A 275,544-nucleotide genomic window follows, 5' to 3' on the forward strand; every position below is an offset into this window, starting at 1 on the left:
ACCTCTTCCCCTCCATCCCGCCGACCCCTCTGATTTCCTCCAGTCCCAGAGGCTGGGACGGGCAGTGGAGACGCCAGGCCGGAGGGGCGAGGGGGGAAGAGGAAGGGCCAGAGGGGTGTCGGTTGTGCCATCAAAACCACTTACACAAGTCGGCGAGGCGGAGGGAGGGGGCCCGGGGCGGGGGACCACCGGGGTGGTTAAAGGCCAGGGAACGGGGCCCTTGGGCACGGAGAGATGCAGGGGGGCTGGGCGGTGCTGCTGCTGCTGGGCCTGGCCGGGTCCGTGCCCTGGGCCACGGCGCAGGGCCCGGGCCTGAGCCACACCGAGGCCTTGGCCATCGCCATCGCCAACTACAACCAGGACTCGGCCGAGGAGAACGTGTTCCGGCTCCTGTCGGCCGAGCCCCAGCCGGAGTGGGTGAGTCCAGAGTCCCAGGGCGGAGGGGAGGCCCTTTGGAGCCCCGGCCTCCCCTGCCCGGCCTGTGTTCTCTCCCCAAAGCCTAGCACAGTGCTCTGCACGCAGTAAGCGCTCAACAAATACGATACTGATTGCTGACCGTTCTTACCGACAGGGCGTTGTGGAGAGGGGGACGGGGGGGAAACAGAGGCAGGGCCGAGCCCGGCCTGGAGCCGGGGGAGGAGCTGATTGGCCCTTTCCCCCCATTCCCGTCTGTCTTCCCAGGACGCGGACTTGGGGACTCCACAGGTGCTGAACTTCACCATCCAGGAGACGGTGTGCCCCAAGGCGGAGAGCCCCTCCCCAGAGCAGTGCGACTTCAAAGCGGATGGGGTAAGAGTGTTCACTTTCCCCTGCCGGACTAAGCAGTGTGGCTTAGTGGATAGAGCGGGGGCCTAGAAGTAGGAAGGACCTGGCTTCTAATTCCGGCTCTTTATGGGCAGGGAATACGTCTGCTAATTCTGCCGTATTGTCCTCTCCTAAGCGCCTAGTACAGTGCTCTGCACACAGTAAGTGCTCAATAAATGCCACTGAGTGATTGATGGATTGATTTCTTTTTTTTGGCGTTTGTTAAGCGCTTGTTATGTTCCAGGCAATGTTCTGAGCACTGGGGTAGATATAAGCTTATCAGGCACAGTCCCTACCCCACATAAGGCTCAGAGTCTCATTCCCCACTTTACAGGTCAGATAGAACAGTGCTTTGCACATAGTAAGCGTTTAACAAATACCATCATTATTGTTATTATAATTATTAGGTAACCGAGGCCCAGAGGAGTGCCAACTTGTACTTCCCAAGCGCTTAGTACAGTGCTCTGCACACAGTAAGCGGTCAATGAATACAATTGATTGATTGATTGATTTGCCCAAGGTCACACGGCAGACGAGTAGCAGAGTCAGGATTAGAACCCAGATTAGGTTAGAACCCAGAACCCAGATCGATTGAGCGCAGGAACCAAATCGGTCCCTCTCGAGGGCAGGGGAGGGACCCTTTCCAGCCCCCTCCCCAATCTGAGAGATCCTCGAGGGGAATGGGGGGCCGGGTCTGGGCCCTCTCGCCTCCAGCCCTAAATCTCTCCCTCCGCAGCTGGTGAAAGACTGTTTGGGCTCCGTCTCCACTGGAGAGGGACCTCCGGCTGTGGTTGTCACGTGTGAGCCCAAGGATGGGGTGAGTTTCTCCTTGGGGAATCCGGGGTCACGCCCCCTCCCTTTCCAAGGCCCACGACTGCTGCCATGACACATGCCAAGCGCTTAGTCCAGTGCTCTGCACACAGTAAGCGCTCAATAAATACAATTGATGATGATGACAGCAGGCCTGCCTGGACACCCGGGGGTCTCCGCCTGGAGCCACAACCCTGGAGTTGTGGCCAGCTTCCGTCCCCCGGGCCGGGGTAGGTGGGAGAGGTCAGCGGGGGTGGCAGAGGTGGGGCTGGCCTTGAGTTCCATCCTAAAACTCTTTAGGAAGTCCTGTGGGAAATGGGGGAAGGGGAAGATGGGCCGTGGCGTCGGTCCTCCCTCAGCTCCCAATCTTCCCCCTGCTCTGACCTCCGCCACGGATCCGACCTCCGGTCACCCGGTCTTGCCTTCCCTCCAACCCCACAGACCATCCGCACCAAGAGGTCATGGAGGAGAGTCGGCAGAACCCTAGGGCGGATCCTGAGGGCCAAATGGAAAATCAAGATCAACGTTGAATTGGGAAACTGAGGATCCAGGGAGTCCGACCAGGTCCCTCTCTCCGCCTGGAAACAGAAAGGGGCCCCCCAGCCCAAATGCCCACCGTCGTCCTACCTCCCCCTCCGCAGCCCTTTGGAGAACTTTCACCAGGAGCTCCGGGCCCCCAGGCTGGGCCACCCCTTCCCCCAGCCCAGCCAGCTCGGGGAGCCCCCTGCCTGACCCTTCCATACCCGTGATCCTTGGGAATGATGGGGGCCGGGGGGGGCGCAGAGGAAAGAAATCTGAATGGGAATAAAAATTGAAGCCCGGCACAGGTCTGAGCCTTCTTTGGTTGGGGAGGGGGGCTTCCACTCCCAGTTCTCGCCACCAGAATTGGGTGGGGGAAAATCACTGGGGACGCATCTGTGGCCCGCCGGACTTTAGACCTTCGCTCCCAGATGGGACACTCTGAGATGACGGACTCGATAGTCATCCTCTCTTCATTCATTCATTCATTCAATCGCATTTATTGAGCGCCTACTGTGTGCAGAGCACTGTACTAAGCGCTTGGGAAGTACAAGTTGGCAACATATAGAGACGGTCCCTACCCAACAACGAGCTCGCGGTCTAGAAGTATCATACTTCTATGATACTCTCTTCAGCTCCACAGGACTTGGGTCCGTATCTATAGCTAATCTATCTATATTAATCTCTGCCTCCCCCTCTAGACTGTAAGCTCCTGGGGGGCAGGGGGCCTATCTTTCAGCTCTGTTGTATTGGCCTCTCCCAAGAGCTTAGTACAGTGCTCTGCACACAGTAAGCGCTCGATAAGCGCCATCGAGTGATTGACTGATTGCTTTGCTCTACCTTCAGTCCCCTACCAGTGACTCACCTACTGGTCCAAGTGTTCTTGGTTTGGGGAGCGATGGGGGGCCGGGTGGGTGCCGCTCCCCAGGGCTCCCCCCTCTTTACCCCCAGCTGAGGCCCGGACTCCAGTCAATCAATCAATGGTACTTATTGAGCACTTACTGTGTGCAGAGCACTGTACTAAGTGTTTGGGAGAGTCCAAGATTGATTGATTGATTACAATATTGCAGAGTCGATAGAAATGTCCCCTATCCACAAGGAGCTCGGCCCCTGATTGCCCCAGACCAAGCCCCACGGAGTGGCAGAGAAAGGCCAGTCCCCTTGGGGAGGTGAAGGGGTTTTTCTTTAAGATACTTGTTAAGCACTTACTATGTGCCAGACACTGTATTAAGCGCTGGGCAGGGGATGCAAGCAAGTTGGGTTGGACAAAATCCCTGTCCCACATGGGCCTCACAGTCTTAATCCCCGTTTTACGGATGAGGAAACTGAGAGAAATCAATCAATCGTATTTATTGAGCGCTTACTGTGTGCAGAGCACTGTACTAAGTGCTTGGGAAGTACAAGTTGGCAGCATATAGAGACAGTCTGAGAAATGAAGTGACTAGCCCAAGATCACACAGCAGACAAGTGGGGAGGGGGGGCAGAATTAGAACCCAGGTCCTTCTAACTCCACCAGTACAGTGCCTCAGCACTTAGTGCACCCAAACCAAGTGTAAGAGCTTTATAAATGCCATAATTATTATTACTATCCACTAGGTCATTCATTCATTTAATTGTATTTATTGAGCGCTTACTGCGTGTAGAACACTGTACTAAGCGCTTGGGAAATACAAATCGGCAACATATAAAGACGGTCCCTACCCAACAATTGGCTCACAGTCATGCTGCTTCTCTATCCAAGGCAGCTGAGAGCGAAGCTGGAGAGTCAGAAGGTCTTGGGTTCCAATCCCGGCTCTGCCCTTTGTCTGCTGACCTTGGACAGGTCACTTTACCTCTCTGTGCCTCGGTTACCTCATCTGTAAAATGGGGATTGAGACTGAGCCCCACAAGGGACAGAGACTGTGTCCAACCCGATTTGCTTGTATCCCCCCCCAGCACTTAGTATAGTGCCTGGCACATAGTAAGCGCTTAACAAATATCACAATTATTATTAATAATTATTATTAGGGGTGGGGATTAGCCCCAGGACTGGGCCTCTTTCAGAGGGCCGAAGCTTCCGCTCTGAGACCAAACATACTAACAAAATAAAATAAATAGAATAGCTATGTACAAGTAAAATAAATAAATAGAGTAATAAATATGTACAAACATATATCCATATATACAGGTGCTGTGGGGAAGGGAAGGAGGTAAGATGAGGGGAATGGAGAGGGGGACGAGGGGGAGAGGAAGGAAGGGGCTCAGCCTGGGAAGGCCTCCAGGTGAGCTCTGAGTAGGGCCTTGAAGGGAGGAAGAGAGCTAGCTTGGGGGATGGCAAATAAATAAATTTATTTCTTTATTTTACTTGTACATATCTATTCATACTTGTACAGATCTATTCTATTTATTTTATTTTGTTAGTATGTTTGGTTTTGTTCTCTGTCTCCCCCTTTTAGACTGTGAGCCCACTGTTGGGTAGGGACTGTCTCTACATGTTGCCAACTTGTACTTCCCAAGCGCTTAGTACAGTGCTCTGCACACCCGGCTCCGCCACTTGTCAGCTGTGTGACTTTGGGCAAGTCACTTCACCTCTCTGTGCCTCAGTTACCTCATCTGTAAAATGGGGATTAAGACCGCGAGCCCCCCGGGGGTCAACCTGATTACCTTGTAACCTCCCCGGCGCTTAGAACAGTGCTTTGCACATAGTAAGTGCTTAATAAATGCCATTATCAGTAAGCGCTCAATAAATACGATTGATGATGATGATGATGATGGGCAGAGGGCATAGCACTGATTGCTTTTCTCTCTCTCACTAAATAGCACTGATTGCTTCTCTCTCCACGTCGGCCCGCCAGAACTCACCCACTGAGGCTGGGCTTCAGTCAACAGAAGTCGAAATGCCTTCTCCTCCACCGAGCCGTCGTTGAAGTTGCTGACGTATATATGTATATATGGTTGTACATATTTATTACTCTATTTATTTATTTATTCATTTATTTTACTTGTACATTTCTATCCTATTTATTTTATTTTGTTGGTATGTTTGGTTCTGTTCTCTGTCTCCCCCTTTTAGACTGTGAGCCCACCGTTGGGTAGGGACTGTCTCTATGTGTTGCCAATTTGTACTTCCCAAGCGCTTAGTCCAGTGCTCTGCACATAGTAAGCGCTCAATAAATACGATTGATTGATTGATTGATTGATTGATTGATGGCTCGGGCCAGGGCCTCTCCATAGCTCAGGCCCGGCGACTCTGTGGACACCCCCAAAACGGACACGGGATGGTCTGGCAGCAACAGCAGCAGTGATGGCAGGACAACACAGAGGCCCTTCATCTTTCTCACTTGCCCCTTCCGTCTCCCTGATGGCCTCCTCCTCCTGGGCCTTTTTACCTGTTAGGATCCTGGGGGGAGAGGCAGGGGTCAGGGTGAAAGCCCCTCCTCAAAGCCGGCCCCGGGAGGCAGAGGGGACACGATGGGAATTTCCACCCCCCTGGTCTCCTGGCAGGCAGGAGAGATTTTTGGACAACTGCTCAATCGTCAATCAACATTTTGTTCGAAACGCCAGATTGGGTAGGGACTGTCATCATCATCATCATCATCAATCGTATTTATTGAGCGCTTACTATGTGCAAAGCACTGTTCTAAGCGCCGGGGAGGTTACAAGGTAATCAGGTTGACCCCCGGGGGGCTCGCAGTCTTAATCCCCATTTTACAGATGAGGTAACTGAGGCACAGAGAGGTGAAGTGACTTGCCCAAAGTCACACAGCTGACAAGTGGCGGAGCCACTTGTCCAAGTTGGCAACATATAGAGACAGTCCCTACCCAACAGTGGGCTCACAGTCTAAAAGGGGGAGACAGAGAACAAAACCAAACATACTAACAAAATAAAATAAATAGAATAGATATGTACAAATAAAATAAATAAATAGAGTAAAAAAAAATATGTACGAACATATATACATATATACAGGTGCTGTGGGGAAGGGAAGGAGGTAAGATGGGGGGGATGGAGAGGGGGACGAGGGGAAGAGGAAGGAAGGGGCTCAGTCTGGGAAGGCCTGTCTCTATATGTTGCCAATTTGTACTTCCCAAGCGCTTAGTACAGTGCTCTGCACATAGTAAGCGCTCAATAAATACGATTGATGATGATGATTAAGCAGCAACTGCTCCCTACTGAGTGCTCACTGAGTGAGTCCATCCCCCCGCCTTACCTCCTTCCCTTCCCCACAGCACCTGTATATATGTTTGCGTGTATTTAGTACACACTTGTCAGCTGTGTGACTTTGGGCATTCATTCATTCATTCATTCAATAGTATTTATTGAGTGCTTACTGTGTGCAGAGCACTGTACTAAGCGCTTGGGAAGTTCAAGTTGGCAACATGCAGAGATGGTCCCTACCCAACAGTGGGCTGGCTGGGCAAGTCACTTCTTCTCTGTGCCTCAGTTACCTCATCTGTAAAATGGGGATTAAGACTGTGATCCCTCCGTGGGACAACCTTGTAACCTCCCCAGGGCTTAGATCAGTGCTCTACACATAGTAAGTGCTTAATAAGTGCCATAATAATAATAATAATAATAATGATGGCATTTATTAAGCGCTTACTATGTGCAAAGCACTGTTCTAAGTGCTGGGGATTACAAGGTGATCAGGTTGTCCCACGAGGGGCTCACAGTCTTCATCCCCATTTTACGGATGAGGGAACTGAGGCCCAGAGAAGTTAAGTGACTTGCCCAAAGTCACACAGCTGACAACTGGCGGAGCCGGGATTTGAACCCATGACCTCTGACTCCAAAGCCCGGGCTCTTTCCTTCGAGCCACGCTCTTCTCTAATGCACTTCATGCACTTCTTTGGGCCTCAGTTTCCCCATTTGTAAAATGGGGATAAAGACTGAGCCCTAGGTGGGACAGGGACTGGGCCAGACCTGATTATCTTGTAACTACCCCAGTACTTAGTACAGTGCCTGGCACTTAGTAAGCTCATAACAAATACCGTTAAACAAAAAAGAATAACAAGAAAAAAGTGATCATCCTGAAAGGGAATTATTCACTAAACCCATAAGAAAAGGAGGAAAGTAAAATCTAAAGTAGCATGGCACTTAAGTACAGTGCCTGGCACACAGAAAGCGCTTAACAAATAATAATAATGACAGCATTTGTTAAGCATTTATTATGTGCAAAGCACTGTTCTAAGTGCTTGGGGGGGATACAAGGTGATCAGGTTGTCCCACGTGGGGCTCACAGTCTTAATCCCCATTTTACAGATGAGGGAACTGAAGCGCTGAGAAAAGTGACTTGCCCAAGGTCACACAGCAGACATATGGCGAAGCCGGGATTTGAACCCATGACCTCTGACTCCAAAGCCCATGCTCTTTCCACTGAGCCACGCTGCTTCCTAGCAGCTTCCTAATAAATACCACAATTATTATTATTAGTGGATAGAGCCTGGTTTTGGGAGCCAGAAGGCTCTGCCCCTTGTCTGCTGTTTGACCTTGGACAAATCACTTCACTTCTCTGTGCCTCAGTCACCTCATCCGTAAAATGGAGATTTTTGACTGTGAGCCCCATGTGGGACAGGGACTGTGTCCAATCTGATCGCCTTGTATTTATCCCAGTGCTTAGTACAGGGCTTGGCACATAGTAAGCTTTTAATCAATACCTTCACCAGAGAGAGAGGAACCCACCTGGTGTTGAGTTGTTTACTAAACCTGTAAAAAAAGGAGGAAAGTAAAAGACAAACTCGAATTCCCTTCTCTCAAACCCCTAGGGCATCTCTCCTAGAGATCAAGGGTAAGTTATCTTAACACATCTTTAGCAGATAAGAGGAGAGAGAGCACATTCTGGTCATTTTCCCCCTCGTCCCCCTCTCCATCCCCCCATCTTACCTCCCTCCCTTCCCCACAGCACCTGTATATATGTATATATGTTTTTACATATTTTTTTACTCTATTTATTTATTTATTAATTTATTTCTACATATCTATTCTATTTTATTTTGTTAGTATGTTTGGTTTTGTTCTCTGTCTCCCCCTTTTAGACTGTGAGCCCACTGTTGGGTAGGGACTGTCTCTATGTGTTGCCAATTTGTACTTCCCAAGCGCTTAGTACAGTGCTCTGCACATAGTAAGCGCTCAATAAATACGATTGATGATGATGATGATTTTCCTGATTCAAAAGGACCCCTCTGGGAGAGCTTAAGTTGAAGCTGTCCTACTTTGGATGATCTTTGGATATAGAGCAGGAAAACTCTCCTAATCACTTGGTGCAATGCTGTGCCTACCACAAGCGCTCAATAAGTACCACCAATTGATTAACCGATAACCAAAAACACTCTTAAACCCTGGCTACAGCATTGTTAAAGAGCATCATCATTAACAGTAATGATGGTATTTGTTAAGCACTTACTATGTGCAAAGCACTGTCCTAAGCGCTGGGGGGATACAAGGTGATCAGGTGGTCCCACCTGGGGCTCACAGTCTCCATCCCCATTTCACAGATGAGGCAACTGAGGCCCAGAGAAGTGAAGTGACTTGCCCCAAATCACATAGCTGACAAGTGACGGAGCAGGGATTAGAACCCATGACCTCTGATTCTCAAGCCCGGGCTCATCCCACTGAGCCACGCTGCTTCTCTGGGTAGGGACTGTCTCTATATGTTGCCAACTTGTACTTCCCAAGCGCTTAGTACAGTGCTGTGCACACAGTAAGCGCTCAATAAATACGATTGATTGATTCTCTGGAACCCCACCTTCCAAGACTAATTGAGGCCCATCTCCTCCAAGAGGCCGTCCCTGATTAAACCCTCATTTCCTCTTCTCCCACTCCCTTTTCCCCTGAAATGTGGATTTTTACCCTTTACACACTCCTCACTCAGACCCAAAGCACTTAAGGAGGACCCCAATCATAAGGATGGTAGTAATGATAATGATAGCATTTATTAAGCGCTTACTATGTGCATAGCACTGTTCTAAGCGCTGGACTTGGTACTATGGTTCTTCTCACTATGTGCCAACCACTGATCTTTTCGACTGTGAGCCCACTGTTGGGTGGGACTGTCTGTATGTGTTGCCAACTTGTACTTCCCAAGCGCTTAGTACAGTGCTGTGCACACAGTAAGCGCTCAATAAATACGATTGATCGATTGATTGATCTAAGCCCTGGGGTAGATACAAGTGAGGTTGGACCCAAGCTGCGTGGCCCAGTGGAAAGAGCCCGGGCTTTGGAGTCAGAGGTCATGGGTTCAAATCCCGGCTCCGCCAATTGTCAGCTGGGTGACTTTGGACAAGTCACTTCACTTCTCTGGGCCTCAGTTACTTCATCTGTAAAATGGGGATTAAGACTGTGAGGCCCCCCGTGGGACAACCTGACCACCTCGTAACCTCCCCAGCGCTTAGAACACTGCTTTGCACATAGTAAGCGCTTAATAAATGTCATTACTATTAAAGCTGCACAGCTCAGTGGAAAGAGCCCGGGCTTGGGAGTCAGAGGTCATGGGTTTTAATCCCTGCTCCGCCACTTGTCAGCTGTGTGATCTTGGGCGAGTCACTTCACTTCTCTGTGCCTCAATTACTTCATCCGTAAAATGGGAATTAAGATGGTGAGCCCCGCGTGGGACAGCCTAATTACCTTGTATCTCCCCCAGTGCTTGGCACATAGTAAGTGCTTAACAAATGCCATTATTATCATTATTATTAGAACAGTGCTTTGCACATAGTAAGCGCTTAATAAATGCCATTATTATTATTATTATTTATATTGATGTCTGCTTCCCCCGCTAGACTGTAAGCTCGTTGAAGGAAGGGAACAGGGCTTGGCACATAGTAAGCAACTCACAAACAGGGCTTACAATAACTCTATTGTATTGTCCTCTCCTGAGCACTTAGTCCAGCGCTCTGCCCACACTAAGTGCTCAATAAATAGGATGGATTGATAAAAGGGTCCTTTTATCAATGAATGAATAGCCCTGCAGCTGAGCCTGGTGACCTCTTTGTGTGACAAGGACTGTGTCCGAACTGATTATCCTGAATCAACCCTAGTAATAATAATAATAATAATGATGGCATTTATTAAGCGCTTACTATGTGCAAAGCACTGTTCTAAGCACTGGGGATTACAAGGTGATCAGGTTGTCCCACAAAGGGCTCACAGTCTTCATCCCCATTTTACAGATGAGGTAACTGAGGCCCAGAGAAGTTAAGTGACTTGCCCAAAGTCACACAGCTGACAACTAGCGGAGCTGGGATTTGAACCCATGACCCCTGACTCTAAAGCCCGTGCTCTTCCCACTGAGCCACGCTGCTTCTGCTAGTACTTAGCACAGTGCTTGGAACTTTAGAGAAGCAGCATGGCTCAGTGGAAAGAGCCCGGGCTTTGGAGTCAGAAGTCATGGGTTCAAATCCTGGCTCCGCCAATTGTCAGCTGTGTGACTTTGGGCAAGTCACTTCTCTGTGCCTCAGTTCCCTCATCTGTAAAATGGGAATGAAGACTGTGAGCCCCCCGGGGGACAACCTGAACACCTTGTAACCTCCCCAGCGCTTAGAACAGTGCTTTGCACATAGTAAGCGCTTAATAAATGCTATCATTATTATTATTATTATTATAGTAAGCACCTCGCAGACATCACTATGATTATTATTGCTATCGCTATTATTATTATTACCGAACAAGGAAAAACCACATATGCCTGCTCTCTGAGTTGGGTGTTCATCATGGGCAGAGAATGTCAATTCTATTGTTTTCGGCCTCTCCCAGGCACTTAGTACAGTGCTTTGCATACAGGAAGTGCTCAGTAAATACGAATGACTGACTGACCAGACATATTGCCTCTTCATATGATGAACCTCACGGCGGTTCGGAAACAGGAAACCAACTTGCCCCTCGCAGAAAGAACCAAACAAAGTGGATTCGGAGGCCTCAGTCTTCCCCTTACCACCAACCCATTTCCCACGTCCCCCTAAACTGACAGGGTGTAGACCACCAGCTCTTAGGCAGGGGGATTGGAGTGGCAAGGCTATAGTGAAGCAGCTTGGCCTAGTGGCTAGACCCCGGGCCTGGGATTCAGAAGGACCTGGGTTCTAATCCCGGCTCTGCCACTCGTCTGCTGTGTTACCTTGGCCAAGTCACTTCACTTCTCTGTGCCACAGATGCCTCATCTGGAAAATGGGGATTAAAACCTTGAGCCCCGTGTGGGACAGGAATTGTGTCCAACCTGGTAGATTGTATCTTCACCAGCGCTTAGAACAGTGCTTGACACAAAGTTCATTTTACATTTTACAGTCTAGAGGAGGAGGCAGACATTAATATAAATAAATAAATTAGGGATAATAATGACAATAATGGTATTTGTTAAGCACTTACTATGTGCCAAGCACTGTTCTAAGCACTGGGAGACATACAAGGTAATTAAGCTGTCCCACTTGGGGCTCACAGTCTTAATCAGTGCTTAGAACAGTGCTTTGCACATAGTAAGTGCTTAACAAATGCCATTATTATTATTATTATTATTATTATTATTAATCCCCATTTTACAGATGAGGCAACAGAGGCACAGAGAAGTGAAGTGACTTGCCCAGTGGTATTTAAGCACTTAATAAATACCATTATATATACTTATATATAAAGTATATATATATATACACTTATATATAATGGTATTTGTATATAATGATAATGGCATTTGTTATATATATATTTTATATATATATAAAGTATATATATACTTATATATAATGGTATTTGTATATAATGATAATGGCATTTGTTATATATATACTTTATATATGTATATATAAAGTATATAAATACTTATATATAATGGTATTTGTATATAATGATAATGGCATTTGTTAAGTGCTTACTATGTGCAAAGCACTGTTCTAAGCACTGGGGAGGATACAAGGTGATCAGGTTGTCCCACGGGGGGGCTCACAATCTTAATCTTGGAGAAACAGCGTGGCTCAGTGGAAAGAGCCCGGGCTTTGGAGTCAGAGGTCATGGGTTCAAATTCCTACTCCACCAAAGTCAGCTGTGTGACTTTGAGCAAGTCACTTCACTTCTCTGGGCCTCAGTTTCCTCATCTGTAAAATGGGGATTAAAACTGTGAACCCCTCATAGGACAACCTGATCACCTTGTAACTTCCCCAGTGCTTAGATGAGTGCTTTGCACATAGTAAGCGCTTATTAAATGCCATTATTATTATTATTAATCCCCATTTTACAGATGATGTAACTGAGGCACAGAGAAGTTAAGTGACATGCCCAAAGTCACACAGCTGACAAGTGGTGGAGCAAGGATGTGAACCCATGACCTCCGACTCAATCAATCGTATTTCAATCAATCGTATTTATTGAGCGCTTACTATGTGCAGAGCACTGTACTAAGCGCTTGGGAAGTACAAATTGGCAACACATAGAGACAGTCCCTACCCAACAGTGGGCTCACAGTCTAAAAGGGGGAGACAGACAACAGAACCAAACATACCAACAAAATAAAATAAATAGGATAGAAATGTACAAGTAAAATAAATAAATAAATAAATAAATAGAGTAATAAATATGTACAACCATATATACATATATACAGGTGCTGTGGGGAAGGGAAGGAGGTAAGATGGGGGGATGGAGAGGGGGACGAGGGGGAGAGGAAGGAAGGGGCTCAGTCTGGGAAGGCCTCCTGGAGGAGGTGAGCTCTCAGCAGGGCCGACTCCAAAGCCCATGCTCTTTCCACTGAGCCACGCTGCTTCTCATAACGATGGCATTTGTTAAGCGCTTACTATGAGCCCAGCACTGTTCTAAGCACTGGGGTAGATACAAGGTCATCAGGATGTCCCACGTGGGGCTCACAGTCTTCATCCCCATTTTACAGATGAGCTAACAGAGGCACAGAGAAGTTAGGTGACTTGCCCAAAGTCACACAGCTGGTAAGTGGCGGAGCTGGGGGATTATCCAGAGTGGGAAAGAAGGGAGGCTTTTACAGTGGCCTCGGGAGCTGGCTTTTCTCAGGCCCAGGGGTCAGTGGGTGCTATCCATCACAGATTATATTGCCCCCAGCACGGTAACACCCCCTGGGGAGGAGAAGGGATTAAGGTAAAATTAATTATTATTTTTTATTATGATGGCATTTGTTAAGCTCTTACTATGCGCAAAGCACTGTTCTAAGCGCTGGGGAGGTTACAAGGTGATCAAGTGGTCCCACGGGGGGCTCACAGTCTTAATTAATCCTCATTTTCCAGATGAGGTAACTGAGGCCCAGAGAAGTGAAGTGACTTGCCCAAAGTCACACATCTGACCAGTGGCGGAGCCGGGATTTGAACCCATGACCCAAACCTCCCTCAGGATACTGGCAGGAAGGATGGGAAAACGTGCATGGGTGACTGAAAGAGGTTGTAAGAAACTCCCTCCCCTGGAGATCCTTAAGTACAGGAAAAGGCCCTGCTGAGAGCTCACCTCCCCCAGGAGGCCTTCCCAGACTGAGCCCCTTCCTTCCTCTCCCCCTCGTCCCCCTCTCCATCCCCCCATCTTACCTCCTTCCCTTCCCCACAGCACCTGTACATATGTATATATGTTTGTACATATCTGTTACTCTATTTATTTATTTATTTATTTTACTTGTACATATCTATTCTATTTATTTTATTTTGTTAGTATGTTTGGTTTTGTTCTCTGTCTCCCCCTTTTAGACTGTGAGCCCACTGTTGGGAAGGGACTGTCTCTATATATTGCCAATTTGTACTTCCCAAGCGCTTAGTCCAGTGCTCTGCACATAGTAAGCTCTCAATAAATACGATTGATGATGATGATGATGATGAAAAGGCCAGAATCACCCCCACTTCCCTCTCCCGCTTTTCAGCTGCCCGGCTGAGGTGAAAAAATCTCATTTACTGGGCTTGGTCCGCTCGGGAGAGGCAAGGCCCTTAGAAAACCCTAGATTGGGAAATTCTGTAGGGTTGTGTCCTGCAGTATCAGGAACCAAGACGGTGACTGCTGGCTCACCGAGGTGATGTCATCTTGGCGGGGGCCTGATTTCTGTCCCAAACACAGCCCTCTATTCATCATCATCATCAATCGTATTTATTGAGCGCTTACTGTGTGCAGAGCACTGGACTAAGCGCTTGGGAAGTCCAAGTTGGCAACATATAGAGACAGTCCCTACCCAACAGCGGGCTCACAGTCTAAAAGGGGGAGACAGAGAACAAAACCAAACATACTAACAAAATAAAATAAATAGAATAGATAGGTACAAGTAAAATAAATAAATAGAGTAACAAATATGTACAAACATATATACATATATGCAGGTGCTGTGGGGAAGGGAAGGAGGTAAGATGTGGGGGACCAACCTGCTCCCTGGTCCCTGCCTTTTTTTTCATTCATTCATTCATATTTATTAAGCGCTTACGGTGTGCAGAGCGCTGTATTAAGCACTTGGGAAAGTCACTTAACTTCTCTGCACCTCAGTTACCTCATCTGTAAAATGGGGACGAAGACTGCGAGCCCCCCCCAACCCCACCGCCCTTCTAGACTGTGAGCCAACTGTTGGGTAGGGACCATCTCTATATGTTGCCAGCTTGTACTTTCCAAGCGCTTAGTACAGTGCTCTGCACACAGTAAGCGCTCAATAAATATGATTGAATAAATTAATGACTGTGAGCCCCCCATGGGACAACCTGATCGCCTTGTACCTCCCCAGCACTTAGAACAGTGTTTGGCACGTAGTAAGCACTTAATAAATGCCATCGTTATTATTATTATTACAATACAACAATAAAGAGTAACAATCCCTACCCACAACGAGTTCACCATCTGGATGGGGGAGACAGACATCGATGCAAAAAACAAACATCAATATAAATAAAGAAAATCATAGTTAAATACACAAGTGCTGTGGGGTAGGGAAGGGGGGGACGGGAAAAGGGAGCAAGTCAGGGTGACGCAGAAGGGAGTAGGAGATGAGGAAAAGTGGGGCTTAGTCGGGGAAGGCCTTACTATGTTCCAGGCACTGTACTAAGCGCTGGGGTAGATACAATATAATCGGGTTGGACGCAGTTCCTTGTCCCACATGGGGCTCATAGTCTTAAGTCCCGTTTTACAGAGGAGGTAACCGAAGCCCAGAGAATAACAATAATAATAATAATAATAATAATGGTATTTGTTAAGTGCTTACTATGTGCAAGGCACTGTTCTAAGCGCTGAACAGTGCTTTGTTCACAGAGAAGTCACGTGACTTGCCCAAGGTCATACAGCCCTACCCCTTCTCTGGATCCCACAACAATCGATCAACAGTATTTATTGAGCTCTTACAGTGTACAAAGCACTCAGAGCTGGTAGACATTCCCTACCCACAACGAGCTTACAGCTGAGAGATGGAACTGCCTCTAGACAGTAGCAAAGAACCATTGAGAAGCAGCGTGGCTCGGTGGAAGGAGCCCGGGCTTTGGAGTCAGAGGTCGTGGATTCGAATCCCGGCTCCACCACAAGTCTGCTGTGTGACCTTGGGCAAGTCACTTAACTTCTCTGAGCCTCAGTTACCTCATCTGTAAAAATGGGGATTAAGATTGTGAGCCCTACGTGGGGCAACTTGATCACAATGGGGATTAAGACTGTGAGCCCTACGTGGGACAACTTGATCACATTGTATCCCCCCAGCGCTTAGAACAGTGCTTTGCACGTAGTAAGTGCTTAACAAATGCCATTATTATTATTATTATTTATTATTACCCACAACGAGCTTACAGCTGAGAGATGGAACTGCCTCTAGACAGTAGCAAAGAACCATTGAGAAGCAGCGTGGCTCAGTGGAAAGAGCCCGGGCTTTGGAGTCAGAGGTCGTGGGTTCAAATCCAAGCTCCGCCACTTGTCAGCTGTGTGACTTTGGGCAAGTCACTTCACTTCTCTGGGCCTCATTTACCTCATCTGGAAAATGGGGATGAAGACTGTGAGCCCCCCGTGGGACAACCTGACCACCTTGTAACCTGAACAGTGCTTTGCACATAGTAAGTGTTCAATAAATGCCATTATTATTATCCTCCTCTCTCCCCATCTCCCTCTCTCATTCCTTCCCCAAATCCTCAAACCAGTCATAGATATCTGTTGCCTCCACTCCTTAAATCATTTGATCAATCCGTAGTATTTATACTTACTGCGTGCAGAGCACTGTACTAAGTGCTTGGGAGAGTCCAATACAACAGAATCTCTGCCCATAATGAGGTTATAGTCCTTTCATGCCAACTCCCTCATTGAGCCACCACAATCTGGTGGGGCTTTGGCTAAACCACTCTCAGATATCCTTGAGGTAGAGACTTAAAAATAATAATTTAAACCCATGACCTCTGACTCCGAAGCCCATGCTCTTTTCCACTGAGAGCCGCGCTGCTACTCTAATGATCTCTGGGGTTTTGTAAAGTACCTTATCAATCAACCGATCATATTTATTGAGCACTAACTGTGAGCAGAGCACTGCATTAAGCACTTGGGAAGGTACAATATAGCAGATACATTCCCTGCCCACAGCAAGTTCACAGCTTAAAGGGACAGACGGTAATATAAATGAATAAATTATGGATCGTGGACATAAGTGATGTGGGGTTGGGACAAAGGGATGAATAAAGGAAGTAAATCAGGGTGACACAGAAGGAAGTGGGAGAAGAGAAAATGAGAGCTTAGTCAGGGAAGACCTCTTCGAGGAAATGTGCCTTCGATAAGGCTTTGAAGGTGGGAAGAGTAATTGTCGGTTTGTGGTCATGTTTCTGTGTTTCTTTCATTGCTTTGTGTTCTTTAACCACTTACTGTGGGTCAAGAACTGCTCTAAGCACTGGGATAGATTCAGGTTTATTAGGTTGAACACAGTCCCTGTCCCACGTGAGACTCTCAGTCTAAGTGGAGGGAGAACAGGAATTTCACCCCCCCATTTTTAGAGATGAAGAAACTGAAGTACTTGTCACTTGCCCAAGGTCACCCAGCAGGTAAGTGGGGGATCCGGGATTACAATCCCGATCTCCTGACTCATTCATTCATTCATTCAATCATATTTATTGAGCACTTACTGTGTGCAGAGCACTGTAGTAAGCGCTTGGGAAGTACAAGTCAGCAACATATAGAGACGGTCCCTACCCAACAGCGGGCTCACAGTCTAGAAGGGGGAGACAGACCACAAAACAAAACATATTGACAAAATAAAATAGATAGAATGAATATGTACAAGTAAAATAAATGGAGGAATAAATACGTACAAACATATATACAAATATACAGGTATATACCAGACTCCCAGGCTGGTACTCTTTCTATTTGAAAGACACCCTACTCCGTCCCGTGTGGAGGCAGGAGGAGGGCCTAGGTGGCCTGAGGTTGACTCCGTGTCAGGGGAAAGGGAGGAGAGCTCAGGCCATCTGTGTTTCCCCCAAGCTGGACCAGCAGAGAGAATAATGCCAGCCTTTCCTGTCCTGTGATTTGTTCCCCAAGAGTTGGGAGAGGAAGTACCCCATCCAAAGATTATAGCGTGGGCTGCTTAGCCCCCCCTCACACCCCCAAGCCCACCTTGGAGAAACAGCCCCAGTACAATGACCTTGGGAAACCTGAGAGGAAATTGGAGCCAAATTAGAGGGACACAAATTTCCAATTCCCTTTGGCCCCATTTCCCCATCACCCTTAGCCCAATCGCATCCAGCCGCTCAGCCCCGGGGCCCATGGCCGTTCCCGGGGATGCCTCCCTTCCCTGATTTCCCGTTCGACAAGTCTGGAATTCCCGGTGGTCGGGGTTGGTCAACGCCCGAGGGAGGGAAGAGTCACCGCTTTAGGAAACCCAGGCCTCTGGGGCCTCCCGGGCTCCTCGGGCAAGGCCCCCGAGAAGGCGGCTATAAATCCACCCCAGGGAGGGAGAACGTCAACGAGGACGAGTGAGGGAGCAGGATGGAGACTGCTTGGAAGGTGCTGCTGCTGGCCGCCGTGGCCACCTTGGCCGTCGCTCAGTCCCTGAGCCACGAAGAGGCCGTAGCTGCCGCCATCAGCAATTACAACAGAGAGTCGGATGCAGACAATCTCTTCCGGCTCCTTGAGCTCAAACCCCAAGAGAGGCCGGTGAGCAAAGGTGGAGGGTGGAGGGGCGGCGTGGGGGGGTCCGACCCCGGCCTGCGGAGACAGAAGCGTCTCTGCTCCTCGCTTGGAGCCACCTGACTTGGCCCTGAATCCTTCCTCAGCTCGAGTCCCCCAACGCCATCCCCGTGAACTTCACCATCCAGGAGACCGTGTGCCCCAAAGTGGAGAATCGTAGCCCGGACCAGTGTGACTTCAAAGAGGGAGGGGTGAGGTCTCTCTGGGGCTGGGGTCCGGGTGGGGGAGGTTCTGCAACGGGGGGATGGGCAACTGAGGGGTCTCGGGCTACTGGCCAACGTGGCCCAAAGTGTCTCAGAGATGACTGGGTCCTCCTGGATCACCTGGCTCCTCTCTGGGCGCCTCGCTGAATCCCGGGAGTGAAACAGGAGACGTCCCCAGAGAACCGCTGGAGGGTGAGGTGCGGGTCAGAGGGAGAGGGGCGGCGGCCCTGAACCCCTCTTCTGCCTCCTTCCAGGTGGTGAGAGACTGTTCGGGCACTGTGCTTGCCACACTGGAAGGCCCCGTGGTCACGGTCACTTGCGACAAGGTAAGTGCCCCCCCCATCCAGGCACCAGCTAGGACAACCGTCCTGTGCCCGGGGCTGGGTAAAAAAGGTCGATGGGGCGGCGAGGGTCCTGAGGAGTGGCCGGGTCTCAGCGGAGGAGCGTTGAGCATTGGGGGGAGATGACCCCAACCCCAGCCCCTCACCCTGGGGCCGGGAAGACCTTCCTCTCTGTGCTAGCAGTGGGCAAGGGCAGCACCAGTCTTGGGCTCCCACACTCTCCCATCCCCCCGGGTCCTCAGGGTTCTTCAGCCTCAGGAGCCCTGAGTGGACCAGGGGTCAGTCACTCAAGCCCAGGGGCTGAGAACCCCCAATTCCTATCAGGGCAATATGGACCAGCAATGCTGCCTTCAGAAATTCCAATTGGATCCCTCCCCCATCCCATCTCTGTGTCTCCTTCCTTTCCAGCCTATTCGGACCAAGCGACGCTGGAAACTCATAAAGAAAGGAGGGAAGATAGTGAAAGATTTCCTGACGAAGAACAACATCATCATCCTTCCAGGGGGCAATGAATAGTAGGCCCTGAGTCCCTGGGGGCAGTGGCAGCCGGAACTGAAACCGTATCCCCCCTGCACCCCCCCCTACCCGTCACTGTCACCTCTTCCTGACTCTGTAGGGTCCAAGTGGTGACCCCCTCCCCACAACCTGTTTCCCCCACCCCTCCCATCCCCGCTCCTGTCCCCCAAGTTGCCCCAGCCTGGCTGGGTGAGGAAACCCACGTGAATAAACTCCCCTGTTGTCCAGTGTCACTCTGGTTTCTGCTCTCTCCTTCCTCGCCGTCCTCTCTCCGTGTCTAATTCCCACCTGCAATAATTATAATAATTATTATGATTATGGTTCTTGTTATGCGCTTACTATGTGCCAAGCACTGTTCTAAGCACTGGGGTAGATACGTGGCTGTCTCACATAGGGCTCACATTTTTAATTCCCATTTTACAGATGAGATAACTGAGGCCCAGAGAAATGACTTACCCAAGGTCACAGAGCAGACATGTGGCAGGGCCCGGATTAGGACCCGTGATCTTCTGACTCCAGGGCCCGGGCTCTATCCACTAAGCCATCCTGCTTCACCTGTGGACCCTTTCCCAATATGTAGCACAGTGCTCTTGCACACAGTGAGAAGCAACATAACATAACGCTTAGAACAACGCTTAGAACAGGACCCAGAGCTTAGAACAGTGCTTTGCACATAGTAAGTGCCTAATAAATGCCATCATTACTATTATAGCAGATAGAACACAGGCCTAGGAATCAGAAGGACCTGGGGTCTGGTCCCGGATCTGCCGCTTGTCTGTCCTGAGGCCTTGGGCAAATCATTTCATCGCTCTGTAATCAATCAATCAATCAATCGTATTTATTGAGCACTTACTGGGTACAGAGCACTGTATTAAGCGCTTGGGAAGTACAAGCTGACAACATCTAGAGACAGTCCCTACCCAACAGTGGGCTCACAGTCTAGAAGGGGGAGACAGAGAACCAAACCAAACATACTAACAAAATAAAATAAATAGAATAGATATGTACAAGTAAAATAAATAAATAAATAGAGTAATAAATATGTACAAACATATATACAGGTGCTGTGGGGAAGGAAAGGAGGTAAGATGGGGGGGGATGGAGAGGGGGACCTTGACAGTGACCTCATCTGTAAAATAAGGATTAAGATGGGAGCCCTTTGTGGAACATGAACTGTAACTATCCTGATTCTCTTGTATCTACCCCAGCGCTTAGAATAGTGCCTGGCACATAGTAAGCGCTTAACAAATACCATAAAAAAAAAGCAAGTGAACACAATACTATTACTACCAAGGAAATGCTATTACAACTATTCTCTTCCTTATTCCCATCCCGCCGAATAATAATAACTGTGGAATTTGTCAAGTGCTTACTATGTGTCAGAAGCAGCGTGGCTCAGTGGAAAGATCCTGGGCTTTGGAGTCAGAGGTCACAGGTTCAAATCCCGGCTCCACCAATTGTCAGCTATGTGACTTTGGGTAAGTCACTTCACTTCTCTGTGCCTCAGTTACCTCATCTGTAAAATGGGGTTGAAGACTGTGAGCCCCCAATGGGACAACCTGATCACCTTGTAACCTCCCCAGGGCTTAGAACAGTGCTTTGCACATAGTAAGCACTTAATAAATGCCATCATCATCATCATCATCATCACTGGGGTGGATACAAGCTAGTTGGGATGGACACAGTCCCTGTCCCACATGAGGCTTACAGTCTAAATCCCATTTTCCTAATACTAATAATTGTGGAATTTTTTAAGTGCTTACTATGTGTCAAAAGCAGCGTGGCTCAGTGGAAAGAGCCTGAGCTTTGGAGTCAGAGGTCATGGGTTCAAATTCCGGCTCCACCAACTGTCAGCTGTGTGACTTTGGGCCTCAGTTACCTCATCCGTAAAATGGGGATTAAAACTGTGAGCCCCTCAGGGGACAATCTGATCACCTTGTAACCACCCCAGCTCTTAGAACAGTGTTTTGCACATAATAAGCACTTAACACATACCATCATCATTATTATTATTATTATTATTATTTTCCAGATGAGGTAACTGAGGCCCAGAGAAGTGAAGTGACTTTCCCAAGGTCACACAGCAGACAAGTGGCACAGCCAGGATTAGAATCCAGGTCTCTCTGATTTACAGACTAGGCCTCTAACCACTAGCCCACACTGCTTCTGCCCACCTGGCCTCTTCTTAGGGTGAGTCAGGATATGAGGAATCTAGGAGTTCTGGGGTGTGACCCGGCCAGCAGGACCGCTGGTACAAGAGGTGGGACACACTCAAAAATGCAATTTTCCACGAGGGCAGGGAGGAGATCTTGGTTTAAATTCCGGCTCGGACGCTTGCCAGCCAGGTGATCCGGAACCCGCCCCTTGATCTTGCTGTGCCTCAGTTTCTCCAGGTGAAAAGTAAGGATAAGGTCCCCTGTCTCCATCCCTCTTAGATCGCGAGGCCCCCGCTGGGACAGGGACGGTGTCCCATCTGATTATTTCGTATCTACCCCAGTGCTTGGCACACAGTCTGCGTTTAAGAGATACCATCATCATCGTTGTGAAAATGGACATAGACATTCAGGACACGCAAACAGCCCATGCAGTCTCAGGTGCCCTTGGGCCGCTGGTGGTGGGGAAGGGGTGGGGCAAATAATAATAATAATGATGGCATTTGTTAAGCGCTTACTATGTGCAAAGCACTGTTCTAAGCACTGGGGGGGCTACAAGGTGATCAGGTTGTCCCACATGGGGCTCACAGTCTTCATCCCCCCCAGTTAAGTCACTTAACTTCTCTGGGCCTCAGTCTGTAAAATGGGGATGAAGACTGTGAGCCGCCCGTGGGACAACCTGATCACCTTGTAACCTCCCCAGTGCTTAGAACAGTGCTTTGCACATAGTAAGTGCTTAATAAATGCCATCATTATCATTATTATTATTATTCTCTGGGCCTCGGTCATTTCTTTCCTACCTCAGTTTCTTCTTTCCTGGGGCTCAGGTCCCTGGAGCTGGGCAGCTTAGGCACATGAAACCGCTTGACCAGGTGGAAAGATCTGGAAGAAAGAGGTCCTAGGTTTTAATCCCAGCTTTACCGCTTCCCTGCTGTCTGTCCTTGGGCAAGTCGCTTAACTTCTCTGTGCCTCAGTATCCTCATCTGTTGACTGAGAGCCCAATGAGGGATAAGGACTGTTTCCTACAGCACTTACGTCCACAGCTGTAATTTATTTATTTATATTAATGTCTTTCTCCCCCTCTAGACTTTAAGGTCATTGTGCGCAGGGAATATATCTGTTATATTGTAGTCTCCCAAGCTCTTAGTACAGTGCCTGCACAGAGTAAGTGCTCAATAAATATGATTGACTGACTACGTGATTATTTTGTATCTACCTATGTGCTTAGTACACTGCTTGGAACATAGTAAGCGTTTAATGAATACCATTATTGTATCATTGATAATGATGACTTTTTGCCAAGGGAGAGAGAAACCACTTGGGTGAAGTGCCATCCTATGTGGGGGCAGGGGGATGGCTCAGATGGCCTGAGGTTGGTCTGACTCATTCAATCGTATTTATTAAGCGCTTACCATGTGCAGAGCATTGTACTAAGTGTTTGGGCAAGCACAAAGACTCCATGACACAGCAAGCGCTCAATAAATATGATTGATGATGATGATGACAGTGGAAGGGAAGGGATAGCCAGGCTGTCCTCAGTTCTCCCAAGCTGTACCAGCCTAGAGGGAAGAGCCAGACGGAGTGACCAGTCCGATCCCTCCATCCCTGGAATTGGTGGGGAGATGGGGTGGGGGTCTGGTTTAATAATAATAATAATAATGGCATTTATTAAGTGCTTGCTATGTGCAAAGCACTGTTCTAAGCGCTGGAGCACTGTTCTAAACGCTGGTTTAATGATTACAGAGTGGGCTGGGTAGGCCCCTGGGCCACTTTCGACTCTTTGTGCAATGGCCTTGGGAAACCGGAGAAGAAATTGGCGCCAAGGGGGATTTCTACCCCACTGTGGTCCCGTTTCTTCACCATCCTTAACCCAACCGCATCCGGCCGCCCAGCCCTGGGGGTCCGCGGTCCCTCCAGTCTCTCCCTGCCTCAACTTCCTCTTCCATGTGTCCAGAGCTCCCGGTGGCCGGGATTGGCCAATGCCGGAGGAAGGGAAGAGCCACCGCCCCAGGAAGCCAGGCCGCTCTGGCCTCCTGGCCCCCTTGTGCAAGACCCTGAGGATTTGGCCATAAATCCACCCTGGAGGAGGGAGAATGTCAAAGAGGACGAGCGAGGGACAAGGATGGAGGCCGCGTGGAAGGCCCTGCTGCTGGCCGCCGTGGCCACCTTGGCCACCGCTCAGTCCCTGAGCTTCGAGGAGGCTTTGGCCGGCACCATCGCCACCTACAACAAAGAGTCCAACTCGGACAATCTCTTCCGGCTCCACAGACTGCAGCTCCAGGAAGGGACTGTGAGTCCTGGGCCGGGGAAGGGGATGGGAGGGGAATTTGTAGAGGGAACGTGGGATCAGGCTCCGAAGCAGTGAGGCATAGTGGACAGAGCCCGGGGCTGGGAGTCAGGGAAGCAGCGTAGCTCAGTGGAAAGAGCACAGGCTTTGGAGTCCGAGGTCATGGGTTCACATCCCGGCTCTGCCAATTGCCAGCTGGGTGACTTTGGGCAAGTCACTTCACTTCTCTGGGCTTCAATTCCCTCATCTGGAAAATGGGGATGAAGACTGTGAGCCCCCCGTGGGACAATCTGATCACCTTGTAACCTCCCCAGCGCTTAGAACAGTGTGTTGCACACAGTAAGCGCTTAATAAATGCTATTATTATTATTATTATTATTAGAGGGACGTGGGTTCTAATCCCAGCTCCGCCCCTTGTCCGCTGCATAACCTGGACCAAGTAACTTCACTTCTCCGTACCTCAGTAAAATGAGGATGTTGCCGACTTGTACTTCCCAAGCGCTTAGTATGGTGCTCTGCACACAGTCAGTGCTCACTAAATACGATTGAATGAATGAATGAATAAAGACTGAGCCCCCCGAGAGACGGGGACTGTGTCCAACCCAATTTGCTCATATCCACCCCAGCGCTCAGTACAGCTTCTGGCACATAGTTAGTGCCTAACAAATAGTATTAGTATTACTAACGAAGATATAGCAGGGGTGTGTAGCAATGTCGGGAGGAAACAGTTGAATTTCAATTCATCCCCAGAGTAACAGCGCCAACATCTTCCCCGTGAACTTCACCATCCACGAGACCGTGTGCAGTAAGAAGGAGGAGACGCGCCCCTTGGACCAGTGTGACTTCAAGGAGGGCGGGGTGAGGACTCTCTGAGGCTGGGCTGGGGGCTTCTGCCTTCTGATGCCACCCACGGGGCCAGGATGACCGGGGGTGGGTGGGTGAGGGAGCATTCTGGCCCCCCACACCGTGGCCCAACTGAACTCCTATAGCCAAAACTCCAGCCTGGCTTAGTGGATAAAGCCCAAGCCAGGGAATCAAAGGACCCGGGTTCTAATCCCATCTCCGCCATGTGTCTGCTGGGTGACCTTGAGTTAGTCACTTCCTTTCTCTGGGCCACAGTTTCCTGATCTGTAAAAAGAGGATTAAGATTGTAAGCCCCATGTGGGAGAGGGATTGTGTCCAACATGATTAACTTTTATCTGCCCCAGCCCTTAGAGCAGTGCCTGGCCCATAATAAGCACTTAATAAGTACCATTATTATTATTATTATGGAGGTGTAAGAATCGGGGTGTGGAGTGGGACGGTGGGGGCTGCCGGGGACCCCTGGGTTCTCAGACCTTCCCTCGCGGCCTCTCCCCAGTCTCCTCTAGACCGTAAGCTGGTTGTGGGCAGGGAATGTGCCTGTTTATTGTTCTACTGTACCCTCCCAAGTGCTTAATGCCGACTTGTACTTCCCAAGTGCTTAGGACAGTGCTCTGCACACAGTAAGCGCTCAATAAATACGATTGATTGATTAATGCAGTGCTCTGTACACATTAAGCGCTCAGTAAATACAATTAACTGACTGACTGATTCCCTCAGCTGGTGAGAGAATGTTCGGGCACCATCTCCATGGACAAAGACGATCCCTCGGTTAACGTCACTTGCAATGGGGTAAGTGTCCCCTCCACTTGGGCACGGTCTGGGACCACTTCCCCGGGCTCTGGGTCTCACTGGGTGGTGGACTCAAGGGCGTTTACAGTCTAGAGGGATTCTATCTATCATCTATCTGTCTAACTACCATCTATCTATCTATCTGGAGAGAACCGTGTCCAACTTGATTTGCTTGTATCCACCCCAGGGCTTGGTATAGTGCCAGGCACACCGTAAGTGCCAAACAAATACCACAACTATCTATCCATAATCTCAATAATAATGGTATTTATTAAGCACTTACTACGTGCCAGGCGCTGTACCAAGGGAGATGGATAGGAGCCCCTCCTCCCCGCCCCACAGCACTTGCGTATTTATTATTATTATTATTCTATTTATTTTACTAATGATGTGCATATATCTATAATTCTATTCATTTATATTGAGGCTATCGATGCCCGTCTACTTGTTTTGTTTTGTTGTCTGTCTCCCCGCTTCTAGACTGTGAGCCCGTTGTTGGGTAGGGATTGTCTCTATTTGTTGCCAATCGTACTTTCCAAGTGCTTAGAACAGTGATCTGCACACAGTAAGCGCTCAATAAATACGATTGAATGACCGAATGAATGAATTTGACCTTTTCTCCATCACTCAGTCACCTCCTCCCAGGGCCCTCTTTTTTTCCTCTCCCAATTGTATTTGTTAAGCACTTACTGTATTTAATTCATTCATTCATAGCTCATAGCACTTAGTACAGTGCTCTGCACACAGTAAGCGCTCAATAAATACGATTGATTGATTCATTCATTCAGCCATTTTTATTGAGCATTTTACCATGTGCAAAGCACTATACTAAGCGCTATGAGCCAAGCACAGCCTGGGGTGCCTGGGCCAATTAAGCCTTAATTCCATTAAGCCCTGGGGTTAATGGAAGATTAACAGACAGACCAACAGGACAGACAGATGGACAGAACAGAGAGACAGAAAGACAGGTAATAATAATAATAATAACAATAATAATGGCATTTATTAAGCGCTTGCTATGTGCAAAGCACTGTTCTAAGTGCTGGTAGATAGATAGATGGACAGAGAGATAGATACATGAGATAAGGACTGTGTCCAACCGATTTTCCTTGTTCTCACTCTAGCGTTTAGTAGAGTGCCTGGCACATAGTAAGTGCTTAATAAATACTATTAATATTATTTTTATCAGTAGGGAATTGGGGTATTTGTTAAGCACTTACTGCATGCTAGGCACACTGGGGTGGATCAGCGCTTAGAACAGTGCTTTGCACATAGTAAGTGCTTAACAAATGCCATCATTATTTATTATTATTATACAAGCAAACTGGGTTGGACACAGATTTATCTATATAGATAAATAGATAGATAGAGGCCCTCTAGACTGTAAGCTCGCTGTGGGCAAAGATAGAGTTTCCCAACTCCGTTATATTGTCTTCTGCTTGAACTCTGCTTCCCTTCATTCCATTCATTCAATCGCATTTATTGAGTGCTTACTGTGTGCAGAGCACTGTACTAAGCCCCTGTACAACAATAAAGACACATTCCCTGCCCACAACGAGCTTACAGTCTCACTTGACTGGGTCCAAGGCAGGGCGGGATCCCGCCGGTTTGGGACTCCCCGGGAAGGTTCACCCGCCCGGGACCTCATAAGCCACGTCTCTGTTTCCTCCTCAGCCTGTCCGGACCAAGAGGCGTTTTGGAAGGTTCTTCAAAAAAGTCAAGAATGCCCTGAAGAAGGGAATTAAAAAAATCGGCCGTGGGATTCAGAAACTGAGCGAGAAGATTGGAGGGCTGAACTTGAAATTCCAGGTGCCCTTACCTCAGGGCTAAGCCACAGGCCACTCGGTCAAGTCGGGACTGGCCATTTCTCCGGTTTGCCCGGCCCTGGCTTCCCTTCGAGCAGGAGGAGCGGCCTTGCTCCCTGCCTAACGAGAATCCTCCATCCCCTTTGGCTAATGAACTCTCGGCCAATAAAGTTCTCTCGTTATCCATTTCCAGTGTCATCTCTGCTCCCCCTTTCCTCCATCCTCCCTCACCATCCGGGACCCATTTCCCTCCTCCCACTCACCTCCACAGCCCCAGGACCCACAAGAAGCAGTGTGGCTTAGCGAAAAGAGCCCGGGCTTGGGGGTCAGAGGTCGTGGGTTCTAATCCCTGCTTCGCCACATCAGCAGTGTGACTTTGGGCAAGTCACTTCACTTCTCTGTGCCTCAGTTACCTCATCTGGAAAATGGGGATGAAGACTGTGAGCCCCATGTGGGACAAACTGATCACCTTGTATCTAATCAAGCACTTACAGTGCTCGGCACATGGTAAGCACTTAGCAAATACCATTCTCATTATTATTATTGATACAACAGAGTTGGTATATACGTTCTCTGCCCACAACGAGAATAGATGGAGAATGGAAACGGCCTCCTTGGCACATAGTAAGCACTTAGCAAATATCATTCTCATTATTATTATTGATACAACAGAGTTGGTATATACGTTCTCTGCCCACAACGAGAATAGATGGAGAAAGGAAACGGCCTGCTTGGCACATAGTAAGCACTTAGCAAATATCATTCTCATTATTATTATTGATACAACAGAGTTGGTATATACGTTCTCTGCCCACAACGAGAATAGATGGAGAAAGGAAACGGCCTGCTTGGCACATAGTAAGCACTTAGCAAATATCATTCTCATTATTATTATTGATACAACAGAGTTGGTATATACGTTCTCTGCCCACAACGAGAATAGATGGAGAAAGGAAACGGCCTGCTCTCCTTCAGGTAGCAACACAGGAAATGTAACAGGTCTGAGCAGGAAATCTAGCAGGTCAGAGCATCCGAGGCAAAGACCAGCTGCTCCCAAGGACTCAGTTGCCCGAGAGGTAACCCCGTTTCCTCCACCCTGGTGTCCAGTTCACGGACAAGTGCATTCATTCATTCATTCAATCGTATTTATTGAGCGCTTACTGTATGCCGAGCACTGTACTAAGCGCTTGGGAAGTACAAATTGGCAACATATAGAGACGGCCCCTACCCAGCAACGGGCTCACGGTCTAGAAGGGGGAGACAGACAACAAGACAAAACATGTGGACAGTTGTCGAGTCGTCAGAATAAACAGAAATAAAGCTGGATGCACATCATTAACACAATAAATAGAACAGTAGATATGTACAAGTAAAATAAATAGAGTAAGAAATCCGTACAAACATCTATACGGGTGCTGTGGGGAGGGGAAGGAGGTAGGGCGGGGGGGTGGGGAGGAGGAGAAGAAAAAGGGGACTCAGTCTGGGAAGGCCTCCTGGAGGAGGTGAGCTCTCAGTAGGGTTTGAAGGGAGGAAGAGAGCTAGCTTGGTGGATGGGCAGAGGGAGGGCATCCCGGGCCAGGGGGAAGACGTGGGCCGGGGGTCGATGGCGGGATGGGAGAGAACGAGGTACGGTGAGGAGGTGAGCGGCAGAGGAGCGGAGGGTGCGGGCTGGGCTGGAGAAGGAGAGAAGGGAGGTGAGGGAGGAGGGGGCCAAGGGATGGACAGCCTCAAAGTCGAGGGTGAGGAGTTTCTGCTTGATGCGTAGGTTGACTGGCAGCCACCGGAGATTTTTGAGGAGGGAGTGACATGCCCAGAGTGTTTCTGCACAGAGATGATCCGGGCAGCAACCGTGAAGTATAGACTGAAGTGGGGAGAGACAGGAGGATGGGAGATCAGAGAGGAGGCTGATGCAATGCTGAGGGGAGGGCAGGAAAAGGAAACCAGGGGATAGTCAGGAAACTTCCTTTGGGCCAAGGCGGGCATTTTCAAACCATTTCTCCACCTTCCCTTCTCCCAATTGCATCCCACCCTGCAGAGCTTTCCCCAATCTACCCCCCTCCCCCCGCAGTGCTGCCAGGTGTTGAAAGCTGGAGGGGGAAAAGAAATTCAGGAAGCCCCCAGCTCCCCTGCAGTGCACAATTCCCTTTTCTCAACGTCCGTCCGGAATGAACAGGAGGCGGCACATTTTTATAATAATTGTGGTATTTGTTAATCACTGATTGTGTGCCAGGCACTGTGCTAAGCGCTGGGGTACCTACAATCTAATTGGGTTGGAAACAGTCCCAGTCCCATATGGGTCTCACGTGGCTTAGTGGAAAGAGCGGGGGCTTGGGTATCAGAGGTCAAGGGTTCTAATCCCGGCTCCGCCACTTATGAGCTGTGTGACTTTGGGCAAGTCACTTAACTTTTCTGTGCCTCAGTTCCCTCCTCTGCAAAATGGAGATTAAGACTGTGAGCCCACTAAAATTATAGTCAGTTATACGATTTTACCTTCACTACTATTTCTTGTACTTCCCAAGCACTTAGTACAGTGCTCTGCACACAATAAGCGCTCAATTCATTCATTCATTCATTCAATCGTATTTATTGAGCGCTCAACTCATTCATTCATTCATTCAATTGTATTTATTGAGCACTCCATTCATTCGGTCATTCATTCATTCAATCGTATTTATTGAGCGCTCCATTCATTCATTCATTCATTCAATCGTATTTTTTGAGCGCTCCATTCATTCATTCAATCGTATTTATTGAGCACTCCATTCATTCATTCAATCGTATTTATTGAGCGCTCCATTCATTCATTCATTCAATCGTATTTATTGAGCGCTCCATTCATTCATTCATTCAATCGTATTTATCGAGCGCTTACTGTGTGCAGAGCACAGGACTAAGCGCTTGGGAAGTACAAGTTGGCAACATCTAGAGACGGGCCCTACCCAACAGCGGGCTCACGGTCTAAAAGGGGGAAACGGACAACAAAACAAAGCACATTAACAAAATAAAATAAGTAGAATAAATATGTACAAGTAAAATAGAGTAATAAATATGTGCAAACATATATAGTCACTTCACTTCTCTGTGCCTCAGTTCCCTCATCTGTAAAATGGGGATTTAAGACTGTGAGCCCCACGTGGGACAACCTCATCTCCTTGTATCCCCCCCAGCGCTTAGAACAGTGCTCTGCACATAGTAAGTGCTTAACAAATACCAACATTATTATTATATAGACATATATACGGGTGCTGTGGGGAGGGGAAAGAGGTAAGGATTGAATGAATGAATGAATGAATGTACAACTAAAATAAATAACTAGAGTAATAAATACGTCATCAATCAATACGATTGGATAAATGATTTATTACTCTATTTATTATTACTCTATTTATTTATTTATCTTACTTGTACATATCTATTCTATTTATTTTATTTTGTTAGTATGTTTGGTTTTGTTCTCTGTCTCCCCCTGCTAGACTGTGAGCCCACTCTTGGGTAAGGACTGTCTCTATATGTTGCCAACTTGGACTTCCCAAGCGCTTAGTCCAGTTCTCTGCACCCAGTAAGCGCTCAATAAATACGATTGATTGATTGATTGATGATGATTATTATCACAGCGTTTCTGTCGGAAAGCAGAGACCCGCCCCCACCCCCTGCATTCTCTCCTCTCACCACCAGAGGGAGCGCTTCTCCATTCATTCCCCACCGGGATTATCCCAGGATCATCCAGGGAGAGAAACGGGATTTGGGGGATGCAGAAGGGGATCAGCAAGAGGAAGGCCGGGAATAAAACACGAAACAGGCAGGGGGCACCCGGATTCGAACCGGGGACCTCTTGATCTGCAGTCAAATGCTCTACCCCTGAGCTATGCCCCCTGGCACGCAAACCAGGCCCCACAATAGATGCTAATATCTGTGTCTGACGCTGACGTTGCTGACACAGTGCGCCCTAATTACCCCTTTCCTTTCCCTCTTGCCCCTCCACCCCCCTAAATTATATATCTATATACAATGTATCATTATTTATTATATAACATATAATGTCATATTACATATGTAGTATATTATAATCCTATGATATGATATTATTTATTATATAATATATAATGTCATCCTATGTATGTAGCATTTTAATATGCAATGCATTATTATTTATTATATGAAATATAATGTCATATTACACATATAGTATATTATAATCCTATTATATGGTATTATTTATTATATGATATATAATGCTATATTATGTATATAGCATATGTGTATACAATACATTATTATTTATTATATAATATGTAATGTCATATTAAATATATAGTATATTAAAATCCTATGATATGATATTATTTATTATATAATATATGATGTCCTATTACATATGCAGTATATTTATATACAATATATTATGCAATATATTATTATTTATTACGTAATATATAATGTCCTATTACATGTATAGTATATTATAATCCTATGACGTGATATTATTTATTATATGGTATATGATGCCATATTGCGTATATAGCATATGTATATACAATACATTGTTATTTATTATATGATATATAATGTCATTTTACATATATAGTATATTATAATCCTATGATATGATATTATTTATCATATAATATATAATGTCATATTACATATGTAGTGTGTTTATATACGATAGATTATTATTTATTATATAATATATAATGTCATATTACATATATGGTATATTATAATCCTATGATATGATATTATTTATTATATAATATATAATGTCATATTACATATGTGGCATATTTATATACAATGTATTCTTATTTGTTATATAATATATAACATCATATTACATGTATAGCATATTATAATCCTATGATACAATATTATTGACATGTAACGTCATATTACATATATAGTATATTTATATACAATATATCATTATTTATTATATAATATATTACATATATAGTATATTATAATCCTATGATATGACATATCGTATCAATATAATTTATATAATATAGATTATTAATGATATATGATGTTATGTATCGTATATAGTATAATATATAATTAGTATGTATTATACTAATATATAATGCATACTAATTATAGTAATCCAATTATATTAATTTTATTATATTTGTATGATATAGTATAAATATAATGATAATATGACCATGTTATAATACATTATATAATGTGCATAATATGTAATAATATAATATAATATATGACATAGTATAATATGGTGTAATATAATGTAATGTAAAATAATATGACCGTATGATATAATATATTATATAATATATTGTATATTATATAATTGTATATTATGTGATATATCATATAATTGCATATTATATAATATTGTATATTATATAATTGTATACTATATACTTGTATATTATGTAACATTGTATATTACATCATATAATTAATTGGGTTGATATAATTAATATTATCACACACTCACGAGCCAAGAGTTGGGGCTGCTTCTCCAGGTTCCATTAGCATTTCTCTCAACTGTCCCAGGCCAGAGTAGAGAGCAGGGCCTTTGGGAGGAAGGGGTCACCCTGAATCATCATCATCATCAATCGTATTTATTGAGCGCTTACTATGTGCAGAGCACTGGACTAAGCGCTTGGGAAGTACAAATTGGCAACATATAGAGACAGTCCCTACCCAACAGTGGGCTCACAGTCTAAAAGGGGGAGACAGAGAACAAAACCAAACATAGTAACAAAATAAAATAAATAGAATAGATATGTACAAATAAAATAAATAAATAGAGTAAAAAATGTGTACAAACATATATACATATATACAGGTGCTGTGGGGAAGGGAAGGAGGTAAGATGAGGGGGATGGAGAGGGGGACGAGGGGGAGAGGAAGGAAGGGGCGCAGTCTGGGAAGGCCTCCTGAATGGCTGCTGGACCCTCGGGGGGACAGAGGAGAAGACTAAAACGTTCTCCCTCTTCATAATAATAATAATGATGGTATTTGTTAAGCGCTTACTATGGGCAAAGCACTTCATATCAGACAGGTAATTGTTCTCCCCCACTTCAAAGCCTTATTGAAGGCCCTTCTCCTCCAAGAAGCCTTCCCTGAATAAGCCCTCCTCTCCTCTTCACCAATCATTCCCTTCTGCGCCCCTCTTACTTGCTTCTTCACTCATCCCCCCTCCCATCCCCACAGCCCAAATAAATCTTTTATTTAATTTATTGGTATTAATGTCCGTCTCCCCCTCTAGACTGTGAGCTCACTGTGGGCGGGAATGTGTCTGTCTGTTGCCATATTATACTCTCTCAAGCGCTTAGTACAGTGCTTTGTACACAGTAAGTGCTCAATAAATATGATTGAATGAATTAATTAATGAGAAGACGGAGGTGGGGGGGCCGGGACCTAAACCTGTTTGAACCACAATGACAAGTCCACCTGAGAAAAGTTAGAGCCCAGACACCCACTCTCCCTCCATCTTTGACTGTGAGCCCTTGAAGGAAGTTGAATATTTCTCATCTGATTGTCTTACACCTAATACTAATAATTGTGGCATTTGTTGAGCACTTCTTATGAGTCAAACACTGTAGTAGATACAAGATACTTGGGATGGATGCAGTCGCTGTCCCACCTGGGGCTCATGTTTTAAGTAGGAGGGAGAATAGGAGGTGCTTAAGAAATATTATTATTATTATTATTATTATTATTTAGAGCACAGGCCTGAGAGTCAGAAGTCACGGGTTCTAATCCCTACTCTCTCACTTGTCTGCTGTGGGACTTTGGGCAAGTTACTTCTCTGCGCCTCAGTTACCTCATCTATAAAATGGGGATTGAGACTGCAAGCCCCACGTGGGTCCAACCGATTTGCTTGTACCTACCCCAGCGCTTTGTACAGTGCCTGGCACATATTCAGCGCTCAGAACAGTGCTTGACACATAGTAAGCGCTTAACAAATACGTGGCTTAGTGGACAGAGCAAGGGCTTGGGAGTCGGAGGTTGGGGGTTCTAATCCCTGCACCACCACTTATCAGCTGTGTGACTTTGGGCAAGTCACTTCATCATCATCATCATCAATCGTATTTATTGAGCGCTTACTATGTGCAGAGCACTGTACTAAGCGCTTGGGAAGTACAAATTGGCAATATATAGAGACAGTCCCTACCCAACAGTGGGCTCACAGTCTAAAAGGTGTCTTCACCTTCACCTTCACCGTCTTCACTTCTTTGGGTCTCAGTTACGTCCTCTCTAAAATGGGGATTAAGACTGTGAGCCCCATGTGGGACAACGTGATTACCTTGTATCTACCCCAGCGCTTAGAACAGTGCTTGGCACATAGTAAGTGCTTAACAAATACTATCATTAAATACCATCATTATTATTATTATAATTATTCTTCTAGACTGTGAGCCCACTGTTGGGTAGGGACTGTCTCTATATGTTGCCAACTTGTACTTCCCAAGCGCTTAGTACAGTGCTCTGCACACAGTAAGCACTCAATAAATACGATTGTTTGATTAATCCTAGGGCGAATACAAGTGGGCTTACATTCCCTCCTCTAGCCACTAGACAGAACAACTAAGCCCCACCTGGACAGTTCCCAAACCGTCCCTAAACCATCCTAGGAAAGGGATTTAGGAGTGAAGAAGAAAATTTCCAAAAAGTAGTGGAGCAAAATGTCAACAAAGCAGGGGGCACCCAGATTTGAACCGGGGACCTCTTGATCTGCAGTCAAATGCTCTACCTCTGAGCTATACCCCCCAATGCCTGAAGTGTCACAGTAGGTGCTAATAAATGTCTCTGATGCTGTCATTGCTGCCATAATGACCCTTATTATTATTATTATTATTAAGTGCCATCGTCATTTCCAAATCATAGCGACTCCATGGATGTACCCTCTCCAGAACGTTCTGTCCTCTGCCATAATCCGCAACCTTTCTAATGGTTCTTCCTTTATCATTGTTACGGTCTGCCTATTCCATGTTTTCCCTAGGCTTTTCCTAGCATTAGTGTCTTCTCCAGAGAACTAGTCCTCCTGATTATGTGTCCAAAATATGCTAATTTATCCCCTTTTCCCCTCGAAGAAGCACCTGACGCTGTCCCAGCCCCCTCCGGCCTCCAGACCACCTCTTCCCTCAGCTGTCCCAAGCCCCCAGACTGTGTCACCCCACTGAGACAGAGAACAAGCATTTTTTGGGAAAAGGGACTCGCTGGGTGCGTACTGGACCCTGCGGAGATGGAGGAAAAGCCTGGGGAACTGGAACCATTTGAAAAATCCATCAGAGACAGAATTGGAGCCCAAAGCAGAGCCCTCCTCTCTTTCCCTTTTAGATTGTGAGCCTTCAAGGCTCGGTGAAGGCATCTCACCTGATGATCCTAGCACGGTACTTGGCACACACAATCAGAAATTTCTAAATACCATCATCTTCATCAGGTGGGAACCAGGACGGAGTGAAAGCAATGTGCTCCTGTTGTGGGGAGGAGAATTCGGTGCTGCCCTAGGGATGTCAGGCCTGGGCCCTAAAGATGTGGTCCGGAGGGTGATAACTCTTGCTGTCTTCCATAAAGGGTCATTTGCTGTTGATGTCTGGGACAGAGAGGGAGAGCGGAGCTGGGATTTGGGAGTGGCAGGGAGTGGTAGAGCTGGGAAGGGAACATTGACCCAGGCTCCGGGAGGACTAAAACAGGAGCCAAGCAGGGGGCACCCGGATTTGAACCGGGGACCTCTTGATCTGCAGTCAAATGCTCTACCCCTGAGCTATGCCCCCGGCACACAAGGGAGCCTCCACAGAAGATGCTAATAAATGTCGACATTGCTGACACAGTGAGCCCTAATTACCCCTTTTTCCCCTTGGAGAAGGACCTGACTCTGCCCCCGCCCCCTCAAAATCCCCACACCCTTCAGATGCCCTGCTGGGCCTGGAGCCGGAGCAGAGAACAAGCACTTCCCCGGGAAGGGGCTATGCTGGGGGGGTGCTGGCCCCTGGGAGGACAGAGGAGAGCCGGAGGGACCGGGACCAGTTGGAAAATATGTCAGGAGACAGGACAGAGCCCAGGGGAGAGTTCAGCAGTGAGTTCAGATCCCTGCTCTCCCTCGCTCTTAGACTGTGAGTCCACAAGGCTTGGTGAAGGGATCTCAGGCCTTAGCACACAACTAAATACCATCATCTTCATCAGGAGGAAGTAAAAGCCTTACACTTCTCTTGGGGGAGGAAAATCCTGCGCTGCCCTGGAGGCCTGTCTGGGATGTCCGGCCTGGGCCCAGATGGCCGGTGAAGGTAATGCCACAGAGGGTGACAACTCTGCCATCTTCCAGGAGGGTGAGATGCTGTCAGTGTCAGGGACCGAGAGGAGGACACTAATCTGATTTCCACGGGGAGACCAGAGCTGGGACTGGCACTGGGATTTGGTGGGGGCAGGTAGTGGCAGAGCTGGGAAGGATGTGAGCCTGTCTTTTAGACTGTACACCCGTTGTTGGGTAGGGACCATCTCTACATGTACTTCCCAAGTGCTTAGAACAGTGCTCTGCACACAGTAAGTGCTCAATAAATACGATTGAATGAATGACTAAAAAACAAAGTAGGCAGGGGGCACCCGGATTCGAACCGGGGACCTCTTGATCTGCAGTCAAATGCTCTACCCCTGAGCTATGCCCCCTTGCCACACTAAGTGCCCTAATTAGCTCCTTTTCCCCACACAGCCACACCTGGTACTGATGCATTTCATCAGCTCCTCCCTGTTCCTTCTCCAGCTCCTCTCCTTCCTCAGTCAGTCATCAGTCAGCTGGTATAGGGTGAGCAGAGCACCCACAGGGTCGGAGGACAGTGCCCAGTGCCTGGGCATCAGATATCATCCCTGTCCTCCAGGAGCCCACAGCTTCATAGAGATGAGAGGGGGACATAAACCTCCTCCCCTCCACACATAGCCATGGCAAGGATGAGGGAGAGTTCACGGGGAGGGATTTCTTTCCCTCTCAGCTTCCCCAACCAGCCCATGGAGGGTGTGGGCTTCCAAGGGACAGCAGGGTCCCAGTCAGGGCTCTTACCCCCCCAGCTTCTGAATCTCCCACCCCAATCCACCTTCTCTCCCTCCCAGGATCCCACCCAGTTGGGACCGTTCCCAAGACAGGACTTGAGGGCTGAGTTTTGTCAACCACTGGAGGCCTGTGCTACTCTTTGTGAGAAAGAAATTGGGGCCGTGGAAACTAAAATGTGAAGTAGACAGGGGGCACCCGGATTTGAACCGGGGACCTCTTGATCTGCAGTCAAATGCTCTACCCCTGAGCTATGCCCCCTGGCACACAAGGTAGCCTCCACAGAGGGTACTAATAAATGTCTCTGATGTCGATGTTGTTGACACAGTGAGCTCTATTTATCCCCTTTTCCCTTTGGAGAGGGACCTGACTCGGTCCCGGCCCCCTCCCAAATCCCCACGCCCCTCAGATGCCCCGGGCCCCCCAGCCCTGTCACCCCAGCCGGGGCTGGAGCCAGAGCAGAGAACAAGCACTTCCCGGGGAAGGGGCCATGCTGGGTGGGTGCTGGCCCGTGGGAGGATGGAGGAGAAACTGAGGGGACTGGGACCAGTTGGAAAATATGTCAGAAGACAGAACAGAACCCAGGGGAGAGCTCAGCATTGAATCCAGATCCCTGCTCTCCCTCCCTCTTAGCCTGTGAGTCCACAAGCTTGGTGAAGGGGTCTCACCTGATTATTCCAGGCCTTAGCACACAACTAAATACCATCATCTTCATCAGTAGGGAGCCCAGGAGGGAGTAAAAGCATTACACTCCTCTTTGGGGGAGGAAAATCCTGTGCTGCCCCAGGAGACCTTACTGGGATGTCTGGCCTGGGCCCAGAGGGCTGGTGAAGGCAAATGTCACAGAGGGTGACAACTCTGCCATCTTCCAGGAGGGTCCATTGCTGTCAGTGTTTGGGACCGAGAGGAGGACAACAACCTGATTTCCGCAGGGGAGACCAGAGCTGGGACTGGCACTGGGATTTGGTGGGGGTAGGTAGTGGTAGAGCTGGGAAGGGTGTAAACCCATCTTCTAGACTGTGAACCTGTTGTTGGGTAGGGACCGTCTCTACATGTTGCCGACATGTACTTGCCAAGTGCTTAGAACAGTGCTCTGCACTCAATAAATATGATTGAATGAATGACTAAAATGTGAAGTAGACAGGGGGCACCCGGATTTGAAACGGGGACCTCTTGATCTGCAGTCAAATGCTCTACCCCTGAGCTATGCCCCCTTGCCACACCAAACACCCCAATTAGCTCCTTTTCCCCACGCAGCCACACCTGGTACTGATGCATTTTATAAGCTTCTCCCAGCTCCTCCCCAGCTCTCTTTCCTCAGTCAGTCAGTCATCAGTCAGCTGGCCTGGGGTGAGCAGAACACCCACAGGGTCGGAGGACAGTGCCCACTGCCCGGGCATTGGATACCATCTCTGTCCTCCAGGAGCCCACAGCTTCATAGAGATGAGAGGGGGACATAAACCTCCTCCCCTCCCCACACAGCCACGGGAAGGATGAGGGAGAGTTCATGGGGAGAGACTTCCTTCCCTCCCAGCTTCCCAAACCAGGCCAGGGAGGATGTGGGCTTCCCAGGGACAGCAGGGTCCCAGCCAGAGCTCCTGTTCCCCCAACTCCCTGAATTTCCCACCCCAATCCACCTTCTCTCCCTCCCAGGATCCCACCCAGTTGGGGCTGATCCCAAGAGGAGAAACAGGACTTGAGGGCTGAGTGTTGTCAACTACTGGAGGCCTGTGCTGCTCCTGGTGAGAGAGAAATTGGGGCCGTGGAAACTAAAATGTGAAGTAGAGAGGGGGCACCCGGATTTGAACCGGGGACCTCTTGATCTGCAGTCAAATGCTCTACCCCTGAGCTATGCCCCCTGGCACACAAGGGAGTTGCCACAGAAGGTGCTAATAAATGTTTTTGACGCCGACATTGCTGACAAAGTGAACCCTAATAACACCCTTTTCCCCTTGGAGAAGATCCTGACTCTGCCTCCGCCCACTCCAAATCCCCACGCCCCTCAGGTGCCCATGGCCCCCCTACCCTGTCACCATAGCCCGAGCTGGAGCCAGTGCAGAGAACAAGCACTTCCCGGAGAAGGGGCCACGCTGAGTGGATGATGGCCCCTGGGAGGATGGAGGAGAAACTGGGGGGACTGGGACCAGTTGAAAAATATGTCAGAAGACAGGACAGAGCCCAGGGAAGAGCTCAGCATTGAATCCAGATCGCTGCTCTCCCTCCCTCTTAGACTGTGAGTCCACAAGTCTTAGTGAAGGGGTCTCACCTGATGATTCCAGGCCTTAGCAAACAACTAAATACCATCATCTTCATCAGGGGGGAGTAAAAGCATTACACTCCTAATTGGGGGAGGAAAATCCTGTGCTGCCCCAGGGACCTGACTGGGATATCCAGCCTGGGCCCAGAGGGCCGGTGAAGGCAGTGCCGCAGAGGGTGACTACTCTGCCGTCTTCCAGGAGGGTCAGTTGCTGTCAGTGTTTGAGACTGAGAGGAGGATGCTAACCTGCTTTCCATGGGGAGACCAGAGCTGGGACTGGCACTGGGATTTGGTGGGGGCAGGTAGTGGCAGAGCTGGGAAGGATGTGAGCCCCTATTCTAGACTGTACACCCATTGTTGGGTAGGGACCGTCTCTACATGTTGCTGACTTGTACTTCCCAAGCGCTTAGTACAGTGCTCTTCACACAGTAAGCGCTCAGTGAATACGATTAAATGAATGACTAAAACGTGAAGTAGGCAGGGGGCACCCGGATTCGAACCGGGGACCTCTTGATCTGCAGTCAAATGCTCTACCCCTGAGCTATGCCCCCTTGCCACACTAAGTGCCATAATGAGCTCCTTTTCCCCACGCAGCCACACCTGGTACTGATGCATTTCATCAGCTCCTCCCTGTTCCTTCTCCAGTTCCTCTCCTTCCTCAGTCAGTCATCAGTCAGCTGGTATAGGGTGAGCAGAGCACCCACAGGGTCGGAGGACAGTGTCCAGTGCCTGGGCATCGGATACCATCCCTGTCCTCCAAGAGCCCACAGCTTCATAGAGATGAGAGGGGGACATAAACCTCCTCCCCTCCACACGCAGCCATGGCAAGGATGAGGGACAGTTCATGGGGAGGGGTTTCCTTCCCTCCCTGCTTCCCAGGGACAGCAGGGTTCCAGCCAGAGACAGTGCCAGGGCTCCTGACCCCCCAGCTCCCTGAATTTCCCACCCCAATCCATCTTCTCTTCCTCCCAGGATCCCACCCAGTTGGGGCTGATTCCAAGATGGGACTTGAGAGCTGAGTTTTGTCAACCACTGGAGGCCTGTGCTGCCCTTGGTGAGAGAGAAATTGGGGCCATGGGAACTAAAATGTGAAGTAGACAGGGGGCACGCAGATTTGAACCGGGGACCTCTTGATCTGCAGTCAATGCTCCCTGAGCATTTGCCCCTGAGCTATGCCCCCTGGCACACAAGGGAGCTTCCACAGAAGGTACTAATAAATGTCTCTGAATGTTGTTGACACAGTGTCACCCATAGTCCTGGGATGGGGGGAGAGGGAGAGAGAGAGACCGAGGATGGAAAGCCTGAGTTTTACATAAAATTTATTCCGCGAGGTAAATTGAATTATTTAGTTAAGTGCAATGGATTGAGCTTCCCTTTCGGAAGGAGTGTAATCAATTAGCAATATTGGAGCTTCCCTAACAGGAGGAACACAATCATGTGTGGTTGATTGATTACCTTGTATCTATCCCAGGGCTTAGAACAGTGCTTGGCACGTAATAAGCACTTAACAAATACTATCATTATTATTATTGTTGTTAATAAAACATATAGGGGTCAGAATCTACTTCTTGAGAGTTTGAGAGTCTATTAATGAGAGCTTGAGTCTCAGGCCTCATACCCCTTGGGTGGAAACATCTGATATAAATGGGAGCTATCGGAGGATATGTTATATTGTTGTACCCTCCTGAGCACTTAGTACAATGCTCTGCCCACAGTAAGTGTCCAATAAATATGATTGACTGACTGAGAAGGGTAAGGGGAGAGGGACCCAAACCAGTTGACTATACTTCATCATCCCCCCTGGAGCTTCAGGGAATAGTGGACATAAATAAGAAGGAAGCTCAGACTGAGCCCCCACCTTCCTCTCCCGCTCCCCATCCCCCCGCCTTACCTCCTTCCCCTCCCCACAGCACCTGTATATATGTTTGTACAGATTTATTACTCTATTTATTTTACTTGTACATATTTACTATTCTATTCATTTTATTAATATGTTTAGTTTTGTTCTCTGTCTCCCCCTTCTACACTGTGAGCCCGTTGTTGGGTAGGGACCGTCTCTATATGTTGCCAACTTGTACTTCAAGTACTTAATACAGTGCTCTCCACACAGTAAGCGCTCAATAAATATGATTGAATGAATGAATATGTTGATTGTGCATGGGTGAGGTGGCTAGCTCTCATCCATGTTCACTTCCCACTCGGGAAAAATCCACTTACTTTCTCACATGGGAGGAATTCATTATATTCCCCACACACATGGTAGGTGGCTAACTAGCTCTCACCATGTTTTCCCCCTACATTGGAGGAATCCACTCATGATTCCCATCAGCAGCGGGGCACCTGGGTCCCACCCACGAGACACTCACCCATTCTGCGGCCCTTGCCTCAGTGTGTTGGTTGTGGTTGCAGAGTGGGCATCTGGTCTTCTGGGCAGAGAAAGACACGTGGGCTGCTGCTGCGTGTCTTGGTGTTCAGACCCCAAAGGTCAGAGGCCACAGGTATTTATCACCTGTGTCTTAGGCCATTCCAGGTTCCGGCCTCAGTCTACCCAATCACTGCCCTCCCCCCTCCTCCATACCTAATTTGATTGGCACAGGGGGCGAGGGACACCGCCTGTATTCCCGGCTTGGGCTGTCAATCTAGCAGATTTGGTCATGGGGGAGGTATCCCACCCTCACTTCCAAGTTCTGCCTGCTGGCTCAGGTGTTCATGAGATAGCTTTTGATCTTGAGATGGCCGGTACCCCAGGGTCACCTTGGGACACACAGTGAGCCCTAATTACCCCCTTTTCCCTTGGAGAAGGTCCTGACTCTGCCCCTGCCCACTCCAAATCCCCATGCCCCTCAGATGCCCCGGGTCCCCCAAACCTGGTCACCCCGGCCTGCCAAGGCTGGAGCCGGAGCAGAGAACAAGCACTTCCTGGGGAAGGGGCTATGCTGGGGGTGGGGGGGTGCTGGCCCCTGGGAGGACAGAGGAGAAACTGGGGGGACTGGGACCAGTTGGAAAATATGTCAGGAGACAGGATAGAGCCCAGGGGAGAGCTCAGCAGTGAATCCAGATCCCTGCTCTCCCTCCCTCTTAGACTGTGAGTCCACAAGGCCTGGTGAAGGGGTCTCACCAGATTATTCCAGGCCTTAGCACACAACTAAATACCAACATCTTCATCAGGAGGGAATAAAAGCATTACACTCCTATTTGGGGGAGGAAAATCCTGTGCTGCCCCGGAGGCCTGTCTGGGATGTCCGGCCTGGGCCCAGAGGGCCGGTGAAGGCAATGCCACAGAGGGTGACAACTCTGCCATCTTCCAGGAGGGTCAGTTGCTATCAGGGTCAGGGACCGAGAGGAGGACGCTAACCTGATCTCCACGGGGAGACCAGAGCTGGGACTGACACTGGGATTTGGTGGGGGCAGGTAGTGGCAGAGCTGGGAAGGGTGTGAGCCCATCTTTGAGACTGTAAACCCATTGTTGGGTAGGGACCGTCTCTAAACGTTGCCAACTTGTACTTCCTAAGCACTTAGTACAGTGCTTTGCACACAGTAAGTGCTCAATAAATATGATTGAATGAATGACTAAAACATGAAGTAGGCAGAGGGTACCCGGATTCAAACCGGGGACCTCTTTATCTGCAGTCAAATGCTCTACCCCTGAGCTATGCCAGCTGGCCACACCAAGTGCCCTAATTAGCTCCTTTTCCCCACGCAGCCACACCTGGTACTGATGCATTTCATCAGCTCCTCCCTGTTCCTTCTCCAGCTCTCTTTCCTCAGTCAATCAGTCAGTCAGCTGGTATGGGGTGAGCGGAGCACCCACAGGGTTGAAGAACAGTGCCCAGTGCCTGGGCATCCGATACCATCCCTGTCCTCCAGGAGCCCACAGCTTCACAGAGATGAGAGGGAGACATTAACCTCCTCCCCTCCCCACAGAGCCATGGGAAGGATGAGGGAGAGTTCATGGGGAGGGGCTTCCTTCCCTTCCAGCTTCCCCAACCAGGCCAGAAAGCGTGTGGGCTTCCAAGGGACAGCAGGGTCCCAGCCAGGGCTCCTGCTCCCTCAGCTGCTGAATTACCCACCCCAATTCACCTTTTCTCCCTCCCAGGATCCCACCCAGTTGGGGCTGATCCCCAGAGGAGAATCAGGACTTGAGGGCTGAGTTTCGTCAACCACTGGAAGCCTGTGTTGCCCTTTGTGAGGGAGAAACTGTAGCCGTGGGAACTAAAATGTGAAGTAGACAGGGGGCACCCGGATTTGAACCGGGGACCTCTTGATCTGCAGTCAAATGCTCTACCCCTGAGCTATGCCCCCTGGTACACAAGGGTGCTGCCACAGAAGATGCTCATAAATGTCTCTAATGCTAAAGTTGCTGACACAATGAGCTCTAATTACCCCCTACCACCTTGGAAAGCATCTAAAGCCACCCTGGCAGAGTACTGTACTAAGTGCTTGGGAAAGTACTATATAAGAGTTGGAATACAATTTCCCTACCCATAACGAGCTTACAGTCCTGTCTCCTGACATTTTCCAACTGGTCCCAGTCCCCCTAGTTTCTCCTTTATCCTCCCAGTGTCCAACACCCACACAGCATGGCCCCTTTCCCAGGAAGTGCTTGTTCTCTGCTCCGGCTTCAGCCCCAGCCGGGGTGACTGAGCAGGAGGGCCCGGGGCAGCTGAAGGGAGTGGGGGTTTGGAGGGGGCTGGGGCAGAATCAGGTCCTTCTCCAAGGGGAAAATGGGGTAATTAGGACTCACTGTGTCATTCATTCATTCATTCATTCAATCATATTTATTGAGCGCTTACTGTGTGCAGAGCACTGTACTAAGTGCTTGGGAAGTCCAAGTTAGCAACATACTTTTAGACTGTGAGCCCACTGTTGGGTAGGGACTGCCTCTATATGTTGCCAATTTGTACTTCCCAAGCGCTTAGTACAGTGCTCTGCACACAGTAAGCACTCAATAAATACGATTGATGATGATGATGATGATAAAGAGACGGTCCCTACCCAACAGCGGGGAGACAGAGAACAAAACATATTAACAAAATAAAATAAATAGAATAAATACGTACAAGTAAAATAGAGTAATAAATATGTACAAACATATATACATATATACAGGTGCTGTGGGGAGGGGAAGGAGGTAAGGCGGGGGGGGATAGGGAAGGGGAGGAGGGAGAGAGGAAGGAAGGGGTTCAGTCTGGGAAGGCTTCCTGGAGGAGGTGAGCTCTCAGTAGGGCTTTGAAGGGAGAAAGAGAGCTAGCTTGGTGGATGTGCAGAGGCAGGGCATTCCAGGCCAGGGGGAGGACTTGGGCCGGGATGTGGGATGTGTCAGCAACTTCAGCGTCACAGACATTTATTAGCACCTACTGTGAAGGTTACAGTATGGGCCAGGGGGCATAGCTCAGGGGTAGAGCATTTGACTGCAGATCAAGAGGTCCCCGGTTCAAATCCGGGTGCCCCCTGCCAGATTTCCATTTTAGTTCCCTCGGCCCCCAATTCCAATCAGTAGGGGTCAGCTGAGGCCTCCAGTGGTTGACAAAAGCTCATCCCCAAGTCCTGTTTCTCCTCTTGGAATGGGCCTGGCCAGGTGGGATTCTGAGAGGGAGGGTGGGCTGGGGTGGAAAATTGAGAGAGCTGGGAGGGAGGGGGCAGAAGCGCTGTCGCTGTCTGGGACCCTGCCATCCCTGGGAAACCCACACCCTCCCTGACCTGGTTGAAGGAAAGGAAGTCCCTCCCCATGAACTCTTCCTCATCATTCCCATGGCTGTGTGTGTGTGTCCCTGTGAGTCCATCTTAACTTTACAAGGCTGTGGGATCCTGGAGAACAAGGATGGTATCTGATGCCCAGGCATCGGGGGCTCTCCTTTAGCCCCGTGGATGCTCTGTTCATCCCATACCAGCTGACTGACTGACTGACTGAGGAAAGAGACCTGGAGGAGGATCAGGGAGAAATCAATGAGATGCATCCGTACCAGGTGTGGCTGTGTGCGGAAAAGGAGCTAATTAGGGCACCTGGTGTGGCAAGGGGGCATAGCTCAGGGGTAGAGCATTTGACTGCAGATCAAGAGGTCCCCGGTTCAAATCCGGGTGCCCCCTGTGTGTCTTACATTTTAGTCCTCCCCTGAGCTTGGGTCAGTGTTTCCTTCCCAGCTGTGCCACCTTCAGTCCCTCTTCCCCTCCACCCACAAAGACCAGTGCCAGGCCCAGCTCTGGTCTCCCCATGGAATATCCAGGGCCAACCTCTCAGTCTCAGACACCGACAGCAAATGACCCTCGTGGAAGATGGCAGAGTAATGGGCCTCCAGATCACGGCCTTCGCCGGCTGCCTGGGCCCAGGCCAGACGTCCCAGACAGGCCTCTTGGGCAGCACCAAATTCTCCTCCCCCAAAGAGGACTGTAAGGCTTCCACTCCCTCCTGATGTAGATGATGACATTTTGTGCTAATCCTTGGTAATTAGGTCAGATACCATCACAAATCCTCGAGAGCTTGCAGTCTAAGAAGGAGAGGGAGGAGGGATCTGGGCTCCTAGACTCACTGCTGGGCTCTGCCCTGGGCTCCATCCTGTCTCTGACAGATTTCCCACCTGGTCCCGATCCCCCTGGCTTCTCCTCCATCCTCCCAGGGTCCGGCACCCACCCAGCGTGGCCCCTTCACCTGGAGAAGCAGCGTGGCTCAGTGGAAAGAGCTCTGGCCTGGGAGTCGGAGGTCATGGGTTCTAATCCTGGCTCTGCCACTTGTCAGCTGGGTGACTTTGGGGAAGTTGCTTCACTTCTCTGTGCCTCAGTTCCCTCATCTGTAAAGTGGGGATGAAGACTGTGGGTTTCACGGGGGACAACCTGATTACCTTGTATCCATCCCAGTGCTAGAACAGTGCTTGGCATGTAGTAAGCACTTAACAAATACCATCATCATTAATTAATTAAATGCTTGTTCTCTGCTCTAACTCCAGGCCGGGGTGACTGGGTTGGGGGGACTGGGGCAGCAGAGGGGAGTCGAGGTCTTGGGGCTGGACAGGGTGGTCGCAATCAGGTGCTTCTCCATGGAGAAAAGGGGCTAATTAGGGCTCAATGTGTCAGCACCGTCAGTGTCAGAGACATTTATTAGTACCTACTGTAAAGGCTACAGTGTGTGCCAGGGGGCATAGCTCAGGGGTAGAGCATTTGACTGCAGATCAAGAGGTCCCTGGTTCAAATCCGGGTGCCCCCTGCCTGGTTTCCATTTTAGTTCCCACGGCCCCCAGATTCCTCTCACTACAGACTGGCATGGGCCTCCACTTGTTGACAACAGCTCAGTCCCCAAATCCTGTTTCTCCTCTTGGAACCAGGCCCATCCAGGTGGAATTCCAGGAGGGGGAAAGGTGGGTCAGAGTGGGAAATTCAGGGAACTGGGGCCGGGGTGGTTCAGCGCTTGCCCTGGGCACTGTCTATGGCTGGGCCCCTGCCACCCCTGGGGAAGCCCACACCCTCCATGACCCCATGAGTTGGAGGGAAGGAAGACCCTCCCTTTATCTTTCCCATGGCTCTGTGTGTGGGTATCCATCTCATCTCTACAAAGTTGTTGGCTCCAGGAAGGCAAGGATGGTATCTGATGCCCGGGCAGTGGGCACTATCTTCTGGCCCTGTGGGTGACTGACTGACTGAGGAAAAAGAGCTGGAGAAAGAACAGGGAAAAGCTCATGAGATGCATCAGTAGCAGGGGTGGCTGTGTGCAGAAAAGGAGCTAATTAGTGTACTTGGTGTGGTAAGGGGGCATAGCTCAGGGGTAGAGCATTTGACTGCAGATCAAGAGGTCCCCGGTTCAAATCCGGGTGCCCCCTGTGTGTCTTACATTTTAGTCCTCCCCTGAGCTAGGGTCAGTGTTCCCTTCCCAGCTCTGCCACCTTCAGTCCCTCTTCCCCTCCACCGCCAAAGACCAGTGCCAGGCCCAGCTCTGGTCTCCCCATGGAATACCCAGGGCCATCCTCTCAGTCTCAGACACTGACAGCAAATGACCCTCGTGGAAGACGGCAGAGTAATGGGCCTCCAGATCACGGCCTTAGCCGGCTGTCTGGGCCCAGGCCAGACATCCCAGACAGGCCTCTGGGGCAGCCCCAAATTCTCCTCCCCCAAAGAGCAGTGTAAGGCTTCCACTCCCTCCTGATGTAGATGATGGCATTTAGTGCTAATCCTTGGTTAATTAGGTCAGATACCATCACAAATCCTCGAGGGCTTGCAGTCTAAGAAGGAGGGAGAGGAGGGATCTGGGCTCCTAGACTCACTGCTGGGCTCTGCCCTGGGCTCCATCCTGTCTCTGACAGATTTCCCACCTGGTCCCGGTCCCCCCGGCTTCCCCTCCATCCTCCCAGTGTCCGGCACCCACCCAGCATGGCCCCTTCACCTGGAGAAGCAGCGTGGCTCAGTGCAAAGAGCCCTGGCCTGGGAGTCGGAGGTCATGGGTTCTAATCCCGGCTCTGCCACTTGTCAGCTGGGTGACTTTGGGCAAGTCGCTTCACTTCTTTGTGCCTCAGTTCCCTCATCTGTAAAGTGGGGATGAAGACTGTGAGCTTCACAGGGGACAACCTGATTACACTGTATCCATCCCAGTGCTTAGAACAGTGCTTGGCACATAGTAAGCGCTTAACAAATACCATGATCATTAATTAATTAAATGCTTGTTCTCTGCTCTGGCTCCAGGCCGGGGTGACAGGGTTGGGGGGACTGGGGCAGCTGAGGGGAGTCGAGGTCTGGGGGCCGGACGGGTTGGTGGCAATCAGGTGCTTCTCCATGGAGAAAAGGGGGTAATTAGGGCTCAATGCGTCAGCACCGTCAGTGTCAGAGACATTTATTAGTACCTACAGTAAAGGCTACAGTGTGTGCCAGGGGGCATAGCTCAGTGGTAGAGCATTTGACTGCAGATCAAGAGGTCCCCGGTTCAAATCCGGGTGCCCCCTGCCTGGTTTCCATTTTAGTTCCCACGGCCCCCAGATTCCTCTCACTACAGGCTGGCACGGGCCTCCACTTGTTGACAACAGCTCAGTCCCCAAATCCTGTTTCTCCTCTTGGAACCAGCCCCATCCAGGTGGAATTCCGGGAGGGGGAAAGGTGGGTGGGAGAGGGAAATTCAGGGAACTGGGGCCGGGGTGGTTCAGCGCTTGCCCTGGTCACTGTCTATGGCTGGGCCCCTGCCGTCCCTGGGGAAGTCCACACCCTCCATGACCCCATGAGTTGGAGGGAAGGAAGACCCTCCCTTTATCTTTCCCATGGCTCTGTGTGTGTGTATTCATCTCATCTCTACAAAGTTGTTGGCTCCAGGAAGGCAAGGATGGTATCTGATGCCTGGGCAGTGGGCACTATCCTCTGGCCCAGTAGGTGACTGACTGACTGAGGAAAGAGAGCTGGAGAAAGAACAGGGAGAAGCTCATGAGATGCATCAGTAGCAGGCGTGGCTGTGTGCAGAAAAGGAGCTAATTAGTGTGCTTGGTGTGCCAAGGGGGTATAGCTCAGGGGTAGAGCATTTGACTGCAGATCAAGAGGTTCCCGGTTCAAATCCGGGTGCCCCCTGTGTGTCTTACATTTTAGCTCTCCCCTAAGCTTGGGTCAGTGTTCCCTTCCCAGCTGTGCCACCTTCAGTCCCTCTTCCCCTCCACCTCCAAAAACCAGTACCAGGCCCAGCTCTGGTCTCCCCATAGAATACCCAGGGCCATCCTCTCGATCTCAGACACTGACAGCAAATGACCCTCATGGAAGACGGCAGAGTAATGGGCCTCCAGATTACGGCCTTCGCCGGCTGTCTGGGCCCAGGTTGGACGTCCCAGAAAGGCCTCTGGGACAGCACCAAATTCTCCTCCCCCCGAAGAGGAGGGTAAGGCTTCCACTCAATCAATCAATCAATAGTATTTATTGAGCACTTACTGTGTGCAGAGCACTGTACTAAGCGCTTGGGAAGCACTCCCTCCTGATGTAGATGATGGCATTTAGTGTTAATCCTTGGGTAATTAGGTCAGATACCATCACAAATCCTCGAGAGCTTGCAGTCTAAGAAGGAGGGAGAGGAGGGATCTGGGCTCCTAGACTCACTGCTGGGCTCTGCCCTGGGCTCCATCCTGTCTCTGACAGATTTCCCACCTGGTCCCGATCCCCCCGGCTTCCCCTCCATCCTCCCAGTGTCTAGCACCCACCCAGCGTGGCCCTTCACCTGGAGAAGCAGCGTGGCTCAGTGGAAATAGCCCTGGCCTGGGAGTCGGAGGTCATGGGTTCTAATCCTGGCTCTGCCACTTGTCAGCTGGGTGACTTTGGGCTAGTCGCTTCACTTCTCTGTGCCTCAGTTCCCTCATCTGTAAAGTGGAGATGGAGACTGTGAGCTTCATGGGGGACAACCTGATTACCTTGTATCCATCCCAGTGCTTAGAACAGTCCTTGGCATGTAGTAAGGGCTTAACAAATACCATCATCATTAATTAATTAAATGCTTGTTCTCTGCTCTAACTCCAGGCCGGGGTGACAGGGTTGGGGGGACTGGGGCAGCTGAGGGGAGTCGAGGTCTGGGGGCCAGACGGGTTGGTGGCAATCAGGCGCTTCTCCATGGAGAAAAGGGGGTAATTAGGGCTCAATGCGTCAGCACTGTCAGTGTCAGAGACATTTATTAGTACCTACTGTAAAGGCTACAATGTGTGCCAGGGGGCATAGCTCAGTGGTAGAGCATTTGACTGCAGATCAAGAGGTCCCCGGTTCAAATCCGGGTGCCCCCTGCCTGGTTTCCATTTTAGTTCCCACGGCCCCCAAATTCCTCTCACTACAGGCTGGCACAGGCCTCCACTTGTTGACAACAGCTCAGTCCCCAAATCCTGTTTCTCCTCTTGGAACCAGCCCCATCCAGGTGGAATTCCGGGAGGGGGAAAGGTGGGTCAGAGTGGGACATTCAGGGAGCTGGGGCCGGGGTGGTTCAGTGCTTGCCCTGGTCACTGTCTATGGCTGGGCCCCTGCCACCCCTGGGGAAGCCCACACCCTCCATGACCCCATGAGCTGGAGGGAAGGAAGACCCTCCCTTTATCTTTCCCATGGCTCTGTGTGTGAGTATCCATCTCATCTCTACAAAGTTGTTGGCTCCAGGAAGGCAAGGATGGTATCTGATGCCCGGGCAGTGGGCACTATCCTCTGGCCCTGTAGGTGACTGACTGACTGAGGAAAGAGAGCTGGAGAAAGAACAGGGAAAAGCTCATAAGATGCAGCAGTAGCAGGCATGGCTGTGTGCAGAAAAGGAGCTAATTAGTATGCTTGGTGTGGCAAGGGGGCATAGCTCAGGGGTAGAGCATTTGACTGCAGATCAAGAGGTCCCCGGTTCAAATCCGGGTGCCCCCTGTGTGTCTTACATTTTAGTCCTCCCCTGAGCTTGGGTCAGTGTTCCCTTCCCAGCTCTGCCACCTTCAGTCCCTCTTCCCCTCCACCACCAAAGACCAGTGCCAGGCCCAGCTCTGGTCTCCCCATGGAATACCCAGGGCCATCCTCTCAGTCTCAGACACTGACTGCAAATGATCCTCGTGGAAGACGGCAGAGCAATGGGCCTCCAGATCACAGCCTTTGCCGGCTGTCTGGGCCCAGGCCAGACATCCCAGACAGGCCTCTGGGGCAGCCCCAAATTCTCCTCCCCCAAAGAGGACTGTAAGGCTTCCACTCCCTCCTGATGTAGATGATGGCATTTAGTGCTAATCCTTGGTAATTAGGTCAGATATCATCACAAATCCTGGAGAGCTTGCAGTCTAAGAAGAAGGGGGAGGAGGGATCTGGGCTCCTAGACTCACTGCTGGGCTCTGCCCTGTGCTCCATCCTGTCTCTGACAGATTTCCCACCTGGTCCCAGTTCCCCCATCTTCTCCTCCATCCTCCCAGGGTCTGGCACCCACCCAGCTTGACCCCTTCCCCTGGAGAAGCAGCCTGGCTCAGTGGAAAGAGCCCTGGGCTGGGAGCCGGAGGTCATGGGTTCTAATCCTGGCTCTGCCACTTGTCAGCTGGGTGACTTTGGGCAAGTCACTTCACTTCTCTGTGCCTCAGTTCCCTCATCTGTAAAGTGGAGATGAAGACTGTGAGCTTCACAGGGGACAGCCTGATTACCTTGTATCTATCCCAGTGGTTAGAACAGTGCTTGGCATGTAGTAAGCGCTTAAATACCATCATCATTAATTAATTAAGAGATTGTTCTCTGCTCCAGCTCCAGGCCGGGGTGACAGGGTTGGGGGGTCTGGGGCAGCTGAGGGGAGTCGAGGCCTGGGGGCTGGAGGGGGCAGTGGCAGTCAGGTGCTTCTCCATGGAGAAAAGGGAGTAATTAGGGCTCAATGCGTCAGCACCATCAGCATCAGAGACATTTATTAGTACCTACTGTACAGGCTATAGTGTGTGCCAGGGGGCATAGCTCAGGGGTAGAGCATTTGACTGCAGATCAAGAGGTCCCCGGTTCAAATCCGGGTGCCCCCTGCCTGGTTTTCATTTTAGTTCCCACAGCCCCCAATTCCAATCAGTAGGGGTCGGCTGGGGCCTCCAGTAGTTAACAAGAGCCCTGCCCCAAGTCCTGTTTCTCTTCTTGGAAGTGGCCTGGCCAGGTGGGATTCTGGGAGAGAGGAAAGGTGGGTTAGGGTGGGAAATTGAGAGAGGAGGGAGGGGGCAAAAGCCCTGCCCACTATCGCTGGCAGGGAACCCTGCCGTCCCTGGGAAGCCCACACCCTCCCTAACAAGGTTGAAGGAAAGGAAGTCCCTCCCCATGAACTCTTCCTCATCCTTCCCATGGCTCTGTGTGTGTGTGTCTCCATGTGCCCACCTTATCTCTACAAAGCTGTGGGATCCTGAAGGGCAAGGATGGTATCTGATGCCCAGGCATCGGGTGCTCTCCTTTAGCCCCGTGGCTGCTCTGTTCATCCCATACCAACTGACTGAGGAAAGAGACCTGGAGAAGGAACAGGGAGGAATTGATGAGATGCATCCATACCAGGTGTGGCTGTGTGGGGAAAAGGAGCTAATTAGGGCACCTGGTGTGGCAAGGGGGCATAGCTCAGGGGTAGAGCATTTGACTGCAGATCAAGAGGTCCCCGGTTCAAATCCGGGTGCCCCCTGTGTGTCTTACATTTTAGTCCTCCCCTGAGCTTGGGTCAGTGTTCCCTTCCCAGCTCTGCCACCTTCAGTCCCTCTTCTCCTCCACTCCCAAAGATCAGTGCCAGGCCCAGCTCTGGTCTCCCCATGGAATACCCAGGGCCATGCTCTCGGTCTCCCACACTGACAGCAAATGACCCTCGTGGAAGACGGCAGAGTAATCGGCTTCCAGATCACAGCCTTTGCCAGCTGCCTGGGCCCAGGCCGGACATCCCAGACAGGCCTCTGGGGCAGCACCAAATTCTCCTCCCCCAAAGAGGAGTGTAAGGCTTCCACTCCCTCCTGGGCTCCCTCCTGATATAGATGTTGGCATCTAGTGCTAATCCCTGGGTAATTAGGTCAGATACCATTACCAATCCTCGAGAGCGTACAGTCTAAGAAGGAGGGAGAGGAGGGATCTGGGCTCCTAGACTCATGGCTGGGCTCTGCCCTGGGCTCCATCCTGTCTCTGACAGATTTCCCACCTAGTCCCAGTCCCCCCAGCTTCTCCTCTATCCCCCCAGGGTCTGGCACCCACCCAGCATGGCCCCTTCCCCTGGAAGTGCTTGTTCTCTGCTCCGGCTCCAGGTCCAGCAGGCCAGGGTGACAGGGTTGGGGGGTCTGGGGCAGCTGAGAGGAGTCGAGGTCTGGGGGCTGGAGGGGGTGGTGGCAGTCAGGTGGTTCTCCATGGGGAAAAGGGTGTAATTAGGGCTCAATGCGTCAGCACCATCAGCATCAGAGACATTTATTAGTACCTACTGTGAAGGCTAGAGTGTGTGCCAGGGGGCATAGCTCAGGGGTAGAGCATTTGACTGCAGATCAAGAGGTCCCCGGTTCAAATCCGGGTGCCCCCTACCTGGTTTCCATTTTAGTTCCCACAGCCCCCCAGTTTTCTCCCACTCCAGGCTAGCACGGGCCTCCACCTGTGGACAACAGCTCAGTCCTCAAATCCTGTTTCTCCTCTTGGAACCAGCCCCATCCAGGTGGAATTCTGGGAGGGGGGAAGGTGGGTTGGAGTGGGAAATTCAGGGAGCTGGGGCGGGGGTGGTTCAGCGCTTGCCCTGGCCACTGTCTATGGCTGGGCCCCTGCCTTCCCTGGGGAAGCCCACACCCTCCTTTACCCAATGAGTTGGAGGGAAGGAAGACCCTCCCTTCATCTTTCCCATGGCTCTGTGTGTGTCCATCTCATCTCTACAAAGTTGTTGGCTCCAGGAAGGCAAGGATGGTATCTGATGCCCAGACACTGGGCACAGTCCTCTGGCCCTGTGGGTGTTCTGCTCCCCCAATACCACCTGACTGACTGACTAAGGAAAGAGAGTTGGAGAAGGAACAGGGAGAAGCTGATAAGATGCATCAGTAGCAGGCATGGCTGTGTGGGGAAAAGGAGCTAATTAGGGTGCTTGGTGTGGGAAGGGGGCATAGCTCAGGGGTAGAGCATTTGATTGCAAATCAAGAGGTCCCCGGTTTAAATCCGAGTGCCCCCTCTCTACTTCACATTTTAGTTCCTACGGTCCCCACTTCCTTGTCAGTATGGGCCTCCAGTGGTCTGACCTTGGCTTCACAGACTCCGTCCTCTCCTGGTTCTCCTCTTATCTCTCCGGTCGTTCTTTCTCAGTCTCTTTTGCAGGCTCCTCCTCCCCCTCCCATCCTCTTACTGTGGGGGTTCCCCAAGGGGTTCCCCAAGGTTCAGTGCTTGGTCCCCTTCTGTTCTCAATATACACTCACTCCCTTGGTGACCTCATTCGCTCCCACGGCTTCAACTATCATCTCTATGCTGATGACACCCAGATCTCCATCTCTGCCCCTGCTCTCTCCCCCTCCCTCCAGGCTCGCATCTCCTCCTGCCTTCAGGACATCTCCATCTGGATGTCCGCCCGCCACCTAAAGCTCAACATGTCGAAGACTGAGCTCCTTGTCTTCCCTCCCAAACCTTGTCCTCTCCCTGACTTTCCCATCTCTGTTGACGGCACTACCATCCTTCCCGTCTCACAAGCCCGCAACCTTGGTGTCATCCTCGACTCCGCTCTCTCATTCACCCCTCACATCCAAGCCGTCACCAAAACCTGCCGGTCTCAGCTCCGCAACATTGCCAAGATCCGCCCTTTCCTCTCCATCCCAACCGCTACCCTGCTCATTCAAGCTCTCATCCTATCCCATCTGGACTACTGCACCAGCCTTCTCTCTGATCTCCCATCCTCGTGTCTCTCTCCACTTCAATCCATACTTCATGCTGCTGCCCGGATTATCTTTGTCCAGAAACGCTCTGGACATATTACTCCCCTCCTCAAAAACCTCCAATGGCTACCGATCAATCTGCGCATCAGGCAGAAACTCCTCACCCTGGGCTTCAAGGCTGTCCATCCCCTCGCCCCCTCCCACCTCACCTCCCTTCTCTCCTTCTACTGCCCAGCCCGCACCCTCCGCTCCTCCACCACTAATCTCCTCACTGTACCTCGCTCTCGCCTGTCCCGCCATCGACCCCCGGCCCACGTCATCCCCCGGGCCTGGAATGCCCTCCCTCTGCCCACCCGCCAAGCTAGCTCTCTTCCTCCCTTCAAGGCCCTGCTGAGAGCTCACCTCCTCCAGGAGGCCTTCCCAGACTGAGCCCCTTCTTTCCTCTCCCCCTCGTCCCCCTCTCCATCCCCCCGTCTTACCTCCTTCCCTTCCCCACAGCACCTGTATATATGTATATATGGTTGTACATATTTATTACTCTATTTATTTATTTATTTATTTATTTTACTTGTACATTTCTATCCTACTTATTTTATTTTGTTGGTATGTTTGGTTCTGTTCTCTGTCTCCCCCTTTTAGACTGTGAGCCCACTGTTGGGTAGGGACTGTCTCTATGTGATGCCAATTTGTACTTCCCAAGCGCTTAGTACAGTGCTCTGCACATAGTAAGCGCTCAATAAATACGATTGATTGATTGATTGATTGATTGACAAAAGCTCAACCCCCATGACCTGTTTCTCCTCGTGGAACCAGCCTCGGCCAGGTGGGATTCGGAGAGGGAGGGACGGTGGGTTGGGGTGGAAAATGGAGGGAGCTGGGAGGGGGCAGAAGCCCTGGCCACTGTCGCTGGCTGGGACCCTGCCATCCTTGGGAAGCCCACACCCTCCCTGGCCTGGTTGGAGAAGCTGGGAGGGAAGGAAGCCCCTCACCGTGAACTCTCCCTCATCCTTGCCATGGCTGTGTGTGGAGGGGAGGAGGTTTATGTCCCCCTCTCATCTCTATGAAGCTGTGGGCTCCTGGAGGACAGGGATGGTATCCAATGCCCGGGCAGTGGGCACTGTCCTCTGGCCCTGGTGTCCTGCTCACCCCAGACCAACTGACTGACTGAGGAAAGAGAGCTGGGAGAGGAGCCGGGAGAAGCTGATGAGATGCATCAGTACCAGGCATGGCTGTGTGCAGAAAAGGAGCTAATTAGGGTGCTTGGTGTGGCAAGGGGGCATAGCTCAGGGGTAGAGCATTTGACTGCAGATCAAGAGGTCCCCGGTTCAAATCCGGGTGCCCCCTGCCATGCCTACATTTTAGTCCCCTGAGGAACAAGGATCAGTTTCCCTCTCTCATTCACCTCACATCATTCTCAGGGGAGCCTGCATCTCACCCGTTCTCTCAGCAATGTGGCCAGTGGGAGTGAGTGAGTGTGTGTGTGTGTGTGTGTTTTGTGTATGTGTGTGGGGGGGGGGGGAGGCTGTGGTTCTGGTGCCCTCTACTAGATGGGCAAGTATGGCACAGCCCAATGGGCTGCCTTGATGATGAAGTGCCAGAGGGCTGGCGGCAAATTCGTGAAGCGTTCCATATTTTTATGAAGTGCATCTAGCTTTATTTCTATTTATTCTGATGACTTGACACCTGTCCACATGCTTTGTTTTGTTGTCTGTCTCCCCCTTCTAGACTGTGAGCCCGTTGTTGGGTAGGGACCGTCTCTAGATGTTGTCAACTTGGACTTCCCAAGCACTTAGTACAGTGCTCTGCACACAGTAAGCGCTCAATAAATATGACTGAATGAATGAATGGTCCGTGGGGGGAAATGCAACTATCACACAACCTTCGTCCCCCCCAGCCAGGAGGATGACAGAGCCCTAGAGATGCCAATTAAATCTTTTTCTTCTTAAAGCCACACCCAGCTCTGGTAAAACTCAGCCGCGTCTCCTCCCTCCCCAACAATTAATCAGTTCCTGTCACCACTCTGTCTTCCCTGTTTCACAGTCCTCATTGGCCTTCAGCTCCATTTTATTATTAGTAGTAGCAATAATAATGATGGTATTTAAGCGCTTACTACGTGCCAAGCACTGTTGTCAGTGCTGAATAATTTTACTATTTCCTAAAAGCTTATTATGTGCCAGGTACTGTACTAAGCACTGGGGTGGATACAAGCGAATCAGGTTAGACAGTCCCTGTCCCACCTGGTGCTCACAGTCTTAATCCCCTTTTTACAAATGAGGGAACTGAGGCACAGAGAAGTGACTTGCCCAAGGTCACACAGCAGACATGTGGCAGAGCCAGGATTAGAACCCCCGACCTTCTAACTCCCAGGCTTGTGCTCTATTCACAACACCATATAGCAGTAGTAGAAGGCTCCTCTACTTGTCTGCTGTGTGACCTTGGGCAAGTCACTTCACTTCTCTGTGCCTCAGTTACCTCCTCTGTAAAATGGCGATTGAGACTGTGAGCCCCACATGGGACAGGGACTGTGTCCAACCCAAGTTACGTGTATCCACCCCAGCGTGGCACATAGTAATATTGGAAAATATCCCAAGTAGTAAGTCAGGTGAGGCCAGCCTTTTATTTATTTTGTTGCAACGAGAGGTCAACAAAATAGCCAAAGACAAAGAGGTGAGGGAGAGCCCATCCTTATATTTCCCTCTGATCCCATTCCCTGGGTGACGCAGCCCACGTCCCTCCCTCTAGTCCGCCCTCAAGTCCTATAGTTTCGTGCGCTGGACTGGCATATCGCGTGCCGCGCCGCCCCTGTTTGTTGTCTTACGCCAAGCTCCTCCATCATCGGCTCTGGTCACCCAGAAGCTACTCTGTGGCTGAAGAAGTCTTCGGCAAGCGCAGATGTTTGGGTTTAAAGGCTACAGGTGGTGATCGGTGATTGGTTGTTGCTAAGGTTGCTGATAATTTGAGTCTCAAGGCTACAGGCCTGGCATTGCCAGTCGCGGTTTTCCTGGGTGGGAACTCAATACAAACTAATCAGTATACATATTCAGTGACAGTAATACGTATATACATGAGCAGGGTAAGGTTTGTCCACAGTGCGTAACAAATACCATAATTACTATGATTATTATTATTAAGTAATAATAGTAGTACCAATAGTAGTCTTGTCTTACTATTTGCCAAGCACTGTTCTAAGTACTGGGGTAGATACAAGTTAATCAGGTTGGACACGGTCCCTGTCTCGTATGGGGCTTAAGGTCTAAATAGGAGGGAGTAGGATTTAATCCCCATTTTATGAATCCCCATTCTATAGTTGAGGCAACTGAGACCCAGAGGAGCGAAGTGACTTGCCCAAGACCACACAGCAAGCAACTGGCTGGGTTCTAGTCCCGGCTTTGCCACTTGTCCACTTTAACTTCTCTGCGCCTCAGTTCCCTCACCTGTAAACTGGGCATTAAAACCGTGAGTCCAGTGTGGGTCATGGTCTGTGTCCGACCTGATTAGCTCGTATCTACCCTAGTGCTTAGAACAGTGCCTGGCACATAGTAAGTGCTTAACGAATACCATAAAAAAAATGACAGAGTCCCCCTCGTCCCCCCTCCATCCCCCGCATCTTACCTCCTTCCCTTCCCCACCGCACCTGTATATATGTATATATGTTTGTACATATTTATTACTCTATTTATTTATTTATTTTACTTGTACCTATCTATTCTATTTATTTTATGTTGTTAGTATGTTTGGTTTTGTTCTCTGTCTCCCCTTTCTAGACTGTGAGCCCACTGTTGGGTAGGGACTGTCTCTATATGTTGCCAGCTTGTACTTCCCAAGTGCTTAGTACAGTGCTCTGCACCCAGTAAGCGCTCAATAAATACAATTGATTGATTGATTGATTAGAATGCAGGCCCTCTGTCTCTCAGCCCATAATTCTTTCGGCTAGGCCACACTGCTCCCCATCTTCCTGGGGGGCTCAGCCTGGCCTAGGCAAAGGGATGGCTCTGAGACAATCAGAAGGCCTCTAGGAAGGGGTCGGGAAGGGGGAAAAAATCTCCTGAGAGCCTCCTGGTGCCCTTTAGCAGGTGGGGAGAGTGAAGAGTAAAATTAACAACTGGAAGGGGGCACCCGGATTTGAACCAGGGACCTCTTGATCTGCAGTCAAATGCTCTACCACTGAGCTATACCCCCTCTCTGCTATAAGAGCCCCAACCATCTAGTTAGTCCTCTGCAGCTGGGACTGGTGTCCAAGCAGGACTCGGTGCCTTCCTCCCACCAGTCTGGGATCGCTCAGTAATTGCTGCCCTCATAGGTGCTTGCCAGTCACCCTGGGTGCCCATGGCAGACAGTGGCAACCTCTGGCCCAAATCAACCCATTGGGTGCCACTCGAGGGGCCCTTCCCGCCCTTGGCACCAGGTCCCTGAGCCGGAGCTGACCCCCTCCACAGAAGGGGGTTGGGTCCCTCAAAACCCCCCAGGATGGGGCGAAGGGGGTGAAATGAGGGTGACCAAGGATCAGACAAAGGCAGGGCCTCAAGAGGGGAAAAGGCGAGTGAGCTCCCTTTTGGGGGTCTCACCAAGCAGAGGGGTCCCCAGAAGCTGAAAGCAGCCAGCCTCCTCACCCACCACCCTAAACCACCCCGCCCCACCCTGCGAGCTCTTCACATCAGACAATGACTCTCCCCACCTTCACAGCCTTATTGAAAGCCCGTCTCCTCCCGGAGGTCTTCCCTGACTGAACCTTCCTTTCCTCTCCTCCCACCCGCTTCTGTATCACCCTGATTTGCCCCTTTCATTCACAGAGAAGCAGCGTGGCTCAGGGGAAAGAGCCCGGGCTTTGGAGTCAGAGGTCATGGGTTCAAATCTTGGCTCCGTCAAATGTCAGCTGTGTGACTCTGGGCAAGTCACTTCTCTGTACCTCAGTACTCCCATCTGTAAAATGGGGATTAGTACAGCGCTAAGCACTTAGTACAGTGCTCTGCACACAGTAAGTGCTCAGTACTCCCATCTGTAAAATGGGGATTAGTACAGTGCTAAGCGCTTAGTACAATGCTCTGCACACAGTAAGTGCTCAATAAATATGATTGATTGATTAAGATTATAAGGCCCCTGTGGGACAACCTGATCACCTTGTATCCTCCCAATGCTTAGAACAGTGGTTTGCACATAGTAAGCACTTAACAAATATTATTATTCCCCCCACCCAGCTCTGCAGCACTTATATCCATATCCGTCATATTATTTTTAAGGCTATTTGTTAAGCACTTACTATGCGCCAGGCGCTGTACTAAGAGCTGGGGTAGATACAATCTCATTAACCTTCCCCTCTAGACTGCAAGCTCATCATGGACGGGAAATGTGTCTACCAACTCTGCTATACTGTACTCTCGCGAGCGCTTAGTACAGCGCTCTGCACACGGTAAGTGCTCAATAAATGCCATTGATGGATAATTTGATGAGTCTGCCCACCCCCTGCCCTCTCTGCCCTCCCTCAACTGACACACCCACCCACCTCTCACCCACACCCTCACCCCCGCCCTCCCGCTCTCACCAGGCCGGCCCGCGCCAAGCAGCGGGCAGCACCCCGGCTCAGCGGCTCGGCCAGAGCAGGACGAAACCATCTCGGCTGCGGCGGAAGTCGGGCACGGGCTGGGTGGGCTGCAGCTCCACGGAAACCAGGCGGCGGCCCCCCCGCTGACTCAGGGTGATACAGTCGGAAACCCGCACCTCCAGGGCCTGCCCCGCTCTGCAACGAGACGGCATCAGCACCCCGTTCGGGCAACCCTGCCCCACGACCTCCCAATTGCCCTCTTTGCTTAGTGATGATAATTCATAGCTGTGGTATTTGTTGAGCTCTTACTCTGTTCCAGGCACTATTCCTCCCAGTGGCCCTCTCTGCTTAGTGATAATTCACAGCTGTGGTATTTGTTGAGCGCTTACTCTGTGCCGGGCACTGTTTTAAGCGCTGGGGTGGATGCTTGGGCTGCTTGGGTCTCACCTCTGTTTATTGTTCTAGTGTACTCTCCCGAGCGCTTAGTACAATGCTCTGCATAGAGTAAGCTCTGCATAGACTAAGAGCTGGGATAGATTGTACTTATCTATTCTATTTATTTTATTTTGTTAGTATGTTTGGTTTTGTTCTCTGTCTCCCCCTTTTAGACTGTGAGCCCACTGTTGGGTAGGGACTGTCTCTATATGTTGCCAATTTGTACTTCCCAAGTACTTAGTACAGTGCTCTGCACACAGTAAGTGCTCAATAAATACAACTGATGATGATGATGGATACAATCTCATTAATCTTCCCCTCTAGACTGCAAGCTCATCATGGACAGGAAATGTGTCTACCAACTCTGCTATACTGTACTCTCGCGAGTGCTTAGTACATGATGATAGATACAATCTCATTAATCTTCCCCTCTAGACTGCAAGCTCATCATGGACAGGAAATGTGTCTGCCAACTCTGCTATACTGTACTCTCGCGAGTGCTTAGTACAGCACTCTGCACACGGTAAGTGCTCAATAAATGCCATTGATGGATAGCTTGATGAGTCTGCCCAGTCTGCCCACCCCCTGCCCCCTACAATTTACTGACTGCCTGACTGGGAGTGCCCACCTCAGACCCAAGCCAACACCCGAGTGTGCCCATAACCCAGGCCTCTTGAGAGTAGTGCCCTCCCCACAGGAACGTCAAACCCAGTAATGCTAACCCATAATCCAGGCCTCAGGTTGGCAGTGCCCACCCCACACGAGTGTCAAACCCAGTAATGCCAACCCCTAACCCAGGCCTCAGACTGGCAATGCTCTTCCCCAGATCTGGGTCTCACCCCTGGCAGTGCCCGGCCAGCACTCCCACCAGCTCCCCGATGCGGTTGTCGAGCTCGGGCTGGGTGCGATGTAGACACACCACGAGGTCGTCCAGGCCCCGGGCATGTACCACCACCAGCTGGTCCCGCCCGCTCGTCACGCTCACGCCCGTCACCTGGAGGGAAGATAAGGGCCAGCCCGTGTCCCTCGCCCACGGGACCACCTCCCTGGGGCGCCCCCCCGCCCGGCGTCCACCCCAGACTCACACTGCTGAGGGGCACCGCTCGCATGACGCGGTACTGTTTGCTGGGCTCCAGCTTGTACAGATGCCGGTCGGTCAGCAGCAGGGCCCGGTCCCGGATCTTGTTGAAACGATTCACCTTGGGGAGGGAGAGCGGGAGGTTCTTCCCTGTTGGTCCGGCCCGGGCCATCCCGGACCACCCCCTCCATCTTCCAGGCCCAGGGCATCGACCCTCGGTGCCCCCCAGGGCTGGAGCCCCCAACACGGGTCCGAAGTTGGGGACTGAGCCCCCCACGCCCCCCACCTCCACTCCTCCTGTCCCCCATCCACCCTGACCTTGCGGACGTGGCCGGAGAAGAGCACGGCCCCAAAGCCATCCTTCTCCTTCAGTTTCTTTAGACGCTGCACAAAAGGGGTTGCCGCTTGGGGGTTGTCTGTCACCTGGGGAAGGCCGGACAGAGAGAAACGGCGGGGTCGGCCCAACGGATGGGTGGATCTCGCCAGTGGAATTTATTGAGCATTTACTGTGGACACGTGGGTGGTCTGTCCAGAGGATGGGGCCAATGGAGGGGGACAGAAGGGAACAGATGGGGCAGGAAGGATGGGAGGACGGGGGCAGGGACAGAAGGACGAAGGACAGACTGAAAAGGATGGATGTGAGGGCGGAGGCAGAGGGATGACCTCACAGAGAGGGAGATGGCATCTCCCCTGCAACCAGCCCAAGCCCAACCACGGCCCTGGGTCGGGGGGAGGGTCTGGTGGAGAGGCCCAGTAAGCGGGAAGGATGGGCAGGAAGAAGGTCCTGGGGAGCAGACTGCATCTGCAGAGGGAGGGATACTTCTGAAAGGGCACCCTGGACCGCATTCCCAAACTCCCCTGTCCCCCTGAGGTCCTGCCTGACCATCCCTCCCCCGGGACCACAGCCATCCATTCCTATTCCCACCCATCTGTCCCTCCTTCTGTCCTTCCTCAGGGGCCCCCAGGGGCCTGGCCCAAGCCAGGATGGAGTTCAGGCTCAGTTCTGAGCCTGAGTTGTGAGCCTGGAGTTCTGAGTTCAGGCTCAGAACTGGGCAGAAAGGGAAGAGCTCCCAAGGCCCACAGAGAGACCCTTCCCCTTCTGTCCCCTCCCAGCCCTTCTGGGCCTGACTCTCCCTCTTCCTCTCACCCGGGGCCCTTAAAACCATGCATAGCATCCTGAGTCCCCCTCCATTCCGGGGCTTCCTCTCCGAGGGGGACATCGGGGCTCTCCAGAAGTCTGAGTGCCTAGAAACAGTGTGGCCTAGTGGCTAGAACATGGGTCTAGGAGTTAAAAGGACCTGGGTTCTAATCCCAGTTCCTCCCCTAATAATAATAATAATAATGGCATTTGTTAAGCTCTCACTATGTGCAAAGCACCATTCTAAGCGCTGGGGAGGATACAAGGTGATCAGGTTGTCCCACGTGGGGCTCACAGTCTTCATTCCCATTTTACAGATGAGGGAACTGAGGCTCAGAGAAGTTAAGTGACTTGTCCAAAGTCACACAGCTGACGCGTGGCAGAGCCGGGATTAGAACCCATGACCTCTGACTCCCAAGCCCGGGCTCTTTCCACTGAGCCACGCTGCTTCTCTAGTGTGCTAGGTGACCGCAGGCAAGTCACTTCACTTCTCTGTGCCTCAGTTACCTCATCAGGAAAACGGAGATGAAGACTGTGAGCCCCATGTGGGTCATGGACTGTGGACAGCTGGATTAACTCAGATTGACCCCAGCGCTCAGAAAAGTGCCTGGCACACAGTAAACGCTTACTGTGTCTCCTCCTAGACTGTGTCTCCCCCTTCTAGACTGTGAGCCCGCTGTTGTGTAGGGACCATTTCTATATGTTGCCAACTTGTACTTCCCAAGCACTTAGTACAGTGCTCTGCACACAGTAAGCGCTCAATAAATACGATTGATTGATTAACAGATACCATAAAAAAAAAGTCGTGTGACGGTCTCCCTCCGGACATCCTACTTGGTTGAGGGGGATGGACCATCCGCGGCCCCGAATTCTCCCTCTGGTGACGCATCCCGCCTCCTCCCGCCCTCAGGGCCCGCCACACTCACCGAGGACAAGTAGTCCCGCAGCCATGCCCGCTGGCAGCCCCAGTCCTGGCGCAGGCCCTGCAGGACCCCCAGGGCCGCCACCTTGGCCTTGATCTGAGCCATGTCGGACGGGGGGATGTTCTTCACCAACTGGCGGGCCCGCCACCTGCCCAAGACAGAACCGGGGAACTCCTCACTCTCGGCTTCAAGGCTGTCCATCACCTTGCCCCCTCCCACCTCACCTCCCTTCTCTCCTTCTCCAGCCCAGCCCGCACCCTCCGCTCCTCTGCCATCGCTCACCTCCTCATCGTACCTCGTTCTTGCCCGTCCCACCGTCAACTCCCGGCCCACGTCCTCCCCCTGGCCCGGAATGCCCTCCCTCCGCACATCCACCGAGTTAGCTCTCTTCCTCCCTTCAAAACCCTACCGAGAGCTCACCTCCTCCAGGAGGCCTTCCCACACTGAGCCCCCTTTTTCCTCTCCTCCTCCCCATCCCCCACCTGGCCCTACCTCCTTCCTCTCCCCACAGCACCTGGATATATATTTGTACAGATTTATTACTCTATTTATTTTACTTGTCCATATTTACTATTCTATTTATTTTGTTAATGATGTGCATCTAGCTTTATTTCTATTTGTTCTGATGACTTGACACCCATCCAAATGTTTTGTCTTGTTCTCTGTCTCCCACTTCTAGACTGTGAGCCCATTTTTGGGTAGGGACCGTCTCTACATGTTGCCGACTTGTACTTCTCAAGCACTTAGTACAGTGTTCTGCACAAAGTAAGCGCTCAATAAATATGATTGAATGAATGAATGAAAGAATGGAAAGGGCTGGGATGGGGGGAAACAAGCGCCGGGGAGGGGGAAGGACCAAACCCCAACCCTGGGAGCCAAAGTCAAGGGGAGACCCCAGAATCCCAAATCCTGCCTCCTCTGCAGAAGGCAGCCGGGCAGTGGGGATGGGAAGCCGCGTGGCCCAGTGGAAGGAGCCTAGTCTTGGGATTCAGAGGTCATGGGTTCTAATCCCGGCTCCGCCACATGCCTGCTGTGTGACCTTGGGCAAGTCACTTAAGTTCTCTGAGCCTCAGTGACCTCATCTGTAAAATGTGGATTAAGACTGTGAGCTCCACGTGAGACAACCTGATCACCTTGTATCCCCCCAGTGCATAGAACAGTGCTTCGCACATAGTAAGCGCTTAACAAATGCCATCGTTATTATCATTATTATTATGGGGGGGGGACCGGGGGCAGGGGTCAGAAGGTAGGGGATGGGGGGTGGGGCTAGGTACCTGCGAAACAGCCCGTGGCAGGTGTCCTGGAAGGGTTGGAGCACAGCAGGGGGCAGGGGCCAGACGATGTCACGCCCGTAGAGGGGCGGCTGGCGGGCTTCCTGGAAGAGGCGCTGCAGCTCGACCAGGTGGGTCCGGACCTTGTGGAGCCGGAAGCAGCGCATGATGGTGTAGATGGCCCGCATCCTCCGGCACCGGCGCCGTGCCAGCGTGCCCCGCCAGGCCTGGTTGAGCGGCAGGATGCGGGGAGGAGTCAGGTCCTCGAGGCCGGGCCGGGTCTGGACCGCCGGCCTCCCTCCAGAGCTGAATCCCAGATCCCACCTTGGGCTGCAGGACTGGACTGGACATCGGCTCCCGAAGTAAGTCCGAGCCCCACCGGCCCTCGGGGCCTCCTGCTCTCTGAAGCTACCAGACCGACCATCTCTGACCACCCAAGTCCCTGGTTTCCCGTCCCTCAGCTCTTCCTGTCCTAATCCTCTCAGATTTCCCTGCCCCAATCCTCCCAGCTCTTCCCGTCCTAATCCTCTCAGATCTCCCTGCCCCAACCCCCCAGTTCCACCTTCTGCAGGAGCAGCACGATGATGGGGATGAGCCTCGCTCGGCTCTGCTCCAGGCCGACCAGGGTGCGCGGGGAGCGGATGAAGAGCTTGCTGTGTCCAAAGGCCACGTCCTCCTGCAGCCCGTGCTGCTCCAGGAGGGCCTCCACGGCCGCCCGGTCTGAGCCCAGCAGGTGGTTGGGCCACGTATACTCACAGGTCATCTTGTACCTGGGGGGGTGGGAGGTCAGGGGGAGGGAAGGATGCCCTCCATCCCCACATCCGCCAAGCTAGCTCTCTTCCTCCCTTCAAAGCCCTACTGAGAGCTCACCTCCTCCAAGAGGCCTTCCCAGACTGAGTCCCCTTTCTCCTCTCCTCCTCCCTATCCCCTCCACCCTACCTCCTTCCCCTCCCCACAGCCCCTGTATGTATGTTTGTACAGATTTATTACTCTATTTATTTTACTTGTCCGTATTTACTATTCTATTTATTTTGTTAATGATGTGCATCCAGCTTTCTTTCTATTTGTTTTGATGACTTGACACCTGTCCACATGTTTTGCTTTGTTGTCCGTCTCCCCCTTCTAGACTGTGAGCCCGTTGTTGGGTAGGGACCGTCTCTATATGTTGCCAACTTGTACTTCCCAAGCGCTCCGAACACAGTAAGCGCTCAATAAATATGACTGAATGAATGGATGAGGGGCATCCGCTCATGGCCTCTTCCCCCATTAGTAAGTAAGTTCCTTGTGGGCACGGACCATGCTCTCTACCTCTCAAGAGCTTAAAACAAATCCCACTGATGATAAAAGTCCTCTAGACTGTAACCTCATCGTGGGCAGGGAGCGAACCTACCAACTCTAGACTATGAGCCCATTGTTGGGTGGGGACCGTCTCTATATGTTGCCAACTTGTACTTCCCAAGTGCTCAGTCCGGTGCTCCGCACACAGTAAGTGCTCAATAAATACGATTGAATGAATGTATGAGGGACATCCACTCATTCCCTCTTCCCCCATTAGAAAGCAAGTTCCTTGTGGGCATGGACCATGTTCTCTACCTCTCAAGCGCTTAAAACAAATCCCACTGACGATAAAAGTCCTCTAGACTGTAACCTCATCGTGGGCAGGGAGTGCACCTACCAACTCTAGACTATGAGCCCATTGTTGGGTGGGGACCGTCTCTATATGTTGCCAACTTGTACTTCCCAAGCGCTTAGTCCAGTGCTCCGCACACAGTAAGTGCTCAATAAATACGATTGATTGAGTGAATGAATGATATCATGCTCTCCCAAGCGCTCAGTCCAGTGCTCTGCATTCATTCAGTCGTATTTATTGAGCGCTTGCTGTGTGCAGGGCACTGTACTAAGCGCTTGGGAAGTCCAAGTTGGCAACGTATAGAGACGGTCCCTACCCAACAGTGAACAGAGTAAGCGTTGAATAAACGGGACGGACGGACGGATTGTTGGAGCGAGGCGGGTGGCCTTACCTGAGCAGGAAGCGGGAATAAGGCTGGCGCGAAGCGAAGCCGGCCCGCCGCACGCGCACGTTTTCCAGCAGCCCCAGGTAAGCGACCTGGTGGCGGCAACGCAGGTCGTCCATAAGGCCCGGCGCCTTCTCCTCGTTGGGCTTCACGCAGCGAACGTAGTACGGCTCCTGCGGAGGCGGCCCCGGGGCCAGTCAGCCACATAGGCAGGTAGCCAGGCAGGCTGGCAGCCAGTCAGGCTGGTAGTCAGTCAGTCATTCGTTCATTCAGTCGGATTTATTGAGCGCTTACCGTGCGTAGGGCACTGTGCTAAGCGCTTGGAACTACAATGCAGCACTAAAGAGAGACAATCCCTGCCCACACTGGGCTTGCAGTCTAGAGGGGGGGAGACAGACATCAAAACGAGTGAACAGGCATCGATATAAATAAATAAAATTATAGATATACATACATATCAAAACAGGTAAACGGGCATCGATACAAATAAACAGAATTATAGGTATGTATACATAGACATAGGCAGGCAGGCAGGCAGTCAATCGGATTTATTGCCTTGTCCAATGCTGTCGAGTCATCTGAGCGCTTACTATATTAATCATCATCATCATCATCATCAATTGTATTTATTGAGCGCTTGCTATGTGCAGAGCACTGTACTAAGCGCTGGGGAAGTACAAGTTGGCAACATATAGAGACAGTCTCTACCCAACAGTGGGCTCACAGTCTAAAAGGGGGAGACAGAGAACAAAACCAAACATACTAACAAAATAAAATAAATAGAATAGATATGTACAAGTAAAATAAATAAATAAATAAATAAATAGAGTAATAAATCTGTACAAACATATATACATATATACAGGTGCTGTGGGGAAGGGAAGGAGGTAAGATGGGGGGATGGAGGGGGGGACGAGGGGGAGAGGAAGGAAGGGGCTCAGTCTGGGCATTTATAATAATAATAATGGCATTTATTAAGCGTTTACTATGTGCAAAGCACTGTTCTAAGCCCTGGGGAGGTTACAAGGTGATCAGGTTGTTCCACGGGGGGATCACAGTCTTCATCCCCATTTTACAGATGAGGTAACAGGCCCAGAGAAGTGAAGTGACTTGCCCAAAGTCACACAGCTGATAATTGGCAGAGGCAGGATTTGAACCCATGACCTCTGACTCCAAAGCCCGGGCTCTTTCCACTGAGCCACGCTGCTTCTCTATTAAGCACTTGGGAGAGTCCAATGTAACGGACGCATTTCCTGCCCAGGACGAGCTTACCGTAGGAGAGCGGCCACCCGGACAGAAAGACGGACATCCGGTCCGCTAGTCCCGCTGATGACCTGGGATGAGTCACTTGAGAAGCAGTGTGGCCTACTTGTGTTCATTTATTTATTCATTCAATTGTATTTATTGAGCGCTTAATGTGCACAGAGCACTGTATTAAGCACTTGGGAGAGAACGACAATAAACAGGCACAATCCCTGCCCTTCTGGATAGAGTTCAGGCCTAGGGCAAGTCATTTCACTCCTCTGGGCCTCAGTTATCTCCTCTGGAAAATGAAGATGAAGACTGTGAGCTTTGACAGATGCATGTCATTAACAAAATAAATAGAATAGTCAATAGAATGTCCACCCCCGCGCTTAGAACAGTGCTTGGCACATAGTAAGAACTTAACAGATGCCATAATTATTATTCATTCATTCAATCGTATTTACTGAGCGCTTACTGTGTGCAGAGCACTCTCCTAGGCGCCTGGGAAGTACAAGTTGGCAACATATAGAGACATAGTAAGAACTTCTAGCCTGTGAGCCCACTGTTGGGTAGGGACCATCTCTATATGTTGCCAACTTGTACTTCCCAAGCGCTTAGTCCAGTGCTCTGCACACAGTAAGCGCTCAATAAATATGAGTGAATGAATGAATGAACTTCACAAATACCATAATTATTTATGAATGATTGCTATTATTTTGGATGGCCGCCCAAGTCAGGCCAACGCCGTTTGTACCTCCCGCCCGAGGGGCCCGGATGCCGATGGCGCGCCGGCCTCGTTTGCGGTTGGGGGAGGACTGCTCTACCCGCTTCTCATGGCCACCCGAAGGTGGGCAAAGCTCGAGGGGATCCATCCAACCCCCCGCCAAGATGGTTTTCTTCACTCCCCTACGGGGTGGCATTTTTCTGCTCCCCCTTAGGAAATCTACGAGGATCAGACCTGCCCTCTCTCTGGGACCTCCCCGGGCAGTGTCCCCGGGGGGAAGTGGGGAGGCATGGGCTACGCTGGGTTGGCAGGGGTAAGTGCCCAGGCGGTAAGTACCTTGGATGCCAGGTTCTCCACCAGTGCCACCATGGAGTTCTTGAAGAGGGTCCCAGCCGTCAGCGGACGCTTGGTCACCTCCGTGATGTCCTGCTGCCCGTCCGGCCACATGGACTTCAGGATGGGGTCTTTGCTGCCGGGCACAGGCCAGGGCAAGTCAGGGACCACCTCCCGGGCCCCTCTAGCTCCCAGATCTCCAAGATAATGATGATAAGAATAATACATAGTAGTATTTAAGCGGTATTTCGAAGAAGTGCGGCCTAGTGGATAATCAATCAATCAATCGTATTTATTGAGCGCTTACTGTGTGCAGAGCACTGTACTAAGCACTTGGGAAGTACAAGTTGGCAACATATAGAGACGGTCCCTACCCAACAGTGGGCTCACAGTCTATAAGGGGGAGACAGAGAACAAAATCAAACATACTAACAAAATAAAATAGATATGTACAAGTAAAATAAATAAATAAATAAATAGAGTAATAAATATGTACAAACATATATACATATCTACAGGTGCTGTGGGGACGGGAAGGAGGTAAGATGGGGGGATGTGAGCGCTTACTGTGTGCAGAGCACTATACTAAGCGCTTGGGAAGTACAAGTTGGCAACATATAGAGACGGTCCCTACCCAACAGTGGGCTCACAGTCTAGAAGGGGGAGACAGAGAACAAAACCAAACATATTAACAAAATAAAATAAATAGAATAGATATGCACAAGTAAAATAAATAAATAAATAGAGTAATTAATATGTACAAACATATATACCTATATACAGGTGCTGCGGGGAAGGGAAGGAGGTAAGGCAGGGCGGATAAAGTGCAGGCTTGGGAGCCAGAGGACCGGGGTTCTAATACCAGCTCCAGCGCTTATCTGCCGTGTGGCCTTAGGCAAGGCACTTAAGTTCTCTGTGCCTCAGTTTCCTCTACCGTAAAATGGGGATTCAGTACCTGTTCTCCTTCCTACTCAACTGTGAGTCCCACCTGATTAATCGTTATCTACCCCAGTGCTGAGAACAGTGCTTGACACCTTGTAAGCGCTTAACAAATACCGTAAAAAAAAACAAGCACCTTACCAAGCTCTGGAGTAGATACGAGCTAATCAGGACCCACATGGGGCTCATAGCCTAAGTAGAATGGGTATCGGATTCCCATTTTGCAGATGAGGGAACTGAGGCCCAGAGAAGTGAAGTGACTCTCCCAGTGTCACGCAGCAGGTGGAGTCAGTATTAGAACCCAGGTCTTCTAACTCCCAGGACCCATCTGTTTCTACTAGTCCACGCCGATCCACCATTATTGACCCCAGACCCTCCAGCTTTCCGGGACGCAAGCCCTACCCTTTTACAGGCCTCCTCCTTCAGGCGGCTGGTATTCCCCCCCACCACCCCAGCGCTTAGAACAGTGCTTGGCGCATAGTAAGCGCTGAACAAATAGCATTATTATTATTGATTATTATCCTCCCCGCCTCTCACCTGTTGTAAAGCAGCCGCTTAAAGTCCTGGAAGAGTGAGTCCTTATTCTTGTCGATGAAGCCCTCCACAGAGTACCTGAGGGGTCACGGGGAGTCAGGAGGGATTGGAGGGCCAGTCTCCAGGGCTGGGGGGCAGGAGGGATTGGGGCCCGGGAAATTGCCAAAAAGGAGGAAGAAGCAGCGTGGTCTAGTGGTTAGAGCCCAGGAGACAGAAGGAACTGGTTTCTAAACCCGGCTCCGCCACGTGTGACCTTGGGCGAGCCCGTTCACTTCTCTGGGCCTCAGTTGCCTCATCTGTAAAGTGGGGATTAAGAGTGTGAGCCCCATGTGGGACAGGGACTGTGTCTAACCTGATTAACTTGCATCTCCCCCAGCTCTTAGAACAGTGCCTGGCACATAGTAAGTGCTTAACAAATACCATCATCATCATTGTTATTATTAATAATTGTTAGGGAGGAATGAGTCGTGACGTAGAAAGGAGGAGAGCTGAGAGGGAGATGGGGCGGAGGGGTGGGAGGGTCCTTACGTGACATCTCCAGCGTAGTGCTTAATGCGAAAGTCCCGGCCGAACTCCATGGTCTTATCTGTGGGGCAGAGCTGTGGGAAAGGGCGAAGGTCAGGGGCCGTCATTCATTCATTCAGTCGTATTTATTGAGCGCTTACTGTGTGCAGAGCACTGGACCAAGCGCTTGGGAAGTACAAGTTTGCAACATATAGAGATGGTCCTTACCCAACAGCAGGCTCACAATCTAGAAGGGGGAGACGGACAACAAAACAAAACATATTCACCAAATAAAATAAATAGAATAAATATGTATAAATAAAATAAATAAATAGAGTAATAAATACGTACAAACATATATACATATATACAGGTGCTGTGGAGAGGGGAAGGAGGTAAGGTGGGGGGGGATGGGGAGGGGGAGGAGGGGGAGAGGAAGGAGGGGGCTCAGTCTGGGAAGGCCTCCTGGAGGAGGTGAGCTCTCAGTAGGGCCTTGAAGGGAGGAAGAGCGCGAGCTTGGCGGATGGGCAGAGGGAGGGCGTTCCGGGCCGGGGGAGGACGTGGGCCGGGGGTCAACGGTGGGACAGGCGAGAACGAGGTACAGTGAGGAGATTAGCGGCAGAGGAGCGGAGGGTGCGGGCTGGGCTGGAGAAGGACAGAAGGGAGGTGAGGTAGGAGGGGGCGAGGTGATGGACAGCCTTGAAGCCCAGGGTGAGGAGTTTCTGCCTGATGCGCAGATTGATTGGTAGCCACTGGAGATTTTTGAGATTTTTGGCACTGGGGCTGGGGGCCAGGAGACGCAGCTGTGGGCGTGAGTGCGGCGAGGGGAGGGCTCCGAGTTGGGAGGGCCGGGCACCTGGCGGCTGCTGTAATGGGGGTGGTGCCTGTGGTGAGTGTCCAGGCTCTGCAGGAAGAGGCGATCGGTGACGGTGCCCACGGTGGCACAGGCTTCGTCCAGCACGGCCAACACCCCACGGTGAGGCCTCTCCACCAGCTCCACGATGGCCGCGTTGTTGAAATACTCGATCTAGGGGCGAGCGGGGGCAGGGGTCACCAGGGGGCACGGCTCGGGCCCTGCCCGGGCATGTCTTTCCCGCCCTCGGGGAGTGGCGCGGCCTAGTAGGTAGAATCCGGGTCTGGGTTCTAATCCCAGCTCTCCCGCTTGTCTGCTGTGTGACCTGGGGCAAGTCACTTCACTTCTCTGAGCCTCAGTTACCTCATCTGGAAAATGGGGATTGGGACTGTGAGCCCCATGTGGGACAGGAATTACGTCCATCCGGATTTTCTTGTATCTACCCCAGTGCCCGGCACATAGTAAGCAGGTGACAAATACCACAATTATTATTATTACGCATCGCTTTCCCAGGACCACAGGCCCTGACACCCCCTCGTAGTCCCAGACCCAGCCTGTGCCCACCAGGCCTCCCAGCCCCCCGACGGTGCCCGTTCTCCAATGCCACCCCGCCGCCTCGTCGCCAGGTCCCCAGGTGGGCACTCACGTTCTGCCAAGCGATTCCCTCTCGCTCGTATTCCTCCTGCTCCTGTTTCAGGATGAGCTGGATGAAGAGCTGCTGCAGTTTCTCGTTGCAGTAGTTGATGCAGAACTGCTCGAAGCTGGAGGGGCGGACAGACGGATGGACAGACGGACGGGCGGAGGCTGGCTCCCTCTGGCCCCGGGAACCCCAGCCCCACCTGCCCTGCTCAAGCCATCGATGGATCGATGGTATTTCTCGAGCGCTTATTATAAGCAGAGCACTGTACTAAGCGCTTGGGAGAGTCCAATACAAGAGAATTAACCCATAATGAATTTCCTCCCACTATCCCTAGGTGTTGTTTGGGCCACCTCCCCCAGAGGAAGCTGGGAGAGTCCCCTCAGGGGAATGCTGAAGCAATGAGAGGAATTTGTTAAATGTCTACTATGTGCCAGACTCTGAGGTAGATGCAATTATAATAATAATAAATAATAATGGCATTTATTAAGCGCTTACTATGTGCAAAGCACTGTTCTAAGCGCTGGGGAGGTTACAGGGCAATCAGGTTGTCCCACGGGCGGCTCACAGTCTTCATCCCCATTGTACAGATGAGGGAACTGAGGCACAGAGAAGTGAAGTGACTTGCCCAAAGTCACACAGCTGACAATTGGCAGAGCCGGGATTCGAACCAATGACCTCTGACTCCATAGTCCGGGCTCTTGCCACACTAAGCCACGCTGCTTCTCTACCCTAGCGCTTCGTACAGTGAGTGGCATATAATAAACACTTAACAAATACCATACTTACTAGTATACAAGCTAATCAGGTTGGACACAGTCCGTGTCCCACGTGGGGCTCACATTCTTAATCCCCGTTTTACAGATGAGATAACTGAGGCCCAGAGAAATGACTGGCCCAAGGTCACCCAGCAGACATGTGGTGGAGCGGGGATTAGAGCTCAAGCCCTCTGACTCCCACGTCTGGGCTCTTTCCACTAGGCCACACTGCTTCCCTGCTCCTCCCTGGCTCCCAGGGGCCCTCAGCTGATGATGATGATGATGGCATTTATTAAGCACTTACTATGTGCAAAGCACTGTTCTAAACACCGGGGAGGTTACAAGGTGATCAGGTTGTCCCACAGGGGCTCACAGTCTTAATCCTCATTTTACAGATGAGGGAACTGAGGCCCAGAGAAGTGAAGTGACTTGCCCAAAGTCACACAGCTGACAAGTGGGGGACCCGGGATTTGAACCCATGACCTCTGACTCCAAAGCCCGGGTTCTTTCCACTGAGCCACGCTTAATAAATGCCATCATTACTATTATTATTATTAAAATGGGGATTAAGATTGTGAGCCCCACATGGGACAACCTGATCACTCTGTATCCTCCCCAGTTCTTAGAACAGTGCTTTGCACGTAATAAGCGCTTAACAAATACCAAAATTATTATTATTATCATTACCTGTTGTCGGGGAAGACCTCGAAGCCGTAGATGTCCAGGACCCCGATGACCGTGTCCTTGCCATCTCTCCGGGGGTCCCGGCCCCGGGCCTCCATCACCTTATTGATCTGCCCCACGATCCAGCCAAACAGACGCTCATACACGGCCTGGGGGAGCGGGGATGGGGAGAGGAACTCAGGGAGGGTCCGGGGGGGCAAAGTCTCCAATGTGGGGGTCCCCCGATCCCTCACAGCCATGCCCCAGTTGGGTGGGGATAGGGCCGAGGCCAAAGGAGGGGTGAGCACTGGTCCTGGGGGGACTTGGGCAGAGACATCTGGACTCCCAAAGGTGGGAGCAGGGGGAATGGGGTGCCCAGATGGGTGAGAGGATTAGGGCTGGGGGTTGGAGGAGAGGCCGGGCTCCTGGGAGGGGTGCCACCCACCTGCCCTCCGGCTGACCCCCCGGGTACCTTGGCACAGGCGTCCCTGGCATAGCCGGCCTCGGAAGCGCTGTGCCCCTTCTGGATGAGGTCGCGGCCCCCCGAGGCCACGGTGCGGGCCAGAAGGGAGCGGAGCACCAGGTCCCGGCTCGTGGCCGTCAGCTCCGCCACCCGCTCCACCAGGCCCTCGTCCACCACCGCCAGACCCTCCTCCGTCTCCAGAAACTGGACGTTGCCCTGGAAAATGAGAATAATAATAATGATGGCATTTGTTAAGCGCTTACTATGTGCAAACCACTGTTCTAAGCGCTGGGGGGGGGATACAAGTCTTTTAGACTGTGAGCCCACTGTTGGGTAGGGACTGTCTCTATATGTTGCCAATTTGTACTTCCCAAGTGCTTAGTACAGTGCTCTGCACATAGTAAGTGCTCAATAAATACGATTGATGATGATGATGATACAAGGGGATCAGGTTGTCCCACGTGGGCTCACAGTTTTAATCCCCATTTTCCAGATGAGGTAACTGAGGCTCAGAGGAGTGAAGTGACTTGCCCAAGGTCACACAGCGGACATGTGGCGGAGCCGGGATTCGAACCCATGAAATGCAGAACCACAGTGGACGTGGGCTTCAGGGCCCCCCTAGTCTTCCCCCGCACCATCTTCACTGACCCCAAAATAATAATCGATCAATCAGTGATGTTTATTGAGCCCTTCCTGGAAGCACTGTACTAAGCGCTTGGGAGAGTACAATACAACAGAGTTGGTAGATGCATTCCTGGCCAGCACAAGCTCACAGTCCAGAGACGAACAATATTAAGAATACGTGAGAGTCGATAGAAACACATAAATACAAATAACACATTTAAACAAATAACGCAGACGTACAGATAATAATAATAATACTTGGTGAGCACTTACTATGTGCCAAGCACTGTTCTAAGTGCCGGGGTAGATGCAAGTTAATCAGGTTGGACTCAGTCCCTGTCCCACCTGGGGCTCATAAACTTAATCCCCATTTCACAGAGGAGGGAACTGAAGCCCAGAGAATTGAAGCAAGTAAGTAATGATGGTATCTGTCAAGCGCTTACTATGTGCCAAGCACTGTTCTAAGCGCTGGGGTAGATACAAGGTCATCAGGTTGTCCCAGATGGGGCTCCCCATTTTACGGATGAGGTAACTGAGGTAAGTGTTTGTAGGTAACTGTACGTATTTATTACTCTGATTACTCTATTCATTTTACTTGTACATATTTATTCTATTTATTTTATTTTGTTAATATGTTTTGTTTTGTTGTCTGTCTCCCCCTTCCAGACTGTGATCCCGCTGTTGGGTAGGGACCGCCTCTAGATGTTGCCAACTTGTACTTCCCAAGCGCTTAGTCCAGTGCTCTGCACACAGTAAGCGCTCAATCAATACGATTGAATGAATGAATGAACTGAGGCACAGAGAATAATAATAATTATTATGGTATTGTTAAGCGCTTACTACGTGCCAAGCACTGTTTCAAGCACTGGGCACTGTTCTAAGAAGCTAAGTGACTTGCCCAAAGTCACACAGCAGACATATGCAGCGTGGCTCAGTGGAAAGAGCACGGGCTTTGGAGTCAGAGGTCAGGGGTTCGAATCCCGGCTCCGCCACGTCTGCTGTGTGACCTTGGGCAAGTCACTTAACTTCTCTGAGCCTCAGTTACCTCATCTGGAAAATGGGGATTAAGACTGTGAGCCCCACGTGGGACAACCTGATTATTTTGTATCCCCCCAAGCGCTTAGAACAGTGCTTCGCACATAGTAAGCGCTTAACAAATGCCAACATTATTATTAGCGGAGCAGGAATGAGAACCCAGGTTCTTCTGATTCCCAGGCCCGAGGTTTATTCACTAGGCCGTGCTGCTTCTTGGCCAGGAATGGCGGGGAGAGATGGGAAAAGATCAAAGAGGGAAAGGGACCTCGGGGAGCTGTTTGTGCCCCCCGACTGAGGAGATCCTCAAGCACATACACACACAACTCACCAGATGGAGGATGGCGGCTAGGATCCTGTGGACGGAGGTCACCTCCTCCGGGCTGAAGCCGATGACCTTCATGGCCTGCGCGACGGCTCGGTGGTTGACTCCGTCGCTGTCTGAACTCTGGGGAGGCGGGAGAGGGGGGATGGAGTGAAATTGGGGTGAGTCTGGTCTCTCTCCTTGCCCTTCTATACCAGCAGCCAGCCTTGGGTGGACCTCTAAGCCCGTCACCATCATTGGAAACAGATACGCCCAATTTCATTTCATTTATTTTTAAATGATATTTCTTAAGCACTTACTATTTGCTTAATACTACTCTAAGCAGCGGGACAGGGACTGTGTCCAACCTAACTTGCACTTATATCGCACTTATTTATTTTATTTTGTTAGTATGTTTGCTTTTATTCTCTGTCTCCCCCTCGTCCCCCTCTCCATCCCCCCGTCTTACCTCCTTCCCTTCCCCACAGCACCTGTATATATGTATATATGGTTGTACATATTTATTACTCTATTTATTTATTTATTTATTTTACTTGTACATTTCTATCCTACTTATTTTATTTTGTTGGTATGTTTGGTTCTGTTCTCTGTCTCCCTCTTTTAGACTGTGAGCCCACTGTTGGGTAGGGACTGTCTCTATGTGATGCCAATTTGTACTTCCCAAGCGCTTAGTACAGTGCTCTGCACATAGTAAGCGCTCAATAAATACGATTGATTGATTGATTTTAGACTGTGAGCCCACTGTTGGGTAGGGACTGTCTCTATATGTTGCCAATTTGTACATCCCAAGCGCTTAGTACAGTGCTCTGCACATAGTAAGCGCTCAATAAATACGATTGATTGATTGATTGATTGATTGATTATCCCAGTGCTTAAAACTGGGATAAGTAAGCACATAGTAAGCTCTTAACAAGTACCATTTTAATATTAGTAGTAGTAATAAGTAATAATAATAATGATGGTATTTGTTAAGCACTTACTATGTGCAAAGCACTGTCCTAAGCGCTGGGGAGGTTACAAGGTGATCAGGTTGTCCCACTTAGGGCTCACAGTTTTAATCCCCATTTTGTACAGATGAGGGCCCAGAGAAGTGAAGTGACTTGCCCAAAGTCACACAGCTGACAGTTGGCGGAGCCGGGATTTCTAGACCATGAGCCCGCTGTTGGGTAGGGACCGTCTCTATATGTTGCCAACTTGGACTTCCCAAGCCCTTAGTACAGTGCTCTGCACACAGTAAGCGCTCAATAAATACGATTGAATGAATGAATTTGAACCCACGCCCTCTGACTCCAAAGCCCGGGCTCTTTCCACCGAGCCACGCTGCTCCTCTAGTACTGGGGTAGATCTAAGGAAATCAAGTTGGACACGGTCCCTGTCCCACATGGGGCTCCCCGTCTTAATCCCCAATCAATCATCGTATTTATTGAGCGCTTACTGTGTGCAGAGCACTGGACTAAGCGCTTGGGAAGTACAAGTTGGCAACACATGGGCTAATCCCCATTAGCCAGATGAGAGAACTGAGGCCCAGGGAAATGAAGTGACTTGCCCAAGGTCACCCAGCAGGCCTGTGGCGGAGCCGCGAGCGGAACCGAGGGCCTTCTCACTCCCAGGCCCGGGCTCCGGCCACTGAGCCACGCCGCCCGTGCCCTAAGCAAGGGCTCCCAGAGACTGGAATGTCCCAGGGGAATTGGGCCCGGGGGATTCCCTGGAGGGGCCGGGATTCCCAGAAGAGGAAGCAGGGATTTCCCCAAGGCGGAGGCCGCCCCACCCACCCCCTTCCCTCCTCGCTCACGCTGAGCTGGGCACCCTGGCGCGTGAAGTTGTACAGGGCCGGGTCTCTCTGCAGGTGAAGGGATCTCAGCAGGTCATCGCTGGCCCCTTGCAGGAGCTGAGACGAGGGAGAGAGGAAGCAGAACACGATGGGATATTTATTACTCTATTTATTTATTTTACACATATTTATTACTCTATTTTACTTGTACATATCTATTCTATTGATTTCATTTTGTTAATATGTTTGGTTTTGTTCTCCGTCTCCCCCTTCTAGACTGCGAGCCCGCTGTTGGGTAGGGACCGTCTCTATATGTTGCCAACTTGGACTTCCCAAGCGCTTAGTACAGTGCTCTGCACACGGTAAGTGCTCAATAAATACAATTGATTGATTGATTGACTGTCTCTATATGTTGCCAACTTGTACTTCCCAAGCGCTTAGTACAGTGCTCTGCACACGGTAAGTGCTCAATAAATACAATTGATTGATTGATTGTCTCTATATGTTGCCAACTTGTACTTCCCAAGCGCTTAGTACAGTGCTCTGCATACAGTAGGCGCTCAATAAATACGATTGATTGATTGATGGGAGAGAGAGGCCTGAGCCGGCTCCCCCTGTCCGGCAGTCCCCTGTCTCTGCCCACCGCCTGTTCATGATGACGATGATGATGGCATTTGTTAAGCGCTTACTATGTGCAAAGCACTGTTCTAAGCGCTGGGGAGGGATACAGCGTGATCAAGTTGTCCCACGTGGGGCTCACAGTCTTAATCCCTCTTTTTACAGATGAGGTCACTGAGGCTCAGAGAATTAAGTGACTTGCCCAAGGTCACACAGCAGACTTGTGGTGGAGCCGGGATTCGAACCCATGACCTCTGACTCCAAATCCCGGGCTTTTTCCACCGAGCCACGCTGCTTCTCTTCATCCATGTATTGAACTCTCCCAAGCGCTTAGACAGCGTTCTGCACACCGTAAGCGCTCAAGAAATACGACTGAATGAATCTCACCAGGGAAGCAACATGGCCTAGTGGAAAGAGCCTGGGCCTGTGAATCGAAGGACCTGGGTTCTAACTGCCACTCTGCCACCTGCCTGCTGGGTGACCCTGGGCAAGTCACTTCACTTCTCTGGACCTCATTTTCCCCATCTCTAAAATGGGGATTCAATTCTCCCTCCTGTGAGCCCCATAAGGGAAGGGACTGTGTCCGACCTGATTTACCTTGTACCTACCCCAGCGCTCAGTACAGTGCTTGGCACGTAGTAAGCTCCTCCTCCAGGAGGCCTTCCCAGACTGAGCCCCCTTTTTCCTCTCCTCCTCCCCATCCCTGCCACCCTACCTCCTTCCCCTCCCCACAGCACCTGTATATATATTTGTACAGATTTATTACTCTATTTATTTTACTGGTACATATTTACTATTTATTTTGTTAATGATGTGCATAGAGCTATAATTCTATTTGTTCCGACGATCTTGACACCTGTCTCCTTGTTTTGTTTTGTTGCCTGTCTCCCCCTTCTAGACTGTGAGCCCATTGTTGGGTAGGGACCATCTCTACATGTTGCCGACTTGTACTTCCCAAGTGCTTAGTCCAGTGCTCTGCACACAGTAAGCGCTCAATAAATACGATTGAATGAATGAATGAACGAACAAATACCACAATGATTATTATGACTCAGCCCAGTTTCAACCTCCCGGGACTTCTGATTCGGGGAATTTAGCCTCCAAAACCGACACTACCACGGGGGCTGGGACGGGGGATTCCGGGTCCCACCCCAGTGGGGGTCTTGTCCCAGTGAGGGAGGGGGTGCCCCAAACCCAACCCACGAACACCACCCCCCACTTGGGCTCTCTGGGGGCCTGGAGGCCTGCGGGAAGGGGCTGGGTTCATCCATCTCTCTGGCCAACTGTCCCTACTGATAATAATAATAATGATGGCATTTATTAAGGGCTTACTAAGCGCAAAGCACTGTTCTAAGCGCTGGGGAGGTTACAAGGTGATCAAGTGGTACCACGTGGAGCTCACAGTCTTAATCCCCATTTTACAGATGAGGTAACTGAGAAGTGAAGTGACTTGCCCAAAGTCACACAGCTGACAATCGGCAGAGCTGGTATTTGAACCCATGACCTCTGGCTCCAAAGCCCGGGCTCTTTCCACTGAGCCACGCTGCTTCTCTAATAATAATGATGGCATTTATTAAGCACTTACTATGTGCAAAGCACTGTTCTAAGCGCTGGGGAGGTTACAATGGTGACCAGGTTGTCCCACGGGGGGCTCACAGTCTTCATCCCCACTTTACAGATGAGGTAACTGAGGCACAGAGAATAATAATAATAATAATAATAATAATGGTATTTATTAAGCACTTACTATGTGCAAAGCACTGTTCTAAGCGCTGGGGAGGTTACAATGGTGACCAGGTTGTCCCACGGGGGGGCTCACAGTCTTCATTCCCACTTTACAGATGAGATAACTGAGGCACAGAGAAGTGAAGTGACTTGTCCAAAGTCACACAGCTGACAACTGGCGGAGCTAGGATTTGAACCCAAGACTTCTGACTCCAAAGCCAGTGCTCTTTCCACTGAGCCACGCTGCTTCTCTGAGTGGGGGGGGAGTGGGGGAGCTGAGGTCACTGGGCTTCTCTAGGGACACACATACACGGAGAAACAGCATGGCTCAGTGGAAAGAGCCCGGGCTTTGGAGTCAAAGGTCATGGGTTCTAATCCCAGCTCTGCCACTTGTCAGCTGGGTGACTTTGGGCAAGGCACTTAACTTCTCTGGGCCTCAGTTCTCTCATCTGGAAAATGGGGATTAACGTGAGCCCTCTGTGGGACAATCTGATCACCTTGTAACCTCCCCAGCACTTAGAACAGTGCTCTGCACATAATAAGCGCTTAATAAATGCCATCATTATTATTATTATTACTATACACACACACACACTCTCAGAGACCCACACTTACACTCTCACAGACCCACGCCACTCTAAGACACACCTTCACAGACACACACTCAGGCATACTCCCACTCCGACTCTGTCACAGATACACACTTTCACAGACACAAACCCACTTGCACAGACAGACGCTTTCACGGACACACACTCAGACCCACGCTCACGGATGTACCCAGACACCTTCGCAGACAGACATACACAGACACACTCTCACGGACATACTCTGAGACATATACTCCCACAGATTCACACACAACACACACACACTCTCAGACACACAGACTTACACCCACACTCCCAAACACACTCAGACACATACACAGTCACATGGACTCACCCACCCACAAGGAGACACTCATACACACTCATACACCACCCACACCCACACATAGGCAGGCACGCGCCCTCAGACCCGCATGTTCACACAGCACACAACCCCCCCAAACACAGGCAACCACACTCACAGACCCACAGCCACACTCTACGGAACACACCCTCCCACAGACCTCTTCCAGGCAGCCCTCCAGTCCTCCCGCAGGCCCTTAGCCCGGGGAGGGAGGGGTGGCTCAGTGGGGGCAGGATGTGTGTAGGGTGTGGGGGGGCTGTCTCAGGGTGGAGTGGGGCCCCCACTTCCCCACATCCGGTGGAGGGGCAGGGGAGGAGGGGCACTTCCTCCCTCTCCCCAGAGTCCCCAGGGCGGGTGGGAGGGGAACCTACAAAGATTTGTGCTCTGACTCAGCACCCATCCTGGGCCAGGCTGGGGTGGGCAGGGCAGAACCAAAGCTCAGGCCTGGTGAGGGCACAGAGCACAATTCATTCATTCATCCAATCGTATTTATTGAGCGCTTACTGTGTGCAGAGCACTGGACTAAGCGCTTGGGAAGTACAAGTTGGCCCTGGCCCGCTCCTTACCCTCCCTCCCATCCTCCTTCCCCTCTCCCCCTCTCCCCCTCTGTATCCTTCCCTTCTATTCTTCCCCCCCTTTATCCATCCTCCTCTTCTGCTCTCCCTCCTTCTCCTCTCCCCCTCCCCGCGCCCCCCTCCTCTCCCTCCCTCCTTTCCCTCTCCCCTTCTCCCCTTCTCCTCTCCCCCTCCCTGCTTTCCCTCTCCCTCCTTCCCATCCCCCTTTCCCCATCCCTTCTACCTCTCCCCCTTTCCCCATCCCTTCTACCTCTCCCCTTTTACCCATCCTCCTCTCCCCCACTTCCTCCTTCTCCTCTCTCCTCTCCCTCCTTTCCTTCTTCCCTCTCCCCTCCCTGCTTTCCCTCTCTCTCCTTTCCATTGCCCCCTTTCCCCTTCCCTTCTACCCCCTCCTCCTCCCTCGTCTCTCTCCCCTCCCTCCTTCCCTTCTCCCTCTCCCTGCTTTCCCTCTTCCTCTTTCCTATCTCCCCCCTCCCCTTTTACCCATCCTCCTCTTCCCTACTTCCTCCTTCTCCTCTCCCCCTCCTTCTCCCCTTCTCTCCCCTCCCTCCTTCCCCTCTCCCCCACTTCTCCCCCCTCTCTTCTCCCTCCTTTCCTTCTTCCCTCTCCCTCCCTCCGCCCCTTCCTCTCCTCACCTCCCCCACAATGGGCTCCGTTCAGCCTCTCACCTGGTAGAAGGAGTGGAAGTTCCTCTCCCCCTCGTGCTGCTTGAGGACCCGTGACTGATGTGGGGAAAAGGACAGAGTGAGGATCCAGGGCAGGGGAGGACAGAGGGAACCCCACGACTTTGTTCACACCTCGGTTTCCCAATCGTGCCTTAAGTTACTATGATGGGTACGGCAGACACCCAGGGTGAGGGCCCCAAATGGGAGTCCAGCCTGCCATCCCCTCCACCCCAGAATGCCCTCCACACCCCTCTACTCAAATGCTTCTTCCAAATCCCCATGCCCCCGAAACTCTTCCTTTCCATGCACTCTGCCCTGATTCCCATCCCTGCTGCCGACCCCAGGGCCCTGGATGGAAATTTTCTGCAGGGAACAGGAAGTATGACACCGTTGTTATTGTCTGCTTCCCCCTCCAGACTGTAAGCTCCTTAAGGGCAGGACTCAAGTCTACCTACTCTACTGTAGTATACTCTCCCAGGCGCTTAGTACACAGTAAGCACTCAATAAGTACCCCTGAAGGATTGACTGATCGATCGCGATAGCTCTGTGGAATGGGGGTATTTGTGTCTGTCTGGTCTCCTCCCTCCCCTCTCCAGAGACTGTGAACTCATCGTGGGCAGGGAATGTGTCGGTTTATTGTTATATTGTACTCTCCCAAGTGCTTAGTACAGTGCTCCGCACACCTGTAAGTGCTCAAAAAATATGACTGACTCTCCCATCCGTGTCCAGGATGGGATTCCTCCCGCTTTGGACACCACTTCAGACTGTGGGCAGGGAGGGTCTCACTCCCCCTCGCCCCCCAGTCCTCCCCGAGCCGGACGAAGGCTCACCTTCTCCAGCAGATAGCTGTGGATGTGTCCACCCGTGGGGTCACCTTTGAAGTCAAAGTTGATGTCCATGTACTTGCCGAAGCGGCTGGAGTTGTGGTTGCGATTGGTGCGGGCGTTTCCAAAGGCTTCGAGCACACAGGTGGATTTCAGCAATACGTCCTTCACCCTGGGGACGGCGAGGCCGGGGGGTAGGGGGTTGGTTAGAGGGGGCTGGGCTCACTCGCTTGGGGGGGGAGATTCTGGAGGAGGTGGGGATACAGCTCCGCTCAATCAATCAGTCGATCAGTGGTGTTTATCGAGCGCTTACTGTGTGCGGAGCCCTGTGAACGCTTAGTACAATGCTCTGAACAGCGCTTAATAAATACGATTGAATGAATGGCACTTGGGGGAGTCCGTTATCACAGAGCTGGTAGACATGATCCCCGCCCGCAAGGAGTTTACAGTCTAGAGGAGGAGACAGACATTACTATCAACAAATATCGATAGTGATTTTTAGAGAAGCAGCACGGCCTAGCGGATAGAGCCCAGGTTTGGGAGTCCGAAGGACCTGGGTTCTAATCCTGGCTCCGCCGCTCGTCTGCCATGTGACCTTGGGCAAGTCGCTTCACTCCTCTGGGCCTCGGTGACCTCGTCTGTAAAATGGGGATTAAGACTGTGAGCCCCATGTGGGACAGGGTCTTATTACCTTATATCCACCCCCAGCGTTTTGAACCATGCCTGGCTCAGAGTAAGGGCTTAACAAACACCATTTTAATAATAAATATAGAAGTAATTGATGGATATGGACATAAGTGCCGTGGTCCTGAGGTCAGGGTGAATTCCAAGGGCCCGGATCCAAGCGTATGGACGACGCAGAAGGGAGAAGGAATTGGGAGTTCCCAGGACAACGACGCAGCCAGCTCTGGGGAGCGTCCTTGGACGGTTGCCCGACTCACCTCTCGACCTCGGCCCTCTGGCTGGGATTGGTGATGGCCGCGATGTACTGCATGATGTGTTTGCTGGCTTCCGTCTTCCCGGCCCCGCTCTCCCCTATCAATCCATCGGTGGTACTTATTGAGCGCTCGCCGGGTGCGGAGCGCTGCACTAAGCGCGATATAGCAGAGCGGGGAGGCGTGAGCCCTAACCGCGAGGAGCTGGCAGTCTCAGAGGGGAGATGGATGTGAAAAGAAATGGCAGGTAGGGGAATTACAGATGGGTGAAGAATGAATGTTCGCCCCCCAGAGAGACCCCACTGTGACCTCTGACCCTCAGGGAGCAGCAGGGAACTGAGGATCAGTAGCAGGGCGAGGAACGGGAGCAGAGAGGTGGGAGGATGAGGAGTGGGTTTGGGGGGGGAGAAGGATGTGGGGAGGTGGTCCCCTGCCTGACCTGAGATGACGATACAGGTGTCCATGGCTCTGCGCTTCATGGCCTTGTAGGCGGCGTCGGCCACGGCGTAGAGGTGCGGGGGGGCGTTCGTAGAGCTCCCGGCCCTGGTAGCGGGCGATGACCTCGGGCCCGTAGAGGGGCAGCTCCCGGTAGGGGTTGACCGACACCACCACCTCCCCGATGTAGGTGTAGATCCGGCCCTTGTCAAATCTGGGGGCACCCAGATGTTCGCACTCCTGCGGATCAGGGCACCTGGGACCCGGCCCCCTCGCCCTGGGTACCGCTTAGACTCGGAGCCCCGCGTCCTGCCTGATGGACTTGTATCTACCCCAGTGCTTAGAGCGGTGCTTGGCACGCGATAAGTGCTTAACAAGTACCGAATTGTAATTCCCAAATGCTTAGTACAGTGCTCTGCACACAGTAAGCGCTCAGTAAATACAATTGAATGAATCAAAGTATGATAATCATCGTAATCATCATCCCGGGTATCGGTTCCTCATTGCTCTGGGCACCGGACATCCTCATCTTGGGCACCAATATCCCATCACCCCCATCGGCAGACACCCACTACCCGGGCACCAGAACACCCACACCTCAGGGACCCAGCACTCCAGGCACCAGGTACAATTAACCTGGGCACCAATATGTCCTTTCCCAGGCAGCAATACCCCTCGCCCTGGGCACCAGGCCCCCACCCTCACCTGAGGCACCGGGCACTCTCAATCCAGGTATCCAGATGTCCTTTCCCCACAACCAGTACCCATCGCCCTGGGCACCAGTATCTCATCACCCCAGGTACGAGTCACCCTCACCCCAGACACCAATCCCTCAACTCCCCGGGCACCAGTCACCCTCTCGCTGGGCACCAGCACATCCTCTCTCTGGGGACCGAGACATCCCCACCCCGGGCAACAGATCACCCTCATCGGCACGTTGTGAGGAAAGATGTCCAGCCCCACAGCAGACAGATAGCCCCTCTGTTCCCTCTGCCAGGATAACAAATCAGCTCTCGGTCTTCCCTCCCTTCCCAGCCTCATTCCCAGAGCTCCCTCCTACCCCCCCGCCACCACCCCATCCATCCTTCGGCCTAGCCACCCCTCAGGCCCTCCCCATCCATGCTCTCCTGGCCCCTGGAGGGAGGGAACAAGGGAAGGAAGGGATAAGACAGTGCTCTGCACATAGTAAGCACTCAATAAATACGATTGATGATGATGATGATGATAAGCTGGGAGCCAGGCGCGTCCTCCCTCTATCCAGGCCAGGGAGTGGGGGCCGGGGGAGGCTCGGGGGGACAGCGGTCAGGAGGAAGAAGAAACTTCCGGGGACACCCAAAGCCCCTCAAATCTCTTCCCCCTCATCCCCAAGCTGTCAAACCTTCCCCTAGCCAGGGACACCATCCCAGCCTGCCCCTTCTTCCAGCACCCACACGCCAACCACACGCTGGTGCCCCTTCCTCCAGGTGAACAGCACAGACAGTGGCACCGGCATCCATGTACACACCCGGACGCGCCCCATATACACATTCAGAAGCACACACATCTGTATGCAGACACCCTGCAACCCGACGGGCAGGGCATCTTCCCTGAGGAAGCTGGCAGAGAGGGGACATCGTCCAGGGTCCAGGCGATGGCCTTGGCATGACAACCCCAGGTCAATGGGAGGGGCAGGGTCGGTTCCCTCTGGTCCCCCACCTTTGCAGCAGGTGGGTGGGGACCGGACCCCGGGCTTGGCGGGATGCCGAGGCGGAAATTGGGGAAGTGGCGGGCAGAGGGTGGGGGCTCTGGAGCCGGCTGGTGAACCATCCCTGGTGGTGCCCCGTTTCTCCCTCCAGCTGCCCTTGGGGCGGGGGGCTCGGAGCCACCGCGGCTGGTGGAAGCGAGGACCGGGACCTTGGATGAGCCCTCGTGGGGTGGACCCTCCCCTCTCCGCAGCCCCTTCCCCTCTCTCCCGCCTGCTTCCCCAGCCCCTCCGGGCCTCTACCTGAGCTTCAAGTTCTCCATGAAGTCGTCCATCGTGACCTGGTCCAGGAGGACGAAGTCCCGTTTGCCAAACTCGGGCCCCTCCTCCTGCTCCATGCCGTCGGGCCTGGGGGCCACTCCGAGGGGCCCAAGGCCGGGCGGCCGGGCGGGAAAGGGGAACTCCGGCAGGGATCCTGTGGCGGGGATGGGATCCGGGGGCCCAGGTGGTCCGGGACCGGGGACCCCTCGGGGAGGCTGGGTGCCCGGGCCTTCTGTCGGCACGGCCGTCCCCAGACGGGAAGTGGGTTGTCTGTCCCGGGGCTCCCCGCCTCCACCTCGAGGTGCTCTGACTTCTGACCCTGCTTCCTGCTTCCCCTCAGCTACGGTGAGTGGGCGCGATGGTGAACACACAGGCGGACGGGCGTTCCCCCCATCCCCCAGCCTGGCTGACTCCCAGGGGAGACTCTCTGGGCCTCAGTTTCCCCCTTCCCTCCACAGCTCTGGAGACAGAAGGCTTTGCCTCTAACCCTTATACTTCCCCATGCCCCACGAGGGTGGGCTGGGGCCCTCCTGGGGAGGGGAGAAAAGATTTGGGCCCACTGTTGGGTAGGGACTGTCTCTATATGTTGCCAACTTGGACTTCCCAAGCGCTTAGTCCAGTGCTCTGCACACAGCAAGCGCTCAATAAATACGATTGATTGATTGATTGATTGATTGAGAGCGACGGGAGGTGGCGCAGTGGAAAGAGCCCGGGCTTGGGAGTCAGAGGTCATGGGTTCAAATCCCGGCTCCGCCACTTGTCAGCTGTGTGACTTTGGGCAAGTCACTTCACTTGCCAACTTGTCCTTCCCAAGCGCTTAGTCCAGTGCTCTGCACGTAGTAAGCGCTCAATAAATACGATTGATGATGATGATGATGATGACTTCACTTCTCTGGGCCTCAGTTCCCTCAGCTGGAAAATGGGGATTAAGTCTGGGAGCCCCACGTGGGACAACTTGATTACCTTGTATCTACCCCAGCGCTTAGAACAGTGCTTTTTGCACATAGTAAGCGCTTAATAAATGCCATCATCATTATTATTATTATATGTTGCCAACTTGTACTTCCCAAGCGCTTAGCCCAGTGCTCTGCCCACAGTAAGCGCTCAATAAATACGATTGATTGATTGATTGATTGATTTCAGCCCAGCCCCAGGGCTGAAATCTCCCTGCCCCTCTCCTTTCCCTTCTGCTCCCGGGTGCCATAAAGAACTGCCCATTCCTCCCGCTGTTGCCTTGGGCACAGGGGAGGCTGAGGGGTGAGGCGGCTCCCTCTTCTTACCCCCTAATTACTTCAGCAGTATCGGGGCCGGGGGGGGGGGGGGGGGGTCATTTCAAAGGCCTCAGTGCCTCCCTTCACTTCACAGAGGGGAAACTGAGGCACCAGGGGAGGTGGATGTGCGGCCCAGAGGATTCAGTGGTTGAAACGGCGGAGATCACTGTAGTCCCCGAGGGGCCGGGAGCGGGGACTGTGGGTGTAGGGTGAAGCCGGGCATGGGGAGCAGGGGCACAGGCAGTGCCCACGACAAGAGAGATGCCCAGATGGCCTGCACTGGTTTGGACTGGGCTGGGCTGGTCGCCCCCTCCCTTGGGCTCTCTGCCGTCAGCCCTTACAACTAAACGAGCCGGGCCGCAAACCCCGGAAATCCGAGCCCCTCCCCTGCCAGCGCGCCCAAGGCCTCTTCTGCTCTTTATGGTAATTGTTAGGCGCTCACTACGTGCCAGGCGCTGTACTAAGCGCCGGGGCAGATGCGACCTAAGCTGTCCCAGGAGGGGGCTCACGGCGTTCACCCCTGTTCTGCAGAAGAGTGAACTGAGGCCCAGAGAAGTGAAATGACTTGCCTAAGTTCACACAGCAGACCTTGACGGAGGTTGCAACAGCCTTCAAGCAGTGTAATAATAATAATCATCATCATCATCATCAATTGCATTCATTGAGCACTTACTATGTGCAGAGCACTGTACTAAGCGCTTGGGAAGTACAAATTGGCAACACATAGAGACAGTCCCTACCCAACAGTGGGCTCACAGTCTAATAATAATAATGATGGTATTTATTAAGCGCTTGCTATGTGCAAAGCACTGTTCTAAGCGCTGGGGAGGTTACAAGGTGTTCAGGTTGTCCCACGGGGGGGCTCACAGTCTTCATCCCCATTTTCCAGATGAGGGAACTGAGGCCCAGAGAAGTGAAGTGACTTGCCCAAAGTCACACAGCTGACGGTTGGCGGGGCTGGGATTTGAACCCATGACCTCTGACTCTAGACTGTGAGCCCACTGTTGGGTAGCGACTGTCTCTATATGTTGCCAACTTGGACTTCCCAAGCGCTTAGTCCAGTGCTCTGCACACAGCAAGTGCTCAATAAATACAATTGATTGATTGGAAGCCTTCCCAGACTGAGCCCCTGCCGTCCTCTCCCCCTCGTCCCCCTCTCCATCCCCCGCTTCTTACCTCCTTCCCTTCCCCAAAGCACCTGTATACATGTATATATGTTTGTACATATTTATTACTCTATTTATTTATTTATTTTACTTGTACATATCTATTCTATTTATTTTATTTTCTTAGTATGTTTGGTTTTGTTCTCTGTCTCCCCCTTTAAGACTGTGAGCCCACTGTTGGGTAGGGACTGTCTCTATATGTTGCCAATTTGTACTTCCCAAGCGCTTAGTACAGTGCTCTGCACATAGTAAGCGCTCAATAAATACGATTGATGATGATGATGATGATGATTGATTGATTGATTGATTGATAGACTCCAAAGCCCGGACTCTTTCCACTGAGCCACGCTGAATGGCGGGGGACAGAGATACTTGAGAGCAGGGGTTTTTCTTGTGGGCTACACGCAAGGAACAGATCTGACTTTCAGTATGTGGGTGGCTTTTGGGGTTTTTTTTTTCTAGTACATGTAAAGTGATTAATGTCTGTCTCCCCGCTCTATACTGTCAGCTCGTTGTGGCCAGGAAATGTGTCTGTTATATTGTTGTATTGTAATAATGATGGTATTTAAGTGTTTACTATGTGCAAAGCACTGTTCTAAGCACTGGGGAGGTTACAAGGTGATCAGGTTGTCCCACGGAGGGCTCACAGTCTCAACCCCCATTTTCCAGATGAGGTCACTGAGGCCCATACCTATTCTATTTATTTTATTTTGTTAGTATGTTTGGTTTTGTTCTCTGTCTCCCCCTTTTAGACTGTGAGCCCACTGTCGGGTCGGGACTGTCCCTATATGTTGCCAATTTGTACTTCCCAAGCGCTTAGTCCAGTGCTCTGCACATAGTAAGCACTCAATAAATACGATTGATGATGAAGTGACTTGCCCAAAGTCACACAACTGACAAGTGGCGGGGCCGGGATTCGAACCCGTGACCTGACTCCAAAGCCCATTTTCTTTCCACTGAGCCACGCTGCTTCTCGTTAGGCCACGATGCTTCTCTGGAGCTGCAAGCTGGACCAACAAGGGTGATGCGTTAAGCTCTCTGGTCAGTTCCTGACCCTTAGAAGTCGCCGCTGATGCCTTTGGTGCAGGGCAAGACCCAGGGAGCCGCCAACCCCACGGAAAAGGGAAGTTGGACTTGGAGGGGAAATCCGGCTTGGGCAAGACCCTGGGCGGGGGGAGAGGTGAGACACGGGGACAACCAGTTGGGAGTCGCAAGGGTGATTCACCCACACACCAGGGTTCAAATAATAATAATAATGGCGTTTATTCATTCATTCATTCAATCATCTTTATTGAGCGCTTACTGTGTGCAGAGCACTGGACTAAGCGCTTGGGAAGTACAAGTCGGCAACACATAGAGACGGTCCCTACCCAACAGTGGGCTCACAGTCTAGAAGGGGGAGACAGAGAACAAAAGCGCTTACTATGTGCAAAGCACTGTTCTAAGCGCTGAGGAGGTTCCAAGGAGATCAGGCTGTCCCACAGGGGGCTCACGGTCCTAATCCCCATTTTCCAGATGAGGGAACTGAGGCCCAGAGAAGTGACTTGTCCAAAGTCACACGGCTGACAACTCATTCAATCATATTTACTGAGCGCCTACTGTGTGCAGAGCACTGGACTAAGCACTAGGGAAGTACAAGTTGGCAACACATAGAGACAGTCCCTACCCAACAATTAGCAGAGCCGGGATTCAAACCCATGACCCAACTCCAAAGCCTGTGCCCTTTCCACTGAACCACGCTGCTTCAAATGGCAGTGATACAGAAGCCCCGTGTAGTGGATAGAGCCCGGGTCCTGGGTTCTAATCCCGCTCCTCCACTTATCTGCTGTGTGACCTTGAGCCAGTCACTTCACTATGCCTGAGCTACCCCATCTGCAAAATGGGGATTAAGACTGTGAGCCCTACGTGGGACAGGGATTGTCCTCAACCTGATAAGCCAGTATTTACCGCAGTGCTCAGAACAGTGCTTGACCCACAGTAAGCTCTTAACAAATGACATCTACTAGTTCACCTCCTCCAAGAGGCCTTCCCAGACTGCACCTTTTCCGCCTGCTTCCCCTCCCCACAGCACCTGTATATGTTTGTACAGATTACTCTATTTTACTTGTACATACTATTCTATTTATTGTGTTAATGATATGCACTTAGCTTTAATTCTATTTATTCTGACGACTGGAAACCTGTCCACATGTTTTGTTCTGTTTCCCCCATCTAGTAAGCCTGGTAGGGACTGTCTCTATATGTTGCCCACTTGTACTTCCCAAGTGCTTAGTACAGTGCTCTGCACACAGTAAGCGCTCAATAAATACGATTGATTGATTGATTGGGTAGGGACCCTCTCTGTCGCCAACTTGTACTCCCAAGCGCTCAGTACAGTGCTCTGCACACAGTAAGTACTCAGTAAATACGATCGAATGAATGAATGAATCTACTACCATCCCACCACCGCTATCGCTTCCTAAACATTGAGGAAGATTCAAGATAATCAGGTTGGACAGCCCCTGGCTCACAGTATCTCGCCTCGACCGCAACAGTTGGCCCATGAGTCAAAACCATCTGCTAGCAAACCTCTTGCTGAGCAATTCCTCCGTCCCAGGGAAACCCAAGCCTCCACCCCACCCTCCCAAGTAGGTGCCATTTCCAAGGGAGCTGAACCTCAAATTACTCCCCTTATCGGTCATTTATTTTTGGGCCTGTCACCCCAGTTGGACCATTTGCGGGGAGGGATCACATTAACCACTGGGAAACTGAATGTTCCCTCTCCAGAATTTAGTTACACTCAATACACTGCCCTGGACAAAGTAAATACCACTGACTGACCGATTGATTAGAGAAAGGAAAACCAGAAAGCCAGGAACGGTTTAACAATTGTTTATTATCGTCTTCTCTGCTTATTACTGACTCGTCCGGTAGACTGGAGGAGTTGGGTCATTTAAAGACGGCCTGCTCGATCTTCTCTCCAAGGTAGGTCTGCGGGTCTCCCACCTGGTGTTGAAGAAAATGACAAATCAGAGCGTCGTATCCAAAGCCTCAATTCACCACTCTTATCCCACTACCCAACGGATGGAGTTATTCCCAGTGGAAAGAGCCCAGGCTTAGGAGCCAGAGGACCTGGAATCTAATCCCGGCTCTGCCTGCCGTGTGACTCTGGGCAAGTCACTTCACTGTGCCTCAGTTTCCTCCTCTGAAAAATGTGAATTCAATGCCTGCCCTCCCTCCTACTTAGACTGCAAACCCCAGGTGGGATAGGGACTCTACCCAGCCTGATTAACTGGTATCTATCCCAGAGCCTGACACATAATAAGCACTTCAACAAGTACCATAGTTATCTCCTGGCCAACCAAGGGGCCTTACGGCCTAAACGTCTCAGCCCACCAGCACCCTAGGGGGCCAAACTCTTAGTGTCTGAAATTTCTATAACCTTGCTCCGAAGGGAGAGCAGAGCAAGGCCTCAAACCATCTCAAGGCTACTGTGGCAAGCGCTACAGGAATGCTCAGCGTCACGGAGGAGGGACTCTGGCATGCTGGAAGCCTTGCATAACCAAACATCTCTCTGCTGGTCCCTCCTGCCAACCCCACCTCAGAAGAACAGGGGAATCAATCAATCAATCGTATTTATTGAGCGCTTACTGTGTGCAGAGCACTGTACTAAGCGCTTGGGAAGTACAAGTCAGCAACACATAGAGACAGTCCCTACCCAACAGCGGGAATGTACCCACCAACTCTGTCATATTGTCCTCTCCCAACAGCTTAGTACAGCATTCTGCACACAGTAAGCGCTCAATAAATATGATCGTTTGGAGACCCCGTGGTCCTGATCCACCTGGTTGCGGACAGCCTCCCTCCCACTTACAGAAGGGAAGAGAAGGAACTGACCGGAAACGACGACGGTCTTTAGGGTTAGGGGAAAAGGCAATTGGGCCGGGAGATTGAGGTTTCAGTATACGGTGCCCTCACTGTTCAGCATCTGCAGGGAATAAAGGAAAGGTTCAGATAAATACCGCACAAATACCATCATCATTATAAAGGGGAGGGTCCCAGGAGGATGAACAATTGTCTGAGATTTCTATAACCTCTCTCTGGAAGGGGTCAGGGAGAGGCCTCAAACCACCTCAAGGTTGCTTTGGCAAGCACTACAGGAATACACAAGGCCACATCAGGCCCAGGCATGCTGGAAGGCTTGCGTGAAAGGGGCTTTTCAGCCCAGATCCCTCCTCACCCACTCCTTACCTCACCGCACGGCGTAATGGATAGACCCCAAGCCTGGGAGTTAAACGGTCATAGGTTCCAATCCCGGCATCACCGCATGTCTGCTGTGTGACCTTGGGCAAGTCACGTTACTTCGCTGGGCCTCAGTTACCTCATCTGTTAAATGGAGATTGAAACTGAGCCCCGTGTGGGACAGGGGATGTGTCCAACCCGATTTGCTTCTGTCTGCCCCAGCGCTGGGTACAGTAAGCGCTTAAATACCACAATTATTAGTATTATTACCGTCTCTGTAGCACCCAGCAGTCCTGGCTCAAACAGGCGGCATGGTGGCCTAGTGGCTAGAGCCCGGACCCGGGTTCTAATCCCGGCTCTGCCACTTGTTTGCTGGGTGACCTTGGGTGAGTCGCTTCACTGTGGCCTCATTTGTAAAATGGAGACTAAGACTGTGAGCCCCACGTGGGATGTGGACTTTGTCATCATCATCATCAATCGTAATTATTGAGCGCTTAGATTACAAGGTAATCTAACCTGATTACCTTGTATCTACCCGCAGAGCTTAGTACAGGGTCTGGCATGCAGTAAGCCCTCAATAATAATAATGGCATTATCTGTTAAGTGCTTACTATGTGCCAAGCACTGCTCTAAGATTAAGACTGTGAGCCCCACGTGGGACAACTTGATCACCTTGTAACCCCCCAGCGCTTAGAACAGTGCTTTGCACATAGTAAGCCCTTAATAAATGCCATTATTATTATTATTAGCTTATATCTCTATCTGAGTACATTGTCTGCCCGAGTAAACGCTTAACAAATACCCCCTTCTATTCAGTCATTTATTCATTCAATTGTATTTATTGAGCGCTTACTGTGTGCAGAGCACTGTCCTAAGCGCTTGGGAAGTCCAAGTTGGCAACATATAGAGACGGTCCCTACCCAACAGCGGGCTCACAGCCTAGAAGGGGGAGACAGAGAACAAAACATATTAACAAAATAAAATAAATGGAATATGTACAAACAAAATAGGGTAATAAATCCGTACACATATATATATAATCTATATACTGTACTAAGCGCTTAGTACAGTGCTCTGCATATAGTAAGCGCTCAATAAATACGATTGATGATTGATGATATACATGTGCTGTGGGGAGGGGAAGGAGGTAAGGCGGGGGGGAGAGGAGAGGGCACAGTCTAGACCGCATGCAGAGTACTGTACTAAGCGCTTAGGAGAGGCCAGTATAACAATAAACACCCGTTGTTGGGTAGGGACCGCCTCTATCTGTTGCCGACTTGTACTTCCCAAGCGCTTAGTCCAGTGCTCTGCACACAGGAAGCGCTCAATACATACGAGAGAAGCATTGTGGCTCAGTGGAAAAAGCCCGGGCTTTGGAGTCAGAGGTCAGGGGTTCAAATCCCGGCTCTGCCAATTGTCAGCTGGGTGACTGGGCAAGTCTCTTCACTGGGCCTCAGTTACCTCACCTGTAAAATCAATCAATCAATCGTATTTATTGAGCGCTTACTGTGTGCAGAGCACTGTACTAAGCGCTTGGGAAGTACAAGTTGGCAACATATAGAGACAGTCCCTACCCACAGGGATTAAGACTGTGAGCCCCCCGTGGGACAACCTGATCACCTTGTAACCTCCCCAGCGCTTATAACAGTGCTTTGCACATAGTAAGCGCTTAAAAAATGCCAGCATTATTATGAATGAACGCGGGAGGGAAGGCAGCCTCACCACGTGGTCTTCCAGACCCTCGATGCGGGGCAGAGGGTCCCAAAAGCCCCGCAGCCGCCCCCCGATCCTCACCCTGGGGAGGTGGTCGGCGGGGAAGTCACCGGGATCCAGGATGGATTGGGATTGGGAATCTCCTCGGAGCGTGGGCCTCCCCCTGCCGCAGCGGCCATGATTCTCCCGCGCTTTGGAGGCCGCGCGACCCCTCCGGCGTATTACGTCATCACGCACGCCCCGCCTTGCCCCGGGAGGGGCGGGCTGCGCTTGTACGCATGCGCGCTTTGGTTTCATTCATTCATAAATTCATTCATCCAATCGTATTCATTCATTCATTCATTCATTCATTCATTCATTCATTCATTCACTCATTCATTCGCATTTATTGAGCGCTTACTGTGTTCAGAAACTCCGAGTTGGCAACAGAGACGGTCCCTACCCAACAGCGGGCTCACAGTCTGGCAGGGGGAGACGGACAACAAAACAAAACATGTGGACAGGTGTCAAGTCGTCTGTGCATAGTTTCTTATTTTTTTTAATGGTATTTAATAATAAAAATCAAATCATAATGATAATAGTAATAATAATAGAGAAGCAGCGTGGCTCAGTGGAAAAAGCCCGGGCTTTGGAGTCAGAGGTCATGGGTTCAAATAGCTAGCTCTCTTCCTTCAAGGCCCTACTGAGAGCTCACCTCCTCCAGGAGGCCTTCCCAGACTGAGCCCCTTCCTTCCTCTCCCCCTCGCCCCCCTCTCCATCCCCCCCATCTTACCTCCTTCCCTTCCCCACAGCACCTGTATACATGTATATATGTTTGTACATATTTATTACTCTATTTATTTATTTTACTTGTACATATCTATTCTATTTATTTTATTTTGTTAGTATGTTTGGTTTTGTTCTCTGTCTCCCCCTTTTAGACTGTGAGCCCACTGTTGGGTAGGGACTGTATATGTTGCCAACTTGTACTTCCCAAGCGCTTAGTACAGTGCTCTGCACACAGTAAGCGCTCAATAAATAACGATTGATTGATTGATTGGATTCAAATCCCTGCTCCGCTGCATGTCTGCTGTGTGACCTTGGGCAAGTCACTTAGCTTCTCAGAGCCTCAGTTACCTCATCTGTAAAATGGGGATGATGACTGTGAGCCCCGCGCCAGACAACCTGATCATTTTGTATCCCCCCAGCGCTTAGAACAGTGCTTTGCACATAGTAAGCGCTTAACAAATATCATCATCATCATCATAATAACAGTATTTGTTAAGCGTTTACTATGCCAAGCGCTTACTATGTACCAAGCACTGTTCTAAGCGCTGGGATAGATACAAGGTTATCAGATTGTCCCATGTGGGGCTCACAGTCTTAATCCCCATTTTACAGATGAGGGAACTGAGGCCCAGAGAATTTAAGTGACTTGCCCAAAGTCACCCAGCTGACAAGCGGCAGAGCCGGGATTAGAACCCATGACTTGTGACTCCCAAGCCTGTGCTCTTTCCACTGAGCCACGCTGCTTCTTGAGATCACAGTTCCATTCATTCATTACATCACATTTATTGAGCGCTTACTATGTGTAAAGCATTGTACTAAGCGCTGGAGAGAGTACACTGTAACAATGAACAGACACATCCCCTGCCCACAACTAGTTTCAGCATCAGCATCTATGAGGGAGAAGAGGAAGCAGTGTGGCTCAGTGGCGAGAGCAGGGGCTTGGAAGGAGGAGGATTTGGGTTCTAATCCCGCCTCCACCACTTGTCCGCTGTGTGACCTTGGGCTAGTCACTTAACCTCTCTGTGCCTCAGTTACCACATCTGTAAAATGGGGATTAAGACTGTGAGCCCCAATGAGGAACAGGGACTGTGTCCAACCTGATTACCTCGTGTCTGTCCCAGCACTTAGAGCTTGGCACGTAGTAAGCACTTAACAAATACCACAATTATATTTATGATTATTATAGCTGAATCTCCATTTTACAGTTGAGGGAAGTGAGGCACAGAGAAGTGAAGGGGCTTACCCAAGGTCACACAGCAGACATGTGGTAGAGCTGGAAGAAGAATCCAGGGTCCTCTGACTCCCAGTCCTGGACTTTTCCCCCTAGATCACACTTTTTTCTTTCATCCCTGTCCTCCTGGACACCGACCAACCTTAGTGATCCAGAAGTGGCTAAACATTTTCAAGGGTTCCTTCTAGGGATATGAGCATTCAATCGTATTTAGTGAGTGCTTACCGTGGGCAAAGCACTGTACTAAGCACTGCAGCAGATGCTCCAGCAACACGTATCAGTCTCACGACAAAGACCTCGTAGTAAGCGCTCAATAAATACCACTGACTGATCGATTGATTGATAGGGGACTGTCCGGAAAGGTCGGTCTGGAGATGAGGCAAACCTGTCCCATATTTGAATGACGTGGGAACAGAGGGAAACCGAAGGCTGCTTTGCCCGGCAGATCTCTGAGCACGACAACCTCCAAATCCAATGATGCTCTTGTCACCGGGGAGAATGACAACTAGACCACCACATTTTCAAAGTCACTGCAGATTTAAAATGTCAAATTACGTAATCACTTGGGAGCTGGCACCGTTTTCCTCGCAAATTAAGCACGCCGCTTGGCAGGCTTCGGTTTAAGCCTACGGCTGTCGCCTCACTGGTTATCCTTCTGCGGGGGTTTGCACAGATAATATATAATTAATAAATTATTATTTCTCCCGCCCCAGCAGAGGCCCAAAAGAACCCTGGGAGTTTTTTTGGGGGGGTTTAACTGGTATTTAAGCACTTACTATGTGGCAGGCACTGTATTAAGTGCTGGGAGAGATACAAGGTAATCAGGTTGCACACAGTCCCTGTCCCACATGGGGCTCACAGTCTTCATCCCCATCTGATAAACGGGATAACTGAGGCACAGAGAAGTGAAGTGATTTTCCTAAGGTCATAGAGCAGACAAGTGGCAGAGCTAATAATAACTGTGGTATTTAATAATAATGATGGCATTTGTGAAGCGCTTACTAAGTGCAAAGTGCTGGGGAGGATACAAGATGATCCGATTGTCCCACGTGGGTCTCCCAGTCTTCATCCCCATTTTACAGATGAGGTAACTGAGGCACAGAGAAGCGAAGTGACTTGCTCAAAGCCACACAGTTGACAATTGGCGGAGCCGGAATTAGAACCCATGACCTCTGACTCCCAAGCCTGGGCTCTTTCCACTGAGCCACACTGTGAAGCGCTTACTATGTACCAAGTACTGTTCTGAGCACTGGAGTGGATACAAGCAAATTGGGTCGGACACAGTCCCTGTCCCACATGGGGCTCACAGTTTGAATCCCCATTCTCCAAATGTGGTAACTGAGGCACAGAAAAGTGAAGTGACTGCCCAAGGCCACACTGCAGACAAGTGGCAGAGCCGGGAGCAGAACCCATGACCAGAAGCAGCGTGGCTCAGTGGAAAGAGCCCGGGCTTGGGAGTCAGAGGTCGTGGATTCAAATCCCGGCTCTGCCACTTATCAGCTGTGTGACCTTGGGCAAGTCACTTCACTTTTCTGGGCCTCAGTTCCCTCATCTGGAAAATGGGGATTAAGACTGGGAGCCCAACGAGGGACAACCTGATGACCTTGTATCTACCCTTAGCACGCTTTTAGCACACTTAGCTTAGAGAAGCAGCATGGCTCAGTGGAAAGAGCCCGGGCTTTGGAGTCAGAGGTCATGGGTTCAAATCCCGACTCCGCCACATGTCAGCTGTGTGACTTTGGGCAAGTCACTTAACTTCTCTGTGCCTCAGTTACCTCATCTGTAAAATGGGGATTAAGACTATGAGCCCCCCGTGGGACAACCTGATCAGCTTGTAACCTCTCCAGAGCTTAGAACAGTGCTTTGCACATAGTAAGCACTTAATAAATGCTATCATCATTATTATTATTATTATGACCCCAGCACTTCTAGATTGTGAGCCCACTCTTCTACACTCTGAGCCCACTGTTGGGTAGGGACCGTCTCTATATGTTGCCAACTTGTACTTCCCAAGTGCTTAGTACAGTGCTCTGCACACAGTAAGCACTAAATAAATACGATTGATTGATTGATTAGTGCTTGGTACATAGTAAGCGTGTAACAAATACCATCATTATTATCATTATTATTATCTGACACGCAGGCCTGTGCTCCATCTACTATGCCATGCTGCTTCCCTAACCCAGCGCTTATTACAGTGCTTGACAAATAATAAGGACTTAACAAATACCACTGTGAGCCCACTGTTGGATAGGGACTGTCTCTATATGTTGCCAACTTGTACTTCCCAAGCGCTTAGTACAGTGCTCTGCACACAGTAAGCGCTCAATAAATACGATTGATGATGATGAATTATTGTTCTTCGGCCGCCCTCTTTATAGTGAGGCCGCTGGCACGGCCTGCAGGCGGGCGTGACCAGCAGGGGGCGCCCTGACCCTGTCCAGCGGCGCCCGCTCCACTCAATCAATCAATCCTATTTATTGAAATAACAATAATGATGGCATCTATTAAGCGCTTACTATGTGCAAAGCACTGTTCTAAGCGCTGGGGAGGTTACAAGCTGATCAGGTTGTCCCACGGGGGGCTCCCACTCTTCATCCCCGTTTTACGGGTGAGGGAACTGAGGCCCAGAGAAGTGAAGTGACTTGCCCAAAGTCACCCAGCTGACAATTGGTGAGGCGGGATTTGAACCCATGACCTCTGACTCCAAAGGCCGGGCTCTTTTCCACTGAGCCACGCTGCTTCTCTAAGTGAGGTGGTTTGCCCAAAGTCACCCAGCTGACAATTGCCGGAGCCGGGGTTGAGCTCACCTCCTCCAGGAGGCCTTCCCAGACTGATCCCCCTCCTTCCTCTCCCCCTCTCCATCCCCCGTCTTACCTCCTTCCCTTCCCCACAGCACCTGTATATATGTTTGTACATATTTATTACTCTATTTATTTATTTATTTTACTTGCACATATCTTTTAGACCGTGAGCCCACTGTTGGGTACGGACTGTCTCTATATGTTGCCAACTTGTACTTCCCAAGCGCTTAGTACAGTGCTCTGCACACAGTAAGCGCTCAATAAATATGATTGATTGATTTGATTGTATGGATTTATTACTCTATTTATTTTTCTTGTACATATCTATTTATTTTATTTTGTGAATATGTTTGGTTTTGTTCCGTCTCCCCCTTCTAGACTGTGAGCCCACTGTTGGGTTGGGACTGTCTCTGTATGTTGCCAACTTGTACTTCCCAAGCGCTTAGTACAGTGCTCTGCACACAGTAAGCGCTCAATAAATACGATTGATTGTACGGATTTATTACTCAATTCATTTATTTATTTTACTTGTACATATCTATTCTATTTATTTTATTTTGTGAATATGTTTGGTTTTGTTCCGTCTCCCCCTTCTAGACTGTGAGCCCGCCGTTGGGTAGGGGCCGTCTCTAGATGTTGCCAACTTGGACTTCCCAAGCGCTTAGTCCAGTGCTCTGCCCACAATAAGCGCTCAATAAATACGATTGATTGTACGGATTTATTACTCTATTTATTTATTTATTTTACTTGTACATATCTGTTCTATCTATTTTATTTTGTGAATATGTTTTGTTTTGTTCTCTGTCTCCCCCTTCTAGCCTGTGAGCCCGCTGTTGGGTAGGGGCCGTCTCTAGATGTTGCCGACTTGGGCTTCCCAAGCGCTTAGTCCAGTGCTCTGCACACAGTAAGCGCTCAATAAATACGATTGATTGATTGATTGATGGATGGATTGTCTCCTCCCCGGCGGTTAGCACAGTGCTTCGCCCGTAGTAAGCGCTTTAACAAACGCCGTCACCGTTATTCCTGTGAGGGGTGAGGGGTGAGGCGTGAGGTGAGGTGAGGTGAGGCGACGCGGCCGTCGGGGGGGCGAAGGGGGGCGGACCGCCGGGAGGACTGAGGTCAGTCCTCCGGGGCGCGCGGGGGCTGCTGGGAAAGGGGACGCCCCAAAGATGGCGGTAGGATTGAAAAGTTGGAGCCGAGCGCGCGCCCGCCCCGTGGGGGGTGAGGGAGGAGCGGGGCGCGGGCGCATGCGCATGCGCGCGCGGGCGGGGCGGGGGGGCGGCGGCGGCGGGTCCTATTGGCCGCGGGGGCGTGCCCGGGCGGGCGGGCGCGCGCGCGGGGGGGGGGGGGCGCGGCCTGTCCTGTCCCGGCGAGGCCGGGGGCCGGGGGGGGGGGCATGTAGCCGGGGGGACCGGGGGGACCGACGGGCGGGCCGGCCGGCCGGGATGCCCCTGGCCGGGGCCGGGGCCGGGACCGGGACGGGCCGCCGCACCGGCCGCCAGGGGGACAGACATGGAGGAGGAGGGCAAGAAAGGGAAGAAGGTAAGGGGCCGCCGCCGGCGGGGGGGGGGGGGAGGGGGCGGAGGGGTGGAGACGGCTGAGGGGGTGGGGGGGGAGAGGGGAGAGAGGCTGAGGGGTCTGGGGGGGAGGGGAGAGAGGTTCAAGGGTCAGTGGGTGAAGGGGAGGGGGCTGAGGGGGTGGGGGGAGGAGAGAGAGGTTGAGGGGTCGGTGGGTGGAGGGGAGAAGGGCTGAGGGGGCGGTGGGTGGAGGGGAGAAGGGGCTGAGGGGGGCGGTGGGTGGAGGGGAGAAGGGCTGAGGGGGTCGGTGGGTGGAGGGGAGAAGGGCTGAGGGGGTCGGTGGTTGGAGGGGAGAAGGCCTGAGGGGCTCGGTGGGTGGAGGGGAGAAGGGGCTGGGGGGTGGAGGGGCGATGGGGCTGAGGGCGTGGGGGGGAGGAGAGAGAGGTTGAGGGGTCAGTGGGTGGAGGGGAGAAGGCTGAGGGGGGCGGTGGGTGGAGGGGAGATGATGGGCTGAGGGGGTGGTGGGTGGAGGGGAGAAGGGCTGAGGGGGGTGAAGAGGAGAAGGGCTGGGGGGTGGAGGGGAGAAGGGCTGAGGGGGTCGGTGGTTGGAGAGGAGAAGGGCTGAGGGGGGCGGTGGGTGGAGGGGAGAAGGGCTGAGGGGGTCGGTGGGTGGAGGGGAGAAGGGCTAAGGGGGGCGGGGGTGGAGGGGAGAAGGCTGAGGGGGTCGGTGGGTGGAGGGGAGAAGGCCTGAGGGGGGCGGTGGGTGGAGGGGAGATGGGCTGAGGGGGCGGTGGGTGGAGGGGAGAAGGCCTGAGGGGCTGGGGGGTGGAGGGGAGAAGGCCTGAGGGGGTCGGTGGGTGGAGGGGAGAAGGCCTGAGGGGGTCGGTGGGTGGAGGGGAGAAGGCCTGAGGGGGGCGGTGGGTGGAGGGGAGAAGGCCTGAGGGGGCGGTGGGTGGAGGGGAGAAGGCCTGAGGGGGCGGTGGGTGGAGGGGAGAAGGCCTGAGGGGGTGGAGGAGAAGGGCTGTGGGGGTGGAGGGGAGAAGGGGCTGGGAGGGGTGGAGGGGAGAATCAATCAATCAATCGTATTTATTGAGCACTTACTGTGTGCAGAGCACTGGACTAAGCGCTTGGGAAGTCCAAGTTGGCAACATATAGAGACGGTCCCCACCCAACAGTGGGCTCACAGTCTAGAAGGGGAAGACAGAGAACAAAACCAAACATATCAACAAAATAAGAGTCGATATGTACAAGTAAAATAGAGTAATAAATATGTACATACATATATACAGGTTGGGGGGGTGTAGAGGAAAGAGGGTGAAGGGGAGTTGGGGGCAATGGGTAGAGGGGAGAGTGGCTGAGGGGGCAGTGGATGGAGAGGAAAAGGCTGAGGGGGCGGAGGGGGACAGGGCACTGAGGGGCATGTGGGCAGATGGGTGAAGGCTGAGGGGGCAGTGGGTGGAGGGAAGAGGGCTGAGGGGGGTGGGGTGGAGGGGAGAGAGGTTGAGGGGTCAGTGGGTGAAGAGAAGAGGATTGAGGGGGCGGTGGGTGGAGGGGAGAGGGCTGAGGGGGCGAGAGGGGAAGGGAAGAGGACTGAGGGGGTGGTGGGTGGAGGGGAGAAGGGCTGAGGGGGTGGTGAGTGGAGGGGAAAAGGGGGTGATGGGTGGAGGGGCCGGGGGGTGGTGGGTGGAGGGGAGAAGGGCTGAGGGGGTGGTGGGTGGAGGGGAGAAAGGCTGAGGGGGTGGTCGATGGAGCGGAGAAGGGCTGAGGGGGTGGTGGATGGAGGGGTGGTGGCGGTGGGTGGGAGGGGAGAGGACTAAGGGGGCCGTTGGTGGAAGGGAGAAGAGGTTTAAGGGCCTTTGGTAGGTAGAGTGGTGACCCGAAGGGTAATGGTGGATGGGGGAGTGGGGGCCTTGGAAGTGGACTGGGGGTTGGGGAGAGGGGACCGTGGGGGCGGTTGGCGGATGGTAGGGGGAATTGGGGAACCGTGGGGGGCGGCTAGTCGGGGAGAGGGCACGCTGGGGGCGGCCGGTTGGAGAGAAGGGGTAGGGGCGCTTCGGAACAGAGGGGATGGTGGGGAAGAATGGGGGCACGGAGGAGGTAGGTGGTGCATGTAGGGGAGGGAAAGTGGGCGGCCGTGGGTGAGGGGGGATGCTGATCAGCAGTGAAGTTGGAGGCGACGGTCGTTGTGGGGAGAAAGGGATGTGACGGGAAGGCTGGGGAGGACTGAGGAGGGGGTTTTGGATGTGGAGCGAGGCCCGGAAGAAATCTGTTGAGGGAGGCGTCAGGTTGGGTGCAGTAAGACGGAGATGGAGAAGTGGGTGGAGATGGGGGAGCGGAGAGATGTGAGGTTTTGGGTTCGGAGGATGTGTGGCTTCTGGGGGGAGCGGGTTCTCTGAATAAAGCCTCTCTGAACGTGGAGTCTGGGAAGAGTGAACCCTGAGAGTTAATTGAAGGAACCAAAGGGGTCGTGGGGGAGGATGAAGAAGAAAGGAGCAGATGGCGGACCCATTCAAAAGGGCTACCAGGTAACCCTGGGAAAGAGAGGAATTGAGGCCAAACAAGATTTGGGTCAGTTTACATTGAGAAATCCTCCCCACACCCAAATTTTAAACACCATCTCCTTGAAATGTACAATAAATGCCTTTCTCCCGGATGAGGGACTCCCTTTAGACAACCTTCAGTCGTCAACTATCCTGCAGCGTGTGAGAGTTGGCAATTCTTCAATAACCAGAAAACCCGCCCCGGGGTTGCAGAGAAAGGGGTGGGCACAGGGTGGGGTTGGAGGTGGGAAAGGGGGTGGTGTCCATTGGCTGGAGAGGAAGGGAAGGTAGTTGCGGGGTCTTGGGTGCCCTTGAAAAATGTGCGGTTTGGTAAGAGCCAAATTGGGTAAAAGGTTCATTTCTAAAAAGCTGCTGTTTACTTAGCCTAAATCTTTGGTCTAAGCCAAGAGCGAGGCACTTCCTCCACATTTTGGGTGGGCTGTTGGCTTGTCCGGGGTCGCAGGCTACCAGGTGAGGGATTTGGAGTATTGTAAATATTTTGGCATTTGAGGCGGGAACTTAGTTGGTGCCACCCGAGCCCTGACAAGCCAACATTCCCAGGATGTCGCTAATTGCTGGCCTGGAGAGATGAGTCCTAGTTCAGTGAGGGAATATACCATTCATTCATTCAATTGTATTTATTGAGCACTTACTGTGTGCAGAGCACTGTACTAAGCGCTTGAGAAGTACAAGTTGGCAACATATTAAGACGGTCCCTACCCAACACCTGGCTTACAGTCTCGAAACAGCTGAATGACCAGCTACGGGGGTTGGTGGTGGTGATAAAATACAAAGCCACTTGAAGTAAACTTTTCGTATTATGTTGTTTGAGTTTCTGCCTATAGTTTCCATTTTTGGTCTGTGAACATTCGTGCGCACGCCAATCATGTCGTATATTTGTTCTGCCTATTCTTATGATGGCTTTCTTTTCAAAGGTATTTTTCCGTCTCATGTATGGGGCAGCCCATTTCAAATAGACCCCCTCTCTCTCCCCCCGACCCAATTGAAGTTTCAGGGCGTTTGTCAGCGTCTCGCTTAAAAGGGCTTCTCGATTGATTCTGGATGGCTTTTTCTCCACGCTTCATTTACTCAAGTAACACAACTAGACTCGTGTACATTTATAATTACCGCCGATCTGACCAAAAGTCTCATTAGCCCAGACCTCTCGCAGAGGCGATAACTTGGAATACACCAGGTCGATTGCGATGGTGTATTCCAGCCCTAGGGGTATCTGTAAACTCTACATTAGGAGAGAAGCTATGAACCGGAGAAAAAAATGTAGTGTCACCTGAACCCTGGAAAAATTTGACCCAGATGTTATTAACCAAGTTTGGTCTCTGGATGTCTGATAACACACCTGTAACATGTCGGTTGCTCCAAATGAAGTTTGGGGGTGGTGTCTTGCTCTTACCTGCAAGAGTCATCGTATAGATGGCAGCAAAGACCACTAGAAACATTTCTGAGAAATATGTGCCCACTGTACATGCTAAACACTATGCTGATCGAACACTAATGCCACATTGGGCATTTCAGAAGCCCCAAAGCCGTCCTTTAACTCATGAAATTCGGCTCTTCATTTTTCCCAGACAGCGCTCACAAAAGAAATGGTTAACAGCGCCACATGGCTGAGGAAAAAAGCCCAATTGTCGCATTTTATTTCAAAAGACTCGCTTACAGTCTTAAAAATGGGATAATCCTTTTAAAGAAGTGAAGTGTTTCCGTGATCCTCCGAGGAGGATTTGGAAATGTGCCGTCAAAACCGCGTCAAACTACTTTTAGAAGGAGTAGTAATAATAATAATGATGATGGCATTTATTAAGCGCTTACTATGTACAAAGCACTGTTCTAAGCGCTGGGGGATGCAAGGTCATCAGGTTGTCCCACGTGGGGCTCACAGTCTTCATCCTCATTTTACAGATGAGGTAACTGAGGCCCAGAGAAGTGAAGCGACTTGCCCAAAGTCACACAGCTGACAAGTGGCGGAGCCGGGATTTGAACCCATGACCTCCGACTCCAAAGCCCGGGCTCTTTCCACTGAGCCACACTGCTTCTTTGCTCTTAGTAGTAATGGTGTTAAGCGTTTGTCATGTGCAGAGCACTGTACTAAGCGTTGGGAGGGTCCCTGTCCCTGAGTGGGGAGGGGGGCTGATGGAAGGAGAGGGCTTTGGGGGGGGGTTATAGGGGAGTAATAGGGATTTCTCTGGCATTAGCCTGAACGGTGCATTCTTCTGTAACGCGGGAGTCGTGTTCCCAAAAGACCACCCACTTGTAGCAGAAAACTCGTGCTAGAGTAGGTGTGCCATGACTGATAACGGTGTGCCTACGTAGAACCATAATTAAGCCACCTTCATTCTTAGGATTGGTGAAATAATTAATGGATGAATCAAGAGTGCAAAGCTTTTTCCGATGCCTTTGGTTCTGTTTCTCCTCCTTAGGTCCAGTAACCCTTACAGACGATAAGAGCTGAGATATTGCCTGTAAGTTAGATAATAACTTAATATAGATAGTAATGGTACTTGTTAGGCACTATGTGCCAATCACTGTTCTGAGCGCTGGGGTAGATATAAGTTGGGCAGAGGTTGGACAGAGTCCCCGTCCCACATGGGGCTCTCAGTCTAATCAATCAATCGTATTTATTGAGCGCTTACTGTGTGCAGAGCACTGTACTAAGCGCTTGGGAAGTAGAAGTCGGCAACACAAGTCTAAGTAGGAGGGAGAGCAGTATGGGGCTCTGCACACAGTAAACACTCAAATATGACTGAAAGGGAGAACAGGTATTGAGCCTCCGTTTTACAGATGAGGCAACTGAGGCACAGAGAAGTGAAGTGACTTGCCCCAGGTCACACAACAGACTCGTGGCAGAGCCAGGATTAGAACCCAAGTCCTTGGACTCCATGTCCTGGGCTCTTCCACCTTCCACCAGGCCACGCTGCTTCTCATTCTACCTTAGACTGATACGGTTATCACTCCTTCACAGCTAGTTCCATTTTGAATCGACTCCTTTAAGAAACATTTGAAATCCTTAATTTCGCTTTCATTAAATCCATTTAATTTCTTGGCAAACTGCAATTTGCTTTCTCGTAGAAGTATGTAAATATAGAGCTCAGGGAGCCTCAGTGACAATCTAATTCATCCCTTCCCTGACTCCACTCTCCCCTCCGGTGAAGCCCATGGACATTTCAAACCAAGCGACCGAGGGAAAACTAGGTTCCGTTTCACGGGGCCTGGGATTCCTGTCGTGCACGACGAGCTTCGTCGAAGCAGGAGACAGCCAAGTTGGGGAAGAGCGGGCATCCGAGTGGAGGAGCCGGACCTTAAAAGAAATTCCGAGGGGGGAAGAGGGAGGTTAGTGAGGTGAAAGCAAAGAAACCCTGACTTGGGAGCATAAGGAAAGAAACAGAAGCAGAAATGGAAATGGTGAAATTCAGTTAGGCGCCATAGGAGATTCTTGAGTCAATCTTATTGAGGGCTTACTGTGTGCAGAGCATTGTACTAAGCGCTTAGGAGAGTACACTATAACAATATAGTTGGGATTCTAGTGGTGTTTTTGGTATTAAGTGCTTACTATATACCAGGTGCTGTACTAAAGCACTGGGATACATACATGCTAATTTTCTTTTCCCCAGTTTTTAGTGGTATTTAAGCCCTTACTTTGTTCCAGTCAGTGTTCTAAGTGCTGGGTTAGATACTATCTAATCAATCAATCAGTCGTATTTATTGAGCGCTTACTGTGTGCAGAGCACTGTACCAAGCGCTTGGGAAGTCCAAGTTGGCAACATATAGAGACAGTCCCTACCCAACAGTGGGCTCACAGTCTAATCAGGGTGGATACAGTCTCTGTCCCTCATGGGGCTCACAGTCTTAATCCCCCTTTGCAGATGAGAGAACTGAGGCACAGAGGAAGTGAAGTGACTTGCCCAAAGTCACACAGCAGACATGTGGAGCAGAATTAGAACCCAGGTCCTTCTGACTCCGGCGTCCATGCTCTATCCATTAGGCAATGCTGCTTTAAATGTATATGAATGCTTAGGACAGCGCAAGTGCTTAGTCCAGTGCTGTACACACAATAAGCATTCAAATACCCCAATGATTAATCTTCCCTTGGAAACTGCCCTGGTTGAAGAACAATAATGGTTTTTTCAATCTTAATACGTGCCAAACTTTGGGGTAGATCCAAGATAATTAGGTCGGACACGGTCTCTATCCCACACGGGGCTCTCGTTCTAAGTAGGTGGAAGAACAGGAACCTCATCTCCATATAACAGTTGAGGAAACCGAGGCACAGGAAAGCGAAGCGACTGGCCCGAGGTCACACAGCAAGCTAACGGCAGAGCCGGGATTAGAACCTGCGCCTGCCGATTCCCGTAGTAATAATAACTGTGGTATTTGTTAAGCGCTTACTACGTGCCAGGCGCTTTACTAAGCATTCGGATGGATACAAGCAAATCGTGTTGGACACTATCCCTGCCCCACATGGGGCTCACAGTCTTAATCCCCATTTTCCAGGTGAGGAAACTGAGGCCCAGGAAAGTGAAGCGACTGGCCCAAGGTCCCACAGCAGGCAGGCGGCAGAGCAGGATTAGAATCTGGGTCCTCCAACTCCCAGGCCCGGGCTGCTCCACATAATACCTAACATTTAACCTAAATATCTTCTTTTTCCCCCCATTGGAGCTCTTTATCCTAACCTGCGACTCTTTCATTTGCCCCTAATCTCCCTGCTTTCCTCTCCATTCCCCTTTTTCAGTTCTCCCTCCACTCCCCAAGCTGTTGGGGATTGAAGGATTTTCGCCCTCCTTTGTTGCCGTCTGCCACACTCCTTACCCAAGTGAGGCTCGGAAACTAATAAGTGTGGTACTTGTTAAGCGCTTACTACGTGCTGATCGCCGGGGTAAGTACAATCCAGTCGGATTGGATAGTCCCCCACGGGTCTCCGAGACTCGAGGGGCATTCCAGATGCCCAGGGTCTCCAGCTGGGTCCAGTGTGACCGCCAGCCCCGGCGACAGAGTGAGTGGGCCGGAGCCTCCTGAAAATGTGCCGGGTGCTAGAGCTTGCTACGGGTCCGGATGCGAGCGGAAATGCGATCCATTCCCCCGTCAGCCTTCGTCTCTCTAGTCTGAGCCACCGAGGCGGGCGCAGTTCCTGTCTGCCCACTCCAGTCTACTCCGCCAACCGCTTAATGCAGTGCCCGGCGCACGATAAATACCATCGATCGTTTGAAGGCTTTCAATCCCTCGGGTGGCCAAATCCGTAAATCCACTCGGTACCTTCTCCGCAGTCCAGAGATTTCGTTCCCCCCGATGTGTTTTTTTCTTGCTTTTTTTTTAGTATTTGGTAAGCTCTCACTGTGTGCCAACACTGTACTAAACGCTCAAGATATCAGATCGGACAGAGTCCCTGTCCCATGTGGGATTCACAGTCTGAATCCCCATTTTATAGGCAGTGGAACCGAGGCCCAGAGAAGCAGAGTGTCTCGCCTGAGGTCACCCAGCAGACTGGAGAAGCAGCGTGGCTCAGTGGAAAGAGCCCGGGCTTTGGAGTCAGAGGTCATGGGTTCAAATCCCGGCTCCACCAACTGTCAGCTGGGTGACTCTGGGCAAGTCACTTCACTTCTCTGTGCCTCAATGACCTCATCTGTAAAATGGGGATTAAAAGTGTGAGCCCCCCATGGTACAACCTGATCACCTTGTCACCTCTCCAAGGGCTTAGAACAGTGCTTTGCACATAGTAAGCGCTTAACAAATACCATCATTATTATTACTATTATTAATGGCAGAGCTGGGGTTAGAACCCAGGTCCTTGTGGCTTCCTTATGTACTAAGCACCTAGTACAGTGCTCTGCACACAGTAAGCGCTCAATAAATACGATTGATTGATTCCAGGCCCGGGCTGTTTCTAACAGGCCACAGTGCTTCTTATTATTTAAGCATCTGTTTCTATGTGACGCAGTGAACCGTTGTGGAAATTCCGGTGCCATCACTGCCATATCTAGGCTGCGGGGAGTCTGATCCCGCCCCCTTTTTTCCTATATCCCAGTGTTCTTCCCTCTCCCAGCCTTCCCACCATGAGGCCATTACCACCAACAGCTATTCGGAGTTTCATCATTCCATGCCTTGGGACCACTGCCCCCCCCCCCCCCCCCCCCCCCCGAACCCCCTTGAGAACAGGGACCTAGTCCAATTCCCACCCTGGATATTCTCTCCCAGCGCTTAGAAAAGTGCCCTGCACACTGTAAGTGTGTGATAAATACTATTAGTACTCCCTCTTTCTCATCTTTCTAGGAAGTCCCAACTCCTCTGAGAAAAGCAGACTTACCCCTTGGCCAGTAAAGAATCTTGTATATATATTTGTACAGATTTATTACTCTATTTTATTTGTACATATTTACTATTCTATTTATTTAGTTAATGATGTGCATATAGCTTTAATTCTGTTTGTTCTGACGACTGACACCTGTCTACATGTTTTGTTGTCTGTCTCCCCCTTCTAGCCTGTTTTTTGGTAGGGACCGTCTTTATATGTTGCCAACTTGTACTTCCCAAGTGCTTAGTACAGTGCTGTGCACACAGTAAGCGCTCAGTAAATACGATTGAATGAATGAATTTAACAGTGGTATTTAAGTGCTTATGTGTCTGACACTGTTCTAAGCGCTGGGGTAGGTATGAGTTAATTCAGTCAGACACGGTCCCTGTCCCTCATGGGGCTAACAGTCTAAGTAGGAGGGAGAACAGGGATTTAATCCCCACTTTAATTCCCATTTCTAAGTGCCAACAAGCTAATTAGCTTGGACACAGTCCGTGTCCCACGGGGACTCACCATCTTAATCCCCATTTTACAGTTGAGGTAACCTGAGGCACAGAGAAGTTGTGACTTGCCCAAAATCCCACAGCAGACAAGTGGCAGAGCCAGGATCAGAACCCAGGTCCAGTCTCTAGCCACCAGGCCAGGCAGCTTCCTCTTCTCCTTCCCAGGAAGCTTTTCAAAAAAAGATAAAAGGGAGAGAGAAGTTCTTTGCTTAGCTGTCAAATCCCCCATGATGTAATGTGGTTTTGTTTTTTTTTCCCCAAGTGAGACTGATCTATAAAGGCAATTATTTGTGTGGCTGTGCTAGGAAAGAAGACAATGGATGATGGGTCTGAAATGTTCGGGATTAATATCTTCCCCTCCCGTGGGCCCTGCAGGAAGACAGGACTTTGGCTTTCTATTTTGGTAGACTGGAGAGAGTATAGTAGAGGTAGGCGACCCTTCAAAATATTGACCCCCTAAGCTCGTTGTGGACAAGGAATGCTTCTACCCACTCTGTCGTGTTGTCTTCCCCCACGCAGGTGCCCTGCCCACCATAAGTGCTCAGTAATAATAATAATAATAATAACGTTTGTATTTGTAAATAGCATTCTTCGATTTACCCCTCAGTTGCCGGCTTGCCGAGGCTCCAGAGATTCGGATGAGCGGATTTGGGCTTTCCGGGAGTAAGGGTTCCTTAAGCAGGGGAGGAAGCGGAGAGTGGCTGATGTAATTTTGGAGAGAGCCCCCTGTCTGGCTGGACAAATCCTCTGAATTCCCCTCTTCCTGGCAAGTCCACTATTTGTTGCCGATTTGTACTTCCCAAGCACTTTACACACATTAAGCGCTCAATAAATACGATTGAATGAATGAATGAACTAAACGTATCCTCGCTCTGTAAAGGTAACTTTTCACCAATTGGCATAATATTGGTTGAAGTTTCGGATAGAGCAGTTGAGTGAGATTCCTGTCATTGAGCCTTGTTGCTACTAGGGCAGGGGCTGTGTCTGTTTATTGTTACGTTGTCCTCTCTTAACCGTGTAGTAGAGGGTTTTGCACACATTAGGTGCCGAATGAATGAATGAACTAGGGCAGGTGTGCATGGGGATTTGGAGAATGAAAGGGGCTGGTTCTGTTGAGAAGCAGCACGGCCTAGAGGAGAGAGCCAGGCTTAAGGGTCCGAAGACCGGCCCTGCTCGTAGCTTGCTGTGTGACCTTGGCCAAGTCACTTCACTCCTCTGTGGCTCAGTGACCTTATGTGTAAAATGGGGATTCAGTACCTGTTCTCCCTCCTAGACTGCGAGCCTCATTGGGGTCAGGCCAGATATCCTGTCTTTAGCCTATTGTGTGGTAAAGTGCTTGGCATGTAACAATAATTGTGGCATTTGTTAAGCACTAGCTAATTATTAGTATCAGTTCTGAGACTCCCGGATTTAGAGGGGAAGGCGGAGACTCGATCCCTCATTGGTATTTACCGAGCACCTACTATATGCAAGGACACTGTATTGAACACTGGAGAGAGTCTAGTAGAGGTAGGCGACCCTTCAAAATGTTGACCCCCTAAGCTCGTTGTGGACAAGGAACGTGTCTACCCACTCTGTCGCGTTGTCCTCCCCCAAGCGCTTTAGTCCAGTGCCCTGCCCACCATAAGTGCTCAGTAATAATAATAATAATGTTGGTATTTGTAAATACCATTCTTCGATATTAACTGTGTAAAGCCGATTCATTCATTCAGTCGTATTTACTGAGCGCTTACTGTGTGCAGAGCATTGTATTAAGCACTTGGGAAGTACAAGTTGTCGATGTTTTGCTGTTGTTGCTTTCAACAAGTGTTTTGAAGTGTTGATCTCAGAACGCTTCATTTCAGGCTAGTAAAACAGTCCCAATCTGAAAATTCAGGGAGAAATGAGTATCTGATTATGGTTGTCATCTGGTTTTGGTCTGATCATCATCATCATCATCAATCGTATTTATTGAGCGCTTACTATGTGCAGAGCACTGTACTAAGCGCTTGGGAAGTACAAATTGGCAACATATACCAGTGTCTGATGTACCTGAGAAACTGGTGTTGCCAAAGACGGGGTTTTTTTTGTTGTTGTTTTTGTAAAATAGTTACGGGTGGATGGTAAGGTCATGTGTGTAATTTAAAGGTTTTGAAATTGACTTCAGGCAACTCCTTGGGGAAGAAAACGATGGTTTCTTGAAAAGGAGCATGAACTTTATCACCCGGGGTTCCAAGTTGAAAGTTACTGCACTTAATATTGAAATGCAAAATGGTTTTTTTTGTTCCCCTCCGTTAACTTCGGTTTGCATGAAGGATTTCAAAAACGCCTCAGAAGAAAAACTCCCTGCGTAGCCTCTAGTTTATCATTCATTCAATTGTATTTATTTATTAAGTTATTATCCTCTTCCCTCCTTTGCCGAAAGAAGTCCGCTGGATACCGTGTATGGTCGAACGTGTCAGACAAAAGACAAGTGGTTATAATAAAACCCCAAATAAGAGCGTATGCCCTTAAGCCTATTAGTCGCAAATATTTGATAGCCACCTTAAAATGACCTCATTGCTTTTGTTATGAAATATCAGTCGTGCTTGTGGGCAAGGTTTAAAGTTGGTTTTTTGGTAACCAAAGAGTTTTTTTTTTTCCAAAGCAGTAAGCAGTTAGGAAGCGCTTAGTACAGTGCTCTGCACACAGTAAGCACTCAATAAATATGACTGAATGAATGAAACGACTGATTCCCCAGGAGCGGGTGGCATCATCTGAACCTTGTGCTGATTTAATTCCGTCCCCAATCAGATGTAAAGCGCTGAGGAGGTTTGTCCTCGAGGAGGCAAAATACGTTACTGGGGAGTTTTACGCCAGAGAGATGGATTAGAGGAGTGAGCGAGATGCTCACTGACTTCAGACTGTAAGCTCGTTGTGGGCAGGGAACTGTGTCAACCACCCCTGTTGTGTTGGATTCTCCTAAGCGCTCAGTCTGGCGCCCAGTTAGCGCTCAGTAAATAGTATGGATTGATCAATTCATGCAGGGGGTGGGGGGATGCTTATGACCACCATTTACAGAAGCTATCCATTTCTGGGGTTCTTCCTCCTTACCCAGGGGGTATAAGGTAAGATGCTCTTCTGCTAAAGTATCCTGGAGCTGCATCATAGGGTGGGGGTCTGTTGTTCATTCATTCGATTGTATTTATTGAGCGCTTACTGGTGTCATCACTTCCCAATTCTCAGCAGCCGTGAGAAAATCGAGGCGAACGAAGTATTACCCTGGCCTAAATACTTGGGAGCGATTATGTCAAGTTCTGCAGTGGAAAAGCTGGAAGGAAATGGCCTATTCCTTTTGGAAATTTTCTTTCCCATTGTGTGTAGAACGCTTTCCGAATGCTCCAAGACAAATCGCCCGCCGCCCCATTTTTTTATTCCCCGATTAAACCGGCGCTGAGGCGAATGTGTATTTGGAGCCTGTTGTCCTTCGGTTAAGGCTGGGCAACGAAAGCGGTCAGAAGTGGAAACGCTTCCTTGGAGATGAGCCTTTTTGAGTCATACCTGGGGAAGTGATGGAAAAACGTCTCCCGGGGGCCTCCGTTTAAGACTTCATCATCCCAGCTCTTAGAAGAGAGCCCAGCGCTTAAAACAGTGCTTTCCCCATAGTAAGCGCTTGATAAGTGCCATTATTATTATTATTATTATTCTTTATGATGCTGAAGGCCCAAGAACTCCTACTGAGGCTTTGGTTTTGGATTTTTAGTGCCAGTGGTTTGCCTAGCGTCCTTGGGCACTCTCTTCTGCCCGCCAGTCGCGACCCCCCCGGGCGGGCAAGGAAGGTAGTGGGCGAGGGGAGCGAAGCCCCCCGGTGATCTTCATCCACGTTATTCATTCCTTCATTCAATCGTATTTATTGAGCACTTACTGTGTGCAGAGCACTGTATTAAGCGCTTGGGAAGTACAAGTTGGCAACATATAGAGACGGTCCTTCCCCATCAGTGGGCTCATTCATTCATTCATTCATTCAATCGTATTTATTGAGCGCTTACTGTGTGCAGAGCACTATACTAAGCGCTTGGGAAGTACAAGTTGGCAACATATAGAGACGGTCCCTACCCAACAGTGGGCTCACAGTCTAGAAGAGTGGGCTCAGAGTCTACAAGGGGGAGACAGATGACAAAACAATACGTGGACAGGTGTCAAGTCATCAGAATAAATAGAATTAAAGCTAGATGCGCATCACTAACAAAAGAAATAGAATAGTAAATATGTACAAGTGAAATAGAGTAATAAATCTGTACAAACATATATCCAGGTGCTGTGGGGAGGGGAAGGAGGTAGGGTGGCGGGGATGGGGAGGAGGAGAGGAAAAGGGGGACTCAGTCTGGGAAGGCCTCTTGGAGGAGGTGATCTTGAAGTAGGGCTTTGAAGGGAGGAAGAGAGCTAGCTTGGCGGATGGGCGGAAGGAGGGCATTCTGGGCCAGGGGAAGGATGTGGGCCGGGGGTCGACGGTGGGATGGGCGAGAACGAGGTACAGTGAGGGTTAAATGTTAAACCAGCTACAGGCAGAAACGGGACTAGAATCAGTCGATCGATCGGTGGCATTTACTGAGCACTTCCTGTGTACAGAGAGCTGTACTGAGCACTTGGGAGAGTCCAGTACAATGGAGTTCATTCATTCAGTCGTATTTATTGAGCGCTTGCCGTGTGCAGAGCACTGACTAAGCGCTTGGAAGACTACAGTACCACCGAGTGGGTAGACACATTCCCTGCCCGCAACGAGCTCACAGTCTAGAGCCTATAGTATTTAATATAAATAATATATGTTTAAAATATAAATAAGTTTGGTCTAGGCCTCAGTTCTGAATTGCTTGACGATTCTGCTATCAAGACCTCCAGGTACTTGGGGGAATCTGCTTCTTCGGCCAATCGATGGGATTTATTGAGTGCCTACTTTGGGCAGAGCACTGTACTGAACGCTAGGGAGAATACGATCCAAATATCGGCCCAGCCTCCGCTTCATTTTTAGGAAGGTGATTGGGAGTCTGAAAAATAATTATGGTGGCTTTTGTTAAGCGCTTACCAGGTGCCAAGCACTATTTCTCTCACTAGCAGCCCTCGTGCCCTTGGGCCCCCTGGGCTTACCACCTGTGGAGGGAGGGCCGGGGCAAGCCTAGTGGAAAGAGTCTGGGGCTGGGAGTCTGAAGAGCTGAGTTCAAATCCTGACTCCACCACTCGTCAGCTTGGTGAATTTGGCCAAGTCACTTCCCTTCTCTGGGCCTCAGCTCCCTCAGCTGTAAAATGGGGATTCCAAGCCTGTTCTCCCTCCTGCTTGGACTTTGAGCCCCAGGTGGGACAGGGACTGTGTCCAACCTGATAAATTTGTATCTACCCCGGTGCTTAGAACAGTGATTTGCACTTAGTAAGTGCTTGACAAATACCCTCTCCCAGCCCTCTGCCCATCAACCCTCTTGATTTTTTTTTACCTAGTGTGAATCTAGTACCTATAGGATGAAGTTTCTGCCTTAATGGTTTACTTTGCAATTGGCGTGGGATGCTCTCATTTCCGACAGTGACTCTCCCCCTTTTCAAAGCCTTATTGAAGGCCCGTCTCCTCCAAGAGGCTTTCCCTGCCTAAGCCCTCCTTTCTCCTCCTCCCACTCCCTTCCTCATCACCCTGACTCTCTCCCTTTATTCAGCCTCCCTCCCAGTCCCACACCACTTTTATGTCCATATCTGTCATTTATTTATATTAATGTCTCTCCCTCTAGACTGTAAGCTCATTGTGGGCAGGGAACCGTGTCTGTTTATTGCTCTATTGTCCTCTCCCAAGTGCTGACTGTCAGCCCCACATGGGACAACCTGATTACCTTGTATCTCCCCCAGCACTTGGCACATAGTAAGCGCTTAACAAATGCCATTATTATTATTATTATTATTATTATTATTATTAATACAGTGTTCTGCGCACAGTAAGCGCTCAGTAAATATGATCGAATGAATGAATAAAGGGTTGGAAATGATTTCTCAGTGCCCAATTTCATGAGAACCATAAGGAGGTGATGCCTGCAAGTTTTGGGGGTGCCTCTTCTCCAGAACTCTCTCTTCCGCCTTATGAGAGTCTTCGTGAACCGGGATAGTTTATGCCTATTCTTTTTATATCGTCCTCTTCCAAGCGATTAGTACGGGACTCTGTGACATATGTACGCAGGGTTTTGAAGTCTTCATTCATTCGTATTTTTTGAGCGCTTACTGTGTTACCACCAAATGCCTGTTTGCTCACTTCCGAAAAACCGGGAAAAATGTGTTTGAATGTATGTTTGGGAGTGCGGTCTCCTGAATGTCCTTAGAAAAATTCATTCATTCATTCAGTTGTATTTATTGAGAGCTTACGGTGTGCAGAGCACTGTACTAAGCGCTTGGAAGGTACAGTTTGGCAATAGAGACAGTCCCTACCCAACAACGGACTCAGTCTAGAAGGGGGAGACAGAGAACAAAACAAGTAGACAGGCATTAATAGCATCACAATAGATAAATAGAATTATAGACATATACACTAATAACCCTAATGGTTAAGCAGACTAACCACGAGGAGATTTTAGTTTTGATTTAAAACAAACAAAAAATTCCACCGTTTGAACCAACGCATGGACTTTAGGTGGGAGTTTTTTCAGCCTTGGAGTTTTTGGCAATGTCTGAAATGCTGTATTTCAGTTCTGTGATGTGGGAAAATTATTTAGCTGCCAGTTTTGCTCGTGAATCTTGGCCCTCTGGGCATTGGTATTCATGCACTGCTCCCTAGCCCCTCAGCACTTATGTACATATCCATAAATTATTTATACAGATGTCGGCCTCCCCCTCTAGTCTGTGAGCTTGTTGTGGGGAGGGAATGTGTGTACCAACTCTGTTGAGTTGTACTCTTCCAAGCATTCAGTACAGTGCTCCGTGCACAGTACGCACCCGGTAAGTACCCATAGGTTGATTGATCCGGTTGTTATGGAGATCTAATATCTGAAGAACTCTTGTGCCAACCTATGTAGGATGGTTCAGTTAAAATGGCAAAGAGGCAGTGAGGTGGAAATCTTCCCTCTTCCTCCTCCAGCATTTATTAGTACGGGCCTACTTTCTAGGGTTTGGGAAAATCAGGGCTTTCTAGTTCCCCAGATACAAGGCATTGCGTACCTTTCAACTTTAAATAATAATGATGGTATTTAAGTGTTTACTATGTGTCAAGCACTGTTGTAAGCTCTGCGGGGGTACAAGGGAATCAGGTTGTCCCACGTGGAGCTCACGGTCTTAATTCCCATTTTCCAGATGAGGTAACTGAGGCACAGAGAGGTGAAGTGACTTGCCCAAAGTCACACAGCTAAGTGGCGGAGCCAAGAGCAGAACCCAGGTCCTTGTTGCCCCACCCGGCCGGGCCTGTTTCCACCGGGCCCCGCTGCTTCTTCGGGGCAGTGGTGATTGTCTGGTGATCTTTTAGACTGTGAGCCCAATGTTGGGTAGGGACTGTCTCTATATGTTGCCAATTTGTACTTCCCAAGTGCTTAGTACAGTGCTCTGCACATAGTAAGCGCTCAATAAATATGATTGATTGATTGATCGCAGAGCTCTGGTCAGCGATGGATCCTGCTTGGGCAGGGGCAGGGTACGCCCAAGGGCCAAATCGGAGCAAAATCCAGGCGCCTCCATCCTCAGAGGCTTCCTGCCCTAGGCCGGCCCTGGCAGCGTCGTCTTACATCCCTTTGGCTCCCAGAACAAGCCAGCTGCTTCCACATTTTCCTTTTTTTCCCCCCCTCTTTGGGATGAGCGTAACTACAGCCCGCCGAGGGAGCTGCGGAATCTTTTGATGTAAACTTCTGTATTTTTGGCAGGAAGGCCGGTCAGGAAGGGAAGGGATTTTGTGCGCTGGTTTATCCCCGGGGCTCCGGGGTCAAAGTGTAGTCAGCTCGTCCTTGGCGGAAAGGGAAAGCTACAGACGGTAAATCAAAGGAGGGGAGTTTTCTTTTTCTTTTTTCTTTTTACAGCAGAAGCCGCCTGCCTCTCTACAAACTGAGAAGGGAGCTCTGGGGGCAGTGACTTTTTTCGTTGCTGTTTTAATGCAAGCCCGAAATCGTCCCAGTGATTTACAAAGTTTGGGAGGCAATAACAGCAATGATAGCAACCCCCAAAAAACAACCTAGGTTGAGTTGGGTTTTTGAAGACGCCTCTGATGTGGACCTCAGTCAGCATGGCCCTGGGAGTTAGAAGGTCGTGAGTTCTAATCCCGGCTCCACTACTTATCTGCTGTGTGACCTTGGGCAAGGCACTTCACTTCTCTGGGCCTCAGTTACCTCATCTGTAAAATGGGGATTGAGACTGTGAGCCCCATGTGGGTCCAACCTGTTGTGCTTGTACACTTAGTACAGTGCCTGGCACAAAGTAAGCACTTAACAAACACCATAATTGTTATTTTTATTAAAACTTTCTCAGATGTAGGCTACTAGTTTACTGTGGACTATCAATCCTCCCTTCTGTCTCCCCCAACCCCGACTCCCACTCAGCCCCTTCATTTCTTTTTCAGATTTTCCCTCCCCTTCCCCCAGAAGCAACGTGGAAAGAGCCTAGTGGAAATAGCCCAAGCCTGGAGGCCAAAAGACCTGGGTTCTAATCCCTGGCTGTGTGACCTTGGGCAAGTCACTTCCCTTCTCTGGGTCTCCCTTTCATCATCTGGAAAATGGGGATTCAAGACTTGTCCTCCCTCCTCTCTGTGTCCAACCTGAACAACTCAGGTCTTCCCCTGGGCTTAGAATGGCGCGCCGCACAGAGTGAGCGCTTAACGGACACCATAATTATTGTAATTATTATAATAATAATTATTATGGTATTTAAGCAATTTGTACACGTCGGTTTCTGTTTCCGATCTAAAACAGAGCACGATCGCCGCTTGCCATCTTGGCCTGTAGGCTGGGACCCCCATGTAGGGCAGGGACTGAGTCTAACCTGAGTAGCCTGTGTCCACCCCAGTGCTCAATACAGTGCTTGTCATGTAGTAAGCGTTTAACAAATACCGTTTTAAAAAAATAACTAGCATCATTGTCTTTCCTTAGCCACTCTTCCTTGCCCCCCGGGCTCTTCCTGGCCCCGACACTTGCCAACATTTAGCAACCGCAGGCCTTCCTTTCTGCTTCTTGGCCAAAGCTGGTGGCTCCTCATTTTATTGTTTTAGAAAATGTGCAGCGTTCCCTCAGTTCAGTGGCATTCTCTGAGCACTTACCGCATGCAGAGTACTGTACTAAGCGCTTGGGAGAGGACAGTATAACAATAAATACCCGTTGTTGGGTAGGGACCGTGTCTGTGTGTGGAAGGAGTTAGGTGGGACTGAGGGTCTAGACTGTGAGCCCACTGTTGGGTAGGGACCGTCTCTATATGTTGCCAACTTGTACTTCCCAAGCGCTTAGTACAGTGTTCTGCACACAGTAGGCGCTCAATAAATACGATTGAATGAATGAATGAAACAGACACATTCCCTGCCCACAACGAGCTGACAGTCTAGAGGACGAGTTTACAGTCTAGAGAGAGTATCTCAGGAACCTGTTCCCTGCCCTCAAAGAGCTTCCCGCTCCCTACAAGCGATCCGAAGGATAATAATAATTATGGTATTTACGAAGCACTTGCTGTGTGCCAGGCACTGTACTAAGCACCGAGGTGGATACCGGCAAATCGTGTTGTCCCACGCGGGGCTGACCGTCTCAATCCCCATTTTACAGCTGAGGTAACTGAGGCCCAGAGGAGTGAAGTGACTTGTCCAGGGTCCCACGGCAGACAAGTGGCGGAGCCAGGATTCGAACGCAGGCATCGGCCCATACTCTATCCATATCACTGGTCTTACCTCCCAGTCTCCAGTTTTGGGGTGTTTTTTATTTTTGGTTGGTTTCTTTGACTGTAAAGGAAATGGTTACTCCCCTTCAGCTGGCTTCCCCACAAAAGCCAATTCCTGCCACACACCCACTGGAGTAAGCGGAAAAACGCATCTACTGGACTCCAAAGACCCTGGCCATTCCTGGCATTAATCACGCCGGTTTTCTATGTCCCCGTCACCATTCCCGTTAAGCCGAGAGAGTGACGGAGGTGTGAAGCGTCGCCGTTCGTTCTGGGGCTGGATTCCCCAGTCCCGGTCAGAAGGTTCGGAGTCATTCCGTTGGGATTCATCGAGCCCTTACTGTGTGCCAAACACTGTACTGAGCACCTCCCCATTTTAGACTGTGAGTCCACTGTTGGGTAGGGACTGTCTCTATATGTTGCCAACTTGGACTTCCCAAGCGCTTAGTACAGTGCTCTGCACACAGTAAGCGCTCAATAAATACGATTGATGATGAGAGGACAATACAACAATAAACAGACACAGTCCCTGCCCCCAAGGAGCTTGCAGTCTACTGTAAGATTAGAGAAGCAGCGTGGCTCAGTGGAAAGAGCCCGGGCTTTGGAGTCAGAGGTCAGGGGTTCAAATCCCGGCTCCGCTAACTGTCAGCTGTGTGACTTTGGGCAAGTCGCTTCACTTCTCTGTGCCTCAGTCCCCTCGTCTGTAAAATGGAGATTCATCAATCAATCAATCGTATTTATTGAGCGCTTACTGTGTGCAGAGCACTGTACTAAGCGCTTGGGAAGTACAAGTTGGCAACATATAAAGACAGTCCCTACCCAACAGTGGGCTCACAGTCTAAAAGGGGGAGATAGAGAACAAAACCAAACATACTAACAAAATAAAATAAATAGAATAGAAATGTACAGTTAAGATAAATAAATAAATAGAGTAATAAATATGTACAAACATATATACAGGTGCTGTGGGGAAGGGAAGGAGGTAAGATGGGGGGATGGAGAGGGGGACGAGGGGGAGAGGAAGGAAGGGGCTCAGTCTGGGAAGGCCTCCTGGGGGAGGTGAGCTCTCAGTAGGGCCTTAAGACTGTGAGCCCCTTGTGGGACAACCTGATCACCTTGTAACCTCCCCAGCGCTTAGAACAGTGCTTTGCACATAGTAAGCGCTTAATAAATGCCATCATTATTATTATTATTACTGATTCTAGAGCCCAGCTCTGCCATCGGCCTCCCGGGTGACCTCGGGCAAGTCTGAGATGCAGCCAGAGCCCGGGCCTGGGAGACAGGTGGACCTGGATTCTCGCTCCCCAAGCGCTTAGAACAGTGCCTGGCACATAGTAAGTGCTTAACATACCATTTTTTTTTTAAAAAAAAGGAGCTTTAAAGGGAGCATTTGCTTTAAAGTGTTTGAATTTTACATGTTTTAAACCTCCAGAAAAGAGGCTCAGACAGTGGTCGGCGGGCCCCAGCCACAGTTCCCAGGATCCTTTATCTCAGCTGCAGCTCGGTTTCCTTTCTCGGGGCCATCAGGGTGGAGTTGGAAAAATGGCTTTTTATTTTCCTCCCCCCCCTTCTCCAAATCCTGTTTAAGACACAGGGAGGATTTAAAAGCTGAATAGAAAGGACAGTTCCCGGGAAAGGCGTTTTCCTTTTTCCCTTTTCCTCCCCTTTGGTACAAACAGGCAGCGGGAGGGGTCTGGTCATTGGAGGGGTCCGGGGGTGGGCCCGCGGCAGGGCTGTAGGATGCACCCCCACCTCCTCGGGGATAAACGAGGAACAAAGCCTGGCCCAAGGAGGAGATTCCCGGCATGGCAGCCGACTGCGGGCCGTCCAGATCCCTGCCATGGTACGTGGAACTGAGGGCTGCGTCTCTTGGCTCGCGCTCGGCTTCTGGGATGGGGCGGGGGTGGCTTCCGAATCAGATGGTGTCCTCTTGTCCTCTCCCAAGCGCTTAGTACAGTGCTCTGAGCACAGCAGGCGCTCAATAAATACCATTTAGGGTCTACCCAGCTGCTCTAGGCCCTACGTTGTTGTGAGCAGGGAATATGTGTGTTCTGGTGTTGTACTCGTCCAAGTGCTTAGTACATTGTACAGCGCTCAAAAAATACCACTGATGGATTACCCGGCTGCTCTAGACTGGAAATGGTTGTGGGCGAGGAATGTGTCTGTTATAGTGTTGTACTCTCCCAAGCGCTTAGTAATAATAATAATAATAATGATGGCATTTGTGAAGCACTTACTATGTGCAAAGCACTGTTCTAAGCGCTGGGGAGGATACAAGGTGATCAGGTTGTCCCACGGGGGGCTTGCAGTCTTCATCCCCATTTTACAGATGAGTTCACTGAGGCACAGAGAAGTGAAGGGACTTGCCCAAGGTCACACAGCTTGGCGGAGCTGGGATTTGAACCCATGACCTCTGACTCCCAAGCCCGGGCTCTTTCCATTGAGCCATGTTGCTTCACAGTGCTTAGTCCAGTGCTCGGCGTACAGCAAGCGCTCAATAAGTGTCACTGATGGATGACCCGACTGTAAATTGTTGTGGGCAGGCAATGTGTCTGTTACAGTGTTGTACTCTCCCAAGCGCTTAGTACAGTGTTCTGCGCACAGTAAGCATGCATTAAATACCACTGTTGGATTACCCGGCTGTTCTGACTACACATCACTGTGGGCGGGGAATGTGTGTTTTATAGTGTTGTATTGTCCTCTCCCAAGCGCTTAGTACAGTGCTCCGCGCACAGCAAGCACTCAGTAAATACTGTTCGTGGATCACCTGGCTGGTCTGAAGCATGGCTTCCTGTGCTGTTTAGGCCAGAGAAAGGAGATGACATTTCAGCGCTTAGTACAGTGCCTGCCACATACTAAGCGCTTAACAAATACCATAATTATTATTATTTGGTGATGTGCCTTCCGAGGGTATTGACCTCCAGTTTGGTGGTTTAGTTTTTCCTTCATGTCATGCTTCTGGTTTTAAGATTTGGGGGGTGGGGGGGTGTATTTTTCATTGTGTTTTGGGTGGTTTTTGAGTGGTATCTGTTAGACGCTTACCATTTGCCAGGAAACTGTACTAAGCGTTGGGCAGGTAGTGAATCCCCATTTTACAGGTGAAGAATCTGAGGCACACAGTATTTATATTGAAATCTGTCTCCCCCTTTAGACTGGAAGCTCATTGTGGGCAGGGACTGTGTCTGCTAACTCTGTTGTATTGGCCTCTCCCAAGCGCTTAGTACAGTGTCATGCACACAGTAAGCGCTCAATTAATACCATCGATTGATTGATTACCTTGCCCAAGGTCGCAAAGCAAGGAAGCGGCAGGACCGGGATTAGAACCCAGGTTCTCAGACTCCCAGGATGGGGCTCTTTCCACCAGGCCACGCCTCATTGCCAATTTGTACTTTCCCAAGCGCTTAGTACAGTGCTCTGCACATAGTAAGTGCTCAATAAATACGATTGATGATGATGATCTCAGGTCTTACCGCCCCCTCAGAGAAGGTGGAAACTATTTCTGATCAACATCATTTATTAATTCTTTGGAAGCAGCATATTCCAGTGGAGTCAGAAGGACCTGGGTCCTAATTCCGGCTCCTCCACTTGTCTGCTGTGGGATCTTGGGCAAGTCGCTTCACTTCTCTGGGCCTCAGTTCCCTCATCTGTAAAATGGGGATTAAGGCTGTGAGCCCCATGTGGACCCAGTTTGTCTGTATCCACCCCACGGCTTTGAACAGCACCTGGCACATAGTAAGGGCTTAACATGTCCCACAGTTATTATTGTCTTAAAGAATGACCTGCCCATTTCCCTTTTCTTTAATTGAGCCCTTTAGCTCACAAAACCCATTTCTGTTCCAACGTTGCCAGGAAGCGAGTCCCGGAGAAGAGACAATCCAAAGACCTAAGATTCTCCTGGTCAGTTTATGGAAAAATTGCCATTACCGCGGTTTTATTTTGAATGACACGAAATAGGAGGTGGGGGGCCCTGCAGATTGGGGTGTCGTTGATCAGCCTCCGTAGTCCCCGTTTTGAAGTTCTCCTCCGTCTTATTCCGGGATTTCGCGTGGAGGGTGTACGGAGAAGCTGTTTTCTTGAAATTGTGCTATGGGAATTCTGTGTTTTGCTTGGAAGGCTGCAGGGTTATCGCCCCGCCTCTCGTTGCTGTTCATTCTTCCCTTTTCGTCTCTCCACCGTTTCCCCCCGAGGCCGTTAGTCGTTGTGAGCGGGGAATATGTGCATTCTGGTATTGTATTGTACCCGTCCAAGTGCTTAGTACAGTGTACAGTGCTCAAAAAATACTACTGATGGATTACCCGGTTGCTCTAGACTGTAAATGGTTGTGGGTGAGGAATGTGTCTGTTATAGTGTTGTAGTCTCCCAAGCGCTTAGTAATAATAATAATAATAATGGCATTTGTGAAGTGCTTACTATGTGCAAAGCACTGTTCTAAGCACTGGGGAGGATACAAGTGATCAGATTGTCCCATGGGGGGCTCACAGTCTTCATCCCCATTTTACAGATGAGGGAACTGAGGCATAGAGAAGTGAAGTGACTTGCCCAAGGTCACACAGCAGACAAATGGCAGAGCTGGGATTAGAACCCGTGACCTTCCGATTCCCAGGCCAGTGCTCTGTCCATTATTCACTCATTCATTCAGTCGTATTTATTGAGCGCTTACTGTGTGCAGAGCACTGTACTAAGCGCTTGGGAAGTACAAGTTGGCAGCATATAGAGACGGTCCCTACCCAACAGCGGGCTCACAGTCTAGGCTTCCATTACAACAAGATCGTGTGTTTGAATTCAGTCCTTGTCTCGTGCAGGGCTCAGTTCAAGTCCCCGTTTTACAGATGAGGGGACCAGAGCCCCTGAGAAGGGGAAAGGGCCGCCCAAACAGCAGATGGATGGCAGAGTAGGGATTAGAACCCAGGTCCTCTGATCCCCAGGTCCAGGCTCTTTCCACCACTATGCTCTGCACATAGTAAGCGCTCAATAAATACGATTGATTGATTGATTTCCACCAGGCCACGCTGCTTCTCGTCTTCACCTTTTTCCCCTGGCCCCCAAGAAACTGCTTCTCTTTTTGGTTAGTGGCTTGCAGCAGGCCCGTAGGCTGGTTCGTTTGGTTTTAGGCAGAATATTGAGCGCTTAGAGGGCACAGATCCAACTGCCAGGGTGACGCAAGAAGGGAAAGGGAGGAAGGGAAATAAGGGAAATGAGGACGGAGTCAGGGAAGGCCTCTCGGAGGAGATGGGATTTTACCGAGGCTTTGATAATCAATCAATCAATCAATTGTATTTATTGAGCGCTTACTGTGTGCAGAACACTGTACTAAGCGCTTGGGAAGTACAAGTTGGCAACATATACAGTCCCTACCCAACAGTGGGCTCACAGTCTAAAAGGGGGAGACAGAGAACAAAACCAAACATACTAACAAAATAAAATAAATAGAATAGATATGTACAAGTAAAATAAATAAATAGAGTAATAAATAGTCCGGGAAGGCCTCTCGGAGGAGATGGGATTTTAATGAGGCTTTGAAGGTGCTCAGGCGGATATGAAGGAGGAGGGACTTCCAGGCCAGCGGGAGGACGTGGGCAAGATAGACGAGACTGAGGTTCAGTGAGGAGGTGGGCATGGGAAGACCATTGGCATCGGAGGTGGGCTGGGCTGTAGGAAAGAAGTCAGCTAGGGTGGGAGGGGGGCGAGCCGATCGAGTGCTTTAAAGCCAGCGACGGTAAGGGGGTTCGGTTTTTCATTCATTCACTCATTCAGTCGTATTTATTGAGCGCTTACTGTGTGCAGAGCACTGTACTGAGCGCTTGGGAAGTCCAAGTTGGCAACATGTAGAGACGGTCCCTACCCAACAGTGGGCTCACAGTCTAGAAGGGGGAGACAGAGAACAAAACCAAACATATTAACAAAATAAAATTAATAGAATAAGCATGTACAAATAAATAAATAAATAAATAAATAAATAGAACAATAAATATATACAAACATATATACATATATACAGGTGCTGTGGGGAGGGGAAAGCTAGCTCTCTTCCTCCCTTCAAGGCCATACTGAGAGCTCACCTCCTCCAAGAGGCCTTCCCACACTGAGCCCCCTCCTTCCTCGCCCCCCAGCCTTACCTCTTTCCCCTCCCCACAGCACCTGTATATATGTATATATGTTTGTATCTATTATTCTATTTATTTGTTTATGTGCGGAGGGAGGGCATTCCAGGCCAGGGGGATGACGTGGGCTGGGGGTCAACGGCGGGACGGGCGAGAACGAGGCCTAACGGTGAGGAAATTAGCGACAGAGGAGCGGAGGGTGCGGGCCGGGCTGGAGAAGGACAGAAGGGAGGGGAGGTAGGAGGGGGCGAGGGGATGGACAGCCTTGAAGCCAAGGGTGAGGAGTTCATGCAGAGGGCAACCCCTGGAAGTTTCTGAGGAGTGCGGAGACATGATTTTGGGGAAAAAACGATCCGGGTGGCAAAGTGAAGCCCGGACTGGAGAGGGGAGCGACAGAAGGCCGAGAGGTCAGCGAGGAGGCGGACGCAGTCATCGAGGTGGGGTAGGAGCGCCCAGATCAGCATGGTAGCAGTTTGATAGAGAGCGAAGGGCAGAGGTACACCGACTTATCTTTTCCTTCTGATGGCAAATAATAATAATGGTATTTGCTAAGCGCTTCCTATGTGCCGAGCACCGTTCTTAGTGCCGGGGGAGATACAGGGTCATCAAGTTGTCCCACGGGGGGCTCACACTTTTCATCCCCATTTTACAGATGGGGCAACCGAGACACAGAGAAGTTAGGTGACTTGTCCCAAGTCACACAGCTGACAAGAGGCGGGATTAGAACCCACCACCTCTGGCTCCAGACTTTGGGGGACAGAGCTCCTGAAGCCTGGGGTAGACTAAGCTTTGATTTGTAAATCTGCAGTAACGTAGGCGACTGACATCAGATATGTGAGCCCACTGTTGGGTAGGGACTGTCTCTATATGTTGCCAACTTGTACTTCCCAAGCACTTAGTACAGTGCTGTGCACACAGTAAGCGCTCAATAAATACGATTGATTGATTGATTTTAGCTTCCATTATGAACAGACATTACGTATGGGTTGTGGCTCATTTCTCTTAGCAGGGAATGCCAGAGGAGGTCACCGGTCGGGCAGCGGAAGCGATGCCCACTTGGTTTTAGAAGACCCAGCTCTAGTTCCCTCTGTGCCCGCTGCCCTCCCCTGCCCGCCATACACAAACGCACACATCCACACGGATCGCAAACGGGAAGAGCGAAGGCCGTGGGGAAAAAGAAGGGCCGTTCAGCGGTAGGAATCTTTTGTTTGGATGAAGAAACAACAGGGCTTTTCTAAAAATAGCAGCCAGGGAAAATTCCTTCCCCACTGCTGGAGAGGAAATTGGAGCCTAGCAAGGAATGGGCAGGGAGACTTTAAACATGAAAACAAGGATATTGGGGTCGCTGTGGATCCGGGGCCTCCGGGAGTCTTTGCGGGCTGAAAAAAACGGAGATCCCGGAGTGGATCCCGGGGAATCCTTCTCCGCCCTCTCCGTTCACTTCCACCGCTCCCCTTTGAGTGGCCGCAGCTGATGCTTTTGGGTTGTTTTTTTATTCGGAGCGGCCAGCTCTCTCCCTATCCAGCATCAGGCCGACAGCGCGGAGGCAGGATTTCATTTCCGGACTGTCAGTGGACCGATCCACGCTGGTCACCCTGGAATCCCCTCGGGCTTGGCGGTAGAGGCACGAGTGGAAGTGGGCGGCGCGGGAAGCTTCTCGTGAATTTGGGGCCCAAGGAACCAAAAAAAGGCATCCTGTTGGTGGGAGCTATCGAGGGGTGGTCCTCCACTGAGTGGGAGGCGCGATACAAAGCACTCATTCATTCAGTTGTATTTATTGAGCGCTTACTGTGTGCAGAGCACTGTACCAAGAGCACTCGTGCTGAGAGGCTGTGTGGCCTGGTGGGAAGAGGCCGGGCTTGGGAGAGGACTGTGAGCCCAATGTTGGGTAGGGACTGTCTCTATATGTTGCCAATTTGTACTTCCCAAGTGCTTAGTACAGTGCTCTGCACATAGTAAGCACTCAGTAAATATGATTGATTGATTGACAGCATAACAAGGAGCATACCGGTGTCCTCAACCATTTTCTGCCTGGCCTGACTCTCTGCCCAAAGCCCGGGATTGCCCACATAAAACCCAAACGTGATGGGATTGGGTCAGTGATTGGGGCCCCGGAGGATCGACCGGTTCCCAGGCTAGCGGGATGCTGAGGGAATCCTTCTGCCCAAAGTGTGGTGCCCGGGATTGCCCACACAAAACCCGAACGTGACGGGATTGGGTCAGCGGTTGGGGCCCCAGAGGATCGATCGGTTCCCAGGCCAGCGGGGTGCTGAGGGAATCCCAAGCCCCCTTCACTCTGGGGGTCGGCTGCCTGGGGCTTCTTGTGGGTGGGGAACGGGTCTACCAACTATTGTACTCTTTGCACATGGTAAGTGCTCAATAAATACATCTGGTAGTGATAATGTTGGTGATGAAAACCAACAGCTCATTAATTCCGGTCCTGGCTCTGCCCCTCCTTGCCTTGTGACCCTGGGGCTCTAAGGGACGGTCTTCTCCGCGACCAAATGAAGAACACCACTCAGGAGATCCGATTAATAGATCGATAGTGCCCCAAAAGACCTTAAAATTGGGTTAAGCCCCACCGTATCGATAGGGGCCCCCAAGACCGGAATAAAGAGCATCTTACCCCAGTAGCAGCACCTCAGAGTACTTGACTACGACCCGATAATTTTTTCCACTGCAAGTACATGGGATCACCTGGGTTTAGGATCCTTCCTTATCTCCGGCATAATTTTTTTTTCCCCACTGTAGTCCTAGTTCTGTCAAAGTCCAGATGAGATTTTCCGTGAGCTAGTGCCCTCAGGAGAGCGAGAATGTGAGTTCCTACTTCGCACTCTCTGTTCTTTGGCTCTCCTGTCCCCCTCCCCATTTCCCTCCCCTCCTCTGGAGACAGAAGGCATTTCCTCCCTGGAACTGCTGATCCTGGGAGCAGACGTCATTCTCTTGGATTCAGCCGGCGTGCTGGCACACGGCACCGTCTTGGAAGCCCAAGGGCCGGCTTCAGGAGCGGCAGTGGAGAGCCCGTGGCCAGCAGGATGCTCTCCTCACTTAGCCTGTAACTTCGCGAAGGCCGGGAAAAACGATTTGGCTTCCGTGTGACCTCAATATGTCATTTCTGGGCAAGCGGTTTCTCTGGATCCTCCGTCTTCTTTTTTTCTTCTACTTAAGTAGCATTTCCAAAAATAAAGCCATGATTACTCTGTTCATTACATTATAAACAACAGCAGCCCGTGTTTTCCTCAGGTTATTTCCTCGGGGGTTTTCCTCGAGTTAACTTCTCTGTGCCTCAGTTTCTTCAGCTGTAAAATGGGGAGTCCCTCCCTGCTCCCCTTTCTACTTTGACAACCTCATGTGGGACAAGAACTATGTACAACTTGATGAACACGTATTAGGTAACTAACTTTTAGACTGTGAGCCCACTGTTGGGTAGGGACTGTCTCTATATGTTGCCAACTTGGACTTCCCAAGCGCTTAGTACAGTGCTCTGCACACAGTAAGCGCTCAATAAATACGATTGATGATTAACGTGATTAACTTTACTGAATTGTACTTTCCAAGCACTTAGTACAGTGCTCTGCACACAGTAAAAGCGCTCAGTAAATACGATTGAATGAGTGAATAATAATTATGGTATTTGTTAAGCACTTCCAGCGCTTAGAACAGTGCTTGGCACATAGTAAGCGCTTTACAAATACCAACATTATTATTATTATTACTACGTGCCAGGCACTGTACTGAGCGCTGGGGTGGATACAAGCAAATCGGGTTGGACACAGTCTCTGTCCCTCGTGGGGCTTGCGGTCTCAGTCCCCATTTTACAGAGGAGGTAACAGAGGCCCAGAGAAGTGAAGTGACTTGCCCGAGGTCACACAGCAGGCAAGTGGCGGAGCCAGGATTAGAACCCATGACTTTCTGATGCCCAGGCCCGGGCTCTACCCACCGTGCTAGGCAACCCGTCAATGAAGCAACTGCCCAAGGCCCCCTGCTCAGGAGGAGTTAAACGCACAACACAAGCTACCAGAAAAATGACTCGAACTCAGACCTTCGAAAGTGCTTCCGTGTGGAGCTCCGTTCCCTTTCATCATCATCAATCGTATTTATTGAGCGCTTACTATGTGCAGAGCACTGTACTAAGCGCTTGGGAAGTACAAATTGGCAACATATAGAGACAGTCCCTACCCAACAGTGGGCTCGCCGTATCCTGGTAAAAACTGACCTCCAGCAGATTCAGACCAGGCGGAAATGGGGGCTCCGGCCCTCGACCCCAAAAAGTCCAGTCGTCGCTCACCCGGAACGAGTCCGGAGGTTGTCACCCATCCGAATTCCCGAGTTTCCAGAGCCGAGATCCGTGCAGCTGAGCGGAACCTGGGCCCGAAAAGGGAGGTGGTGGTTAAGCACTTAGTACAGTGCTCTGCACACAGTAAGCGCTCAATAAATACGATTGAATGAATGTTAGCGCCGAGGCCCGGCGGCGTTCCCGCACAAAATGCCCCAGAAATTCCGGACAACCCAGAGGGAGAGCGTCTGAAACGGAGTCAGTCCCCCTTGTCCTCTTGAACTCGGCGGAGGACGGGCCCAGCGAGCTAAGCAGCAGATTTGAAACAGCTGGACTCCCGGGCACCCTGGGCCTCTTTCCCGCTGGTTGGTGCAAATTGAGTCGAGGGCCAAACCGCGTGTGTGTGTGTGTGTGAGAAAGAGAGAGGAAAAAAAGGGAATGAGAGAGAAACTGACTGTTTTAAGTGGAATCACAAACTGAAAGGTCTCCCTTTCCAGGCTGGGAAGCAGCACGGTTGTGTGGAAAAAGCCCGGGCCCGGATTCTAATCCTGTCTAATCCAGAGAAGCGGTGTGACTCAGTGGAAAGGGCATGGGCTTTGGAGTCGGAGGTCATGAGTTCGTATCCCAGCTCCGCCAATTGTCAGCTGTGTGACTTTGGGCAAGTCACTTCACTTCCCTGGGCCTCAGTTCCCTCATCTGGAAAATGGGGATTAAAACTGTGAGCCCCCTGTGGGACAACCTGATCACCTTGTAACCTCCCCAGTGCTTAAAACAGTGCTTTGCACATAGTAAGCACGTAATAAATGCCGTCATTATTATTATTATTACAGTCTAGAGGATTATTATTATCTGCCACTCCGGGCCTATCTGCTGGGTGACCTTGGGCGGGTCGCTTCACTTCTCTGGGCCTCAGTTCCCTCATCTGGAAAATGGGGATTAAAACTGTGAGCCCCCCGTGGGATCAACCTGATCAACTTGTAACCTCCCCAGCGCTTAAAACAGTGCTTTGCACATAGTAAGCACTTAATAAATGCCGTCATTATTATTATTATTACAGTCTAGAGGATTATTATTATTATTATCTGCCACTCCGGGCCTATCTGCTGGGTGACCTCGGGCGGGTCGCTTCACTTCTCTGGGCTGCAGTTTCCTCACCTGGAAAGCGGGGTTTCAGTGCCTGCCCTCCCTCAGCAGCTTCCTCGGGTTAAGCGGGCAAACGGAGCTTCCCTGATGCCCGGCGAATTTGTAATTTGGAAGTCTGAAGGGTCTGCTACCCAGCCCCTACGAACCAGGCTGCATCAGTTTCATAATTAACTTGAGATGAGATAAGCCTGTATAACCCGTATATATGTATATATGTTTGTACATATTTTTTACTCTATTTATTTATTTATTTTATTTGTACATATCTATTCTATTTATTTTATTTTGTTAGTGTGTTTGGTTTTGTTCTCTGTCTCCCCCTTTTAGACTGTGAGCCCACTGTTGGGTAGCGACTGTCTCTATATGTTGCCAATTTGTACTTCCCAAGCGCTTAGTACAGTGCTCTGCACATAGTAAGCGCTCAATAAATACGATTGATGATGATGATGATGATAAGCCTTCTCTGTGTCATCGAACACCCGGAAGGACCAGCCCTTGGTATTTCCCAACATCCTCTACGCTGTAAGCTCTTGGTGGACAGGGAACGCTTAGTACAGTTGATTTGAATCAGGGGTTCGAATCCCGGCTCCGCCAATTGTCAGCTGTGTGACTGGGAAATTCACTTAACTTCTCTGTGCCTCAGTTCCCTCATCTGTAAAATGGGGATGAAGACTGTGAGCCCCACGTGGGACAACCTAATCACCTTGTATCCCCCCAGCGCTTAGAACAGTGCTTTGCACGTAGTAAGCGCTTAACAAATACCATTATTATTATTATTATTACAGTGCTCTGCACACAGTAAGTGCTCAATAAAGACAACTGATGGCTGTTGTGCTCTACATTGCCCTTCTAATCACTGATATTGAGCGCTTAATCAATCAATCAATCAATCGTATTTATTGAGCGCTTATTGTATGCAGAGCACTGTACTAAGCGCTTGGGAAGTACAAGTTAGCAACACATAGAGATAGTCCCTACCCAACAGTGGGCTCACAGTCTAATGGGTGCAAAGCACTGTTCTAAGCGCTTGGGAGAGGGCAACACAACAGAGTCAGATGGAGACGATCCCTGCCCACCAATTAGGAGAAGCAGTGTGGCCCAGTGGAAAGAGCCCAGGCTTTGGAGTCAGAGGTCATGGGTTCAAATCCCGGCTCTGCCACTTGTCAGCTGTGTGACTTTGGGCAAGTCACCTCACTTCTCTGGGCCTCAGTTCCCTCATCTGTAAAATGGGGATGAAGACTGTGAGCCCCATATGGGACAACCTGATCACCTTGTAACCTCCCCAGCGCTTAGAACAGTGCTTTGCATATAGTAAGCGCTTAATAAATGCCATCATTATTATTAATTAGTCAAATAATAATGGTATCTGTTAAGCACTTACTATGGGGGAGCACTGTACTAAATGCTGGGGCCGATACAAGCAAATCAGGTTGGACACAGTCCGTGTAAGCGCGTAACATATACCATAATTATGATTACAGCAGACAAGTGACAGAGCCAGGATTAGAACCTTTTAGTTCTTTTAGACTGTGAGCCCACTGTTGGGTAGGGACTGTCTCTATATGTTGCCAACTTGTACTTCCCAAGCGCTTAGTACAGTGCTCTGCACACAGTAAGCGCTCAATAAATACGATTGATGATGATGATGATGAACCTAGGTCCTTCAACTCCCAGGCCTGTGCTCATTCCACTAGGCCACGCTACCTAGCACCAATGTGTCTTAAAGATTCAGATTTAGGATAATAGTAATAATTGTATTAAGCGCTTCCCATGTGCCAGGCGCTGTACTAAGCTCAGGGGTGCACACAAGCTAATTGGGTTGGATCCAGTTCCTGTCCCACGGGGGGCTCCCAGTCTCAATCCCCACTTTACAGAGGAGGTAACTGAGGCTCAGAGAAGGGAAGTGACGTGCCTAAGGTCACACAGCAGATAAATTGCAGAGCAGGGATTAGAATCCAAGACCTCCGACTCCGGGGCCCGGGCTCTAGCCATTAGGCCATGCTGCTTCTCATTAATTCTGAAGTCACCTCTCCAATAGGCACCTTCTTCAATTCCGCATTTCCTCACACAACTGCCACTCGAGCATTTCTCATACCACCGAAACCCCCATAGCTCTTAAAGACATAATTTAATACTTGCGAGCCCCCGTCAGACTCCGTCTGACCTGATTATTTTGTATCTTCCCCAGTGCTTTGCCCACAGTAAGCGCTTCACCAAGGCTGCCATGGTTATCATTATTATTAATGATAATAATTACAGCACCTCCTTCCTATCTGTGCTTTCTTTCGGTGGCTTTCCCCCCACCACCTTCGGTTGTATGTTTGTTGAGGACAGGGATTACGTCTATTTATTCCGTTGTACTCTCACAGCCAGCGCTCCGTTACGCCCATCGATTGAAAGATGGAAATTATTCCCGAACGTGTCCAGTCCCAGACCCTTCGGGGAGCCTGTCGCTTCCCATCCAAGAGGAGGGAAGAACTCTGGATCACTGAATTCAGGCCACCGCTGTTCCCCGACCCACCTCGGCCATCCTCCCGCTCTCCATCTCTCCGGGGATTCCAATTTTATCCTCTTTCCTTTCCCGTCCCTTCGGATCTCTCCAGGGTCAGCCACCGCGCTCGGGCTGGCCTGGGCAGATTGCCAGGGGGGACTGATTAAATCCAGTTGAAAGGGTTTGCTCATTAACTTCCTAATTAGATGCACTCCTTTAGCAAGAGTGTTAAAGAATATTTCATCACCGGTTTCCCCGCTACCTAAAGTATTAAAGTTCAGGCTTTGGGCATTCGGCCGTTTTTCTGCAGCCGACTCTTTTATTGGTTATCAAAATATTGGTTATATGATCAGGTCCTATATGGACCTGATGATCTTGTATAATAATAATAATTTTGGTGTTTGTTAAGCGCTTAAAGCACTGTTCTAAGCGCTGGGGAGGATACAAGGTGATCAGGTTGTCCCATGTGGGGCTCACAATATCAATCCCCATTTTACAGATGAGGTCCCTGAGGCACAGAGAAGTGAAGTGACTTGCCCAAAGTCACACAGCTGACAAGCGGCGGAGCCGGGATTGGAACCCATGACCTCTGACTCCCAAGCCCGGGCTCTTTCCACTGAGCCACGCCGCTTTTCTGCGTCTACCCCAGTGCCTAGCACATTGCTCGGCACCTACTAAGCGCTTAAGATCTTGATTGCGCCTTTCGTCCTCAAAAGCAATTCCCAGGGTTCAAGTCACTGGCATCTCCCCCTCTAGACCGTGAGCTCGCTGCGGGCAGGAAACGTGGCTACTGAACTCTCCGAGTACTTAGTGCAGTGCTCTGCTCATAGTAAGTGCTCAATAAATCAGTCAATCAACCAATCAATTGTATTTATTGAGCGCTTACTGTGTGCAGAGCACTGTACTAAGCGCTTGGGAAGTACAAGTTGGCAACATATAGAGACAGTCCCTAATAAATACCACTGATTGATTGCTGTAAAATTCTAGGTGGACCGTAAGCTCCCTCTAGACTATCAGCTTGTTGCGGGCAGGGATTGTGTCTGCCAAATGTAGTGTATTGTCCCCAAGTACTTAGTGCAGCGCTCTGCTCATAGTAAGCGCTCAATAAGTACCACTGATTGATTGCTGTAAACTTCTAGGTGGACCTTAAGCTCCCTCTAGGCCAGCAGGTCGTTGTGGGCAGGGATTGTGTCTGCCAAATGTAGTGTCTTGTCCTCAAGTACTTAGTGCAGTGCTCTGCTCATAGTAAGCGCTCAATAAATACCACTGATTGATTGCTGTAAACTTCTAGGTGGACCGTAAGCTCCCTCTAGGCCAGCAGGTCGTTGTGGGCAGGGATTGTGTCTGCCAAATGTAGTGTCTTGTCCTCGCGCAGTGTAGCGCTCTTCACAAAGTAGGAGCCCAGTAAAGACGATCGACTGCTAGCGAGCCCACCTTCAGCCCCCCGGCGCTCCTGTCCCCATCCATACTTGATTTTAATGTCCGTCTCCCCGTCCAGACTGCAAGCTCGTCGTGGGCAGGAAACGTCGTCTCCCAGCTCTGCCGCACCGTCCTCTGCCCGGCGCTTAGCGCAGCGCTCGGCGCCGCGCTGAATGCCAACGATCGATCCATCGGCCGGTGGGAGCGACCGCGGCCGGGCTTCTGATTGGCAGCACGTTGGACCGGGGGCCGACGGCCTCCCTCTCCTCCGCAGTTTCCTCCTCACCACGGCCCCCGGTTAGAGGGCCGGGAGACCCTCGGGCCAAGCTGTGCCAACGGGGGGCGGGAAGGGAAGGGGGCACCGACTGCTTTCCTGCCATGGGGGGCTCTCCGGCCCCTCGCCCCTGCCAACATCGGGGTGGCACGGTGAGACTCTACGCGTGGGGTTCATCTATGAGCACCCAGGCCTCCTGCAGAGGAAGCTGTGGTTTCTCTCCTTCCTGTCTGCAAGGTCGGGTCGGAGAGCAGCCGCTCGAAGCGTCGTCGTTTTCCGACCCGCCGGCAACTCCCCGGGGGGAGAAAATGCCCAGTAACTGACCGCCCTCGGGGGAGGAGCGGCTTTAGGGGGGCGGTGGGGCGGTGCGGGCCTGCCCTGAGGAAAAGCTCGGTCGTCCGGACCCCGGAAAAGAGTCGGCGACTCGGCCCGGGGTTCCCCATGGAGAGCGAGGTAGGCGCGGGCCGCCCCGCGCGGGCAGGGGTTGGTCGCGGGCCCGGGTTGCGGCGGTTTCCCGTTCCCCAGGGGCTCCCCCCGCTCGGAAGGGGAGCCCCCCGGGGAGGTGAGTCGAAGCTCCGCCACCGCCCGCCGTCAGTCCCCGGTATTTATCGAGCGCTTCCTGGGTGCCCTGTACTAAGCACCCGGGAGAGTAGACCAGAGTTGGGAGACAGGGTCACTGCCCACGAGGAGCATACAGCGCAGTCTTACAGGGAGAAAAAGCGTTTCCTAGTGGGGAGAGGACGGGCCTGGGAATCAGCGGATCTGGGTTCTGATCCCGCGCCGCTTATCTGCCCGGTCACCGCGGACGAGTCACTTCTCTAGGCCTCAGTTCCCTCATCTGCAGAATGGGGATTCGGTAGCCGTTCTCCCTCCTACTTAGACCGGGGACCTCATGTGGAACCCGATGATCTCGTGTCTACCCCAGCGCCCGATACAGTGCTCGGCACATAGTAGCACTTAATAGACACCACAGTCATCATGGTTCTTTGTCATCCCCTTTGTCATCTTTTAGACTGTGAGCCCACTGTTGGGTAGGGACTGTCTCTATGTGTTGCCAATTTGTACTTCCCAAGCGCTTAGTACAGTGCTCTGCACACAGTAAGCGCTCAATAAATACGATTGATGATGATGGTGATCCCCTGAGGAAGTGCTGGAAGGGGTGAGGTGGAAAGGAACCATCCGGATCACGTCCGGCCGTGTCCGTTGGAATCAGTCGACGGTGTCTGTGGAGCGCTCACTATGTGCGGAGCTCTGGGAGAGGACTACGCAACTGAGTCGGCAGACCCTTTCCCTGCCCGCAACGAGCTGTGGGTGTAGAGGGGGAAATGGCATCCTGCTTGGCGTGGGCCGGATCTCGAGTCCCGCCCTTCCCTCCTCCCCTCTTCACGAGCCACGCCGGCAAACGCCCGGTAGGAATCTCGTCTCTCTCCGGGCCTCGGAGCCGGCCCGTCCCCTGCTGCGCCTCGAGCCGGCTTCCTGGGATGGAGGCGCGGGTGGGATCGCGTGAGTGGGAACCCGGGCTCCCTTCCGGCCATCTCAGGGTGATTCCCGAGATTCTGCCACTCCGGCGAGCTTGGATGGATTTGACCCATAATCGATCCATCGATGGGATTTGTTGGGCATCCCCTCCGGGCGGAGCACTCTACCGAGCACTCGGGAAGGGCCGATCCAAAAATAATAATAATAGTGGCATTTGTTAAGTGCTTACTATATGCCAGGCACTGTCCTAAGGACTGTACTAAGCGCTGGATCCAACGGAATTAGCAGGCCCATCCCCAGCCCGAGACGAACTTCCAGCCTAGAGCCGGCTCTTTCATCTGCGGCTAAATGACCCAGGATGAATGTCCAGAGCGCTCTGGGCCAAGTGGCAACTGCACCCTGATCTGTCACCCAGCTTGGGTGAAAGTTTATTCGAACAGCCCCGATTCAGTCCCCAGGGTCCCCTTTCCGTATGGAGGCCCCCCTTTAGGGTAGTCTCTCTCTGGAACCCGGATTTAATCCGAGGGTCTTCGCCGTCCCCCCGGCCTGCCGAGTCCTCGCCCGCCCACCTGCACTGCCAAGAGGAGGGGAAGAAAGAGAGATGGGTAAATGTCGGGCAGGGCAGGTTAAATTGATCGCTCGGTGGGATTCAAGGAGTGCCAACCGTGCCCAGAGCATTGTACTGAGCGTTGGGAGACCTACGCCCCACCCACAATGAGCTCACAGGCCAGAGCATGCGTAGGTGCTGCGTTTTAGACGTCTTTCGGTTTGGGGCCGTTCGTATGACCCACGAAGATGGGCCAGAGCCACCATTTGAGCACCTCGCTTCCCGGCACCTTTTCTCGGACGGCCTACGGGATTGTCCGGTCCGCACGGAGGGGTGGACGTGGGCGGCCGGATCGAAATCCTGAGCGGCCTGACGTTCCTGCCTCCCGACCACCGTCCGACGTCAGCTCGTCCGGTTTAGCAGTTCCTGTTTATCCGGGCTGCCAGAAAGAGGACTTTCTTTAGGCAAGAGAGGATTTCGAAGGGCGCGTACGGTTTTGAGGAAGCGGAGGCGTCTGGGCCTCAGTGAGGTTTACCACATTATTGACCAGGACTCTTTGCCCTCCTTCAAAGTCTTATTGAAGGCCCATCTCCTCCAAGAGGCCTTCCCTGATTAAGCCCTCCTTTCCTCTTCACTCGTTCCCTTTATCCATCCCCCCTCCCAGCCCCACACCGCTTATGTCCATATCTGTCATTTATTTCTTGATATTAATGTTTGTCCTCCTCTCTAGCCCGTAAGCCTGTCAATCAATCAATCAATCGTATTTATTGAGCATTTACTGTGTGCAGAGCACTGTATTAAGCGCTTGGGAAGTACAACTTGGCAACATATAGAGACGGTCCCTACCCAACAGTGGGCTGTCGTGAGCAAGGGTCGTGTCTTTTTATTGTCCCGTCATCCTCTCCCAAGGGCTTAATACAGTTCCCACTGTTGGGTAGGGACTGTCTCTATGTGATGCCAATTTGTACTTCCCAAGCGCTTAGTACAGTGCTCTGCACATAGTAAGCGCTCAATAAATACGATTGATTGATTGATTGATGGTAGCGCTCAATAAATACGATCGATGACTCCCCCGGCCCTGGGGCAAGGCCCCGGTGACTCTCAGACGCCTAGCGCGTCTCAGCTGAGGCTGTGGTGAAGTAGAGCCAACAGAACAACCAAACCGTTTGGTCTCAATCAATCAATCAATCAATCATATTGAGCGCTTACTATGTGCAGAGCACTGTACTAAGCGCTTGAGAAGTACAAATTGGCAACATACAGAGACAGTCCCTACCCAACATTGGGCTCACAGTCTAAAAGGGGGAGACGGAGAACAAAACCAAACATACTAACAAAATAAAATAAATAGAATAGATATGTACAAGTAAAATAAATAAATAGAGTAATAAATATGTACAAACATATATCCATATATCCAGGTGCTGTGGGGAAGGGAAGGAGGTAAGATGGGGGGGATGGAGAGGGGGATGAGGGGGAGAGGAAGGAAGGGGCTCAGTCTGGGAAGGCCTCCTGGAGGAGGTGAGCTCTCAGCAGGGCCTTGAAGGGAGGAAGAGAGCTAGCTTGGCTCTTGGAAATATCTCAAGGATATTTCTCCGCACTTCCATCGGCGTCCCCAGCAGCTATCGGTTTCAGAAAAGCCAGACAAAACTGCCGAGACGTGGGTTTCACCTTGAAGTCACCGGCTGAAGGGGCACTTCCAAATCCCCCCCACCTCCCATATACAGGATTAACAAACTTTGCACTTTTGCGTCGGGGTCGACAGATTTTCGGGGGCTCTGATTGACCCGATAGGTTTAGCCTGGGCTTCCTGGTATATATTCTGTCTCACCACACTGCCCGTGTCAAGATTAAGTTACCCTTTCTGCAGTTGTTTTGTTTTTTAGTGGTATTTTTTAAAGCACTTACAGTGTGCCAGGCACCGTACTAAGCGCTGCGGTAGATACAGAGTAATCAGGTTGGACACAGTCTCTGTCCCACGTGGGGCGACAGTCTTAATAATAATAATAATGATGGCATTTATTAAGCGCTTACTGTGTGCAAAGCACTGTTCTAAGCACTGGGGAGGTTACAAGGTGATCAGGTTGTCCCACGGGGGGCTCACAGTCTTAATCCCCATTTTACAGCTGAGGTAACTGAGGCACAGAGAAGCTAAGTGACTTGCTCAAAGTCACACAGCTGACAATTGGCGGAGCCGGGATTTGAGCCCATGACCTCTGACTCCAAAGCCCTTTCCACTGAGACACGCTGCTTCTCTAAAAGTAATAATGTCATTTGTTAAGTGCTTACTATGTGCAAAGCACTGTTCTAAGGCCTGGGGGATGATACAAGGTGATCAGGTTGTCCCACGTGGGGCTCACAGTCTTAACCCCCATTTTACAGTAACTGAGGCTCAGAGAAGCTAAGTGACTTGCCCAAGGTCACACAGCAGACAAGTGGCGGAGCCGGGATTAGAACCCATGACCGCTGACTCCCAAGCCTGGGCTCTTTCCACTGAGCCACGCTGCTTCTCTGCTTAAGCCCCATTTTACAGATGAGGTAACTGAAGCCCAGAGAAGTGAAGTGACCAGCCCAAGGTCACACAGCAGACAAGTGGCGGAGCCGGGACTAGAACCTAGGTCCATCTGAATCCCAGGCCTAGGCTCTTTCTGCCAGGCCGCGCCGATTGTAGAATATCGTTTGGGCTAATAGTGATAGAAGTAATTTGTGGTATTTGTTGAGCTCCTGCTCTTCAGTCAGCACCGTACAAAGCACTGGGGCAATCTGGTCGGACCCATTCAGTCATTCATTCATTCAATCGTATTTATTGAGCGCTTACTGTGTGCAGAGCACTGAACTAAGCGCTTGGGAAGGACAAGTGGGCGACATATAGAGACAGTCCCTACCCAACAGCGGGCTCACAGTCTAGAAGGGGGAGAAAGACGACCAAACAAAACATGTGGACAGGTGTCAAGTCGTCAGAATAAATAGAATTACAGCTAAAATGTTGCCGTCATATATACCTGTATGTATGTTTGTACATATTTATTACTCTATTTATTTTACTTGTACGTATTCTATTTATTTGATTTTGTTAATATGTATTGTTTTGTTTTCTGTCTCCCGCTTCTAGACTGTGAGCCCACTGTTGGGTAGGGACCGTCTCTATATGTTGCCAACTTATACTTCCCAAGCACTTAGTACAGTGCTCTGCACAAAGTAAGTGCTCAATAAATACGATTGAATGAATGAATGAATCATTAACGAAATAAATAGAATAGTAAATATGTCCAAGTAAAATAAATAGAGTAATAAATCTGTACGAACAAATATGCAGGTGCTGTGGGGAGGGGAAGAAGGGAAGGCGGGGGGGGATGGGGAGGAGGAGAGGAAGGAGGGGGCTCAGTCTGGGAAGGCCTCCTGGAGGAGGTGAGCTCTCAGTAGGGCTTTGAAGGGAGGAAGAGAGCTAGCTTGGTGGATGTGCGGAGGGTTACTCTATTTATTTATTTATTTTACTTGTACATATCTATTCTATTTATTTTATTTTGTTAGTATGTTTTGTTTTGTTCTCTGTCTCCCCCTTTTAGACTGTGAGCCCACTGTTGGGTAGGGACTGTCTCTATATGTTGCCAACTTGGACTTCCCAAGCGCTTAGTACAGTGCTCTGCCCACAGTAAGCGCTCAATAAATACAATTGATGATGATGATGATGACTGTCTCTAGATGTTGCCAACTTGTACTTCCCAAGCGCTTAGTACAGTGCTCTGCACACAGTAAGTGCTCAATAAATACGATTGATGATGATGATGATTGATTGATTCTGGGCCAGGGGGAGGACGTGGACTGAGGGTCGACGGCGGGACGGGCGAGAACGAGGTACGGTGAGGAGGTGAGCGGCGGCAGAGGAGCGGAGGGTGCGGGCTGGGCTGGAGAAGGACAGAAGGGAGGTGAGGGAGGAGGGGGCCAGGGGATGGACAGCCTGGAAGCCGAGAGTGAGACCCAGTCGCCTTCCCACAGAGCTCACAATCAAAACTGGAGGGAGAATGGGGATTGAACCCCCCCCCCCCCATTTTACAGATGTGAAAACTGAGGCCCAGAGAAGCGAAACGCCTGGCGGAACATCCCACAGCAGGCACGTGGCGGAGCTGGGATTAGAACCCAGGTCCCTTGGCTCCCGGGTAGCCTACAAGTGGCCTCACGGAGCTCGAACGGAGCGACGGCCCCTGCCAACCGACCGGCAAACTGACCACACGCGGTGGCCGGGCTGGCGGATTCCCGGGCGTTGGCCAACCAACTCCCTTTCCTCAAAACGAGAGGATTTTTGTGGGGAATACTAGGGAGGGCTCAGATTTTTAGGAAGAGACATTTTACCTTGCCTGAGGCCCTGCGCTGTTCTGTGCTAATGAACAGGGAGGGATAAATAAACAACTGCCACCAGTGACACTAATTTGGTCTCCAGTGACTTAACTGGGAGAAAGAAAGCTTAGAAACGGCGTCCTCTTTATGCCCCACACGACCTCATAAATAGGGCATTTTACAGATGAGGTAACTGAGGCACAGAGAAGCACAGTGACTTGCCTAAGGCCACACAGCAGGCAAGCGGCGGAGCTGGGATTAGAACCCAGGCCCTCTGACTCTTGGGCACGTAACCCTGCCCACTTAGGCCACGCTGCTTCTCGTGGGCAGGAAATTCGTCTTCCAAATCTGTCACACACTCCCAAGTGCTTAGTACAGTGCTCTGTTTACTATAAGCAATCAGTAAATACCATCGGTTGCTTGATTCAGAAAAATAAAGTAGGATGGAGGAAGCATGCAGGCACAGAACACATTCCTTGCACATAGTAAGCGCTTAATAAATGCCATTATTATTATTCTTCTTAAACCCACACCTCTTACTTCACGCTGTTTGAGCTCACCTCCTCCAGGAGGCCTTCCCAGACTGAGCCCATTCCTTCCTCTCCCCCTCGTCCCCCTCTCCATCCCCCCCATCTTGCCTCCTTCCCTTCCCCACAGCACCTGTATATATGTATATATGTTTGTACATATTTATTACTCTATTTATTTTACTTGTACTTATCTATTCTATTTTATTTTGTTAGTATGTTTGGTTTTGTTCTCTGTCTCCCCCCTTTTAGACTGTGAGCCCACTGTTGGGTAGGGACTGTCGCTAGATGTTGCCAATTTGTACTTCCCAAGCGCTTAATACAGTGCTCTGCACATAGTAAGCGCTCAATAAATACGATTGATGATGATGATAGGTCGAAGTGAAAGTGGTGCAAAAACATAGCTCTCCCCTGTTTACTACGTTCTGGAGGTGAGCGCTAGTGATTTTTACATTTCACTCCTGCGTTTTCAAAGTTAGGGATGTAAAGGAGCATTTTATTATGGGAAGCAGCGTGGCTCAGTGGAAAGAGCCCGGCCTTTGGAGTCAGAGGTCATGGGCTCAAATCCCGGCTCCGCCAAGCTGAGTGACTTTGGGCAAGTCATTTCACTTCTTTGGGCCTCAGTTACCGCATCCGTAAAATGGGGATGAAGACTGTGAGCCCCACGTGGGACAACCGGATCACCTTGTAACCTCCCCAGCGCTTAAAACAGTGCTTTGCACATAGTAAGCGCTTAATAAATTCCATTGTTATTATTATTATACCCAGAAGAGGGTTGATTGATCGATTGGAGGGTCATAATATAATAATAATTTAAAAAATGGTATTTAAGCACTTATTATGTGCAATAACCTGGCAATAATCAGAGTCTTGATCAGTAGAGTCTGTTAAGATCTATAAGGTTCTGTGGCTGGGGAACATGTCTAGCGACTGTGTTGTATTGTACTCTCCCAGACGCTTAGTACAGTGCTCTGCACAGAGTAGACGCTCAGTAAATATGATTTATTGTTTGATTGGCGGGTCATAATCAGAGTCTTAAGCAATAGAGTCAGTTCAGCTTGTAAGCTCCTTGTGGGCAGGGAACGTGTCTTATAAGCGCTTAGTACAGTGCTCTGCACACAGTAAGCACTCAATAAATACGATTGAATGGATGAATATTGTGTTTTGTTAAGCAGCCTGGCTTAATGGAAAAAGCCCCGACTTGGGAGCCAGAAGTCCTGGGTTCTAATCCCAGCTCTGCCACTTGTCAGCTATGTGACTTTGGGCAAGTCTCTTTCCTTCTCTGTGTCTCCGTTACCTCATCTGTAAAATGGGGATGAAGACTGTGAGCCCCACGTGGGACAACCTGATTACCTTGTATCTCCCCCAGCGCTTAGAACAGTGCTTGGCACATAGTAAGCGCTTAACAAATACCATCATCATCATCATTATTATTATTGTAATCTCCCAAATGCTTAGTATAGTCCTTGCCCACAGCAAGCTCTCAATAAATATGATTGATTGATCTCATAGATGAGACTCAGTCAGTAGAATCGGTTCAGACTATAAGCTCCTTGTGGGCAGGGAACGTGTCTCCCAACTCCGTGATATCGCACTGTCCCAAGTGCTTAGTACAGTGCTCCGCATCCACTAAGCACCAAATATATATGACTGACGGATCAACTGTCTCTATATGTTGCCAATTTGTACTTCCCAAGCTCTTAGTACAGTGCTCTGCACACAGTAAGCGCTCAGTAAATACGATTGATTGATTGAATGATTGATTCAGAGGTGGCATCAGTAGAACTGCGTCTGTGAGTGCCTCCCCCTTCTAGACTGTGAGCCCACTGTGGGGTAGGGACCGTCTCTATGTGTTGCCGACTTGTACTTCCCAAGCGCTTAGTACAGTGCTCTGCACACAGTAAGCGCTCAATAAATACGATTGATTGGTTGATTGATGGAAGAAGAAGCCACTTGCCTGTGGGCCCCCACACAACCCGGGTCAGACGGGCCAGTTCTGGGCCCAGGGCCGGATGAGGGGGACACACGGACCCTGAGCCTCCGAATCGCCCGGCCGCACCGAGATGCCGGGGGCCGTCGAGGGATTTCGGACTTGGGTCAACCGGAGAAGCGATCGGAAACCAGCAGAGCCAGGCTCGGTACCCGCCAGGGGCAGATAATAATAATAACAATAATAATAATAATAATAATAATGACATTTATTAAGCGCTTACTATGTGCAAAGCCCCGTTCTAAGCGCTGGGGAGTTTACAAGGTGATCAGGTTGTCCCACGCGGGGCTCACAGTCTTAATCCCCATTTTACAGATGAGGGAACTGAGGCCCAGAGAAGTGAAGTGACTCGCCCAAAGTCACCCAGCCGACAAGTGGCGGAGCCGGGATTTGAACCCGTGACCTCTGACTCCAAAGCCCGGGCTCTTTCCACTGAGCCATGCTGCTTCCCTGATGGATGGCACTCAGAGGGCGGTTAAATTCACTTCACCGCTACGAGGTGGGGAATAACTAAACACGAGTGTCCCAGGGAATTGAGTGGGACAGTTCCATGTTTTCACTGAGCGCTTACTGTGTGCAGAGCACTGGCCTAAGCGCTTGGGAGAGGACAATGCAACGGAGTTGGTGGACGTGTTTCCCGCGAACTTCGAGACAGTACAACAGAGTTGGCAGAAACATTCTAGCTTACAGTCTAGACGGGGAGACAGACATGAATAGAAATCGATAAATTGCGGTTACGGACCTAATAATAATAATAATGGCATTTATTAAGCGCTTACTGTGTGCAAAGCACTGTTCTAAGTGCTGGGGAGTTTACAAAGTGATCAGGTTGTCCCACAGAGGGCTCACGGTCTTCATCCCCATTTTACAGATGAGGTAACTGAGGCCCAGAGAAGTGAAATGACTTGCCCAAAGTCGCCCAGCTGACAATTGGCAGAGCCGGGATTTGAACCCATGACCTCTGACTCCAGAGTCCGTGCTCTTTTCCACTGAGCCACGCTGCTTCTCAATTGTCGGCTGTGTGACCTTGGGCAAGTCACCTCACTTCTCTGAGCCTCAGTGACCTCACCTGGAAAACGGGGATGAAGACTGTGATCCCCACGTGGGACAACCTGATCATCTTGTATCCTCCCCAGCGCTTAGAACAGTGCTTTGCACATAGTAAGTGCTTAACAAATGCCATCGTTATTATTATTGTTATCACAAAAAAGGCTATCCGTGGGGCATAGATTCTAGATGAGGGAGACTCTCAGGCCAGGAGAATCCATTTACTGTGAATTTGGAGATTTTCCCTAACAGGGTTGATAGTGTGGTGCAATTAAGGGCTTAGCCAGTGCGGGGGAAAAAAGTGTCATTATAGGAGTCCTTTGAATTATATCTTGGTAAGCGCTTACTATGTGCCAGGCCCTGTATTAAGCGCTGGGGTAGATACAAGATCATCAGGTTGGGCCCAGTCCCCCTCCGACATGGAGCGCACATCTTCGCCTACCAGGATGACTAGGATCTGAGGCAAAGCTTCTCCGTGGGATCGTTATTAACTGGGCATAAGATACCCGACAGGGAATTCGTAATATTGGCTGACGAGGGAAGTCGCGTCGCCGGAATCGCAGGGGTGCGGGAAAGCCGTCCGAGTTGGACCCATTTTAGGGGTGTAATCCCAGGTGGGTGGCAGCCTGGATCATGGAAGCCAATGGTTCCCACCCTCCCCGACTACTGCACTCTCGGTCTTCCAGGTGAAAACCAACCTCTTTCCTGTCCGCCGTCCTTCTCCTCGGAGAAGAGGCGGCCCTTGATTTCGGGGGGTTTGCTGGAGCAGGTGAATGGCGGGGTCTCTCCGAGCGGGGCGGGCGGCCGCCCCAGCGTGTAATCTCCCCTCAGCCCCCCGGGAGCGGAGGGTGCCGCGGTCTGTGCCGAGAAGCGCTTAGTACAGTGCTCTGCACACAGTAAGCGCTCAATAAGTACGATTGATGATGATGGTGAGAACCAGGACCCTCCCCTCACCACCTCGCCGGGAGCCATCTCGGACCGGCTCCGGTCAGCGTGACCTTCGGGGCCGTCCGGCGGCCGGAGCCAACCCGTGTCCCCCTTCCCCTCAGCCCGGAATCGTGTCGCCGTTTAAACGGGTTTTCCTGAAAGGAGAAAAGGGCCGGGATAAGAAGGCCCAGGAGAAGGTGACCGAGAGACGCCCCCTCCACACGGTGCTGCTGTCTCTGCCGGATCGCGTGGACCCCGAGATCCTGCTGAACGACTTTATTGAAAAGGAAGTGAAGGTGAGTGGGCCGCCCCGGGGGGGATGCCTTAATAGGGATTGTGGCCCGTGAGACAACAGTATTTCTCGAGCCTTAGCTCTGGGTGGATTATTTTATGAAGCACTTGGGAGAGGACAGTAGCGTAGACATGATTCCTGCCTTCAAGGAGCTTCCTCTGTTTCATACTGTCCGGGCATTTACTACACAGTACGTTGCACACAGCAGGTGATTGATGAGTGGCGTTACTACTGCTACTACTGTTATTACTGTTCTGCTACTTCTAATAATAATAATGATGGCACTTATTAAGCGCTTACTATGTGCAAAGCACTGCTCTGAGCGCTGGGGAGGTTACAAGGCGGTCAGGTTGTCCCCCGGGGGGCTCACAGCCTTAATCCTCATTTTTACAGATGAGGGAACTGAGGCATAGAAAAGTGAAGTGACTTGCCCAAAGTCACACAGCTGACAGTTGGCGGAGCCGGAATTTGAACCCATCCATCCATCAATCATATTTATTGAGCGCTTACTATGTGCAGAGCACTATACTAAGCGCTTGGGAAGTACAAGCTGGCAACATCTAGCCAGTCCCTACCCAACAGTGGGCTCACAGTCTAGAAGGGGGAGACAGAGAACAAAAGCAAACATACTAACAAAATAAAGTAGAATAAATAGGTACAAGTACAAGCACTGTACTAAGCGCTTGGGAAGTACAAGTGGGCAACATATAGACGGTCGCTATGAGTCTGAAACGACTCGATGGCATAGGACAAGAACCCATGACCTCTGACTCCAAAGCCCGGGCTCTTTTCCACTGAGCCACGCTGCTTCTACCACTACAGTTTCTACTACTCTTAGGCCTACTACTACTAATAATGATGATGATGGTATTTGTTAAGCGCTTACTAGGTGCCAAGCCCTGTTCTAAGCGCTGGGGTGGATACAAGGTAATCAGGTTGTCCCACGTGGGGCTCACAGTCTTCATCCCCATTTTACAGATGAGGTAACGGAGGCACGGAGAAGTTCAGCGACTTGCCCAAAGTCACACAGCTGATAAGTGGCGGAGCGGGGATTAGAACCCACAACCTCTGACTCTCAAGCCCGGGCTATTTCCACTAAGCCACGCTGCTTCTCTACTACTTCTGCTACCACTGTTACTACTTTCACTACTACTACTAATAATAACTGTGGTATTTATTAATAATAATAATAATAAATGATGGTATTTGTTAAGTGCTTACTATGTGCAAAGCACTGTTCTAAGTGCTGGGGAGGTTACAAGGTAATCGGGTTGTCCCAAGGGGGGCTCACAGTCTTAATCCCCATTTTACAGATGAGGTAACTGAGGCCCAGAGAATAATAATAATGATAATGTTGGCATTTCTTAAGCGCTTACTATGTGCAAAGCACTGTTCTAAGCGCTGGGGGGGATACAAAGTGATCAGGTTGCCCCACGTGGGGCTCACAGTTGTTACTCTATTTATTTATTTATTTATTTATCTTGTACATATCTATTCTATTTATTTTATTTTGTTAGTATGTTTGGTTTTGTTCTCTGTCTCCCCCTTTTAGACTGTGAGCCCACTGTTGGGTAGGGACTGGCTCTAGATGTTGCCAACTTGTACTTCCCAAGTGCTTAGTACAGTGCTCTGCACACAGTAAGCGCTCAATAAATACGATTGATGATGATGATGATGGTGATGAGAGAGGTAGCACGGCCTGATGCACAGAGGGGGCTTGGGAGCCAGAAGGACCTGGGTTCTAATCCCAGCTCCGTCCCTTGTCTGTCCTATGACCATGGCCAAGTCACTTCACTTTTCTGGGCCTCAGTTCCCTCATCTGTAAAATGGGGATGGAGACCGTGAGCCGCACGTGGGACATGGACTACGTCCAGTCCGATCAGCTTGTGTCTACCCCAGCGCTTAGTAAAGTGTCTCGCACATAGTAAGTGCTTAACAAATACAGGGGGTGGGGGGGCGGAGAGAGAAAGAGAAAGAAAGGAAGGAAGAAAGAAAGGGAGAGGAAGAAGGAAAGAGAAAGAAAAGAGAGAAGGAGAAACATACCCCTGGTTTGGGATCCGTTTGAGGATCTTCCAACGTGTAGGTTTTCTTCCCCCTTATAGAAGACGGTTGATAATAATAATAATAGTGATGGTATTAAGCGCTTACTATGTGCAAAGCATTGTTCTAAGCGCTGAGGGGGGATACAAGGTGATGAGATTGTCCCATGTGGGGCCCACAGTCTTAATCCCCATTTTACAGATGAGGTAACTGAGGCTCAGAGAAGTCAGGTGACTTGCCCAGTGTCACACAGCAGACATGTGGCGGAGCCGGGATTCGAACCCATGACCTCCGACTCCAAACCCCGGGCTCTTTCCACTGAGCCACGCTGCTTCCCTAACTGTCCACGTGGCTAGAATATAATAGGTCTCCTTTTTTTCCTCCCTCTTTCTTGCAGTACTTGGGCCAATTAACATCCGTTCCAGGGTACCTGAACCCCTCCAGCCGGACGGAAATTCTGCATTTAATAGACAACGCTAAGGTGAACAGCGGACTCTGATGCGGACGTCCGTCCGGAAGCGCTCTGGTTTGGGGCGGATGACCCGGGTTGGGCTCATCATCGCCATCCCCGTCCCCTCAGACGGGAGCTCTGTGATATCGGAAGGATACAAGCGTCTTTGGGGTTTTTTTTTTCTGCCTCTCCTAGGTGTGCGGGGGCCTGAACAGAGACTAGGACCCCCAAATGGGAGACTGGGTTTCCAATCGGCCGGGCTGGGCTAGTGGCTAATCCCTCCCAGTGGCCCCTCGCTCTCCCAGAAGTTCCCACAGTGCCCTGGAGAGCCAGTCACTCATTCATTCATTCATTCATTCATTCAGTCGCATTTATTGTAGACTTCTAGCCTGTGAGCCCACTGTTGGGTAGGGACCGTCTCTATATGTTGCCAACTTGGACTTCCCAAGCGCTTAGTACAGTGCTCTGCACACAGTAAGTGCTCAATAAATACGATTGAATGAATTTATTAAGCGCTTACTGTATGCAGAGCACTGTACTAAGCGCTTGGAAAGTACAATTCAGCAATTCCTACCCAACAACAGGCTCGCAGTCTAGAAGGGGGAGACAGACAACAAAATAGAACAAGTAGACAGGTATCAATAGCATCAATATTAGACTGTGAGCTCACTGTTGGGTAGGGACTGTCTCTATATGTTGCCAATTTGTACTTCCCAAGCGCTTAGTACAGTGCTCTGCACATAGTAAGCGCTCAATAAATACGATTGATGATGATGAAAATCGATAAATAGAATTATAGATAAGTGCACATCATGAATAAAACAAATAGAATAATAAATATGTACAAATATACGCAGGTGCTGTGGGGCGGGGTAGAGCAGAGGGACGGAGTAGGGGTGATGGGGAGGAGGAGCAGAGGAAAAGAGCTCCGTCTTGGAAGGCCTCCTGGAGGAGGTGAGCTCTCAGTAGGGCTTTGAAGGGGGGAAGAGAGACAGTTTGGCGGATTCATTCATTCATTCAGTCGTATTTAGTGAGTGCTTACTGTGTGCAGAGCACTGGGAAGTACAAGTTGGCGACGTACAGAGACGGTTCCTACCCAACAACGGGCTCACAGTCTTGAAGGGGGAGACAGACAACAAAACAAAACATGTCGACGGGGGTCAAGTCGTCAGAACAGATATGAGGAGGGAGGGCATTCCAGGCCCGGGGGATGATGTGGGCCGGGGGTCGACGGTGGGACAGGCGAGAATGAGGCCCGGTGAGGAGGTTAGCGGTGGCAGAGGAGCGGAGGGTGCGGGCTGGGCTGGAGAAGGACAGAAGGGAGGGGAGGGAGGAGGGGGCAAGGGGATGGACAGCCTTGAAGCCAATAGGGGTTTTTGCCTCATGCGAAGGTTGACAGGCAACCACTGGAGATTTTTGAGGATGGGGTGACGTGCCCAGGGCAGTCACCTGGGAAGACGGGCGGTGAGGGGGCCGGGGGCGTTGCCCCTCGCTGACAGCCCGGCGATCCTCGTTCCAGAGGGCTCACCAGCTCCCCGGCCACCTGACCCAGGAGCACGATGCTGTGATCAGTCTCTCGGCCTACAACGTCAAGTTGGTGTGGCGGGACGGCGAGGACATCATCGTCCGGGTCCCCATCCACGACATCGCCGCCGTCTCCTACATCCGGGACGACTCCTTACACCTGGTCGTGCTGAAAACAGGTGGGTGGGGCCCGGGCCCCGGGGAGCCTCTCGGGACCAGACCAGCGCCGCTCTCTCCCCACCCCGCCATCCTCAGCTCCAGCTCAGGCCCGGCGGATTCCCCTGGGAATTTCCTAAAGGGTCCGTGGGGGTCTCGGAAGGGAAGACGCCCCTCGTTTGCTCTCACGCTTATGTGCCAAGCTCTGGGGTAGATTCAAGGTCATCACGTCCCGCCTGGGGCTCCCAATCGTAGTTGGGAGGGAGACCGGGTAGCGATTCCCCGTTTTGCAGATGAGGGAACTGAGGTCCGGAGAGGTGAAGTGACTTGCCCCAGCTCCCCCGGCAGACGAGTGGCGGAGCCGGGATTAGAACCCAGGGCCTCCGACGCCCGGGCTCTTCCCACTAGGCCGAATCCCCTTCCGTCGCCCCGAACCGCGGAACCTAGCGCACGCGTTAAATGAAGGGGATGGATCGACGGCTCGATTGATGGGTTGTGCGTTCTCAGCCCAGGACCCGGGCCTCTCCCCCAGCCAGAGCCTGAGCGCGGACAGCTCCAAAGCCCTGACCTCGGGCTCCCTGACCTCAGAGGGCGGAGCGGTGCCCGTCGAAGCCTGTTGCTTGGTAATCCTGGCCGCCGAGACCAAAGTAAGGCCGTGCCCTCTGCGGGGAGCCCGCCCCGCCTCCCTTCCCCCCTCCCCTCCCGCTTCCGCTCCGGCAACAGCCCTGCCCGGCGTCAGCCGACCCCAGGGAGCGAGCTCAGCGTGGCCGCCGGAGAAAACTGTCCCGTCGGGCCGGGGCAGAGCCTGGCACCGCCACCCTCCGCCTTCCACCCTCGGCTCCAGGCCTGTTGGGTTTTTCCCAGGCTTTCCCCCCTCCCACGTGCCACGCTGCCAACTGCAGAGGCCCCACCCGGCCGAGCCGGCCTTCGGACTCCCTCTGTTCATGAGAGACGATTGCGGGGGGCCGGGCGCCCGGCCCTAAAGGGTGTTCCTCGGTCCCCTTGTCCTGCAGGGTGTCACGGAGGGCGAGCGGGAGAGGTGGGAAAGAAGCGGCCTCACTTTAGGCGTTTAAAACGGTGCTTTGCACATAGCGAGCGCTTAATAAATGCCATCATTAAAGGATGTCAGTCTGGGGAGGGAGCCGGGCGGAGGCGGAGGGTCACCAAGGGGGCTGGGCGGCCCACCCAAGCAGAGGTAGCCCCCCTAAACCGCCCCGCACCCCCACAGCCCCCAGACGGGTCCAAGATGCCAACCTGCAGCCCGCTTAGACCGCTCTCTGCTGCCGGTCCCGGGCCGGGGAAAGTCCTCGACCGGATCCGCGGGTCCGGCGATCGGGGGCGGCTGTTGCGCGCCCACCGTGTGCCGGGCGCCGTCCGGCGCCCATGCAGTCAAGTGGGAAGACACAGCCCCTGCCCATGGAGTAGAGGGGGACGTCGATCTGGAATTTGCTTTTTGAAGACCACCGGCCCTCCCCTCCCCTCGGTCCCCTTGTCCCGCGGAGGGGCCGCCCCACAGGGCGTCACGGAGGGCGAGCGGGAGAGGTGGGAGAGAAGCGGCCTCCCGAGCCCACGTGTGTCCCGCCCCCCCCCCCCCCCCCTTGTCCACAGGCAGCCGCGGAGGATCTCTGCTCCCTGCTCAGCCAAGTCTTCCAGATTGTTTACACGGAGTCCACCATAGACTTCTTGGACCGAGCAATATTCGACGGGGCCTCCACCCCGACGCGGCACATGTCGCTGCACAGCGGTACGTTAAGACGGGCACGGGGAGGCAGAAGAGGGGCTGGGGAGGACCGCGAGGGGCTCAGTCCCCACCCAGAGACCACTGGCTCCCCTCAGGCCCATCCGGTCGGCCTTCTGGGCCCCGTGAGCCGGAGGGTTGGGGGCGTGGGGGCGGGGGATGATGGGACCCCCTGCTCCTCCTGGGATTCGGCCTTCTGGAGTGGGACCCACGGGGGCCTCTGTAGCCCATCAGACCCTCCCTCTCGAGACAAAGATGGACTCAGTGCGGTCACCTCGCCAGACCCCGAGAGGCGGGCACGGCGGGCGCGGTGTCCCAGGTGGAGGCTTTCGGGCTCATGGAAGCCACTGAGGCAGCTTAGAGTGGAAAGATGATCTCTCGCCAATTTGGGCCCGGGACACAGGGTAGCGGGGAGGGGCGCCGGCTGACGTCGAAGAGTCGGGGCTCTTCCCGCCAGCCTTGTGACCACATTTGAGGGGCTCCCCGGGAGCCCGCTCGGACTCAACATGACTCCAACAGGTACTTTGGCTGCGGCCCCTTGCCGTCCGATCATCAATCGTATTTATTGAGCGCTTACTGTGTGCAGAGCACTGTACTAAGCGCTTGGGAAGTACAAGTTGGCAACACATAGAGACGGTCCCTACCCAACAGTGGGCTCACAGTCCGATGGCCAGGGGAGCCAGCGTTCCACGTATGACGAGTTTCTCCTCGGCTGCAGGTTGGCCTACGAGCTCTGGAGTGCTTTAAGCGCTTTTCAAATGGTTCCTTCCTTGCCTCCTCTCCCTCCTCCACTTCGTATTGGCCCTCTCTCAAGGGATGCCAAAACTCAGCTACAGCCAATCCATCGGTGGTATTTACTGCGTGCATATTGTGTGCAGAGAGGGAGAGAGCACAGAGTTGGTAGACATAATCCCTGCCCACCAGGAGATCACCTTATAATAATAATAATAATGATGGCATTTCTTAAGCGCTTACTATGTTCAAAGCACTGTTCTAAGCGCTGGGGAGGTAACAAGGTGATCAGGTTGTCCCACGGGGGGCTCACTGTCTTCATCCCCATTGTACAGATGAGGGAACTGAGGCACAGAAAAGTGAAGTGACTTGCCCAGGGTCACACAGCTGACTAGTGGCGGAGCTGGGATTTGAACCCTTGATCTCTGACTCCAAAGCCCGGGCTCTTCCCACTGAGCCACGCTGCTTCTCTTGTAACCTTCCCAGCACTTAGAACAGTGCTTTGCACATAGTAAGGGCTTAATAAATGCCATTATTATTATTATTATCTAGAGAGGGAGACAAGAAGTAATACAGATAGATTAGTTACAGATCTGGACGCAAGTGCTGAGGGGCTGAGAGTGGGGTGAATGAAGGGAGCAAATCCAAGGGCGACGCAGAAGGGAGTGGGAAAAGAGGACATGGAAGGCCTCTTGGAGATGGGATTTGAAATAAGGGTTTGAGAAGAGTAATCGCCTCTCGGATGTGAGGAGGGATGGCGTTCCAAGACAGAGGCAGGACACGGGAGAGGGGTCGACGGCGAGCTAGGTGAGACGGAGATACAAGAGGAGCAAAGTGTGCGGACGGGGCTGTAATAGGAGAGTAGCGAGGTGAGGTAGGAGGGGAGCGAGGCGATCGATCCACTCGCTGGAACTGTAAAAGCATCTCGTCCCCTCCTAATAATAATAATAATAATAATGATGGCATTTATTAAGCGCTTACTATGTGCCAAGCACTGTTCTAAGCACTGGGGAGGTTACAACTTCTAGACTGGGAGCCCACTGTTGGGTAGGGACCGTCTCTATATGTTGCCAACTTGTACTTCCCAAGCTCTTGGTACAGTGCTCTGCACACAGTAAGCGCTCAATAAATACGATCGAATGAAGGTGATCAGGTTGTCCCACGGGGGGCTCACATTTTCCAGATGAGGCAACTGAGGCCCAGAGAAGTGAAGTGACTTGCCCAAAGTCACCCAGCTGACAGCTGGCGGAGCCGGGATTTAAACCCATGACCTCTGACTCCAAAGCCCGGGCTCTTTTCCACCGAGCCGTGCTGCTTCTCCTCCCCGGCCTGACAAGGCCTCTGTTCTCCTCTCCCTTGCAGACGACTCTCTGACGAAAGTGGATGGGAAAGAAACGTACGAAACCGAAGCAAGCACTTTGTGAGTGACGCTCGCACCCCGAGCCATCAGGCTTGCCCTCTGGGCCTCTCCTGGGTGGGCTCAGGTGGCAGGGCCTCTCATGCCCTCGTGCCCTCGCGGGGTCGGGGGCGGGGGTGGAGAAGCGTTCCTTTTCCGGGCCCGAGAGGGAGGATCCGGCCGATCCCGATCCCTCCGTGGAACCCGGGTCCCTCGCCCTCCCCTGCTGACGGGCCCCCTTTCCGTCCCCGCGGCAGCTCCTTCCCGGAATCGCTGGACGCGGCCGGCCACTCGCCCTCGTCCTTCTCGGCTCAGCCGGCCCCCCACGTCAAGACGGTCAGCGAGAGCGAGCTGAGCACCACGGCCGCGGAGCTGCTGCAGGACTACATGATGACCGTGCGTCCCGTCCCCGCCGCCGTCCGGGAAGGCCGGGGACTCTCTCTCCTTTAGCGCTTCCCGCGTGTCGAGCGCTCTTCCCAACTTGGGGGTGGATTCCCATTCCCATTCATCAGGCCGGACACAGCCCCTGCTCCGCATGGGGCTCACAGCCTGAGTGAGAAGAAGAACAAACACCCGACTCCCCATTTTACAGTTGAGGAGACTGAGGCCCAGGGAAGTGAAGTGACTTTTTTTTCTCTAAATGGCATCTGTTAAGCACTTACTATGTGCCAGGCACAAGATCATCAGGTTGGACACAACCCAAGGTCACACAACCGAAGGGTGGTGGAGCGGGGATTCGGACCCCCCTGTAGACTGTGAGCCCACTGTTGGGTAGGGACCGTCTCTATATGTTGCCGACTTGTACTTCCCGAGCGCTTAGTACAGCGCTCTGCACACAGTAAGCGCTCAATAAATACGATTGAATGAATGAATGAATGACCCAGCTCCTTAGACGGTGCTTACTGTGTGCAGAGCACTGTTAGAGAAGCAGCGCGGCTCAGTGGAAAGAGCGCGGGCTTGGGAGTCAGAGATCGTGGGTTCGAATCCCGCCTCCCCCGTGTCTGCTGTGTGACCTTGGGCAAGTCACTTCTCTGTGCCTCAGTTCCCTCATCTGTAAAACGGGGATTAATACTGTGAGCCCCACATGGGACAACCTCATCTCCTTGTGTTCCTCCCAGCGCATAGAACAGTGCTTTGCACATAGTAAGCGCTTAACAAATACCAACATTATTATTATTATCATTACTAAGTGCTTAGGAAAGTATCTGCCAACCAATCAATCAATCAGTGGTATTTATTGAGGACTTACTTATGCAGCGCACCATACTAAGCGCTTGGGAAAGTGCAGTCCGGCAGAGTTGGTAGACACATGACCTGCCCACAACAAGCTTACAGTCTAGAGGGGGAGACAAACACTTTTTAAAATAAATTACGGATATAGACGTAAACGCTGTGAGGTTAAGTGGGAGGGGAATATCACGGGCTTAAAAGGGACAAGAGACGACAACGCGGAAGGTGGAGGGAAGAAGCAGCGTGGCCTGCTGGGTGGACCCCGGGTCTGGAGTCAGAAAGACCTGGGTTCCAATCCCGGCTCCGCCGCTTGTCTGCTGTGTGACCTTGGACAGCCACTTCACGTCTCTGGACCTGTCAAATGGGGATTAAGACTGTGAGCCCCATGTGGGACAGGGACTGTGTACGACCTGATTACCTTGGATCTACCCGGTGCTCAGTACAGTGCCTGGCGCAGAGTAAGCGCTTAACAAATACCATTTTAAAAAAAATGAAGGGACTTGAGGGCTTATTTGGGGAACGTTACTTGGGGGAGGTGGGCGTTTAATAATGCTTTGAAGGTGGGGAGCGTGATGGACTGGTGTGGGGCTGGAGGTCCAGGGCCGTGTCCCCGCTTAGAGAAGTCGGGGGACGCGTCCGCTCCGCTCCGGGCTGGAGTTGGGGCCAAACAGCAGCAAAGCCGCGGGCATCCGTGCCCTCCCCTGCTCGTCTTGGTCCCCGCTGGTCCGGACCCCAGGCTGACTGCCCGTTGGGGCGAGAGAGGGGACAGGACAGGGCAGTGGGCCTGTCCCGGGGCTTTCTGGACGGAAAGGCAGTAGCCGCTGGGCCTTCCTGGGCGTCTGGCTAAAGCCCGGCCTCAGCTCCGCAGCACAATCACCTGCGATCCTCTTTTTCCACTGCTACGTTAAACGCTTACTAGGTGCCAGACGCTGTGTTAAGCGCTGGGATAGATCCAAGCTCCTTTCACAGCGGGGGAGTGCGGGTCTTCCTGCTCTGCTCCGTGACCACCCCGCCAAGTCCTCGCAGCGGGGGCGAGGCGGACCGGATCGGTCCCGACGCGCTCGAAGTCGTCGGGCGGAGCGGGGCAGGGCAGAGGCCCCCGGACCGTGGATTTCAATCAATCAATCAATCAATCAATCAATCAATCGTATTTATTGGGCGCTTACTATGTGCAGAGCACTCTACTAAGCGCTTGGGAAGTACAAATTGGCAACACATAGAGACAGTCCCTACCCAACAGTGGGCTCACAGTCGTATTTATTGAGCGCTTGCTGTGTGCAGAGCACCGTAGTAAGCGCTCGGGAAGTACAAATCGGCCGCCCCCGCCCGCCCCATGCCACGTCGAGCTTCCTCGGCCGTGGCCCGGAGCGGGGGCCGCGGAGGGACCGGCCCGGGGCGACGGTCCGGCCCCGGCCGCGCTGAGCTCCGCTGTTTCCTCCCTGCAGCTGAGAACCAAGCTGTCTTCCCAGGAGATCCAACAGTTCGCCATGCTGCTCCACGAGTACCGCAACGGGGCCTCCATCCACGAGTTCTGCATCAATCTGCGGCAGCTCTACGGCGACAGCAGGAAGTTCCTGTTGCTAGGTGAGCCCGAGACGGAGGGGGGGGGGACCGTGCCGGGGGTCTCCGAGCCCCCAGACCCGCGGCCACGCTCGGCCTCTGGCTTCCCGGGTGCCGCCTGGGCCGATCCCTGACCTCTTGGATCCTAATAATGCTTAACAAATGCTTAACAAATGCCATCATTATTATTATTATTAATAATAATAATAATGATGGCATTTATTAAGCACTTACTATGTACAAAGCACCGTTCTAAGCGCTGGGGAGGTTACAACGTCATCCCCATTTTACAGATGAGGGAGCTGAGGCCCAGAGAAGTGAAGTGCTTGCCCACAGTCCCACAGCTGACAATTGGCAGAGCCGGGATTTGAACCCATGACCTCCGACTCCAAAGCCCGGGCTCTTTCCACTGAGCCACGCTGCTCCTCCAAGAGTCGAGCACTGTAGTGAGCGCCCGGGAGGGAACAGCGCAGTACAGACGGGAGACACGATCCCTGCCTGAAGGAGTTTGCAGCTTAAGGTGCTGTTTTGTTTTTGGTTTCAGTAATCGTGGTATTTGTTAAGCACTTACTACGTGGCCGGGCACTGTAGTAAGCGCTGGGGTGGATACAAGCAAATCGGGTAGCACGCGGTCCCTGTCCCATGTGGGGAATCACAGTCTTAATCCCCATTGTACAGATGAGGTCATCGAGGCACAGAGAGGTGAAGTGATTTGTTTGAGGTCACGCAGCGGACAAGTGGTGGAGCCAGGATTAGAAGCAGCGTGGCCCCGTGGAAAGAGCCCGGGCTTTGGAGTCAGGGGTCATGGGTTCAAATCCCAGCTCTGCCAATTGTCAGCTGTGTGACTTTGGGCAAGTCACTTCACTTCTCTGGGCCTCAGTTCCCTTATCTAGAAAATGGGGATTAACACTGTGAGCCCCCCATGGGACAACCTGATCTCCTTGTAACCTCCCCAGCGCTTAGAACAGTGCTTTGCACATAGTAAGCGCTTAATAAAAGCCATCATTATTATTATTGGGAGTCAGAGGTCGTGGGTTCTAATCCCAGCTCCTCCACTTGTCTGCTGTGTGACTTTGAGCCAGTCACTTAACTTCTCTGGGCCTCAGTTCCCTCATCGGTAAAATGGGGATGAAGACTGTGAGCCCCATGTGGGACAATCTGATTACTTTGTATCCCCCCCAGCGCTTAGAACAGTGCTTTGCACACAGTAAACGCTTAACAAATGCCATCATCATTATTATTCTTATTATTAAACCAATTTTTTTAGGGTATTGAAGCACTTACTATGTGCCAGGCTCTGTATTACGCGCTGGGGAAGGTACGGGATAATCGGTTTAGACACAGTGCCCCTCCCACATGGGGCTCACGTTCTTAACCCCCGTTTTACAGATGAGGTCACTGAGGCACAGAGAAGGGAAGTGACTTGCCCAGGGTCACACAGCAGACGACTGGCAGAGCCGATCAGAACCTGGGTGCAGCAACTCCCAGGCCCGAGGTGTTTCCCGGTGGTGTTTTGGCCTGGGTTTCTTCACCTTCTCCTCACAGCCTTGTAACTAAAAGTCCCTTTTTTAACCCCTCTTGGGGCCGTTCATTCATTCATTCATTCATTAAATCGTATTTATTGAGCGCTTACTGTGTGCAGAGCACTGGACTAAGCGCTTGGGAAGTACAAGTTGGTAACATATAGAGACGGTCCCTACCCAATCAGGGGCTCACTGTCTAGAAGGGGGAGACAGACAACAACACATATGAACAAAATAAAATAAATAGAATAGTAAATACGTACAAGAGTAAATATGCACTCTGTGTAAATATGTAATATGTAAAATATATAAATATGTACGTTGTGAGGATTGGCCTAAAGATGCCCTGGAAAAGCTTGCCCCTGAGAAGCCGAGTGGCCCTGTGGAAAGATTTATTACAGATTTATTACTCTATTTATCTTACTTGTGCATATTTACTATTCTGTTTATTCTGTTAATGATGTGCATTTAGCTTTAATCCTATCTGTTCAGACGTCTTGACACCCGTCCACTTGTTTTGTTTTGTTGTCTCGCCCTTCTAGACTGTGAGCCCACTGTTGGGTAGGGACCGTCTCTGTATGTTGCCGACTTGGACTTCCCAAGCGCTTAGTACAGTGCTCTGCACACAGTAAGTGCTCAATAAATACAATTGATGATGATGATGATGATATGTTGCCGACTTGTACTTCCCAAGCGCTTAGTCCAGTGCTCTGCACACAGTAAGCGCTCCATAAATACGATTGAAGGAATGAACGAATGGGAAATGTCACAGGAGGACGTGGTAAAGCAGCATGGCTCAGTGGAAAGAGCCCGGGCTTTGGAGTCAGAGGTCATGGGTTCGAATCCCGGCCCCGCCACATGTCTGCTCTGTGACTTTGGGCAAGTCACTTCACTTCTCTGAGCCTCAGTTACCTCATCTGTAAAATGGGGATTAAGACTGTGAGCCCCAACTGGGACAACATGATCACCTTGTAGCCCCCCCAGCAATTAGAACAGTGCTCTGCACATAGTAAGTGCTGAACAAGTGCCATTATTATTATTATTATTATTATTATTATTATTATTATTATTATTACTGTCCCTAAATTGAAAAAGAAGGGGCCCCAATGCCCACCAGGGGGCGCCCTTTGCTCCTTGGCAGGATCGACTGATGATGCTAAAAAAGAGGCCAAATCCAAAAGGGAGAATCAATCAATCAATCAATCAGTCAATCAATCGTGTGTGCAGAGCACTGTACTAAGCGCTTGGGAAGTCCAAGTTGGCAACATATAGAGACAGTCCCTACCCAACAGTGGGCTTACAGTCTAGAAGGGGGAGACAGAGAGCAAAACAAAACATATTAACAAAATAAAATAAATAGAATAGCTATGTACAAGTAAAATAAATAAATAGAGTAATAAATCCATACAAACATATATACAGGTGCTGTGGGGAAGGGAAGGGGGTAAGGCGGAGGGATGGAGAGGGGGACGAGGGGGAGAGGAAAGAGGGGGCTCAGTGTGGGAAGGCCTCCTGGAGGAGGTGAGCTCTCGGTAGGGCCTTGAAGGGAGGAAGAGGGCTAGTTTGGCGGATGGGCAGAGGGATTGGGGGCATTGCAGGCCAGGGGGATGACGGGGGCCGGGGGTCGATGGCGGGATGGGCGAGAACGAGGTACGGTGAGGAGGTGAGCGGCAGCAGAGGAGCGGAGGGTGCGGGCTGGGCTGGAGAAGGACAGAAGGGAGGTGAGGGAGGAGGGGGCCAGGGGATGGACGGCCTTGAAGTCCAGGGTGAGGAGCTGAGGCAGTGTCCGGCCTGGCCCTGGGGCACCCAGAGATCCCAGCGTTGCCCGCCTGGGTCCCTGGGCCAGTAGAGAAGCAGCGTGGCTCAGTGGAAAGGGCCCAGGCTTTGGAGTCAGAGGTCATGGGTTCAGATCCCGGCTCCTCCACTTGTCTGCTGTGCGACTTTGGGCAAGTCACTTCACTTCTCTGGGCCTCAGTTCCCTCATCTGGAAAATGGGGATAAAGACCGTGAGCCCCACGTGGGGCAACCTGATTACCTTGTACCCACCCCAGCGCTTAGAACAGGGCTTGGCACGTAGTAAGCGCTTAACAAATACCAACATTATCGTTATTATTACTGTCCGCTGTGTGACTTTGGGCAAGTCACTTCACTTCTCTGGGCCTCGGTTCCCTCCTCTGTCAAATGGGGGTGAAGACTGGAAACCCCCCGCGGGACAACCCGATCACCTTGTAACCTCCCCAGCGCTGACAGCAGTGCTTGGCACATAGTAAGCGCTTAATAAATGCCGCCATGATTGTTATTGTTATTACGGGGAGGAAGCGGGAAGGGCCCGGGAAGCCGCCGGGCATGGGTACGGGGCCCCGTCGCCCTCCCCGCCGGGCAGGGGGCCCGGTCCGCCGCCCCCTGCCCCAGCGACCCGTGTCCCGCCAGGTCTCAGGCCCTTCATCCCGGAGAAGGACAGCCAGCATTTCGAGAACTTCCTGGAGACGATCGGGGTGAAGGACGGGCGGGGCATCATCACGGACAGCTTCGGGCGGTACCGGCGGGCCATGAGCACCGCCTCCAACTCCACCAGCAACGGCAACGGGGCCACGGGCAGCTCGGACGACCAGTCGGCCCCCTCAGAGGGCGACGAGTGGGACCGCATGATCTCGGACATCAGCAACGACATCGAGGCGCTGGGCTGCAGCATGGATCAGGACTCCTCGTGAGGAAGGGCCCGCCGGGGGGGACCGGGACTCGCCTCCCGCCCCCCGTCCCCGTCCGTCGCGGGCCCCCGGGGGGCCGGCCCCCCGCCACCGCCCCTCGGGAGGGCTGGCGGGGGGCGCGGGGCCCTGCTACCGTGAAGGGGTGAGCGCGGCGGGAACGGGCCGAGGGGCCGAGCGGCGTCGCCACGGTCCAAACTGGCCCAGCCGAGAGACGGCGGGGCCGGCCTCGGCCTGGCCGAGAAGCAGCAGCCTTGCTAGGAAACCATGAACCGTTTACAGTTTTGCACAGGATCGTTCCCATCCTAGCAGCTCAGAGACTGGCGGGGTTTGGGGGTGGGTTTTTTTGGGGTTTTTTTTTTTTGTAATGAAGTTTACCACAATGTGAATAATTTAAACCTCTCGCCGTCAGACACATTTCGAATCCCAATCCGAAGGCTGGGCGCGCGGGTGCTGAGCCGCCGCATCTTGCCGGGGCGGTTGGGTGAGGCCAGGGCACTGCCCGCCCCGTCTCCCGGAGCCAGGGCGAGGGGCAGGGGGGCACTTAGGCCCTGGAGACAGAACGGGGAGGCGGAGGGGTTTGGGGGAACTCCAGGCTCCCTGAGATCTGGGGCGCCCACCCCCTTCCCCCTCTCCACCCCCCGACCCCGCCGTAGCGAGATCCAGGGGCCCCCCCGCGAAGCGCAGGACGACGCGGGTGAAGAGCCAGGGCACCATACGTTTGGGTTTATATATATACATATATATCTATGTGTGTATAGATATGTGTGTATTGTACAGGGAGTGTTGTATATAGGAGACGTGCTTATAAATACACTTATTTTTTTAAGCCATATTCCATGCCCAAACAGGCTGGCCGGACAGGGCCTGGGCTAGTAGCCCCGTTCGTTAATTTATACTCCAGGGTCCATTTTTTTTTACTCCTTTTTAGAGAAAACGTCCCAAGCCTCCGGCAGCAGGGGCAGGCGGACGCCGCTCCGTAGTTCTGGGGAACAAAGCGGGTCTCGCCGGGGGATAGGGAGGGGTCTCCTGCCAGCCCAGGATGGGACCCCCGCACGCGATCCCGGGACCACGGGGCCCGCGGCGGGAGGGAGGGCGGGCGGGCGGCCGCTTTACCGGTTCTCTTTTCTTTTCGCCAGCTGCCGGCCCCCTCCCCGGGAACCGGGGGGCCCCCACTGAGGCCAGAGCGGCTAGGACAACGCCAGCCTTTTGTCCCTTGCTGGAAGCCCAGTGGGTTAGGCCCCCTCGCCCCGTCAGCCTCCGCCCTTAAACCCTTTGGGGCCGGGAGACGGAATTTTTCTGGCTTTTCTGACCTGCCGGGCCCACTATTCCGCTCTCGGATCCCGGAACGCCAACACCCGGGTTGGGGGCACTAGTTGTGTCCATGTGGGGGAGAGATTGGCGTGCCACCCTGCCATGGAGGCCGGGAGCCCGCCTCCTTCCTCCTGAGCGGCCACATTCCCAGGTGCGACGGCCCGCTCCGGACCACCGAACTGGAGGGAGCTGGCGCCGTGGGCCCGTTCCCCCCACCCCGCCCCTCGAGACATTGGCACCTCTTCTCCAAGAGGTGCCCCCCTTCCTCGCCAGCGGGACTCCCTCCCCTTAGGGCTGGAGCAGGGGCCTGAGGTCTTGGGAATCTGGCTTCTCCCATCTCGGATGCCCTCGGGGAGGCCTGGCACTCCCCGAGGTAACGGGCGCCCAACCAGTCCCGTCGGGCGCACGCTAGGGCCGGGCCCGCTTCTGCCCTAAGCCCGAGGTTGGTTGGGGCAGAGTCAGGCTGAGAGAGAGCGGGGGCACCGGGTGGGTCCATGGCCACAATGGCTGGTGCCCAGGGGCCACGGGGGGTGGTCTTAGATGCCGGCCCCACGAGAAGCTGGATTTTTTTTTAGGTTCTATCCTGGCCCCCCGGGCACAAGCCTTCTGGAGGGTGTGCCTTGCCCTGGCCAACCCTCACCTGCTTCTGATGAGGGCTGGGGTGGTGGTGGGGGGGACAGGAATGAATGTCAGGGCTGCCTTTATTTTTGATAACGACTGTATATGCAAATAGGGCCCGCAGGGAAGGGGCAGAGAGGGGAAGCCCGGCGGCGGGGGCGCTCAGGGAGGGGAGGTGCCACCAAAGATGCCCCCGAACTTTAATGTGGGGTCCCCTTTACCGTCCTGGGCTTGCCCCCGTTTTGTACGTGTGCCGTCCGGCCGGAGTATCGGTTGCAGGTGAAGAAAGAATCCCACCCCTCGCCCCCCGGCCCAGGATTTGGGGCTCGCCCTGGGCCCGGGGGGAGGATGGGGATGGCCAGGGTGGACACCCCGAGGGAGAGGAGGAGGACGGGGCGGGCGGAGAGGTCAATCCCCTGCCCCCGGGGGTGGGCCGGGTCTGTCTCCCCCTCTAGACTGGAAGCTCGTCGCGAGCAGGGAGCGGGTCTGCCAACTCTGTTGTATTGTACTCTCCCAAGCGCTTAGCCCAGTGCTCTGCACCTAGCAAGCGCTCAATAAATACCATTGGTTGATGGATCGATTGATTAAGCGCTGTGCCGGCCCGGAACCGGGGGGGCGGGCGGGGGTTGGGGCTGAGGGAGGGGCTGGGACCCTCTCAGTGGCAAGAGCCCGGGCTTTGGAGTCAGAGGTCATGGGTTCGAATCCCGGCTCCACCCATTGTCAGCTGACTTTGAGCAAGTCACTTAACTTCTCTGGGCCTGTAACCTCATCTGGAAAATGGGGATGAAGACTGTGAGCCCCCCGTGGGACAACCTGATCACCTCGTAACCTCCCCAGCGCTTAGAACAGTGCTCGGCACATAGTAAGCGCTTAATAAATGCCACTATTATTATAACCCTCCTCCCCGTCTCTCCCACGCCCAGCTTACCTGGGCCCGAGGGGTGTCGTCGGCTCCCCTCCCCTCCCTCCCCCTCCCCGCCCCGGTCCCGCGGCTCCGTCGCCGGTTGAGAGGAGGATGAGGGAGACCTCGGCCGTAGCAGCAGGGGGTGAATACAGGTTTATTGAGCAGTGCCAAGAGAGAAGGCGGAGGGCACCGGGGGAGGGGACCGAGAGGCCGGGTCGAACGGCGGCTACATGGTCAGCTCCTGCAAGACAAGGGGGGGCGAAGGCCGGTCAGGCCCCGGACCCCGGACAGGCCCGAGGCCGCCCCGCCGTCCCTCCCCGGGCCCCCTGCCCCTCCTCACCATGATGGCATTGACGATGTCGTTGTTGTTGTGTCTCAGGGCGCGCACGGCCTTGGCCCGCGACACGTTGGCCTGAGCCATGACCAGCTCGATGTCCCGCACCTCCAGCCCCGTCTCGTCCACCTGCGACAGAGGGGAGACGGGCGGGGGGGGTGGGGCGCTCGGGACTCCGGACCGCGTACTCAACGAGTCGTCCCCTCCCTCCATCCCGGGTGGCGGAGAGCGGAGGTGGTCGGCGAGGACCGACAGAGAGCCAGGGCCCCGGCCCTCTGAGGGGGGCTCCTCCCGTTATTTCCACCGGCCCCGGACGCCAGGTAAGGGGCGGGCCAGCTCACCTCCTCCTCCTCCTCCTCCTCCTCGCTGTCCTCCTTGCCGCCGAGGCCGGGGGCCGCCTCGGTGATGAGCGGCGAGGGTTCGGCCGGGACCTTGAACTTGTCGGCGGCCGCCTTGTGCGCTTGCTGGGACAGGTCCTCGATCTGGAGGGTCGGAGGACGGTGGGGGGGACTCAGTCACCGGCCGGGGAGGGGGCGGCGGGACGGGGCGGGGGGAAGGGGAAGGAGGGCGGGGTCCCCGGGGGCACCCGCTGACCTTGGCCTCGCCGAAGACGATGTAGATGTCGGAGGCCGGGCTCTTGAACACGTCGGGCTTGGTGATGACGAACAGGATGTTCTTGGACTTGCGGATGGTGATGCGGGAGACCCCGTGGATCTGCCTCAGCCCCAGCTTGGACATCGCCTGGGGAGGAGGGAGGAGGAGGGAAGGGTTCCTTGCCGGCGGGGCCTAGCCCAGCGGGATGGGGACGCGGGAGACCCCGTGCCCCGGCCCGGCTTTGTCACGGCCTGAGACGAGGAGGGAGGGTTTCGGGGGCCGATCCTGGCGTGATGGGGGCAGGGCCCAGCCCGGGGGTCCCAACAGACAGAGGGTCCCCCCTCGGTCCCCACCATCGGCTTCGGGGCCTGGTCCCCGGAGGGGTCACCCACCTTCCGGGCCTTCTTCTCGCTGCGGCTCTGCTTGGCCCGGCTGATGGCCTCCTCCCCGCTGCCCGGGGACTGGGCCGGCTGGGCCTGCCCGGGGGGGAAACGGGTGTTAGCGGCAGCCCCCAACTCAGGCTCAGCGGCGGGCTACTTCCCTCCTCCCCCCCACGACCCCCACCACGGCCAAGGAGACGGCTGGAGTGGCTCAACAACAGCCCCCCACCACCACATGGCACCCCACTTTCCTGACCCTCTAGTTTCCTGACACCCAGAGAGTCGTCCAGCCCCAAACCACTCCCTCACCCCCACCTTCTTCCATTCCGAAAGGGGAACCTGACAGGCCAAACGCAGAAAGTTCCGCTCAATTCCTGCCCTCGGCGAGCTTACAACCAGCCCGCGGGTGGTTCCTGGGCTGAGGGGAACAGCGCTCTCGTGCCAGGAGGACAACCTGACTCCGGCCCCTTTGCTCTTGGTGACCAAGTGCAGGTTTTCAATACACCACCCACAAAATCCCTCCACCCAGAGCTCGCCTTGGCCACCACCACTCCCTCGACACCCCCCTGCTAGGCCCCGGAAACACAAGCAACCGCCCGGGGCGGCCGGCCGGCGCCCGAGTCGAGGCCCGGTGGTTCAGAGCAGGCCTACTAGGCCAGTCCGGTGGTGGGTCTGGGTGGTCTCCCTGCTCCCTAGGGGTGGGGAGGCACCCATTAGGGTGGGCAGTACCTGGGACGATGCCGTCCGCGGCCCTGAAACGTCCGGCTCCTCCAGCTCCGGGAGGGACTCGCCATTGCTCTCCGAGTCGTTGCAAGAACCTGAGGGATGGCCGGACGGATGGACAGAGGCGGCGCAGGTGTGGGCCGGGGCAGCCCGGACACTCCCGTCCCTTACGCTCCCAGCCGGACCCCGCCGGGTGAACCCCGGCAGTGGGCGACTCCGGGTGTCCCCTGCCCGCCGCCGGCCTCCCTCGGGGACCGCGGTCCCGCCCGCGACGGTCACTCACCTCTGTGGTTGGGGAGGGCGCGGGGGGGGCGGCCTGCGAGCCCCCGGGCCGGGGCGAGGAGTCAGCCCGGCCGCCTGGCGCAGCTCTTCCAGTTCCGGGCAGCGGTCGGCCGGCTCCGCCTCGCTGGACGAGCTGGACTCGGACTGCACCGACCCGCACGGGGGCAACCGCTCCGGGCCTGGCCAGGAGAGAGACAGGGCCGGAGGCGGGGGTCAGGCCGTGGGCCCGCCCAACTTCCCCACCCCTGCCATTCACCCACCTCCCTGCCCACAGTCGGCCGGCCGGCACCCCCTTACCTTCCATGTGCGTCCGGGGCAGAGGAACCAGAGCCCCCGGGCCGCTCTCCTCCCCGTGGGTGGCGGCCGGGGCCCGAGAGGCAGGGCAGGCGGGGGCACCGGGAGGCACTTGGCTGGGCGCTGGGGGTGCCGGGCCCCCCCGGGGCCTGGAGTCCCGCCGAGGCGGCGGCGGGGGCCTGGGGGCCGCGGCTCCCGGGGGAGAGCTGCCCTCCGGAAGTGCCTTCGGGCCCTGGTCTTTGGCTTGAGGTCGCGGGGGGCAGGACCCCCCTTGGGGGGCCGCCTTGGAGCCGGGGGTCTTGGGGCAGGGGGTCAGCGGGGGGCCAGCCCCGGCTTGGGGCCCGCTCGGAGCCTTCGGGGGGTGGGACGGGGGAGACCCCGCTCTCCTCTCTGCGGCCTCCCCCTTCCCAGGCCGAGGGGCGGGAGAGGCCGAGGGGGCCGGGGCTGCTTTCCCTGAGACAGCCCGGGCGGGACGGGCGGAGGGCTCGGGGGGCACTGCCCCCTTCGCCTCCGCCTCCTCCTGCACCCAGACTGGAGGCATCGGCGGCTCCTTATTGCGGGGGGCGGGGGAAGGACCAGCTCGGGGGGGCTTCTGACCTCTGTTGGGGGGAGGTTTCTGGGCTCTGTTGGGAGCGGGCTGGGATCCAGTGGTGGGGGGCTTTTGAACTATGGTGGGAGAGGGCTGCGGCCCAGCGGGGGGAGGTTTCTGAGCTCTGTTGGGAGGGGGCTGCGGCCCAGGAGGGGGAGGTTTCTGAACTTTGTTGGGTGGGAGCTGGGGACCGGTCGGGGGGGGTTTCCGACCTTTGTTGGAAGGGGGCTGGGGACCTGTCGGGGGAGGTTTCTCAACTTTGTTGGGAGGGGGCTGGGGTCCGGTGGGGGGGGGTTTCTGACCTTTGTTGGGAGGGGGCTGGGGTTCAGTCGTGGGGGGTTTCTGAACTTTGTTGGGAGCGGGCTGGGGTTCAGTCGTGGGGGGTTTCTGACCTTTGTTGGGAGGGGCCTGGGATCTGGTGGTGGGGGGTTTCTGACCTTTGTTGGGAGGGGGCTGGGGTCCGGTGTGGGGAGGTTTCTCAACTTTGTTGGGAGGAGGCTGGGGTCCGGTCGTGGGGGGTTTCTGAACTTTGTTGGGAGCGGGCTGGGGACTGGTGGGGGGAGGTTTCTGAACTTTGCTGGGAGGGGGCTGGGGTCCGGTGTGGGGAGGTTTCTCAACTTTGTTGGGAGGAGGCTGGGGTCCGGTGGTGGGGGGTTTCTGAACTTTGTTGGGAGCGGGCTGGGGACTGGTGGGGGGAGGTTTCTGAACTTTGCTGGGAGGGGGCTGGGGTTCAGTAGTGGGGGGTTTCTGAACTTTGTTGGGAGGGGGCTGAGGACCGGTGCGGGGAGCTTTCTGAACTTTGTTGGGAGGGGGCTGGGGTTCAGTCGTGGGGGGTTTCTGAACTTTGTTGGGAGGAGGCTGGGGTCCGGTCGCGGGGGACTTCTGAACTTTGTTGGGAGGGGGCTGGGGTTCAGTCGTGGGGGGTTTCTGAACTTTGTTGGGAGGAGGCTGGGGTCCGGTGGGGGGGGGTTTCTGAACTTTGTTGGGAGGAGGCTGAGGTCCGGTGGGGGAAGGTTTCTGAACTTTGTTGGGAGGGGGCTGGGATTCAGTAGTGGGGGGTTTCTGAACTTTGTTGGGAGGAGGCTGGGGTCCGGTGGGGGGAGGTTTCTGAACTTTGTTGGGAGGGGGCTGGGATTCAGTAGTTGGGGGTTTCTGAACTTTGTTGGGAGGAGGCTGGGGTCCGGTGGTGGTGGATTTCTGAACTTTGTTGGGAGGGGTCTGGGGCCCGGTGGTGGGGGGTTTCTGAACTTTGTTGGGAGGGGGCTGGGGTCCGGTCGTGGGGGGTTTCTCAACTCTGTTGGGAGGGGGCTGCGGCTGGGCGGTGGGGGTTTTCTGAACTTTGTTGGGAGGGGGCTGGGGTCCGGTCGTGGGGGGGTTTTCAACTCTGTTGGGAGGGGGCTGCGGCTGGGCAGTGGGGGTTTTCTGAACTTTGTTGGGAGGGGCCTGGGATCTGGTGGTGGGGGGTTTCTGACCTTTGTTGGGAGGGGGCTGGGGCCCGGTGGGGGGCGGTTTCTCAACTCCGTTGGGAGGGGGCTGGGGTCCGGTGGTGGGGGATTTCTCAACTCCGTTGGGAGGGGGCTGTGGCCCAACGGCGGGGGGTTTCTGAACTCTGTCAGAAGGGGGTTGGGGTCCAGCGGTGAGGGGTTTCTCAATTCTGTTAGGAGGGGGCTGCGGCCCGGCGGTAGGGGATTTCTGAACTTTGTTGGGAGGGGGCTGTGGGCCAGAGGTGGGAGGTTTCTGGGGCCCAGCGACGGGGGGCTTCTCAGCTCTGTCGGGAGGAGGTTGGGGCCTAGTGGCATTAGATTTCTCAACTCTGTTGGGAGGGGGCTGCGGCCCAGCGATGGGGGGTTTCTCCGCTCCGCTGACAGGGGTTGAGGGTCCAGAGGTGCGGGGTTTCTGACCTCTGCTTGGAGGGGGATGGGGTCCAGTCGGGGGAGGTTTCTCAACTAGGTTGGGAGGGGGTGAGGGCCCAGAGCTGGGGGGTTTCTGAACTATTTTTTTTGGGAGGGGTGGCTGGGGAGCTGCAAGGGTTGGGGGGGTCTGAAATGGACTGGGAGGGGCCTGGGGGGCATCGGGGGAGTGGGGTGGTGAGGGGCCAAAGCTGGGGAGTTTCTTCACCTGACTGGGAGGGACCTGGGGGTTTTCAGGAGGGCAGGGAGGTGAGGGCCCTGGGGCCGGGGGGTTCTGAGCAGGACCAGAAGAATGGGGGGTCTTGGGGGAGCAGGGAGGTGAGGGCCCTGGGGCGGGAGGTTTCTGAGCAGGGCCAGAAGAATGGGGGGTCTTGGGGGAGCAGGGAGGTGAGGGCCCTGGGGCGGGAGGTTTCTGAGCAGGGCCAGAAGAATGGCAGGTCTTGGGGGAGCAGGGAGGTGAGGGCCCTGGGGCGGGGGGTTTCTGAGCAGGGCCAGAAGCATGGGGGGTCTTGGGGGAGCAGGGAGGTGAGGGCCCTGGGGCGGGGGGTTTCTGAGCAGGACCAGAAGACTGGGGGGTCTTGGGGGAGCAGGGAGGTGAGGGCCCTGGGGCGGGAGGTTTCTGAGCAGGGCCAGAAGAATGGCAGGTCTTGGGGGAGCAGGGAGGTGAGGGCCCTGGGGCGGGGGGTTTCTGAGCAGGGCCAGAAGCATGGGGGGTCTTGGGGGAGCAGGGAGGTGAGGGCCCTGGGGCGGGGGGTTTCTGAGCAGGACCAGAAGACTGGGGGGGTCTTGGGGGAGCAGGGAGGTGAGGGCCCTGGGGCGGGGGGTTTCTGAGCAGGATCAGGAGAGGGCTGGGAGGTCTCAGGAGGACAGGGGGGTGAGGGCCCTAGGGCAGGGGGTTTCTGAGCCGGTAGTGACAGCCCAGGGGGCAGGGGGGTCTCAGGAGGGCAGGGGGGTGAGGGCCCTGGGGTGGGGGGTTTCTGAGCAGGACCAGGAGAGGGCTGGGGGGTCTCAGGAGGGCAGGAGGGTGAGGGCCCTGGGGTGGGGAGTTTCTGACCTTGTAGTGGCAGCCCAAGGGTCAGGGGGCTCTGAGGAAAGAGGGGCCGGGCCGGGGGAGGAGCCTCCACACACAGGGGAAGCTGCCCCGGCTCCGAGCCGGCGGCCTCCCCGAGCCGGCCCGGCCGGCCTCCGAGGCGGGGGGCCGCGGGCTCGGCGGCAGCGGGGGCGGCTCGATGCGGGGGGCCGCCGGGGGAGGCCGAGGCGGGAGCCTCTCGGGGGGAGCGGGCGGAGGGAGGCCGGAGGCCGGGAGGAGAGGCTTCGGCCGGGAGGCTGGCGGCAGGGGCCCGAGGGCCGGCGGCAGCGGGGGTCTCCCGGGGCCCGGCCGCGGCTCCATCTCCTCCTGGCTCCTCCCGGGCCTCGGGAGACCCCCCGGGCCGGCTCCGCTCCTCCGGATGGCCACAGGCACCCCTCTCTCCGGCGCTCAGAGGCGGAGGGCTCGGGGTCCCGGGCGGGGCCGTCGGCTCGGGGTCCCTGTCAGGGGGAGACGGCCCCGGCGCTCGCTCCTCGGAGGGGTCTCCCGCGGCTCCCCTCGGCCCGGGGCCGGGCTCCGACGCCGGCCGCTCGGAGGCGGGAGGGGGCAGGGATGCCACGGGGCCATCCAGGCGGCTCTCTGCTTCACCCAGCCGGGGGTCGCTCTTCCGGGCCGGCTCGGCGTCCCCCGGGGCTCTCTCGGGAGAGCCCGGCCCAGCCTGGGCCTCCTTCTGGCCATCGGGGCCGGCTGCTTCACCCCGAGGGCTGGGCGGCGGGGGGACGCAGGGTCCCTCGCCTGCCAAGGTCCCCGACTCCCTGCCACCGGAGTCCGGGTCTCGCGCTTCCTCGAGGGCCCCCCGGGGCAGCGGTCGGGGCTCGTCGTCCGCGTCATCCGTGTCGTAGCAGGCGATGAGGCACTCTCCGGGCTCCGGCTCCCCCGCCTCCAGGGGCCACACCTCAGCCTCAGTCTCCTGGGGGCCGGGCTCCTCCGGCTTCGGCGTCGCCACAGTAACGGGCTCCGGCTCGACGGCGAGGCCTCGTCCTCGGGCCTGGGGCATCACGGTGGCAACGGACTCCGGGTCTGAGTTGAGGCCTAGTCCCTGGGCCTGCGGCGTCACCACGTCAGTGGGCTCTAGCCCTCGGGCGGGTGGCACTGCCGTGGCCAAAGGCTCCAGGCCTGTCAGGCCTGGTCCGTGGGCCCGTGGCATCGACGTGGCAATGGGCTCCGGGTTTAAGGCGAGGCCTGGTCCTTGGGCCTGTGGAGTCGTCAGGACAACGGACTCCGGGTCTGAGGCGAGGCCTACTCCCCGGGCCCGCGGCCCTGTCGTATCATCAGGCTCCTCTGCATCTAAGGTGAGACCTAGTCCTTGGGCCTGAGGCGTCGCCACGGCAACAGGCTCCGGGTCTAAGATGAGGCCCGGTCCTTGGGTCTGTGGCGTCGTCACGGCAATGGACTCGAGGCCTACTCCTTGGGCCTGTGGCTTCGTCACGGCCACGGGCTCCTGGTCTAGGGTGAGGCCTAGGTCTCGGACATGTGACACCATCGGGACAACGGGCTCCGGGTCTAAGGTGAGGTCCGGTCCTTGGGTCTGTGGCGTCGTCACGGCAGTAGGCTCCGGGTCTCGGGCGAGGCCCGGTCCTTGGGTCTGTGGCATCGTCACGGCAGTAGGCTCCGGATCTCGGGCGAGGTCCCGTCCTTGGGTCTGTGGCGTCGTCACGGCAATAGGCTCCGGGTCTAGGGCGAGGTCCGGTCCTTGGGTTTGTGGCATCTTCACGGCAATAGACTCTGGGTCTAGGAGGCCTGGTCCTTGGGTCTGTTGCGTCGTCACGGCAATAGACTCCAGGGCTAGGGCAAGGTCTGGTCCTTGGGTCTGTGGCGTCGTCACGGCAGTAGGCTCCGGGTCTCGGGCGAGGCCCAGTCCTTGGGTCTGTGGTGTCGTCACGGCAATAGGCTCCGGGTCTAGGGCGAGGCCCGGTCCTTGGGTCTGTGGCGTCTTCACGGCAATAGACTCTGGGTCTAGGAGGCCTGGTCCTTGGGTCTGTTGCGTTGTCACGGCAATAGGCTCCGGGTCTAGGGCAAGGTCCGGTCCTTGGGTCTGTGGCGTCGTCACGGCAGTAGGCTCCGGGTCTCGGGCGAGGCCCGGTCCTTGGGTCTGTGGCGTCGTCACGGCAGTAGGCTCCGGATCTAGGGCGAGGTCCCGTCCTTGGGTCTGTTGCGTCGTCACGGCAATAGGCTCCGGGTCTAGGGCGAGAGTCGGTCCTTGGGTCTGTGGCGTCATCACGGCAATAGACTCCGGGTCTAGGGCGAGGCCTGGTCCTTGGGTCTGTGGCGTTGTCACGGCAGTAGGCTCTGGGTCTAGGGCGAGGCCCAGTCCTTGGGTCTGTGGCGTCTTCACGGCAATAGACTCCAGGTCTAGGGCGAGGCCCGGTCCTTGGATCTGTTGCGTCGTCACGGCAATAGGCTCCGGGTCCAGAGCGAGGTCCGGTCCTTGGGTCTGTGGCGTCGTCACGGCAGTAGGCTCCGGGTCTAGGGCGAGAGTCGGTCCTTGGGTCTGTGGCATCTTCACGGCAATAGACTCCAGGTCTCGGGCGAGGCCCGGTCCTTGGGTCTGTTGCGTCGTCACGGCAATAGGCTCCGGGTCTAGGGCGAGGTCCTGTCCTTGGGTCTGTGGCGTCGTCACGGCAATAGGCTCCGGGTCTAGGGCGAGGTCTGGTCCTTGGGTCTGTGGCGTCGTCACGGCAGTAGGCTCCGGGTCTCGGGCGAGGCCCGGTCCTTGGGTCTGTGGCGTCGTCACGGCAGTAGGCTCCGGATCTAGGGCGAGGTCCGGTCCTTGGGTCTGTGCAGTCTTCACGGCAATAGGCTCCGGGTCTAAGGCTAGGCCCGGTCCTTGGGTCTGTGGCGTCGTCACGGCAGTAGGCTCCGGATCTAGGGCGAGGTCCGGTCCTTGGGTCTGTGGAGTCTTCACGGCAATAGGCTCCAGGTCTAAGGCTAGGCCCGGTCCTTGGGTCTGTGGCATCGTCACGGCAGTAGGCTCCAGATCTAGGGCGAGGTCCGGTCCTTGGGTCTGTGGCGTCGTCACGGCAATAGGCTCCGGATCTAGGGCGAGGTCTGGTCCTTGGGTCTGGGGCGTCGTCACGGCAACGGGCTCCTGGTCTAAGGTAAGGCCTAGTCCGTGGGCCTGTGACACGGTCATGACCACGGGCTCCAGGTCTAAGGTGAGGCCTAGTCCTTGGGGCTGTGGCGTCTTCATGGCAACGGGCTCCGGGCTTGAAGTGCAGCCTAGCCCTTGGGCCTGTGGCGTCATCGTGGCAACGGGTTCGGCGTCCAGCGGGTGGCCTAGTTCTTGGGACTCTGGCGTCGTCACGGCAATGGGCTCCGGGTCTAGGGTGCGGGCCAGTCCATGGGTCTGTGGCATCGTCAGGGCAACGGACTCTGGGCCTAAGGTGAGGTCTGGTCCTTGGGCCTGGAGCCAGGCCGCCACCTTCTCCTCCTCCTCCTCCTCTTCCTCCTCCTCCTCCTCTCCGGCGAGGGCAGGGGCGATGTCCACGGGGTCCCGGTAGGGCGCGGCAGCCCGGTCCGAGAGCAGCACCGGGATCTGGGCGTGGGGCTCCCCGCTGTACAGACGCTCGTCGTCCTCCCCGGCGTAGGAGGCCGAGTCGGAGTCGGAGGAGGCGGCCGACGTGTCGTCACGGTAGGCGAAGGCCTCGTCCGCGTCCTCGTGGATGGACGTCTCCGACAGTGACCGCAGGAAGGAGGCCGAGGAGCTGTCATCCTCGCCGCCCGCCTCGCCTCCCGGCCCCTGGGGCAGCAGCGTGATCTCCACCGAGTCCGCCTCGAAGATCAGGCTGCCCCGGAAGGTCAGCAGGGAGGCCGGGATCATCCGGTCGCTCCCGGGGAAGCCGGGCCGGGAGGAGGGGCCCCAGGAGGACCCGCTGCCCCGGGACGGGCTCGACTCGGACGAGGGGAGCCCCAGGGGCCCCGCCGGCAACGGCTCCGTGTCGTCCGAGTCCGAGGCCCCTCCCGGAAGGCTCTCCTCCCCCGACTCAACGCCCGAGACCGGGGAGAAGGAGCCCCCGTCCCCGCCGCGGCCGGAGAAATCCGGCCCCTCGTTCCCCCTCGGCAGGTTGGGGGACGGGGAGGAGGGGGGCGAGGAGGTGCAGGAGGAGGGGGGCGAGGAGGCCCAGCTCCCGCCCTCGGCCGTGACGTAGGAGCCGGAGGGGGAGGTGGGCGGGGAGCCGGGCCCCTCGGCCTCCACGTCGCCGGGCTCCCGACCGGGCCGGAGCAGGCTGGGCAGCAGCAGGGCGTGGGCCGCCTCGGTCGGGGTGGAGGGGGCCGTGAAGAACAGGTCGGGGTCCAGGCGGAGGAAAGGCACGGGGGGGTCTCCCTGAGTAAGCCGTTCGGGGGGCAGGCCCGGGTCGGCGGGCGGGTCGGGGGCGGCCCCTCCGGGGTCTGGCCCGCCGCCGCGGGTCTCCTCACCCATCACGATGCGGGGCTCCAGGGTCTCCAGCGCCGGGGGCTCCTCGGCGTGGCCCTTGGCGGGTCCCGGAGAGGGGCTGCACTCCCCCGGGGGGGCCCGGCCGGGAGCCGCGCCCCCGGCCGGCCCCGCGTCCGAGCTGGCCCCCTCGGGCTGGGGCCGCGCCTCCTGCTTGGCGGGCAGGAAGGCCAGGGGCAGGGCGGGCGGCACGGCCTCCAGGGGCGTCAAGTCCTTGGGCGACGGCAGGTCCCCGGAGGGGGTGGATGCGGCCGAGGCGGCGGCGGCATGGCGGGCCGGATCTGTGGAGAGAACCCCCGCGGAGAGGGGCGGTCAGAGATGCAGTCTGGGGGTGCCGTCTCCCCCGCTGCCCGGAAGCTCCTTGGGCACGGGGAACGTGTCTACCAACACGGATGTACGGCACCCGCCCAAGCGCTTAGTACAGTGCTCTGCACACGGTAAGAGCTCGCTCGAAACCACTGATTGATCGGGGCGGGGATGGTGTCTACCGAGACTAGTGCCATCGCGATGTCCTCTCCCAAGCCTCTCGCGCAGCGCTCTGCGCACGGTGAGCGCTCAATCGGTCACGGGCCCTTTGGGGACGCCCAGGGCTCAGAGCGGGAGGCCCGGCCGACGGGCTTCGGTGGGGAGACCGAGGCGCACGCACCCACCGAGCGGGCCAACAACCCCTGCCCGGCCCGTCCCCCGACCCCCCTCGTCCTCCTCCCCGTGGGGACCCAGGATGGGGCCACCCGCGCCCCGCCCGCCATCTCGGGCGAGGTCAGCGCTGACCCGGCTTCCCGCCACCCCACCTCAGGCCCGCTTCCCGCCTCGGGTGGCGGGCACGAGGACGGGCGGCGGCGGGTTCGGCTCCGGTCCCGCCCGGTCTAGGGCCCGGCCCTCTGCTGCAGGATGAGAAGGCAGGATCTGGGCCCCGGGGACCGGGCCGGGAGGGGAGGGGTGAGCGGGGAGGAGAGGAGAGGGGAGGGGAGGGGAGAGGCGGGCCAGCCAAGGGCCGAGGGAAGGGCCGGCCTGCGGCTCTACGACAGGGAGCCCAGCCGCTCCCTGACTCAGCACTTGCTACCCGCCCAGCTGGGACCAGCCAGCTCCTGGCCCCCCTTCCTCTTCCTCCTCCTCCTCCTCCTGCACACACACACACCCCCCAACCCGAAACAGCCGCTGCTTCCTCCTCATCCTCCAGGACCCCCACATCAGCTCAGGAGCCCTTCCTCCCGCAATCGGCCACACCCCAAGTCTCCTCTCGTATCTGCCCTCGGAGGGGCCGGGAGGAAGAGAGGAACGGCTGGCCGGGGGGAAGGTGGGGAGGTTGGGCGGAAGGATGGATGGATGGATGGATGGATGGATGGATGGATGGTGAATGGATGGATGGGCAAGCGGGAGGTAGAGGGGGATGCTGGGCAGGCGGGAGACAGGGAGGCTGGAAGGAAGAGGGATGGATGGATGGATGAATGGATGGATGGATGGATGGATGGATGGATGGATGGATGGTGAATGGATGGATGGATGAGCAAGCAGGAGGTAGAGGGGGATGCTGGGCAGGTGGGAGACAGGGAGGCTGGAAGGAAGAGGGATGAATGGATGGATGGATGGATGGATGGATGGATGGTGAATGGATGGATGGATGAGCAAGCGGGAGGTAGAGGGGAATGCTGGGCAGGCGGGAGACAGGGAGGCTGGAAGGAAGAGGGAGGATGGGCAGGTGGACGGAAGAAAGGAAGGATGGGCCAGCCAGCTCCCGGCCCCCCATCCTCCTCCGGAAGAAAGGAAGGATGGGCAGAGAGGTGGGAGAGAGGGAGGCCGGACTCCTGTGGAGCCAGGGCCCTGCCTGGGTTCCACTGACAGTCTCAGGGGGTCACCGAGAGGCACAAACAGCAGCAGCCGATCTCTCAAGATGAACGTGTTTCTGGGGGTCATCAATACCTGCCCGGCAACGAGCACCCCAGTGCCGACTTGAGGCCTCTTTCCCGCCACTCCCCCGCTCTTCTCCGCCCAGCCCGCAGCCCCCCGTTCAGCCAGTGCTCCGACCCGCTCCCCCTCCCCGGGTTCCCTTCTCCGGGTGGGAGTAAAGGGAGGCCCAGGATGGAGGGGCCTACAGCTTCACTTAGATGGGGCAGCGGTGGCCCCGAGGGGGAGAGCCGTGTCCAGGAGCCAGATGGCCGCCTGACTTCATTCATTCGTTCATTCAATTGTATTAATTGAGCGCTTACTATGTGCAGAGCACTGTACTAAGCGCTTGGAAAGTACAATTCAGCAGCAGAGACCATCCCTGCGCAGGACTGGTTCAAAGTATCAAAAGGGGGTTCTAATCTCCGTTCCACCCCTTCTCTGCTGTGGAGGTTCGGGCAAGTCACTTCACTTCTCTGTACCTCAGTTTCCACGGCTGCAAAACGGGGATTCCATACCAGCTCCCCCTCAGACTGCGAATCCCTTGTGGGGCTTGTTGATCTTGTCTCTACTCCAGCGCTTAGTACGGTGCTGGGCACTGAGGATGTACTTCATTCATTCATTCAATCGTATTTACGGAGCGCTTACTGTGTGCTTAAGGCGCACCACTGATTATTACTATTATTATCAGGCTGAGCAGCTGGGGGAGGGCACGGCTAGGGCGGGGTGGGGCAAGGGAGGGGTAAGTTTTGATTGATTGACCGATTAATTGAGAATGGCTGAATTCAATGCTGGGGATAAGAAGGGGGGCGTGACCGATTTAAGCGCCCAGAGGGCAGGGATGGCGAGGAGCCGCATTAGGCTGGAGGATCAATCAATCAATCAATGAATCGTAGTGATTGAGCGCTTACTGTGTGCAGAGCACTGGACTAAGCGCTTGGGAAGTACAAGCTGGCAGCATCTAGAGCCAGTCCCTACCCAACAGTGGGCTCACAGTCTAAAAGGGGGAGACAGAGAACAAAACCAAACATACTAACAAAACTAACGTTGTGCAGAGCAACGTCCAAGTCTCTTGTGAAAACGTCATGTAACACAGTCAGTACATGCTATGCACGAACGACCCATTTTTGCACTCAACTCGGCTGAAATCAATCAATCGTATTTCTTGAGCGCTTACTGTGTGCAGAGCACTGGACTAAGCGCTTGGGAAGTCCAAGTTGGCAACATATAGAGACAGTCAATCAATCAATCGTATTTATTGGGCGCTTACTGTGTGCAGAGCACTGGACTAAGCGCTCGGGAAGTCCAAGTTGGCAACATATAGAGACAGTCCCTACCCAACAGCGGGCTCACAGTCTAAAAGGGGGAGACAGAGAACAAAACCAAACATACTAACAAAATAAACAGAATAGATATGTACAAGTAAAATAAATAGAGTAATAAATATGTACAAGCATATATACATATATCCAGGTGCTGTGGGGAAGGGAAGGAGGTAAGATGGGGGGGATGGAGAGGGGGACGAGGGGGAGAGGAAGGAAGGGGCTCAGTCTGGGAAGGCCTCCTGGAGGAGGTGAGCTTTCAGTAGGTTAGTCCCTACCCAACAGTGGGCTCACAGTCTAGAAATGGAAATAGAAATAGAAATGGAGGATGTCATAATCTCCAGTCTGGATCCTAATCCTTCCCACCTGGGGTCCCCCACCCTGGCCGCCCCCCCCCCAAGCCAGCGGCCCACAGACCCCCCAGGATGGCCTGAGCCCACTGTTGGGTAGGGACTGTCTCTATATGTTGCCAATTTGTACTTCCCAAGCGCTTAGTACAGTGCTCTACACATAGTAAGCGCTCAATAAATGCGATTGATGATGATGATGAGTAAGCGCTCAATAAATACGATTGATGATGGCCACCTCTCCAACCGAGCCCACCGGACTCAGCCCCCCGACTCGCCTGCCCCTCTCCCCTCGTATTTCGGGGGGACGGGGGCGACCCCCTCGCCGATGGCCGAGAGGAAGGGCCGCCCTCCCCCCAGTCCTCCGGGCTAGTCTGTTTCTAGTCTGTTAGCCCGCTGTTGGGTAGGGACCGGCTCTAGATGTTGCCAACTTGGACTTCCCAAGCGCTTAGTACAGTGCTCCGCACACAGTAAGCGCTCAATAAATGCGATTGAATGAATGAATGAACGCCTCTCCCCCTTCTAGACTGTGAGCCTGCTGTTGAGTAGGGACCGTCTCTAGATGTTTCCAACTTGGACTTCCCAAGCGCTTAGTCCAGTGCTCTGCACACAGCAAGCGCTCAATAAATACGACTGATTGATACTGATTGATCAGTAAGCGCTCAATAAATACGATTGATTGATTGATTGATTAGTCACCCGGCGGTTGCCGGCTGGCTCTGGGGAGTGGCCATCTTGTAGGGCCTAAAGTCTCCTAGCCTGTGAGCCCGCTGTTGGGGAGGGACCGTCTCTGTATGTTGCCAACTTGGACTTCCCAAGCGCTTAGTACAGTGCTCTGCACACGGTAGGCGCTCAATAAATAGGATTGAATGAATAAAGAGCCCTCGGCGGGGGGGGGAAGGTGCAGGGCGGTCCCGGGCCGGGGCGGGGGTCGCAGGGGAGCCAGCAGGCCTGAGCAGAGCAGGGGGGAGGGGGCCGGGCCTCTCCCAAGCGCTCAGTACAGTGCCCTGGGCGACGGAAGGAATGAATGGATGATGGATGAATGGAGACCCCCTCGGGGCAGCCCTGCCCAATTTCTGCCCCTGGGCCCTCGCCCCCCCATTCATTCAGTCATTCAATCATATTTATTGGGCGCTTACTATGTGCAGAGCACTGGACTAAGCGCTTGGGAAGTCCAAGTTGGCAACATCTAGAGACGGTCCCTACCCAACAGCGGGATCACAGTGTAGAAGGGGGAGATGGAGAACAAACCAAACGTATTAACAAACTAAAATAAATAGAATAAAGCCCCCACGCCGGCCAATTCGCCTCCCTTCGTCCACCTCGGGCCACCAGAGACCACCCAGGGGCCACCAGGCCCCGGGCCCAAGGGCGGGGGGGACGCCCACCATCCCCGGGAACCGCCCCACGGGGAGGACCGCGAGGGAGGGAGGGAGGGAGGGAAGGAAGGAGGGAGGGGGGCTTAGTCCAGTGCTCTGCACACAGTAAGCGCTCAATAAATACGATTGAATGAATGAAGGAGGGAGGGAAGGATGGAGGACGGAGGGCTTAGCCCAGTGCTCTGCACACGGTAAGCGCTCAATAAATGCGATTGAATGAATGAATGAGGGAAGTAGGAGGGAAGGAGGGAGGGCTTAGTCCAATGTTTTGCACACAGTAAGCGCTCAGTAAGTACGACTGAATGAATGAAGGTGGGAGGGAGGAAGGAGGGCTTAGTCCAGTGCTCTGCACACAGTAAGCGTTCAGTAAATACGATTGAATGAATGAAGGAAGGAAGGAAGGAGGGAGGGATTAGCCCAGTGCTCTGCACACAGTAAGCGCTCAATAAATACGATTGAATGAATGAAGGAAGGAAGGAAGGAAGGAAGGAGGGAGGGATTAGCCCAGTGCTCTGCACACAGTAAGCGCTCAACAAATACGACTGAATGAATGAATGAGGGAAGGAGGAGGGAGGGCTTAGCCCAATGCTCTGCACACAGTAAGCGCTCAATAAATACGATTGAATGAATGAGGGAAGGAGGAGGGAGAGCTTAGCCCGGTGCTCTGCACACAGTAAGCGCTCAATAAATACGATTGAATGAATGAGGGAAGGAGGAGGGAGGGCTTAGTCCGGTGTTCTACATACAGTAAGCTCTCAATAAATACGATTGAATGAATGGATGAATGAATGAGGGAGGGCTTAGCCCAGTGCTCTGCACACAGTAAGCGCTCAATAAATACGATTAAATTAATGAATGAGGGAAGGAGGAAGGAGGGAGGGCTTAGCCCAGTGCTCTGCACACAGTAAGCGCTCAATAAATACGATTGCATGAGTGAAGGAGGAGGGAGGGATGGGTGGAGGAGGGATGAATGGAGGGAAGGAGGGAGGGAAGGCTTAGTCCAGTGCTCCGCATCCAGTAAACGCTCAATAAATCCGATTGAATGAATGAATGGGGGGTGGAGGGAAGGATGGAGGGGGAGCCTAGTCCAGTGCTCTGCACCCAGTAATCGCTCAATCAATACAATTGAATGAATGAATGAGGGAAGGAGGAGGAAGGGATAAAGGAGGGATGGAGGGAGGGCTTAGCCCAGTGCTCCGCACCCAGTAAGCGCTCAATCAATACGGCTGAATGAATGAATGGGGGGTGGAGGGAGGGCTAGAGGAGGGGTGGAAGGAGGGAAGGCTTAGCCCAGTGCTCTGCACCCAGTAAGCGCTCAATCAATACGACTGAATGAATGAATGGAGGGGAGGGAGGGAGGACTAGAGGAGGGGTGGAGGGGGAGCTTAGTCCAGTGCTCTGCACCCAGTCAGCGCTCAATCAATACGACTGAATGAATGAATAGGGGGGGTGGAGGGCGGGCTAGAGGAGGGGTGGAAGGAGGGAAGGCTTAGCCCAGTGCTCTGCACCCAGTAAGCGCTCGATCAATACGACTGAATGAATGAATGGGGGGGGTGGAAGGAGGGCTAGAGGAGAGGTGGAGAGGGAGCTTAGTCCAGCAAGCGCTCAATAAACACGATTGAATGAATGAATGGGGGGGGATGGATGGGAGAGGGAGGAGGAGGGGCTCCCGCCCCCCGCCCCCCCCGCCCGTCTGTCATTGTCCTCGTCCTCCTGCTGCTGCTGCCGCCGCTCCCCGCTGTCCCCTTTGGGTCCCCTTCGGTGGGCCCCGGTGGGTCCCCGTGCACGGGTCGGCGGCGGGGAAGGCGGGACGGGGCCGTGATCACCTGCGAGGGCCGCTCCGCTCCGATCCCCGGGCGACGCCGCCGCCGCCGCCTCCTCGGACACGGACGCCTCCCCGGGCATCCTGCCCTCTCACTCCCTCCCTCCCTCCCGACGGACGGGAGGATGGACGGGAGGACGGGCGGAGATCCGGGCCTGTCCGACCGACCGCTCCGAGACTCGCGGTGAGACCCGCGGACGGACGGACGGACGGACGGACGGATGGATGGATGGATGTCAGGACCGACCGACCGACCGACCGACCGACCGACCGTCCGCCCGCCCCGCGCCGCCGCCGCCGCCACCGCCTCAGGCCCCGCCCCGCGGCGGGGCTCTAGGTGACGTCACCGTCGACCCCCCTCAGGCCCCGCCCCCTGTACCGCCGCAGACCGCTCAGGGGGCGGGGCTCCCCCGGTGACGTCACCGCCGAGCCGGCCTCCGGCCCCGCCCCCTGCGCCGCCGCAGACCGGCCAAGGGGGCGTGGCTCCTCGCGGGCGTCCCCACCTAGCCGGCCTCAGGCCCCGCCCCTCCACCTCAGGCTCCGCCTAGGGAGGGCGGGGCTCCCAGTGACGTCAGCGCCGAGCCGGCCTCCGGTCCCGCCCCTCCACCTCAGGCTCCGCCCGTAGAGGGCGGGGCTCCAGGTGACGTCAGCGCCGAGCCGGCCTCCTCAGGCCCCGCCCCTCTACCTCAGACCCCGCCCAGGGAGCGCGGAGGCGGGAACTCCCCGGTGACGTCACCACCGAGCCGTCCTCCGACCCCGCCCCCTGCGCCGCCGCAGACCCGCTCAGGGGGCGGGGATACCGTGACGTCACCGCCGAGCCGGCCTCGGGCCCTGCTCAGGGGGCGGGGCTCCCCGTGACGTCACCGTGAGGGCTCACCTCCTCCAGGAGACCTTCCCAGATTGAACCCCCTTTTTCCTCTCCCTCTCCCCCACCCTACCTCCTTCCCGTCCCCGCAGCACCTGGATATATGTTTGTACAGATTTACTACTCTATTTATTTTACTTGTAGATATCTATTACTCTATTTTATTTTGTTAATGATGTGCATCTAGCTTTACTTCGATTTAGTAGTCCAGTGCTCTGCACACAGGAAGCCCTCAATAAATACGATTGGATGAATGAATGATTTATTCTGATGACTTGGCACCTGTTTTGTTTTGTTGTGAGCCCACTGTTGGGTAGGGACCGTCTCTATGTGTTGCTGACTTGGACTTCCCAAGTGCTTAGTCCAGTGCTCTGCACACAGTAAGCGCTCGATGGATACGATTGAATGAATGAATGAATCCCCCCCCCCCCCCGCCTTACCTCCTCCCCCCAGCACCTGTATATATGTTTGTACATATTTATTACAGCCAACTGTCAGCTGTGTGACTTTGGGTAAGTCACTTCTCTGTGCCTCAGTTGCCTCCTCTGTAAAATGGAGATTAGGACTGTGAGCCCCCGCCCCCCCGCGGGACAGCCTGATCAACTTGAATTTCAGGCTGTGAGCCCACTGTTGGGTAGGGACTGTCTCTATATGTTGCCAATTTGTACTTCCCAAGCGCTTAGTACAGTGCTCTACACACAGTAAGCGCTCAATAAATATGATTAATTGATTGATTGATTGATTACTCTATTTTATTTGTACATATTTATTCTATTTATTTTATTTTGTTAATATGTTTTGTTTTGTTCCCTGTCTCCCCCTTCTAGACTGTGAGCCTGCTGTTGAGTAGGGACCGTCTCTAGATGTTTCCAACTTGGACTTCCCAAACACTTAGTACAGTGCTCTGCACACAGTAAGCGCTCAATAAATACGATTGAATGAATGAATGATTTATTCTGATAACTTGGCACCTATTCACATGTTTTGTTGTCCATCTCCCCCTTCTAGGCTGTGAGCCCGTTGTTGGGTAGGGACCGTCTCTATCTGTGCAAAGCGCTTAGTCCAGTGCTCTGCACACAGTAAGCGCTCAATAAATACGATTGAATGAATGAATGATTTATTCTGATGACTTGGCACCTATTCACATGTTTTGTTGTCCATCTCCCCCTTCTAGACTGTGAGCCCGTTGTTGGGTAGGGACCGTCTCTATCTGTGCAAAGCGCTTAGTCCAGTGCTCTGCACACAGTAAGCGCTCAATAAATACGATTGAATGAATGAATGATTTATTCTGATGACTTGGCACCTATTCACATGTTTTGTTGTCCATCTCCCCCTTCTAGACTGTGAGCCCGTTGTTGGGTAGGGACCGTCTCTATCTGTGCAAAGCGCTTAGTCCAGTGCTCTGCACACAGCAAACTCACGACGGATACGATTGAATGAATGAATGAATGAATGAACGAATGAACGAATGAATGAATGAATGAATGAACGAATGAACGAATGAATGAGCCGGCCTCCGGCCCCGCCCATCCACCTCAGGCCCCGCCCATCCACCTCAGGCCCCGCCCCGGGAGCACGGAGGCGGGGCTCCCGGTGACGTCACCGCCGAGCCGGCCTCCGGCCCCGCCCCCTGCGCCGCCGCAGACGCACTCAGGGGGCGGGGCTACCGGTGACGTCACAGTCGAGCCGGCCTCCGGCCACGCCCCCTTCACCTCAGGCCCCGCCCAGGGAGCACGGAGGAGGAGGCGGCTCCCGGTGACGTCACCCGCCGAGTCGGCCTCCGGCCCCGCCCCCTGCGCAGCCGCAGACCCGCTAAGGGGGCGGGGCTCCCCGTGACGTCACCGACGAGCCGTCCTCAGGCCCCGCCCCCCGCCGTCCGATGGGGGCGGGGCACTGCGGAGCGGCGAGGGGGCGGGGCCTCCCTCGGGCCGCCGCAGTGTGGCGCCCCCTAGCCGTGACCCCCGACCTCCCCGAAGGGCGGGAGTGAAATTAAGAAAGTAAGTAATGAAAGGTATTCTAAGGTTTTAGTGGCAGTCGGTCAAATTCGTTCAACTGTTTGACTTTTGGTATTTCTAATTTTTGATTCTAAAATCTGCAGTCGACGGTGCTGTCTCATTTGAAATATGGACATTACAAACAGTAGGGGAGATGAATTTTTGGAAACAAGGAGGCTTGTCAAACTTCTCCTGAAGAGCGAAATAAGCCGTAGTGAAGCAGAAAAATATAGGAGTCGTTGCTCTCCAGTCAGCTAGGGGCGTTTACCAAGTGCTGAACACTGTATTAATAATAATAGACTGTCTTCTAGGCTGTGAGCCCACTGTTGGGGAGGGACTGTCTCTATATGTTGCCAACTTGGACTTCCCAAGCGCTTAGTCCAGTGCTCTGCACACAGTAAGCGCTCAATAAATATGATTGAATGAATTAATAATAATAATGGTATTTGTTAAGCGCTTACTACGTGCAAAGCACTGTTCTAAGCGCTGGGGAGGTTACAAGGTGATCAGGTTGTCCACAGGGGCCTCACAGTTTTAATCCCCATTTTACAGATGAGGTAACAGGCCCAGAGAAGTTAAATGACTTGCCCAAAGTCACACAGCTGACAGTTGGTGGAGTCAGGATTTGAACCCATGACCTCTGACTCCAAAGCCAGGGCTCTTTCCCCTGAGCCATGCTGCACCTGGGAGAATACAGCAGAAGTGAAACTCATGTTCCCTGCCTTAAAAGGTGCTGAGGATGGGTTATAAATACCATATTTACTATCCTATGTTTTTTGTTAATGCTGTGTGTATATTTATTTATTTTATTTGTACATATTTATTCTATTTATTTTATTTTGTTTTGTTCTCTGTCTCCCCCTTCTAGACTGTGAGCCCGCTGTTGGGTAGGGGCCGTCTCTAGATGTTGCCAACTTGTACTTCCCAAGCGTTTAGTACAGTGCTCTGCACCCAGTAAGCACTCAATAAATACAATTGATTGATTGATTTTAATATGTTTTGTTTTGTTCTCTGTCTCCCCCTTCTAGACAGTGAGCCCGCTGTTGGATAGGGACCGTCTCTAGATGTTGCCAACTTGTACTTCCCAAGCGCTTAGTACAGTGCTCTGCATGCAGTAAGCGCTCAATAAATATGACTGAATGAATGAAAAGTATAGCTTTAATTCCATTTGTTCTGACGATTTTGACACCTATCTACATGTTTTGTTCTGTTGTCTGTCTCCCCCTTCCAGACTGTGAGACCGTTATTGGGTAAAGACCAACTATATGTTGCCGACTTGTACTTCCCAAGCGCTTAGTACAGTGCTCTGCGCACAGTAAGCGCTCAATAAATACGAATGAATGAATGAGTGAATGAATGAGTGAGGGCACGCGGCGCCCGGGCAGGCGCACACGTCCTCGTTCATATACCAAATACCATCATCATTATTATTATTGTTATTATTATTAATAAGCAGCGGGATGGACACAGGCCCCCGGAAGAGTGTGAGCCCACTGTTGGGTAGGGACCGTCTCTATATGTTGCCAACTTGGACTTCCCAAGCGCTTAGTACAGTGCTCTGCACACAGTAAGCGCTCAATAACTACGATTGAATGAATGAGTGCACGCGGCGTCCGCGCAGGCGCAAACGTCCTCGCGCAGCCCCACAGGGCTCCGCGCAGAATCAAACGTCCTCGCACCGCCCCACCTAGCTCTGAGCAGGCGCAAACGTCCTCGCGACGCCCCACCTGGCTCCGCGCAGGCGCGAACGTCCTCGCACCGCCCCACCCGGCTCCGCGCAGGCGCAAACGTCCTCGCGACGCCCCAACTGGCTCCGCGCAGGCGCAAGCGCCCTCGTGCGCCCCAACCGGCTCCGCGCAGGCGCAAACGTCCTCGTGCAGCCCCACCCGGCCCCCGCGCAGGCGCAGTCCTGTCCTGGCCTGCACTGCAGGTTGCTGGGTTAGGCACCTGTCCCAACCGCTTAGCACAGTGCTCTGCACACGGTAAGCGCTCAATAAATGCGCGCCCTTCCCCCCATGTCTCTATACTGGACGGTCCCTCGAGAGTGGAAGTTCATTATGGGCAGGGAACTTACCTAATTCTGTGGTGATGTACTCTCCCAAGCGCTTAGTAATAATAATAATGGCATTTGTTAAGCGCTTACTATGTGCAAAACACTGTTCTAAGCAATTCTCCCCCTTCTAGACTGTGAGCCCGCTGTTGGGTAGGGACTGTCTCTATGTGTTGCCGACTTGTACTTCCCAAGCGCTTAGTACAGTGCTCTGCACACAGTAAGCGCTCAATAAATATGATTGATTGATTGCTCTGCACCTAATAATAAGGATTACGGTATGTGTTAAGCGCTTATTATGTGCCGAGCACTATTCTAAGCGCTGGGGAAGCGACACCCTGATTACCTTGTATCTACCCCAGCGCTTAGCACATTCATTCAATCATTCAGTCGTATTTATTGAGCGCCTACTGTGAGCGCTTACTGTGTGCAGAGCACTGTACTAAGCGCTTGGGAAGTACAAGTTGGCAACATATAGAGACGGTCCCTACCCAACAACGGGCTCACAGCCTAGAAGGGTGCTCAGCACATAGCGCTTAACAACTACCATCCGTGGGGCTCACGGTCTTAATCTCCATTTTACAGATGAGGGAACTGAGGCCCAGAGAAGTGAAGTGACTTGCCCGAAGTCACGGTTGACAAGTGGAGGAGCGGGATTATTCATTCAATCGTATTTATTGAGCACTTACTGTGTGCAGAGCACTGTACCAAGCGCTTGGGAAGTCCAAGTTGGCAACATATAGAGACGGTCCCTACCCAACAGTGGGCTCACAGTCTAGAAGGGGGAGACAGACAACAGAACCAAACATATTAACAAAATAAAATATATAGAATACAACCCACAGCCTCTGACTCCCAAGTCTGGGCTCTTTCCACTAAGCCACCAAATGCTCAGTAAATACCATTGATTGAGCATTTAGACCACACACCAGAGAGCACAATAAAATAATAGTAGTATTAAGCGTTTACTACGTGCTAAGCACTGGAGTGGATACAAGGTAATCAGGGTGTCCCACCTGGGGCTCAGTCTTCAACCCCATTTTACAGATGAGGTAACTGAGGCCCAGTGAAGTGGCTTGCCCAAGGTCACACAGCAGATAAGTGGTGGAGACAGGATTAGAACCCACGACCTCTGACTCCCAAGCCTGGGTTCTTTCAACTACGCCGCTTCTTTAAGACTCCACGCCTGCCCTAAGTATACTCTGGAGAGGGATGGGGAATGTCCAGCCTCCATTCTACCCTCCAGGGTTGGTGAGGGAGGAAAAGATGATGGAGGGAAGGGTCAACAACATCATCACCAATGATATTTATTGAGCACTTATGTGCAGAGCGCTTTACTAGGGGCTTGGGAGACCACAAGAATTTGACAGGCACATTCCCTGCCTACATTGAGCTGATTTACTGAGCACCTAATTGGATGCAGAGAGCTGTACGAGCACTTTTCACACACAGGAATCAAAGGAGGGAGGAGGATTTAATTCCCATTTTACAGCTGAACTGAGGCACCGAGAAGTGAATTGCCCATGGCCACACAGCCCAGCGGCAGTCAGGATTAGAATCTGGGGCCTCTTAGGCCTGGGATCATTCCACTGGCCCAAGCCGCTTCCCCTGGCAGGAATTTGGCAGCGTACAACAGAATAATCATGATCTCAGCCCTCAAGGAGCTTACAGGCTAGTGGGGGAGACATACACAAAAGTAAATGAGACGGGAAAAAGCAAAGGGAACATGAACAGGAGTTGTGGTTAAGTAATAGGGATGTCAGTTGTATTGCAAAGTGCTGTGGGATGCTTAAAAGCAGGAGGGAGGATATAAACAGGGATGTTTAGGAATCAGTCATTTATTGAGCACTCACTGTGTGGATTCATTAATTAATCAGGGAAGTTCTGGTGAGGGGGATCTCAGCAAGGATATAAAAATGAGAACCGTGGTCTAGTCTGTGAGCCCGTTGTTGGGTAGGGACCATCTCTATATGTTTCTGACTTGTACATCCCAAGGAAGTGCTCAATAAATATGATTGAATGAATGGTCAGTTGAAAGTGTGGAGGAAGATGGAGGTGCAGCAAGTCTATCTTGACCGAACAAGAGAGCAGGCTGGGGTGTGGCATGAGAAGAGAGTGGAAAAGTAGGAGGGGTGACTGAGAGCCTTAAAGCTAGTTTCTGCTCTGTGCAGAAGGGAATGGGCAACCATTGGTTTCTGAGAAATGGGGAGATGTATCCACGGGAAAAGCAATCCAGGTGACGAGTGAAGAGCAGACGGGTTTGGGGAAGAGACTGGGGGGCAAGGATGCTGGTGGGGTGGTCCACCATTGCTTTGGGGTAACCTCCTTCCTGAGCAGCCCCCAACCCCACCCCAACAAAGCAACTTATAACCAGGGCATTCACCCGGGAAAGGGAAAAGAAAACCGAGATTCCGAGGGGTCGCGGGTTGCCCTTTTTGAGTTTGCAAATGTGGGCGATCCCATCTTCCTGCCTTATTATCTGTAGAACTCTTGGGGAGGTGAGGGGGGAGCCCCCAAGACCATCTCCTGTAGCTTTCTCCCTCTTCGGTTGACTTGGTGCGGGCCCAATGGGCCATCCCAGGTGAAGGGGGCAGACTAGCCCAATGGGGGTTCAATAGATGCTGGTGATGTGGGGAGGGGGGCAAGTGAAGACTGGCTAGCAGCAGCCCCAATGGCCACCCCCGTCGGGGAAACCTCGGACTCGCTCTGAACCTGGCAGCCGGCCGCCCCCTCCAACATCTCTGCACGGCCCCCAGCTGGGACGGGTTTAAACCCCAACCCGGGGGGAGCGGGAGCCAGAGGAAATTGGTCCTTTCAGCCACCAACCGGGCCCATTGCCATGGAAACCTGCTCCCGTCCCCATGGCGATGGCAGGATGGGGCGGGCAGCCGGGAGGGAAAGGCCCGTTGGCCATTTTGCAATTCATTCATTCGATCATTTATTGAATGCTCTGTGCAGAGGACTGTACTAAACGCTTATGTAGGTTGCGGGGGGGGGGGCATTTCTGCCTGACTTACTGCCCCAGAGGCCCCCCACCCTGCAGGTGACGCAAGGACTTCTCTACAAAAGCCCACGCCAGGGGGTCTGCGTGCGTCCGTGTGCATTCCGGGGCCCACCACGAGCTAAACGGCATAAAGACCTTTATTGGAGGGGAAACTGGGGTGCTGTTCCAAGCGGGCACTGACAGCCTCCTGCCCATGCCCCCGTAGCCCCCCCACAAACCCAGCAGCGGCGGCGAGCGGCCCTGTCTCTGGAGGAGAGGACCCGGATTTGAGGGGGGCGAGGGGAGGGAACCTTCCCACAGCAGCACCCAGCCTAGCCGCGGGGGAGGCTCAGTCCAAGTCTGTGACCCCCGCCGGAGGGGGAGCCCCCCACAGAAAATCACTTGGCCAGTTCCTCTGCCACAGCCTTGCCCATCTTGTCTTTGAGGTAGGCACCCTTCTGCCACTCGGACTTCAGATCCAGCCACTCGTAGTAGGGCACCTGAGGAGAGGGGACGGTGAGGGAGCTCACCGGCAGCTAGCCTGCTGAATTCCCGAACGACACGGCCCCCTGCCCTTGACCCAACCCAGCCCCGTGCCCAGCCTGGCGGTGTTCTTGGTGCCTGGGCCAGGGGAGACCAGGGGCAGTGGCAGGAGAAAGACATCACCGCTGCAGCCCCCCGCCCGGCCTGGCGTGTCCGCGGCGACATTTATCCCCGGGCCCCGGGGAGCGGGACGCGGGGCCCATGGGCCGCGGTGCTACTGTGGCAGCCTTTGGGGCCAGCGCCGGCCACGGTGGGGGCGGGCGCTGAATTTGACGGGGCTGCGGTTGGGGAGGTGCCCGAACGCTGGTCTGAAGGCCACCTCCACCTCTCCCTGCCCTGCCAGGGGCGTTGCGCTGGGGGACAGGGGCTCTGCCACTGGCGGCCCGGAGGGCACCCCTGGCACCGATGCTTATCCCAGTCTCTTAAGTGTGGGGAAGGGAGGGCCTGGCGCCCTATGGGGGGCCAGTGGGCCGGGTCTCTCGCCCTCCCCGAAACCCATCCCACCTCCGGCCCCCCCGGCCGGCCCCAGCCTCGTCCCGGGACGGGGGGCGGGCTACTCACGTCCACCACCAGGAAGCCGGCCCCCTGCACGTGGCGCCGGGCCATGGCAAAGCGGCCCAGTAGATCCTTGCTCCGGCTGTTGAAGTTGGGGAATTCCCAGCGCAGGAAAGCCAGCCTGGCAGGGGAGGGAAAAGAGGGGGGTGAGGGTGGGTGCCCGGCACGACCCGGTCGAGGCCAGCATCGGGCAGGGTTAACGGGCCACGGCCCGGAGCGGCGTCCGGGAGAGGCTTACCTCTTGGCACCCGGAGGCAGGGGTTGGCTCCCGGCTGGGTGGGCCAGGTGAGGGGCGGCCAGGTCCTTCAGGGGCAGGGGCTGATTGTCCTGGCTGAGGACCACCTCCGCGTCTGCGCCCAGGAAGAAGGGGAGGGGAGGAGGGGATCGGCGACGGTCCGACGGTACCGGGCTTTCCGCGACGGGCGGGTGGGGCCGGGTTTCGGGGACGGCGCCTTACCGAGCTCCCAGCCGTACTGCGTCATCACCGCGAAGCGGCCCTTGTCACCGCTTCCCAACAGCCCCCGCAGCGTCTCCTGCAGCTCCTGCTGCATGGGGGTCTCCTTCCGGAGCAGGGAGGGGGAGGAGGAGGAGGAGGGCGGGGGGCGCAAGGCCGGCGGGGGCAGGAAGGGACCCGTGTAGGTGGGATGCTCCAGCTGGGCCGTGGCGTTGATATGCATCAGCTTCTGCCAAGTGCTCTGGTCCTGGGGGGACTTGCCGTCTACAGGGACACGGTGCGGTGAGGAGGCGGCGGCTGGGCAGGGCTCCCGCAGTGACCCCCCCCACTGCCCCCCAAGAACCACTTCTGGGGCGGCGGAGGGCACGTTCTCGTGGCGGGGAGCCACGGGGGCCCAAGTGCCGGATGTCCGCGGCGACATTTATCCCCGGGCCCCGGGGAGCGGGACGCGGGGCCCATGGGCCGCGGTGTTGCTGTGGCAGCCGATGGGGCCGGCGCCGGCCACGGTGGGGGCGGGCGCCGAATTTGACGGGGCTGCGGGCACCGTGTCTCTCTCTCTCCTACCCACGAACACCCACACGCGCAGAGCCACGGAGGGCGAGTTGGCGGGGTGGCTCAGGGAGGGCAGGGGCTCGCCGGTCACTCACCCAGGAACTGGGCGTGGAACCGGGGGGCCAGGACCCCGGCCAGCTGGTCGCCCCGGACCCGCTGTAGTACGCACAGGGACCACACCAGATCCACCTGCAGGCTGGGGCCCAGCTCGGCCAACACCGGGTTCAGTCGCTCATGTACCTGAGGGGAAGGGGTGGAGGGGGGGATGCCCTCACCAGGTGGGCTGGTCCCGGGCTGTGGGGCGTCTCCACGCCGGGCCGACACGGAAACCCCGGGGGGCTGCCGTCGTCACCGTCCCGAGTGGCACGGGGCACGTTTCCCCGAGCACCATGCCCTCACTGGCACTGGGAAAGGTGAAGGGGGACCTCGGGGAGCGCCTGAAAGGACCTCGGTTGGAGGGAGGGAACAGATCTTTTAGACTGTGAGCCCACTGTTGGGTAGGGACTGTCTCTATATGCTGCCAATTTGTACTTCCCAAGCGCTTAGTACAGTGCTCTGCACATAGGAAGCGCTCAATAAATACGATTGATGATGATGATGATGATGATGGCAATTTGGGTGGGCGAGCGGCGGAGGGACTGGCATCCTGCCAGCCAGGAGTCTGTGGCCCGTTTCTAGGCTGTGAGTTGGGTAGGGACCGTCTCTATATGTTGCCGACTTGTACTTCCCAAGGGCTAGCATAGTGCTCTGCACCCAGTAGGCGCTCAATAAATACGACTGAATGAATGAATGAGTCCCTGGGAAGGCAGGGGAGGACTCGCAATTCATTCAGTCGTATTTACTGGGAAGCAGCGTGGCTCGGTGGAAGGAGTACAGGCTTTGGAGTCAGAGGTCACGGGTTCAAATCCCAGCTCCGCCAACTGCTGAGTGACTTTGGGCAAGTCACTTCACTTCTCTGGGCCTCAGTTCCCCCATCTGTCAAACGGGGACGAAGACTGGGAGCCCCACATGGGACAACCTGATCACCTTGTATTCCCCCCCCCCAGCGCTTAGCACCTAGTAAGCGCTTAACAGATACCACCATTATTATTTATTGAGTGCTTACTGGGTGCAGAGCACTGTACTGAGCGCAATGTGCCCTCTGCTCGCGGGCCCCGCACCCTGCCGCCAGCCCCCCAACCTCGCCCTCCGAAGCGGGGAGCCGTACCACGCCGAAGAAGGGGTCCTGGGGCTCGGGCTGGAAGTTCAGGCGGGCGAAGGCCAGGATCACGTTGCACAGCTGCTGGGGCGTGAAGCTACCGGCCCTCGCCACGACGTGCTGGGGGTAGACGGAGGCCGGGGGGCGGGGGGGTGAGGGGCCGGCCGGCGTCTCCCCACCGGGCCCGCGGCGGGGGGCACCGGGGGCGCCCGGCTCACCTGGCCGAAGGCCTCGAAGAGCGGCAGGTTGAGCCACTTGAGGAAGGCGAAGGACTTGGCGCAGCGGGCCACGTCGTTGGGCGACATGCCGGGCACCAGGGGCAGCAGGTCGGCCGCCAGCTTCTGGAACACCTGCGTCTGGTGGAAGTTTAGCTTTCCTTCAGGACAGAGGAGAGCAGGGGGGGTTCTTAGCGGCGGGGAGGGGGGCCCTCCGCCCGGCCCCCGATCCGGACCCCGGGGAGGGGCGTGGGGGGCGGCCCGGCGTCTCACCGTAAGCGTAGGCCACGTCGAGGAGGACGCTCTTGCTGAGGGTGAAGGGCTTCTGCACGAGGTGGTAGGAGATGGCGCGGAGCAGGGGCACCGAGCGCCGGTTCTGCAGGGCCAGGGCGAGCAGCACGTTGCGCAGGTCCTCCGCCCTGAACTGCTCCACCAGCTCCAGGCCCTGGCGACCAAACCCGCCGTCAGCCGGGCCCCCGGGACGCCACGTTGGGGGCGGGCACCAGATGGGCAAGGGGATTCCCAAGCGGGCTACCACCTTGGGCCGCCGTGGAGGAAGAGGAAGCAGCGTGGCCCGGCGGTTAGGGCCCCGTTCTCGCCTGTCCCGCCGCCGTCCCCTGCCCTCCCTCCCCGCGTCTGCCATTTTCCCACAGAGAAGCAGTGTGGCTCGGTGGGAAGAGCCCGGGCTTTGGAGTCAGAGGTCACGGGTTCAAAGCCCGGCTCCGCCGTTTGTCAGCTGTGTGACTTTGGGCAAGTCGCTTCACTTCTCTGGGCCTCAGTTCCCTCATCTGTAAAAGGGGGATGAAGACTGAGAGCCCCACGTGGGACAACCTGATCACCTTGTAACCTCCCCAGCGCTTAGAAAAGTGCTTTGCACATAGTAAGTGCTTAATAAATGCCATCATCATCATTATTATTATTATCTGCCAAGCTAGCTCTCTTCCTCCCTTCAAAACCCTACTGAGAGCTCACCTCCTCCAGGAGGCCTTCCCACACTGCGCCTCCTTTTTCCTCTCCTCCTTCCCCTCCCCACAGCACCTGTCTATATATGTTTCTACAGATTTATTTCTCTATTTGACTTTTACATATTTATCATTCTATTTCTTTTGTTAATGATGTGCGTCTAGCTTTATTTCTATTAATTGTGATGACTCGACAGCTGTCTACATGTTTTGTCTTATTGTCTGTCTCCCCCTTCTAGACTGTGAGCCCACTGTTGGGGAGGGACCGTCTCTATATGTTGCCAACTTGGACTTCCGAAGAGCTCAGTACAGTGCTCTGCACAAATTAAGCGCAGCGTGGCTCAGTGGAAAGAGCACGGGCTTTGGAGTCCGAGGTCATGGGTTCGAACCCCGGCTCCACCACATGTCTGCTGTGTGACCTTGGGCAAGTCACTTAACTTCTCTGAGCCTCAGTTACCTCATCTGTAAAATGGGGATTAAGACTGTGAGCCCCATGTGGGACAACCTGATCACTTTGTATCCCCCCAAGTGCTTAGAACAGTGTTTTGCACATAGTAAGCGCTTAACAAATGCCAACATTATTATTATTAATAAATACGATTGATTGATTGATTCCCAAGAGCTTAGTACAGTGTTCTGCACACAGTAAGCGCTCGATAAATACGACTGAATGAATGAGCGACCCTGGGCAATCTGCTGCACTTTCTGTGCCTCAGTTCCCTCATCTGTACCATGGGGATTAAGACTGCCAGTCCCGGGGGGGACACGGGCTGGGTCCAACCGCGTAGCGACCCCGGCACGCAATAAACGTTTAATGCCAGGAAAAATAAGAGTTGCTTCGCCTCTCCGTGCCTTAGGTCCCTCGTCTGTTGAGACTTGGCGCCTTCGTGAGGTATCTACCGGACGCCCGTAGACGACGCTGGCCTACCTTGTCCTCGAGGCGGTCCATGAGGGCCTCGGACAGGTGGCCCACCCTGGTGAGGAGGGCCACCACGGTGCGGCGGTCGTCGATCTCGGCCCAGCGCCGCTCCAGGTGGAGCAGCAGCTCGGCCAGCAGGTCGGAGCGCCGCTCCCGCAGGTACGGGACGCTGGTCTCGGCCAGGAAAGCCAGCTGGCGGAACTGGAGGCGCCGCAGCCGCCAGCAGACCTCCTGCTCCACGGAGCGCAGCTCCTTGCAGTCGTCCGGCAGGCGCAGCGAGTACAGGCTCCGCAGCAGGCTCACCAGGGTCTTGTTCCACACCAGGGAGATCTGCGGCCGGGCGGCACCGGCGTCGGTGGGGCCGCGGGGGTCCCCTCGCCCCCCGCCCCGCTCCCCTCTCCCGGAGGAGCAGCGTGGCTCAGTGGAAAGAGCCCGGGCTTTGGAGTCAGAGGTCGGGGTTCAAATCCCGGCTCCGCCAACAGCTGGGTGACTTTGGGCAAATCACTTCACTGGGCCTCAGTTCCCCCGTCTGGAAAACGGGGATTAAGACTGTGGCCCCCCCCCCCGTGGGACAACCCGATCACCCCGTAACCTCCCCAGCGCTTAGAACGGTGCTTTGCACACAGTAAGCGCTTAATTAAGGGCGTCATTAATAATAAATGCCATCGTTTGGGCAAGTCACTTCACTTCTCTGTGCCTCAGTTCCCTCATCTGGAAAACTGTGAGCCTCCCGTGGGACAACCTGATCACCTTGTAACCTCCCCGGCGCTCAGAACAGAGAAGCAGCGTGGCTCAATGGAAAGAGCCCGGGCTTTGGAGTCAGAGGTCACAGGTTCAAATCCCGGCTCTGCCAATTGTCAGCTGGGTGACTTTGGGCAAGTCACTTCACTTCTCTGGGCCTCAGTTCCCTCATCTGGAAAACGGGGATTAAGACTGTGAGCCCCCCGTGGGACAACCTGATCACCTTGTAACCTCCCCAGCGCTTAGAACAGTGCTTTGCACATAGTAAGCGCGTAATAAATGCCATCATCATCATCAACAGTGCTTTGCACATAGTAAGCGCTTAACAAATACCATCATTATTATTATTATTTCCTAGGTGAAACCCAGCCAGCCGCTCCTCCCGGCAGCCCCAGGGATGACCCCTCGGCCAGAGGATCCCGCTGTCCCCTCCCAAGCGCTTAGTACGGTGCTCCGCCCATGGTGAGCGCTCAAGAAATCGCACTGACGGACTGAAGACCCACCCAGGGAAACGGTTCCCTTTGGATCCGAGGTAGGAAAGGATTCCCGGGGGTCCGGCAAAGCCAGAATCCTGCCCATGCCTCCTAGACTGTAAGCTCGTCGTGGGGAGGGAATGTGTCTGTTTATTAATAATTTGGTATTTGTTAAAGCGCTTACTATGTGCCAAGCACTGTTCTAAGCGCTGGGTAGATACAAGGTAAACAGGTTGTCCCTCATGGGGCTCACAGTCTTAATCCCCATTTTCCAGACGAGGTAACTGAGGCACAGAGAAGTTAAGTGACTTGCCCAAAGTCGCACAGCTAAGTGGCGGAGCCAGGATTAGAACCCACGACCTCTGACTCCCAAGCCCGGGCTCTTTCCACTGAGCCACGCTGCTTCTCTGTTTATTGTTATATGAACTCTCCCGAGTGCTTAGTACAATGCTCTGCACAGAGTAGGCGCTCAGCAATATGCCTGAATAATAATGATGGCATTTGTTAAGCGCTTACTATGTGCAAAGCACTATTCTAAGCGCTGGGGAGGTGACAAGGTGATTAGGTTGTCTCTCGGGAGGCTCACAGTCTTCATCCCCATTTTCCAGATGAGGTCACTGAGGCACAGAGAAGTGAAGCGACTTGCCCAGAGTCACACAGCTGACAGTTGGCAGGGCCGGGATTCGAACCCATGACCTCTGACTCCAAAGCCCGGGCTCTTTCCACTGAGCCACGCTGCTTCTCTATGAATGAATGATTCCCCTCCACCCCAGGGCATCTCAAGGATTCATTCATTCATTCGTATTGATTGAGCGCTTACTGTGTGCACAGCACTGGACTAAGCGCTTGGGAAGTCCAAGTTGGCAACATAGAGAGACGGTCCCTACCCAACAGCGGGCTCACAGTCTGGAAGGGGGAGAAAGACAACAAAACAAAATATATTAACAAAATAGAATAAATACGTACAAGCAAAATAAAGCAGTGCTTGGCACATTCATTTATTCATTCAATCGTATTAAGTGCTTACTGTGTGCAGAGCCCTGTACTAAGCGCTTGGGAAGTACAAGTCTCCCTCCCAGGCCTGGGCTCAAATATCTAAAATAAATTGTCCTTCGGTTTCAAGACGATTTACTGGCGCAGATTTTTTTTCTGCGGTAACGTAAGGGCATCGGACGGCTGCAGTCCGTCTTCCCACCTCAAAGACTGACTCCCTTGGCCCCGCTCCGCTCCCCAGCGAACAATTTTTGTTTTCTTTATGGCATCTCTTCCGCGTTTCCTGGGGGCCAGGTGCTGTATTAAGCACTGGGGTAGTTACAAGCTAATCATCATCATCATCAATCGTATTTATTGAGCGCTTACTATGTGCAGAGCACTGTACTAAGCGCTTGGGAAGTACAAATTGGCAACATATAGAGACGGTCAGTGCCCAACAGTGGGCTCACAGTCTAAAAGGGGGGAGACAGAGAACAAAACCAGACATACTAACAAAGTAAAATAAATAGAATAGATATGTACAAGTAAAATAGAGTAATTGGCAACATATAGAGACAGTCAGTGCCCAACAGTGGGCTCACAGTCTAAAAGTGGGGAGACAGAGAACAAAACCAGACATACTAACAAAATAAAATAAATAGAATAGATATGGACAAGTAAAATAGAGTAATAAATATGTACAAACATATATACAGGTGCTGTGGGGAAGGGAAGGAGGTAAGATGGGGGGGATGGAGAGGGGGACGAGGGGGAGAGGAAGGAAGGGGCTCAGTCTGGGAGCCTAATTAGACTGGGCACGGTCCCCCGTGGGACTCCCAATCTGCATCCCCATTTTGCCAGTGAGGTAACTGAGGCACAGAGGAATTACGTGACTTGTCCAAGGTGACGCGGCAGACGCGTGGCGGAGCCGGGATGAGAACCGGGTCCTCTGAGCCCCAGGCGCGGGCTGTTTCCGCCCGACGGTGCCGGCTCCTCTCCCGGCCGCGCCGGCGTGTCCGCGGCGACATTTATCCCCGGGCCCCGGGGAGCGGGACGCGGGGCCCATGGGCCGCGGTGCTACTGTGGCAGCCGTTCGGGCCAGCGCCGGCCACGGTGGGGGCCGGCGCTGAATTTGACGGGGCTGCAGATTGCAGAGGAATCGCAGCGGGGCTCAGTGGAAAGGGCCCGGGCTTTGGAGTCAGAGGTCACGGGTTCGAATCCCGGCTCCGCCACATGCCTGCTGTGTGACCTTGGGCAAGTCACTTCCCTTCTCTGAGCCTCGTCTGGAAAATGGGGATTAAGACTGGGAGCCCCACGTGGGACAACCCGATCAATCAATCAATCAATCGTATTTATTGAGCGCTTACTATGTGCAGAGCACTGGACTAAGCGCTTGGGGAAGTACAAATTGGCAACACATAGAGACAGTCCCTACCCAACAGTGGGCTCACAGTCTAAAAGGGGGAGACAGAGAACAAAACCAAGCATACCAACAAAATAAAATAAATAGGATAGAAATGTACAAGTAAAATAAATAAATATAGAGTAACAAATACGTACAAACATATGTGCAGGTGCTGTGGGGAAGGGAAGGAGGTAAGATGGGGGGATGGAGAAGGATGTATGATCACTTTGTATCCCCCCCCAAGCGCTTCGAACAGTGCTTTGCACATAATAAGCGCTTAACAAATGCCAACATTATTATTATATCCATAGCGTTAATTTTTATCTTTATATATAGGTCTGCCCCCCCCCCCCCCCCCCCCCACCGCAAAAAAAGCTCTAAGCTCATTGTGGGCAGGGATGTGTCTGCATTACTCTACTGTCTTCTCCCAAGCGCTTAGTATAGTGCTCTGCACACAGGAAGCACTCAATACAGTCGACTGACTGGGGCTGGGACAGGTGTCCGACCTGAGCGCCCAGATTCCAGCAACCCCAGATCTAGCAATTAATCGGCAGTATTTACTGAGTGCTGGACGCCGTACTGCCCACTTGGGAGAAGAAAACAAAAGAGTAGAACCAGCGTGGCTTAGTGGCCAGAGCCCGGGCCCGGAAGTCCGAAGGAACCGGATTCTCATCTCGGTCTGCTGGGCGTCCTAGGCCAAATCGCTTCACTTCTCTGGGCCTCATTTACCTCATCTGTCAAATAGGGATTCAGTCACTTGTACTTTCATTCAATCATATTTATTGAGCGCTTACTGTGTGCAGAGCACTGTACTAAGCGCTTGGGAAGTACAAGTTGGCAACATATAGGGACGGTCCCTACCCAACAACAGGCTCGCAGTCTAGAGGGCATTTGTTAAGCGCTCACTATGTGCAAAGCACACCCCTTCCTTCCTCTCCCCCTCGTCCCCCTCTCCATCCCCCCATCTTACCTCCTTCCCTTCCCCACTGCGCCTGTATATATGTTTGTACGTATTTGTTACTCTATTTATTTATTTTACTTGTACATATCTATTCTATTTATTTTATTTTGTTAGTATGTTTGGTTTTGTTCTCTGTCTCCCCCTTTTAGACTGTGAGCCCACTGTTGGGTAGGGACCGTCTCTAGATGTTGCCAACTTGTACTTCCCAAGCGCTTAGTACAGTGCTCGGCACACAGTAAGCGCTCAATAAATACGATTGATGATGGTGATGATGATGGGGGGGAGGATACAAGGTGATCAGGCTGTCCCACGTGAGGCTCACGGTCCTAATCCCCATTTTCCAGATGAGGGAACTGAGGCCCAGAGAAGTGAAGTGACTTGCCCAGAGTCACCCGGCTGACAATTGGCAGTGCCGGGATTTGAACCCAGGACCTCTGACTCCAAAGCCCGGGCTCTTTCCACTGAGCCACGCTGCTTCTCTGTGAGCCCCATGAGGGCAGGGACTGTGTCCAACCTGATTAGCTTGTCTCTACCCCAGTGCTTAGAACGGTGCTTGGCACAAAGTAAGCGCTTCAAAAGCCCGTTGTTATTATTAGACAAGACCGGGAGCCCCATGTGGGACGGGGTTGCGCCCGACCTGATTAGCTTGTATCTCTCCCGGCATTTAGTACAGTGTCTAGCACAACATCATCATCATCCTCATCAATCGTATTTATTGAGCGCTTACTATGTGCACAGCACTGTACTGTGCTTTTTAGACTGTGAGCCCACTTTTAGACTGTGAGCCCACTGTTGGGTAGGGACTGTCTCTATGTGTTGCCAATTTGTACTTCCCAAGCGCTTGGTCCAGTGCTCTGCACATAGTAAGCGCTCAATAAATACGATTGATTGATTGATTGATTGTACTAAGCGCTTGGGAAGTCCAAATTGGCAACATCTAGAGCCAGTCCCTACCCAACAGTGGGCTCACAGTCTAAAAGGGGGAGACAGAGAACAAAACCAAACATACTAACAAAATAAAATAAACAGAATAGATACGTACAAATAAAATAGAGTAAAAAAGTAAGCGCTTAGCAGACGCCGTTAAAAAGCGATTACGAAGAGGAGCAAAGCCGCCCCCGAAGGGTTCTCCCCCGGGGCCCAACCTGGCTGTGCACGGTGTTGAGCAGCTCCTGGAAGCGGGCGTCCTGGGCCAGGGGCCCGGCGGGCTGGTGCTTCTCGGCGAGGAGGCGGGAGAGCCGGACGAGCATGAGGGCCGCCTGGTTGCGGTGGGGCGGGTGGCCGCAGCGGACCAGCTGCAGCACTTCCTCGGGGCTGGAGGCCGTCTCGATCAGCCGGTCCAGCGGCTGGCGCTTCGGGTACGGGGTGAACACGGGCTCCTTCTCGGGGAACCCGCCGCCCGCGGCCGACAGGGTGGAGCCGGGCGCCGGGGCCGGGGCCCGGAGGGGCGGCCGGGCCGGGGCCGGCGGCGGCGGCGGCGGGGACCGGGAGACGGCCAGGAGGCGGGAGCAGCGCTGGACCAGGCGGGCCGCCATGGCGCCCCGCAGCTCAGGCGGGCCCTCGCCGGCGGGGATCACCTCCACATGGCTGCTCACATCCCGGCCGGGGGCGCTGGGGGGTGGAGGAGAGAAGGACACGCCATCAGTCCATCGTACTTACTGAGCGCTTACTGTGTGCGCAGCACTTGGGAGAGCGCAACGGAACAGCACGGGCGCGTTCCTTACCCGCAACGAGTTTGCAATCTAGAGGAGAAAGAGAGGAGAGAGGAATAGAGAGAGGAGAAAGGGGGCTCACTCCCTTCAAAGCCCTATACTGAGAGCTCACCTCCTCCAGGAGGCCTACCCGCAACGGGTTTGCAGTCTAGAGGAGAAAGAAGAGAGGAAGAGAGGAGAAAGAAGGAGAAAGGGGGCTCACTCCCTTCAAAGCCCTACTGAGAGCTCACCTCCTCCAGGAGGCCTAAACGCAACGAGTTTGCAATCTAGAGGAGGAAGAGAGGAATAGAGAGAGGAGAAAGAAGGAGAAAGGGGGCTCACGCCCTTCAAAGCCCTATACTGAGAGGTCACCTCCTCCAAGAGGCCTACCCGCAACGAGTTTGCAATCTAGAGGAGAAAGAGAGAAGAATAGAGAGGAGAAAGAAAGCTCACTCCCTTCAAAGCCCTATACTGAGAGCTCACCTCCTCCAGGAGGCCTACCCGCAACGGGTTTGCAATCTAGAGGAGAAAGAAGAGAGGAAGAGAGGAGAAAGGAGAAAGGGGGCTCACGCCCTTCAAAGCCCTATACTGGAGCTCACCTCCTCCAGGAGGCCTACCCGCAACGAGTTTGCAATCTAGAGGAGGAAGAGAGGAATAGAGAGAGGAGAAAGAAGGAGAAAGGGGGCTCATGCCCTTCAAAGCCCTAAACTGAGAGCTCACCTCCTCCAGGAGGCCTACCCGCAACGAGTTTGCAATCTAGAGGAGGAAGAGAGGAATAGAGAGAGGAGAAAGAAGGAGAAAGGGGGCTCATGCCCTTCAAAGCCCTAAACTGAGAGCTCCCCTCCTCCAGGAGGCCTACCCGCAACGAGTTTGCAATCTAGAGGAGGAAGAGAGGAATAGAGAGAGGAGAAAGAAGGAGAAAGGGTGCTCATGCTCTTCAAAGCCCTATACTGAGAGCTCACCTCCTCCAGGAGGCCTACCCGCAACGGGTTTGCAATCTAGAGGAGAAAGAAGAGAGGAAGAGAGGAGAAAGAAGGAGAAAGGGGGCTCACGCCCTTCAAAGCCCTATACTGAGAGCTCACCTCCTCCAGGAGGCCTACCCGCAACGAGTTTGCAATCTAGAGGAAAAAGAGAGGAGAGAGGAATAGAGAGAGGAGAAAGAAGGAGAAAGGGGGCTCACTCCGTGCAAAGCCCTATACTGAGAGCTCACCTCCTCCAAGAGGCCTACCCGCAACGAGTTTGCAATCTAGAGGAGGAAGAGAGGAATAGAGAGAGGAGAAAGAAGGAGAAAGGGGGCTCACGCCCTTCAAAGCCCTATACTGAGAGCTCACCTCCTCCAGGAGGCCTACCCGCAATGAGTTTGCAATCTAGAGGAGAAAGGGAGAAGAATAGAGAGGAGAAAGGAGGAGAAAGGGGGCTCACTCCTTTCAAAGCCCTAGAGAGCTCACCTCCTCCAGGAGGCCTTCCCAGACTGAGCCCCCTCCTTCCTCTCCCCCTCCCCCCACCATACCGCCTTCACTTCCCCACAGCACCTGCATATTTATTTGTTTGTACATATTTATTATTCTATTTATTTTACTTGTACATATTTATTCTATTTCTTTTATTTTGTTAATGTGTTTTGTTTTGTTGTCTGGCTCCCCCTTCCAGACTGTGAGCCCGCTGTTGGGTAGGGACCGTCTCTAGATGTTGCCAACTTGAACTTCCCAAGCGCTTAGTCCAGTGCTCTGCACACAGTAAGCGCTCAGTAAATACGACTGAATGAGTGAATGAAAGGGGGAGCAGGGAAGCCTGCCTCATAGTCACAAAAGCCGGGGTTCTCCCTGAGTAGCCACCACCTATGTTCAGGTATTTGCTCTGCACACAGTAAGCGCTCAATAAATACGATTGAATGAATGAATGGTTGCCCAGGAAGGGCCCTGAAGCAGCGTGGCCTGGTGGGTACAGCTCAGTCCCGGTTATCACAAGGACCTGCATACAGCTGTAATTCTATTTATTTTTTTATAATGGCATTTATTAAGCGCCCACTATGTTCAAAGCACCGTGCCGAGCATTGTTCTAAGCGCTGGGGTAGATACAGGGCAATCAGATTGTCCCACGTGGGGGCTCACAGTCTTAACCGCCCTTTTACAGATGAGGTGACTGAGGCACAGAGAAGTCAAGTGACTTGCCCAGAGTCACACAGCTGTACTTCCCAGTACAGCTCTGCACACAGTAAGCGCCCAATAAATACGATTGAATGAATGATCGAATCAGTGGCGGGGCCGGGATTAGAACCCACGACCTCCGACTCCCAAGCCCGGGCTCTTTCCACTCCGCCAGCGCTTGGGATGTAGTAACCGCCTAAATACCGTAATTATTATTGTTATTAGGGGTTGGTTTCTCGGATTCCCCAGGGGCAGGGCCGGAGCTCCGAGGGGAGGGAGGTGGAAGGTCGGAGAAGGCCGCCCACGGGGCCCAGAGAACGTGGTCGGGGGGCGGCCTGCTGGTCGGAAGGACTTGGGTTCTAATCCTCCCTCCGCCACTTGCCTGCTGGGTGACCTTGGACGAGTCACTTCCCTCACCCGGGCCTCGGTGACCCCGCCCCTAAAATGGGGATGGAGGCTGCGGGCGCCACGTGGGACGGGGATCGGGTCCGGTCTGCTGAGCTCCTAGCTACCGGGGCGCTTACTATAGTGCTTAGAGCGTAGTAAGCGCTGAACAAGTAGAATTTGGGGGAGAAAAACCAAGACGACCTCAAAGAGGCCACGTGACCCGAAGGCGCCCAACATCAATCAATCAGTCAATGAATCAATCGTATTTATTGAGCGCTTACTGGGTGTAGAGCACTGTACTACGCGCTTGGGAAGTACAAGTTATCACCATCAATAGTATTTATTGAGCGCTTACTGTGTGCAGAGCACTGTACTAAGCGCTTGGGAAGTCCAAGTTGGCAACATCTAGAGACAGTCCCTACCCAACAGTGGGCTCACAGTCTAAAAGCAGCGTGGCCCAGTGGAAAGAGCCCGGGCTTTGGAGTCAGAGGTCACGGGTTCAAATCCCGGCTCCGCCAACTGTCAGTTGGGTGACTCTGGGCAAGTCACTTCACTTCTCTGTGCCTCAGTTACCTCATCCGTAAAATGGGGATTAAAACTGTGAGCCCCTCGGGGGACAACCTGATCACCTTGTAACCACCCCAGCTCTTAGAACAGTGTTTTGCACATAATAAGCGCTTAACACATACCATCATTATTATTATTATGAGAAGCAGCTCAGGGGAAAGAGCCCGGGCTTTGGAGTCAGAGGTCATGGGTTCAAATCCCAGCTCCGCCAATTGTCAGCTGTATGACTTTGGGCAAGTCACTTCACTGGGCCTCAGTGACCTCATCTGTAAAATGAGGATTAAGACTTTGAGCCCCACGTGGGACAACCTGATCCCCTTGTATCCCCCCAGCGCTTAGAACAGTGCTTGGCACATAGTAAGCGCTTAACAAATGCCATTATTATTATTATTATTAAAAGGGGGAGACAGAGAACAAAACCAAACATACTAACAAAATAAAATAAATAGAATAGATATGTACAAGTAAAATGAATAAATAAATAAATAGAGTAATAAATCCTCTAATCAATGAAGGGCGGTTACCGTGGGGCGGGAAACCCCCAATCCCCCCATCCCTCCCATGGGCCGCTGACCTCCAGCCGCCATCCGCGCCGCCCGACGGGGCTTAGTGCGCCTGCGCGGGGCGCCCCATGACGTCACCCGGCGCGACGGCTCCGAAAGGGCTCGGTGCGCCTGCGCGCCATCGTGACGTCGCCCGGCGCGACGGGCCCGAGAGGGCTTGGTGCGCCTGCGCGGAAGCGCCCTCCAGCGCCCTCCTGGCGGAAGTGGGCAGCGGAGCCCCCAGCGCCATTTTTATCGAGGGCAAAGGAGGCCTGCGGGCGAAGGAAATAACCGTCAATGGGCTACTGGTGAAGCGCTCACCCCAGCCAATCAGTGCTATGGCTCAGTGGAAAGAGCCTGAGGTCATGGGTTCTAATCCCGCATCCGCCGCTTGGCAGCTGGGTGACCTTGGGCAAGTCACTTCTCTGAGCCTCAGTGACTTTATCTGGAAAATGGGGATGAAGACTGTGAGCCCCACGTGGGACAACCTGATCACCTTGTATGGCCCCCAGCGCTTAGAACAGGGCTTGGCACATAGTCACTTCACTTCTCTGGGCCTCAGTGACCTCATCTGTCAAATGGGGATGAAGACTGTGAGCCCCACGGGGGACAACCTGATCCCCCCCCCAGAGCTTAGAACAGTGCTTTGCATAAACGCTTAACAAATGCCATCAATATTATTATTATTAAGCACTTAGTGGATGTAGAGAACTATACTAGGCGCTTGGTAGAGTACAATACAGGAAGGTTGGTTGACACGTTCCCTCCCCACAACGAGCTTGTACTTTCATTCGAGCGTATTTATTGAGTGCTTACTGCCAAGCGTTTAGTACAGTGCTCTGCACACAGTAAGCGCTCAATACGATTGAATGAATGAACGAGCTGAGAGGCAGCATGGTCTAATGGGTAGAGCAGGGACCTGGGAGACAGAATAATAATAATGATAATGGTATTAAGTGCTTATTATGTGCCAAGTACTGTTCTAAGCACTGGGGGAGATAAAGGGTAATTCGGTTGTCCCATGTTGGGCTCACAGTTTTAATCCCCATTTTACAGATGAGGTAACTGAGGCACAGAGAAGTTCAGTGATTTGCCCAAGGTCACACAGCAGACAAGTGGCGGGATTAGAATCCATGACCTTCTGACTCCAAGCCTGTGCTCTTTCCACTAAGCCACGCTGCTTCTTTAAGGGCCTGGGTTCTAATCCAGACTCTGCCACTTGTCTGCTGTGTGACTTTGGGCAAGTCACTTAACTTCTCCGTGCCTCAGTTACCTCATCTGTAAAATGGGGATTAAGACTGTGAGCCCTATGTGAGACAGGGACTGTGTCCAACCCAATTACCTTGTATCTACCTCAGTGCTTAATATAGTGCCTGACACATAGAAAATGCTTAACGAATACTGCAATTATTATTATTGGGAATTAAGGCTGTGAGCTCCATATGGAACCGGGACTGTGTCCAACCTGATTTGCTTGTATCCACCCCAGTGCTTAGCGTGATGTACCTGGCACACCATGAGTGCTTAAAAAATACACAATTATGAACAGGCTTGCAGTCTGGAGGACTGTAAGATAGTTCACAAAAGGCTCGAGTCCTGTACATCATCAGTGGTATTTATTGAGCACTTATTGTGTGCCAAACAACTGTACTAAGCCCTTGGGAGAGAACAATACAAAAGAGTTGGTAGTTCCCTGCCCACAAGCAGATTACAGTCTAGAGGACTAAACTAGGTCACAAAAGGCTAATGTCTTGTAGATCATCAGTGCTATTTATTGAGCACTTACTGTGTGCAGAGCACTGTACTAAGCACTTGGGAGAGGACAATACAACAGAGTTGGCAGACATGTTCCCTGCCCATAAGGATCTTACGGTCCGGAGGACTGTCAGCTAGTTCACAAAAGGCTCGTGCCTTGTACGTAGTCTGTGGTATTTATTGAGCGCTTACTGTGTTCAGAGCGTTTAACGAAGCACTTGGGAGAGTACAGTTGCGAGTTCGTAGAAACGGTCCCTAACTAGAAGCTTACAGTCTAGAATGTGCCAAACACCATTTGAAGCCCTGGGGTAAACTACAAGAAGGTAAGACACAGTCCCTGTCCCACATCGGGCTCAGATTAAGGGAGGGGGAGAAAAGGTATTTAATCTCTGTTTTACACAGGAGGAAACTGAGGTACCGAGACTTTAAGTGACTTGCCCAAGGTCAGCCAGCAGACAAACGGAGCACCCGGATTAGAACTCAGGTCTCTTGACTCCCCATCCTCTTCAGTTTGCACTAGATTTTGTGGGGATCTGGGGAAAGAGGATTCTGCGAAAGGGGGAAATAGGAGCAGGGAGAAAGTCTGGAAGTTGGTGGAGGGGGGCACAGCGATGAGGCAGAGATTGGGATCTAGGCTGGAAGCTCGCTGTGGGCAGGGAATGTGTCAGCTAATTCAGCCGAGATGACTCTGACACCGTCGACATGTTTTGTTTTGTTGTCTGCCTCCCCCTTCTAGACTGTGAGCCCGCTGTTGGGTAGGGACCGTCTCTATATGTTGCCAACTTGGACTTCCCAAGTGCTTAGTGCAGTGCTCTGCACACAGTAAGCGCTCAATAAATACGATTGAATGAATGAATGAATACTCCCCCAAGCTTTTAATGCAGTGCTGTGCGCATAGGGACAGTAAATGGGAAACAGGTCTCCCCATTTTACAGTCGAGGAAGCTGAGGCACGGAGAAGTTAAGCGACTTGCCCAGAGGCCCCTAGCAAGCAATCGGCCGAGCTGGGATTAGAAACCCACTGAGAGGGGAAGGCAAGTCCTAGGACGGTGCTTAGAAAAGAGAAACCAAAGGTAGTAATAGTAGCATTTATTGAGCACCCACATAGAGAGGTGCACGACACTAATCTCTTGGAAAGTACGGAATAAAAAAATGACCCGTCTCCTGCCCTCCAAGGAGCTTACGGTTGCATGGGTCCTTGGCCATTTAGAAGAGTTACTCCTGTTAGTGTCAGATGGGTGGGTGGGAGAGAGGATGGCTGGATGGATCCCACTTAGAGCAGGACGGTATTTCCAGAAGCAAAGAAGAACCAGTTGTCGTGGGGCAGGGGCTGTGGAGCTCCACGGAGAAATGGGCCATCCTTGCAGACCGCATTAGGACATCACCGGCCTGCAAAACTGCAACCGGCCCTTCCGGCCCCGAGGGCTGGGACCCGCCAAACCCTAACGGACAACAGGACCGGACCTTGGCCGAGGAGGGGGGTCGTAGTTTCGACTTCAATGAAAATTCCAATCTGCCCACAACCTGGTTTCTTCGAGGACCGGCCTGATTTCTTCTAGACCCCCAGGCCGAGCGGCCCGCCCGAGCCCCACGTTGACGTCCAGACGTGAGCTGTGGGAGAGGGATTCCTCAGGGCTCCGTGGCTCATCCCGAAGACGTGTATCCACCAGTCCAAACCAACCCGCCCCCAACAGAGAGGAGGAAAAGGGAGCGGCCTCCCGGCCCACAATGCCCGGGAGGAGAAACCGAGGCACATCTGGACATACCCCACCCCATCAAGCCCCGGGGAGGCTGCAGCCGGAGGCGGTCCCTGCTGCTGGAGGTCAAAGGTGAGCCCCGATGATGGTGATCCCTCGCACTCCAGCTCTTGCTCTTCGGTCCAGGGCGGGACTGGGGCTGATGTGGGGGCCGCGGTCGCTCACACGTCCAAGCTTCTGGGGGGCCTTTGCCCCCCGCCACCTTCCCGGTCCCCCGGGGGTGGGGGCTCAGAGGAAGTAGGTTCCCAAGGACAGCAGGGCCGAACAGGTCTCCCGCATCACGTCCCAGTAGAGCTCGCGCTGCCAGCTGGCCAGCAGCCCCCACTCTTCTCGAGAAAAGTACACCACCACATCCTCAAACGTCACCGGCACCTGAAGGATCAGACCCCAGTGAGGACGGGGAGCGGGGACGGGTTAGCCGAGGGGGGCCCGGCCCACCCGCGAGCCCACCCAGCCCCCACGCTCCCGGGGACCCCAGCCCGTCAAAAAAATAAAATAAACGATGGTACTTGTTTAGCGCTTACTATGTGCAAAGCATGTTCTAAGCGCTGGGGGGATACAAGGTGACCAGGTTGGGGCTCACTGTCTTCACCCCCATTTTACAGATGAGGTAACTGAGGGACACAGCTGATAAGTGGCAGAGCAGGGATTAGAACCCATGACCTCCAACTCCCAAGCCCAGGCTCTTTCCACTGAGCCACGCTGCTTCTCTAAGTAGCTTGGGATTGGAAGCAGTGTGGCTTAAATGGCAATAGCCCGGGCTTGGGAGTCGGAGGTCATGGGTTCCAATCCTGCCTCCACCATATGTTTTCTATGCGACCTTGGGCAACTCACTTAACTTCTCTGGGCCGCAGTTACCTCATCTGTAAAATGATGATGGTATTTTTTTGTTAAGCGCTTACTATGTGCCAAGCACTGTTCTAAGCGCCGGGGGGGATACAAGGTAATCAGGTTGTCCCACGTGGGGCTCATAGTCTTAAACCCCATTCTTTTTACAGATGAGGGAACTGAGGCCCAGAGAAGTGAAGTGACTTGCCCGAAGTCACACATCTGACAAGTGGCGGGATTAGAACCCATGACCTCTGCCTCCCAAGCCCGGGCTCTTAAATGGGGATGAAGTCTGTGAGCCCCTCGCGGGTCAACCTGATTACCTTGTATCTCCCCCCGGCGCTTAGAACAGGGCTTGACACATAGGAAGCGCTTAACAAATACCATCATCATTATTATTATTGTTGTTATTTTAATAAGCAGCGGGGTGGACTCGGGAGACCATGAGCCCACTGTTGGGTAGGGACCGTCTCTCTATGTTGCCAACCTGTACTTCCCAAGCGCTTAGTACAGTGCTCTGCACACAGTAAGCGCCCAATAAATACGATTGAATGAATGAATGAATCTGGCTATTCCCCGTACCCGCAGAGGGGCCTCCTCGGCCATGGTGCTTCCGGTTCCGGTTCCGGTCCGGTTGGGTCAGGGCTCTGCGCTAGACGCCCCGGCGGCGGCGGCGGCGCCCGGCCTCCGTCCCGGGCTGGAGGGCGGGGCGGCCCGACGGACGCTCATTGGCTGCTCGCGCCCAGGAGGCGGGGCCATGGAAGGCAGAGCCTGGCGCTCATTGGCTGGCTGCGGCGGGCTCTCGCGCTCATTGGCCGTCTGCGCCGAGAGGGCGGGACCACGGAGGGGCTGGAGGGGAGGACGGGGAAGGAGAGGCGGAGCCTGGCGCTCATTGGCTGGCTGCGGCGGGGGCTCACTCCCATTGGCTACCTGCGCTGAGGGGGCGGGACCAGCGAGGGATTAGAGGGGTGGGGCTGAGGAGGGCGGGGAAGGAGCGGCGGAGCCTGACGCTCATTGGCTGCCCGCGCCGAGGGGGCGGGACCAGCGAGGGACTGGAGGGGAGGGGCCGAGGAGGGCGGGGAAGGAGAGGCGGAGTCTGACGGCGGAGCCTGACGCTCATTGGCTGGCTGCGTGGGGGCCTCACGCTCATTGGCTGTCCGCGCCGAGGGGGCGGGACCAGGGAGAGCTGGAGGGGAGGGCGGGGGCGAAGAGGCGGGGCCTGGCGCCCATTGTCTGTCTGCGGCGGGGGCTCACGCTCATTGGCTGCCTGCGCCGAGGGGGCGGGAGCAGGGAGGAAACCGAGAGATGGGGCACAAGGGTGGAAGGGGAGGGCGGGAAAGGAGCTGACGTTCATTGGTTCCCTGCGGCGGGGGCTGGCGCTCATTGGCTGCCCGCGCTGAGGGGGCGGGACCAGGGAGGGGCTGGAAGGGAGGGCGGGGAAGGAGAGGAGGGGCCTGGCGGTCATTGGCTGGCTGAGGCGGGGGCTCACGCTCATTGGCTACCTGCGCCAAGGGGGCGGGAGCAGCAAGGGACTGGAGGGCTGGGGCTGAGGAGGGCGGGGAAGGAGCGGCGGAGCCTGACGTTCATTGGCTGTCTTTGGCGGGGGCTGACGTTTATTGGCTGCCCGCGACGAGGGGGAGGGACCAGGGAGGGGCTAGAGGGGAGGGCGGGGACGGAGAGGCGGGACCTGGCGCTCATTGGCTGGCTGAGGCAGGGGATCACGCTCATTGGTTACCTGCACCGAGGGGAAGGGAGCAGGGAGGGAGGGAGGGCGGGGAAGGAGAGGCGGAGCCTGACGCTCATTGGCTGTCTGCAGCGGGGGCTCACGCTCATTGGCTATCTGCGCCGAGGGGGCGTGACCAGCGAGGGACTGGAGGGGAGGGCCAGAGGGGTGGGGCCGAGGAGGGCGGGGAAAGAGCAGCGACGGCTGGCTTTCATTGGCTGTCTGCGGCGGGGGCTGACGCTCATTGGCTGTCTGCTCCGAGGGGGCGGGACCAGGGAGGGAATGAAGGGCAGAGGGGAGGGGCCGAAGAGGAGGAGGGCGGGGCTGGTTCCTGCCGCGGACCTGAAGGGGGCGGGGATGGAGCCGTCGAGGGCTGACGCTCATTGGCTGCCTGCGGCGAGGGTTGACGCTCATTGGCTGCCTGCGCTGAAGGGGCGGGAGCAGAGAGGAAATCAGCGAGCACCATGTGGGGCCTCGTTAACTTCTATCTACGCCAACGCTTAGTACAGTGCTTGTCACCTAGCAACTCTTTATTACTACGTGCTGGGAAAGAGTCCACCGTTGGGAATTGGACGAGGTGACTGTCCCTTGGGGGTTCACGTCCCTGTATTATACTTACTCTGGTCATATAATAATAATAATGATGGCATTTGTTAAGCGCTTACTATGTGCAAAGCACTGTTCTAAGTGTTGGGGGGGGATACAAGGTGATCAGGTTGTCCCACGGGGGACTCACACTCTTAATCCCCGTTTTTACAGATGAGGGAACTGAGGTTCAGAGAAGTTAAGTGACTTGCCCAAGGTCACACAGCAGACATGTGGTGGAGTCGGGATTCGAACCCATGACCTCTGACAACAAAGCCCGGGCTCTTTCCACTGAGCCACGCTGCTTCTCTGATAATAATAATAAATAATAATAACGTTGGCATTTGCTAAGCGCTTACTATGTGCCGAGCACTGTTCTAAGCACTGGGGGAGATACAAGGTAATCAGGTTGTCCCACGTGGGGCTCACAGTCTTCACCCCCATTTTACAGATGAGGGAACTGAGGCCCAGAGAAGTTAAGTGACTTGCCCAAGGTCACACAGCTAACGAGTAATAATAATAATGACGGTGGCATTTGTTAAGCACTTATGTGCAAAGCACTGTTCTAAGCGCTGGGTGGCGGAGGTGGGATTAGAACCCACAACCTCTGACTCCCAAGCCCACTCTCTTTCCATTAAGCCACGCTGCTTCTCATTTAGTATTCATTCATTCATTCAGTCGTATTTATTGAGCGCTTACTGTGTGCAGAGCACTGTACTAAGCGATTGGGAAGTACAAGTCGGCAATATATAGAGACGGTCCCAACACAACAATGGGTTCGCAGTCTAGAAGGGGAAGAGCACTGCATTTGTGGGCGCTCAGTAAATACCACGAGGAACCAGCCCAGGCCCAAGGAGCCTGATGGGAAACAGGACCTGCTGCATGGACCATTTTCCCACCTTTCAACAGGCAGGGAGAGAGGGAGGGGCTGCTTTTTTAAAAATGGTATTTGTTAAGCGTTTAATATGTGCCAGGCACTGTGCTAAGCACTGGGGTAGACACTGGCTAATCAGGTCCAAAACAGTCAAAACTGTTCAGATTCAAAACGGGGGTTCACTTTGTCTTACTCCCCATTTTGCAGATGAGGTAGCATGCACAGAGAAGGAAAGCAGCGTGGCTTAGTGGAAAGAGCCCGGGCTTGGGAGTCAGAAGTCGTGGGTTCTGATTCCGGCTCCACCACTCGTCAGCTGAATGGCTTTGGGCAAGTCACTTCACTTCTCTGGGCCTCAGTTACCTCGTCTGGAAAATGGGGATTAGGACTGTGAGCCCCACAAGGGAAAACCTGATAACCTTGTATCTATCCCAGCGCTTCGACTAACGCTCATTCACTCATTCACCCAATTGTATTTATTGAGCACTTACTGTGTGCAGAGCAATCAATCAATCAGTCAATCGTATTTATTGAGCGCTTACTGTGTGCAGAGCAATCAATCAATCGTATTTATTGAGCGCTTACTGTGTGCAGAGCACTGTTCTAAGCGCTCGGGAAGTCCAAGTTGGCAACACATAGAGACAGTCCCTACCCAACAGTGGGCTCACAGTCTAAAAGGGGGAGACAGAGAACAAAACCGAACATACTAACAAAATAAAATAAATAGAATAGATATGTGCAAGTAAAATAAATAAATAGAGAAAAATGTACAGACATATATACATATATACAGGTGCTGTGGGGAAGGGAGCTAATCAGCACTGAACTAAGTGGCCGGCACACGGTAAGCACTTAACAACTATTATTTATTATGATTATTATGAACAGTGACTTGTCCAAGGTCACACAGCGGCAGGGGCTGGGATTAGAACCCAAGTTCTTCTGACGCCCAGGCCCCATCCACTCTGTTTTTCGAGCCAAGGAGGGTGGGGATGGCCAGGGAGAGGCTGGGCAACGAGGCGATAGCGCCGTGGGGGGAGGCGATAAGCAAGGAAGCACCTCTCCCTTCTCCAGCCGTTAGAGCTTTTGCTGCCCAGCGGAGTGGGGTCAAGTGGGGTGGGGGGATTGGATGGTGGAGGGGGGTCTTTGCTGGGCTCCTTGCTTCGGCCCCCTCCTCACTTCTCACCTCCTCTCTCTTCTCCCCGTCCAGCGACGATGGACTCCAGCGGATGCCCTCGGCTCCTGGCACTGCTGCAGCTCGTGGGAGAGGCCCTGCTGCTGGCTCACGTGCCCGCGGGTGAGTCGGTGCCCGTGGCCCCCGTCAGGCCGCGTGGCAGTGCCCGCGGGGATGGGGAGAGCTCTGTCCTAGACAGCTGGGGCCCGTGCTGAAGGAGAGGCCTGGAGGGGAAGAGAAGCCGCGTGGCCTTGTGGGAAAATCATCATCAGCATCATCAATCGTATTTATTGGGCGCTTACTATGTGCAGAGCACTGTACTAAGCGCTTGGGAAGTCCAAGTTGGCAACATATACAGTCCCTACCCAACAGTGGGCTCACAGTCTAAAAGGGGGGAATCACGGGTCCTGGGAGTCAGAGGACCTGGGTTCCATTTCCGGTTCTGCTTCGCGTCTGCTGGGTGACCTTGGCCGAGTCACTTCACTTCCCTGGGCCTCAGTTCCCTCCTCTGGAAAATGGCGATTAAAGCCGGGAGCCCCAGGTGGGGCTGATGACCTTGTATCTACGCTCAGAAGCAGCGGGGCTCAGTGGGAAGAGCCCGGGCTTTGGAGTCAGAGGTCATGGGTTCAAATCCCGGCCCCACCAGTTGTCAGCTGTGTGACTTGGGGCGAGTCACTTCACTTCTCTGGGCCTCAGTGACCTCGTCTGGAAAAGGGGGATGAAGACTGGGAGCCCCCCATGGGACAACCTGATCACCTTGTAACCTCCCCAGCGCTTAGAACAGTGCTTTGCACATAGTAAGCGCTTAATAAATGCCATCATTATTATTATTATACCCCAGCGATTAGTACAGTGCCTGGCACATAGTAAGTGCTTCATAAATACTATAAGAAAAAGAGGAGAGACCGACACAGATAATTCCCAAAAGGGTCTTAACAGAGACACAGTTATTACAGACATGGATTGCTGGGGGAAGAAGGTAGTCCTTGATTGGGAAGTTTCACGGAGGAGCGGGAGAGAGAGAGAAAGAGAAGATGGGATCAGTCAGTCAGTCCATCAGTCTTATTTATTATTATTATTATTAATAATAATAATAATAAATAATAATAAATAATAATAATAATAATATAATTATATGGGACATTTATAATTATATGGGACATTATATATGTCCCATATATAATAATAATAAATAATAATAATAATTAATATTATTATTATTATTATTATTAATGATGATGACATTTATTAAGCGCTTACTATGTGCAAAGGACTGTTCTAAGCGCTGGGGGGGAATACAAGGTGATCAGGTTGTCCCACGTGGGGCTCACAGTCTTAATCCCCATTTTACAGATGAGGTAACTGAGGCTGAGAGAAGTTAAGTGACTTGCCCAAGGTCACACAGCAGACATGTGGCGGAGCCGGGATTCGAACCCATGACCTCTGACTCCAAAGCCCATATTTATTGAGCACTTACTGTGTGCAGAGCACTGTACTAAGCGCTGGGGAGACTACAGTAGAACAATAAACAGGCACATTCCCCACCCACAATGAGCTTACAGTCTAGAGGGGGAAACAGACATGATTATAAATTTAAAAATGACAGATATGGACATAATAAGTGCCGTGGGGCTGGGAGGGAGCGATGGGGGCTATTCCGGGCATAAAGGAAGGCGTGGGCAAACTTTCGGAGGTGGGAGAGCTGAGGGGGCAGAGGTGAGAGGCCGGCTGCGAGGTGCGGGGGTGGGGGGGACTCTCTAACCCGAGAGCTGAAGTCTGGGGGCTGGAGGGGGGCCCCCATTTCCTTCCTTGGAGAAGCAGCGTGGCTCAGCGAAAAAAGCCCAGGCTTGGGAGTCAGAGGTCATGGGTTCAAATCAATCAATCAATCAATCAATCAATCGTATTTATTGAGCGCTTACTGTATGCAGAGCACTGTACTAAGCGCTCGGGAAGTGCAAGCTGGCAACATCTAGAGACGGTCCCTACCCAACAGTGGGCTCACAGTCTAAAAGGGGGAGACAGAGAACAAAACCAAACATACTAACAAAATAAAATAAATAGAATAGATATGTACAAGTAAAATAAATAGAGTAATAAATCTGTACATACATATATACATCTATACAGGTGCTGTGGGGAAGGGAAGGAGGTAAGATGGGGGGATGAAGAGGGGGACGAGGGGGAGAGGAAGGAAGGGGCTCAGTGTGGGAAGGCCTCCTGGAGGAGGTGAGCTCTCAGCAGGGCCTTGAAGGGAGGAAGAGAGCGAGCTTGGCGGATGGGCAGAGGGATTGGGGGCATTCCGGGCCCGGGGGATGAGGTGGGCCGGGGGTCGATGGCGGGACAGGCGAGAGCGAGGTACGGGGAGGAGATCAGCGGCGGAGGAGCGGAGGGTGTGGGCTGGGCTGGAGAAGAACAGAAGGGTGGTGAGGGAGGAGGGGGCCAGGGGATGGATGGACAGCCTTGAAGCCCAGGGTGAGGAGTTTCTGCCTGATGCGCAGATTGATTGGTAGCCACTGGAGATTTCTGAGGAGGGGAGTAACATGCCCAGAACGTTTCTGGACAAAGACAATCCGGGCTTTGTCAAATCCCGCCTCCACCCCTTGTCAGCTGTGTAACTTTGGGCAAGTCACTTCACTTCTCTGGGCCTCAGTGACCTCATCTGTAAAATGGGGATTAAAACTGTGAGCCCCACATGGGACAACCTGATTTATTACTCTATTTATTTTACTTGGACGTATTTACTATTCTATCTGTTTTGTTAATGATGGGCATTTAGCTTTCGGCCTATTTGTTCTGACGACTTGACACCCGTCCACGTGTTTTGTTTCGTTGTCTGTCTCCCCTTTCTAGACTGTGAGCCCGTTATTGGGCAGGGACCGTCTGTCTCTTCCTCCCTTCAAGGCCCTGCTGAGAGCTCACCTCCTCCAGGAGGCCTTCCCAGACTGAGCCCCTTCCTTCCTCTCCCCCTCGTCACCGTCTCCATCCCCCACATCTTACCTCCTTCCCTTCCCCACAGCACCTGTATATATGGATATATGTTTGTACATATTTATTACTCTATTTATTTATTTTTATTTTATTTGTACATATCTGTTCTATTTATTTTATTTTGTTAGTATGTTTGGTTTTGTTCTCTGTCTCCCCCTTTTAGACTGTGAGCCCACTGTTGGGTAGGGACTGTCTCTAGATGTTGCCAATTTGTACTTCCCAAGCGCTTAGTACAGTGCTCTGCACACAGTAAGTGCTCAATAAATACGATTGAATGAATGAATCACCCTGTATCCTCCCCAGCGCTTAGAGCAGTGCATTGCACATAGTAAGCGCTCAACAAACACCACAATTATGATTGTTCTCAGCCGCTCCTTCCCGGCCCGCGGAGGCCTCCACGATCACCTCCAGAGCCGGGGAGACCGTCAGGCTGCACTGCAGGCCCCATCCCGCCGGGCAGCCCATCCGGCGGGTCTCGTGGACCCTCCTCCAGGACGGCCCCCACGCCACGGTCCACAGCTACTCGAACGGCACCGACCAGCTCGAGGACCAGGACGCCAGGTTCGCCCGCCGCACGGGGCTCTCCGTCCGGCCCGGGGAGGCCGTGCTGACGCTCAGGGACGTCAGGCCTCGGGACAGCGGGACCTATCGGTGTCACCTGGGGGACGGCCGGGCGGCCGTACCCCGAGACGTGTTCCTTCATGTCATGGGTAACTCGTCCGTTCATTCATTCAGTCGTCTTTATTGAGCGCTCACTAATAATGATGGCATTTATTAAGCGCTTACTATGTGCAGTAAGGAGGTTCCAAGGTGATCAGGTTGTCCCACGGGGGGCTCACAGTCTTCATCCCCATTTGACAGATGAGGTAACCGAGGCACAGAGAAGTGAAGCGACTTGCCCAAAGTCACACAGCTGACAGTTGGCGGAGCCGGGATTTGAACCCATGACCTCTGACTCCAGAGCCCGGGCTCTTTCCACCGATCCACTTTGCTTCTCAAACAGATACTGGGCTAGCCCTGGGGAGAGGACAATAGAATAATATTCATTCCTTCAATTGTATTTATTGAGCGCTTACTGTGTGCAGAGCACTGGACTGAGAGCTAAGTCGGCAACATACAGAGATGGTCCCTACCCAACAACGGGCTCACAGTCTAGAATAGTAGACAGATACCTTCCCTGCCCACAGCGAGCTTTCAGTCTAGAGGTAACTCGTGGGGCGGGGAGCAAACTTTCACCTCAGGCAAGGCCCCGCCGCCCCATCCACCCGGGTCCCATCTTTCTAGAGAGGCCCAGGGGGATTTTGGAGGATGCTACCGTTCCCATAGTAACCACAGGGACCACTTTCTGCAGGAGGACAGTTTGAGGAGGGCATAGCAATAATAAATAATGCTTTGCACATAGTAAGTGCTTAATAAATGCCATTATATAAAAAAAATAATAATGATGGTATTTGTTAAGCACTTACTACGTGCCGGGCACTGTACTGAGCCCTGGGGTGGATACAAGCAAATCAGGTTGGACGCCATCCCTGTCTCACGCGGGGCTCAGGGTCTCAATCCCCATTTTACAGAGGAGGCAAGTGAGACTCAGAGAAGTGAAGTGACTGGCTCAAAGTCACCCAGCAGCCCCGGGCCCGTGCTCTATCCACTATGCTACAAGCGGCAGGGTCGGGATTAGAACCCATGATCTTCTGAGTCCCAGGCCCGCGTTCCATCCGCTCCGCCGTGTTGCTTCTCGTAGGACTCGGTGGCCCATCCAGCTGGCTCGCCGTGCCCAGCGATTCTCAAACTGGGGCACCGAGGGAGGTGGGAAGGCCGAGTGGGAGGGGGATTTATTCTCCCCTCTCCCTGGATCCGCTCTGGAGCGGGAGACGGGCTGGGAAGAGGAGGGGGTGTGCCGGCGGGCTGGGGTGAGGAGGGCAAAATGGGACCCACGGGTCTCCGGGCCGTGTCTCCGTGTCACAGAGGACCGGCACTCCGTCGTGATATACGGGATGCTGGGCTTCATCGTCACCGGCCTCGTCGCCTGGCTGGTGTCGTGCGGGGCCCTGTGCAAGACCGGCGAGCTGGACTGCGGGGGTCCGCGGACCCCAGGCCCGACGCCCGAGACCACAGGGTGGAGCCACGCGTGAGCTTGCCCCCCGCGACCTGCCCCCCGGCCTAGAAACCGCCATCCAGTCTGCCCCTTCCAAAGATGGCACCCTAATAATAATAATAATAATAATGGCATGTATTAAGTGCTTACTATGTGCGAAGCGCTGGGGAGGTTACAAGGCGATCAGGTTGTCCCACGGGGGGCTCACAGTCTTCATCCCCATTTTCCAGATGAGGTAACTGAGGCCCAGAGAAGTGACTTGCCCACAGTCACACAGCTGACAATTGGCGGAGCCGGGATTTGAACCCATGACCTCTGACTCCAAAGCCCGGGCGCTTTCCACTGAGCCACGCTGCTTCTCACTGAGCCACGCTGCCCTAGGGCATCATTCGTTCACTCAACTGTATTTATTGGGCGCTTACTGTGTGTAGGGCACAGTACTAAACACTTGGGAGAGGACAATATAACAGAGTTGGTAGACACATTCCCTGCCCGCAGCCAGCTTACAGTCTAGAGGGGGAGACATAATTCTCCAAAACGGCGGGAACCCTGGCCAACCCTCTTGCACAATCGCTGATTCATCTGCTGGCCCCAGAGGATGCTGGAAGTGTGGGCCAGGGCGGCTAGGGGCGACTTCAGATAGTAATAATAGCATTTGTTAAGCGCTTACTATGTGCCAAGCACTGTTCTAAGCACTGGGGAGGATACAAGGTGATCAGGTTGTCCCACGTGGGGCTCACCGTTTTAATCCCCATTTTACAGATGAGGTAACTGAGGCCCAGAGAAGTAAAGTGACTTGCCCAGAATCACAAAGCTGACTAGCGGCGGAGCCGGGATTAGAACCCGTGACCTCTGACCCCCAAGCCATACTTCAAGAGAGAGGCAGCTGCCTCGGGGCCCACGGTCAAGCCTGGGATTCAGAGGACCTGGGTTCCAATCCCGGCTCCGCCCATTGTCAGCTGGGTGACTTTGGGCAAGTCACTTCACTTCTCTGTCCCTCAGTGACCTCATCTGTAAAATGGGGATGAAGACTGTGAGCCCCCGGTGGGACAACCTGATCATCTTGTAACCTCCCCAGCGCTTAGAACAGTGCTTTGCACATAGTAAGTGCTTAATAAGTGCCGTTATTATTATTATTATACTCTCCCAAGCACTTAGTACAGTGCTCTGCACACACTAAGCGCTCAATTCATTCATTCAATCACATTTATTGAGCGCTTACTGTGTGCAGAGCACTCTACTAAGCGCTTAAATAAATACGACCAACTGACTGAATGACACACAATAAAGGTGCTTAACAAATACAGTGCCTGACACATAGTAAGTGCTTAACAATTACTATCATCATTGTTATTATTATGATTATCATTATCGAAGAGGCGGTGAAAATTTTGAGAGCGATGGCATCGCAACCCTTTGGCTGCCCGGATCACAGAGGGACCAGCAGCCTATTGGCTCCCCACCAGCCAATCAGAACCCCGGAGTCAATCAATCAATCAATCAATCGTATTTATTGAGCGCTTACTGTGTGCAGAGCACTGTACTAAGCGCTTGGGAAGTACAAGTTGGCAACATATAGAGACGGTCACTCATTCATTCATTCAATCGTATTTATTGAGCGCTTACTGTGCGCAGAGCACTGTACTAAGCGCTTGGGAAGTACAAGTCGGCAACAAATAGAGATGGTCCCTACCCACCAGCGGGCTCACGGTCTAGAAGGGGGAGACGGACAACAAAACAAAACACGCGGACAGGTGTCAAGCCATCAGAATAAATAGAATTAAAGCTAGATGCACATCATTAACAAAATTAATAGAATAGTAAATATGTACAAGTAAAATAGGGTAATAAGTCCATACATACATATATACAGGTGCTGTGGGGAGGGGAAGGAGGTAGGGCGGGGGAGATGGGGAGGAGGAGATCACCAGGCTCATCGTGGGCAGGGAATGAGTCTGTTTATTGTTGCATCCTACTCTGCCCAGTGCTTAGTACAGTGGTCTGCACATGGTAAGCGCTCGCTAACTACGATTGGATGGATGAATGAATGAATGAATGAATAACAAATACCATAATAATAATAATAATGGCATTTGTTAAGCACTTACTATGTGCAAAGCACTGTTCTAAGCGCTGGGGGGATACAAGGTGATCAGGTTGTCCCACATGGGGCTCACAATCTTAATCCCCATTTTACAGATGAGGTAACTGAGGCTCAGAGAAGTGAAGTGACTTGCCCAAGATCACACAGCAGACATGCGGCAGAGCCGGGATTCGAACCCATGGCCTCTGACTCCCAAGCCCGGGCTCTTTCCACTGAGCCACGCTGCTTCTCTAAGAGGGGCCCGTCAGTATAAGGGGCACGAATCCAAGTGCAAAGGCGACTCAAAAAAGGAGACGGAGAAGGGATCCTGGGCACCTTCGACCCTTTAGCCTTTTTTAATAGCGTCCACGGGTCAGCTCGAGGAGCTCGAGTCCCCCCCGAAGTTCACGGTCCTTCCGCGCCAGCTCCGGGCGGTCCAGGGCTTGAGGAGGGCGGAGTGGAGGCGAGGCAGCCCCGCGCCCGGGGCGGAGATGATGTCCCCGAAGAGCCGGTCCAGCTCGGCATCGTGGCGGACGGCCTGCTGCAGGTGCGCCGGGGAGATGCGTTGCCGGCCGTGGGCCCCGGCGGTGTGACCGGCCAGCTCCAGGAGCTCGGCCGCCAGGTACTCCAGCACGGCGGCCAGGAAGACCGGGGCGCCCGCGGACACCCTCTGGGAGTAGTGGCCGCGGCGCAGGAAGCGGTCCACCAGGCTCACCGAGAACCGCAGCCGGGCCCGGGAGGAGCGAGAGCGGCGAGGGCCCGAGCGGCGCGGGCCGGCGCGGGAGCCCTCCGGAGAGGGCACGCGGTCGGACATGACGACGCTCCTCCGCGGCCCTGGAGGCCCCAGCCCTTTATAATCCTGAGGCCGGGCGGCCCGATTGACCGGAGCAAAGCCGACGGGGCCTTTTGTCGGCCAGTCCTGGCCGGTGGTGAGGTCATAAAGGAACCACGGGCTTCCGGTCGGGCCCTGTCTCTGGGATCGGTTTCTGCAGAATCATCAGGTTGGACACAGTCCCTGTCCTTCATAACTTTGGTTTCTGGTATCGGTTAAGCGCTGGGGTCGATACAAAATGATCAGGTCGGACCCAGTCCCTGCCCTTCATAACTTTTGTTTCTGGTATCAGTTAAGGGCTGGGGTCGATACAAAATGATCAGGTCGGACATAGTCCCTGTCCTTCATAACTTTTGTTTCTGGTATCTGTTAAGCGCTGGGGTCAGTACAAAATGATCAGGTCGGACACAGTCCCTGTCCTTCGTAACTTTTGTTTCTGGTATCGGTTAAGCGCTGGGGTCAATACAAAATGATCAGGTCGGACACAGTCCCTGTCCTTCATAACTTTTGTTTCTGGTATCTGTTAAGCACTGGGGTCGATACAAAATCATCGGGTCGGACGCAGTCCCTGCCCTTCATAACTTTTGTTTCTGGTATCGGTTAAGCGCTGGGGTCAATACAAAATGATCAGGTCGGACACAGTCCCTGTCCCTCATAACTTTTGTTGCTGGTATCGGTTAAGCACTGGGGTCGATACAAAATCATTGGGTCGGACGCAGTCCCTGCCCTTCATAACTTTTGTTTCTGGTATCGGTTAAGCGCTGGGGTCAATACAAAATGATCAGGTCAGACACAGTCCCTGTCCTTCATAACTTTTGTTTCTGGTATCTGTTAAGCGCTGGGGTCAATACAAAATGATCAGGTTGGACACAGTCCCTGTCCTTCATAACTTTTGTTTCTGGTATCGGTTAAGCACTGGGGTCAATACAAAATGATCAGGTTGGACACGGTCCCTGTCCTTCATAACTTTTGTTCCTGGTATCTGTTAAGTGCTGGGGTCAATACAAAATGATCAGGTCAGACACAGTCCCTGTCCCTCATAACTTTTGTTGGTGGTATCGGCTAGGCACTGGGGTCGATACAAAATCATCAGGTCGGACGCAGTCCCTGTCCTTCATAACTTTTGTTTCTGGTATCGGTTAAGCACTGGGGTCGATACAAAATCATCAGGTTGGACGCGGTCCCTGTCCCTCATAATAATAATATTTGTGGTATCTGTTAAGCGCTTCCTACGATCCAGGCACTGTACTAAGCGCTGCAGCAGATAACAATAATAATAATGATGGGGTTTGTTAAGTGCTTACCGTCCTTAAGCGCTTACCCCATCCTGCCCCCGGCCTGGATCGCCCTCCCTCCTCAAATCCGACAATGACTCTCCCCCCATTCAAATGGGGATTAAGACTGTGAGCCCCCCGTGGGACAACCTGATCACCTTGTAACCTCCCCAGCGCTCAGAACAGTGCTTTGCACATAGTAAGCGCTTAATAAATGCCATTATTATTATTATTATTATTATTATTATTATTATTATTATTATTATTCAAAGCCTTGTTGAAAGCCCATCTCTTCCAAGAGGCCTTCCCTGACAAATCCCCCACTTTCCTCTTCTCCCGCTCCCTTCTGCATCCGTACTCGCTCCCTTTGTTCTTCCCCCGTCCCAGCCCCACAGCAGTTACGTCCATATCTGTCATTTATTTATTTCTATTAATGCGTGTCTCCCCCACTCTAGACTGTCAGCTCGTTGCAAGCAGGGGATGTCTCTGTTTCATTAATTAATTAATTGAATATGGTATTTGTTAAGCGCTTACTATGGGCCAAGCACTGGTTCTAAGCACTGGGGTAATAATAATAATAATAATAATAATAATAATGGCATTTAGTAAGCGCTTACTGTGTGCAAAGCGCTGGATAGAAGGTCGTCAGGTTGTCCCACTTGGGGCTCACAGTCTTAATCCCCATTTTACAGATGAGGTAGTCGAGGCACAGAGAAGTGGCTTGCCCAAGGTCACACAGCAGACGAGTGGCGGAGCCGGGATTAGAACCCACGTCCTCTGACTCCCAAGCCCGGGCTCTTTCCACCAAGCTACGCTGCTTATTGTTGTATTGTCCTCTCCCAGGTGCTTCGTACAGTGCTCTGCACACGGTAAGCGCTCAATAAGTACGACTGAATGAATAAATGAATTCATTCAATCGTACTTACTGAGCGCTTACCGTGTGCACAGCACTGTACTAAGTGCTTGGGAGGTGCAGGTCGGCAGCATCTAGAGAGGGTCCCTACCCACCAACGGGCTCACAGTCTAGAAGGGGGAGACGGACAGCAAAACCACACATGTGGACAGGGGTCAAGTCGTCCGAACCACCAGAATTAAAGCTAGATGCACATGGTTAACGAAATAAATAGCATAGTAAATGAATGAATGAATGAAATCAGTCCACTCCCTGGAGCTGCTCCACAAACCTGTTTGTTTCCTTTATTAACCTGAGGGAAGAAAGGCCCAGGAAATGGGGGCTGGAGGCCAGGGAGGGGAGGGGGCCGGCTTGGGCCCAGCCCCACCAGGGCTCAGGCCCGGGGGACGGGAGAGGGACGGGGGAACACTTGGATCTTCAGGTTCCAGGGGGCTACTTGGACTCCTCCGGCCTGCTTACTGCTGAGGCTCTTCTGTGGGAGACAGAAAAGGGGGGGGGAATAAATACATTTATTTATTTATCCTTTCTTTCTTTTTCTTTCTTTCTTTCTTTTTCTTTCTTTCTTTCTTTCTTTCTTTCTTTCCTTTTTTTCTTTCCTTTTTTTCTTTCTTTCTCTTTCTCTCTTTCTCTCTCTCTCTTTCTCTCTTTCTTCTTTCTTTCTTTTCTTTTTCTTTATTTCTTTCTTTCTCTTTCTTTCTTTTTCTTTCTCTCTTTCTCTCTCTCTCTCTTTCTCTTTCTCTCTTTCTCTCTTTCTTTCCTTTTTTTCTTTCCTTTTTTTCTTTCTTTCTCTTTCTCTCTTTCTCTCTCTCTCTTTCTCTCTTCTTCTTTCTTTTCTTTTTCTTTCTTTCTTTCTTTCTTTCTCTTTCTTTCTTTTTCTTTCTCTCTTTCTCTCTCTCTCTCTTTCTCTTTCTCTCTTTCTCTCTTTCTTTCCTTTTTTTCTTTCCTTTTTTTCTTTCTTTCTTTCTCTTTCTCTCTCTCTTTCTCTCTCTCTCTTTCTCTCTTCTTTCTTTCTTTTCTTTTTCTTTCTTTCTTTCTCTCTCTCTCTTTCTCTCTCTCTCTTTCTCTCTTCTTTCTTTCTTTTCTTTTTCTTTCTTTCTTTCTTTCTTTCTTTCTCTTTCTTTCTTTCTTTTTCTTTCTCTCTCTCTCTCTTTCTCTTTCTCTCTTCTTTCTTTTCTTTTTCTTTCTTTCTTTCTTTCTTTCTTTCTTTCTTTCTTTCTTTCTTTCTTTCCTTTTTTTCTTTTTCTTTCTTTCTTTCTTTCTTTCTCTTTCTTTCTTTCTTTTTCTTTCTCTCTCTCTCTTTCTCTTTCTCTCTTTCTCTCTTCTTTCTTTCTTTCTTTTTCTTTCTTTCTTTCTTATAAATTTAAATTTATTTATTTATTCATTTACTTTACATGCATTTAAATTGATTTATTTATTTACTTTAGATGAACTTAAATTTATTTACTTAAAATAAGCTTAAATTTATTTATTTATTTAAAATGAATTGAAATTTATTTAAAATAAATTTAAAATTATTTATTTAAAATAAATTTAAATTTATTTACTCATTTATTTAAGGTAAATTTAAGTGTGTTTATTCATTTAAAATGAATTGAAATTTATTTAAAATAAATTTAAAATTATTTATTTAAAATAAATTTAAATTTATTTATTCATTTATTTAAGGTAAATTTCAATTTATTTATTTATTTAAAATAAATTTGTGTGTTTATTTATTTAAAATAAATTCAAATTTATTTATTTATTTGAAATACATTTAAGTTTATTTATTTGAATAGAATTTAAATTTATTCATTCATTTATTTAAGATAAATTTAAATTCATTTATTTATTTGAAATAAATTTATTTGTGTGTTTATTTATTTAAAATAAATTTAAATTTATTTACTTATTTACTTTAAATGCACTTAAATTTATTTATTTATTTATTATGAATTTAAATTCATTTATTTATTTACTCGTTTCTAGTAATGTCTGTCTCCCCGCCTAGACTGTAAGCTCATTGTGGGCAGGGAGGGGATCTATTGTTTTATTGTAATAATAATCATGGTGGTATTTGTTAAGCGCTTACTATGTGCCAAGCCCTGTTCTAAGCGCTGGGGGGCTACAAGGTGATCAGGGTGTCCCGCTTGGGGCTCACAGTTTCTACCCAAACGTTCAGGCCGGTTCTCCCCACTCTAGAACCTCCGGTGGTTGCCCAGCCACCTCAGCATCAAAGACAAACTCCTCACCGTCGGTTTTAACGCCCTCCAGCCCCTTCCTACCCCTCCTTGCTGCTCTTCTCCTACCACTCAGCCCGCACACTTGGCTCCTCCAGTGCCAACCTCGGGTGAATGTGAATGCGACTACTTCGTGTCTGGCTGGACCGACGGGAGGATGCGGGGGGCGGTGGGAGCGGGGCCGGGGGGCTACCTCTGTAAGGGAGGATACACTTCTTGGCGCAGCCATTGAAGCAGCACTTCTTGTTGTCGTGGCAGTCCCAGTCTTGGACGCACTCGCTCTTCTCGATGCAGGGCTGGGCCACCCAGGTCGGCGACTTCGGGCATTCACCGGCCTTCTCTGCGGGAGTGGAGGCCCTAGCGTTATCATCCCCAGCCCTCCTCCCCGCCCACGTCCGCTCCAGGGACCCCTGCCCCGGCTCCTGTGCCGGCCGGGGGTCCGGGGAGGACTGGGTGAGGGGCCTGGGTGGAGCGGCTGTGCCCACGGGGGGGGATCGACGGCCCTTGCCGTCCCCTGGACGCTCCTCGTCCTCCAACACGTGGCCTGCCTGGTAGGGTTTGGGGACTGGGAGTCTAGTTCGTAGGGGAAGGGGCGCATGCTGGTTTCTTCGAGGAAAGGAGAGGGGGACCGGATCCGCCAGGCCTAACCAGGCCCACCTGGAGCCCTTCTCCCAACCCCGCTGCCCTATGGGATCCGACAGGGATGACCTCCCCCCGTTTCCCAGCCCGGTGGGCTCCATCCCACCCCCCGCCATCCTCAGCTTGGATCTGAGGATCCCGGGGTCCGGAATGGCGGGCCCGGCGGCCGGAGGGCGGCTGTGGCTCCTACCTTGAATGGGAGCCACACACTGGCGAGAGCAGCCCATCATGCAACATTTCTGCTCGTCTGGGCAGATGCTGTCCTCTTGGCACAACTGCTGGCAGTCGTTTGGGTCCATGTTTTCCAGAACTGACAGGGGGCAGGACCCTGCCTTCTCTGGAAAAGATTACCCCCCCATCGCGGGGGAGGGAGGATCAGCCCCAAGCGTCCCCCTCCCCACCAACCTCACAGCTCCAGGCGGGTCCCGGGCCTGGGGGCCGGGGTAATAATAATAATAACGATGGCATTTATTAAGCGCTTACTATGTGCCAAGCACTGTTCTAAGCTCTGGGGAGGTTACAAGGTGATCAGGTTGTCCCACGGGGGGGCTCACGGCCTTCATCCCTATTTTACCGATGAGGTAACTGAGGCCCAGAGAATCAATCAATCAAACAATCGTATTTATTGAGTGCTTACTGTGTGCAGAGCACTGTACTAAGTGCTTGGGAAGTACAAGCTGGCAACATAGAGAGACAGTCCCTACCCAACAGTGGGCTCACAGTCTAGAAGGGGGAGACAGAGAACAAAACCAAACATACTAACAAAATAAAATAAATAGTGAATAAATAATAAATAATAAATAGTGAATAAATAAATAAATAAAGGGAAGTGACTTGCCCAAAGTCACACAGCTGAAAAGCAGCAGAGCCGGGATTTGAACCCCTGACCTCCGACTCCAAAACCCATCCTCTTTCCACTGAGCCACGCTGCTTTCTCCCCATGGGGAAGTCGGGGGAGCTAAACTGGAACCGTTTCCCAATCTCATTCATTCACTCGTTCGTCCAATCGTATTTATCGAGAGCTTACTGTGTGCGGAGCACTGTACTAAGCGCTTGGGAAAGTACAATACAACAATAAACAGTGACCTTCCCTGCCCACAACGAGCTCACAGTCTAGAGTTAGGGAGACAGACACCAATGCAAATAAATAAAATTGCAGATATCTATAATCCCCGCTGCCCCCGCAATCTGCACTTCATCCCCAGCTCTTAGCACCAAGCAGAGGGGCTTTAGTGGAAAGCGCCTGGGCCTAGAATCCGGGGAGCCTGGGTTCTAATCCCGGCTCTGCCACTTGTCTGCTGTGTGACCTTGGGCAAGTCACCTCACTTCTTTGTGCCTCAGTTCCCTCATCTGTAAAATGGGGGTGAAGACTGTGAGCCCCACGGGCGACTGGGACAGCGTCCAACCCAATTTGCTTATAGTCACCTCAGAACCTGGAACATAGTAAGCACTTAAATACCACAGTTAATATTATCATTGTTATTACTTGCCCACTGGGTGGACTGGAGCCAATCGCTTAACTTCGCAGTGCCTCAGTTTCCTCGTCTGTTTGAATGGGGGGTGAAATAACTGTTCTCCCTCCCCCTTAGACTGTGAGTCTTTTGCGGGGCGGGGACTGTCTGACCTGATACGCCCTGTATCTACCGCAGTGCTTGGCACAAAGTAAAAGCTGAACAAATGCCACATCTCTCTCTTCACGCGAGAAGCAGCGTGGCTCAGTGGCAAGAGCACGGGCTCGGGAAGCAGAGGACGTGGGTTCTAATCCCGGCTCCGCCACTTGTCCGCTGACCCCCTGAACTTCTCTGTGCCTCAGTTCCCTCATCTGTAAAATGGGGGTGAAGACTGTGAGCTCCAAGTGGGACAGCCTGATTACCCTGTATCTCTCCCAGCGCTTAGAACAGTGCTTGACACATAGTAAACCATCACTATTATTATTACGCCATCGTTGCCCACCTCCCCCTGGGCATGGGCTGGTGAAAGGGAGCGATGCTACTCAGAGTGAGACCCCGGAGAGATTGTAGGGTGTGAGGGCTGGAGAACTTATGTCCAGATTTGTAATTTATTGATTTCTGTTCATGTCCGTCTCCTCCCTCTAGACTGGAAGCTCGTTGCGGGCAGGGAACGTGTCTACCAGCACTGCTCTGTTGTACTCCCCCAACCAATTAGTACAGTGCTGTGCACACAGTAGAGGCCCAGTGGGTAGACCCCGGGCCTGGGAATCAGAAGGCCTGGGTTCTAATTCAGGCTCCGCTGCTTGTCTCCCGTGTGACCCTGGGCAAGTCACTGAACTTCTCTGTGCCTCAGTTCCCTCATCTGTAAAATGGGGATTAGGACTGTGACCCCCTTGGGAGAAGAGGGACTGTGTTCAACCTGATTAGCTTGTATCTATGCCAGTGCTTAGTACAGTGCCTGGCACGTAGTAGGTGCTGAGCAAATATCGCTGAAAAAAAGGGCTCAATAAATATGATTGATTGATGGATTGACTGAGAGGTGAGGACCCTGGGGAGGGAAGGAGCAGCTTCAGGGGAACGGGGCACGGCCGCAGAGCCAAGGGGAGAGAGAAAGAAGGCTGGGGAGACTAAGGGGGAGAAAGCTCTGTGGCAGGGTCTGAGGGGAGACCCCGTCAGAGATCCCAAAGGATTCCTTCCAGAGCTGGGAAAAGCTGGGAGGCAGGGCACCTGGATTCTGGTCCAGACCCTCCGGGTGACCCAGGGTGGGTCCCTGCCCCTCCCTGAGCCTCAGTCGCCCATCTCCGCTTCTCCCGGCCTCGCAGGTGGAGGCCGGAGAGGCAGCGGCCTCGTTCACGCCCTCGCTCACCTCCAGATCCGGCTCCGGGATCGGCCCTGGGGAGGGTAAGCTGGGAATGAGGAAGGTTGGGGGCCTGGGGGCTGGAAATGGGAGGCTCTGGGTGGAGGGCAGAGACGAGGGTAGGTCACGGGCCCCGGGGGCTGGCGCTCGGGTTTAGACTGTGAGCCCACTGTTGGGTAGGGACCGTCTCTATATGTTGCCAACTTGTACTTCCCAAGCGCTTAGTACAGTGCTCTGCACACAGTAAGCGCTCAATAAATATGATTGATTGATTGATTGATTGATGGGGGCCTGGTGGATCAGGACAAGCTGGGGGCCTGAGCACCAGAGAGGAGGGCAGACCAGGGCCCCGGCCGGTGGGGATCAGGGTAGTGAGGGGTTCGGGATGCCGGGAATCGGGATGCTGGTCCGGACCGGCCTCGGTCCGGGGGGAGGGATGGGCAGGCGAGCCCCCCAGGGGCCCCTCTCACCTGGTTTCGGGTTGACGGCGGTGGCCAGGGCCAGGAGGCCCAGGAAGAAGAGGCGACACCAGGAGGCCTGCATGATGAGGTCGGGGCTGAGCTGAATGTCCACCGTCAGCCGCAGCTGGGATTTAAAGGGGGGGCCCAGGGGCGGGGCCCGGGGGAGGGGTCCGGGGGAGGGGACCAGGGGGACAGTCCCTTAGGGACCAGGCCTGGCCCCACCCCCAGCTCCGTGGGGCGGCCCCGGGGAGCAGGGTCAGCAGAACTAGGACTCTGGGGGCTAGTCCCATCCAGAGCCCACGGCCCATCCCTCTCTAATCCCTCGGGAGGGAAGTGGCAGAGGGCAGAGGCTAGGGGAAGGTGCCCATTTGGGACCGGGGGCAGAGGCTGGGGGAAGGTGCCCATTTGGGACCGGGCTAGCTCGGGAATTGGGGAACTTGGACTGGAATGGGGGAGAGAGGGATCAATAGGTCCCCCCCACCCCCTTTTAGACTGTGAGCCCACTGTTGGGTAGGGACTGTCTCTATATGTTGCCAATTTGTACTTCCCAAGTGCTTAGTGCTCTGCACATAGTAAGCGCTCAATAAATACGATTGATGATGATGAATAGGTCATTGCCCAGATGGCCTCCCACCCCACCAAAAAGGCAAGGTAGCAGCTTGGCTCAGTGGAAAGAGCCCGGGCTTTGGAGTCAGAGCTCATGGGTTCGAATCCCGGCTCCGCCACGTGTCTGCTGCGTGACCTTGGGCAAGTCACTTAACTTCTCGGAGCCTCAGTGACCTCACCTGTCAAATGGGGATGAAGACTGTGAGCCCCACGGGGGACAACCTGATCACCTGGTATCCCCCCCAGAGCTTAGAACAGTGCTTCGCACATAGTAAGCGCTTCACAAATGCCATCATCATTATTATTATTATAGGTAGAGGGAGATAGGGGTCACAGGAGCTCCTGGCCTGGTTCCAGGGTCCCAGATCTCCCGCTGCCGTTGTCCCCGCCCTCTCACCCGGCCCTCATCCCCTCTCACTCACCTCTCACCTCCCACTCACCTCTCAAGGCCCAACATTTCAGCTCCATGTGCCCGTCCCTAGGCCATTGTCTCCAGGGGGGAACCTGTGGGGTGGGAGCGGAGCCGGGCTGAGCGGTGCCCACTTCTTCTGCCCCCAAGCCGGGCAGTTCTTTTCCTAGAAATCCCAGCTGCAGAGCCGAAAGCGGCCTTGGAGGCCTCGGAGCGGGCAGGGCGAGGGAGCCGGAAACCCAGGAGGCTCCGGCGTCGAGGTCCCACGTCGGGCAGGTGTTCCCAGAAGAGGCCGCACCGTTTGTTTCCCGGGAACTGGAATTCCCGGACCCGCCTGGCCCTGGGCACAGCGGGGATGAGCGGTGAATGGTGGGTGAGCCGGGCTTCCAGGAACCTCTTGACATAAAAGCATAGCAAAGTCTACAGTGGATGAGGCGAGGGGACAGGTGGGGAAGGGGCCTGTGTCCTGCCCATAAGCTCCAGGAACGAGGCAGGGGTCCTGGCTGTTCCGAGGAAATGTCCCCCACCCCACCACGCACGTACGCACAGATGCCAGGAGAGTGAATGATAATTAACGATAATAATCGTGGTATTTGTTAAATGCTTACTATGTTCCATTCATTCAATCGTATTTATTGAGCGCTTACTGAGTGCAGAGCACTGGACTAAGCGCTTAGGAAGTATAAATCGGCAACAACAACGGGCTCACAGTCTAGAAGACTGTTCCAGCGTGGCTCAGTGGAAAGAGCACGGGTCATGGGTTCGAATTCTGGCTCAGCCACTTGTCAGCTGTGTGAACTTGGGCAAGCCACTTAACTTCCCTGTGCCTCAGTTACCTCATCTGTAAAATGGGGATGAAGACTGTGAGCCCCCCATGGGACAACCTGATCACCTTGTATCCCCCCAGTGCTTTAGAACAATGCTTTGCACATAGTAAGCACTTAACAAATGCCATTATTATTATTATTATTATTATTCCAGGCACTGTTACAGTTGCTGTAACTGTGACTGTTAACTGTTACACTATTACAGTTCCAGGCACTGTACTGAGCGCTGGGGTGGATACAAACAAATTGGGTAATTTATTTATTTATATTAATGTCTGACTCCCCCCTAGACTGCTCGTTGAGGGCAGGAAATATGTCTGTTATGTTGTTACATTTCAGTCCCCCAAGCACTTAATACAGTGCTCTGCACACAGTATGCGCTCAATAAATAAGACTGTGACTGACTGACTGATATAATCCATGTCATCATCATCATCATCATCATCAATTGTATTTATTGAGCGCTTACTGTGTGCAGAGCACTGTACTAAGCGCTTGGGAAGTACAAGTTGGCAACATATAGAGACAGTCCCTACCCAACAGTGGGCTCACAGTCTAAAAGGGGGAGACAGAGAACAAAACCAAACATACTAACAAAATAAAATAAATAGAATAGATATGTACAAGTAAAATAAATAGAGTAACAAATATGTACAAACATATATACATATATACAGGTGCTGTGGGGAAGGGAAGGAGGTAAGATGGGGGGATGGAGAGGGGGACGAGGGGGAGAGGAAGGAAGGGGTGTGCTTAGAACAGTGCTTTGCACATAGTGAGCGCGGGGCTCAGAGTCTCAATCCCCATTTTATTAGGTGAGGTCACCGAGGCCCCGAGAAGAAAAGTGATTTGCCCAAAGTCACACAGCAGACACATGGCCGAGCCGGGATTAGAACCCAAGTCCACCTGAACTTGACCGGCTTGGAGGTCGAAAGGTCAAGAGACGGGCTCCCTGCCAGGGCGACACCACGGAGGAGTCGGATGTGAACGGAGAGGCCGGTTCAGCCGTCCCCGAGGGCCGGGTCTCCGATGCCATCTCCGTGGGCCTTCCGGCGAAAATGACTCGGGCGTCTTCCCCGAAGGGAGGAAGGACAAGGCCGACCGTGCCCGGCCTCTCCCTGGCACGGGGCCCCCCGGGCCCGGAGCGCACCCCCGAGCGCTGGAGGAAACGGGCTTCGGAGAAAGGGGGAGTTTCCCAGAATCCTCCTGGCTCACGCTCCTGGTGGCCCCGATTCCACCCCGGGCCTGTTTGTGAGGCCGGGGCACTTGTCCTCTTAGGTGCCACCCAAGGTGAACAGGGAAAAGGGGAGCAGGGCACGGAGGGGGCAGAGAAGCTTAGGCTCCGCTCTGATCTCTGGGACGAACCACCGAGCCGTCCCACGCTTGGCCCACGTCATCCCCCGGGCCTGGAATGCCCTCCCTCTGCCCATCCGCCAAGCTAGCTCTCTTCCTCCCTTCAAGGCCCTGCTGAGAGCTCACCTCCTCCAGGAGGCCTTCCCAGACTGAGCCCCTTCTTTCCTCTCCCCCTCGTCCCCCTCTCCATCCCCCCCTCTTACCTCCTTCCCTTCCCCACAGCACCTGTATATATGTATATATGGTTGTACATATTTATTACTCTATTTATTTATTTATTTATTTATTTTACTTGTACATTTCTATCCTACTTATTTTATTTTGTTGGTATGTTTGGTTCTGTTCTCTGTCTCCCCCTTTTAGACTGTGAGCCCACTGTTGGGTAGGGACTGTCTCTATGTGATGCCAATTTGTACTTCCCAAGCGCTTAGTACAGTGCTCTGCACATAGTAAGCGCTCAATAAATACGATTGATTGATTGATTGATTGATTGAGCCTGGGGAGCGGCGAGGAGCCCGGTCAGCCAGCGGGCAAAGATCTCCCCGGCTGGCCCGATGCCCCAGTTCTGACGCCATTCTTGCGCTGGGAACAACAACCACGACGATAATCATCATAATGGCATTTGCGAGCCCCATATGGGACGGGGACTGTGTCCGATACGATCCGCTCGTATCCACCACGGCCACTCTTTTTAGAGAAGCAGCATGGCTTAGTGGCCAGAGCCTGGGCCTGGGAGCCAGAAGGGCCCGGGTTCTAATCCCGGCTCCTCCGCCTGTCTGCTGAGTGTGAGCCCACTGTTGGGTAGGGACCGTCTCTATACGTTGCCAACTTGTACTTCCCATTCGCTTAGTACAGTGCTCTGCACACAGTAAGCGCTCAGTCAATCAATCAATCAATCAATCGTATTTATTGAGCGCTTACTGGGTGCAGAGCACTGGACTAAGCGCTTGGGAAGTCCAAGTTGGCAACATCTAGAGCCAGTCCCTACCCAACAGTGGGCTCACAGTCTAGAAGGGGGTGACAGAGAACAAAACCAAACATACTAACAAAATAAAATAAATAGAATAGATAGGTACAAGTGCTTCGGTTTCCTCATCTGTGACAGGAAGATTCAACGCCCGGACTGTAAGCTCGTTCTGGGCAGGAAACGTGTCCACCAACTCTGTTATACTGCTATTTTGTCCTCTCTCAAGCACTTTTTTTTTTGATGGCATTTGTTAAGCGCTTACTACATGCAGAGCACTGTTCTAAGCGCCGGGGGGGATGCGTGGTGATCAAATTGTCCCATATGGGGCTCACAGTCTTAATCCCCATTTTACAGACGAGGTAACTGAGGCTCCGAGAAGTCAAGTGACTTGCCCAAGGCCACACAGCAGACACGTGGCAGAGTCGTACAGTGCTCTGCCCGCGGTAAGCGCTCAATAAATACGATTGATTAACTGATTGACTGTGAGTCCCTCGTGGGGCGGGACCCGATCCAATCTGATTGAATTGTGTCCACCCCACCACTAAGTAGACTAAACCCTTCTTTTCTCTTCTGAGAAGCAGCGTGACTTTGTGAAAAGAGCCCGGGCTTGGGAGTCAGAGGTCGTGGGTTCTAATCCCGGCTCTGCCCCTTGTCAGCTGTGTGACCTTGGGCAAGTCGCTCAATTTCTCTGGGCCTCAGTGACCTCATCTGTAAAATGGGGATGAAGACTGTGAGCCCCACGTTGGGACAACCTGATTACCTTGCATCTACCCCCAGCGCTTAAAACAGTGTTTGGCACATAGTAAGCGCTTAACAGATACCCACATTATTATTCTCCCGCTCCCTTCTATGTTGCCCTGACTTGCTCCCTTTATTCAGCCCCATTCCCAGCACTTATTTACGCAGTTGTTATTTATTTCTATTAATGTCCGTCTCCCCCGCTAGACTGTAAACCCGTTTTGGGCAGGGATGGCTATTGTTGCATTGTCCTCTCCCAAGCGCTTAGTGCTGTGCACACAGTAAGCGTGCAATCGTACTGATTGACTAGACTGACTAGAGCTGTGAGGGCTTAACAAATGCTACTATTAATTGCTACTATTACTATTACTATTATTATTAATTGCTATTACTATTACTAATATCCGCGTTATTACCCGCGGATGGGGACGAGGCCCTGGGCGACCAGGCTGGAGGGGAGAAAGAGGCAGAGCGGAGGGGAGGCATCCCTAAGGATTAGGAAACAAAGTGTTTTTCCTCTGGGGAATCCCAGGCAGGTAGAGGGAAGCCAAACTCATCCATTCCATATTCCTGGGACACTCCTTTTAGCTCCCTGAGGTCAAGGTCCACGTTCTGGATTCCAGACCGGCTGGGGGTGAGAGGGTGCCTCGGTGGAGTCCGGGTCACTGACGCGGATTAACTGTAGTATTAAGCGCTTACTAGATGCCAAGCACTTCACCATCATCATCATCAATCGTATTTATTGAGCGCTTACTATGTGCGGAGCACTGGACTAAGCGCTTGGGAAGTCCAAGTTGGCAACATATAGAGACAGTCCCTACCCAACAGTGGGCTCACAGTCTAGAAGGGGGAGACAGAGAACAAAACCAAACATACTAACAAAATACAATAGAATAGATATGTACAAGTAAAATAAATAAATTAATTAATAAATAAAGCACTTCACTACTAAGTGCTGGGGTAGTTATGAAATCATCAGAGGACCCCACCCCACAAAGGCATCCCGGTCAAGTGAGGAGGGAGAGCAGGGATTGAATCCCCATTTTGCAGACGAGGGAACTGAGGCCCCGAGAAGTGAAGTGACTTGTCCAAGGTCACACAGCAGGCACCTGGCCCAGCTGGGTTTAGAACCCAGGTCCTCCGAACTGCCAGGCCCTTGTTCTTGCCACTAAGTTATTAACATTAGACGCTTAGTACAGTGCTCTGCACACAGTCAGCGCTCAATAAATACGATTGAATGAATGAAACCTCTTGAGGGCGGGGGCTGTGTTTTATCAGTGCTCTGCACACAGTAAGCGCTCAATAAATACGATTGAATGAATGAAACCTCTTGAGGGCGGGGGCTGTGTTTTATCAGTGCTCTGCACACAGTAAGCGCTCAATAAATACGATTGAATGAATCCTAAAATTCCCCTCGATGAAGGAGAATGAGTGACACGAGGTTGGTGGGGGGAGGTGAAGGATAAAGAGGAGGCGGTGTTCAACATGGGGGAGATCCAGTTTAATAACAATATAATAATTATGGTATTTATTAAGCGCTTACTATGCGCCAAGCACTGGTCTAAGCGCTGGGGTAGATTCGAGGTAATCAGGTTGTCCCCCGTGGGGTTCGCAGTCTTCGTCCCCATTTTCCAGATGAGGTCACTGAGGCACAGAGAAGTGAAGTGGAAAGAGGAGGAGGGCCTGGGATGAAGAATGGGGCAGTTGGGGAAGAAAGGCTGGAAGAGTGAGAAGGAGAAGGAGGGAGGGAGAAGCAGTGTAGCCTAGTGGAAAGAGCACGGTCTTGGGAATCAAAGGACCTGGGTTCTAATCCCAGCTCTGCCACTTGTCTGCTGTGGGACCTTGGCAGGCCACTTCTCTGTGCCTCAGTTTCCTCAGCTGCAAAGACGGGGATTCAATAGCTGTTCATCCTCCTATTTAGACTGGAAACCCCCTTGTAGGACAGGGACTGTATCTGGCCTTTTTTTTGGTGGTATTTGTTAAGCATGCCTCGGTTAGCTCATCTGTAAAATGGGGATTGAGACTGTGAGCCCCACGTGGGACACAGAGGGACCACTGTGTCCAACCCGATTTCCTTGTACCCACCCTCGTGCTTAGTACAGTGCCCGGCACATAGTAAGTGCTTCATACCATAATAATTATTATTATTAATTGCTTACTATGTACCAGGCACTGTACAAAGTGCTGGGGTAGATAGAAGATAATATCAGGATGGATCATTCTCTGTCCCGCGTGGGGCTTCCAGCAGCCGCTTAACAAACACTCCATTATTATTATAATTATTAATCCCCATTTTACAGATGAGGTAGCTGAGGCCCAGAGGAAGCGAAGCGACCTGCCCAAGGTCACAGAGCGGGCAAGTGTCGGAGTGGAGGTTAGGACCCAGGTCCTCTGACTCCCCACCCCTGGGGCCCGGGGCTCTTTCCACCAGGCCTCACTGCTTTTCGGGCTGATGGACGTGTCTCTACCCCAGTGCTTAGAACAGTGCTTGCCACATAGAAAGCTCTGAACAAATGCCACTAAAAACATGAGTGAGGTAGGGAGTGAGTGAGGGAGTGAGTGAGGGAGTAAGTAAGGGAGGGAGGGAATGAGTGAGGGAGTGAGGGAGGGAATGAGTGAGGGAGGGAGGGAATGAGTGAGTGAGTGAGGGAGGGAATGAGTGAGGGAGGGAGGGAGGGAGTAAGGGAGGGATGGAGGGAGGGAATGATTGAGGGAGGGAGGGAGTAAGGGAGGGAGGGATGGGGTGAGGGAGGGAGGAAGGGAGGAAGGGAGGGAGTGGGGTAAGTAGGGAGTGAGGGAGGTAGGGAGTGAGTAAGGTAGGGAGGGAGGGAGGAAGGGAGTAAGGGAGGGAGGAAGGGAGGGAGTGGGGTAAGTAGGGAGTGAGGGAGTGAATGAGTAGGGAGGTAGTGAGGTAGTCCTCCCCCGGGCCTGGAATGCCCTCCCTCTGCCCACCCGCCAAGCTAGCTCTCTTCCTCCCTTCAAGGCCCTGCTGAGAGCTCACCTCCTCCAGGAGGCCTTCCCAGACTGAGCCCCTTCCTTCCTCTCCCCCTCGTCCCCCTCTCCATCCCCCCCATCTTACCTCCTTCCCTTCCCCACAGCACCTGTATATATGTATATATGTTTGTGCATATTTATTACTCTATTTATTTATTTATTTATTTTACTTGTACATATCTATTCTATTTATTTTATTTTGTTAGTATGTTTGGTTTTGTTCTCTGTCTCCCCCTTTTAGACTGTGAGCCCGCTGTTGGGTAGGGACTGTCTCTCTATGTTGCCAACTTGGACTTCCCAAGCGCTTAGTACAGTGCTCTGCACATAGTAAGCGCTCAATAAATACGATTGATGATGATGATGATGATGAGTGAGGTAGGGAGTGAGTGAGGTAGTGAGTGAGGGAGTAAGTAAGGGAGGGAGGGAGGGAATGAGTGAGTGAGTGAGTGAGGGAGGGAGTAAGTGAGGGAGGGAGGGAGGGAATGAGGGAGGGAGGGAATGAGTGAGGGAGGGCGGTAGTGAGTAAGGGAGGGAGGGATGGAGTGAGGGAGGGAGGAAGGGAGGAAGGGAGGGAGTGGGGTAAGTAGGGAGTGAGGGAGGTAGGGAGTGAGTAAGGTAGGGAGGGAGGGAGGGAGATAGGGAATGAGGGAGTGAGGTAGGGAATGAGTGAGGTAGTGAGTAAGGGAGGGAGGAAGGGAGGGAGGAAGGGAGGGAGTGGGGTAAGTAGGGAGTGAGGGAGGTAGGAGTGAGTAAGGTAGGGAGGGAGATAGGGAATGAGGGAGTGAGGTAGGGAATGAGTGAGGTAGTGAGTAAGGGAGGGAGGAAGGGAGGGAGGGAGGGAGGGAGGAAGGGAGGGAGTGAGGGAGGTAGGGAGTGAGTAAGGTAGGGAGGGAGGGAGGGAGGGAGATAGGGAATGAGGGAGTGAGGTAGGGAATGAGTGAGGTAGTGAGTAAGGGAGGGAGGAAGGGAGGGAGTGGGGTAAGTAGGGAGTGAGGGAGTGAATGAGTAGGGAGGTAGTGAGGGAGTAAGTAATCAATCAATCAATCAATCAATCAATCAATCGTATTTATTGAGCGCTTACTATGTGCAGAGCACTGTACTAAGCGCTTGGGAAGTACAAATTGGCATCACATAGAGACAGTCCCTACCCGATAGTGGGCTCACAGTCTAAAAGGGGGAGACAGAGAACAGAACCAAACATACCAACAAAATAAAATAAGTAGGATAGAAATGTACAAGTAAAATAAATAAGTAAATAAATAGAGTAATAAATATGTACAACCATATATACATATATACAGGTGCTGTGGGGAAGGGAAGGAGGTAAGACGGGGATGGAGAGGGGGACGAGGGGGAGAGGAAAGAAGGGGCTCAGTCTGGGAAGGCCTCCTGGAGGAGGTGAGCTCTCAGCAGGGCCTCGAGGGGAGGAAGAGAGCTAGCTTGGCGGGTGGGCAGAGGGATTGGGGGCATTCCAGGCCCGGGGGATGACGTGGGCCGGGGGTCGATGGCGGGACAGGCGAGAACGAGGTACGGTGAGAAGATTAGCGACGGAGGAGCGGAGGGTGCGGGCTGGCTGGAGAAGGAGAGAAGGGAGGTGAGGGAGGAGGGGGCGAGGTGATGGAGAGCCTCGAAGCCGAGGATGAGGAGTTTCTGCCTGATGCGCAGATTGATTGGTAGCCACTGGAGACTTTTGAGGAGGGGAGTGATATGTCCAGAGCGTTTCTGGACAAAGATAATCCGGGCAGCAGCATGAAGTATGGATTGAAGTGGAGAGAGACACGAGGATGGGAGGGAGGGACTGAGGCAGGGAGGGAGGGAGGGAGTGGGGTAAGTACGGAGTGAGGGAGTGAACGAGTAGGGAGGTAGTGAGGGAGGGAGGGAGGGAGGGAGCGAGGGGCTGAGTGAGAGAGGGAGGGAGTGAGGGAGTGAGGCAGGGAGGGAGGGATGGAGGGAGGGAGATAGGGAGGGGGGGAGGGAAGGAGGGAGGGAATGAGGGGGGGAGGGAGGGAGTAATGGAGGGAGTGGGGTAAGTAGGGAGTGAGGGAGTAGGGAGGTAGTGGGGGAGGGAGGGAGGGAGGGAGGGAGGGGGTAAGTGAGGGAGGGAGGGAGGGAGGGAGGGACTGAGTGAGGGAGGGAGGCAGGGAGTGAGGGATGGAGGGAGGGAGGCAGTGAGGGAGGGAGGGAGGGAGGGAGGAAGGGAGAGAGTGAGGTTGGGACTTCCCAAGCGCTTAGTGCAGCGCTCTGCACACAGTAAGCGCTCGATAAATACGATTGATTGATTGATTGACTGATTGGGAGTGAGGGGACGGACTGTGGGGAACGGTTGTTGGGGGGTCCGGGTCCCTGCGGCGGCCGGCCGCCAGGGGGCGTCGGGGAGCGCCCCGCCCTCCGCTCCCCCTCCCCCAGACTCCGCCCCCTGCCCTCCGCGCGCGCGCTCCCGCCCCGCCCCCCGCTCCGCGCGCGCGCCCCCGCCCCCACCCGCGCCCTTCCCGCGCGCGCGCGCGCCCCCGCCCCCCGCTCCGCGCGCGCGCGCGCTCCCCTCAGCGCCGGCGGAGGAGGAGGAGGAGGCCTCGGGTCCACCGTCCGTCCGAGATGAAGGCGAGTTTGGCCGTCGGGGGGGGAGGGGGGGGGCGGTCGGGATCTCCGGGCCCCCGGAGGGTGGAGCCTCCCCTCCCCTCCCCCCCCCGGGGCGGGCGGAAGGGCGGCGGTGGGGGAGGGGAGGGGTTGGGGGGGAGGGGCGGGTGTCCTCTCCCCCCCCCCCACCCGGAAGAGCCGGCCGGGGGGCGTCAGTGTGTCTGCTGGTGTGTGTGTGTGTGTGTGTGTGTGTGTGTGTGTGTGTGTGTCTGTGAGAGAGAGAGAGAGGACCCCCCCCCCCCGGTGCCCCACACTCATCGTGTCGCCGGGGTCCCTGGGGGGCCCCCGGGGGCTAACAAAGGACAAGCCCCGGCCTCCTCTGCCACCGCAGGCCCCCAGACCCAAATCAATCAATCGTCAATCAATCGATCAATCAATCGATCGTATTTATTGAGCGCTTACTGTGTGCGGAGCGCTGGACTGAGCGCCTGGGAAGTCCAAGTTGGCAACACATGCAGTCCCTACCCAACAGTGGGCCCACAGTCTAGAAGGGGGAGACAGAGAACAAAACCAAACACACTAACAAAATAAATAGAATAGATAGGTACAAGTAAAATAAATACATAGAGTCATAAATATGTACAAACATATATGCATATAATATGTATAAAAATGCAGCCCCCCAACTGCAGGCCCGGCCCCCCAGGGGAGACAGAGAACAAAACCAAACATGCTAACAGAATAAAATAAATAGAATAGGTACAAGTAAAATAAATACATAGAGTCATAAATATGTACAAACATATATGCATATAATGTGTATAAAAATGCAGCCCCCCAACTGCAGGCCCAGCCCCCCTCGGCCCCGGGGGCTGGGGGAGAAGGCCTCTTCACCCCCTTACCCCTCAAGTCGGCGCTTAGAACAGTGCAAAGGCACACAGTGAGCGCTTAATCAATGCCATTATTATTACTATTATTCTGTTGGGGCTTGCCTGCCTCCCTCTCCCCCCACCCCACCCCCGTAGTAGGCAAAAATCTCCCAAACCGGGGAGAGGAGGAGGAAGGTGGGAAGCAGCGTGGCTCAGTGGAAAGAGCCCGGGCTTTCGAGTCAGTGGTCGTGGGTTCAAGTCCCGGCTCCGCCAATTGTCAGCTGGGTGACGTTGGGCAGGTCACTTCGATCAATCAATTGTATTGAGCGCTTACTGTGTGCAGAGCACTGGACTAAGCACTTGGGAAGTACAAGTTGGCAACATCTAGAGACACTTCTCTGGGCCTCAGTTCCCTCATCGGGAAAATGGGGATGAAGACTGGGAGCCCCCCGTGGGACCGCCTGATCACCTTGGAACCTCCCCGGCGCTTTGCACACAGTAAGCGCTTAATAAATGCCATTATTATTATTATTATTATTATTATTAATCCAACGACTTTTTCCTTATCCCGCCTTGATGACTGTATCAACCTCTTCACGGATCTCCCATCTTCCCATCTCTCCCCGCTCCAGTCCACACTTCACTCTGCTGCCCGGATCATTTTTCTTCCCAAACATTCAGGCCGGTTCTCCCCTCTCTAGAACCTCCGATGGTTGCCCATCCACCTCCGTATCAAAGACGGACTCCTCGCCTGATCACCTTGTAACCTCCCCAGCGCTTAGAACGGTGCTTTGCACATAGTAAGCGCTTAATAAATGCCATCATTATTATTATTATAACCCACTGCCCTTTGGGCGCCTATATTTGGTTGTTCAATCCTATTTGTTGAGCGCTTGCCGTGTGCCTAGCATTGTGCCAAGCATTTGGGAGAGGACAGTGTTACAGAGCGGGTCGACACGCTCCCTGACCACAACAAGCTTACGGGCTCCAGTCGGTCGTGTTTATTGAGCGCCTACTGTGTGCAGAGCACTGTATTAAGCGCCGGGGAGAGGACGGTACGGTAAACAGATGCGTTCCCTACCCACCACGAGATGATGATGATTGAGGGGTTTGTGAAGCACGTAGAGTGGGCGCTCGATAAATGTGATCTTACCTCCTTCCCTTCCCCACAGCACCTGTATATATGTACATGTGTTTGTACATATTATTACTCTATTTATTTATTTATTTTACTTGTACATATTATTACTCTATTTATTTATTTATTTTACTTGTACATATCTATTCTATTTATTTTATTTTGTTAGTATGTTTGGTTTTGTCTCCCCCTTTTAGACTGTGAGCCCACTGTTGGGTAGGGACTGTCTCTATATGTTGCCAATTTGTGCTTCCCAAGCGCTTAGCACAGTGCTCTGCACACAGTAAGCGCTCAATAAATACGATCGATGATGATGATGGAGTGAATGAATGAATGAACTTACTCTGTGCTAAACGTTGTTCTAAGCAAGGACAAGGTTACAGCCCGGCTCTTCTCTCCCGCACCCACCGCAGGTGCCCCGGAGCCTCGGAGAGTGAAGCGGATGGGGTCCCCGTCCCCCGCCGCCTCCTGATCCGGACCCCCCCCCCCGACCCGGCACCACGGCCTCCCCGCGGGCATGGCGGGCATGGCGGGCATGGCGGGCATGGCGGTCCCGGGCCGCAAGCGCAAGGCCAACTTCTCCAACGACGAGACGGAGACGCTGGTGTGGAACGTGGTGCGGCACTTCGGGGCCCTGTACGGGGCGGACGCCCTGCGCACCCACGCCGCCCGCCGCAACCAGCTCTGGGCCCAGATCCAGAGCCGCGTCAACTTCCTGGGCTACACCGAGCGCTCCGTGGAGGACCTCAAGCACAAGTGGCGGGACCTGCGCCTCGACGTCAAGCGCAAGCTCTCGTCCAGGAAGGGGGGCCCCGGCGGCTCCGGGCCCCTCAAGGCCCGCCTCACGCCGCTCGAGAAGATGGTCGCCTCCACCTTCACCCAGGCCAGCAGCGAGGCTGAGCAGGAGGCTGGCTTCGACCCAGGTGGGGCCCGGGGACGAGGCGGGGGCGGGGCGGAGGGCCCCCCGCTTGGGCCCGGAACGGACTCCGGTCCCCACTTCTCGACTGCGAGCTCGTCGTGGGCGGGGGACGTGTCTGCCACTTCTCTTGTCTTATAATGACGCCGATAATAATAAGGATGATGGTGGCATTTGTTCATCATCATCATCATCAATCGTATTTATTGAGCGCTTACTGTGTGCAGAGCACTGTACTAAGCGCTTGGGATGTACAAGCTGGCCACATATAGAGACAGTCCCTACCCAACAGTGGGCTCACAGTCTAGAAGGGGGAGACAGACAACAAAACACACCAACAAAACTAACGTTGTGCAGAGCAACGTCCAAGTCTCTTGTGACAACGTCGTGTAACACAGTCAGTACGTGCTAGGCACGAACTACACATTTTTGCACTCAGCTCCGCTGAAATCAATCAGTCGTATTTATTGAGCGCTTACTGTGTGCAGAGCACTGGACTAAGCGCTTGTTACGCGCTTACTCTGTGTCAGGCTCGGTGCTGAGCGCTGGGGTGGACGGATACAGGCAGAACGAGTTGGACGCAGTCCCTGTCCCACGTGGAGCTCGCAGTCTCAATCCCCGCGTTTGACAGACGAGGGAACTGAGGCCCAGAAAGGTGAAGTGACCTGCCCGAGGTCGCATATAGCAGATGAGTGGCCGAGCCGGGATTCGAACCTGTAACCTGCCGACTCCCAGGCTGCTTCTCGCTACGCTCTCCAGCTCTTAGAAAGATGCTCTGCACGCAGTAAGCGCTCAACGAATACCACTGATTGCAAACTCATTATGAGCAGGGAATGTGTAATAATGATAATAACTGCGGTATTTGTGACGCACCTACTAGGTGCTAGGCACTGTACTGAGCCCTGGGGTAGGTACAGGATGATCGGGTTGGACACAGTCCTCGTTCTACGTGAGGCTCACAGTCTTCATCCCCAATTTACAGATGAGGGAACTGAGACACAGTGAAGTGAAGTGACTTGCCCAGGGTCACACAGCGACAAGTGGCCGAGCAGAGATCAGAACCCAGCGCCTTCCGACTCCCGGGCCTGGGCTCCACCCGTTAGGCCGCGCTGCTTCTCCTGTCTCCAAATTCTGTTGTTTTGTAAACTCCCAAGCACTTAGTACAGTGCTCTGCACAGAATAAGCCCTCAATAAATACCACCGATTGATCGTAACCTCGCTGTGGGCAGGGAATGTGTAATGCTAATAAGAATAATTGTGGTGGTCGTTAAGCGCTTTGTGCCAGGCACTGTACTAAGCGCTGGGGTGGATAGAAAGGAATTGGATTGTTAACTCTGTTGTCTGGTCGCTCTAAGCGCTCAGCGTGGCGCATGAGGTGGCAGGAGATGTGGCGGTCGCCCGGCGGGAGATGTGGCCGAGGTGGCATCTCCGTGCCCGGGAGGACCAGAGTCCCCCAACCGTCGCCCGTGGCCGTGGCAATCCCCCGGCCCTCCCCGACTGAGGCCGGCAGAGTCCCCCCTCCCAGCCCGCCCTCCCGGCCCCGGGGAAGCCCGTGGAGGAGCCCGGCGTCCCCTTCCCCCCAGCGTGACCTGTCCCGGTGCTTCTCGGCCCCACAGATTCCTTCTTCCCCGGAGCCTCCAAGCAGTTGCTGATGCCGCTCCAACCCAGCATCTTCATCAACACCAACGGGCAGCCCTCCTCGCTGCCCGACGTGGAGGGCGGCCCCGGCCCCCGGCCCGCCGGCCGCAGCCCGGACCCCTCGGGCCACCGCGAGGTCGCCCGGGGAGAGGGGCAGAGCTCAGGTAAGCGGGCAGGGCCCAGCCGATGCCCAAGACCGGCCCATCCCGGCCTGGCCCCGGGCTTCCTTGCCGTTTCGCCTCCTCCAGTTCTCCCATCTGGGCTGGCCATTTGTCTTTTTTTGTCTTTTTTAATGGTATTTGTAAAGCGCCGGCTGTGTTCCGGGCTCTGTACTAAGCTCCGGGGTCGGTTCGGGCTAATCAGGGTGGACACAGTCCCTGTCCCACCTGGGGCTCACAGCCCTAGTCCCCGTTTTCCAGACGAAGGAACGGAGCCCAGAACGGCTAGGCGCTGAGGCCCCAGGTCGCGCAGCAGACAGGCGACGGGGCCGGGATTAGAACCCAGGCCCTTTGGACCTGGCGGGTGAGGGGGCGGCGGGGGCGGCCTTGGGGGGGGGGCCCCCCCAGCCAGCGGTCCCAAGCCGATCTCCGTCTTTGGTTGGGCAGGAGAGCCGAGACCCCAGCCGCCCACGTCCCCGCCCCTGCGCAACGGCACGGGGGGTCCCTACGGCTCCGCGGAGGAAGAGGAGGCGGACGCGCGCCCCCTCCCCGCCCGGGCCCCGGGTCCCGGCCCGGACCCCCCCAAGGAGGAGGAGGAGGACGAGGACGAGGAGGAGCGGGAAGAGGACGAGGACGAAGAGCGGCACGGCTCGCGGACCTCCCTCCCGTCCACGCCCGAGGACGGCCCCGACTGGACCCCCGGCCCGGCCGCCGGCGCGGACCACTCCCCCGGTCCCGGGCCGGCCCCGGCCCAGCCGGCGGACGGCGGCGGCTGGGAGAAGGAGCCGGGCCCGCGTTCCCCGGCGGCGGCCTCCCCGGGGGCCGAGCCTCCCCGGACTAACTGGCACCGGCTGCTGGACCTGGAGGAGCAGTGGGACCAGCTGTACCAGCAGGAGCTGGGCGTGTGGCAGGAGGAGCGGGCGCAGCAGCGCGAGGAACGGGCCCGAGACCGCGAGCTGCAGGCCCGGCTCCTGGGCGTCCTCACGGACATCCGCGACGAGCTGCGCTATCTGCGGCAGGAGCGCGCCTTCGCCCGCCGCGCCCAGGCCGCCGCCGCCGCCGGCCCCCAGCCCCCCGCGGCCCAGGACGGCGCCCCGTTCTCGGGCACCTCCCCGCACCCGGGCTCCTTCTTCTTCCAGCCCGGCTCGGGCCGGGGGGAGCCCGCGGGGCTGGGCAGGGGCGGACCGGGGGTCCCGAGGAGGGGCCGGGGGCGGCCCCGGGGCTCCACCTCCAAACACAGACGTCTCTACCTGGCCAACAGCTAGGGACGGGGGCGCGGGGCGGGGCGGGCGGCCGGGAGCGAGGTGGGCACGCGGACTCTTTTAAGATTAAAAGGAAGAAAGAAAAAGCAAAACTAGAGGGGTCGAGAGGCGAGAGCCTCCTGCTGTGCCCCGGGGTGGGGGGGACGGTGGGTCCAAGGTGAGTCCCTGTCCAGCGGGGCCCAGAGGCGGGCACGGGCGGAGGAGGCTGCCGGGGACCGGCTGGTCTGCTGAGGGTGGCACGCGCCACCGGGCACAGCTGGGCCTACAGGCGTGCGCGCAGACGCGCTTGGACCCATTCATTCAATCGTATTTATTGAGCGCTCACTGTGTGCGGATCACTGTACTAAGCGCTTGGGAAGTACGAGTTGGCCACAGAGAGAGATGGGTGCGCACGAGTGCCTTTGTGTGAGCCTGGGCTTGCACGCGTGCAGGAGCTCATCTCGGGGAGCCTGGGCCTGTGGGCGTTGCCGGGGCCATATTAATAATAGCCATGATGATGGTATTTGTTAAGCGCTTACTATGTGCCAAGCACTGTTCTAAGCGCTGGGATAGACCCAGCAGGTCAGGTTGGACACAATCCCCGTCCCATGAGGTGCTCACAGTCTTCATCCGCGTTTTACTGAGCGGGGAACTGAGGGCCGGGGAAAGGAAGTGACTCACCCAAGGTCGCGCAGCAGAGTTGTGGCGGAGCCCGGGTGGGAACCCAGGTGCTTCTGATTCCCAGGCCCGGGCTCTAGCCACTAGGCCATCCTGCCTTGTGGGGCGACGATGGAGGTGGGCAGGCCTGCCCCCGGCTATTAGTAAGAGGCCTCGGCTGAGAGGGAGTGGGGGGCAATAGGAGGTTGTGAGTTGGTTTTTTTTTTAAATGCTGTTTGTTGAGTGTCTACTATGTGCCAGGCCTCATACTTAGAAGCAGCGTGGCTCAGTGGAAAGAGCCCGGGCTTTGGAGTCAGAGGTCGTGGGTTCAAATCCCGGCTCCGCCACTTGTCAGCCGTGTGACTCTGGGCAAGTCACTTCACTTCTCCTCTGTGCCTCAGTTGACCTCATCTGTAAAATGGGGATGAAGACTGTGAGCCCCCCGTGGGGCATCCTGATCATCTTGTAACCTCCCCAGCGCTTAGAACAGTGCTTTGCATACAGTAAATGCTTAATAAATGCCATTATTATTATTATTATTACTGAGGCCCCAGCCAAGAGGGATTTGGGGGCAATAGGAGGTTTTGCAGGGGGGGGTTAATGGTATTTGTTCAGCACTTAATATGTGCCAGGCCCTGTACTAAGAGGCTCCAGCCGAGAGGGAGTGGGGAGCAATAGGAGGTTTTTTGGGGGGTGGGGGTAATGGTATTTGTTTAGCGCTTACTATTAAGTGCCGCGATAGATAATAATAATAAATCTGGTATTTGTTAAGCACTTCCTATGTGCCGGGCACTGTACTAAAGTGCTGCAATAGATAATAATTATGGTATTTGTTGAGCGCTTACTGTGTGCCAGGCACTGTACTAAGTGCTGCAATAGATAATAATTATGGTATTTGTTGAGCGCTTACTATGTGCCAGGCACTGTACTAGGCGTTGCCGTAGATACGAGCTAATCAGGTTGGACACAGTCCATGTCCCACGTGGGGCTCACGGTCTTCACCCCCCATTTTACAGATGAGGGAACTGAGGCACAGAGAGACAAAGTGACTTGCCCAACGTCACCCAGCAGGCAGGTGGTAGAGCTGGGATTAGAACCCAGGTCCTTCTGACTCCCGGGCCACTGGCTTTTTGCACTAGGCCACACTGCTTTCTTTTATTAAGCAGTTTCTGTTGGCTAATAATAATAATGATGGTGTTTGTTAAGCGCTTACTCTGTTCTAAGGGCCGGGGTAGATACAGGGTAGTCGGGTTGTCCCACGTGGGGCTCACAACCGTAATCCCCGTTTTACAAATGAGGTAACTGAAGCCCAGAGAAGTGAAGTGACTTGCCCAAAGTCACACAGCTGATAAGCGGCGCAGTCGGAATTAGAACCCATGACCTCCGACTCCCAAGGCCGGGCTCTTTCCACTGAGCCACGCTGCTTCTCACTGTCCACCATACTAAACCCTTGGGGGATGCAACTTCCAGACAAGGCGCATTCCCTACCCACCTGGATTTTATAATCCGGTCAAGTCCGCTGTCCGGGACCCGGGAGACCCTTCCCGGCGAGGGGGGTCCACGTTCGGGTGAGGGAGGGGTCGGAGTTCAGAAGATCAGCGCTTAGAACAGTGCTTTGCACATAGTAAGCGCTTAATAAATGCTTTAATTATTATTATTTAGAATGAAACCAAGCTCAAAGGGCACTGCCCCCCAAACCTGGAGGCTGGCAGGGGCACCCGCAGGAAGGGTCAGGGCCTCCCCAGGCAGATCACAAGCTTGTACTTCCCAAGCGCTTAGTACAGTGCCCTGCTCACAGTAAACGCTCAATAAATAAAGACGATTGATTGATCCCCAACACACAGGCCAGAGATGCATTGGGCGTGAAGCCGGGGGTGTGTGAGGGAGCCCAGTGGTCAGGCGCGATGACAATAATAATAATAATAATGGTATTTGTTAAGCGCTTACTATGTGCCAAGCACTGTTTTAAGTGCTAGGATACATACGAGGAGATCAAGTTGTCCCCCGTGGGGCACAAGGTCGTCATCCCCATTTTACAGACGAGTGAACTGAGGCCTGGAGAAGTGAAGTGACTTGCCCAAAGTCACCAAGCTGACAAGTGGCGCAGTGGGGACTAGAACCCACGACCTCAGCCTCCCAAACCCGGGCTCTGACTACCAAGCCACGCAGCTGTATACGTTGCCAACTTGTACTTCCCAAGCGCTTAGTCCAGTGCCCTGCACACAGTAAGCGCTCAATAAATACGATTGAATGAATGAATGCTTCTGTTCATTCACTCAATCGTATTTATTGAGCAATTACTGTGTGCAGAGCACTGGACTAAGCGCTTGGAAAGTACAATTCAGTAACAGCGACGATTCATTCAATCGTATTTATTGAACGCTTACTGTGTGCGGAGCATTGTACTGAACGCTTGGAAAGTACAATTCAGCAACAGAGAGAGACGATTCATTCAGTCGTATTTATTGAGCGCTTATTGGGTGCAGGGCACTGGACTAAGCGCTTGGAAAGTACAATTCAGCAGGAGACGATTCATTGAATGGTATTTATTGAGCACTTACTGTGTGCAGAGCATCCCTACCCCGCAACGGGCTCACAATCTGGAAGTCCAGCCCCCTCCCCGCATCCCGTCCTTCCCAACCCCCCTGCTCCCGAAGAGTCCTGCTGGGAATTGTAGTCTTTCCCGGTTGGGGGCGGGGCGGGGGGATGCCCGGGATCCGGGCCCTGGAAACGATGCTCCCGGTCTGCGCGTCACCATGGCAACAACGTAGCAAGGGATTGCCCTTTCGCTCTGCGCATGCGCGAGCGGGGGACCTGAGAGTTGCCTGGGGTGATGCTCTCAATGATAATAATGCTAATGATGGCATTTATTAAGCGCTTACTACGTGCAAAGCACTGTTCTAAGCGCTGGGGAGGTTGCAAGGTGATCAGGTTGTCCCACGTGGGGCACTTCATCCCCGTTTTACAGATGAGGTAACTGAGGCCCAAAGTGAAGCGACTTGCTCTCTTCTTTCTAGTTTCAGCCCATCGTATTAATCAACATCATCATCATCACGGTATTTGTTAGGCGCTCACTATGTGCCAAGCACTGCTGTAGCTGAGCGCTTACTGTGTGCGGAGCACTGTACTAAGCACTTGGGAGAGAACACTAGAAAAATCAGACACACACAATGTCAGCTCATTGGAGGCAGCGAATGGCACTGTCTATTGCTGTACTGTATTTTCCCAAGCGCGTACAGTAAGCGCTCTGCACACAGTAAGCGCTCAATAAGTACAATTGAATGAATGACTATTCACTGAGCCCACTGTTGGGAAGGGACTGTCTCTATATGTTGCCAAATTGTACTTCCCAAGCGCTTAGTACAGTGCTCTGCACACAGTAAGCGCTCAATAAATACGATTGATGATGATGATGATGACCACGGCGAGCTGTGTCCTATTGTTCTGCTATCCTCTCCCAAGAGTTTAGTACAGTGATCTGCACATAGTAAACCCTCAATATGAGGTCGTGGGTTCTAATCCCGCCTCCGCCACTTGTCAGCTGTGTGACTTTGGGCAAGTCACTTCACGTCTCTGTGCCTCGGCTCCCTCATCTGGAAAATGGGGGTGAAGCCTGTGAGCCCCACGTGGGACAACCTGATCACCTTGTATGTACCCCAGCGCTTAGGACAGTGCTTGGCACCTAGTAAGCATTTGACATAAACCATCATTATTATGACGGAGGGATGGCCGACAAGATATTTGGGGGAGACTTGGGTGTCCAGCCAGGGGTCCCGCTGGTGGAGGAGCTACCCATGGTAAGATGGGGTTCGGCTGGCCCGCCCCTCAGACCCAGTTTGGAGTGGACTGGACCTAGACTGACATCAGGTCGGGCCAGGGAGGTGGCAGGGGTTACAAACTGCGCGCCACTCACTTCCTGCTCCCCTCTTTCTTACTTGTTAAGCGCTTACTACGTGCCGGGCACTGTACTAAGCGCCAAAGTAGGTACAAGCAACTCAGGTTGGATACAGTCCCTGTTCCACAAGGGGCTCGCAGTCTTAATCCCCATTTTACAGACGAAGGAACGGAGGCCCAGAGAACTGAAGAGACTTGCCCAAGGTCACCCAGGAGACGAGCGGCCGAGCCGGGATCAGAACGCGGGTCCTTCCGCAGGTCAGTTGATAACAGTGCTAGTGGCCTCGTCACTGCCGACACTGGGGGATATGCCTACCAACTCTGTTATATTGTACCCTCCCGAGTGCTTAGTAATAATAATAATAATAATAAGCGCTCACTGCGTACCAAGCACTGTTTTAAGCACTGAGGAAGATTCAAGTTAATCGGTCTGGACGTGGTCCCGGTCCCACGTGGGGGCTCGCGGCCTACGTAGGAGTAGGATTCAATTCCCATTTTATGGATGAGGCACAGGGAAGTGAAGTGAGTTGCCCAAAGCCACACGGCAGGCACGGACAGCGCCGAGATCAGAACCCAGGTCTTCTCACTTCCAGGCCCGGGTTCTACCCACTAGGCTGCACTGCTCGGCACAGAGTAAATGCTCAATAAATATCATTGATTGATTGATTGATTGAGGAACCCACCCGTTGCCCACTACGGCTAGAAATCCTTAGGTCAGATAACTGGCTACAATCAGGATTTTAGTTCTGGCTGCGTTCTCTCTCTAGCAGCGGTGGGGGTTCAGAATGGACCCGGCTTGACTTGTTTCCCCTCTTCTGCTGCTCTTGAAATTCTCAGCATCTTCCTTTTTTTATGGTCGTTTGTTTTATGGTATTGCTTAGGGTATTTGCCAACTCTGTGCCACGAACCGTACTAAGCACTGGGGTAGGTACAAGTTACTCGGGTTGGACAACGGTTCATGTCCCAGTCTTCATCCCCGTTTTACAGGTGAGGTCACCGAGGCCCAGCAAAGTGAAGTGACTGGCCCAAGGTCTCATGGCAGATGAGCGGCAGAGCCGGGACTAGAACCCAGATCCTTCCGACTCCCGGGCCCGGGGTCTATCCGCTAGGCCCTGCTGCCTTCTCTTATTTAATCTGGGCTTGGGAAATGGATGGGAATCACACCCCCTCCCCGAGAACTCCCAGGTCCTGACAAGGGGAAAGGGAATTACGTTAGAGTTTTCCCGAGGGTCACTGAAAACTGTGGAGCGGCTTAGAATATTGGTCTCCAGCCTCCACTGCATCCAAACATATTAATCAGCCTGAGAAAATTATTAGATGCCGTGGGCTACAAATAGCCATTTGGGGCATCATCTTTTTGCCTCACCACCCCAGTTTCCTGCAAATAAGTCATACCAGACAGTGGGGTATTTTGGGAGAGCCATTGAGGAACAGGACACTTCATCAAACTCAACACGGTGGTCTCTGTTTAGTGCCTTCTGTGTGATACTAAGTGTAACTGTGGTATTTGTTAAGCGCTTCCTACGTGCCAGGCACCGTACTAAGCGCTGAAGTAGATACAAGGGAAGCGGGGTGGACGCAGTCCCTGTCCCACACGGGGCTCCCAGTCTTCATCCCCGTTTGCCAGAGGAGGGAACTGAGGCTCAGAGTAGCGAAGTGACTTGCCCACGGTGGCGACGTCCATCCCCCGGCTTCTCTGGCCTTCCCCCAGGCCGCAGGGCCGGCTCTCGCCAGTGTCACCGACCGACCCGACCCGACGACCTCCGCCGGGTCCCGCCCCGTCCGGTCACCCCACCGGTCGCCCCCCCGGCTACCAGAGTCTCTCGGCCTTGACCGCCGGGATGCCCGGGCCCGGGCCGGGTCCTCGGGCCGTCCATAAGGGGCCCTGCAGGGGGTCCGGGAACAAGCAGGCCTCGGCGCCCCCGCCCCATGGGTAGAGGGCATCCTCGGCCACCCAGCGCTCGGCGCCGCCCGGCCCGGGGGCGGTCTGGCCCGTCGGGGCGGGCAGGCGGGCCACGAGGCCGGCGGGGCAGCCCGGCGGGGGGCCCAGCGGGCCGGGGCCCTCCTTGGTGTGGCGCCGCTGGTGGCGGACGAAGCTTCGCTTCAGGGTGAAGCTCTTGCCGCAGTGGGCGCAGTGGAAGGGCCGCTCGCCCGTGTGCAGGCGCTGGTGGTTGAGCAGGTACTCCTTGCGGCTGTAGCGCTTCTCGCACTCGGGACACTGGTAGGGCCGCTCGCCCGTGTGCAGGGTGCGGTGCCGGCTGAGCCACGAGTGGCACACGAAGCTCTTGTCGCACTCGGGGCACTGGAAGGGCCGGGCCTGGGGCGGGCGCTTGCCCAGGGCCCGCCGGGCCGGGAACCTCCGCGGGCGGTCCGGGCAGCCGTGCAGCCGCGGGTGGGGAGGGGCGGGGGCTCGAGGCCGGAAGCCCCGGGGGGCCCGGGGGCGGCCCCCGCCCGGGAGTCCCGGGCCCCTCGGGCCGGGCCGGGCCCTCGTGCGGCCCGAAGCCGGGGTCGGGGCGGGCCGGGGGCTCCCACCGGGCCTGCGCGGCGGGCGGGACCCCCCCCGGCTCGGGGCTCGGGGCCCGTGGGGGCGGCGGGAAGCCGCCCCGGCCCCGGCCCGCGGGATCCCAGGCGAGGTCCGGCCTGGGGGCCCGGGGGCGTTGGGGTCCGTCCTCCGCCCGCGGCCCCTCGCCGCTGCTCCCGGCCCAGCCGTCCTCTGCAACGGCGGGGAAGGACGGAGACGGGAGGTGGCTGGAGGTCTCCCGGGACTTCGGCGGGGAGGCACTTCTCTGGGCCTCAGTTTCCTCATCTGTAAAATGGGGATGAAGACCGTGAACCCCACGTGGGACAGGGACTGGGTCCAACACGATTTGCTTATATCTTCCTCAGAACTTAGTAGAGCGCGCGGCACATAGTAAGCGCCTAACAAACACCGCAGTTATGATCGTTATTACCCTCTCCACAGGCTGCGGCCTAGGGCTTCCTCGACCCCAGGCAGGGCCGAGAACCGCAGAACCGGCACCCTGAGGCCGGAAAGCTTTTTTTGTTTCGTTTTTTTACGGTATTTGTTAAGCCCATACTAATGTGGCCGACACTATCCTAAGCGCTGGGGTGGGTACAGGTAAATCAGGTCAGTCAGAGCCTCTGTCCCTCACGGGGCTCACGGTCAGTAGGAGGGAGAACAGGGATTTAATCACCATTGAGGGAACAGAGGAAGTGAAGTGACTCGTCCCAGGTCGCCGGGCAAGCAATCGGGAGGGCCGGGATTCGAACCAAGGTCCTCAGGCGCCCAGGCTCATTCCGCTAGGCCCCGCGGCGCCCCGGGGGCAAGGGTGGCAGTGCCCGGCAGAGCCAACCGCTCCGGGCTGGGTGAGGGAGAGGAGGCGGTCGAGGAGCTGCTGGAGGGAGCGGGGAGCCGGTCACTCACCCAGGCCGGGGTCTGTGGGGCTGCTGCTGCCTTCTGGGGCCTCCCGATCGGGGACCCCCGACTCTTCCTCCTCCTTAATCCACGCCGGCCCCTCGGGGATGGAAACCGGAGGTCCTGCTCCTAGGAAAGGGGACCACCTCACATTTCACCGACACCTGCCAGACGGGCGGCAGGGAGGGGGCCGCTCAGCGGAGGTGTCCGGGGCATCCCGCGTGACCCAGGGCGAGTCACTTCACTTCTCTGGGCCTCGGTTACTTCCTCGGTAAAATGGGGATGAAGACTGAGAGCCCCGTGGGGGACCGGGACTGTGTCCGACCTGATTAACTTGGATCTACCCCAGCGTTCAGTACGGTGCCTGGCACATAATAAGCACTTCACAAATACCATTTTTTTAAAAAAATTAAAAGAAATAAAATGCAACACGCCAAGAGAGGCGTGCTGTAACTGGGGGACGGACCTGGTTCTTAAGGACGGTGAACGTGTCTCCTGATTCTGTTGTACTGTCTTCTCCCCGGCGCTTAGTACGCTCTCAATAAATACCGTTCCTTGACTGACTTTGGATAAGTGCTTATTAAGTGTCCAGCACTGTTCTAAGCAACGGGGGAGATACCAGTCGATCATGTCGGACAACAGTCCCTGTCCCTCCTGGAGCTCCCAGACTAAGTCGGAAGGAGAACGGGGATTGAATCTCCATTTTACAGATGAGGAAACTGAGGCCCAGAGCAATTAAATGACTCACCCAAGGAAGGTGGCGGAGCTGGGATTAGAACTCAGGGCCTCTGACTCTCAGGCCTGGCCTCTTTCCACATGGTCACTTCCCAGGGGTTCACTCCGGTCCTGGAGATGGAGCGAGGGCTACCGAGGCCTCGCGGACAAACCCGGCTGCCTGTGGGGTGGGGGAGCCCCCCTAAATCATTCAGAGTGCGGGACCCCGGAACCGTCTGACTTACCGAGGTTGGGATCTGCTGCCGTGCCATCCCCCTCGGCCCCCAGCCTCTGGACGCAAGGTTCTTCCCCTTGTTCAATCCGGGAGAGAAAATCCGGCTTGGAAACAGCATAATCTGTTCGGTGGGTGGAAAGGGAAGGGGGGGGCATCAGGGTGGGGAAATGGCATGGGGGAGACACACAGCAGAGTCTAACTATTAATAGTTTTGGGGATTCTTATCATCAATCGTATTTATTGAGCGCTTACTGTGTGCAGAGCACTGTACTAAGCGCTTGGGAAGTAGAAATTGGCAACATATAGAGACAGTCCCTACCCAACAGTGGGCTCACAGTCTAAAAGGGGGAGACAAAGAACAAAACCAAACAGACTAACAAAATAAAATAAATATTATTATAATATAATATTATTATAAATCCCATTATGTTTAACGGGATTTGTTAAGCGCTTACTACGTGCCGGCCACTGCACTTAGCGCTGGGGTAGACCCAAGCAAATCAGGTTGGACCCGGTCTCCGTCCCACTGGGGCTCACAATCTAAATCCCCATTTTCCAGTCGAGAGGGGGGCCCCGCACCCTTACCCAGCGAGACCAGCGTCTCGTAGTTGCCCTTCATGACGTTCTTGTAGAGCTCCTTCTGCCCCTGGTCCAGGTTCCCCCACTCCTGCTCCGAGAAGTAGACGGCCACGTCGTCGAAGGTCACCGGCACCTGTGGCCGCCAGAGTCGTCACCTGCTCAGATCCCTGGGCCCCCAGGGATCCCCGCTGCCCCCCAACCACACCCTTCCGGGGTCCCCCAGGTCGGCGAGGCAGGTTCGGCCCCGGCTTTGGCGGCGAAAAGGTCAGAGGTCAAGGGCCTCGGAGTCACTTCCCTCCTGGGGGGCAGGATGGGGGTCCCGCCAGGGCCCGGGAGGCCGAGCAGGAGGTGGGGGGTCGTCCATCCTCCAAAGCGGCCCTCCATCTCCCTCGCCCCGCCGTCCCCCCAGACGTGCCCACCCCCGTTTGCCGGACCACCGTCCCCTTCACCGCCCGACGCCCATGGGTCGCTCGCTTCTGACCCCGCAGGGCCCACCCCTAACTCTTCCGCTCTACAGGACCCCACTCAATCGTCCCGCCTTGACCGTTCCCAGTCGGCTCGCCTTGGGGACCTCGCCGTTGGTGGCCGGGGGAAGGCGGAGGATCCAGAAGTTCCTGTTCCTGAGCAGGTTCTCCATGTTCTCCAGCCTCCTCTGCAGGAGCCCGTACTCCTGCAGCAGCGTCTCCAGCACGGCCCACTTGCCCTCCAGCCGGCTGCCGAACTCGGCCGCCGTCCGCTCGCAGTCGGCCAGCTTCTTCTCGGCCGAGCCGGCCCGGCCCTCCAGGCCCAGCAGCCGGGCCGCCTGGGCCCCCACGGTCCTCTCCACGGCCTGCACGGCGGCCACCACGGTCCACAGGGAGATCTCCGCGGCCGGGAGCTGGGGGAGGCCGGGGGCCGGGAACAGGGTTGGGGGCTGGGTCCTCAGGTCCCATTCCTGGGTCTGTTGGAAGGAGGGAGGGAGGGGGAGAGGAAAGAGAGGGAGAGGATGAGGAGAGGGAGAGGATGGGGACAGGAGGGAGAGAAGATTGGGGAGGGGAAAGGATGGAGAGGATGAGGGGGAGAGGAAAGGGAGAAGAGGAGAGGGAGAAGAAGAAGGGAGAGAGGAAGAGGAGGGGAGGGAGAAAGGAGGGGGAGGGGAAGGGGGAAAGGAAGGGGGGGGGAAGGAGGAAGAGAGGAAGAAGGTGGAGAGGAAGAAGTGGGGAGAGGAAGGGGGAGAGGAAGAAGAGTTGGGGAGGGGAAGAGGAGGGGAGAGAGCAAGATGAAGGGAGGGGGGAGAGGAAGAAGGGGGAGAGGAAGAAGAGAGTGAGAGGAAGAAGAGGGGGAAGAGAAAGAAGAGGGGGAAGAGGAAGAGGGGGGAAGAGGAAGGGGGGAAGAGGAAGGGGGGGAAGAGGAAGAGGGGGGAGAAGAAGAGGAGATGGGGGAAAGGAGAGGGAGAAGAAGAGTAGGGGGAGAGGAAGAGGAAGGGAGAGAGGAAGAGAAGGAGAGAGTGAAAAGAGGGAGAGAGGAAGGGGGAAAGGAGAGGAGGAAGAGAGGAAGAAGGGGGAAAGGAAGAAGTGGGGAGAGGAAGAGGAGGAGGAAGAAGAAGAAGGGGGAGAGAGAAGAAGAGTGGGGGGGAAGAGGAGGGGAGAGAGGAAGAGGAGGGGAGACGAAGAGAGGGAGAGGAAGAAGAGGGGGAAGAGAAAGAAGAGGGGGGAGAGAGGGAGAGGAGGGGGGAGAAGAAGAGGAGATGGGGGAAAGGAGAAGGAGGAGAGAAAAGGAGAGGAGGAGGGGGGAGAGGAAGAAGCCGACGGGAGATGGAGAGGAGGGAGGAGAGGAAAGGGGAGACAGAGAAGGAAAAGAAGAGGAGAGGAGGGAAGGAGGAAGAGAAGGGGAGAAAAGGGGCGAGGGGAGGAGAGGAGAGGGGCGTGTCGTTGGGCGGCTGGCCGGCCGGCCGGCTGGCCGCAGCCTACCTGGTGGCGCCCGGGCCCAAGCGGGCACCGGCTGGACCCCCTGCCCGAGACGTCTCCCCCGGCCCCCGGCCCCTCCCCAGCCCCCTCCCCAGCCCCCCAGCCCGGGGCCCGGGCTCACCTGCGCGGGGGCGGCCTCGGCCATGGCGCTTTGTTCCCCGGGCGGAGGGTCCGAGGGGGGGGGTCTGACCCGGACCACGGACCCCCGGGATCCCCGGGATCCCCGCGCCCCCGGGACCCCCGCCGCCCCCGGGATCCCCGGGATCCCCGACGCCCAGCTGTTGCCCGGGGAGACGGAGAGGGCAGGCCAGCTCAGCCAAAAGGCCGCCGAGGACCGCGGGCACAGCGCCGCCTGCCGGCCGGCCGCCCAACTAGCCTCCCTGCCCGCCCGCCCACAGGGAGCCCGCGCCCCCTGCGGGCCGGAGGACCCGACTGCGGCCTGCGGAGGACCCGACTGCCGCCCCCTGCGGGCCGGAGGACCCAACGGCTGCGCCGCGCATCGCCGCGCCGCGCCCCCTGCAGGCCGGAGGACCCAACCGACTGCCCCACGGGAACGCACGACTGCAGGTCATTCGGAGTGGAGCGCTGTACCGTCCCCCGCCCTCGGGGTACTGCTCTGCCCGCAGCAACCGCCAAATCGACAAGCAGCGTGGCTTAGTGGAAAAGGCCCGGCTTTAGAAGTCAGAGGTCGTGGGTTCTAATCCCGGGTGACTTCGGGCAAGTCACTTCACTTCTCGGTGCCTCCGTTACCTCCTCTGGAAAATGGGGATTGAGACTGTGGGCCCCACGGGAGACAACCTGATTACCCTGTATCTGCCCCAGCGCACAGAACAGTGCTCGGCACATGGTAAGCGCTTAATCAGTCAATCAATCAATCGTATTTATTGAGCGCTTACTGTGTGCAGGGCACTGTCCTAAGCGCTTGGGAAGTACAAGTTGGCAACATATAGAGACAGCCCCTACCCAACAGTGGGCTCACAGTCTAAAAGGGGGATATTATTATTATTATTATTTTTGATGGCATTTATTAAGCGCTTACTATGTGCACAGTTCTAAGCGCTGGAAGCACTGTTCTAAGTGCTTTTTTAAATGGTATTTATTAAGCACTTACTATGTGCACAGTTCTAAGCGCTGGAAGCACTGTTCTAAGCGCCTTTTTAAAAATGGCATTTATTAAGCACTTGCTATGTGCAAAGCACTGTTCTTATTAAATCCATCGTTGATTGGACACACCCAATGGCTTATGACCCCTAATGACAACGCCTCAGAAAACAAGCTCCAGCTGGCAACGGCCTGTAGCGGAGAGGGGCCCTTCCTCGTAGACTACAAGCCCCACATGAGCCTGAGATGCACACATTTTTTTTTTAGTGGTATTTGTTAAGCACTTACTAAGTGCACACAGCACAATACTACACTTTGGAGTAGACTCGAGCTACTCAGGTTGGACACAGTCCGTGCCCCACAGAGGCTGGCGTCTTTAATCCCCATTATCCGGATGAGGTAACTGAGGCCCAGAGGGAGTGAAGCGACTTGCCCAAGGTCACACAGCAGGCGAGTGGCAGAACCGGGATGGCACCCAAGTCCCCTGACTCTAGTGCCCAGGCTCCTTCCCTGAGGCGACACCGTTTGTCCCATCCGGTTATCTCCTCTCTACCCGGGATGGCCGCGTTTGAGGGCTGACCGGGCTCACATCCCATTAGGAAGCGGGGTCTGGGAAAAGGTTGAGAAACAGCCCGGCCTAGCAGGTACAGCATGGGCCTGGGAGTTGGAAGGTTCTGGGTTCTAATCCCGACTCCACCACTTGTCTGCTGTGTGATCCTGGGCGAGTCGCTACACTTCCTCTGGGCCTCGGTTCCCTCATCTGGAAGATGGGGATCGAGACTGAGAACTGAGGTGGGAAAGGGACTGTGTCCAACCCGGTTTGCTTGTATCGGCCCCAGGGCTCCCCCATCTAGACTGCGAGCCCGTTGTTGGGTAGGGACCGTCTCTATCTGTTGCCGACTTGTACTTCCCAAGCGCTTAGTCCAGTGCTCTGCACACAGTAAGCGCTCAATAAATACGACTGAATGAATGACTTAGTACAGGGCCTGGTACATAATAAGCGCTTAATGAATACCACAATTATTATTGAGGAGACGGGGAGCATCCGCCACCCACTACCCACCCAGGAGAGGATAAGGGGTGATGTTAGGAATTCATTCGGCTTTTATTGACTTGAACAGAAGCCCGTCCTGAGCCCCTGAACTGCAGGGTGGGGCTCGGCCTGGGTCCGGGAGGAGAAAAGCAGGATGCGCAGGCAGCTCTGCGGACCCCGGCCCGACCCCTGCGAGCAGCGGGCAGGGGGTTGTGATCGTCGGAGCTGCTGATTTGAGGAAGTCGTCCCTTCTGGGCCTAAGCCACAGAGCAATGGGTGAGTTTCCTCCCCCTCACCCCCAACAGTGGCAGGGCGGAGAGGAGGGGAGTGGGTTTCGGGGGTGTGATCACCGACGGTACTGTTAGGCAGCCACGTCACTCAATCTGGGCGCTGGGGTGGGTCGCCCACCTTGCTCCACGCCAGACGGAGACGTGGCCCGGTCAGTTGGAAAGGAGCAGGTGCTTTCTCACGCCGCCTCCCCTGCCCTCTGGGCTTGGCCTTGCCCATCGTGTCCCCGCGAAGCTCGGGGCAGGGGGCCGAGCCACGTCCGCCCGTCCTGGAAGGGGAGGGAGGTGCCTGGGGAAGAGGCACGCCTGCCCCCCCACATCCATCCCTGCAGCGGGACCTCACGGCCGGCACACCAACAGCCCCGGACGAGGAAGGGGGGGCGGCAGCGTGGACGCCGGGTCCTCCATTTGGACCAGCTGACCGGGGAGGTGGTCAGCTCCGTCCGCTGGAGCGTGGTGGGGTCCTTCCGGCAGAAGAACCTGGGGTAGGGCTGTCGTCGAGTCTATGTACAAGGCGGAGCGCTCCTCCGTCCACCCCCTGCCGCGGTGGCGGGGTCGAGGATGTCCACGTTCTGCTGCCCCAAGAGGGTCTCTGGCCACGGGGTTGGGGGCTGGGCCTGCCCAGGGGAGCCCCCGCCCCCCCCGGCGTACTCTCTGGGACAACGGGGGTCTCGGTCCCGGTGAGGGGCGGCAGAAGGGGCCGCCCAGTTACCAGACCCCCGGGATGGAGGCTGACAGGGAGGAGTCAGGGGTCCGTCAGCCCCTCACGTCACGGTTCGTGAGGGGCCCGAGCAGTGCAGCATGGGGAAGGGGTGGGGGGTCACAGGGGCCCACCCCAACACGAGAGCCGGGAGGGAATGACAAGAAGGGGCATCCCGGAGGGAGGTGTCGTCCGTACGGGGTCAGCTCGAACCCGACCGAGCGGGAACGGTCAAAGTCGTGTGGCGGGGGCGGTCCCGGAAAGGTGAGGGGGTCGCGTCTGGGGGCCGGCGGGCCAGACGGGAAGTAAGCCGGCCCGGAGCCGGTGGCGGGGAGGGGAGACGGAGGGCGGCGCCGGGGCGAGGACGGCCTCCCCTCCCCGGCCGGCCTCACCACCCGCCCCCCTCCCTGCCGTCCGCGGCCTCGGGCCCGGGCCCCGGCGGGAGGCCGTGGGGGTCCGGGGGCTCGGGGGGGTGCTCGCGCAGGTGGTCCTCGAGGGCCCGCTTGTAGCGGAAGCCCTTGTCGCAGCGCGGGCACGGGTAGGGCCGCTCGCCCGTGTGGATGCGCTGATGCTTCATGAGGTGGTGCTTGCGGATGAAGCTCTTGCCGCAGTGGGCGCAGTGGAAGGGGCGCTCGCCCGTGTGCAGCCGCCGGTGGTTGAGCAGGTGCTCCTTGCGCACGAAGCTCTTGGCGCAGTCGGGGCACGGGTAGGGCCGCTCGCCCGTGTGGATCATCCGGTGGCGGACCAGGCCCGAGTGGCAGTTGAAGTGGAGGCCGCACTGGGCGCAGGCGAAGGTGCGCCTCTCCTGCCTGTGGCCGCGCTGGTGCAGGAGCAGGCCGATCTTCAGGCCGAAGCTGCGGCCGCACTGGGCGCAGGCGTGGGGGCCCCCGCCGGCCCCCGCCCCGGCCGCGTGGGCCCGCCGGTGGCTGCTCAGCCGGGACCGGTCCGCGAAGGTCTTGCCGCAGTCGGCGCAGGCGTAGGGCCGCTCGCCCGTGTGCACGCGCAGGTGGTACGTCAGGCGCGACGGGTGCACGAAGCCCTTGCCGCAGTGGGCGCACTGGTAGGGCCGCTCGCCCCCCGCCGGGCCGGGCCGCTGGGCCGGGGGCCCGTCCCGCCCGCCGGAGGCCTTCCCGCGCGGCGTGCCCGCCTCCGCCTCGCCGGGCTCCCGGGGGCCGGCCCCGGGGCGGGGGGCCTGCGGGGCCGCCGGGACCGGGCTCCCGCCGGCCGGGCCCGCACGGTTTTCCTCGGCGGGCACCGCCGGGCCCTGGGCCGGGACCGGGCCTTCCGCCTTGACTGCAAATCCGTCGCCCGCTGAAACGAAGGGGAGCGTCGTCAGGCCGCCGGGGGAGGCCCGGTCGTTACAGACGGGGTGGGGGGCGGGCGTGGTGAGAGGTGGGGATCCCGGGGTCACCCTGCGTCGACCTCCTGGGGATCGCCCCTTGGCACCGCCGCCCCAGGTAGAGGGGGTGGCGGGAGGTAGCTTGCTGCTGCTCACAAGCCAGCCCGGAGCCGCGGGGAGCTTGGGAGGCAAAGAGCCCGGGGCCCAGGAGTAATTATTATTATTATTATGGGGTCTGTTAAAGCGCTTACTAGGTGCCAGGCCCTGTATTGAGCGCTGGAGCGGATACGGGCAAATCGATTTGGACGCGGTCCCTGTCCCGCACGGGACTCACGGTCTTCAGCCCCTTTTTCTAGATGAGGTACCTGAGGCTCAGAGAAGTTAAATGACTTGCTCGAGGCCCAGAGAAGTTAAATGACTTGCCCGAGGCCCAGAGAAGTTAAATGACTTGCCCGAGGCCACACGGCAGACAAGAGACGGAGCCGGGGTGAGAACCCACGGCCAGGAGACCTGGAGCCCAGCCCCGGCAAGGCCGCCGGCCTGCAGGGTGACCTTGGGCTGGTCATTTTACCTCTGGGCTTCAGTGTCCTCATCTGTACGAGGGGGGCCAGATCCCCGGGCCTCCCTCTTAGATCGCGAGAGCCTAGGAGGGGCGGGGGCTGGGTCCGATCTGGTGATCCCGCATCGTCGTTGCTGCCCGGTGCCCCCCCCGAGCCCCAAGCCCCAGCCGCTCACCGCCGTAGGGGCCCTGGTCAGCCTGGGCTGCTGCTTCCTCCGCGGCGTCCTCGGCCTCCTCCTGCTCCTGCTCCTGCCCCTGCTCCTCCACCAAGCCCCGCAGCCTCTCGCCCCCGGGCTCCTCCTCTTGCTTGATCCAGGACAGGATATCCGAGGCGGAAATGCCGGGTTCTGGTCCGGACGGAGGAGGAGGCGGGCCCAGCTGTCGCGTGCGGCCGTTTCGGGGGAGACCCGCTCCCGCGTCCCCACTCCCGGACCCGCCAAGGCCCGGAGGGCTACACCCCGGGGGTCCACCGGCATCCCAAGCCTGGGGGGCACGGCTTTGGCCGGCCACGGCTCCGGACAGCACTGACCCGAAGGGGGTGGGGGGAGAAGGGCCGAGTGGGCGGGTCCTCTCCCACCCCCACTCACCGGCATTGGGGCCCGATAGTGCGGCCTGCTCCTCGGCCTCGGGCTGGGCCTCTGCGACGTTCGGGGTCTCGTCGGGCGCGGGCTGGGACAGGATGTCGGGCTGGGACATGGCGTAGTCTGGGGGTGGGCGGGATGGGGGGGACGTTGGCTGGTCGGGCCGGCCTCAATTTTCACCCGGGGGCAAGCCCACCCCCTACCCCCTCGTCCTAGTCCCCGGTCGCTCACGATCCCGGAGCCAGGCCTCCCACCTCCTCCCAGAGGCCTTCTCTGCTGAACCGCTGCCCGTCTAAGCTCCCTGAAATCATGCCAGGAGGGGGAACAGTCTCTCCGGGGAAGGACGGGACAGGGCAGGGATCGTATTAGCTCTTTATGTGGCACTCCCTCCTTCCTCTAGACGGGAAGCTCGCTGTGGGCAGGGAGCCTGTCCACCAATTCTGTTGCATCATCATCATCATCAATCGTATTTATTGAGCGCTTACTATGTGCAGAGCACTGTACTAAGCGCTTGGGAAGTCTCCCAAGAGCTTAGTACGGTGCTCTGCACCCGATAAGCGCTCAATAAATACGATAGATGTTTCCCTCCTTCTGTTTAGGATTGACGGGGCGGGGGGGCCCTACCTGGCCGATGGCCCAATAGCCAGAAGGAAGAGGGGAGCCAGGGGTGAGGGATTCAGGGAATACTGAAGGAATCGCCCTCTGGTTTTTCCTAGGGTCTGCGGCCCACCCCGCTGCCCCCCGCCCCCAGCCAGATTGGAGGGGGCCCGCCCTCACCCATGGAGACCAGGGACTCGTAGTTGCCCTTCATAATATTCTTGTAGAGCTCCTTCTGCCAGTCCTCCAGCTTCTCCCACTCCGGCGCGGAGAAGTAGACGGAGACGTCGTCGAATATCACCGGGACCTGCGACCAGAGGCGGGGCTGGACTTGGGCCCCGGGGCGCTCTCCCCTCCAGGCCCGGGTAGGGGATCCCCGTGCCTGGCCCTCCCCGGCCCACGGCCCGGTCTCGGCGCCCTTTCCCCAGCGTGTCGGGAAGGGTGCGAGCCTGTGGGATGGATGGAGCCCCCGCTCGGCGGATGCCCCCCTCCCCACCTCGTTCTTCCCACTGACGCTCGTTTCTACGGGAACCAAGATGCGGCTGATGGTGAGTGACGGGCTCGGCGCCCCCTCTTCCGGAGGGATCTCATGGATCCAAGGGAGGCCCCCCGAAATGGTGAGGATTTTCTACCTCCTTGAGGACAAAGGGCTCTCGTGTCTCCTTTTCCTAGGGTATTTGTTCAGCACTTACTACGTACCAGGTACCGTACTAAGCGTCGGGGCCGATCGGCTGTGGCATTTGTTTGATGTCCGTTTACTCGTTTCGATGTCTGTCTCCCCTCTTTTAGACCGTAAAGCCGGTATGGGCGGGGGTCGTCCCCCTTTATTCCTGTACTGCACTTCCCAAGCGTTTAGTACAGAGCTCTGCACACGGTAAGCGCTCAATACATATGATTGGATGAATGAATGAAGCAAGCGCTAAGTGCCAAGCCCTGTTTTAAGCGCTGGGGTAGATACAGCAGTGTGGGTCAGTGGAAAGAGCCCGGGCTTGGGAGTCGGAGGTCATGGGTTCAAATCCCAGCTCTGCCAATTGTCAGCTGTGGGACTTTGGGCAAGTCACTTCACTTCTTTGTGTCTTAGTTACCTTATCTGTAAAACGGGGGTTAAGACTGTGAGCCCCCCGTGGGACAACCTGATCACCTTGTAACCTCCCCAGCATTTAGCACAGTGTAAGCACTTAATAAATACTATTATTATTATACAAGCTATTCGAGTTGGACAAGCTAATCAGTCAGGTCGGTCACAGTCCCTGTCCCGCGTGGGGCTCACGGTCTAAATCCCCATTTTACAGACGAGGTGGCTGAGGTCACAGAGGACTCGCCCAAGGTCATCCAGCGGACAAGTGGCGGATTCGCTGCCCGGGGCCTCGCGCGCTGGTTGTCCCCGAGAACCCCCACTCGGGCCCAAGGAGGCAGCGTGGCTCAGTGGAAAGAGCCTGGGCTTTGGAGTCAGAGGTCATGGGTTCAAATCCCGGCTCCACCACCTGTCAGCCGGGTGACTTTGGGCAAGTCACTTCACTTCTCTGGGCCTCAGTTACCTCATCTGGAAAACGGGGATTAAGACTGTGGGCCCCCCCACAATGGGACAACCTGATCACCTTGTAATAATAATAATAATAATAATGACGGCATTTATTAAGCGCTTACTATGTGCAAAGCACTGTTCTAAGCGCTGGGGAGGTTACAAAGTGACCAGGTTGTCCCATGGGGGGCTCACAGTCTTCATCCCCATTTTACAGGTGAGGGAACTGAGGCACAGAGAAGTGACTTGCCCAAAGTCACACAGCTGACACTCGGCAGAGCCGGGATTTGAACCCATGACCTCTGACTCCAAAGCCCAGGCTCTTTCCCACTGAGCCACGCTGCTTCTCTGTTCTTACCTGTAACCTCCCCAGCGCTTAGTACGGCGCTTTGCACAAAGCAGGCGCTTAATAAACACCATCATCATTATTATTAAGGAACGAAAGCGCTTCGGGCAACCCCCGGACAAGCCAGCGCTGCCCAGGGACCCCTCCCCGGCCCCGGCCCCGCTCACCTTGGGGACCTCGCCGTTGGTGGCCGGGGGGAAGCGGAGGACCCAGAAGTTCCTGTTCCTGAGCAGGTTCTCCATGTTCTCCAGCCTCCTCTGCAGGAGCCCGTACTCCTGCAGCAGCGTCTCCAGCACGGCCCACTTGCCCTCCAGCCGGCTGCCGAACTCGGCCGCCGTCCGCTCGCAGTCGGCCAGCTTCTTCTCGGCCGAGCCGGCCCGGCCCTCCAGGCCCAGCAGCCGGCGGCCGTGCACCTCCACCTTGCGCTCCACGGCCTGCACGGCGGCCACCACGGTCCACAGGGAGATGGCCGCCGTGTGCAGGTGGGCCTCGCTGGCGGGCGGCTGGCAGAACGGCAGGGTGGGGCTGCCCTCGGGGTCCCGCTCCGAAGCCTGTGGACAGTTGGGGGGAGGCGGGGGAGGGTGGGCGGGGGGCCGGAAGACCCCCAGGCCCCTCCCCGATCCATCCGGCCCATCGCGTAGCACCAGCGAGGCCTAGCGGCTACAGCCCGGGCCTGGGAATCAGAAGGATCATCCTCATCAATCGTATTTATTGAGCGCTTACTATGTGCAGAGCACCGTACTAAACGCTTGGGAAGTACAAATTGGCAACATATGGAGACGGTCCCTACCCAACAGTGGGCTCACAGACTAAAAGTCTAAAAGAAGGATCCGGATTCTAATCCCGGCTCCGCCACTCATCTGCTGTGGGCCCACTTAGCTTCCCCGTCGTGCCTCAACTCCCCCATCTGTAAAATAGGGATTGGGACGGGGACTGCGTCCAACCTGACTGTCACATCTACCCTGGCGCTCAGCACAGCGCCTGACACGCTGTCAGCGCTTAACAAATACCGCAGTTAATGTTATTACTGTCATTATCCTTTGGCTTGCAAGGAGGGGATTTGGGGCCGGGGGGATTGGGGTCCCTACCGCGGTCTCGCTGCCGGACGGCTCCCGGGACGTTCCCTCCCCAAGCGGCTTGGCCACCAGGCCTCCATTCCGTGGACGTTTGGGGGGACCCCAATTCTGCCTCGGGCGGCCCCAGCTCCCGCCCATTGAGAACGGAAGCCCTGGTGGGCAGGGTACACGTCTATGGGCTCTGTTGTACTGTCCCCTTCCGGGTGCTCAACACAGTGCTCTGCACACAGTAAGTGCTTAATACATCATCATCATCATCGTCAATCGTATTTATTGAGCACTTACTGTGTGCAGAGCACTGTATTAAGCGCTTGGGAAGTACAAGCTGGCAACATATACAGTCCCTACCCAAAAATGGGCTCACGGTCTAGAAGGGGGAGACAGAGAACAAAACATCATCAGTCGTATTTATTGAGCGCTTACTATGTGCAGAGCACTGCACTAAGCGCTTGGGAAGTACAAATTGGCAACATATAGAGACAGTCCCTACCCAACAGTGGGCTCACAGTCTAAGAAAACAGTCACTTGACCCCTCTGTGCCTCAGTCTCCTCCTCTGTAAAACGGGGATGAAGCAGACCTCTCCTCCAGGAGGTCTTCCCCGACTGAGCCCTCGTTTCCTTTCAACTAAGCGGTGGCATTGGAGCACTCGCTGTCCGCACAGCAATGTAGTGGGGCGGCTCAGTGGAAAGAGCCCGGGCTTGGGGGTTGGAGGTCGTGGGTTCTAATCCCGGCTCCGCCACTTCTCAGCTGTGTGACCTTGGGCAAGCCACGTACCTTCTCTGGGCCTCATCTGTAAAATGGGGGTTTAGACTGGGAGCCCCCCTTGGGACAACCTGATCACCTTGTAAACTCCCCAGAGCTTAGGACGGTGCTTGGCACGCAGTAAGCGCTTAATAAATGCCATCACTATTATTAGTAGTGGTAGTGATAGACACTTGGAAAAGCCCTAAACAACAGAGTTGATAGACCAATACGGCAGAACACACTGATGATTTTGTACTTAACACTTCCTCTTCTCCTCCTCCACCTCCCTTTTTTTTTTTTAATGGCATTTATTAAGCGCTTACTATGGGCAAAGCACTGTTCTAAGCGCTGGGGAGATACAAGGTGATCGGGTTGCCCCACGGGGGGGGCTCACGGTCAATCCCCATTTTACAGATGAGGGAACTGAGGCCCAGAGAAGCGAAGTGACTGGCCCAAGGTCACACAGCTGGCAACTGGCGGAGCCGGGATTTGGGCCTTGCGCTTGGATTTTCCCCCTCCACTCGGCCACCCCCCCGACCCCCACGGCCACAATATATTCCAGCGCTTAGTACAGTGCGTGGCACATACTAAGCGCTTAACAGACGTGACGATGAATGTAGTCACTTTGATTCACTTATTCTCCCCGTCCACACTGCGAGCCCGGGACTGGGTGGGGCCTGCCTCTCCCTGTGGCCGCCTCGCTTTGTCGTCATCATCATCATCAATCGTATTTATTGAGCGCTTACTACGTGCAGAGCACTGGACTAAGCGCTTGGGAAGTACAAATTGGCAACATTTAGAGACAGTCGCTACCCACCAGTGGGCTCACAGCCTAAAAGGGGGAGACGGAGAACAAAACCAAACAGACTAACAAAATAAAATAAATAGAATACATAGGTACAAATAAAATAGAGTAATAAATATGTACAAACATATATACAGGTAGTGTGGGGAAGGGAAGGAGGTAAGATGGGGGGGTGGAGAGGGGGACGAGGGGGAGAGGAAGGAAGGGGCTCAGTGTGGGAAGGCCTCCTGGAGGAGGTGAGCTCTCAGCAGGGCCTTGAAGGCCTTGTCCTTCCCAGGCGCTTAGTACAGTGCCCTGCACGCAGTAGGCGCTCAGTAAATACGACGGATTGATTGATGGATTGTCCCAGTGGCGGGCGGGCGGGCGGTGGGCGCTCACTAAGTAAGCGCCACCGACCGGGCGCCCCAATAACCGGCGCGATTGGTCCGACCGCTCCCCGGCGCTCGGCCAACAGCAGCAGCAGCAGCAGCCCGGGCGGGCCGCGGGCGGAGCGGGGGAGGCGCCCCCGCCGCCGGGCCGCCTACCGAGCGCCGGCAACGGCGCGCCCAGCGCCTCGCTCAGTGTGCTCACCTGCACGGGGGCCGGCTGGGCCATGGCGCAGGCGCAAACGGGCGGGCGCGCGCGCGCGGGCGGGCTCCCCTCCACCACCACCCCCTCCCGGGCCGGTCGGCGAGGCGCGCGCCCGGACCGGCGGCGGCGGCGGCGGCGGCGCGAGCGGCGGGGCGGCGGGAGCGCGCGCGGCCCCGGTGCATGCCGGGAGCCCGCGGGGGGGGGGGGGGGGGACGCTCCTCCCGTCGTCCACCGAGCTCGCCCCCACAGCGCCCCCTGCCGCCGGGGGTGGGGCCCTGCGAGGGGCGCGGCCACAGCGCCCCCTGCCGCCCGGAGCGGGGCCCTTGCAAGGAAGACTTTCCTCACGGGTCCCCACAGCGCCCCCCTGCCGCCGAGAGCGAGGATCTGCAAAGAAGGCTTTCACAACGCCCCCTGCCGCCCGGAGCGGGGCCCTTGCAAGGAAGACTTTCCGCACGGGTCCCCACAGCGCCCCCTGCCGCCGGGAGCGAGGATCTGCAAAGAAGGCTTTCCTCACGGGTCCCCACAGCGCCCCCTGCCTCCGGGAGCGGGCCCCTGCGAGGGACGCGGCCACAGCGCCCCCTGCCGCCAGGAGCGGGGCCCTGCGAGGGACGCGGTCACAGCGCCCCCTGCCGCCGGGAGCGGGGCTCTGCGAGGAAGGCTTCCACAGCGCCCCCTGCCTCCCGGAGCGAGGCCCTGCAAGGAAGACTTTCCTCACGGGTCCCCACAGCGCCCCCTGCCACAGGGAGCGGGACCCTGCAAGGAAAGCTTTCCTCACGGGTCCCCACAGCGCCCCCTGCCGCCGGGAGCGGGACCCTGCAAGGAAAGCTTTCCTCACGGGTCCCCACAGCGCCTCCTGCCGCCGGGAGCGGGGCCCTGCAAGGAAGACTGTCACAGTGCCCCCTGCCGCCGAGAGCGGGACCCTGCAAGGAGGGCTTTCATAGCGCCTCCTGCCGACGGGAGCGGGGCCCTGCAAGGAAGACTGTCACAGCGCCCCCTGCCGCCGAGAGCGGGACCCTGCAAGGGAATGTTTCTTCACGGATCCCCACAGCGCCCCCTGCCGCCGGGAGCGGGGCTCTGCAAGGAAGACTTTCACAGCGCCCCCCTGCCGCCTAGAGCGGGGCCCTGCAAGGGAATGTTTCTTCACGGATCCCCACAGCGCCCCCTGCCGCCGGGAGCGGGGCCCTGCAAGGAAGACTGTCACAGCGCCCCCTGCCGCCTGGGGCGGGGCCCTTCAAGGAAGACTTTCACAGCGCCCCCTGCTGCCGGAAGCGGGGGCCTTTTAAGGAAGCCTTTCCTCCCGTCTTCTACCGAGCGGGTCCCCACAGCGCCCCCTGCCGCCTGCCGCCGGGAGCGGGGGCCATTTGAAGGAAGCCTCTCTTCGCCTCTGTGCACGTGGGGGCCCGGGCTGGTCTCTTTTTATTGCTGAATTGTAATAATAATAATAATAATAATGGTCTTTGTTAAGCACTTTCTGTGGGCCAAGCACTGTTCTAAGCGCTGGGGGGTGGGTTTACAAGGTGATTAGGTTGTCCCACATTTGGCTTACAGTCTCCATCCCCATTTTCCAGATGAGGTAACTGAGGCCCAGAGAAGTGAAGTGACTTGCCCAAAGTCACACAGCTGGTAAGTGGCGGAGCCGGAATTAGAGCCCACGACCAAGCGCTTAGTACAGTGCTCTGCACACAGTAAGGGCTCAATAAATAAGGTTGAATGAATGAATTAAGGGAGCCCTTCCTGGAGGCTTCCACCTCAGCGGATTCCCACAGGGCCCCCTGCCCCATCCTTAGGACCAAAAAGGCACTTTCCCTTATTGGCCGGCCGGAGGAATAATAATAATAATAATCGTGGTATTTGTTAAGCGCTTACTATGTGCCAGGCACTGCACTAACCGCTGCAATAAGTACAAGCAAATCGATTGGAGACGATCCCTGTCCCACGTGGGGCTCATAGTCTCAATCCCCATTTTGAAGATGAAGGAACTGAGGCACAGAGAAGTAAAATGATTTGCCCAAGGTCACACAGCAGACAAGTGGCAGAGTCAGTATGAGGACCCATGAGAATTATAATAATAATGGTATTTGTTAAGCGCTTACTATGTGCCAAGCACTTCTGACTCCCAAACCCATGGTCTATCCACTTCGCCTTGCTACTTCAAATAGAGGACGGCTGGGTAGTCTGCGGGGGAAGAATCCGTTCTTGGGGAGGGGTAATTGTAATCAATTGTGTTTATTGAGCACTTACTGAGTGCAGAGCACGGTACTAAGCACCTGGGAGAGAGCAATATAACAATAAACAGACACCTTCCCTGCCCACAATCAGCTCATAGTCTAGAGGGGGGAGACGGACATTAATATAAATCAGTGAATTACAGATATGGACAGAAGTGCCATGGGGCTGGGATGAGGGGATGAATAAAGGGAGCAAGTCAGGGTGACACAGAAGGGAGTGGGAGAAGTGGAAAGGAGGGCAGAGTCAGGGAAGGCCTCGTGGAGGAGATGGGCTTTGAGGTGGGGGAGACTGTCGGACATGAGGAGGGAGGTCATTCCAGGCCAGAAGCAGAATGTGGGCGAGAGGTCGGCAGTGAGCTAGACAAGATCATTCAATCATATTTATTGAGTGCTTACTGTGTGCAGAACACTGTACTAAGCGCTTGGGAAGTACAAGTTGGCAACATATAGAGGCAGATCGAGGTACAGTGAGAAGGTTGGCATTATGTTGGGTAGGGATTATCTCTATATGTTGCTGACTTGTACTTCCCAAGCGCTTAGTACAGCGCTCTGCACACAGTAAACGCTCCATAAATACGACTGAATGAATTAGGGGAGCAAAGTGTGTGGGCTGGTTTGTAGTAGAAGAGCAGTATGGTGAGGTAGGAGGGGGCAAAGTCATTGAGTGCTTTAAAGCCAATGGTGAGGAGTTTTTGTTTGTTACGGAGATCGATGGGCAATCACCGGAGGTTCTTAAGGAGCGGGGAAACCTGGCCTGAATGTTTTTGTGGAAAAATGATCAGGGCAGCAGAGTGAAGTACGAACTGGCCTGGGGAGAGGCTGGAGACAGGGAGGTCAGCAAGGAGGCTGATACAGTAATCAGGATAAATGATTGGATTAACGTGATAGCAGGTTGCATGTTGCATGGAGAGGAAAGCTGGATTTTAGCGATTGTCGGGAAGGTTGAAAGGCTGGATTTTAACGATTGTCGTGAAGGTTGAACTGATAGGATTTAGTGACAGATTGACTATGTGGATTAAGTGAGAGAGAGGAGTCAAGGATAACTCCAAGGTTACGGGCTTGTGAGAAAGGAAGGATATAGTGATGGGAAAGTCAAGGGGGAGGACAGGGTTTGGGTGGGAAGAGCGAAAGTTCTGTTTTAGACATGTAGCTTACTCTCCCAAGTGATTAGTACAGTGCTCTGCACACAGTAAGTGCTCAATAAATACCACTGATTGATATGTATGTGTGTGAGTTTGTGTGTGTGTGCCCATCCCATCTCTATGAAACTGTGGGCAAGGATGGTATCTGATGCCCGGGCAGTGGGCACTGTCCTCCAGCCCTTTGGGTGCTCTGCTCACCCCAGACCAGCTGACTGATGACTGACTGAGGAAAAAGAGCTGAGGGAGGAGCTGATGAGATGCATCAGTACCAGGCGTGGCTGCGTGGGGAAAAGGAGCTAATTAGGGTGCTTGGTGTGGCAAGGGGGCATAGCTCAGGGGTAGAGCATTTGACTGCAGATCAAGAGGTCCCCGGTTCGAATCCGGGTGCCCCCTGCCTGGTTTCCATTTTAGTTCCTACGGCCCCCAGTTTCCCCTCACTACAGGCTGGCACGGGCCTCCACTTGTTGACAACAGCTCAGTCCCCAAATCCTGTTTCTCCTCTTGGAACCAGTCCTATCCAGGTGGGATTCTGGGAGGGAGGGGAGGGTTGGAGTGGGAAGTTCAGGGCTGGGACCCTGTTGTCTCTGGGAAGCCCACACCCTCCCTTACCGGGTTGGGGAAGGAAGACTCTCCCCTTAGCCTTCCCATGGCTCAGAGTGAGCCGGTGAGGGAATGTACCCATCTCATCCCTATGAAACTGTGGACTCCTGAAGGGCAAGGATGGTACCTGTTGCCCAGGCACCGGGCACTGTCCTATGGCCCCTTAGATGCTCTACTCCCCCCATACCAACTGACTGACTGAGGAAAGAGTTGGAGGAGGAGCCGGGAGAAACTGATGAGATGCATCAGTACCAGGCGTGGCTGGGTGCAGAAAAGGAGCTAATTAGGGTGCTTGGTGTGGCAAGGGGGCATAGCTCAGGGGTAGAGCATTTGACTGCAGATCAAGAGGTCCCCGGTTCAAATCCGGGTGCCCCCTGCTTACTTTTTTATTCATTCAATCAATCATATTTACTGAGCACTTACTGTGTGCAGAGCACTGTACTAAGTGCGTGGGAAGTACAAGTTGGCAACATTTAGAGACGGTCCCTACCCAACAACAGGCTCTGCCAGCCAGCCTGCTTATAAGAAAGAAGATACAGAGTTTCCCTGCAGGTCTCATCTAGGGCAGAGCCCCGTGGCTGTTCTGAACCTGGAGGGCCAAAGGAATCCACTTCCTGGGAGCTGTCAGAGTGGAAAATGGGGCAGCACAAGATCATATACTCCCCCTGAACCCTGAAACGATGCCCCTGCCAGGATGGGCATCCCTACAATGGCCCCTTTGACCACTCTCCTCCACTCCCATCCTTTCCAAGCAGGGCCTTGCCTTGCAGGAATAGTCCTAGTAGTAATAATACTATTCCTGTAAAATGGGGATTAAGAGCAAGAGCCCCATGTGGGGCAGGGACTGTGTCCAACCCGATTTGCTTGTACTCACCCTAGTGCTTAGTACAGTGCCTGGCCCTGTAGTAAGTGCTTAACATATTATTTAATAATAATTGAGGTATTTTTTTCAAGGACTTACTATATGTCACGCCCTGGATTAAGCGTCGGGTTAGATACTAGATAATCAGATCAGACACAGTAGCTGTCCCACAGGGAGCTAATAATCC

At 53.7% G+C, this 275,544-nt stretch overlaps 13 protein-coding genes, 1 long non-coding RNA gene and 30 other non-coding genes across 47 annotated transcripts; 21 read left to right on the forward strand and 23 right to left on the reverse strand.

Moving 5' to 3' along the window:
• Positions 1–234: 234 nt before the first annotated feature.
• On the forward strand, positions 235–2,157 carry LOC119936072 (lutzicidin-like). The gene is made up of 4 exons (XM_038755454.1): positions 235–417; positions 682–789; positions 1,541–1,621; positions 2,056–2,157. The coding sequence occupies exons 1-4, from the start codon at positions 235–237 to the stop codon at positions 2,155–2,157; spliced, it is 474 nt and encodes a 157-aa protein (XP_038611382.1).
• Positions 2,158–18,016: 15,859 nt separating this feature from the next.
• On the forward strand, positions 18,017–19,277 carry LOC119936073 (cathelicidin antimicrobial peptide-like). Its single transcript, XM_038755455.1, has 4 exons — positions 18,017–18,184; positions 18,304–18,408; positions 18,675–18,746; positions 19,170–19,277. Exons 1-4 carry the CDS (start codon positions 18,017–18,019, stop codon positions 19,275–19,277), a joined length of 453 nt encoding a protein of 150 aa, XP_038611383.1.
• A 4,275-nt stretch (positions 19,278–23,552) lies between these two features.
• On the forward strand, positions 23,553–27,219 carry LOC119936172 (cathelicidin antimicrobial peptide-like). Its single transcript, XM_038755632.1, has 4 exons — positions 23,553–23,720; positions 24,468–24,575; positions 25,299–25,370; positions 27,045–27,219. Exons 1-4 carry the CDS (start codon positions 23,553–23,555, stop codon positions 27,198–27,200), a joined length of 504 nt encoding a protein of 167 aa, XP_038611560.1. The 3' UTR covers positions 27,201–27,219.
• Positions 27,220–30,976: 3,757 nt separating this feature from the next.
• On the reverse strand, positions 30,977–31,048 carry TRNAC-GCA. Its single transcript has one exon. It is a non-coding gene; the product is annotated as a tRNA-Cys (tRNA).
• A 3,798-nt stretch (positions 31,049–34,846) lies between these two features.
• TRNAC-GCA lies at positions 34,847–34,918 on the reverse strand. Its single transcript has one exon. It is a non-coding gene; the product is annotated as a tRNA-Cys (tRNA).
• Positions 34,919–35,853: 935 nt separating this feature from the next.
• On the reverse strand, positions 35,854–35,925 carry TRNAC-GCA. The gene has a single exon. It is a non-coding gene; the product is annotated as a tRNA-Cys (tRNA).
• An 817-nt stretch (positions 35,926–36,742) lies between these two features.
• TRNAC-GCA lies at positions 36,743–36,814 on the reverse strand. Its single transcript has one exon. It is a non-coding gene; the product is annotated as a tRNA-Cys (tRNA).
• Positions 36,815–37,379: 565 nt separating this feature from the next.
• Positions 37,380–37,451, reverse strand: TRNAC-GCA. Its single transcript has one exon. It is a non-coding gene; the product is annotated as a tRNA-Cys (tRNA).
• An 881-nt stretch (positions 37,452–38,332) lies between these two features.
• On the reverse strand, positions 38,333–38,404 carry TRNAC-GCA. The gene has a single exon. It is a non-coding gene; the product is annotated as a tRNA-Cys (tRNA).
• Positions 38,405–38,977: 573 nt separating this feature from the next.
• Positions 38,978–39,049, reverse strand: TRNAC-GCA. Its single transcript has one exon. It is a non-coding gene; the product is annotated as a tRNA-Cys (tRNA).
• Positions 39,050–39,926: 877 nt separating this feature from the next.
• Positions 39,927–39,998, reverse strand: TRNAC-GCA. The gene has a single exon. It is a non-coding gene; the product is annotated as a tRNA-Cys (tRNA).
• A 3,679-nt stretch (positions 39,999–43,677) lies between these two features.
• TRNAC-GCA lies at positions 43,678–43,749 on the reverse strand. The gene has a single exon. It is a non-coding gene; the product is annotated as a tRNA-Cys (tRNA).
• Positions 43,750–44,828: 1,079 nt separating this feature from the next.
• Positions 44,829–44,900, forward strand: TRNAC-GCA. The gene has a single exon. It is a non-coding gene; the product is annotated as a tRNA-Cys (tRNA).
• A 562-nt stretch (positions 44,901–45,462) lies between these two features.
• TRNAC-GCA lies at positions 45,463–45,534 on the forward strand. The gene has a single exon. It is a non-coding gene; the product is annotated as a tRNA-Cys (tRNA).
• A 1,039-nt stretch (positions 45,535–46,573) lies between these two features.
• TRNAC-GCA lies at positions 46,574–46,645 on the forward strand. Its single transcript has one exon. It is a non-coding gene; the product is annotated as a tRNA-Cys (tRNA).
• Positions 46,646–47,183: 538 nt separating this feature from the next.
• On the forward strand, positions 47,184–47,255 carry TRNAC-GCA. The gene has a single exon. It is a non-coding gene; the product is annotated as a tRNA-Cys (tRNA).
• A 1,041-nt stretch (positions 47,256–48,296) lies between these two features.
• On the forward strand, positions 48,297–48,368 carry TRNAC-GCA. The gene has a single exon. It is a non-coding gene; the product is annotated as a tRNA-Cys (tRNA).
• A 538-nt stretch (positions 48,369–48,906) lies between these two features.
• TRNAC-GCA lies at positions 48,907–48,978 on the forward strand. The gene has a single exon. It is a non-coding gene; the product is annotated as a tRNA-Cys (tRNA).
• A 1,115-nt stretch (positions 48,979–50,093) lies between these two features.
• Positions 50,094–50,165, forward strand: TRNAC-GCA. Its single transcript has one exon. It is a non-coding gene; the product is annotated as a tRNA-Cys (tRNA).
• Positions 50,166–50,703: 538 nt separating this feature from the next.
• On the forward strand, positions 50,704–50,775 carry TRNAC-GCA. The gene has a single exon. It is a non-coding gene; the product is annotated as a tRNA-Cys (tRNA).
• Positions 50,776–51,812: 1,037 nt separating this feature from the next.
• On the forward strand, positions 51,813–51,884 carry TRNAC-GCA. Its single transcript has one exon. It is a non-coding gene; the product is annotated as a tRNA-Cys (tRNA).
• Positions 51,885–52,444: 560 nt separating this feature from the next.
• Positions 52,445–52,516, forward strand: TRNAC-GCA. The gene has a single exon. It is a non-coding gene; the product is annotated as a tRNA-Cys (tRNA).
• Positions 52,517–53,314: 798 nt separating this feature from the next.
• TRNAC-GCA lies at positions 53,315–53,386 on the forward strand. Its single transcript has one exon. It is a non-coding gene; the product is annotated as a tRNA-Cys (tRNA).
• A 558-nt stretch (positions 53,387–53,944) lies between these two features.
• TRNAC-GCA lies at positions 53,945–54,016 on the forward strand. The gene has a single exon. It is a non-coding gene; the product is annotated as a tRNA-Cys (tRNA).
• Positions 54,017–55,979: 1,963 nt separating this feature from the next.
• TRNAC-GCA lies at positions 55,980–56,051 on the forward strand. Its single transcript has one exon. It is a non-coding gene; the product is annotated as a tRNA-Cys (tRNA).
• Positions 56,052–57,321: 1,270 nt separating this feature from the next.
• Positions 57,322–87,321, reverse strand: MYO1G (myosin IG). The gene is given in 24 exon segments (XM_038755634.1): positions 57,322–57,719; positions 60,247–60,441; positions 61,521–61,675; positions 61,767–61,880; positions 62,078–62,182; positions 63,824–63,968; positions 65,095–65,318; positions 65,654–65,861; positions 67,113–67,279; positions 69,412–69,544; positions 70,885–70,959; positions 71,410–71,480; positions 72,242–72,412; positions 72,885–72,999; positions 74,321–74,466; positions 74,769–74,975; positions 76,747–76,863; positions 78,533–78,628; positions 83,052–83,105; positions 83,879–84,044; positions 84,814–84,907; positions 85,247–85,328; positions 85,330–85,456; positions 87,227–87,321. Coding segments are annotated over 23 exon segments (3,024 nt in total). The 3' UTR covers positions 57,322–57,719; positions 60,247–60,284.
• On the reverse strand, positions 58,815–58,886 carry TRNAC-GCA. Its single transcript has one exon. It is a non-coding gene; the product is annotated as a tRNA-Cys (tRNA).
• Positions 87,322–92,543: 5,222 nt separating the features above from the next.
• LOC119936175 lies at positions 92,544–95,803 on the reverse strand. Of its 2 annotated transcripts, XR_005453657.1 has the most exons (4): positions 95,697–95,803; positions 93,912–94,046; positions 93,558–93,648; positions 92,544–92,666 (listed from the first exon to the last, which is right to left on the reverse strand). It is a non-coding gene; the product is annotated as an uncharacterized LOC119936175 (long non-coding RNA). The 2 variants fall into 2 exon arrangements; XR_005453656.1 differs by lacking the exon at positions 93,912–94,046.
• On the reverse strand, positions 93,081–93,220 carry LOC119936456. The gene has a single exon (XR_005453781.1). It is a non-coding gene; the product is annotated as a small nucleolar RNA SNORA9 (small nucleolar RNA).
• LOC119936454 lies at positions 93,733–93,867 on the reverse strand. The gene has a single exon (XR_005453780.1). It is a non-coding gene; the product is annotated as a small nucleolar RNA SNORA9 (small nucleolar RNA).
• A 6,088-nt stretch (positions 95,804–101,891) lies between the features above and the next one.
• On the forward strand, positions 101,892–163,088 carry CCM2 (CCM2 scaffold protein). 3 transcript variants are annotated; one of them, XM_038755630.1, is made up of 10 exons: positions 101,892–101,960; positions 147,777–147,950; positions 150,384–150,467; positions 151,957–152,140; positions 152,625–152,764; positions 153,726–153,861; positions 155,950–156,007; positions 156,241–156,379; positions 158,659–158,797; positions 162,727–163,088. In XM_038755630.1, the coding sequence occupies exons 1-10, from the start codon at positions 101,931–101,933 to the stop codon at positions 163,005–163,007; spliced, it is 1,365 nt and encodes a 454-aa protein (XP_038611558.1). In that variant the 5' UTR covers positions 101,892–101,930; the 3' UTR covers positions 163,008–163,088. The 3 variants fall into 3 exon arrangements, with proteins under 3 accessions (XP_038611558.1, XP_038611557.1, XP_038611559.1); XM_038755629.1 differs by lacking the exon at positions 101,892–101,960 and adding an exon at positions 104,286–104,460; XM_038755631.1 differs by lacking the exon at positions 101,892–101,960 and adding an exon at positions 122,841–122,941.
• A 2,875-nt stretch (positions 163,089–165,963) lies between these two features.
• Positions 165,964–177,211, reverse strand: LOC119936074 (NAC-alpha domain-containing protein 1-like). Its single transcript, XM_038755456.1, has 11 exons — positions 177,109–177,211; positions 171,998–176,743; positions 171,152–171,770; positions 168,448–170,642; positions 168,152–168,329; positions 167,875–168,040; positions 167,158–167,241; positions 166,766–166,912; positions 166,513–166,653; positions 166,178–166,300; positions 165,964–166,078 (listed from the first exon to the last, which is right to left on the reverse strand). Exons 1-11 carry the CDS (start codon positions 177,209–177,211, stop codon positions 166,064–166,066), a joined length of 8,517 nt encoding a protein of 2,838 aa, XP_038611384.1. The 3' UTR covers positions 165,964–166,063.
• A 14,037-nt stretch (positions 177,212–191,248) lies between these two features.
• On the reverse strand, positions 191,249–202,663 carry TBRG4 (transforming growth factor beta regulator 4). The gene is made up of 10 exons (XM_038755961.1): positions 202,204–202,663; positions 196,516–196,836; positions 194,899–195,070; positions 194,629–194,786; positions 194,420–194,530; positions 193,308–193,452; positions 192,664–192,924; positions 192,445–192,556; positions 192,213–192,327; positions 191,249–191,608 (listed from the first exon to the last, which is right to left on the reverse strand). The coding sequence occupies exons 1-10, from the start codon at positions 202,591–202,593 to the stop codon at positions 191,507–191,509; spliced, it is 1,887 nt and encodes a 628-aa protein (XP_038611889.1). The 5' UTR covers positions 202,594–202,663; the 3' UTR covers positions 191,249–191,506.
• LOC119936409 lies at positions 191,799–191,934 on the reverse strand. Its single transcript, XR_005453738.1, has one exon. It is a non-coding gene; the product is annotated as a small nucleolar RNA SNORA5 (small nucleolar RNA).
• LOC119936410 lies at positions 193,064–193,199 on the reverse strand. Its single transcript, XR_005453739.1, has one exon. It is a non-coding gene; the product is annotated as a small nucleolar RNA SNORA5 (small nucleolar RNA).
• LOC119936408 lies at positions 199,703–199,838 on the reverse strand. Its single transcript, XR_005453737.1, has one exon. It is a non-coding gene; the product is annotated as a small nucleolar RNA SNORA5 (small nucleolar RNA).
• An 8,707-nt stretch (positions 202,664–211,370) lies between the features above and the next one.
• LOC119936075 (vegetative cell wall protein gp1-like) lies at positions 211,371–213,923 on the reverse strand. Its single transcript, XM_038755457.1, has 8 exons — positions 213,915–213,923; positions 212,797–212,880; positions 212,467–212,601; positions 212,234–212,385; positions 211,986–212,152; positions 211,741–211,917; positions 211,662–211,666; positions 211,371–211,580 (listed from the first exon to the last, which is right to left on the reverse strand). The coding sequence occupies exons 1-8, from the start codon at positions 213,921–213,923 to the stop codon at positions 211,371–211,373; spliced, it is 939 nt and encodes a 312-aa protein (XP_038611385.1).
• A 1,202-nt stretch (positions 213,924–215,125) lies between these two features.
• Positions 215,126–223,301, forward strand: LOC119936076. The gene is made up of 3 exons (XM_038755458.1): positions 215,126–215,207; positions 218,441–218,782; positions 222,676–223,301. The coding sequence occupies exons 1-3, from the start codon at positions 215,126–215,128 to the stop codon at positions 223,299–223,301; spliced, it is 1,050 nt and encodes a 349-aa protein (XP_038611386.1).
• A 2,235-nt stretch (positions 223,302–225,536) lies between these two features.
• On the reverse strand, positions 225,537–231,496 carry LOC119936374 (waprin-Phi1-like). Its single transcript, XM_038755960.1, has 4 exons — positions 231,406–231,496; positions 228,318–228,464; positions 227,682–227,828; positions 225,537–225,741 (listed from the first exon to the last, which is right to left on the reverse strand). Exons 1-4 carry the CDS (start codon positions 231,476–231,478, stop codon positions 225,725–225,727), a joined length of 384 nt encoding a protein of 127 aa, XP_038611888.1. The 5' UTR covers positions 231,479–231,496; the 3' UTR covers positions 225,537–225,724.
• A 12,792-nt stretch (positions 231,497–244,288) lies between these two features.
• On the forward strand, positions 244,289–247,848 carry LOC119936077 (myb-related transcription factor, partner of profilin-like). Its single transcript, XM_038755459.1, has 3 exons — positions 244,289–244,794; positions 246,404–246,589; positions 247,031–247,848. The coding sequence occupies exons 1-3, from the start codon at positions 244,389–244,391 to the stop codon at positions 247,846–247,848; spliced, it is 1,410 nt and encodes a 469-aa protein (XP_038611387.1). The 5' UTR covers positions 244,289–244,388.
• Positions 247,849–254,185: 6,337 nt separating this feature from the next.
• Positions 254,186–259,458, reverse strand: LOC119936079 (zinc finger protein 398-like). Its single transcript, XM_038755460.1, has 7 exons — positions 259,386–259,458; positions 257,881–258,258; positions 257,325–257,451; positions 256,750–256,860; positions 255,800–255,919; positions 254,908–255,181; positions 254,186–254,861 (listed from the first exon to the last, which is right to left on the reverse strand). The coding sequence occupies exons 1-7, from the start codon at positions 259,407–259,409 to the stop codon at positions 254,186–254,188; spliced, it is 1,710 nt and encodes a 569-aa protein (XP_038611388.1). The 5' UTR covers positions 259,410–259,458.
• Positions 259,459–261,456: 1,998 nt separating this feature from the next.
• On the reverse strand, positions 261,457–270,573 carry ZNF398 (zinc finger protein 398). The gene is made up of 6 exons (XM_038755461.1): positions 270,526–270,573; positions 267,497–267,880; positions 265,642–265,768; positions 264,871–264,987; positions 264,460–264,630; positions 261,457–263,696 (listed from the first exon to the last, which is right to left on the reverse strand). Exons 1-6 carry the CDS (start codon positions 270,547–270,549, stop codon positions 262,774–262,776), a joined length of 1,746 nt encoding a protein of 581 aa, XP_038611389.1. The 5' UTR covers positions 270,550–270,573; the 3' UTR covers positions 261,457–262,773.
• Positions 270,574–274,216: 3,643 nt separating this feature from the next.
• TRNAC-GCA lies at positions 274,217–274,288 on the forward strand. Its single transcript has one exon. It is a non-coding gene; the product is annotated as a tRNA-Cys (tRNA).
• A 511-nt stretch (positions 274,289–274,799) lies between these two features.
• On the forward strand, positions 274,800–274,871 carry TRNAC-GCA. The gene has a single exon. It is a non-coding gene; the product is annotated as a tRNA-Cys (tRNA).
• Positions 274,872–275,544: the final 673 nt, after the last annotated feature.

This window comes from Tachyglossus aculeatus, chromosome 13 (assembly GCF_015852505.1).
Source record: "Tachyglossus aculeatus isolate mTacAcu1 chromosome 13, mTacAcu1.pri, whole genome shotgun sequence".
Lineage (NCBI taxonomy): Eukaryota > Metazoa > Chordata > Mammalia > Monotremata > Tachyglossidae > Tachyglossus > Tachyglossus aculeatus.

Excerpts from the sequence above, each read along its gene's own strand:
- ZNF398 (XM_038755461.1), bottom strand. The coding sequence starts at position 270,549 with ATGGCCCAGCCGGCCCCCGTGCAG. Across the intron at positions 264,988-265,641 it reads CGAGTCCCTGGTCTCCATGG|ACTACGCCATGTCCCAGCCC; the intron begins GTGAGGGCGGGC and ends GCCCACCCCCAG. Across the intron at positions 264,631-264,870 it reads ACTATCGGGCCCCAATGCCG|AACCCGGCATTTCCGCCTCG; the intron begins GTGAGTGGGGGT and ends CGTCCGGACCAG.
- LOC119936075 (XM_038755457.1), bottom strand. Across the intron at positions 212,153-212,233 it reads CTCCCGCCCCCTTGGCGCAG|CCCCTCCCTGGTCCCGCCCC; the intron begins GTAGCCAATGAG and ends CCTCCCTTCCAG. Across the intron at positions 211,918-211,985 it reads GGCGCAGGCAGCCAATGAGC|CTCTCCCTGGTCCCGCCCCC; the intron begins GTGAGCCCCCGC and ends CCTCCCCTCCAG.
- LOC119936374 (XM_038755960.1), bottom strand. The coding sequence starts at position 231,478 with ATGCAGGCCTCCTGGTGTCGCCTCTTCTTCCTGGGCCTCCTGGCCCTG. Across the intron at positions 228,465-231,405 it reads CGCCGTCAACCCGAAACCAG|AGAAGGCAGGGTCCTGCCCC; the intron begins GTGAGAGGGGCC and ends AATCTTTTCCAG. Across the intron at positions 227,829-228,317 it reads GTGTGTGGCTCCCATTCAAG|AGAAGGCCGGTGAATGCCCG; the intron begins GTAGGAGCCACA and ends CCACTCCCGCAG.
- LOC119936076 (XM_038755458.1), top strand. The coding sequence starts at position 215,126 with ATGGACTCCAGCGGATGCCCTCGGCTCCTGGCACTGCTGCAGCTCGTG. Across the intron at positions 215,208-218,440 it reads GCTGGCTCACGTGCCCGCGG|CCGCTCCTTCCCGGCCCGCG; the intron begins GTGAGTCGGTGC and ends GATTGTTCTCAG. Across the intron at positions 218,783-222,675 it reads CGTGTTCCTTCATGTCATGG|CTCCGGGCGGTCCAGGGCTT; the intron begins GTAACTCGTCCG and ends CTTCCGCGCCAG.
- TBRG4 (XM_038755961.1), bottom strand. The coding sequence starts at position 202,593 with ATGGCGGCCCGCCTGGTCCAGCGCTGCTCCCGCCTCCTGGCCGTCTCC. Across the intron at positions 192,557-192,663 it reads GCAGTACGGCTGGGAGCTCG|ACGCGGAGGTGGTCCTCAGC; the intron begins GTAAGGCGCCGT and ends TCCTGGGCGCAG. Across the intron at positions 191,609-192,212 it reads CCGGCTTCCTGGTGGTGGAC|GTGCCCTACTACGAGTGGCT; the intron begins GTGAGTAGCCCG and ends CCCTCTCCTCAG.
- LOC119936077 (XM_038755459.1), top strand. The coding sequence starts at position 244,389 with ATGGCGGGCATGGCGGGCATGGCGGGCATGGCGGTCCCGGGCCGCAAG. Across the intron at positions 244,795-246,403 it reads GGAGGCTGGCTTCGACCCAG|ATTCCTTCTTCCCCGGAGCC; the intron begins GTGGGGCCCGGG and ends TCGGCCCCACAG. Across the intron at positions 246,590-247,030 it reads GGGAGAGGGGCAGAGCTCAG|GAGAGCCGAGACCCCAGCCG; the intron begins GTAAGCGGGCAG and ends TTGGTTGGGCAG.
- LOC119936074 (XM_038755456.1), bottom strand. The coding sequence starts at position 177,211 with ATGGCGGGCGGGGCGCGGGTGGCCCCATCCTGGGTCCCCACGGGGAGG. Across the intron at positions 168,330-168,447 it reads GCCCCGGACGCACATGGAAG|GCCCGGAGCGGTTGCCCCCG; the intron begins GTAAGGGGGTGC and ends TCTCCTGGCCAG. Across the intron at positions 166,654-166,765 it reads TCGTCTTCGGCGAGGCCAAG|ATCGAGGACCTGTCCCAGCA; the intron begins GTCAGCGGGTGC and ends CCGACCCTCCAG.
- LOC119936072 (XM_038755454.1), top strand. The coding sequence starts at position 235 with ATGCAGGGGGGCTGGGCGGTGCTGCTGCTGCTGGGCCTGGCCGGGTCC. Across the intron at positions 790-1,540 it reads GCGACTTCAAAGCGGATGGG|CTGGTGAAAGACTGTTTGGG; the intron begins GTAAGAGTGTTC and ends CTCCCTCCGCAG. Across the intron at positions 1,622-2,055 it reads CGTGTGAGCCCAAGGATGGG|ACCATCCGCACCAAGAGGTC; the intron begins GTGAGTTTCTCC and ends CCAACCCCACAG.
- LOC119936073 (XM_038755455.1), top strand. The coding sequence starts at position 18,017 with ATGGAGACTGCTTGGAAGGTGCTGCTGCTGGCCGCCGTGGCCACCTTG. Across the intron at positions 18,409-18,674 it reads GTGACTTCAAAGAGGGAGGG|GTGGTGAGAGACTGTTCGGG; the intron begins GTGAGGTCTCTC and ends GCCTCCTTCCAG. Across the intron at positions 18,747-19,169 it reads TCACGGTCACTTGCGACAAG|CCTATTCGGACCAAGCGACG; the intron begins GTAAGTGCCCCC and ends CTTCCTTTCCAG.
- LOC119936172 (XM_038755632.1), top strand. The coding sequence starts at position 23,553 with ATGGAGGCCGCGTGGAAGGCCCTGCTGCTGGCCGCCGTGGCCACCTTG. Across the intron at positions 23,721-24,467 it reads TGCAGCTCCAGGAAGGGACT|AGTAACAGCGCCAACATCTT; the intron begins GTGAGTCCTGGG and ends ATTCATCCCCAG. Across the intron at positions 24,576-25,298 it reads GTGACTTCAAGGAGGGCGGG|CTGGTGAGAGAATGTTCGGG; the intron begins GTGAGGACTCTC and ends TGATTCCCTCAG.
- LOC119936079 (XM_038755460.1), bottom strand. The coding sequence starts at position 259,409 with ATGGCCGAGGCCGCCCCCGCGCAG. Across the intron at positions 255,182-255,799 it reads CCCCACAGACCCCGGCCTGG|ATGAGGAAACTGAGGCCCAG; the intron begins GTGAGTGACCGG and ends CCCATTTTACAG. Across the intron at positions 254,862-254,907 it reads CCGCCCGCCGCGCAGGCCCG|GGCCCGGCCCGGCCCGAGGG; the intron begins GTGGGAGCCCCC and ends GGGCCGCACGAG.
- CCM2 (XM_038755629.1), top strand. The coding sequence starts at position 104,413 with ATGAAGAAGAAAGGAGCAGATGGCGGACCCATTCAAAAGGGCTACCAG. Across the intron at positions 150,468-151,956 it reads ATTTAATAGACAACGCTAAG|AGGGCTCACCAGCTCCCCGG; the intron begins GTGAACAGCGGA and ends TCCTCGTTCCAG. Across the intron at positions 156,008-156,240 it reads GAAACCGAAGCAAGCACTTT|CTCCTTCCCGGAATCGCTGG; the intron begins GTGAGTGACGCT and ends TCCCCGCGGCAG.